This window comes from Meles meles, chromosome 3 (assembly GCF_922984935.1).
Source record: "Meles meles chromosome 3, mMelMel3.1 paternal haplotype, whole genome shotgun sequence".
NCBI classification, from domain to species: Eukaryota; Metazoa; Chordata; class Mammalia; order Carnivora; family Mustelidae; genus Meles; species Meles meles.
In genome coordinates, this window is record NC_060068.1 from 98,716,681 (window position 1) to 98,960,473 (window position 243,793).

Consider the following 243,793-nt stretch of genomic DNA (forward strand, 5'->3'; position numbering starts at 1 on the left):
CTGTGCTGCGTCTAACGGAGGTGGTCAGCAACACTGCAGGCTTACTCCTTCTAAAAAACAAAACAAAACAAACAAACAAACAAAAACATAATATAACAGCAGTTTGGAAGTTTCCTATAAATTAAATACACAGTATGGAAAGATTTTCCAATAAGGGGAAAGAGAAAGGGCAGGAAGTTGATCCTAAGTTTAACATGTGCTAAAAATGGGGCAGCAGTGGTAATAATAACCATGTATAATAACCGTGTATTAAACCTTTAGTGTCATGGTCTGAGCTATGAGCTTGCGATACATTATCTTCTTTATGCCTTGTGACAAGCCCATGAAGTAGATATAGGTCCACAGTCCCTAATTCATCATTCCACACCCCACAGAGTTCTGAGAACCAGAAGTTTTTGTTCTGTTTATTTTGTAACTCATATGACAGCAAAAACTATCAGGAGACGACTTAAAGGCTATTTATTTTCTTTATATCATTTGTTTTGCTGCAAAATTACTAGTGTGTTTGAGCACACAGTGCTACCCTAAACACCACGGAGCTTTCTGTAATAAACAGTAGGGCATCATATGACTTTTCTAAAATTAAGAAAATATCTGAATTCCAAAACACATCAGCAACAGGGATTTTAGAGAAAAGACTAAAAACCGAGGATCATAAATGTGAAGTTTCAAAGTCACACAGGTAGATTTGAAATTAGATCTGCTGTTCTCTAAAGACTGGGCTTTCAATTATTATGTAATGTGCTGAAAATGTTATTAACTAACAGGTGGTACCAGAATTTATCCTGGGGAAAGTTCCGTCTTTGTTGGAAAAAGACCCTGGAAAATTGTTCTGGGTATGGTATCGAAGACCTACGTGTCATCTGGCTCTGCCTTAGATAAGGAAAGAAACTGGCTGTTGTATTCATGAGTGGAGGAGGTAGGAAAGAGGAAGAAGGAAATCGAGCAACCAAATATTTGCAGACTTGTCCCTAGCTTGGAGGGAAACGGACCAAGAAAGACTTTGCATAAGAGTGGCTCTAAAGGCTAACATTGTTGCACATTCTAAGGTGTAGTTTTACAGTATTTTGTTGTCTGGTATGTGATGTTATCTCTTCCACCATTTCTTTGTATATTTACTAAATCTACTATGCCCTCAAATGCTTGGGGTGAATGGATTTTTCCCATTTTATCAGGTGCCTTCTTTTTGGTTTCAAGTTTTTATTTAAATTCTAGTTAGTTAACTTATAGTATAATATTTGTTCATGACTAGAATTTAGTGATTATCAGGTATCTTTATATTGAACAGTGTGCTTGACTCTCAGGATGAAAACCAAAAGGTCATGGCTACTAGCAGTTTAGTAGAAAAGAGAGATAAAAAAGTGAAAAAATTAGAATTCCCAGTTTAACCTTCTATATTAGAAGCATGCGTAAGTGCAGGGTTTGCAGAGAGAAAGGAGCAACTCCATCTGCCTAGCGGGGTCGCATTATTCTCCCTATGGACCCACAAGTGCAACCCAGGCAGGGAAGACCATCTTCATGTGATACTGAAACATGCTTCTTCAGTAACTGTTATTTGGAAATTCACTGTTTGGATCCCTAATGCTGGAAGAAATTTCCCTCTTGAGCTCCACACTTGCTTTTGATATTTCTTAGCAGTCCTGTATTCAAAAATACATGTTCTCGAGCTGTTTTCTTCCTTTACTACCCCAACAGTGGAAACTCATCACCTGTTTTTTTATGTGTGGAATACTGGAAAGCTCTAAGGAGGGTCTATGACATTATTTTCTTGCCACTCTGATGAATGATTAAAAGAACTGCAGGAAAAATAAAGTATTTAGAATGGGCCTGACAGTTGTCTTCATAAGCCATTGTTTGAAGTACGTCACTTCCCACCTTAAAATTCCTTTTAACCTCATGTCCACTTCCAGCAATGACTCTTATTTCTCACTCTCTTCAGAGCAAAACTTCTTGAAATAGATGTTGTTCTTTGTTTCCATCTCCTCACATTCTGTTCACTTTCTAACTCACTTCAAATGAAATCTACATATCCCTTCTGCCAACTTCTAACACATAATAAGTCTATTCATGTATCTGTTGAGTGAAATATAAAATTTTAATGTGCTCTGAAAGCAGTGAGGTTGAGGTGCTTCCCCATCTGGCTTACCCTGAAGAAGCAGTAGGCTGAGTGTCAACAAAAGGACGGATGCAAGAGAAGAAACTCAGCAGCATCATATGAGGCAGGGAAAGTAGTACTTAAATTTTGTGTGATGAAGTGAAAGTACAGCTTTGAGTCAGAAGATAATTAAAAAGATTTTAGATACTAGTTTTGTGTGTTGTGTGAGTGGAGGTGGGGAGGTAGGGGGGAGGGTAGCAGACCTTAGACCACTGTGGTCGTCAGACTGTTCTGGAGCAGCCTTCCAGGCAGTTCACTCTCAAAAGCAGAAAGACAAAAGGGAAACATGCTGAGGGGGGAAAACCTGAAGCACTACCAAATGAGAAGTAGTTGATGGACTGGATTATTTCACAGAAAGAAAATTTAAAGTGGACTATAGTTGTTATTAACAAACATTTGAAGGAGGATCAAGTAGATAATCAAGTAGATATCTTCTACTTGGAGATAATCAAGTAAATTTTTCTGAAGTCAAGCACTAGGATAAATAAATCAAAACTCCAAGAGAGGTTTCAGCACCATATAAGCAACTGCCGATCCTGATCTATCACCTGAAGGATTTAAGCATTGACTAGATGCCCTCTAATAGGTGACATTTAAACACAAGAGTTAAAGTTGGAACAGATGACAGTTCTCCTTCCTAGCCCTGTGAGGAATATAGTTATTCTAGAGAACAGTTGCAAATCTTGGAAAGGCATGTTGCCACCTGACATTTCTTTTGCCTTAAAGCTGTGTTGATAATAAAATAGTATGTACATTCCCTAAGGTTAACTATGACGTGTTTGTGACAATGGTGTTACTGGAATCATGAGGAACCTCTAATCTCAGTACCTCACTGACACCTAAACTCCAAGCGTTCATTTCCACTATTTTCAACATTCTCTGACTACCAAAAAAACAAATGCAAGAAAGAGAAGATACTTCAACTCCAGTTAGATTCACTAGCAGTATTAAAGACCTACTTCAATGAGACCAAAGTGGTCCGATAGGTTAGAGTGGATTTTCCAAAGCCAAAGAATGGGCCTCTACAAAATCAAGAAACGTCCAATAGCAAAGACAAGAATCATACAGGGGAAAGCTGCATATACTGTGCATAGCAGTAAACAAAGTTAGTGAATCTGTGAGGGACAAATAGTTGTTTCATATAGATATATATATATGAATATATATATGTATACATATGTGTATACATATACACATACGCATATACATATATGTACATATACATATATACATACATATGTATACACACACACACACAGAAAACCCCACCAGATAAAAAGTTCAGTATGCAATTTTTTCAAAAAAATGGTGCTGAAATAATTGGATATTCACATGTAAAAGAATGAACCCGGCCCCAGTGGATCTTCATCACTCACGAAAATGAACTCAAAATAGGCTGAAGACTTAAATGTGAGGCTGAAGCCACGAAACTCCTAGAACAAAACATAGGAACACAGATCCTTGACAAGGCTCTTGGTAGTAAGTTTTTGGATGTGACACAACAACAAAACAAAAATAAGTAGATAAATGGGACTACATCAAACTAAAAAGCTTCCGCACGGTGAAAAGACAATTTTTCTTTTTACAAATATGTACAATATTACAAATCTTTACAAACCCTCTATTAAAGGGTCAATATTCAAAATGTACGAAGAATTCATGCAACTCAGTAGCAAAAACCCAGATAACCTAGTTTAAAAATGTACAAAGACATTTCTTGGTGAATAGACATTTCTGCAGATATCCATGAAAATATGCTCAACATCAATTGTCATTAGGGAAACACAAATGAAAACCATGGTGCAATATCACCACATGTCAGCATAACAGCCATCCACAAAAAACAAGAGATACTAAATGCTGGCAGGGATGTGGAAAAAAGGAAACCTTTGGGCACTGTTAGTGGGATAGTAAATTGGTGAGCCGCCATGGAAAATAGCATTAAGGATCTCCAAAAAATTAAAAATAGAGCTTCCATATGATCCAGCAATTCCACTTCTGGGTATTTACCCAAAGACTTATGAAACATTAACTAGAAAAGATATTTGCACCCTCATGTTCACGGCAGCATTATTTACAATAGCCAAACACAGTAACAACCTAAGCAAGCATCCACTGAAGGATGAACGGGTAAGGAACTGGTATATACATATGGTATATATGTATGTGTATACACACACACACCATGGAATAGTACTCAACCATAGAAAATGAGGAAATCCTACCATTTGCAACAATATGAATGGACCTTGAAGGCATTACAGGTAAGTGACATCAGTCAGATACAGGACAAGTATCTTATGATGTCACTCACATGTGGAGTCAAAACAAACAAACTGAAAAACAAGAAAACAAATACACAGAGAAAGAAATCAGACTTGTGGTTACCTCAGATAGGGAATGCAGGTTGGGGAAAACTGGAAAAAGATGGTCAAAAGGTACAAACCTCCAGTTACAGAGGAAATGTGTTAGAATAAATCCTGAGAGTTCTCATCACAAGGAGAACATTTTCCCCCTTTAATCTTTTCTTCTTTCTTTTCTTTTTCTTGTGTCTACATGATGAAATCATTGCTAACTGACCCTACTGTGGTAACTATTTCACAACACATGTAAATCAAACCATCATGCTGTGTGTCTGAAACTTATACAGTGACATATGTCAATTATAACTCAATAAAATTGTGGAAAAAACAGGGTGCTTGGGTCGCTCAGTCAGTTAAGTGTCTGCCTTCAGCTGACTCAGGCCATGATCCCAGGGTCTTGGGATTGAGCCCCACTTCAGGCTCCCTCTCCTTCTACCCCCCCACTACCACTCAGATAGTGATCTCAGGATCCTGGAATGGAGCACCGCATCAGGCTCCCTGCTCAGCAGGAGGTCTGCTTCTCTCTCTCTCCTTCTGTACCTCCCCTTGATCGTGCTCTCTCTCTCTCTCAAATGAATGAATAAAGTCTTTAAAAACAAACAAGAGACCACTAGAGAGATGACAGACCTCAACAGCCCATGGGGTACCTGGATGGCGCAGGTGGTTAAGCATCCAACTCCTGATCTTGGCTCAGGTCATGATCTCAGTCTCCTGAAATCATGGAGTCAGGAGCTGGGCTCTGTGCTGGGCTTGGAGCATGCTTAATATTCACTCTCTCCCTCTCCCCTCACTGCACCCCGTGCCTGTGCTATCTCTCCAAAAAAAGTCATGAGGTTACACGAATAATGAAAAATAAGACAGAAGAGTTAAGATACAGTTAAGTCAGAGATCTTCACATATCAGGCTAAATATATTAGTTTCTGTCATTTTTCTTACCAGTCAAACCTTGGGCCCAGGATGTGAAAATCAACAGGTGCTCAAGCGACATCCCCGTTCCAGCAAGTCTTATCAGCAACCATGAGAACAGGTCTCTTAAGTTTTGTCATCACTCTTTATTCAGGTGAATAATTAGTCCTTGAAACTGAGGGGAGTAGGTCACAGTGTGTTTGCTGAGTCCCTGAAGACATGCACACACAAACATGCCCCCAGAGAAGAAAAGAAGACAGACGGAGAGCTTTACACAAGGCTAGGCCATGCAGACACACTAAATATGACTACAGTCTAGCAGGGCAGTAGGGTTGTTACAACCAATGCCTACCCATCTCATTCCTTAGGACAAACAAGATTTATTCTATCAAGACAGTGATCAGAAAAAGCTTTAATATATGATCCATTCATTTCCAATCCATGGAAGGCTCATGTCATTACCTGCTAGTAACGATTATTCCAGGGGAAATGGAGGATAACATTTTTGCACAGTATTTATTTGCTTTCCTATATTTATTTTTCACACCAAATGAATATATCATGACACACATTTTTGTAGTTGAGGATTTACCCAGAGTCACATCACAGGTGAAAGGACAGACTTGTAATTGCCGCGAGATGTCTCTCTTCATGTCCTCTTCAACTTGCCGCCTTCAAAGTGCCACTTCCTATTACAGTTTTAGGGACTAGTCTCTAACTAGAATTTTATCCTACTTTCATAGCAATTAAGAAAACAAGATTGTATGAGGGCACAGGATATTACTGTACTTAAGTGTTTTCAAAATGCAAGTCAGAATTGGTGAATTATGAGACAGAAGAGAATAGAAGGCACCAAGAGTCATCCTATATAATAAGGCTATGTTTTGTTTCTTAACAATTTTCTTTGTCTACACATATGTAGGCTATAACACAAAATTTATTTTTTGCCTCAGATATACAGTCAAAAATGTTTAAAAATCAAGGCAAAGAGCCTGGGATGAGACAGGTCTAAATCTGAATGTTATCACTGCTGGTATCATTACCTAAAGAGTTCCTGCAACAAGATGCCAGCCAATTCCCTTCTCCTTCAACTGCTTATGAAGACAAAGAAAAAACCTCCTCTCAAATATTAACTCCCTTTACAGTGGCTATTAGAAAGTTCTTACTGTCAACCAAACTGCTATTTAAATTATGAAAAGAAAAAAAAATTTACTCATTCAAACTGTATCCATCAATGCTTAGCCTAAACTCCATAAACACAGAAATTAAAATCTATTTCCCTGGCAGTCAAGCCAGGGCTTTTAAATATGAGGAACTCAGTGGGTATCTGAATTATAATGACAGCTAAATAAGTAAGACTGAGTGACCCAATAATGGACTCTTCTGTGGCAGGCAAGAGACACAGAAATGAACAAGGCATAGATCGGGGTCTTCAAGAAAAGAAGCATATGCATATATATTACTTTATTCATGTTTTCTGCAAATATTTGTTCAGAACTTTCTATTTATCAGGCACTTGGTGAGGTACTGCAGTTACAAAGCAACCATATTTTCTCCCTTAAGGGAGAGGGATATTACATAATAATCATATAAACAGCCATAGAAAAAAATTTAAGTGTGATGCAGTGTATCAGTGAATAATATAACAAGCCCCAGCATGCATGCAGAACAAAGTGAGGAACTACTTGGAAAGCAGCTCCATGAGAAAATTATATTTAGCCTGAGTCTTGGAGGTTAAAACCTAAAACCTTTTTTATTTTCTTGTGGAGAGCAGCTCTGAGGAAGAAATAACTGTAGATACTGTCTTGAAGGAAATTTCAGAAAGCCAAAGGGGACTTTAAAAGTTCAAAAATTTCCCAAGTCCAAATTTATCGTCAGGGAGGGACACAGACAATGATGCCATCATCTTTGATATGTCAGCATAAAATGATGAGAAGCCTTCAGCATTGTGGTTATTTTGGATACAGATTCAAGAAGAGAACTTGGTAACAAATTAAGCTTGGGGGGTAATACAAGGTAAGGGCAAAAGGGGGCAGTGAGGGGAACACTTAGGTTTTGGCTTAACCAACCTGTTGGAAGGCAGAGAAACAAAGGGGAGACTGAAGAGAAAAGTGTTTTGGTGAGTGATCAAAGTAGTAGTACGGGACATGTCACATCTGGTGTGCCCATAGGATGTCCAAAAAGTCAAGAAGGCTCTTAATATCTGGTCTAAAGATCCAAGGGCAGATCTAGGATATACATATATATAGGGATTTTATAAAGATAGAATTTAAATAATGTGAATGAAAGAGTTCACCTAAGGAAAATAAAATTGAGACATGAATAGGGCACAAAGACTTGACAAACTTTAAGTCTTCACTCATTAGAGGAAGAGGAGTCAATAAGGAGTATGGAAATGATGGGAATGGAGAAGGTATGGGGAAATGCAGAAGACTGCGCAGTCATGAAACCCAAAAAAAGAAATTATATTGAGGGACGCCAGGGTGGCACAGTAGGTTAAGCATCTGACTCTTGATTTTGGCTCAGGTCATGATCTCGGGGCCTGGGATCAAACCCTGCCTTGGGCTTCACACTCAGTAGGGAGTCTGCTTGTCCCTCTCCCTCTGCCCCCACCACCTCCTTCCCTCTCTCTCCCTCTCTCAAATAAATAAACATATCTAAAAAAAAAAAAGAAAAGAAATTATATTGAGTGTAATCAAGTGTGAAGAATTAGAGGCCGTGAGTTCTGAAAAATTGTCCACGGAATTAACTGATTTGAATTAGGGACCAAAATGAGCAAGTTCGGCAGCAGTAGAGAGGCAGGAGGAAGCTAGGATGCTGAAGGTTGAAGCATAAATGGAAGATGGGAGAATCCATCATACACAGTTTCAACAGTGTGTTATGTGTTGCATTCAACCATGTTCAAAACACCAGGGCAGCCCAGAAGGAGCAGAAGTAGTTTTCCAATAAGAAAGGACATTTGACTTTCTCCGATTGACTTATTTCACTAAGCATGATACCCTCTAGTTCCATCCACGTCGTTGCAAATGGCAAGATTTCATTTCTTTTGATGGCTGCATAGTATTTCATTGTGTATATATACCACATCTTCTTTATCCATTCATCTGTTGATGGACATCTAGGTTCTTTCCAAAGTTTGGCTATTGTAGACATTGCTGCTATAAACATTCGGGTACACGTGCCCCTTCGGATCACTATGTTTGTCAGTCGGAGAAAGACAACTATCATATGATCTCCCTGATATGAGGACATGGAGAAGCAACATGAGGGCTTAGGGGGATAGGAGAAGAATAAATGAAACAAGATGGGATTGGGAGGGAAACAAACCATAAGTGACTCTTAATCTCACAAAACAAACTGGGGGTTGCTGGGGGGAGGTGGGGTTGGGAGAGGGGGAGGGGGTTATGGACATTGGGGAGGGTATGTGCTATGGTGAGTGCTGTGAAGTGTGTAAACCTGGCGATTCACAGACCTGTACCCCTGGGGATAAAAATACATTATATGTTTATAAAAAAAAAAAAAATTGGAAGGGGAGGCGAACCATAAGAGTCTATGGACTCTGAAAAACAACCTGAGGGTTTTGAAGGGTCAGGGGTGGGAGGTTGGGGGAACAGGTGGTGGGTAATAGGGAGGGCACGTTTTGCATGGAGCACTGGGTGTTGTGAATAAACAATGAATACTGTTACGCTGAAAAAATAAATAAATTTGAAATATTAAAAAAAAACAAAAAAAAAAAACAACATTTGAAGTGAACCTTAAAGACAGAGGAAGAATTCATTGATGCATAATGGTAAAGAAAAACATTCTGGTTAGATGGAACAGCATTATAAACCCTGAAAAAATAACAACAATGAAATTATAGTGACGGATAATATTTCTAAGTGTTTACCATGTGCCGAAACTGTTGTAAACACTTTACATGTATTAAGTTCGCGTCAACTACAGAGTCAACCTCTTCCTTCCACTTCCACTATCAGCTCTTGGATGGATGAGTATAAGAGCCCAGCAGTTGGTTTTCCTGCGGCTGCCCTTATCTTCAAGTTTATTCTCTTAAGAAGGTAAAATAACCTTTTACAATGAAAGCCATATCATGTTATTCCTGTTCCACAACTCTCTAATGGCTTTCCCTTTGCTTCCAAATTAAAGTCCTTACTACAGCCTATACAGCCCTTACCACTCAGACCTCACTGCTTTCTTCACCTCCCTGCCATCCTTGACAGATTTCCTTCCATCACTGTGCTCCAGCCAGATTATCCATCGCCCTAGATGTTGCCCTAGATCAACAGATCAAGCAAGTTTTTGCCTAAGGGCCTTTGCCCTTGCCGTTCTCTCTGCCTGGAGTGCCTGTTCTTGGTTATCTGCATGGTTCAGTTCTTCACTTCCTTCATGTCTCTGTTCAAACGTGACTTAATCAGCAAGGCCTTCTCTGTCAATCTATAACAACTCTCTCCTGATCGTCCAGCACCCTTATCCTTTTTCTCCATAATGTTTATCATAATCCAATATGCTTTATAATTATCAGATGACTTTCTTATTGCCTGTCTCCCCCAAATAAAATGCAGTGGAGAGGCGCCTGGGTGGGTCAGTGGGTTAAAACCTCTGCCTTCAGCTTGGGTCATGATTCCAAGGTCCTGGGATCGAGCCCCACATCGGGTTCTCTGCTCAGCAGGAGCCTGCTTCCCCCCACCTCTGCCTGCCTCTCTGCCTACTTGTGATCTCCATCTGTCAAATAAATAAATAAAATCTTTAAAAATTTTTTTTTAATTTTAAAAAATTAAAAAATAAAATAAAATAAAATGGAGGCTCCACGAGGGCAGGGACTGTCATTTTTACTCACTGATGTAAGTAAGTAAGAAAGACATGAGCACAGTTCAAGACTAGGGAAGATCTGAGATTTTACCCTACCTGGAAGCTAACAAGTTAGCCTACCACAGTTAGAGGGATGCTGGCAGAAGACACAGGAGGCTGCTAAGACAGAGACAAGGGACTTAATTATTCAATTATAAGAGCCAAAATGCCAATGTCATCTGATTTCCCAAGCCCCAATTTCTACAGGATGACAAGAGGAAGACCAAGTGGTACCTACAGAGAAAGCGTACTATGCTCCACAAGAAGGATGCCATGCTTTTTAAAAATCCCTAATCTTTTTTTTTTTTAAAGATTTTATTTATTTGACAGACAGAGATCACAAGTAGGCAGAGAGACAGGCAGAGAGAGAGGGAAGCAGGCTCCCCGCTGAGCAGAGAGCCCAATGCAGGGCTCGATGCCAGGACCCCGAGATCATGACCTGAGCTGAAGGCAGAGGCTTAACCCTCTGAGCCACCTAGGTGCCCCCCTAATCTTTTTTAAAGGGCACCATGCCCACCTAATCTTTGCACTGGTGAGAGATATTATCTTTATCTCTTTGCTCCAGAGAGAAACACTATTCCACCTTCCAAGTCCATTTGTTGTACAAACTCTTGAAAACAGCAAATGAGTCACAGGTAGTCAGTGCCTCTCCTCACAAGATAGGCAGAAACACAAGAGAGAAGGGAGAACCATCTCCCAAATATTATTCTCCCAAATATTTGTGCTTGAATGAAAGATAAACACTTTGAGTTAAATGCTATTATTTTTTCAGATCTCAGATAAATAAAGTGAGGCACAGCACGAATGAACCACCTGTCCAAGAACACAGAGCTAGTAAGTGTCTGGCAAGCAGATCTAGTCCCAGAACACACATACACACCTTAGGGACCTAAGCCCTCTCCAACTCTATCCTGTCTCTCGATCAGCAACAATGGCCTTTGTGAATGAGTGACAGAAATAAGAAAAGAGAAAGAATAAAAGAGGGAAAAGCAAAGGACCCCTGGGTGGCTAAGCATCTGCCTTTGGCTCGGGTCATGATCCCAAGGTCCTAGGATCAAGTCCCACATCAGGGTCCTTGCTCAGTGGGGAGCCTGCTTCTCCCTCTGCCTGCTCTTCTCCCTGCTTGTGTGTGTTCTCTTGATCTCTCTCTTTCTCTGACAAATAAATAAATAAAATCTTTAAAAAAGAAAACAGGGAAAGTTGAATGAAAAGAAGAAACAATAGAGAGCAATTTTTGGATATCCAGAGTTACAGAGCACAGGCGACCTTTGAGTTCACCTTACGGATGAGACCACTGGGGCTCACCACAGTCATAGAGGAAGTTAAGGGGAGAACCAACTAACGAACCACCAGAACTTTTCTGACAGAATCTTGGCCTGGCACATTGCAGGCCTGTGCTGTTTCTTTTACCTTTTTTACGAAAGTAACATTCCTGGAACTTGGGGCCAGGCTATGCTACAGAGTCAATCAATAGCCAAAGACCTGTGACAGGGCAGGAGGTGGCGTCTGGGCGGCCAGCCTAACTATATAACCCTTCCCGTCCCAGGGTTCTGAAGAGAAGTGGTAAGTTCAATGCAGTTTCGACTGAGCTCTGAATACCGAACTTTCACCATGAAGGTAACAAGCATCTTTCTTCTTAGTGCTTTGGCCCTGTTGAGTTTATCTGGTAGGTGCTTTTGCATATTTTCTGATTTAAGTAAAACCCTTTTGATGTGTTGCATTACTGATCTCATTACATTCTAGACTTAGAGTCTAGTCTTGGACAGATCTTTTGGTCCCAAGGAAATGAAATAATGTCAGGGACCTATTCTAGAGGACTTTTTCAAGTCCAGAGGTGCCTTGTTGCTTCTCATAAAATTGACTTAGGAAGAGCTACCACTTTATCTAGATCACCTCAGAAATTGTCGGTATCAGAATCAAATCTCACCAACATTTCTTCCTTTGGATGCTATCAAGTTAGTTCCTCTTCCCTTCAATGAGCTCATCCAAAATCACCACCCCTATATAGTGTCAGTAGACCTGTAATTTTCTGGAGAATGCAACATGGCAATTTTAAGCATCTATCTGTAAATTCAAGAAATGTGAACTGGACTAATAATCAGTGTAATCTAACAGAGGGAAAGAGCTCTTTGGGGACTGATGGTGAGACGTCAAGGGAGCTCTATTTTTAACATTACTTACTAAAGACAACTTACATGTAATTGCAAGTAAGTTTTGTGTCAGGAGACCTGGTTGGTGCTGGTGGTAACTGTTTCATAAATTTTCATATAAACTCTCCACATCTTCATCTATACACTGAGTTAAAGATACTGACACTTCTTACATCACTAATTATAAGATCAAAGGTTTAGTAACCAGTTGCGAGAAGGCAGTGAACATTCAGAAGATATTTGCTCTGTGCCTGACACATCTCAAGCAGTAAGTAAATCTCTTCTATTTTCAAAGAAATGGATCAACTTTCATGAAATGTCCAATTGAGATACTTTGGTCCTAATCAAACTTCTGCTTCATTTTCTTGAGGCTTCAGCAGGCAGGGAGTTATTGGACACCAGTGAGTTGTCCTTGAGAGAAGGCAGAAATAAGAAGGGATGGGGTAGGGTGCCTGGGTGGTCAGTCAGTTGAGTGTCTGACCCTTGATTTCGGCACAGGTCCTGGTCTTGCCCTGTGCCAGGCTCCGTGTTCAGCAGGATATCTACTCAAGGATTCTCTCCCTCTCCTTATGTCCCTTCCCCTGCTCATGCTCTCTCTCTCTCTCAAATAAATAAATCTTTTTAAAAAGAAGAAGAAGAAGAACAAGAAGAAGAAGAAGAAGGAGGAAGAGAAGGAGAAGAAGAAGTAGTAGTAGTAGAAGAAGAAGAAGAAGAAGAACATGGTGGGTGGGGGGAGCAGAAGAAGTCAGCAGAGAAGTCATAGTCTTCAATGGAAGTGGATGATTGCAAATAAGAGCAGATCTGGCTTCTCTCACTTAGTACCTAACCTCCCATGTCTCATTCATGTTTTCTAGGTAACACCAGAGCTGGCTTGGAGGGAAGAGAGGTAAGGAATATTCTGTACTTTTTTAATCTGTCAGGCTAGAGCTGTTTGCTCCACTCAACGCACAGTCAAGTTGTGACATTTCAGTTTCACCTGAAGTCAGGGTGGGTGTGGGGTACTAGTGAGACTTAACCTGCAAAGTATGGAGAGTAACAGCAGTACCCCCATAGGGCTTATGCTGAAGGACAAATGCACCAATACACAGGCAATGTCTACATCGTCATATAATGTTTGCTGTGGAGGCATTTTGAACATTCTGAGGCTATCTAGTAGGGTAAGGATTTGGGGTGGCACTCTTCTTAACTTCCCTCCAAGGAGCCCTTCCTCCTTTCAGCCAATTTGACCATGTTGGCATAAAGTTCTCCCAATCCCCAAGGTCGAGCCCTAATTTTTAATGAGCAAAAGAAAATAATAAACTTATGTTCTTCCTCTAGAAAAACATTCTATACATAATTTTTCTTTTTTGTGTTCTGTGTCTATAAATTTATTAACTGCAGTAAATTTGAAGATCAGAGGAGGAAATGTCCCTTTTCATTTATATCTAATGAGGAGATAGATGGCAAAACAAAAGGACATGAGTGAATAAATTATTACACTAATGATAAGGTTTTTAAGAAATTCTGGTACCATCTGGAACCGAGCCTGGTTAGATCACAGAATATGCCCCTAAGTGAGATATATTCTGAGCCATGAAGGGTAAGTGAATGTCAGCAAAATATAACCAGTAGATAGGAGTAGCAGGCTGAAGTGGGTACGAGCCAAAGCTCAGGACCTAGACAAAGTGGGTCTGAATCCCGGTAATGGAATTACCAGCTGTGTAGCCTTGGGTGATTTAATCTCTTTGTGCTTCACTGTCTTCACTGGAAGAAGAGTATAATAAAAAATTCATAGGATAGTTGTAAGATTTAAATAGAGTAATACATAAAAGCACTTAGGAAAGTGCCTGGCCTATAACAGCCATTCCGTAACTACAAGTTTTTACTGATGTCCAGGAAAAAGACTGTGCAAGCGTTCCCAGGGCAGAAAGCACATGGTTGTGTCACATGACTAAGAAAAGGGCAGTGTGACTGGACCACAGTGTGCAAGGAAGACATGCCCACAGTGTGGCTGACCTGAGAGGAACCATCACTGACCTGCCATCATTGCAAACTTGAACATGATATCACTCACCTTATTTAAACCTCACGATGCCACCATGAGACAGGTGTGGAAGTGATAATATTCTCCCCATTGTGCCGATGAAGTGACCAAGGCTTGGAGACACAAGGAGATTTGCCAGCGTCTCACAGTCTGTAACAGCAGAGGCATTACATGCAATCAGGCATTCTGATTCCAAACCTTGGCTTCTTCCTCTCAGACACTCAGTATCACTACCCCCACACCCACAACCATGCTTCCATCTTTTTTTTTTTAAGATTTTTTTTATTTATTTGACACAGAGAGAGAGATCACAAGTAGACAGAGGCAGGCGGCGGGGGGTGGGAGGGGGGAGCAGGCTCCCTGCCAAGCAGAGAGCCCAATGCGGGGCTCGATCCCAGGACCCTGAGATCATGACCTGAGCCGAAGGCAGAGGCTTTAAACAACTGAGCCACCCAGGCGCCCCCATGCTTACATCTTTAAGCTGACCAACTTCAAGGAAGTGAAAACCATTTTAGAGATTTCGCTATAAACTCAAAGAAAGCTAAATGATGGAAGATAATTCTGTTTAATTCCATTTTTAGGCTAAATGTAACACTGAAACAAATGCATGTACCAAGATCTATGATCCTGTCTGTGGGACTGACGGAGAAACGTATTCTAATGAATGTGTGTTATGTGTTCAAAATAAGTGAGTACAAACTCAAATGTCTTTTAAAACATAGTTTTAAGCTAGTTGTCTTCAAATTTTCATGTATCTTATCCCTCTAAGTTCCAATCAATTTACTAATAACATTAATCTTACCATGAGAGAAACAAAACACCTCATCTTTCCAAAATAATTCTCAATCTCTTCTTCTCATTACATATCTGGTATGATTATCTACAGAGATGTTTATGTGTGTGTGTTATGACAGAAAGCAACACTTACTGTGTCAGGCATGGGGCAAGGCATTGAATATTCACAAATCTCTGAGGCAGAGAATACTAAGCCCATTATAAACATGAAGAAATTGAGACTGAGCTTAAGTAACTTGCAGTAAGTGACAGATACGGGTCCAAATCTTTGCTGTTTCAACTGTGCTTTAAAGTCAGGTAACAGACCAAGTATTTGTGAGATACAGAAGGAAGCCCAACATGTTTCAAGTCTCGATTTGGTTACACTCAATGCTAATTGCAATGTAGTCAGTGGAAATAAGAGCAAAATGCTCAGAGAGCACAATATTAAAAAAAAACTAATAATGCCTGCTAGGATTTTGAAAAGTTTGGAGGCTTTGTTTAGGATGTAAGGGAGAGAGTGGCACTCCAAAAAAAATCTGAAAAAAAGGGCGAAAGCTATTAATAACATAGTGTAAGATAAATGTGTTAAGGAAAGGATAGTGGAATAAAGTGTTTGAATGGTTCTCTGAATTAATTTTTTCAAAAATCACTTGTATTACAAGAACCCGTGCTTTAATAGCAAATCAGTAGATAGTCTAGATTTTTCAAAAGCTAAGACACCCAAAATACCTTTAAAAAATCACAGGGTTGGGCGCCTGGGTGGCCCAGCGGGTTAAGCCTCTGCTTTCCGCTAAGCCTCTGCTTTCCGCTCAGGTCATGGTCTCAGAGTCCTGGGATCAAGCCCCGCATCAGGCTCTCTGCTCAGCGAGGAGCCTGCTTCCCTGCCCCCTCTCTCTCTCTGCCTACCTCTCTGCTGACTTGTGATCTCTCTCTGTGTCAAATAAATAAAATCTTTAAAAAAAAAAATCACAGGGCCGTCTGGCTGGCTCAGTTGCTAGACCATGTGACTTCTTTTTTTCTTAAGATTTTATTTATTTATTTGACAGAGAGAGAGAGATCACAAGTAGGCAGAGAGGCGGGGGGGCGGTGGTGGGAAGCAGGCTCCTCGCTGACCAGAGAGCCCGATGTGGGGCTCGATCCCAGGACCCTGAGACCATGACCTGAGCCGAAGGCAGAGGCTTAACCCAGTGAGCCACCCAGGTGCCCCTAGACCATAGGACTCTTGACTGATCTTGCAATTTTGAGTCTGAGCCCCACGTGGGAAGTAGGTACTACTTAAAAATAAAATCTTGAAAAAATCATTCTTGGTGATGGTAATGACTGTGTTTACTAAAGCCCTCAAAAATGCAAATATGAATTATATGAATCAGGTGACCAAAATCATACTTTTGTAACATTTTCATTTATGGAGATGAGAACCAGCCTCAATGAATCTCATTTTCTGAAGTGGTCATAGGTAGATGCTGGGAATCAAATTCATGCCCTCAGAGAAGCAGATCTGCCACAAATTTTCTATTTTCCTCTGCTCCTGAAAACCTAACTTGTGCCCAGCATCGTGCTGGTTTCCTCTGCTTTCCTTGTGCTTATGAGTAAAAGAAAATAGGTCATAAGTTCAAATAAGGCAGTTTCTGGTAACTTGGGACAAGTGCCATCAAATGAGGTGTGAGGAAAGTACTACCAGAGTGAAGGAGAGACACAGATTCCTTAGTACTGAAAGGGTCAAGAAAGGATTCATGAAAAGGATGTCATTTAAAGAGGGCACAGAATTTTGGCAGCATCACAAAGTCATCCCAGGTTAAAGAAAGGTGTAGAATGATCAAAACAAATAAAAGAGATTCCACAAGTAGCCTAGAAAACTCTAAGTTATTCTAAGAACTGATTTAGCATTAAAGACTTTGATTTAGACTCAAATGACTGCACGCATTTCCATTATTCCACAGTATAAATTCCCAATAACATGACCTCTCTTCTGGGTCCGCTTTAAATTCATCAGAAAATCCTGAGTGTTAGCAAGGATTGTTAAAGTAGGGCCCCAGGTAGAGAGATTTAATATCCTTAAGTTTTAAGACCCAAATATTAGGTGTTCTACTTTGTGGTGAATTTACTGCCACAATAAAGATTTGTAAAAGGAACTGGAAAACACTTGTTAATTTTCTCATGACCTAAGGCTGATGACATAAAGGTCAAACATTGTATTTCCATCCACGGGGAGGAGAAGCAGTATAACAGCCCTGAGATTTAGAAAATTTTCAAGTTCCAAGACCAAAAGGCTCAATGCTTAAAATGAAATATTAGGAAAATATGAGCGTACAGCTGAGATACCCCCTCCCTTAGCCTTTAAAACCCAACTGTCCTGCTTACTCATTCTATTTTTTCAAAAATATTTAAATATGGGAAGAACATTTGAATGCCAGAAAACATAACTTTTCTTCCTGTATTTCTCAGATAAGAAAACAAGTCTAGGGGCGCTTGGGTGGCTCAGTGAGTTGAATGTCCAACTCAGTTTTGCTCAGGTCAGGAACTCATGGGTCTTGGGACGGAGCCCAAGTTGGGCTCCACACTCAGCAGGGGCATCTGCTTGAAGATCCTCCCCAAATGCCCCTTCTTCCACTCTCTCTCAAATAAATTAATTGATTTAAAAAAGAAAAAGAAAACAGGTCTAGAGACAAAGTATGGCTTTTCCTAGTGTAAAATACTCACAATGTACCATACTACCTTTCTCTCTACTGCCCATTAAAAGCCTCCCAAAATCCATTGTCAAGTTAACTAAAGTCAGGCTCTGACCCTAATTGTTGGGGTTTTTTGATAGGTGGACAAAGGCTTGCATCTCCTTGAGCATTATGTGCTTGTCAGATATAATCAGTAAGGACTTTTTTCCCTTTGTGTCTTCTCCCGGAATCTGTACTGGCAAATTCCATTCTATAGGCCAGCACTCTTTAGTAGAACTTTCTGCAAAGATGGAAATGTTCTATAACTCTGTTGTCTAGTATGGAAGCCACTAGCCTTGCCACCAGTGCTTAAAATGTGTCTAGTACAATTGAGAAACTGAATTTTTAATATTATGTAACTTTCACTGATGTGAATTTAAACAGCTAAATGGGGATGGACAACACAGCTATAGAAAGTCAGTCAACCTGTGTACTGTGTTTAGATGTTTGTGCTATGTATGCTAAACAACTCAGGCATTAAGTATTATGTATGGATAATACCTATGGAATAACAAAACATTAAAAACTCTTAAAATGAAGAATCATCGGGGTGCCTGGGTGGCTCAGTCATTAAGCGGCTGCCTCCAGCTCAGGTCATGACCTCAGGGTCCTGGGATAGAGTCCTGCATCGGGCTCCTTGCCCAGTGGCAAGCCTGCTTCTCCCTCTCCCAGTCCCCCTGCTTGTGTTCCCTCTCCTGCTGTGTCTCTCTCTGTCAAATATATAAATAAAAAAAGAAAATCATCAAGGTCCAGATAAATACATGCATAGATATATGGAAGTCAGATGACCTCAAGAAACAGAGAAATCGAAGAATTTCTATAAACCAGTATATTCAAGGAAGGGATGATTTAAAAAATTTAAAGAGAGAGAGAGTGAGCTCTGAAAACAACCTCATGAGGCACAATTACAGGATTTAGGAATTTTTAGGATTTAGGAATATTTAGAGAACACCAAAGAAAACTGGTTTGGGAAAGGTGGTGTCCTGGGGAGCAGAGAAGTTTTTATCTGGAAGGGAGGATGCTCAGACCTGGCAGTTGTCAGTCAGGATACAGATATGATTTCCTTCTGTGAGATCTCACAGGTATTAACCCCCAGAGTTTTAAAGCAAAAGATCAGTTGATTAGAACATCCTGTAGCAGCCCAGGCACCAGCTAAGATAGAAACCTTGTGGGTAGAACAAAGATATTAGGAGAAAAAGAAGCAACGATGAATTAGAGATTGACTTCAGAGGTTTATTGTAATGCCACAGTAGATCTGTAAACCTGTAAAGACAGACATTTTTCTTTTCTTTTGTATCCTTATTGCATATAAGAAATAGTGTCTGTGAATATTTGATGAATTAATGAATAAGTGAACGAATAAATAAATGAAAGGCAGAGAAATGGGAATAAAAATCTGAAACCTTTCTATTTTAAATAAAGCTGATGTTTTTTCATTGTTTTTCTCCCATAGTCACTTTTTTTATCCACTGCTTAACCTCTTTTACAGGAAGCGTCAGACTCCTGTCTTCATTCAAAAATCTGGACCTTGCTGAGAACCAAGGTTCTAAAATCCCCTGTGGTCACCACAATGCCTAGCAGGCCTGACTGTTGAATAAAATGCATCTAAATACTTCCTGTTGTTCCTGAATGCTTTACCCTCAAAGGTATATTTGATTACACTGGGGTCAGGTGACTGAGACAAACTCGGACCAGATTTTACAAAATACGGCCATTCTAAAATCTTGGACAAGGCTTCTGTCATGATGCTTTTTCCTTCCCCATTCCCTTCCGCACATACTGATGTCTATCTCAGGAAATGTGATTATAGTTATTGACTGACAGGACAGGACCCAGTTGGTCATGAGGACAATAATCTCACAGAGAATTAAACTAGCATCAGAAGGAATACTTGGAAAACTCTCAGTCCAGAAACACGTTATCTGCTAGCTTTCGCTGACTGAAATAAGTTCTTTAGGGTTTCCTTGGGATTTAATGGAGCATCTGTTGTATGAGGACTGTGTAGTTGACTTGGCTCCGTATGAGAGCCACAATAACCCTGTAAGGTTATCCTTATTTTCTAAGTTGTGAGTCAACTTAGAAAAGTTTGGTAACCTCACTAACAGCACGGGTAAATAAGTTATCAGAGTGAGGTTTTTAATCCAGGGTGGACCCAAAAATCTAATGCTTCGTCTAAACCACAATTACCTCAAGTGGATTATTCTTTGCCTATTTCTTTTGTAGGAACGTTAGGTAACTTCCTCATATTAAAAGACCTAGGTGCTCAGGGACAGCAAATAAAGTAGAAATAAGAAGTACCCCAATAGAAAAAGTGTCTATAATCACTAAAAAAGAGAGGGAAAAGCAGCCTTTATTCCTGAGCCCCGACGGAGAACTAGGTGATAATGGGGACGTGAGTGGGGGGGCCTAAAAAAACCCTAGCTGTATCAGGTGCATCAAAACCCATCCCAACACAGTTGCCTGACACCTACAGTTAGGATAATTTCTTGTCGTGTTCAGAGTACGCGCGTCTGGAAGCTTAACTCTGACCACTAGAGGATGCTGTGGTCTCCCAAGTGACCCAGCCAAACCTGAGCCTAACAGCTAGCCAGACACCACGTTCATGGAAGCTCTGGAAGCAACATGGCTTCCTGCGTCTCGTCCGGGATGCTAGAGGACACTTGAAGGGCACCCTTCATACGGAACAACTTAGCCACAATAAACGGAACTTAAATCACTGAATGCTAGAAATCATCGTATCTGCTCTGGACCATTATACAGGTCTGGAGAGAAGAAGCTGGAAGGTTATAGATAGAAACAACACATAATAAACCCAGTGCCCTCAGGGGTTACGCTCCATCTCTCTCTGGCCTGTGAAAAAGTAAAGAGAAGCAGCCTGGCCATAGTTTTGGAGCTGCCGACCTGACAGATGCCAAGCCAAGTTCTCCAGCCACAAACCAGACAAACAAGCAGGGAAAGGATCAACAACTAATGGTAACTAAAAGCCAATTCAGGAGTCACAACTCGAGGATCTAATGTTGGTTTTTCGATTTTGGGGGTTGTTTTGTTTTTGCCTGCCGGTCTGGATTTGGAAAGGAAGGGACGAAGGGAAATTCTGCCCTCCCCTATGGACCAGGCGCCGCAGGCAGACAGAAGAGTGTCCTTTGGTGCGAATTCTTACCCTTGCTGGCTTGACCCGTTTTCCCAAGATCCCGCCTGCGGCGTCCGGAGTGAGCGGGAGACCCCGCGTTCTCGGCCTGGTCGCCAGACACTTCCGCCGAGGAAAAGTCGTTTCCGCCCAGCCTCAAGGCTGCGTACTTGGGCGAGACGCCCTTTTCTGTAGGGCGTCTCATAAACGGATAAGTTTATCTGCCCCGAAAGCTCCCCCTGCGGCCCCTGTACCTCAACACTATCTTTGTTGAGGTTCCCCTGCTCCCTCAGCTTCAAGCAGAACTTCTCCCCCGAGGCCTCACAGGGAACCCGCTCGGGCCCCGGAACCAGTCAGTCTTGAAAGCGGACCCGGTCCAACCCTGAACTCGGTCTGGTTTCCACGTCGGACCCAGTGCTCCCTGGACCCAGTTCCACTTCTAAGTCAGCCCGGTCTGACGTGGGACCCAGTCCGGTTTCTAAGCCGGAAACTGTGTGTTCCCGAACGTTGTCTGGCTTTGGAGTTGGACCCAGTCTGCCGGGGGACCCAGTCCGGTTCTTTAAGCCGGAACCAGTATGACACCAAACGTCATCTGGCTTTGAAGTCGGACGCTTCTGACGGGGGACCCAGTCCGGTTTCTTAAGCCAGAACCTGAATGACCCCCGAACGTCGTCGGGTTTTTAAGTCGCACCCAGTCTGATGTGGACCCAGTGATGTGACCCCGAACGTCGCCCGGCTTTGAAGTCGGACGCGTCTGACGGGGGACCCAGTTCGGTTCTCTAGGCCGGAACCAGTGTGAGCCCGAACGACGTCCGGTTTTGAAGTCGGACCCAGTCTGACGGGGACCCCATCCGGTTCTCTAAGCCAGACCTGTGTGAGCCCGAACGTCGTCCGGTTTTAAAGTCGGACGCGTCTTACGGGGGTCCCTGTCTGGTTTCCAGTCAAGCCCAGCCTGACCGCGGCCAGCCGCTGAGTCCAGTTGGGAGAAAGAAATGGTCCAGTAAAGGCTGAGAGCTTTGCGGTAAAAGCTGAAGAGCCGGGATCCGATGGGGACGTGCCCTACCTCGCGAGAAGCTCGAGGACCCGCGGGCTCCAGGGGCAGCTCGGGTGCCTGCGCCTGGCTGCTGCTGGTCGCTCCGGGCTCCATGGGGTCCCTCTTCTGTCTCTGGGACCGGGAAGAGAGAAACTTGAGGCACGTGACAGACTGAGGAGTTCATGCGGACAAAACCTGCTTCGAATCGGTAACTTCCGGTCTGGCGGGTGGAAAGGAGCTCCGAGGGGCTGGACTGCAGGAAAGTCATCTGCGGCCGAAGAGAGCGGGAACAGAACCGTCGTGTGACCCGATGACTCGCAGGTTGCTCACGGCGAGGTCACTTGCCTTTCGGGCGCAGCCGAGGTCAAGCAGGCGACCTAGCGAGGGCGAGTCCTGGTTGATGGACTGGAGATTCCGTTTTGGGGGAGCAGAAGCGGCGCTTCAGGCGTGGTTCGGGGCTGCGGGGCTTAGTTGGCATCACTGACTCGATTCTGGGCCTCTCGTCTTGCTTTAACAGACCTGTCGGAAGCATGTGGATGACGGTGTTCGTGTCTGATAGTCACATTTTTAAAAGACGTATTTGCAAGCGGAAATATGTGTAGAAGAGAGAGACCACAGGATTAATAAGAACTGGACACTCCGTCCTATCATACATGGTTGAAGGAGGTGGGAGAATTTGGTCCGAAGAAAGGAGAACGTTCAGGTATCTGGTAGGTCTTTTCAAACCATTTCAGAAAGTTAACACAACGGAAGCAGAGACGTCTGACCTTTCCTTGGTCGCTGTGTGATAAGCTGGAGGACAGTAGCATCTGGGAGCTGCTCCATTAATATTCTTGTCCTTACATCAGGGGATAGGGAAAGATACGAGCGTGTTCTGGTTGGCCACGAAGGGAGAATGTAGACTAATTGAGGATTAAAGCAGGCCGATTAGCGTATACTAGGACGGTCATGATCAGAGGCCCTGGTTTCTTGTGCTTGGGCTGAAACCCAGCTTTCCTACCATCAACCGCATGACCTAGGAGAAGCCAGAGAATTTCCTCATCTCTGGATGAATAAGTTTCCCAACAGTTAGCACCGTGTCTGCCATACAGTTAAGTGCTCAAGAATTACCAGCTGTTTGTTGTTACTATTTTTATTGTTATTCGTCTTGTAACACTTAGAACCCACCAAAAAGATCTCCTGGTGCATTAACATTTCCCTGATAGTAGGGATTTTTCTTCTTCAGGTGCTAGTTCATCACATTATTGAACTATCAGCGGTTTTATGGAAGAGATTCTCGGCTGCGTACAAGATGACACTAAAATCTCTTCGTTTTTAACTATAAAAAATTTTTAGAATTATAAACCACAGCCCTCCGAATAGGAATGGGACTGATAACAAGTATTATGGATGGAGTTTTACGGACAGGATTTGTGGTCCCCACTGTTAGGTCTCCATCTAGAGGAAACCTAAGAACTATAGCTCTCTTTAAATGCAAAAGCACAGTTACAGGTAAACTCCAAGAAGGCATGGTCACAGGGCCAACAGATTTTTATAGTTTCCTTTGCTGGTTTCAGAGTATTTGAAATGTGAAGCTATCAGAGGGTAATAGTTTATATAAAAAGATTTTTGTCTCATTGAAGAAGTACACGTGATTGAAATGAAACATTAAAAAAAAACTGTACAAACCTCCTGAGAAATAGGAACATGACTGATACTGTAATTTTATTTCCATTTCTTTGACCCAATTTATCCCCAGAAGCCCTAGTTTAATCCAACTAAGTAAAAATACAATTGATTTGCGTAATACAGGAAGTAATTTCATAAAAAGATACAAAGCTCTTACTTTTCAAAGTCTTAGCACTGCCAGCCATTTCCTTTGCTTTTTTTCCCCCATTGTTTTAGTGGTAGCTAACTTTGAGCTCAAAATATGAAATGTATAGATATTAAATAATGTTCAGGAAAAAGGAATAACATAAATCTTCTGCTTTTCAACAAATCAGTATTCACTGAAAAGTTCTACGCAAGGGACAAATAAGGCTGGTTGGAGAGCAAAGCAAAAGACAGGTGGGTGGCATGCTGTTTAAGTTCTTGCCTATTTGAGGTGTCATTGGGTAACACATTCTCCTCATAGCGTGTGTAATCATGAATAAGGAGTGTAAAATAAAATTAATACTGTTTTTTTTGGCTTTTTATTATTCCCTGCTGAAGGAAGTAAAAGAAATAAGAGAAAGTTGGGGATTAAGAGTCACCCACCAGGCAAAATTTGCATTAGAAACACAAACACAAAGAGAAAACAGCAGAATAAGTAAGAAAAACACATACCTGTGGAAGTAGTAGGGGGGAAAGGTAGGAAGAGTCATGCATACTATTAAACAAAAAAATTAGATGTAAATGCCTGAGTAGAAAAAGAATGAGAAGCAGAAAGACAGGGAAAATGTAGCAAATTTTTGTTTTTTAGTTTTTTTCAAGATTTTATTCGTTTATTTGTCAGGAGAGAGTGAGCACAAGCAGGGGAGCAGCAGGCAGAGGGAGAAGCAGGCTCCCCACTGAGCAGGGAGCCCGATGCAGGGCCCCATCCCAGGACCCCGGGATCATGACCTGAGAGCCGAAGGCAGCAGCCCAACTGACTGAGCCACCCAGGCTCCCAAATTTAGTAAGTTTTATACTGAATGTGGCTCTGGAAGGCCAGCACCTTATTAGATTTTGAACTGTTCATGTTGAATTTCAGCTTTTAAAATCTTCTTTATGTGCTGAAATGAATTATATGTTTGTTTTTTAAACTTACAACTTTTGAAATAAAAATTTGGGGGAGTTCTGGAGATCTATAAAACCTGCAAAAAATGTCTTAATAGAAAATAACCCTCAAACCTTAAAGATGTTGCATCAGGTAAAAGTTTAATAAGGACTAATAAAGCTCATAGGAACTAACCTGTGTTGAGTAGTTCTACATGCCAGTGCCTACATTAAATGCCTCCCATGAATTCATTCTCCCACTGAATCCTCACCGAGAACTCTGAGGTCCTCATTTCAGTAATGAGAAAACAGATTCTCATGGACTGAAGGTTAGAATGAGTCAAAGTGCACAGCTCCTTGGCCTCTCTGTCATGTTTAACTATCCATCTCCCACTACTTGCTCCCGCTGTCTCTGCCTTCTGTAACAGTTAGTGCCTATGGCTTTTCCTTCTTTCAAAATTATTACTGCAGGTGTTCTGAATCTGCCATGTTCTCTAGTCATTGCATTACTTTTCTGACTGAATGATCCTCATTGTTTTACTTCTCCATGATTCCTATCCACACACAAGCACACATCATTCCCACACACCTCCATTTGTCTTTTTCTTGGCTTCTCAGAATGCAGGTATCACCTTCTCAGAATGCAGGTATCACCTCCTCTGAGGACTCTTTCTTAATCCCCTATAACTCCTGTTAAGTGGTCCCTGCTTTTTGCTCCTTTTATGTGCTTATCAATTTCCAAAATGTCTGAGAACTCTTTTGCTGCAGAAGCCCTGGGCTCTCCAAAGTTTTCTAACCTTTCCTTCTTTCTTGGCTTTTAGGCATCCCAAACACTCTGAGGTCTGAGAGAGTCACTAAACTTGTTTCACAGCCAAACACCGTTTCCCCTTCCCCAGTCCATGCTCACTGGAAAATCTCTGGTATTGAGCTGAGCTACAAAGTGAGGACCAAAGAAATTTTCCATGGATCTTGGGCAATGGAATACTTCCCTAAAGCACGCTATGCCTCAAATCCAACCTCTTGGTAATTGCTGTCACTAAGCCCAGCATTACTTCTGATGTTGTTTAATGTACCTGACTAGATGCGCTCTGCCTGTCCAAGGTTATTCAGCCTGCCTCCCCTCCAACATACCGTGGCATGGGTCCTCTTTACAGCGCCATCGCTTTCTGAACCAGTGAATGCCTCCAAACCACGAAATAGTTACACTTCGGTGAAAAAGCTGTAGTAGCTACACATTATCTACTAAAGAAAGTTCTGATTTAGTTTAGCGGTTACAAGCTCTCAGGAATATAAAACCACATGTGTTCCTGCCTTCATTCTAGACATTTTTTTTTAAACCACGATATTGGCTTTCTGCACTCCTTTACAATGTCAGTATTCACACCTCGCTTTCCAGATATGTGGGATCAGTTGATTTGGGTGGAGCCCTCTCCACTTGTCATTTCACTCAGTTGTTAGGTCTCCCATAAATTTTTTCTGCCTTCTCAACTGTTCTCCTCTTTTTTTTTTTTCTTTTTAAAAAGATTTTAGTTTTAAGTAATCTCTACAGGCCACATGAGACTCCTGCTCATAACCCTGAGATCCAAAGTCACATGCTCCACCAACTGAGCCAGCCACTTGTTCCTCAAACTGTTCTCTTCTAAATTCCTGTAGTACTTTTTGGGTTCCTCTCTTATTTAACTGTATACAGTCAACCTTGAAATACAAGAAAGTGTGTTCATATTTGCTCATTTCCTTTCTTTTCTTTTCTTTTTTTTTTTTTTTTTGAGGAACGGGGAGTGTGGATGCTCAAGAGCGGGGGAGAGGCAGAGGGAGAGAGATTAGTAAGCAGGCCACACCCAGCATGTAGCCCAACCTGGGGCTCAGTCTCACAACCCTGAGATCGTGAGCTCAGCCGAAATCAAAGGTCAGATGCGTAACTAACTGAGCTCCCCAGGTGCCCCCATGTTTGTTCATTTCTTTGTTTTAGTTTCCCCAGGGGAGTAATTGAGTTCATAAGTGTCTTTGTATCCCGTATTATGAGACTGATGTGCTACCTACTGCGCTAACGAGGCACCTTGTATCCTGTATTATACAACCACAAAACATTCTCAGTACACTGGCTTAATAAAGAAATAAATATTAATTTTATATGAAGAATCTGAGGGCATTCAACATTTTTTAGAAGTTGAGTTTTCTTCTTTCACATTTTGTGACACTCCTGTTTGAAAATTGTAGTGTGGAAAAGAAACTTTTCCTCAACCAATTAGACTCAGTGACTAGGCCCCCAAAATTAAACTGACAGGTAACCAATTAACAGGAGAGAAAAAAATCATTCATGTGCATATGGAAGTTAACAAAAGAAATAGGTAGCTCACTAAACAGTTAACTTCATATAGACTTGTATGCCCAATTCAATAGAGGAAAGAGAGAGAGCAGGAAAGGCTTCTGTGGAAAAAACAAATAGGTTTCTTCAGGAAAGACAAATGGGTTTTTAGGGGAAAAGAGATTTAAAAATTGGCCATGTTTGTCTGTGCAGGTGTGAGTGGTCTGTCTTCTTTAGGACCATATTTGTATTTATAGTAGTATACTTTTATTCTTTTTCCTCCTACTAGACCTGCCTCAAAGAGGGAATTTATGGCAGCCTTATTTCCCAGAAATTGCTGCTTTTCGTCAGATAGGAGAAACTATGAGAAGGTTTATTTCTGTTTCTGTTTCTGTTTTTTTAGATTTATTTATTTGAGAGAAAGAGAGGGCCGGGGGAGTGGGAGGGGCAGAAGGAAAGCACATGCTCTGTGCTGAGCATGGAGCCTGGCTCGGGTCTCCATCTCACAACACTGAGATCATGACCTGAGCTGAAATCAAGAATTGGACACTTAACTGACTGGGCCACATGGGGACCCTTCCTTCTGTTTTCATTGAATCTCAGATATCTTTAGCTTAAAATATTTATCATGTTTATCATACCAACTCTGGAATTCCTAGTAGGTCCCTAAAATCGAATCACATGTTTAAAGAATTTAACTAAATATATTGATTAAATGGGGTTGTGATGAAATTTTGAACAGTAGAAATCTAAAAAGAAATAAGACATCCTTATAAGAAAAATAGTGCCTTCATTAATTAGGTGGTTAACTTTTTATTTTCTACTTGATTGAATATTGTGTATTTATATTTTTGTGACCTTCAAAAACTGATTTAGGTTTTATTTTAAATTACATATATAATATTTATAATATATAATAATGATTCTGCAGTTGCAGCTACAGTTTTACTGTGCTACAATAATTATTTAATTAATTAATTATTTGATTTTGCTTTCATTAAAAGATATTCCCACTATCAGGGCATCAGAATCTTTCCTTGTCATAATCCAAAGGACCCTAAAAATAAACCCTAACACCCCTCCCCACCCAATCATGTCCATTACAGTATTATCCTTAATAGTCAAGATATGGAAATAACCTCTGTCCGCTGATGGATGATGGATAAAGAAAATGTGGAACACACACACACACACACACATGAATATTATATAGCCATATAAAATGAAATTTTGTCATTTATGACAGCATGGATGGACCTTGAGAACATTATGCTAAGTGAAATAAGTTAGACAAAGACAAATACTATATGGTCTCACTTACATATGGAATCTAAAAAACAAAACAAGATACAGAGAACAGACTGATGGTTGTCAGGGATTGGGGGAAAGGAGGTAAACTGAGTTTGCCAGGAATTACCTGTTCATGGATTATTTGTTAGGTATTTCCAAGAGTGAAGACCAACTGGAATTTTTTTCTGAATTGTTACATATTGAATATAAAGGTTATTAATCGTATTATGATTAGGGGAAAATTTAAAATTTTCTCCAGTCTACTTCCTTAAAGTGAATGGGACTCTGGTACTATCCTTCCAATACCTCTTACCTTCATCAGCCTTAAATGAATAATGTATGTGCTTTTGCCTCTGTTCTCAGTGGGAGAAAGGAAAAGGTTAGTAGCTGAAGAGATTGGAGTATTTTGTAGAAGGACCTTTCTTAATCTCCATAACACCTAGTAGTTGTTGATGAGAAACTGGAACTTAAAATGGAGCCCATTTATTTGCCTCATATTATGACATGTGACTTGTAATACCAGTAACTATCAATATTTTAATGTATTGTCAAAATACTCTAACTTATTGGGGGTTTTGTTGTTGTTGATAAAGTATATGATATAGACAGTAACACTCAGGCACTATTTTTACATTGTCAATCTTCCTTCATCCTTCCTCTTCTGGAACTTAGAACATAGCGCCCCCACTCATATCTCTACTCTTATGCTCTAACTTGCTAAGTAGGTGAAGTTTGTTTTTGATAGGGAGTGGGTATTCGCTGTCATCAAGTAAGCAGCGGTAATCTTCCTGACCCCTCAGGGACTAGACCATTCCTTTCATTCTTTCCCAGTGATCATCCTATAACCCCTTAGTCACCATCCTATAACCTAGGATTTACATTGGCTTCTCCTGTAGTAGTGTGTCCCTCCTGTGAGGACACACTTTCTTCCTAATCTTTCCCTTCCCCTTATTTCACAAGGTCATTTATATCTACTCTTTTAAAAATCAATCTAAGTAAGACCTTTTAGTCCACATTCTAGGTGAGGATATTGAACTTGAAGAGGTTCAGTAATTGCCTACTGCCAAAGAAGAGCAGGATGAGAATGCCTAACTGTTTGACTCTGTTACACCTTGCTGCTTCCTCCATACATTAAATATTGTCAGTATGAATTACAATAAAAAAGATCAGGTAATGTCTACATGTACCATGCATTTGGTAGGCAAAGGGAACAATTCCCACAAAGTAGTAGCAAAAGTGTTCATATATATGTACCTGAGGTTTTGATTCTTAAAAAATAACTTAAAAACACAATTATATTTTTTAACTTTAAAACAAAGTTTTTGTCTCTGAGTATTTTCTCAGTTGAGAGATAATAAACATTCCAATTTTTTTTTTCTTTTTTAAGATTTTATTCATTTATCTTCCAGAGAAAGAGAGATCACAAGTAGGCAGAGAGGCAGGCAGAGAGAGAGGAGGAAGCAGGCTTTCCTCTGAGCAGAGAGCCTGAAGCGGGGCTCGATCCCAGGACCCTGAGATCATGATCTGAGCCAAAAGCAGAGGCTTCAACCCACTGAGCCACCCAGGCACCCCCCAATTTTTGACATTAAAAAAAAATTCCCTTAAATACAAAGATGGTAGGAACCTGTGGCCTTCAGGATTAAAGAAGAGCTTTTACTTCCTCATATACCTGCTGGGATTCAACCTTCACCTAAGTGCTGAACTTAAACTGCAGTTACCCTGCTCTTTTTCCCTCACATAATAAATCTACTTGTCTTCACTTGGAAAACGTTTTTCTTCTACTCATTCACTACCCTTTCCCCACTACTTTATTCTTGTATGGGTGGAGAAGGTGGGTCAGTACCCTTCTGTTGAGCTCTGCTGGCCTTGTGTGCACACCACTCAGCATGCACTTACGAGTCATGCTTTAGTTAGCACTTGTGTGATCGGTATCTCTCATTAAAGTCCCGTAAGAGCAGAGGACATGTCTTATCCATATCTTTGTCTTCTGGAGGCTCAATAAACGCTTGGAAAATGAACTTTCCCAAATAACTCTCACTATTAGAGTCTCCCCAAAACTACAAATCCATAAATTAAAATGAAATCATACTTTTTCAGACTGAAAACAAATTTCAGTTAAATGCAAAGGATAGGGGCGCCTGGGTGGCTCAATGGGTTATAGCCTCTGCCTTCGGCTCAGGTTATGATCTCAGGGTCCTGGGATCGGGCCCCCATCTGGCTCTCTGCTCAGTGGGGGTCCTGCTTCCCCCGCCCCCGCCTGCCTCTCTGCCTACTTGTGATCTCTGTCTATCAAATAAATAAATAAAATCTCAAAAATTTTTTAAATAAATAAATAAATGCAAAGGATAGATGGATTCTGTTATTCCAGATAGATTATGGTGATAAAATATGAACATAAAATAAAAATTATTTTCCATTGATCAATAATATAATTAATGGACAATAATACAATTTATTAATTGAAAGTAATAGTTATTTTCTTGGTTCCTTCTCTTTTTTCCTTTTTAAAAAGGTTTTATTTATTTATTTGATGGAGATAGAGAGCAGAAGTAGGCAAAGCAGCAGGCAGAGGGAAAGGAAGAAGCAGACTCCCCGCTGTGCAGGGAGCCTGGTGCAGGACTCAATCCCAGGACCCTGGGATCATGACCTGAGCCAAAGACAGCCACTTAACTGACTTAGCCACCCAGACACCTTCTTAGTTCCTTCTTAAAATGATGTGAAGTTATTTTTAATTGATGGTAACTAATTGTGGTCAGGTTAAAGCTGCCTCTGGCTGTAGGAATGAAAATTACACTTTGGCTCAACATCATGGATTTCACCAGGCATGATCTGGCCTACTCCTCTGTTGAAAATCCACTCTACTGTAGAAGTTGATGCTGAGTCCCTGTAATAACATTATTCTTGAGGGAACCAGACTGCTACTTGGTGGCAGGTTGGTTTCATTGGACCCCTTAAAGCAACACAAATTTATTCTCTTACCATTCTGGAAGAGTCAGCTGGACTTGTCCCTTCTGAAGTTTCTGAGAGGAGAATCTGTTAACTTTGCCTTTTTCAACATTTAATGGCCTGTCTGCATTATTTGTCTTACGGCTTCTTTTTCATCTTTGAAGTATACCATTCCAATATTTTCTTCCATCAGAACATCACCTCTCCTCTCCTGTGCAAGTATATCCCTCTTATAAGGATAGTTGTGGTCACATCATTGGGACCACCCAGAAAATCTTAGATAAGCACCCTGTCTCAAGATCTGTAACTTAATCGCATAAGTAAAATTCCTTTAATAACACATTAATAAATTCCAGGGATTAGTAGGTATATATTTTGGGCTGCCATTATTCAGCCTACTACAACTATCAGTGAATTTATGCCACAGAAAACAAAGTGAGTCATTGGGGCCATACTCTAGGAATTCATTCATACTCTGATATACTTTATCATCTAGAAACATTCACCTCTATAGATCATTAAATGATCTTCTGAAGACTCAGTTACAGTATTTCCTAGCAGATAATACCATCTGAAGGTATGATGCTCTTCTTAAGGATGTGGCATATACTTTGAACCAGCAGTCAAAATTTGTTGTTTCAGTCATAGCCGGAATAGACACCTTTGGAAAGCAAGGGACAAAGGTATGGTAATGAACTACTTAAATATAATTTTTTGGTTTTTCTGGGGGCACCTCAGTGGCTCAGTCGGTTAAGTGTCTGCTTTTGGCTCAGGTCATGATCTCAGGGCCCTGGGATGGAGTCCTGCTTTGGGCTCTCTGTTTACTGGGAGTCTGCTTTTACCTTGCACTGGCCCCTGCCCCCACTCTTGTGTTCTCTCTCTCTCTCTCAGTTAAATAAATGAAATCTTCATTTAAAAAATTGGGGGTTTTTTGGTCCCTATGAATTTAAACTGATTTTTTTAAAGGTTTTAATTCCCAAGGGACAATGTTTCCACCACATGACCTAATGGTTTTATTGAACTGGAAGATTATACCATCACCTAGCTGTTTGAGTATCCTCATGCCACTGAGACAACAAGCAAAGCAGGGGTCTTGATCTCTATTATTAAGGAGGATGCTATTTCACATTGGGGACAGGGCGGATTATGTCTAGACCCCAGTGGATTCACCAGGGTGCCTCTCCTTTCTTCTAAGTTCAGTAACACAGTTAATGGAAAACTAAAGCAACCCAACAAAAAAGATGACTAAGAACTTTAAGAGCTGAAGTTTGAATTACTCCACCAGGTAAAGAATCTTAACTAGATGAGGTGCTGCTTGAGGTCAAAGAGAACCTGGAGTGAGGAGAAGAGTGAATTACAATTATTATTGTAGACTCAAGACCCGCTACGTTTATAGAAATGGTGACTTGGTGGCAGTTACATATGATTTCTTTCTTACATTCTTTCTTTCTACATAATTAAGTATTTAGATTACGGGATATCCAGGGTCTGACCATTCCTGTTTGTAAGCAAAGTAGCTAGTTGTGTTAGGTAAGAGTATGATATTGTTGCGATTGTTGTTCAATGAAGTTTAAGGGCAGAAGAGATGTGAATGAACATAATAACTAAGGGGCAGGGGCAGACCCTGGTGATTCTTTGTCTGCTAATTGTCAGCTCTATCCGCACTCTACAGTACTCTTTTCTATAAGATTGGGAAAATGGAGGCCCCAAAGCTGTATTTCCCAGGTTCCCTTGACACATGAGGCTATGAGATACAAAAAGGAGGTAAGAGGAAAGTTATTTTATTTTCTGTTATTGATGGTACATCAAGAAATAGCAGCAGCATCAGTAGGAGTATGATCTGAGTTCCTGCTTAGCTCTGAAGTGTGTGTGCAAACCGAAGCTGCAGGATTATAAACTTTTGCATTCCTGCTCAACCGCAGGGGGCAGTTTCAGCATCAGTGACAACACCTCAGGCACCTCCTGTAAAAGCGAGCTAGGCTCCAGTCCAGAGTCAAGAGCAACTTCTAGTTTCTAGGTAACACTCTTCTCTCTTCTATTCCTTCAGCCCTTTTAAGAGCATTTAAACCAATTCCTTGCATTAAATGCCTATTCTAAATACTTGGAGTAGTCTGGCTTCTCAGCATGACACTGATACAGATACGAACCTCCAGTTTAGAAAATTTGTGAGAGAACTATTTTTCAAAGTTGTCTGCTCTTTCTAGTCACTGTTTTCTACCTTAAGTTAGAATATTGTTTGGGAAATTGGGCCGGGCGTCTCAGCCAGGGGAAGAGTGTGGCATGGCTAAAGAGGATGGCTACGTAAGAACTTGGTCCAGGCTGAGGGTGAAGGATCACATCCCATCCAGAGATGAAGCTGCTGTGTTGATGGATCCTGGAATAGAACTACCACTCACTCCCCTTCTTTCCTCTGCTAAATCAGAGTCTTATGAAGGAGAGAGCGCAAGGATAAAAAGTCAAAGAATATGCGGGGTCTGTGAGCCAGCACAAAAAGAAGATGTCAATCTGGGGAAGAAAGAAGTATACAGAAGATGCTCCCTTCTCATCCAAAGAGCCCCTACCCCTACCACTACCCCTTTATGTTCCCGCAACAGCTACTGCTAATGGGTAGCCTCTTGTGAGTCCAAATGTTTAAGTGCCTAGATACTCAGCCTCCCTAGGCTCCTCCGTGAGACTGCTGCCTGCTGATCACAGGCATAATCAAGCAAAATGTCCTGAGCCTGGAGGATTCTTGGATGAGCTACTCCTTCTGTTCAATAGATAAAATTCTGAACAACCTAGGACAGGAGAAAAGACCACTGTCCATGGGAAAAGAAAGCACAGCCATCAAAGGAGACAAGGTCTAGGGATGGAAGATTGATGTTGATTAGCCCCCTGCCATCTGTGTAGACAGCAGTCCGAGGAGAGAAACCTGCAAGGCAGGGGGAAACATACCTAGGCATAGGGGCAAGTTGTCTGCAAGGAAAAGATTATCACTGTTCTCAAAGTGAACATGCTAGATTTCTCACTTGTTTCATGCCCCTACTACCAAGTCCTACCCTGGTGCCCTTACTTCTCTCATTTCTACTTTCCTCTCATCTTGCCTTTATTTGTTTTTACCATGTGTAGCTAGAGTTCTCTTGCAAGACAGTGAAGCGTATTATTTCTACCAATTGTATCTATGAGAACCAAAAGGGATATTTTGCCCACCTAATGAGGAAGGAGGCTTATTAATTATGATTTCAGAAAGCTAGACAGAGTTTTCCTCTCAGACATTCAAATGGTCAATGGCCAGAAGTTACTTACCTGACATAAAATACTTTCAGCCAAGTATAGCAGAGAGAATGGTATCAATGACGTAAGTTTTAAAAGAGAGAAGAAGTAAAATGTGGCCTATTTTAAGGAATTAGTATGAAATACTCTTGAGTGTCACTGGAGCAGGCAGAGACCAAGACTGGGACAGAGAACAAGGCTCCCTAACTTTCAGACGGCTCCTGCTTTTTCATAACAACACTGTCTGCAGGTCATTTTCAGGTGCTAGGCAAGGAAGTAAGGAAAAATTCAGCCCTGTAACAGTATCTTTTCAGCAATGAGAAAATCTGTGCTTTGGTCCTAGGAGAGGAAGTTGTGAACTTCCCTAGAATGGATGGAAAGAGAAAGTATGAGCAGTCCTCTCCACTCTGACCTGTGCATCCTTGAGTCCTGTATTGTGTGACATGAAGTTTCTCTTAGAACCCAGAAAAGCCATGTGGGAAGACTTGGTGCTTTTTATGATGCCTGGTGTGGCCCTGACTCCAGCCAATGAGGTTACATGTAATTATCCACCCATCCTTTCAGAATAAAGTAAATTTCAGGGCTCACTTGTTTTTTATTCTGTGAAAAGGAAAACCAAGAATTGGGTGACAGATGGAAATACCTGCCTGTATCTTCCTGGACTTCTGATTTCTCCCCTTTGACAGTCACCAAATCACCACCTGTCTTATTCCCTTTGGAAATGAAGGAGTAGAGAGGTGTGTGTACTTTAGTTTCTCCCCCGATGCCTCGACATTCCAGAAACCAGTTAAGCATACTTCAAGGTAATCGTTTGAAATTAGCTGCAAGTGGGCAAGGATATTTGCTAGGATAAGTTGTTCCCCCTAAACTCGGAAAGAACACTTTAAGTGTGAGAGAAGGAAAACCACTGGTGTAAGGGGTAAGGACAGGACTGGCCAGAGAATGTAAGGTAAGGGACAGAGCAAAACCAAGTCAAACATTAGCGTAGGATTTCCCAGGGCTCAGATCACACCAATATTATACCCATGTGATGGACCATTTTTAGTGTTCCCCTCCCTCCATCCCAGCTCTCTAGTTCTCTTTGCCAAGTCTCTGGTTAACCACTCACCTGACTCCGCTTGTAAATCTTATCTTACTGTTTAACCTGCTGTTTTCTCAACATTTCTGGCTGGATATATCTTTTGCCCCAGGCAGGCCAGATTTTAAGACATGTCCATCTGTCTCCCCAGATCAACTTAATTTAAATGGGTACATCCTCTTTGCTGCCAACAAGAGGGTTTTTTATTGATGTTTCAGGAAAACTGGAATGGAGTTACTTCCCCTAAGACAGAGTGCTACATTTCTTTACTCAAAGCCCCTGGGAAAGAATGACTGATGAGCCAAGGTTTGCATTTTACCATAAGTAACCCAGGGAGTGTATATTCAGTGTGTAGTGTATCTTTCAGTATGTAGTAAGTGGAAAATATTTTTTTCCAGCATTTTCTTTTGGAAAATAGATTTGGTTGAAGTAAGAAAGAGCTATTTAAGTGGCCTCTTTTATGTTAGTATTAATACTAGACTACAGATAAGTCAATTTTCAATGTAAAAACTGGTATTTTAAAAAGTCACTAGGTAAATAAAAATTACGAACTTCCAGCACTTACACCAAGGTGATCCATATATTGAAACATATGAGAATTTTAAAAATCAGAAATACTGATTCTTAGGCCTAAAAGACTATTATAAAAATGAACAGGAGTTTCTGACTAAAAGACTTCTTTCTATAGATTGGTGTAGCATATTCTATATGATTATCTGGGTCCTGCAGTAAACCTGCCCTCATGGTAAACTTGTTTTTGCCATGTTTGCTTACCTTGACTCTCTGATTAGTCTTTCTCTCACTGTCCTTTTAATGGAGGCTACTTTCCTAAATGCTTAATTTCAGGGAACTCTGTCCTATTCCAGAGAATGTACTCCTGATGCTCTTTACCATACCATACTTGAGGTATTTCCTTTCAGCAAGGATGGGCAGAGAATCATATCAGTGCCCAAGCAGTGAGATTTGTGAGAGGGGAGGATGGAAAAGGCAAGGTCTGGCTGTTTTTAAACTCACCTACATAAGCAGTCTCTATAGGGCATTTGAAGTGTACTTCCTTGAAGAATAATTACATCATAAAATTGATCAACAATGAAAATTATTCCTGGACTGCGTACAGGGCTAAGAAAATCCCCTAGCCATTCAGCTCCACCAAGCCCTCCTGTCATGTGAGAGCTATGGAGCAGGACCTCAGGAGTCCAGTGGAGGAGACAGAAGATTGTATTTCATTTCCTACCTCTTCCAGCACCTGCTTTACTCATTTCCTCTAAACTAAGTGCATTTTCATTAGTCAGTCTTTTACTGGCTGGCTTTATCATTTTGGGAGAGTCAACAACTTAGAGGAAAGAAACTCTGAAGGAGAAGGGACTTTTCATTAATATTAGGGCGCTGTTTATTCCAGAGCCTTAGAAAGTGAATTAAAGAAATCTCTCCTGATGATACCAAAATGGGGGCTGGCTTAAGCAAGATAAATAATCACATAAAAAGCTTTCAAGCACCTCCATATTTAATATTAGTCCAGTCTTTGGACAGAGGAGGGGATAATAGATGCCTGTAAAGGCACCTACTGATTAAACATTTTGTGATTTCAGTGTAGAGTGTAACCCTGAGCACAGCCAAGACGTCTGGTAGAAGTTCTTGGGGAAATAGGAACTCAACTCAGGCCACAGAGTCAAATCTAAGTAGTCCACCAGGGATTGAGATGGGACTAGGGTTTACAGTGTATCTCAAAGCTTAAGAAAACATGGGCTAGAATACTAGAGGCCAGAGAAGAGGAGAGAAAGGACAAGGAATATATTATCAGGTCATGATAAAATAAATGAATTATAAATGTCTGGATTCAGAGACATATTATGAAATGTTAGTTTTCTAAGAAAGAACAGAAGGAAAGGAAGCTTAAACATGTTTTCAGTGTCAGCTTCTCAGGGTTTCTCCTTAATGCAGGAAGCCTATTCAGAGTAGCTCTATGAAGGGGATATTTGATTGGCCCAGAAGGACTGCTGGGAGGGAGGGGCCCAGGGCACTTAGAAATTGCCTCCAGAGAGAGCCCTTAACTCCAATCTATACTGCAAGTGATGCTTTTCCTCTCAGAGGAAAAAAGATAACCAATAACAACAACTGATTTTAGGGATTCGGCTTGAATTTTAGGTGTATATTGATTGTTTTGTTTACTTCTCAGTTTCCTGACAAATAATAAGCCCTCCCTAAATTAATGAAGAAATAACTAGACAGAGGCACCTGGCTGGCTCAGTTGGTGGACCATGCGTCTCTTGATCTTGGGGTCATGAGTTCAAGCCCCACAGTTAAAGCATTTCCAAGGTTTTCATTCTAAGTTAAATTTAACCCATCTGGGAGGAAGAAGTGGAATTAGATAATCTCTAAGTGTCCATGTCTAACTTTGGAGACTCTGACTTATCATGGCTACCCACAGTGCAATGACGAAACCTGAATGAAAACCTGGCAGACAGTGGCCACTTCAATAATGAGGTATCGGGCTCAGATTCTTACAGGATAATTTGCTTTCTTTTAATTGAGCAACAGAAAACCTTGACATGTATACCTTCTTAAAGTATTCACAGACTGGGTCTCGCATGCTAAGAACTGGGGCATGAAGGCCCCTCCTAGACCGATCTGACAGACTTAGCAGAGATTGCAAGAAGCAATTTCTTCCCCTGATTTCTCTTGACTGCATTTCTCTGCCATTACGCATGACTATAAAGTGGGCAAAAATCTCAAGGAATAAAGGCACAGAATCCTGTTCTTTCTTGCCAATCTTCTCTACATGTCAGGGCTTGTGGCAATGGGGAAAAATCCTTGGGAATTTAGGGAGCACAATAAAACATGCAATATGAAGCTTTATTCCTCCCAATTCTGCAGTGCTGAATTTGCTCTCAAATTGTACATGTAAAAGCCCACCCCAATTCTTTGGTGTTAAACGGAGCACACCACACAGTTTGCTGATTTATAACTTGATGATCTTCTTCCAGAAGGCATCATTTATTAAAAATAACATAAATAAACATCTCAGCCTTGAAGGTCAAATTTGGAGAGATTTGGTTATACTATTAGGAGGGAAAGACACTCAATATGCAATGAAAGGATCTTACATCTATTAAAGTCTGGAAAAAGAAGTAGGTGATTTCTAAACAGTCTTCCCTGGAGAAGGAGCTTGTAATACTTGATCTCAAGTAAACTCCCAACATGAGTGCTATGAAAATCTTGCTGAGAATTTTATAGAAATTTCCAACCACAAGAATAGAGCATATAGCTCTCTTCCTATGGGATGAAAGAATCCCTTCTAAGAAAGGACACCAGGAATTATGAGTGCTCATAGGTCAGAGTTCTGTCTCCTTAAGCAGCAACATGAAACTCCCGGCTGAGTCTCATACTGAAGTATAAGTCATGAAGACACTCCCACAAGCTCTGAAAGCTTAAGAGACAAGGAGGCACTGTCTCTCACACCTTGTCCTCACCCTTCAAACTTTGGTTTGTGATATTAGGGCTGGGGCTATGCAAATCTCATTGCTGCTTGACCAGTCAGCCAGTTGTACAGTTGGGGAGTGCTGGCTAGAGTAGGAAACTGTAGGAGAGAGAAGGGACTTACTTTTCCATTTGCATGCTGTGTACTTGAGGTTCTTGTTAGCATCACTCCAGCAACACTGGGAGGAAGAGAAGGAGGTGAGGAGACAGAAAGAAATGGAGAAGAAAGGGGAGGAGAAACAAAACTTACAGAGATAAGTTCCAGACATCATGTTCTTTCTCCTAAATACTTTAATGCATATTTTCTAAAAGTAAGGACAGTTTCTTTCATAACAAGAGTTCAATTATCAAAATCAGGAAATTAACATTAATATAATTCTTTCTAATCTATATATCTTATTCAGGTACTGCCAGTTATTCCATTAATGTCCTTTATAGCAAATTGTTCTATTTTGGTTCCCCAGGATCCAGTCCCAGATTCCACAGCAATTAATAATAATCATGTCTCTGGTCTTCCTTAGTCCAGAAGGTTTTCTCAGTTTTATTACCTTGTCTGTTACTTTGACATTTTTGAAGAGTGCCAAGTCAGTTATTTTGTAGAATGTCTCTCAGTTTCAGTTTGTTTGCTGTTTCTTCATGGATTAGAATTGATACATAAGACATTTGAGCAGAAATACCTTTAAAAGTCGTCCTGTATTCTTAGTGCGTCATGTTAAAGAGTCACGTGATTTCTATTTGTCCTCTTCTTAGGGTTTTTAACTGTAATCATTTGGTTAGAGAGATGTGAACCTGCTTAGCTTTCTTCACTGCGAAGTTACTATTTTGCCCTTTGTAATTAATAGGGACCTTGTGGGGGGATAGTTGGATACTCAGAATATCCTCTTCCTCATCAAACTTGCACTTACTAGTTTTAGAATCCATTGATGATTAATGCCTAAACATATTGTTATAATGTTTGCTAAATGACGATTTACCAGATGATGGATCATTCTCTGTATAGTTAGTGGTTGGCATTCTACTGTAAGAAAGAACTTTTCCTTCTCCCCTGTCATTCCACTTTATTTGTTTATAACAGTATATGGTCATGGATTCTAATTTTATTATATGGATTATATTCCATTACTACCATTACTAATTTTTATGCTCCAACTTTCCCATATTTTGCTAATGGCAGTCTTTTCAGATTATCTCCTTTGACTTTTGACGTGTTCTGTCATTCTTTGAGTACTCCCTTATTTTTTGATATGGCAAGGTGTTCCAGCTCATTTTGTACTTTACTGTCCCAGCCGGGGAATCAGCCACTTTCCCAAGGATCCCTGGCTTCTTTCCTTTTAATGATATTTAGAAATTATGATTGGGATGCTGGTGTGTCATTGCTGCTAGGCCCTCTCAGTAGACAGAGCTAGTGTTCTCTCTCTCCACCCCCAGCCCCCCTCTGCCTCTCACTACCAATTTCCATTCACACAAGCTATCTATGAGAATGCCTATTTCATTACAACCTCATCAACAGAAGTTGTTTTTATAATAATCTGATTTCATAAGATAGTTTCCAATGGTGTGTTCTGGTGCTAAAGGCCAGACTTACAAAGATCTAGGAAGGGGCAATAGTCATTATGTCTCTTAGCAGTGTATGCCATGGGAGCCCCTGGCTGGCCCATTTGCTGGAACATGTGCCTCTTGATCTTGGGGTTGTGAATTTGAGCCCCACATTGGGTGTAAAGATTACTTAAAAACAAAACTCTGGGCGGGGGGGGGGAATGTGTGCCCTGTCCCAGCCTGGAGGCACAGGGTGGTTACCTGTCTCCAAAGGACTCCTCTTGTTGTAGTTGTCTGTGACTGAAGTTCTGCCTGCAGCTTTCAGTACAAGACAGACTAGGTATTTCACAGTAATCTCTGTCAATCTATCCCTTTGTATTTGGGAGACATAAGAAAGGCCAACATAAATCAGAGCACAAATTATAGGAGGTTTATGAAGCCCTGTCTGAAAGGCTTTCCCTGATACTAAACTTGCATTATTAAGACTCTGCTGATTCTGGAGTCCTCAGGAGTATCTCAGTGGGAAAAAAAAAAATTCATCTCTTTTGGCTTTAAAGGCAACACATAAAAACAAAGACACTTACGAGTAGAAAAGAATGTTGGGAAGATGAATGTATGACATAAAGCAAACTCCTCTTTGTCTGCCCTCGATGCTGAGATTCTTGGCCAGAGTACAAAGTGACTGAAAGGAGAAATAGGATAAGACAGCATGAGGGGTGCCTGAGTGGCTCAGTCGGTTAAGCATCTGCCTTCAGCTCAGGTCATGATTCCAGGATCCTGGGATTGAGCCCCATGTTGGGCTCCCTGCTTACTGGGGAGCCTGCTTCTCTCCCTGCTTGTGCTATTTCCTTCCACCACCTCTCTCGAGTAAATAAAATAAAGTAAAATAAAATCTTAAAAAAAAAAAAAAGACAGCATGAAGCCATATTCCCCTGATTCTGCTGTGGCACATTTGTTCACCAGAATGTATGTGTGAAAACCAATTCCATAAAATAAAATCTTAAAAAAAAAAAAAAAAAGACAGCATGAAGCCATATTCCACTTGATTCTGCTGTGGCACATCTGTTCACCAGAATGTATGTGTGAAAACCAATCCCATACTCCCATACTGTTTAGTGTTATAGGACACAGAGTAGATGCACAACTGCTCCATAGTTCATATGAGATCATGCCAGAAGGCATGACTAAAAAGATCCTCGTCTTTATGCTTAGACTGAACAAGTTCTGGAGATCATCCTGGGGCAGGGTGAGATTCAATATTTTGTTGATGAATTTCTAATCAAGCCAAGACTAGAGGAATAGTTAAGCAAGATGTGTTTTACTGAAGAAGGCTGTTCACTTGTGAAGGAAAGGTACACTTCTGGTTTACAATTGCAGCTGCCATACATAGCTAGAAAGACTAAGGGTCTTGCAGGGACCTTGATAACAGCTGTGGAGTCACTTCTCTATTGAGCAGTGAAGAAGGAGGGGAGATGCCCTACTTCCAGGACAGTAGGAATGCCGGTGGCTCATCATTCCAATATGTCTTGAAAGAAAAGAAGAGAAATAGCATCAGGATTCCTCTCCAAGTTTGGTCTCCTAGACCAAGCTCTGGACTAAAAAATTGCCATCATGTACCTGGAATTTTCAGTCTCAGCCATTTTCTCATCCTCCATTTTATACATGAATCTGTGTGATCTGAGAATAGGAAGCAGAGTGGAAGAAGGGACGGAAGGGGATTGAGGACACTGGATGAAACAAACAATTATTTGGTGTTACATTAGCTAACACTTAGATTAAAGAAATCTGGGGAGCCCAGGAGATGTTTTTTAGTCAAAGTATGAAGCTCTTTTTTCTTGGTCTCCTATCACTTGCTCCTAAAATCCTGATTATAGAGACTTACCCAGTTTGATCTGAGGACATTCCAACCTTTGGTTCAAGAGATAAAGATTATCATGATAACCTACAAAAGGCCTGGCCTTTGACTTAGTCTAATTTAGGTCACAGGGGCCACAGTTAGACATAAAATATTTTTTCTGGCATTATAACCCATACTGAGGTCTGGGAAATGAGGACTTCTCCTTCAGGGAAGAGATAGGAAACAAACCTATACTTGTTCTATAGTATCTCTGTACAGATCCCTGCATAAAATCAGACCTAGGTCATTTTCCAGAAAATTCTGGGAAATTAAGACACTTAATAAAACACTTTATCTTCCCCTTTAACATCCTCATGTTGTGATGTCTTAGGGCCAAAATAAAAAATGTTTGGGAAAATGGAGAAAGTATTAGGAGCCTCATCACCTCTGATTCATAGTAGGTGTTTTAATCCGAAGTAATTAGGTACCAAAACCAGATAGTCACTGGTCATTCCACTGTATCAAAAGAAGGAATAAAACTCTACTCTCAGTTATAAAGGCTGGACAAATATTAAGAGTTAGAGAATAGGGCTTCTGGGTAGCTCAGTCGGTTAAGTGACTGCCTTCAGCTCAGGTCATAATCCCGGGGTCCTGGGATTAAGTCCCATGTTGGGCTCACCCTGCTCCATGGGAGCCTGCTTCTCCCTCTCCCTGCCACTCCCCCTGCTTGTGCTCTCTCTCAAAGAAATTAATAAAATCTTTAAAAAAAATTTACAGAGGAATTTGCATGAAGTTCAGTATTCCACATCTCCTTTCGCGCTTGTATTTAAAAATTGCCCCATGTTACAAAGGCAGATTATAGCTTGCTGGGAATCTAGTGAAAATAATCATGAAGCAGTGTGATCTGTTCCTCCTGTCTGGGTCTCCAGTTACTCAGTGACAATGGATAAAATAAAGGAGGTTTGGAGGTTGAGCTGCTCAGAGATATAGAAAGAAGGGCATTTTCTCAGTTTTAATTTTCTCCTTCTATAATAACTTTTAAGGCCTCATCTTGGATGGTTCAGTAGCCTGGAAGGGAATGTTAAATTCACTATATTCACGGGGTTCTTATGCATAACTCTTTCACAAGATATGAGGATGGTTTAACAGTAGTACAGTCTTGATTCTACCACGGATCATCTGCTCTCATATTGAAGGCCAAATCCCCCAAACTTGGGAAAAGGGTCTGGCCCAATTTTCCATAATATTAGTGTAAAAATCTGAATCTAGGGGCGCCTGGGTGGCTCAGTGGGTTAAAGCCTCTGCCTTCGGCTCGGGTCATGATCTCAGGGTCCTGGGATCGAGCCCCACATCGGGCTCTCTGCTCAGTGGGGAGCCTGCTTCCCTTCCTCCCTCTCTCTCTGTCTGCCACTCTGCCTACTTGTGATCTCTGTCAAATAAATAAAAATTAAAAAAAAAAAAATCTGAATCTACGTAGACTTGGGATGATATAAGTTACCCCCAGGGGATTTCTGAGTTGTAAAACCCATGGACTGTCTGTAATGCCCACATGTGTGACTATCAGAACTCTCTAGGGAATTGGGGCTGCATTGTGCTAGGCTTTCTAAGAGGAGCTTCCACTAGAAGGGGCACTAGAGCAGTAGTGGCCACAGAACCTATGATTCTAGGGGCACCTGGTTGGCTCAGTGGGTTAAAGCATCTGCCTTTGGCTCAGGTCATGATCCCAGGGTCCTGGGATTGAGCCTCGCATTGGGCTCTTTGCTCAGCAGAGAGCCTGTTTCCCCCCCACTCTCTGCTTGCCTCTCTGCCTACTTGTGATCTCTGTATGTCAAATAAATAAATAAAATCTTTAGGAAAAAAAACTTACAAATCTATGAAACAGGAGAGGCATGATATCCTCTCTCTTAGCTTGGTTTCTCACATTGACTTTGGTCTATGAAGGCCTCTGCCAGACCACACTAGACAAATCAAGGGAAACTCGTAGAGCAAAAATCCTTTTCTTCTTCCTTTGCCTTCAAGAAATTCTTTTTTATGAAGCCAAACCATGAAATTAATAGGTGGTTTGGGCATGAACAACTTCTCTGAGTAAAAATCTGTATTTTTCTACCTATCTTCCTGCACTGTATTGTGGGGGCGAGGGAGCATGATAAATCAGACAAATGATGGGGACGTAGCATGATGCTGCACTGCATGTCTAGTAGCTCAGTCTCAGTTTACCTGACTGCAAGGAAGATACGAGGGGTTGGAGATCAAACCTAAAGATAACTGCTTGTTGTATAACCAAGTTATCTTGAACCTGGACTTGCTTGGGTGAATGAATGAGCCCTGACCTACTGACACTAAAAGGTGGGTTATATTCCTGCCAGATACACTCCCTAAGCCCTCCACATCTTCTGTTTCAGTATTTCTGTATAAATCACCGAGAGAATTATTATGTGAGCTCAAGAATCAGCGTGGAAGCCTCTGGTCTAACCTTCTCACAATTGGTGTTACTGAACATACAGACCCTGCTGCTTCTAGATGCTTTTAACATATGATTTGCTATGCTTCCCACAACTCTGCACAAGGCCACGTCTCCTCTGTGAAGCAGCAGTGGACCAGTTCACCTGTGTACCGATGCCCTCCATCCTTGTTCGGCAGACATGCATAGTGGTCCCTTTCAGAGTAGGGAGAGTTAGCTTGCACTTCTGCCTTATGCTCTTTTAGGGAAGGAGAAAGCTCTTTTCTCTCTGTGTAAAGCTCTTTCAGTGAGATTAGAACAGTTCTTTCTGCTCTTTTAGAAGAGTTGGCAAAGCAAGACTACTTGGGCCCCAGTGTGTGGAAGTGTTGAGTAGGATGGATCTTTCAGTTTCCACACAAAATACAGGGAGCTGACACCACCCCCCCTCCAACCATAACCCACCCCCCTTCAACCCTAATCCACCCCCAGTGTGATGAGGTCCAGGCTAATGTAAGGCCCAGGGCCATGTTCCACCTGGAAACATTGTTTTTCACTCATTCTCTTTTTTTATCCTATACTTTTAGTTATTTATCTCTCTGCCATAAATATAGTTGTAAAATGGGAGAATTTTGTGAGAGATAAAGACATTGCTTGAAATGAGAACCCCCAAATTTAACTTTGCCAGGAGGAGGTAGTGGGCAGACACAAGACACCTCAAAGATTTCCTTAAAAGGTTTTGTTGTCCTTGGCATGTTGTGATCCAGTTGATGAAGTTAAAAAATCATCTGGCAAGACCAAGAAAGTTTAAGGGAAAAGGTATGAAATTCCATTTCTTTGACTTCAGTATCAGACCACTGTGCTCTTAACATCCTATGTGAGGTCTCTCCCCAGGACAGTAGAAAAGATTAATATTCATTTCATCTGTTGATTCAGGTGGCACAAGGACTGTCTAGTATGACCTACAAAAGATCGACCAGAAGCATAGTTTATTCAGGGTCATAAAGATTAATCCTGTGCATAAATTTGTATCTCAAGGCTTAAAGTTCACATGAGACTGCATAAGTAAAACCACTTTTGTCCTCTGATTTCCTTTTTACCTATAAATATCTAGCTTTTTAAATGCTCTTTGGGCCAGTTTTAGCATCTATAGTTCTGCTGATTAATTAGCTAATTAAAATAAAATCATTGATGTGTACATTTTGCATTTGCCTGAGGGTCCTAATTTTATCATTTTGTGAAAGCTAGTCATCAACAAGAGTTAAGAGATTTACAGAATTATTTGAGAGATGGTTTGGGGTTTTGCTAAAGACTGAGAAGTTTATTATAAGGAGAAACAGATGCAGAGAAAAGTGAAGGAATTTGGAATTAAAAAGAATTTGGAATTAAAAAGAAGAGAGGCCTAAAAGAGATAAAAGGAGGAAAGTGGCTTTCCCAAAATTGAGCTTCCCCTTCTGGGTTTGACCTAGCCTTCCCTCCATCATTCCCATTCTAGAATCAAGCCCACTTGGTCCATAATGGGAGTCTCTGTTTCTTGAGCTTATACCAGGGTACCAATGTTGTAGCTTATACCAGTGGCTAGAACTAGGGGTCTGTTAAGCAAGAGTGCCTCAGGAGGAGGCAGTGGGCAGATACAGACATCTCAAAGATTTCCTCATGAGGTTGTGTGGAAGTGGGGGGAACCCTCAGAACACAAATTCCTTCACTGTGCATTTTTCTAACATGGAAGTGTTAGCAAGCTCCAGGCTCCCAATTTCACACTTCAGATCAACTGTAAGAAACCAGTCGAATAGTAATAAAATGTAAATATTTAAAGAAAGTTGGCTCATAAATATGAGACACCAGGCAGTCTGTAAACTCCACTCATAGACAACTATTTCTCCTTTCAGTGCCTCTGCACCTAGCATATCTGCCAGACAAAAATAAGTCCTCAGCTGTTTGAGGTATCTAAAAGATCATTTGGGGGTTTGAGGTGGGAAGAAACATTTTCTAAAATTTGAGATCTGTAAGCAAATGTTTGGGGCTATAAAAGTTTTTCACAAGAAAGGTTCAGATGTGTGGGTGGGTGTAACAGAACAGCTAGAAGTCACAGAGACCTGTTTACATGCCAGGCATGTGCTATGGTTTTTATAAAGATAACTCATTTAGATGTCCTTTTAGTAGGCAAGGGCAGTTTCTACCCAGGATTCATAGAGGAGGACATTGAGGTTGAGGGAAGATATGGTTACAGGGTTTTACGGTTAGAAGGTAGCAGACTTGGGATTATAACCCAGGAAGAAGCCAAACTAGTTGTGGCAGAGAATATGGTTTAAATATTCAGGAGGCTCAGAGTAGAAGAAGGCCATCTTTTTTTTTTTAAATTTTTATTTATTTGTCACAGAGAGAGAGAGAGCACAGGCAGTGGGGGAATGGCAGACAGGGGGAGAAGTGGACTCCCTGCCAAGCAAGGAGCTAGATTCAGGTCTTGATCCCTGAGCTGAAGGCAGATGATTAACCAACTGAGCCACCCAGGCATCTGAGGAAGGCCATTTCTTTTCTTTCTTTCTTTCTTTTTTTTAAAATTAGCATATGTATTATATGCTTCAGGGGTATAGGTCTGTAAATCATCAGTCTTACACAATTCACAGTGCTCACCATACCACATACCCTCCCAAGTGCCCTATCCCCCCAGCAATCCTCAGTTTGTTTCCTGAGATTAAGAGTCTGTTACGGTTTTTCTTCCTCCCTGGTCCCATCTTGTTGCTTCCCTCCCTACCCCTCAAAACCCCCTGCCTTGCCTCTCAGATTCCTCATATCAGAGAGATCATATGATAATTGTCTTTCTCTGATTGACTTATTTTGCTTAGCATAATACTCTCTAGTTCCATCCATTGTCGTTGCAAATGGCAAGATTTCATTTTTGATGGCTGCATAGTATTCCATAGTGTGTGTGTGTGTGTGTGTGTGTGTGTGTGTGTGTGTGTGTGTGCGCGTGCGTGTGTGTGTATCTCACATCTTCTTTATCCATTCATATGTTGATGGACATCCTGGTTCTTTCCATAGTTTGCCTATTGTGGACATCACTGCTATAAACATTCAGGTGCGCATGCCCCTTTGATCACTACATTTGTATCTTTAGGGTAAATACCCAGTAGTGTGATTGCGGGTCATAGGGTAGCTCTATTTTCAACTTTTTCAACTTTTGAGCTCTATTTTTCAACCACCATACTGTTTTCCAGAGTGGCTGCACCAACTGCATTTCTACCAACAGTGTAGGAGGGTTCCCCTTTCTCCACGTCCTCTCCAACACCTGTCGTTTCCTGACTTGTTAATTTTAGCCATTCTGACTGGTATGAGGTGGTATCTCATTGTGGTTTTGATTTGTATTTCCGGGATTAAGGAAGGCCATTTCTTGATGGCAATCCACTTCTCCAGATTTGGGGAATTTTCTGAATCTAAATTATGGTATTCTTCAGACCTCTACCCTTCTCAGCCAAGTTGCTTCATTGCCATGAGCTCATTGGTGACTTGTCCAGTGCATAGATTCTTCTGGTCCTTAAAGCCTAATTCTCCAGAGCGCTAAGTCTGAGGAGGGAGGGAGGAAAGGCCCCTGGAAATGGGGCACTTAGAAATTTCCCCACACTTTCCCAGAGTCAGAGCACTGAGGCCTTTCGTCCCTATAGAAAAGAGATCAGTGTGACCTCTGAAATGGCAGCGTTGGCTGTCTACTTAGACATGATCTTGCTATCTCCCTCACCTTCAGCCCCAGGTTCCAATCCACCAGAAAGTCTTCACAGTGCCATCTCTAAAATGTATTCATTCAAAATAGTCCAGTGTTTTCTATATCCCCTGCTACTACCTCATATAACCAATATCACCTCCAGCCTAGATGTCCACAGCACCCTAAGGGCATCCACTTTTACCCACTACCAGTTCCTTCCCCACAATACTTTAAACGAAATTTAAACTCTTCAATGGCTCTTCACTACATTTACAAAAAACTCCAGTTACCTGACAGTGGACTATAATGTGCTGCATAATTTGGTTCCTGCCCACCTTCCCAACCTCCCTTCTTGCCACTTTCCACCATGCTTACCATTTCCAGCTATACAGACCTTCAAAAGTTTTCTTATTCCTGGTTTTCTTTCTCCTCAGAGCTCAGCCTTCCATGTGAACCTCTCTTTTCTTAGCTCCTTCATGACTGCCATAATCCATACCTCATTTCTCAGTTTAAATGCCGCCTCCGTAATGAGTCATGCCCGTTCTCCCCACCCCCATTCCTCATCTTCCTCTGTGGTTCATTGCTTCAAAGCTCTTGTGAAAATTTGCAATTTTTTTAGGATGATTTTATTTATTTATCTAGAGAGAGAGAGAGCGCATGCACACATGCGCCTTGGTGGGGGTGGTTAGGCTCAGAGGGAGAGAGAGAATCTCAAGCAGACTCCACACTGCATGCAGAGCCCGAGGTGGGAGTTGATCACAGGACCCTGAGATCATGACCTGAGCCAAAATCAAGAGTTGGATGCTTAACTGCCTGAGCCACCCAGGAACCCCATGAAAATTTGCTGTTACTTCAGTGGTTTGTTTTCTTGCTCTTTGGCTGCCCCACCCACTAGGTGGTAAACTCCATTATGAAAGTTCACTCTAGGGTCACCTGGGTGGCTCAGTGGATTAAAACCTCTGCCTTCGGCTCAGGTCATGATACCAGGGTCCTGGGATCGAGCCCCACATTGGGCTCTCTGCTCAGCAGGGAGCCTGCTTCTCCCCCTCCCCTCTCTCTGCCTGCCTCTTTGCCTACTTGTGATCTCTGTATGTCAAATAAATAAATAAAATCTTTTAAAAAAAAAAAAAGAAAGTTCACTCTGGGATGTATGTGCTTTTTATGTTACATAGCTTAAGTTCTCCACTCTTAGTGCTGTGTGTAATAAGATGTTTTAAGTTACTAGGCACTGTAAGAATTACGAAAATTATGGTGCCTCCCATAGACAACTAAATGTAAAAACCATGCTAAAATTAAAATGAAACTTGCTTATATTCTGAAGTCAAACCACTTTTTTGTAGATTTTCTGATTGCAATATTTTGGAAAAGACCACTGAAATGGAACTTTTCTCATTTCTTTGGTGCCCCTGATTTGCTGATAACTTAAGTCCATCTGTTGTCTGCCATTGGGTAATATAAAATTGCCGGGGACCTGAAAGGGAAAAACTATTTCATATCTCAATATCAAAGCAAAGGTTTGTATTCTCATGTAAATCTGTAATGGAACAGTGGTCACTGTTAGCATTACACTTCTTTTTCTACTGTAAAAACAGTTACTCTTTTGGCCCCCCTTCATTTCTTCTCATCCTACATAGTCGGCCAGCTCCTTAGCTATTGACAAACTCTAACTTCTCAAATACATTAACAGAAACAAAACATAATGGAAATAAGTTGTGTACTTATGTGTGTGAGTCGTTGGGGGGAAAGGAGGCAAATTCTTTCAACAAACACGTAAGTGCCCATAATATGCATAGATACTATGCTAGGTGCAAACATTAAATAAAACATAAATAACTCGCATATTCTTTGCACATTTTCTTCCCTTCTCCTGAAACCAATTGTCCATACCCTACCCTATTATCCCTCTAGTAATATCTTTCTTGGGCTCCTAAACTCAGTTATATCTTTCCTTTAGATGCTTCCCTTTATATCAGAGCTTCCAATGGTTCTCTGTTGTAGCCGTCAACATAATTTAATTACACTTAATTATGTAGTCTGTCTTTCCTCTCAGATTATTATCTCCATGGAGAATGTGTTCATGTTGTCTTATTCACAGCTATATCCCTAGCCCCTAAAACAGTACACAGTAGCAGCTAGCAATAAATACTTGTTAGGTTGGCATAGCAATAAATGAATGAACAGTATATTCTTGACCTCAGAATGCTTACAGTCAAATAAGAAAGCAAAAGAAAGAAAAAGCTCTTTGCCATTCAGCATCATGAGGGCAGCAACAAAGATGTGATGGGGGACAATGGGAACATCACTTCTTTTTTTTTACCTTTAATTTTATTTTTTCAGTGTTCCAAGATTCATTGTTTATGCACCATACCCAGTGCTGCATGCAATATGTGCCCTCCTTAGTACCCACCACCAGGCTCACCTAACCCCCACCCCCACCCCTCTGAAACCCTCAGTAGAACATCACTTCTAATGCTAATCCTGGTATCATTGAAGACTCCCCAGAGGAGGTGATGGAGAAATCATTAAGATTGAAGAATTGGGACAGGGAAGGCACAGCCAGAGGAAACAGGGTGAGCAAAGGCCAGTGTGTCCACCTATTATGCAGGCAATCATTCATAAGATGGTTGGCCTTAGGAGTATGGAGTTCATGGGAGGGTTCTAATATTTTGCTTACTGATAGCATTTTTTAAAGATTTTATTTTTTTTAAAAGTAATCTCTATGCTCAGACTTATAGCGCTGAGATCAAGAGTCATATACTCTACTCACTGGCTAGCAGGTGCCCCATTACTGGCAGTATTGATAAAGGATATTCAGTGAGGTCCAAATGATGTCTTTTTTTCTTAATGAACTCAGAAAGATCCTGACAGCTTACATTTAATGTTCTCTGTAAATACATAGTATGTTAATAACCTCTTACAGAGTAGACAAAGAATAAATGTTCACTTCTGACTGTGACTTCTCTCTTTTTGTCCCCTTTTTGGGGGAATTTCAAGACATTGGCCTACCTCTGAGATAAACATCTCTAGAAATCCTCATGGTCTGCTAAAAGTTGGTCTGCAGTCATAACAGGTTCTTAGAATAACCCTGAGTGTTTTGGAAACATCCAGAATGATATGCATGCATAGCCATAGTTATTTAAAATAGTATTTATCATGATATGAGCTACATATTATTTACTGTTTATTACATGCCAGGTACTTGTTAGTTTTTGCAGCAGAAAGCTTTGATCTTCAGAACAACTCAATGAAGTAGGTAGTGCTAGCATGTCATATAATGAAGAAACTGAGGCATATAAAAATTAAGCAGTTTGCCCAAGGTCATTCAGAAAACAAATGGTGAAGCATGAACTCAATCCAAAAAGTCTGTCTTCAGAGCCTACACTTTGCAGCTTCCTCCCATTATGCTGTGGTTTCTCCTGAAAATTTAATGCTGCTTTTGAAGTGAAGACCCACACCCTGTACTTTTTCAGACATCTCATAAAATCCAGAAGTCAAAATTGGAAAGGTCCCAGAGGCGGTAGACAGTCTTCTTACTGTTAGTACTACTGGAGAAGACATTCTTAGAACAAAATCAGTATTCTCAAATAACATGATGTATACTACCAGCGATATGCTAGATGACTTTGAATATGCATGAGCAAACGTTTCCATTTTCATAACTATGTATATTTAAAATATGTATCAGACATTATGCTAATATGCATTATGCTAATAAGGTACTTTGTGTAATTATCTTAGTTTTTAATTTTGAGAAATATAAAAAATATATAACTGGACAAATACTATTATAACAGTAGGTTATAGGGGCGCCTGGGTGGCTCAGTGGGTTAAGCCGCTGCCTTCGGCTCAGGTCATGATCTCGGGGTCCTGGGATCGAGTCCCGCATCGGGCTCTCTGTTCAGTGGGGAGCCTGCTTCCCTCTCTCTCTCTCTGTGCCTGCCTCTCTATCTACTTGTGATCTCTCTCTGTCAAATAAATAAATAAAATCTTTAAAAAAAATAACAGGTTATATAGACAGGATTCAAGGCAGAAGTTGTTGATATTTTGTTTATTTACTGGTTTATTCATTGAACAAATATTTATGAAGTACCTAATAGAGGTCAGGAACTGTTCAAAAACAGACAAACAAAAATCCCTGCCCTTTCATAGCTAGTGGAGAGAAACAGATAACAAAAAATGTAGAAGCACAAATAAATAGTAGAGCATAATATTAGAAGATGACAAATACCATGGAAAAATAGAGCACGATTAGAGAGGAGATGACAATGGAGGGAAGGAATGAAATTTGAAAATTCTTTAAAAATTGCAAATAAAGTTAGTGTCTCTTTCAGTCTCCCAAAATGTATGGTTTTGCTTTGAGTTCTTTTCTCTGAGGACACTCTCTTTATGATGCTTATTTTTATTTATATTCTAGTGAAGGCAGAGACAGATTTCATTTTAAAATAACAAATAAAGTAGATAAATGGCAAATAATTAAATATATTTTTTAAAACCATTACAAAATAATGATAACAGTGTTTCATGGATACGGCAGAAGATGGGAGAGCATTTGAATGACTAAATTGTTTGAACACCAAACTCTGTTTTCTCCCTCAGTTGATTCTGCCTGTGTTGATGGGAGGAGAGAAAACTGGAATGGCTCACTCAACCAAGTTATTTCTTGGCGTGAAAGATGAAACGCTCTCTCATGAGCCTGGTGGGGCGGGTTCTGTCACCCAGACATGTCTGAGCTTCTACAATCCGAAGCCTTCCTTTCTGCTTACTTAGATGACCATCTCTGTGGAGACAGCAGAAGGTGAAATACAGAGAATACAAAAAAAAAAAAAAAAAGCAAGACAACCCATTCCTTCCTGTTGCATGACTACCCTTACGTGATGCTCATGTAGACGTATGCACAGACTGTGTGGTTGCTCAGTCTCTGGTGGGAGGCATGAACCACTAGCTGCACAGAGCAGGATGCAGACTTCCCTCAGGAGAGGACCAAGAGGTAAGGCCAAGGATGGTAGTGAGGATAACTGCAACCCTTTTATTGACCACCTAATTATCTTCCATTTAGTTTTGTTCAAATAAGGCCCTGGCATCAAGAGTGACCCTATTTAAGAAAAAAAAAACTTACATTTTCATATTAATTATTTAAGAATGAGCAACAGATAATCATAGCTACCATTTATTGAACAGTTACTATGTACTAGACACTGTGTTAATGCTCTACATACATCATTCTGTTCAATTCTCATGAGGAATCCATGAGGTCCTATGATTATTTCCAAAAACATCTGTTCAGGGAAATTAATTATTGTGTCAAGTCATATCTGTAGTAAATACTGGCACCAGAAGTTGATCCCAGGCTATCTGACTCTGAAAATTACATTAACCGTATTTGAACTTATAAATAACCCTATGGGTTAAGAACAAAAGGTATCGCCATTCCGTGGAGGAGTGGCAGAAAACTGTAATGATTAAGCGGGAGCAAATGTTAGTATTAGAAGGGTCAGAGTTTTCATTGTGGTCCTATCATTAATTAGCTGTGTGAATTTGGGAAATTTATCTAAGTCCTTTAAGACTCAGAGTATCCTCAACTGTCCCATTTTAGAAAACCTTTATTCTTTCAGGATCTTTCTGTCTTTGCCATCATCATCACCAACACATCTATCATTATTGTTTTCTCGCCTTAATTTTTTGCCTTGTCTGAATTTGCCATGCTATTCCCTTGATCCCTTGAATTAAGAGGCAGCTACAATGTATTACTACTGCCACTACTACTACTAGGAAACATTTATTTGCTTGCTTAGTACATGCCAAGCGCTATTAATGCATTATTTCATTTACTCTTTACAACTACTGCATGAGATAAATACTTGTGTTATCTATAATTTATAGTTAGAAACAAAACTCACAAAGAACTCAGAACACTGCTGATTTCACTTTCTTTTTCCTGCCTACCACCCTGATTACTAGCTGGCTTGGGAACACCAAATAGGCATCCATGAAAATGGTGTCCATGAAAATGGCTTAGAATTTTTTCAGGGAATTTAACACTCCAGGAGTTTGATATTACAAAGGCTTGGAACTATTCACCAGCTGGCTGGTGCTTGTGAGAACCGTGTGGTTGCTCAAGAAATCTCTGTTCCCTCTGTTCCAATTTACTTTTCCACAGGGGTACCAAATACCTCCAAGTCCTGTTCAGAGAGAGAACTGGCAAAACAGTGAGACCAAGTGACTCACTTGAGAAGAACAAGCAGAGAGTAGTGTTAAGGACTCCGACTTACTTTCTTGCAGTCCAGCCACTTACTTTGCCTTTTAACAACCTTAAGTGACATTGAGTAAAAGATACTATCAGGGACAAACATATTTGGAGTAATTATAATATCCGAGTACACGATATGATTTTCTCCATTTGTTATTATTTTTTTCTGATGGCAAATTATAATACATTTTGTTGGAAAACCATAGTAAGTGCAAAAAAATAGCTAAATTATTTTGTATGTTTCAGTCTTGATTTAGACTATGTTTAAATTATTCTCTTCCTGTGCCTACACACCCTTGCCCCATTTTTAAAGACTCAGAGTCCAGGTAGGAGAGACCAAGAGCATCCCAGAGGGCAGCAGCACAAATTTACTCCCCTCCAGCCCCTGCAGCTCCTTTCACCCATCTCCCCTCCCCCTTAGTCTGGTGGTTCACCATTGGTCATTGCCATGACAACCAGCAGCTGCCGGGACAGGCAGCCTCTACCGCAGCAGGGGTGGGGCTTTGGGGGAGGGGCAGGAGAGGAGGAGCTAGAGGAGGTGTCTGCTGCAAGTTCCTGGCTGCTTCTGAGCTCACCCCATCCTCCGAGAGGGAGGAGGCCAAGTGGTGATGCCGCTGCTCCTGCCGCCTCGACTACTGATGCTCTAGTGAGGCTGGAAGGGTGGTTCCTCTTCGCACCATCGCCAACCAGAGAGTGAGGGAACAAAATCCCAGCAGCAGTGCTGATGTTGGGTTCGGAGGCTGCATCCGACACGGTCACAAGGAAAATGGATTCAGTTTGCATCTTTCCCTCCTTTCAACAGCTTCTCCAGGTCTCAGCATGGTAAGTAGGAGACTATGGGGTTATCTTCCTCGTTTGGCTGCCGGTTAAAGGACCTCTGTGTAAATTTGTGGCCAGCACTTGAACAATGACTCCCTCGGAGTAGGAAAGGAAGATGTAGAGACAGAGATGGGGATGGAGAGAGAGGAAGGTTGCCAGGAAGAGAGAAGTAAGAAAGCATCCGCTGTGTTTAAAAAAAAAAAAAAAATGGTGTTCTGATTTTATCTTGAACTGGCTCAGAATGCAGACTGAGCCACTTGGTTCCTTTCCTTCCAAGCTTAGCAGCAGAATCAGGGGGTGGGAAAAGAGCTAACAAGAAATGGGTGTTATTGAAAGGACTCATTTAATTTGCAGCTCTCACATACAGGGTTGGGCCTTCTTCACAAACCCATTTGGTGCCTCCGAAGCTTCCCGGCCTAATTATGAGGTGATTTTGCTTATTTCCTTCATCGCTAAGAAAAGGTGGCCTCAGAATTTAGCATTCTACTTCATATTCTGATGTACTCTTGTTGAGAAAGCATTTGCTGGATAGAGTTTGATTTTTAGTAGGTAGATGTGATTGTGAACATGCAAATGTGTAGCCTATGGAAATGCATATCATATATACATGTTTCTTAGCATAAGTAGTGCATTTATGAAATACATTTATATGCATACTGTGCTCTGCAATCATATTTATGGGTTATAAATGCCCTTCATGCTTGGAGGTAATTGAATATTTTTGAAACTGTGCTTCTGGTTTATATTATTCACTTGCTTCATTTGGATTAATGTGAGATTTTTTTCTTGTTATTGTCCCTTAGTTTCATTGTGACCAATTAGGACAGATGCCTATCATTTAAATCTGTATCTTAGCACTAGATGCGAATTCATAGCCTGCCCCTTTTCTTCATTTTTAATTGGTTTTGTGGAGGGTGACTTGAGAGCCCTGAATTTACAATAACGGGAAAGGGAGGTGGCTTGAGATATTATTTTGTGTCCAGCATCTTGCCAAGTAAATGTTGAAACAAATCAGTTTTCTTGAAATTCTACTCCATCCCTTTCATGTTTGTGCCTTGTGTCCAGGAAGCACACATGAGCTGGAAGGTGAAATGCATTCATTTTATTTGATAGTGGTGCTTGCTGTTTGGTCTTCATTCCTTCAGTATCCAGGCACCATTTTACAGTTCTCTCAAATATTGTATTTTGGGTCACTTCCTTAGGTGGTTAAGTAGGAAAGTGGGATTGTTTTGGAAATCTAGGTGTTCCCAAATACCCTAGCTATTTCCAAATTAGCCTGCTTATACAATGGAATGAAACAAGAGAGTGAGCAAAGCTTAGCAAGAGAATGTATGGCAGGTAACCCGAAATGGGAGGCTGTGTAGTTTACAAATGCTTACTAGGATCTGTTTGACCTTTTATTATGTCAAGGCTTTAAGGCAGCTCAGGAGACTGAAGATGCCGGAGATGAGTAGGGTACAGGACTCCATTACTACTCAGGAGAATGGATTTCATTGAATTAAAGCCAGAAAAATCCTTGCAGGTAAAAGTGTATTACATTCATATATGGACTAGTTTTATCCATCGATCTCTTCTCAAACAATATCATTGTCATTGCAGACATTTTTTTTACAATGTAAAGTAACACTTTTTATCTTGATCTTACATTTTATTTTATTTACTGCCCCTTCTTCATTAAAAATTTTTACATGTATTTGAATGAAGTTTATAGTTTTAATTTCTCAGAGAATAAATGTTCCATTTGGTTTATATATAGGGAGACTTATAGGAAAAATGGATTTAATATACTCACAGCATATTATATATTATATAGATCCACAACACTGTAAAGTCATGCTATCATATGCCTAATTATAACTAAATAAAGTAGAGCAAGGAAAGAAGTACTGGGCTTATATGTCACATAAAATTTTTATAACACACTGCATCCTAAATCTTTTAAATGATAACTTTGACTTTCAAAAATTAAGATTTCAGATGTATCTATAATAAGCTTTAAGAAATAAAGACTCAGTTGACCCTGTTTCATGCATGAAAGCAGCTATCTTAGGGCTTTGTTTTATTTCCTTTGTGTTGAGTTTTCACTGGGTTGTGGTTTTATAGGTGAAGTTGGTACAGTTTAGTTAGAGGCCAGTGACTGTAGGCTGTTGGCACAGAACACTCAGTAGTAGCATGTTTTACCTATGTGGTCAGACCCTGATGGGACTCTTAGACCTAGTTTTTGATCCCACAGCTTGAGACAATTATATGGCCTTTACTGAGAGGCCACACAAAAGTCAAGTATGTTTAAAGACTACAGGTTGTATTCTTTAACAAAGGATAAGGAACCTAGGATTATTTCATTAGAAGAAGAGAAAATTGAGAGATGACAGTCATTTGCTTCAGAAGAGCTGGGGGTTGTTTGGAACCTAAAATATAGTCAATGAGCTTCAACTTCATTAGGAAGAATGAAGATTAGAAGTACAGAATGTGGAACTTCCTGATAGCAAAGTTGAGTTGTCAACTGGGCAACCAGATAAAGCAGTGCATTCTTCTTCCATCAAAACCTCTGAAAGTATACCCTAGACATGCATTTATTTGGAATGGCATAGACTAGATTCTTTCTCAAGAACTTCTCTGGCTTTTTCTAGTATAAATTGTCCATTTTAGAGTGTGCTTTAGCTGTTTAGTATCTGGTACTTCTAGATCTATAACAGTAAGACTCCATTTTGCAATGGGCTTCTAAATTACAAAATTTGAATATTTTTAAAGAAATTGGATGGTCAACCAATTTCTTTAAAAATATTCAAATTTTGTAATTTAGAATTTTGTAATTGACCATCTGCTTGGAAAATATTATATGTTACCTTGTCAGGATGCAGGGAACTGAACACTGGCCTCGTCATAAGAGTCCTTTTTCAGCAACTTTGTGGAACGTGATTTTTTTTTTTTTAAAGATTTCATTTATTTATTTGACAGCGCAAGAGAGAGATCACAAGTAGGCAGAGAGGCAGGCAGAGAGGCAGGCAGGGGGGGGGGGGGAGCAGGCTCCCTGCCGAGCAGAGAGCCCAATGTGGGACTCGATCCCAGCACCCTGAGATCATGACCTGAGCCGAAGGCAGCGGCTTAACCCACTGAGCCACCCAGGTGCCCCTGGAACGTGATGTTTAACAGCCATATTAAAATTATTCCCTTTTGTATGGCTAATTTTGAAAACTAAAATGGAGTTGAGTGGCGTCTAAATACAAAATAATTCAAGAGCCTTGAAGGTGATGTCAGAAAGAGCAAAGTATATAAAAGATACTTGCAGGTTATTGTTTAAATGTATTATTTAGCAGTATTCAAATTTGATTAATTCTTGATTTCTCAAACACTGTCTTGGAAATGTCATTCTTACTGGAATATTAAATATTTTGACTGGCATTTAAACTTTAGTAGAACTTGTTTTAATTAGAGTAAAACATACGTTATCTCATTCCTCACTTTGTGATAAGATGTTCCTTATTTCTTCAAGTGACCTCAGAACATATTTTAATTTTAGGTACATGCTTCTGCTCTCCACCAGGATGACTTAGAAAATATCTGAAAAGACAAAACCATTTTCTGTATTTCTCACAGGTTCATAAAATGATTAATTCTTTGTTTTCCATGATTGTAACCTAAAAGAAAACCAAATTTATTATGGAAGTTTCAGCATAATTCAACAGTCTGTTTTTTTCTGAAATAAACGAGATTTATACTTGAGTGTTACTATAAGAGGTCAGTTATAATTCCTCCTTTTTGTATAACCGAGGTATTACTCTATTGATTAAAAATATCTTTTTATTTTTATCTTTTATGTATTTTTTAATATTTTATATTTTTTTTTTATATTTTATATTTTATAAATAAAAATATCTTTTTATTTATATAAGAGCAATCATATAATCGGACTATTTGTAGAGCTCTTATATGACTAGAACAATTTGCATATCCCAGGAACATAGAATTTCCTTGGGGTCTAAGACATACAGATGTGAAAACAATATAGTTGTAGTAAGTACCACCATTACATCTTATATTATTAATATAATTTTTATAGTTCTCAAAGTCATTTTACATTCTTTATTTTTCATCTAATATTCCCTGAAATTCTATTGTGCCAGGAAAACTGTGTCATCATAACTATTTTATTTTATTTTATTTATTTTTTTTAAAGATTTTATTTATTTATTTGACAGAGAGAGATCACAGGTAGATAGAGAGGCAGGCAGAGAGAGAGAGAGGGAAGCAGACTCCCTGCCGAGCAGAGAGCCCGATGCGGGACTCGATCCCAGGACCTGAGATCATGACCTGAGCTGAAGGCAGGGGCTTAACACACTGAGCCACCCAGGCGCCCCATCATAACTATTTTAAATAAGTAGAAACAGGCTCAGAGAAGTTAGACTGGTCCAAGTTTGGGTTTGGTAAATGGTCTAATTGGACCTGGATTCCAAATCCCATGAGCCCAAGTCTGTCATGTTAGAACATTTAACATAATATCTTGCTAATTAGAATTTAAAAATATCAAATATAACAAATCTGCATTAAATGTGACTCATTTTATTTAATTTTTAAAAATATGTCAGGTGTCATGATTTGCTCTTTGATCATATTGAATTGCTAAATAGACTAAATGTATGTTTAGGGTATCAGCCTCCGTGCCCCCCTTGCAAAATGGTACATGCAAAGATTTTGGAGAAAAGCTGGGATTCTTGATATTTTAGAAAAACAGAAGCATTTGTCTGGGAAAAATCAGAACTTTGTTGGATTGATGTGTTCTTATTTTATGGCTAAGTATTATCTTTATTTTTAGTAATACCCAGGTTAGGAGGTAACATAATTTTTTTTTCTATGCTTAGGACCAAATTAAGATTCCTATAGATCCTGGAGTTTGATAAAAAACTCAGCCATACGTCTACTGGAGGTAGAGCATCTTTTCACCTACATATTCTTAAAATTAAAAATGATATTAAATCATTGAATAGTATACATCAGGGGGTGCCTGGATGGCTCAGTTGGTTGAGCAAACACCTCTTGGTTTCCGCTCAGGTCATAATCTCAGGGTGGTGAAATTGAGCCCCTCGTCAGGTTCCATACTTACTGGAGAGTCTGCTTCTCTCTCTCTCCTTTTGCCCCCACCCCTGCTTGCATGGCCCCTACTCACTCTAAAATTAAATAAATCTATAAAAATTTAAAAAATGTACATCAGTTCAATAACTTTCTAATATTTTTCCTATGCAAATACTTTTACACTTATCTGAAATTTCAAAAAATATTCTTTTTTTTTGCTAATGCACTAGGCACATTCTTTGTGTCTGACTGTTTCGCAATTCAGCCATGGCCAAAGAGCAAATTATGCCATCTGAACTATCATTCCTTTAAAATTAATTAGCTTGCAGGAAAGTGAGATCTTTCACACTAAAGACATTTTGCTTTAATTTTTGCTTTAAATCAATATTTACCAGTACAGTGAAATTTTATCTTTTAAAGGTTTTTTCCTACATTTAAAAAATACGTCATTGTGAGAAACAAACAAAAAGAGTATACAGAAATATATAAAAAGAAAAGAAAAAAATTAAAAAGGAAATCACCCATGAGCCTACCATCAAGAAATAATTACTGTTAGCATTTTGGAAAATTTCCTTCTAGATTTTTTTTTTAACACGTGAATATAAACACATTCAGACATACAATTTTATTAATGGAGCATACTCTAAGCATTGTTTGTAGTTCTTTTACTTTATATCAGTGACTGTCTTTCCATGTCGATGAAATAGGTCTCTACTAAATTTTTAATCTCTATGTGCATTTCTTCCAGATGATTCAAGATTTTTTCCCCATTAGGGGTCTTTATACTTTGTTTTAAATAGTTGTCATGATACAGGTAGATCGTGCTTGATTTACAGCAGCTGTGAGTCAAGCATTAATTTCAGGAAATCTGAGATCTGTTACTCTGACCTGCCACTGCATCTTACAATAGGTATTCAATTAACCTTGGTTATCTCTTCTCTGCTCATGAGTGAGTTTTAAGCCCAAGTTAATGAAATCTTTGTCTAATTCACTAGAAATGTTATCAGATGCTCACAAACAAGCAAAACAAAACAAAACAAAACCAAAAATAAATTTCTTTCAGATTTTTGTCCTTTTTCCTCAGTATGGTAGTGGTATCCTACAGTCTTAACCTCTGTGTCCAAGTCAAATCCTCTATGAAAGCATATTTATTTATCTTGTTTATTTTTATTTTATTTCTTTTTTTAGAGAGAGAACGAGCGAGAGTGAAGGGGCGAAGGGAAAAGGAGAGAATCTCAAGCAGATTCCACACTGAGTGAGCAGCCCAAGGTGGGACTCTGTCCCACAAACCCTTCCCAGCTCACACACTTTAGCAATCTCTCTCAAAAAAAAAAAAAATAAAATGAAAGGCTAGTCATCTGACTCTTCCCCTTTTAAAATATGAATGGTTGGAATCTCCTTATACTTTAAGTTTGGGCTTTAAATATAACTCTTTGGAAAGGTTTCCTTAAGTATATCTCCACTATTATCCTCTGCACCCTGTGGGTTTCCTTCACAGCATTTATCAAAGTTGTAATTGTAGAGCTATTTATTTGCTTACTTGATTTTCCTCACTCTTCAGTAGATTGTAAACTCTATAAGGGCAGAAAATGAAACCACTAATGACAAATCTAATGGCACAATGTACGTGCTTGATAAATGTTGGTTGACTGACTGACTAGATGGATGGATGGTCTCCTGAAGGACCTCTGCCTAAGACTGTGGGATAGCTTTCCACTAGTAGTTTTTTGGACTGTGATTATTCATCCTTTTATTTTGGCTGTAAAAACAAAGTGGATTGTATTCATACCTATGATGTTCTCAGGATTCTAAGATTTTTTTTTTCCTCTAAGATTTTAATAAAGGGAAATCAAATTCTTAAAGGCAGTAAATCATACTTTAAAAATCCATAATTAAAACTTGTTCACTATGTGCTATGACATAAATAAGAAAAGCGGGGAACATTTCTGTGGCTCCTTTTATTCCCTTTCAAAACTAAATTGCAAGGCAGAAATAATGACACCACCAGTAAGGAAATACCTTTGGATTCACTGAATTTATTAAAATAAATTAGTAATTTAATTATTATTAGCATCAAATTACATGATCCACACTCACAGTTATTTTGCTTCCTGGAAATCCACTCCAGTAGATTCACTAATCATAAATAAATCATCCCTTCATATCTGTATCCAGAAATTAAGACTAAACGGAAATGGAAGTAATAATTTTACTCAAAAGATAAATTAAGGCAGCATCTTGCTTTCATGGAAGTTCTGAAACTTAGTATGAGGAAGAAGTCTTTGTTCCCTTTCTTTGTTTGAATCTAAATCAAGATGATTTACTGCAGTGCTTGAAATTCTGGAATCTAACTGCAGCAAAAATATACATAGAAAACCAAGTCTGACTAAGTTTAGTTGACACTGTTTGGTCAGAATACAGTTCGCTGGTTATTTTCAAGAACGAAATTTGCTGAGATCACTGGGACTCTAAAAAAGCCTTGTGAACATGTGCTCAAGAAAAAAGGGTGATATTTTCCTCATGGCTTCTGTTCCAAACTGGAAATATTCCCCTGGAAAATGCTACCAGTATAACAACCATGAAAATGAAGACCAAGCAAATGTTTCTTACCCACATTCCTTATCTGGTCCTTTCTTTCACAGTATTTCATGGAGAAAGGTACCTTCCAAAAATAAGCTGAGTTCATGGTTCATGCTCTGTGGTCATTATGTCCCATAAACTATTAACACACTAAAGTATAATACTTATATTATTAAACTATAAATATATTATGTCCCATAAACTATTTTTAGGTCAGATATATCTACTTTAAATGTAGTTTCCAGAACAAAAGCCTTTTTTTTTTTTTAAATGCAAGGATGCTCATGAAAACAGCTAGTCAGAATACTTTAAATAAGTACCATTCTGTAAAGTCCACGATAGGATGCCATTCTAATGACAGGCCATTAAAAGAATAGCAAGACAATTGATAATTTTTATACGACAGTACCCAGCCTGTAGGTGGTACAAAAAAATGAACACTCTGAAGTCTCATGAGAATTCTCAAAATTCTGCTAATTGGCACTGATAAGACTGAGAGAAGGATCTAGGTGTTTTGAAGATATTATAGAGCCCAAATTTGCTCTGTTATGAATTTCCTAGCTAATACAGATTAAGAAGATGTGGACTCTGGAATTACTGGGGTTTCTGCATTATTTGCTCTGCTCTGGTTACCTAGACCCAGAGGAAGGAATTACTCCCACTCCACTGGTTTAGTGTCTGTCTCCTGCATCTGTTAAGGAGGAATATAAGTGGCAATCAGTTAACCATAAAATGAATTTTATATTTTTGAAAATACATGATTTTGATTTCTTAAGGAAAATATTTGTATTATGATTTACTTTTATTTTTAAAACACTTCATTGAATAAAAGCATCTACAAAGTGTAGAATTTATCATGTTTTGAGCCAGATGCCTAAAGCATCAGCAATCATTAAAAATAAACCCTTCATTTTAAAAAATGAAGGAACAAAGAAGCCCTTACCCTAGTCAGTTTTACACAGAGAGAACATTTTAGCCACCTTGCTCTCTTCTTAGGTACATTGTGCCCGTTTGGGGACCCTCAGGATGCAGTGCTGACCTCTGAAACAAGAGAAAGGAAAATAGCTTGATATCAGGGAAATTGATTCTTCCACCATTGTGTGACCATTAGGTTTTTATCCCTATAAATTTAAAGGAACCTAGTCTCTGCATGCTTGCTTAAACATTCCTGATTCATACCAATGCTTTTGTTTAGACCAATGCTTTTTGTTTAGTTTGATTGTACATACTATCTAATCTCTTTTAACTGTAATATATGATTTTATACTTTTCTTCTTTCACTTTATTTACAGTTTTTGAAATCAGACCTAAATGGCTCTGCCAAGGCCCCTAGAAGGTAATAAAGAGGCAGGATTCATATTGCTAGTCAGTCACTAGTCATTTGCTTACTGAACTTTAACATTTGTATAGTTGGAAAACATTAACTGTCTAAATTTATATTATAATCCTCTTGCTTTGAAACATTGATCTTTGGCTGTGTAGTTAACTGAAATCTAAGCAGAATTAATCTGTTCTTAGTTCATATGGTGCCATCACTTACCACATTCTTGATGTCCTTAAATGCTGTTTGACTAACAAAAGGATCTTTATGAGAGAGGGGAGCAGATGAAATAGTAGAAAAGCATTTTGTTCAGGAGATTGCCATTTTGCAAAGAAGCCCTCTCTCTTGAGTCAATCTGAAAACATTTTCAGACTTGATGCTGACTCGTCTCTATTCTTTAGAATTGGAGATATCCATCATTTTTTAAATTTTCTTTATAATTCAAGTAAAACAGTTTATTCCAACAATGAATGAGATAACCCTGGCCCTCTTAATAATAAGAATATCTGATGTACTCTGAGTATAACAAGTATGAAAAGGAGAAAACAGAACAACTTACTTTTTTAAAGTCATCCACCAAAAGAGGAAAAGAGCTGTATTGAGTTCCTGTAGGTACCCACCATCCTGCCATCCTCCTTTTCACAGTCATCAGTGCTATGGCCTGTGGGTGTATCTGTTAGATCTATTAGAATGTTTCCATCCATGTCCATTTTTTGCAATCCTCACAACAGAGGCATTGTTCTTCCCACTTTGCAAGAGGAAAATGAAGCTTGGATAGGTTAAATTTCTTAGCCGAAGTCATTTAGTTAGTGAGTTTAGAGTCGAGATTGAAGTAAGATCCATCCAATTTTACAGCACAGTAGTTCAAAGCTGGAGCCTGTGGACTGGCCCCAGCTCATAGAAGTGATTGTAAACAACAATCTATGCTTCCAGCACAGTATTTTAGTATTTTTAAAAACACACTTTTATCCCTAGATTATATAATTTTAACATTTAAAAAAAGAACGCCTGAGTATCTGTCTGCTCTTAGAAAATGAGAAAATCTGAGGGCACGTGGGTGGCTCAGTCAGCTAAGTGGATGACTTGATTTTGGCTCAGGTCATGATCTCAGTGTCCTAGGATTTATGGGGCTCCATGCTTGGTGGGGAGTCTGCTTGAGGACTTCTCTCCCTCTTCTCTGACTCTTTCTCTCAAATAAGCAAATAAATCTTAAAAAAAAAAAAATCTGGCATCACAAGGCCCATATCTTGTCATGACAAACATATCTGGACTTGGGTAATGGGTATTCTTCTGGGTGGGTCTTCTGCTCTACAACATGTGCTTCATTGATGCCCAAGCTTCCTTCCCCCTCAGTTGATTCACTTTAACTCTTTGGCACTTGAGACAGTTGGGTTCCTAATTCCTGGCCAGCCCATTTTCATTTCACTACACCGTGTTGTTTCCCAATAAAACATGTATTTTGTTCTTCAGGGAAACATCCAGATTTCATTAGTATAGAAGCTGAAAATGAATGTAAAAAATGACCCAGCAGATAAGCATTTGATAAAAATGAACTCTGTGAACTTTAATGCTATTGATCTGGTTTTGGGGCAGCCACAATGACACAATGATAATTTGCAACTTTAAGTGTTTCCTTTTATGTCCCATCAATTATTCATCTTTTTTATAATTAGTAACTTAAGGCATTTTTTCATGATAAGTGTTTAAAACTTTATTTTACAAGTTACAAAGAACTTTTGATACTTCAAATTCTCACAAACATTTAAGTAGAGAAGATGTTATATATTATGTTACATTCTTTGATATTACATTATAATATTTATAATCATCCATAGAGTAAAGTTCAAAGTGTCTACCTGTGCTTAGTATCAGCTAATGACTAATGGAAGAGTATGGAACTCAAATCCAGATTTCTTTACTTCAGAAATTTTTTTTGGTTAAGATCTGCCCCTGAACAACCAAATGATACATCAGTCACATGAATCACGGCCAAAGAATTTGGACATGATCCAACCTGGCTTTTAAGCCCTAACTCAGGTGCTGAGGTAACTTAAGGTTTTCTGGTTCTTCCTCCCATGTTCTTCTTCTTCCCTTTTTTTTTTTTTTTTTAAGATTTTATTTATTTATTTATTTGACAGACAGAGATCACAAGTAAGCAGAGAAGCAGGCAGAGAGAGAGGAGGAAGCAGGCTCCCTGCTGAGCAGAGAGCCCAATGGGGCGCTCCATCCCAGGACCCTGGGATCATGACCTGAGCCGAAGGCAGAGGCTTAACCCACTGAGCCACCCAGGCGCCCTCCCATGTTCTTCTTTTCACATATAATCTAAGTGTATGTGTCTGTATCTGGAAACAAATAAATCAAGAGCTTTGGGCAGATATATGAAAAAATAGTTCCCGTGTGTGCATCATCATCATCGCTAACACCACAAGAGCCTAAGTGAAGTTCCTCAAGAGTGAGAGCATTCATAGACTCCGATAATTAGCCCTTGTCCCTGTCCGAAAAGAACTTAACGTTTTCACAAGGAAAAAGGGTCAAATTTAATAGAATGTTCCCACATAGTAACACACAGAATGTATAACTATCCCCACTGTTGCCAGCAGAAGTCTTCTCTGTTTTTGTGAAGTGACCACTAAAGCGTCTAGGTAATAAGCCTGAACTATGGATGCACATGCTGATGAGGATGGTTTTGAATCAGTATTTAATCTTACCTTTCTCTTCCTAAGGTATATCATTCATTTGATATATCAAATGATATATGAGCCAAATGTAATAATGCTCCCATTAACAAATAAAGATTGTTGAGGCATATTGATCTACTTTTTACACTGAATTTTGGTTTAAAAATGTCTAAAAAAGATTACTTTTCAAAACATATTTGACATTAATGTCAGTGGTTATTGTGTTGGTTTTTATTTTATTACTTTGCCTAGATGCCAAGCATTGCCCTAAAGTCATTGCATACCCGGCACCAACCTACTTTGAAGAAAGTAATAGTATTCCTATTTTATACAAAATGAAACTAAGGTTTATTGAGGTAAAGCGTGTAAAACTTTATCAAGATTATCTAACTAGTGACTGATGGAAGAAGACTCTGATCTCAAGTATGTCTGACTCCCATCCCAAATCGCTCTTAACTGATGTGCTAATTAGTTCCCTTTTGTAATGAAAATTTGATTTTATTCCTGAAAGTTAAAGTAAGCTAAGAGAAAGGCAATATATTTTGAATGTTATTGTTGTTGTTAAATATTAATCAAGACCCAGTTCTTGCTAAGTAAAGGATAGTAACACTCTGAAAAAATGTATATTCAAGAACAAAGTCCATATAACCAGTTCACTCAGTGAAGAAAGAAAACAAGGGAGGGATGGAATGAATCCCAGTCCTATTATGAACCATGTAGAGATTTTGTGTTTAAGTAACTATTTGATCATGCATGAGTTGTGTGTACTTGTACAATATAATCTGGGATTCTCTTTTTAAAAAAAGCAAAATTTTAAATAGGCATTAAATGTATTTTAATAAAAGAAAATTACCTAGTTTTCCTTCCTACTTTTTTCAAGTGATAAAAGAATGAGAAAACATTTTGTGCTGTGTTTTCCACAGTTCTGTAAACTATGAACATTTTCTTTTTCTCTAAAGAGATTCAGAGAGCAGTTTTACAGGAATTTATTTCTGGGAAAAAAAAAATCCCCAAGTGCAAAATAGACCGAGCGGCACAAGTCCCAGAACTTAATGCTACAAACAGTACAGTTTCTGTGCTTTTATAGTCCATGGTGCTAAAATTCATGCAACTTAAGACTTTTTTGTTTCAATTTTTGTTTATAGTGAATAGCAGGAATTTTGACAAGAATGGGTTTGGGTGACAAAACACAAACCTTGATTTATCTGTCTCTGTATAGATCCAATATATATGATAAAGTAACTGTGACCTATCCCAACTGTGGAATACAATGAGGCCTTTCAAACAGTATGCCGTAGAAAAAGGTTTAGTAACATAGGACTATATGTAAGATAACGTCTTTTAAGTTAAAACCTCAAAAATCAAAACATGGAATTTGATCCCAATCTTATGAAAAGAGAAAAAATACGCAAACATACATATATGCTTTTAAAAAGATTAAAATAGTATAAATCAAATATTAATAAGAATTAATTCTGAGTGGTGACTTTATGAAAAATGGCTTCATTGAGTTTTTTATGTTTTCCAAATGTACTAAAGTGTTTTACTTATTTAATTAGCAAAATGTGAATATTTTTAAATGACAGATTTTGTCAATCAAAATCAGTAAATTATCCGTAAACCCATATTTAATTATCTGAAGTGACTCTGCAGGGCTTCCGGAAGGTGGAAGGTTTGCTCTCTGCATCAGAGGTTCCAAACTGGTGTCTGCATACAGCCACAGTGTTCTGGTGAGCTGCAGAGAGAAGGGAATGACTGAGAGAACAGGATACAGGCTCTCTACACAAAATACCCATTGGGTGTCCTCCTCCTAAAGTTTTGAGAACAAGATCCTGTCATAAAATAATTTGAGAACCCATGATATAGTTGAAAAAGTTGATATTCTATGTGCCAAATATTTAACTTCTTTAAAAGCTATATTTTCCCGTTTGCACTTGGATATTCATCATATTGTCATAGTCTTCAGTGGTTTTAGTTCACAGTGGTTTAAATAGACTCTGTTAATAGGACAGAATTCCAAGCTTAACTCCATGTGATTCAGTCATGATTAATTTTTAAAAAAAAATTTTTTTAAGATTTTATTTATTTATTTGAAAGAGATCACAAGTGGGCAGAGAGGTAGGCAGAGAGAGAGGAAGGAAAGCAGGCTCCCCGCTGAGCAGAGAGACTGATGCGGGGCTTGATCCCAGGACCTTGAGATCATGACCTGAGCTGAAGGCAGAGGCTTAACCCACTGAGCCACCCAGGTGCCCCCATGATTCATTTTTATTGGAAATCTTAAACAAGGATTATTACAGCATTCTTTTTTTTTTTTTTTAAAGATTTATTTATTTATTTTAGGGAAGGAGAGAGTGAGTGAGAGTGTGAGCTGGGTGACGGGCAGAGGGGGAAAGAGAATCTTCAAACAGACTACACCCTGAGTGTGAAGCCCAATGCTGGGCTCCATCCCAGGACCCTGACATCATGGCCCAAGCCGAAATCAAGAGTGGGATGCTTAACCGACTGAGCCATCTAGATACTGCTACATTGTGTATTTTATTTTATTAATTAATTGATTTAATTTTATTTATTTGAGAGACAGAATGAGAGCGAGAGAGAACATGAGAAGGGCGAGGGTCAGAGGGAGAAACACATTCCCTGCCGAGCAGGGAGCCCGGTGTGGAACTCTATCCTGAGACTCCAGGATTATGACCTGAGCCAAAGGTAGTCGCTTAACCAACTGAGCCACCCAGGCACCCTTAGCTTGTGTATTTTAATATTATGCAACCAAACCTATCTCAGGGATGAATCTTAAGGTAACTCAGATATCTTGTTTCTTACGTGATTAACTAAATGAAGGTTACCTATTTTTCTTCATGACATCACTTGGTAAACCTGTACAATTAAAAACTGGGAATATATTTGAATATTTTGAATTAAAATGGAACTTTAATATTTTCTTCAAGCTGAATACAAGTTAGTGTTCTTTAGATTTGTGGTCTGGCTTTTAATACAAAGAAATATTTAAGTTTAAAAATAATTTTGGGGGCACCTGGGTGGCTCAGTGGGTTAAGCCGCTGCCTTCGGCTCAGGTCATGATCTCGGGGTCCTGGGATCGAGTCCCGCGTCAGGCTCTCTGCTCAGCAGGGAGCCTGCTTCCCTCTCTCTCTCTCTGCCTGCCTCTCTATCTACTTGTGATCTCTGTCTGTCAAATAAATAAATAAAAAAAATAATAATAATTTTTAGGGGTGCCTGGGTGACTCTGTCTGTTAACCATCTGCCTTTGGCTCAGGTCATGGTTCTGTGGTCCTGGGATGGAGTCCCATCCACATAGGGCTTCCTGCTCAGCAGGTAACCTCCTTCTCCCTCTGCCTCTGCTGCTCACCCTGCTTCTGTTCTCTCTCTCTCTCCACCCTCTTTCTCTCCCTCTCTGTCAAATAAAAAAAATAAAATAAAATAAAACAAAAATAATTTTGACACCTACAATGTAGTCTTTCAGGTGTATGTGTGGAGGAGTAGAGAGTGGGAAATCTACACAGATGAGTAAGACTCATTCTTAAAAGTACAGTAAAGCAGTAAGCACTTAGACACTAAAATCATGCGAAGAGACACAGTGGCTTTATCAGAACATAAGAACGTTTGCAAATTGGGTATCAAACATCTAACCAAGAAAACTTGGTTAAGAACATCAATCAAGGGGCGCCTGGGTGGCTCAGTGGATTAAGCCGCTGCCTTCGGCTCGGGTCATGATCTCAGGGTCCTGGGATCGAGCCCCACATCGGGCTCTCTGCTCCGCAGGGAGCCTGCTTCCTCCTCTCTCTCTGCCTGCCTCTCTGCCTACTTGTGATCTCTCTCTCTGTCAAATAAATAAATAAAATCTTAAAAAAAAAAAAAGAACATCAGTCAAGGAGCACAAATGAAGAAATACAGTAAATTCACAAAGATTGGGTTTATGAACCTGGAAGTATGGGAGGGGCATTGTACTCTGCCTTTTCCTTGAAGTTAAAAAAGAATGTTACAGCCACAGGGAATCAGGCCACTACTGGCCTTTATCAGAGAATAATGCAGAAAATGGATTTTCAAAATGAGACAAAACAAAACCACATAAACCAAGCACTTTGCAGCACATATTTTCTTACTGGACTCTGAGTTACAGCATACCCGAAGCTTTTTCACTTGGGATGTATTAGGAAGGAGACTATAAGACAAGTATGGAATGACCATTAAATCCTGAAGAGAAAATTATGAATGGCTTTCTAAAGTTTGTTTTTTTCTGTTTGAACCCTTTGTGGCAGTCAATCTAATGAGGCCATGTGCACAGTAAGTAATGGAAAACATGTTAGATACATTGATTCCAGTTACAGTCAAGGGACTCTTTTCATTATTATTTTTTTCTGTATTTAATGCATAAAAAACATCCCAGAAAATGAGGAAAAATATAAATCCAGAGGGGAAAGGTCATTGAGTATTTGATGAGAATATTGATTCTGATTCGCCTGCCTTCACTTTGGTGTTTTCCCTTTTTTGAGCTGTGATGATTACTCAGACCTCTGTATTAAATCTGTAAATTCTCTCCCTCTCTGGAAGTAGTCAGATGCCACCGAGGCAGAAACCTATAAAACCCTGGCAAATCTCTTAAACTCCTTATTTCCCTTTAAGCAAAAGGAAAGGCTTGGGCTAGATTACATGACTATTCTAGCCAGAAACCTAGAGGTTTATGAGTCTGTGACTGCTCATCCTGTTTTCTTTGTCAGTCCTGTGTCATAATAAATGCTTCCCAAGGTAATATAGCAATACTGGCTTTTGATCATTTTCCTCTTTCACTGTGTACAAGTGTGTATGTTTGTGTGTGTGTGTGTGTGTGTGAGAGAGAGAGAGAGAGAGAGAGAGAGAAAGAAAGAAAGACATTTAATTCAGCAAACAACTCATTAAATCCAAGCCACACAGTTTAAGAGACATATAATTTGGTATGCTGCCGGACTAATTAGTCCAGTGCATAAGGGTGCTGTCTTTACTTTTTCTTGATTTCAGCCCAGATACTGCATCCAGTAATTGCCAGTGTTCAAGCGCAAGGTGAATGATTGATTGACAGAGACGTTATTGAGAGGATTTCTAGCTTATTTAAAGGGTTATCTTGGATTATATTTAAGGTCTCTTTCCACTCAACATTATGAATGCGTGGTAAATAGACCCCTCAGGCAGGAACATTCTCTGGCACATAAAATATTTGCTGTGGCACATTTGGAAAGTCACTTCCTAGAGTTTTCTTTTTAGGGGCCATGTTGGAAGCCGGCTTGCGTTTGTGTGATTTTGTTTTATTTTATTTATTTATTTATTTAATTTATTTAGTGGGCAGCAAAGCAAGGGTTATTGAGTGAAGGCAAAGTGATAATACAAAGCTCCTGAGGAGGGAGGGGACCCAAGAGTGTTCCCCAACTTTTGTATGATATTTCGATCAAGGTATAAATATAGCCTTACTTGAAAGAAAAGAAATCAAATGAAAGGATACAAGATTATATTTTTTATTCTCTTCCATTTTTCAGGACATGCTTTGCTGTTGTAAAAAAAAAATTAAAGAATCCTTTGACTTGACAAGGATTCTTTTCCCACAGTTTTGTATGGGAATATTAGGTATTTTTTTTTAGGATGAACCATTATGCCATTGTGAAAGCACAAACCTGAGATTCAGAAATCCTGAGTCTAATCTCTGTTTAGCTAACACTCTGGGTGATGTGAACAGGTATCCTATCCATTAGTGATTTTTGTTTTTCCAGTTGTAAAAAGAGAGAGAAAAGATATCACCTCCTTTTTTTTCCCCCATGTTGCTCCTCTTCAAAGGAGAAAAAAAAATAAGTACAGAATAGAAGGGTTTTCTTAATTCCTTTGCCATCCAGTGTATAAGTGTATGTGCACACTGAAGGAATCTTCTAAATTTGGAAGTTCTTCTGTTTGCTTTGTTATTTACCTCTAGTAGTAATTAGAATTATTTATGTACCCGACTTTTGTCTCCCATTAACCTACAGTCTCCTTGAGGGAAGGTAGGGGTAGAGAGAGAGTAAGAAAAGAAGGGGGAAACATAATCCTAAATCAGAATTCAGGAAGGGGTGAGAGAATTGCAGATGACACAAAAACACATCTTAATTAAACCTTTAAGTTTGTAATATCTGACTACAAAATGTAAAATTGCCTTCACTGGTTGGAATATAGTGAAGGTCTGGTGAAAGAATATTGCAGAGGGCATGTGTTATCAACGTTTTAAACATTACAGATTAAACAGTTTTTTTAATGACATGGAAAGATATCTAGAGTACCTTTGGTAAAAATGTAGACTTAACAGCACTGTGTCTGTCAAAAATGTGTTCATATATGCATGGAGAGAAAAGTCCTGCAGGAAATATGATATAAAAAGTGTTAAGTGGTAGAAATAGAGGTGAATGGGGTGCCTGGGTGGCTCAGTGGGTTAAGCCTCTGCCTTCGGCTTGGGTTATGATCTCAAGGTCCTGGGATCATGCCCAGCATGGGGCTCTCTGCTTGGCGGGGGGCCTGCTTCCCTCTCTCTCTCTGCCTGCTGCTCTGCCTACCTGTGATCTCTCTCTCTCTGTCAAATAAATAAAATTTTTAAAAAACTTAAAAAAGAAATAGAGGTGAATTTAATTTTTAATTTTAATTTTCTGTTGTCTTTTAAGTTTTTCCCAATGAACATTTATTACTTGATTAATAAGAAAGGAAGCAAACCAAAAAGACTTATTGAAGTTGCCTTTACCTCAACATTTTTGGAAGGTTCCTGATGGATATTAGGTAGGTGAAAGGCAGAGCTCATATTCTTTCATATTAGGGCAAATGATTTCATTGTTACTTTTTTAAAAATGTGAATTAAAATAATTATCAACTGGGGTGCCTGGTGGCTCATTTGGTTAAGCAGCCGACTCTTGGTTTCTGCTGAGGTCATTATCTCAGGATCGTGAGATTGAGCCCCAAGTAAGGCTGTGGTGTGCTTAACTCTGAGTCTGCTTGAGATTCTCTGCCTCTCCCTCTATCTCTGCCAGTCCTCACCACCCCTGCTCTTGTGTGTGTGTGTGTGCATATGGGCACACACTCTAAGATAAATAAATAAATTCTTAAGAAAAATAACTGTCAACCATAAGTAAATGCAGAGAATGAAAACCCTAGGAATTAGGCAAGCCAAATGAAGACCAGCAGCAGTGTCCTGCCAATATTAAAGTGTAGTGATAATGAAGCCCCAAGATCATGTTAAGCAAAGCAATTATATCACCACCAGCAATTTAAAAATAGAGCTTTCTTGATGTTCTTTGCATTAATAGTTACGCAGATTAATATTGGGGTCATTTCTTTTTTTGAAAATATGACCGATTTGTTTATATTCATAAATCGTTTCCTTCAAATGAATTCTGCTAAACCATTATTGTCATCTATTAGTATTTATTCAGTATGTACTCATACAGTAATTCTTCTTAGTTACTCTGCTTGTTTTTTAAATGTATCCACTATGAGCATTGTTCTTTCCATAAATTATAGATCAGTTGCATAGTTTCGTTTGTCATTTTTGCTTAATTTTATTTAGCTTCTCTACCATTTATTTGTGTCTTTGCTTCTGCATCCCGCATCCCTCTCACTGCCTTTCAATGTCTTTTTGCCTCGCTTTGCTTCTTTGTTATTTATCCCAGACACCCAGTATGTAAAATACAATAATTAGGCAAATCTTTGACTGGCAGAGTAGTCTGGTGCACTCAGATCTCCCCTTGTCTAAATTCCTTTCATACTTGCGATCACTACCACACTGTTTAGCACATAATTGTTGTCCTTGTTTCAAATGTTCTCATTTAGTCTCCACATCTAAGTTGAAAGGTTGAAAAATTTACAGTCCTCCTCCTCCTCTCAGGAATGGAGGGAAACCTCTGTTTTATGAGTGAATCCTATATGGCATATACCATGGCATGCTGGGTGTTTTGCATGTTTTGTTTTGTTTTTTTAAAAGATTTTATTTATTTATTTGACAGAGAGAGAGATCACAAGTAGGCAGAGAGGCAGGCAGAGAGAGAAGAGGGGAAGCAGACTCCCTGCTGAGCAAAGAGCCCGATGTGGGGCTCAATCCCAGGACCCTGAGATCATGACCTGAGCTGAAGGCAGCGGCTTAATCCACTGAGCCACCCAGGCGCCCCTGTTTTGCATGTTTTATCATTAATGCCTGATAACTACTCTGTTAAGTGGGTATCAGTATCCTCCTTTGTCATGGGATAAGAGTGAACCTGAGAGAGGTTTACTTTGCTGAGGCCACATAGCTGGTTACAGCTATCTGCCTCTGGATCTCTAAACATTTTGCATTCCACCATATTGTCTGACTGGCAAGAAGTCACTTTATGTGATAGGTCACTTACAATTTTATTTAATTTTCTGCTTTTCCATACTCTTGCTTTGTTTGTCATAAGTGAGGTAAAATGTAATGATGAAAACATTAAATGTAGTCAACTTTCTGTTATTTGCTTTTAAATAGCCTTCCCTCTTTCTGCCTTCTCATTGAGGGAATTTTTCTTTCCCTCTTCTGTGATAGTTTTTCCACTCTACAAACTAGATTCAGCCTCAAAGTGCCCAGTTCATTAACTACTCCTCTAGCCCAGGAACCATGTTAAAGACATGGATACATGGACAAGCTCTCTCTATTCCCTGCATGTAAGAATGTACCTTCTCTCTATTTCATTTAGAGGTTCCTTTCTGCCTCTAGATTAAAATAGTCTTCCAGTTGTGGAGGCACCAGACTCCAGAGACAAAAGGCAGTGAAGAGAAAGCAGTGATTCCAAACTTAATTCCCTGCAGTGCCACTCAGATATTCAGAAGCCTGTGGTAACCTGACCCCAGCGGGAGACGGCAGAACAGAGTATTTATGGAGAGAAAGCTGAATGTGAAAAGGCTCCCCTTCAACTGTGTTAGCTTAGCAGGAAGCTAGACAAGACAGCCTCAGAGCCCATCCCCTATTAACCAGCACATTCCCACACCTCTTCTGCCCTGCTGTGTTCCTCTTTGTCGGCGAGATAAACTGGATTTCCTCATCCCATTAATGCAATGTGAAGAACTGAAAGGGAGTAATTTAAGACAAGCAGCAAAGATACTAAAGAAAGCTGTCCGAATGCATCAATCTGGCTATTCTCTTTTTGTCTTCACAAAGTTTTTCTTCACTTCCCAGAATTCAGGTGGAATTGCAGGAACAAACAAATGGCTACCAGTAATAGTCTGGGGTCACTTGCCTCTTGTCACAGTTGTCATGACAGAGCTAAGATTTAGTTCAGGGCTAAAGATTTTTACACACATATATTCTTCTTTAAAATGGTTCTGTTTTCATCCTGATACTCTGCTGGCAAGAGTTCCCAGGAGAACACATTTCCAGAACGCAACTTGGCAGTTAATATCAAAAGCCTTAAATGACATATCCTTTGACCTAGCAATTATGCTGTTAAAATCACTTTATCATTTGCCATCGGTATGACTTATACTACCAAAAAATTGGAAACAATCTGGTATGGACTGGATTGTGTTTGCCTCATATCCATATGCTGAAGCCCTAACCTGGAATGTGACATACAATGTGATGTATTTAGAGCTAAGGCCATTAGGGAGGTAATTAGGGTTAAAGCCATTAGAGTGGTACCCTAATCCAATGTGAGTGGTGTCTTTTAAGAAGAAGAGGGACAAAGAGGAAAGGCCATGTGAGGACACTCTCAGAAGGCAAGGATTCTGGCATCAAAGTGCCTTGGTTTTAGTCTTAGCTCCCTGAATTAGCCGTGTGGCTCTAGATAAGTTACTTAACCTCTCTGTGCTTCAGAGTCCTCATATGTGAAATGGGACTAATGATGCTACCTACATAATCAATCTTATTTGGGGAATTAAATGTGTTAATATTTATAAAATTCTTAGTACTGGTACATAACAAGACCAAATAGGCATTTATTAACTCTATGAAGAATTAATACAGTGGCTGGTATATAGTGTTTCTCATCAAGAGCAGCAGACTGTCAGAATATAGTAGTCCAGGTGTTTTGTCTATAATTGGAAAAATTATATATTTGTCAGCTCTTTTCTTGCTGTATAACTGATAAGAACACCTTGATTTAGGAGCTTTTTTGAGACCCTCTTAAATTTTTTTAAGAATTCATTTATTTGTTTGAGAGAGAGCTTGACTGAGAGAGAGAGAGAGCAGGAGCATGGGGAGGGGCAAAGGGGGAGGAAAAAGCAGTCTCCCTGCTGAGCAGGGAGCTGGATATGGGGCTCAGTCCCAAGGCCCTTTGGATCATGATCTGAGCTGAGGGCAGATGCTTAACCAACTGAGCCACCCAGGTACCCTGAGAATCTCTTACTTTATAAAGTTCTGTTTACTATAAATACAGATACTAAGGGACACTAGAAGATTTCCCCTAGTGCCATTATGTAACTCTTCAATTACTCCTCTTTCCTTCCCGCCTGCCTATACTTACAGAAGGTCATAGTTCTGTCATATGTATGGCCTCATACCTTTCATAATCAAAGGGTGCCTGTCCCTTTGGAGGCCAGAATGGAGCTCCTTCCCCCTGTCAGGGTCTTTGCTCCTGCAGTTGTGTTCTCTTTTTCCTGAATTATCTATTTCTTCCTCTCAACTGGACTATTCACATCATCATATAATATGCTCTTGCATCTCTTTTGACTTCAACGTCGTCTTTAATCACTGCCTCATTTATATTCTGCCCTTGCCAGCAACACCTGTTGAGAAAGCTGTTTCTCAATGCTGCCTGCACCTATTCATTACACACCTTCGCCTTAACCAGCTGTAGAATGGATTCCAATCCCATCACTCTCCTGGGTCTGCATTTGTCAAATTCCAGTGACCACTGAGATGCCAAATTCTAGTCATTTAGTCCTTTTCCTGACCTTTTTGTATCTTGATGTCTCAGATAAGGCCAATTTAGGGAATTGACGTCTCAGATTAGATTCACCTCTCAGATTAGATTCACCAGTCCCTTATGGGTATTCCCTTTATGGTCTCTATTACTACACACTCGCTGTTTATTTCTCTTGTTCCCTGACTTCCCTCTTCCCTCTTCTTGTGGCTGGTCCCTTTTCTACTTGCCACGTCTGTGTATTGGAGTTCAGGATCCATCCCAGATCTTCTTAAGCTGTCTAGCTACATTGCCCAAGTCATTTCACAAATTTTCATCTGGAGGATGAGAGCGCCATTTCTGGTCTTACTTCCTGGAAGTCCAGATTCAGTCACCTATTTAACATCTCCACTAATGTGTTTACTAGTTTTGTTATTTTTTTTTACTTAACAGGGACTTCTTTATCCATTCACTTATGGGTGGCCACTTGGGTTGCTTCCGTATCTTAGCTATTGCAAATAATGCTTCAACAAACAGAAGGATGCATATGTCTTTTCGAATTAGTGGTTTTGTATTCTCTGGGTGAAATACCCAGTAATGGGATCACTGGATCATATGGCAATTCTATTTTTAATTTTTTGAGGAACCTCCATACTGTCTTCCACTGTGGCTGCACCAGTTTGCATTCCCACCAACAGTGCATGAGGATTCCTTTCTCTTTACATCTTTGCCAATATTTGTTGCTTTACGTGTTTTTGATTTTAGTCATTCTGATATGAACATCTTTAGACATGCACTTTTACTCTTCCTCTTAATTATTTTCTGGGAATAATTTGCCTGGTAATAAAAATCAGACCAAAAGTTGTTGTTTTCTCTTTATCCCTTAAGTCCTTTATCACCAAAAACGAAAGAAGACACCATGGTATGATGAGATAGATAGGTTTCCAAGAGTAGAGTAGATGGTGAATGCTTTCCAATAAGTGGCATTAGGTGTGTATGAAGTACCTTACTATCACACCTGGACTACAAATGGCCTCATCAATTGCGCTTAGGACCTTTGTTTTCCTTTTCATGTTTGTTTGTTTTTTACATGCATATATAGTACCTATCTGTGTGTTCTACTGGAACTTCGATTGTATAAAACCCTAAAGCTTTTATAATAGATTCTGTTGGACCTTTTTCCTTGTGGAATTTTTTTTGTTGAACTTTTTCTTTGTAATTTATAGTTTCTATTTTTCAAACTTTTGAATGTTAACTGCACTTTTGAACATATACTAGTCCATTTTTAGCTAGTTTTTTAATGATATGATAGTCCTAGTTATTAACCCATTAAACAACCTAATGCTTATTTTGATATATGGTATAAATGGTAGAATATCTAAGTATTTTCAAAATAATTTTCTTTACTCTCTTTAATATTACATCTTATTTTTAAAGTTGCTTTTACTTTTCCTAAAATTAACTGTCATTTGCATTTTTAGCAATTACTAAGTCTTTCCATTACTGACAACAATTATTTAAATTATTTAATTATTGCGGGCGCCTGGGTGGCTCAGATGGCTAAGCATCTGCCTTTGTCTCAGGTCATGATCCCAGGGTCCTGGGATCGAGTCCCACATTGGGCTCCCTGCTCAGCGAGCCTGCTTCTCCCTCTCCCAACGCTGTTCCCCCTGCTTGTGCTCTCTCAGTCTGTCAAATAAATAAATAAAATCTTTTTAAAAATTATTTGTTGCATTGCCATGTACTTTTCTATAACTGTTTCGATATGGCTGTAGATTTGAGAAATAGTGGACATTATTTTGATTACCCCAGTATTTCTGTGTTCTCATAATTGGTCTTGTAGCATTTTAATTGGACGAATCAAACTTCAGGGACTCATCTGCTGAATCTTAAGTAAACTGTTCGTACCTCCTTCTATTTTACCTAAAATAATGTCTGTGATGAATAACATTAAAAAAAATCTCTTTTGAGAGAGAGAGAGAGAGAGAGCTCATGAGTAAGGAGAGAGGCAGAGGCAGAGGGGTAGAGAGAATCTTAAGTAGGCTCCACACTCATCACAGACCCTGAGTTCATAACCTGAGCTGAAATCGAGATTCGATGTTTAACTGCCTGAGCCATCCAGGGTGGCCCCGAATAACATTTAAGTAGATAAATTTGTCCTTAAAATTAAGTAACACATGATACAGCTTATACATAAGTTAAAAAAAAAATCATGGCTTATATTTTGAAAAGAAAAACAACTTAATCACTAGTAGTATTTGATACATTCCAGAAAAGAAAAAGAAGGAGCAGATCCTGCAGGTTATGGGTTGATATATATATGTAAGCTTTTATATTAATTTATATATATATAAATCAAATATATATGTCAAAATCATATCTGTATTTATCAAAAATCATCAGAATGCTTTTCAAAATGGTATGGATGGATACTAAGCAACATCAGTGATGATGCATTATCATCCCAGGATTTTTAAAAATTGCTACCAGCAAAAACTAATGTATGTTGAGTTCTTACTACTTGGTAGACACTTTGCTAAATGTTCATACGCCTTATCTCATTTCATTATGACAGTTGCCTTGGGAGTTAGATATTATAGATATTATTACTCATGTCATAAAAAAAGAAACTGCGTCTAGAGAGTACATAACTAGATTACAGAACTAGGCCCAGGTTAAGTGGCAAGGGCTGAATTCATACCCAGGCCCATCTGACAACAGAGCCCCTGGGATACTATACCTGACTTGGTTGATTTCAGTAGTTTTCTTATCTTGTGAAAACTATACTTTTTCAAAGGTCTTCTTCAGTTTTTTATAAATATCTAAGAACAAGTTTAATCTTGTGGACAGAGAAAGACATCTCCCTAATGACACAACACAGCCTCTGCTCTGCTATCAAAATCAGGAACTAAGGCAATGACTTCATTTATGAGAAGTTTCCCTACTCTGAATAGTCGACTCCAGTAGAGAAGAGATTTGTGGATAATTGGTATTCTTTATCCCAGTGGATACTTCTGTCCCTTATCCCTTAGGTTCTTCATTTTTGGTAATAATATTTTCTGTGAATGGAATGAGTCTTACTTGGGTGTAATCACTGTACACAGCATATAGGCTTGACCCAGCGCTGTGCCACCTTTTTCCTTCATGCCTTCAAGTCCTGATAAATAAATTAGTTTCTTTTATGATTAGCAAGAGGAACTCTCTTTTTTTTTTCTTTACAAAAACCAGTTTTCTTAACAAAAAAAATTAGAGCATTTATGTCAAATTATGTCAAATTATGCTAGTTTCTTTCTCATGTTCATTGAACGTAGCTAAAATTGGGGATGAGAGTATTTACTGAGTACATACTATAAATGTGACAGTGTCTAGCACAGTTTGCTGAACACACGAAGCACTGTCATTATTCCTCTTTCTAGCCTTCCTTCTTCTGCTTCTCTACCCTGTGCATTTGTGGTGTTTTGTTCACTGTTTCTCACCTTTGTTAACAGATGGCAAAATCTAGACGTAGCAGCCATCACATGGGAAGGGTAGAGCACTAATTGTTTATGTTGACAAGTCCTACTGCAGGACATATGTGTGCAGCCCTGGGCTGCTTTGGTGACTACAGATGACAGTGGGTGCCTATCCACCCTCCTTGTCGCCTCTCCGTCTCTGATCTCCCTTTACCTGCCCCCAGCCTCCATTCAGGGGTGAAGAGTTCCCACAAGCAACTGCCTTAAAGAGATTTATTAGGTCTTGCTTGAAAAGCTTTTTCAAATCCTCAAACAAAAAGATATATAAATACAACATATCATGTTGGACAAGTTTTTTTGTTTCATAACCATGAGAACTTTTCATGAACAGAGCCTTTCTGAATAGCTCAGAAGGTAAAGTATGCAGTGATTCTAAAGCTAAGTGGTTAGAATGTTCTAATCTCTGCACGTACCAGGGTAAGGGATGAGGGCAAGAGCCTCCTTGTTGTTTTTTTTTCGACCTTTACTGACAAATGATTTCTCCTGTAAAGACAACACAAATGCAAATTGTCTTCAATAGAATTCTTCTATAATATGCTTTAAAAAGTAATTCTTTCAAAGCATTATACTTCCATTTAATACACTGTTGTTGAAACACTAGTAATCACAGTGACTGTTCCTTTTTAAAAAACATTTAAATATTCATAATGGACCCTTCCCTTTGCAGTGATACATTCATCTGTTTATGATACTTTCATATAGACGTTTGTAGGTAACCTGTGTTCTTTTTTGTTAAGGTAGTATAGAGTATAAATGCATATGTAGATTCATTAAATGAGCTAAGTTCTCACTGTAGGTTCCCAATCGGAATAGGTTCAATACACTGATACAGGGGTAACAGATTCACCAGCTCAGATCTCCTGGCTCAGATCCGCCGGGTATTAAATGCTTGTACATGGACTAGTTATAAAAAGAAAAGCTACTCGGACTTGGTTAATTTCAAACAATTAACAAAAACAGATTACAGAGGCACTGGGAAGACTAATGTTTATTGTCAGGTTAAACCTTACTGGGAACATCCATGTATGAGTATAACTGCTGGTGTTCCTAGTGTGTCTTAACGTCCTCTTTTTCGTCTCATTGTCACACTTTGTCTAGGTGCAGATGATCTCCCCCTTTTTATGGCTCCTAAATCTATATTTTCAAGAAAAGTTTTTATATTACCAATTATTTCTTTGACTTGTCAACTTGAACGTCCATGGACCTGCCCCTTATGTTCCAAATTCCACATCAACTCCTAACCAGTTATTCAAGCCAAAATCCCTAGTGTCCCCCATGTTACCTCCGCTTCATCCCTCCAATCAGCCATTCTGAAATCATGTTTATTCTCCCTCTGCAACATCTTTATATACCCTTGTCTTTTTCTTTATCATCACTGCCAGTACCTGAGTTTAGACCATCATCATCTTTTATCTGGACTATTTCAGTAACCTTTTAATAGTTTTTCTAGCATTTGGCTTCTCCAAAGCTACTTCAGAGCTCCTGGGTTTATCTAATGAGCTCATTCTTGATCACATTATTGTGGTTCTTTCATGCATCCAGGGTCCTCGCTTGCCTATCTAGTAAAGCTCCAACTCTGTAGTCTTAAAGTCTGGACCAAGTTTGTAAGCCTTATATTGAAATTTTCCCAGCTGCTCCTTGCCTGCACCTCCTACCCCAATACGCGTGAATGTAAACTATTTTCTACTTATAATGGACAAATTGCTGATCCTCAGACAATTTTGTTTTTTGTCTACATGCTGCTTATTCGGCCTGGTGATAGAGTATAATGTCTAAAAGTCCAGGCTTTCAAGTCATATGGACATGAAATAGTGTACAAGTTTTGTCAACAACTAGCTGTGAGGCCCTGGCTATATTATTTTACCTTTCTGGGCCTCAGTTTCTTAACCTGAAAAATGGGAATATAAAACAAGCTTAATTTATTGGATAGATGTGAAGAATGAGGTGTAAGTGCTCAGTACAACACCTAACTCATGGTAATCTTTGACAGCTCTTGCTTGTATTACTCAGAATGTACCTGTGAACTGCCCGTCAACCTTAAAGCTAGAGCTAAGTTGTAACCTTTTCTATGTAGCTTCCCTTGACCTAACTTCTCCCAACTCCACCCCCATGAAGTCATTATTAATCATCCTTTTATTTAAGTTCCCAGAGCATTTTGTAATCCTTCTATTATACATGTGTCTTAATCTATTATTATTTATGAGTCTGTTTCCCCCACTGGAACATGAGTACTTATTGGCAGGGGCAATGGCTTGTTCATTTTGTATCCTGGGACCTAGCACAGATCCTGGCATATAATTGGTATTCAGTAATTGTTCACCAAACTGAATTTGTTAGATATTTTAAATATCTTATTTCCCTCCTTGTTACACTATTGTAGAGATTGTTGTGCTAAAATTGAAATAATAAACCCGTGATGGCATTTTTAAATCTCCTACTTTTTCAACATGATATCCAGTGTCCAAAAACCAGACTTAGTAATAAGAAAAAAAGGAAGCATTTGGCATCTCTAGTTCTAAGATTGCAGGGCTTGTTGGCACAGTGAGGGCAGCATTGTTGCATCAGCGCATCAGGAGGACTGCATGAATTCATTAGCCACTTGCACAATATGATTTGGGCTTTCACTCTAGTCATCAGGCAGATGTTCAAGCACCAGAGAATGGCTACAGTGTTCCAGACACAAAAAGCAAGTGCCTAGTGCAACTCTTAGCTATTATAAGAAGCATCTTCAACAAAAAATACATTTGGCTGAGCACACAGGGACAGTGTGTTACACCAGACTCACCAATAATATTTACTAAGGAGGAGATGAGCTTTTTCTCCCCACCAGAGAGACAGTGCACAAAGGAAAGTGTAATGGGTACCTGCTAGGACCGGATTTTTTAATGCTTGCTCTAGGACATTGTCTTTTATTTTTTTGCTTTAACTGAGAGATTTTACATTTATAAAATAAACTGGGTTTCCAGCTTCTCTTGGAAGATCAGACCTGGCAATATTGGGTGTCTGCTTTTTCAAAGAGCAAGTCTTGATGGACGCTAATAAGCAGTTGGATGGATGGCATAAGGAAGGATGTCATTGTACTAGTTCCCATTATTCAATATATGGTTCCTCTCGCCCATTTTTTACCTCCTGACTCAACTCTGTAGGGCAGGCATTCATATTTGTGAACCTTGCTCTAAATCTCAAGTTTCTAATTCTGTAGAATTGGTGTATCAGCAAGTAGCTTGTGGGATTTTTTTTTTTTTTAAGATTTTATTTATTTATTAGAGAGAGAACATGAGCAGTGGGGAGAGGCAGAGGGAGAAGGAGAAGCAGACTCCCCCTGAGCAGGAAATGTGACATGGGCCTTGATCCCAGAACACTGAGGACCTTGGGCTCATGACCTGAGCCCAAGTCAGATGCTTAACTGACTGAGCCACCCAGCTGCCCCTAGCTTGAGGGATTTTTATAAAGATTACATAATGTAATTTTTGTGAAGTACTTCATCAAGTTCCTGATGTTATAGGAAGTTCTCAGAAGATGGTTGCTGATTATTTTTTCAGTATACTTTGAAAACTTGTATTTATTGAGCTGCTGCTCTGTGGCAGCTACCAGGATAGGCATGGAGACACAATGGTAAAGAATGTAGGCGTGGCCCTGCCTGCAGAATGTTTATAGTTTAGCATCCAAGGAAATGTCAGTTATCTTTTTCCTGGGTGTGTGACTTTTTTGTTTGTGTTATGGAACAGGGAAGGAGAAGAAGTCATTGGGTTATTTTGAGAATCACTGCACTGGATTGAAAAAGCAAAGGCAACCCCCAGGCATTATAAAAAGGCATTTCCCTTTTTGAACTGAACATTCCCCAATAGCTCTTTTTTTTTTTTTTTAAAGATTTATTTATTTGACAGAGAGAGATCACAAGTAGATAGAGAGGCAGGCAGAGAGAGAGAGAGAGGGAAGCAGGCTCCCTGCTGAGCAGAGAGCCCGATGCGGGACTCGATCCCAGGACCCTGAGATCCTGACCTGAGCCGAAGGCAGCGGCTTAACCCACTGAGCCGCCCAGGTGCCTCCCCAGTAGCTCTTTATTCTCACCTGCCCCACAAAGCTACTCCCCATCCAGAATTCCCTAATGCAGCACATGACCTTCTTATCCACTCCGTTGTTCATCCCAAAAAGCTAAGTATATTTTGATACCTCTCTGTCCTCTCCTCTGTCCGACACCATGTTTAATCGTTTAGCAAATTCTTTCAGCTCTTCTTGCAAAGCCTGCCCTAGATCTGTTTACCTGCCCACCTCTGTACTGCTCCCAAGCAGTCTGGTCCAAGCCATCATCATCTCTCCAGTGGATGACACGCAGACTCTAAACAGCTCCCCCTGCTTCCACTAGACCACACTTTTTTTGTAAAGGCCTGGATAGTAAATTGATTTTAGGTGCTGTGGTTTATCCGGTCTCTGTCACAACCAGTGGGCTTATACACAAAAGCAGGGATAGACAATACTTAAGCTCCTGGGTCTGGCTCTGCCCCAGACAAACTTGATTCACCAAAACAGGCTGGAGACTCCTTTGGCCTATGGGTAATTGTCTGTGGTTAGATTCATTTAACTGAAATCCCAGCTTTGTTTTCTCAAAACTGTAAGAATACTTCCTCAACTCTCCTGATCAAGTTCTGCCTGGCTCTTTTGATCTAGTGTCCCATTTTACTCAAGCCATGCCATCCTTGCCTTTGATTTTCAGACACAAAGCTGATTTCTTCCCTAGAGCCTTGGTACCAGTTGTCCTGAATTTTCCTCACCCCATCTTAGTGCGACTGCAATTCAGACTCACTCCACATGACAACTTAAAGTCGGTCACTACTATTTTTTATGATGTTTTAAGCACTTTTCCATCATTGGAAAAATACCTTATTTATTAATTTGGTTAATTTTAATTGCTAGTCTATATTTACATACTGGTTTGTAAGCTGGTGCAGACTAAGGTTGTGTGTATCCCCAGAGCCTTGTCCAGTACTGGACAAAGAAGAGGCTTCAAAAGATACTTTTTGGAAGAATGAATGAATGAATGAATGAATGCCCTCAAACAGTTTTAAGCCACAGTACCTCTTTAAGCCTGCAATCCTAGAAGGTCAGCAGAGCCTCATTTGTCTGTGCAGGCCCTGGCTTTATTCTGCTGTCCTTGACCAACAATTACCAAGGGTGGCTAGCCTAAAAAGACAGAATTGTGAAATTTCTTCCAACCAGAAAGAATTTAAATTTCAGAAGGACAAAGGGTAAAATCCATGTAACAAAGAGCCTGTATCAGCTAAGTTTGTGCTGATTTCTGCTGTGTGACTGGTCTTTGTTTCCCTGTGGAACTTTGCCGGTGCTTAATGTCTGGAGGGAGGTACTTAGGGAAGAGATTCCTAATAAAGAGATACTTTATAAAACAAGTGTTATGTGTGGGGGTGTTAATATTTTTTTCTTTTTGTCTGAAGTGTGAAAGCTAGAAGATCCAAACAACAGCTCCCAAGTGGACTCCTTGACTTGAAAGAGACACAAAAGTCCTTTATTCAGTAAGCCAGTCTGCCTCTTCATTGGAAAAATATAACCAATATTTTCATAGGAGGACAGGAAATTGTTTAATACAAATATTTGTATATCAGTCTGTTTGTGCTTGGTGGCTTCATCTCCTGATTCTGGATACCCGAGATGGGGGTACATGCAAATTGGTCTCTGGTAAGACGTTTCTTCCCAGTTTATAAATGGCTGCCTCTCACTTTGTCCCACATGATTTTTCCTCCTGTTATGTGGAGAAAGACCTCTGGTGTCTTCCTCTCCATGTAAGGACACTGGTCCTATCAAACTAAGGTCCCATCCTTATGACTTCATTTAAACTTCATTACTGCTTCAAAGGCCCTATCTCCAAATATAGTCATATTGGGGGTTAGGAGTTTAACATACGAATTTTGGGAAAACACAGTTCAGTTCATAACAATCAGGAATCTTTAAAACTAATTTCATGTAATACAGACTTCCTTGTTGCTTAAAGGAATATATCTATGCATATATATTTGTATTTGCTGGCAATGTGAATGATACCTTCTTTGGGAAATCTGTGCTTACTCTTTTTTCTTATTGGCTCTAATACTTTTCACCCAGTCTCAGTCTTGCAACTCTTAGTAAATTAGAGATCAGAGTTTACAAATAAATGAGGACTGCAGTGAAATTCAGTCTCTCACTGAGACTGGAGAACAAAGGGAAACCCTCACTGTGGGGCCTTCATGACACATCTTAACAACACAAAGGTACCCTCTGGAGACTGTGTCCCTTGGGTTAAGAATGAAGCTGTTTACCACAAAATGGCCTGCTTTCCTGCCATTTTTCACATGCTTGGCCCTTTCAGGGCACCTTTTCCTGGAGAGTTATTTATTTTCTCTTCTCACACCTTCACTCAAGTTTATTTCATAATATTTGTGATCCTCCTTCAGGAAGAATTTTATATCTGAACAAGGACAGTTGCTTGGATGATCAAGGAGCTATTCTTTAATTATTTGACTTTAAAAACAAAATTTTTACTTATCACGCCAACTTTGCTGAGTGCTTACCATGCATGGGTCACCGTGCTAAGTAACTTTCATGAATATTTCCATTTAGTAATATCAAAAACCCTAAGAAGGAAGTATTATTCTTCTATTCAAAGATAAGGAAATAACGTTTAGAATGGGTAAGTAAAACAAGCAAAAATGTTAATAAGCTTGGGTCTTGATTCCAGCTCAATCCAATTTCAAGGCTAAGCCTCTTAACTAATGTGAAAGTTGTCTCTCATTGATTAGTCATTCTTAGAGGAACTGGATTCGAGCCCTTTGTCATAATAATTTAAAGTGTCAGCATATATGCAAAATATTTTCTATGCAACATTTGATTCTTTATGATCCAAGTTCCAATATGAAGTTCAGTTCAGTCCAAGATTTCTTAGGCTTCCACTACTTGGAAGACACTGTTCTCCAGGCAATGTGAATGGGACAGGGTCCAGCTTTTCAGGTGATTGACAGGTTGGCAGTGGTGTCAGACATGAGCACAGCTAATCAAGTGCCCAGTGACAGAGAAATAGTTTCCACTAAGAGAACGGTAAGAACAGAGAAGTAAGGGAATAATTATAGCTAAAAGTAAGTCAGAGTATCATCTCAGTAAGAGTCTAAGTTTGAGTCCTAGCTCTGTCACTTTATAAGCTGTATGACCAAACAAGTTTCTCTAAAGCACTTTCCTCCTCTGTAAAGTGAGGGTAACAATGGTCTCCAGTGAAGTCAGCTATGAAAGTTAATGAGCTAATGCATGAAGCATTGAGAACTGTGCCTGACACATACTCCATAGTGAGTATTCAGTTATTGTCAGCAGACATGTTGTTATTGTTTAACTCCAGTCCGGAAAACCACTAGATTAAAACCAAAGACAGCTAGTCTGCCTGCATTACAGAAAAGATTGAAGTTTACCATTGACAGATTTGTGTGTACGTTCTGATCTGTCACCTGTTAGCTATGTTACTTTGGGCATACTTTCAACATTAGTGAGCCTCAATTTCTTTATCTCTGTAATAGGAATAATGACAACATCTACCTTGTAGCATATTGTGAGGTATAGTAACAGAGGCCCAGGTATTTATATTGTAATTAGAGTGTGCTAGGAATTGTTCCAAGGGCTTTATCATTTCACATTATCTCTATAATAATGTTTTTAGTATTAGCTCTATTATAACTATCTCCTTTTTACATATGGCAATACTGTATACATAGAAAGTAAAGAAATTCCCAAGTTGATCAGCAAACAATCTATAAGATCAGCAAACAATCTATAAAGCCAAGATTTGAACCCTGGCATTCTGCACTCTTTCACAATGTTATACTTTTCTCATTTTTTGCTTAAGTCTATGAAACGTTTAGTAGAGTGCCTAGCACGATGAAAACATTCAGTAAATGTTCCCAGGTTTTGTTATAAATGATAATATATGGGAGAATGGCTCCTCCCAGGAGGTAGCATATATGAGATACACTTTGAAGAATATATGTCAGCAAGTAAACAGTTAAGCAAACCCAGGCTTTGTGGAGATTTTTGCATTTAGACTATCTAGACTGAGTAAATAGCTCATACAAAGATACAAAGGCAGGACATATATGGAGAATAGTGAGAGCTCAGTTTGGCTGGAACAAAGGATGAGGGAGGAGTCTGGGACAATAAGCCTGAAAAAGATCATCTCGAGTTGAACTTTGGAGTGGTTTAAATAAAACCAAGAGATCTGATAAGGGGGAGTCACTTAGGATTGTGAGGAGAAAGAGACAAGGTCAGCAATAACTTCCATGGCCCTTTGAAGATGGGTTGCAGGAAGCAGAGGCTGGAGGAGAGGAGACAAGGGGAAGTCTACTGAATTAGTTCACGTTAACATATGATAGGGTAGACCAAGTGGCCATGAGACCACATCAGAAAAAAAGTCAGCCTCTGTCTGTTTATTTACATTTTTGGTAATGACTAGTTTTTATCGCTAACATCCTCGTGTTTTCAGGCCAGTTGTGTTCATTGTTGCAGTTTTTGTGTTTCAACTTGTTTAATATACCCGATTAACAGAACCTGTTGGTAGCTAGATAGAAGTGATGTTTGAAACAGTTTCTCTGACAGCGGTGTTTATATAGGTCATGATTTTCAGCCTTTATCCCCAGCTGAGAAATAGGGAGCAGTTCATTTTCCTCACTTGATTACACAGCCTTTTCTATTTGCACCACGGCACCCCTAAAATTGATAAGGACCTTGTTTTTTTATAAGAACTCATAATGACTCTACTGGGTACAGATATGCCAACACTATGGCACGTGGGCAAGTAAAAGGACATCTGTACATTCATGGAGTCTTTTTCACGTCCTTGGAATTCAAATGCTGCCTCATTGTTAATGGACATTGAACATATGAGACAGTTTTTTCTGCATGGAGGGTTAGTCCTGGGAAAAGCTATTATGAGAAAAACTCAATCTTTTGCCTTATAGCACTAATTTATGGGCCCTGGCCCATTCAGTGACTGCATTTTTTTATTAGCAGAATAATTGGTTTATAAATGTTTAAAGACATAGAAATCATGAAACAAGCTATGCTGAAGCAAACCAATGGACTACTGAGTTACCCGTTATAAGGTCAAATACGTGAACAGCAGTAATGCTTCCAATGTATGTGAGAATTCCTGAGTAATAATCAGTTTTACAAAAACAAAAAGTGTTTATCTTTATACTAGTGAATGAATGAAGATGAGTGTACAAAAATAGACCATATAATTGGTTGATATTTTGGCAGATAATTCTGCAGTGATGGGACTAGCTAATTTTTCATGAATACTTTACATGTTTCAGGCTCTGTGATAAATGCTTTGCATATATATATATATAGTACACTTCTAAGTTATATATTTTCATTTCATACATTTATTGTTTTCTATATATTTATATATATTTCTATGTAAATAATAGTTCTTTTAAAGATTTTATTTTTATTTTATTTGACAGAGAGAGAGATCATAAGTAGGCAGAGAGGCAGGCAGAGAGAGAAGGGGAAGCAGGCTTCCTGCTGAGCAGAGAGCCCAATGTGGGCTCAATCCCAGGACCCTGAGATCATGACCTGAGCCGAAGGCAGAGGCCCAATGCACTGGGCCACCTAGGTGCCCCTGTAAATAATAGTTAAAACGTAAGAGTATCTAAAGTTTCAGATGAGCAGTTGTCTTCATAAAATGATTCTTCTGACAGATTCAAGGTCTATTTCTGATTAATTCTGTTCTTATTTTTAATCCATGGGTAACAAGTGCTGGCTTGGCTTAAATTAGATAACCTTGGCTCCAAACCTTTCATACCCCAGAACTTAGGTCATCAGGGTTTTCTAGGGACAATTAAATAAGAAAATACCTCTACCAGACACACCTAAATGAAAGGATTAGGATCCTGCTGTGTTAGGTTAGCGTGGATGCTCCAAACAATGCTGAGAAAGTGCATCTATTTTGTCTGGCTGAGTCTGATAAGTGCAAACGTCCACTTCTTTCTTTCTTTCTTTTTTTTTTTTTAAAGATTTTATTTATTTATTTGACAGAGAGAGATCACAAGTAGGCAGAGAGGCAGGCAGAGAGAGAGAGAGAGAAGCAGGCTCCCTGCTGAGCAGAGAGCCCGATGCGGGACTCGATCCCAGGATCCCGAGATCATGACCTGAGCCGAAGGCAGCGGCTTAACCCACTGAGCCACCCAGGTGCCCCCGTCCACTTCTTTCTAATCATATATTTAGGTTTTCTCAACTTGCATTGTGTACCCTCAGAATTTCAAAATCTGGTATCACTTCCCCAGAATACAGCTCTCTGGAAACCTCATCTATGTACACAGCGAATAATCAGAAACATTAATAACTCTAAATGTCGATCTGTATTACTATAAGGATATGTCCTCTATTTCTATTGTACTATATGACTGTATTAATACTTAACCTAAATTGTGTGCACAATCTTATGGGTGATGAACCTGAAGCTCAGAGAGCTTCTGAATAGGCAAAAGAACGAAAATAATTTCACAAAAGTTCAGGTACTGAAGTTAATGTCCTGTATTTGGAATTCATAATGACATTACTCCAAGACTGTGTTTTTTATTTTTGTTTTTAAACTCAGCCATCAAAGTTGGTTCCTTAGTCTTTTTTTTTTTTTTTTTTTTTTTTTGACAGAGAGAGATCACAAGCAGATAGAGAGGCAGGCAGAGAGAGAGAGAGAGGGAAGCAGGCTCCCTGCTGAGCAGAGAGCCCGACGTGGGACTCGATCCCAGGACCCCGAGATCATGACCCGAGCCGAAGGCAGCGGCCTAACCCACTGAGCCACCCAGGCGCCCCGGTTCCTTAGTCTTTAAGCTCTCAGGAGAAAAGCAAAAGGACAGGTCAGAGGAGAGTCTATTATTTGCAGGTTCAATAGCAGATGTGAGAAATACAATTGTTAGCAGTAAGGAAAGGGTACAAAAGGCCATAAAAATCAGACATAAGAGCTGAAACCTGTATATCGGTCTGTAGTGATGACAGAATGAATGATGGACATTCTTATCCTCTTGTGTGGACTCCAAGGCCACAGCAAAGATAATCACTAGTCATTACAGAGATGCAGAGACTGCAAGCCAAGACTGCTACTCTTGGTAATTTCTGTTTTAATAAAGAGTAGTCAATCAAGCAGAATGTAACAAACGCAAATGTTTGGGGGTCTGAAAGAAGAGAGCTTGAGTGGTCCAGATCATTTCAAGACAGTTTTAGTCTTCATTTTCCTGCACTGGCAAACATTTTTGCTAATATGCTGTCCTCAGGTCATTGGTGTTTATTAGTATACATCAAAGTTTCACTCCCCCAAGGTTTGTCTGTGTTTTCCCAAGAGACATGTTGTTTGGGGAGCGCCCAGTGGGCCTCTAGTAGGGGCTGAATGCAGACCTCATTTCCAGAGTCTCCCATTTGAACTTCGATGTCATGACCAAGTAAGGATCTATGTACAGTGAGAGAGATACCTTGGCAGGATGGAAATACATCTGTCACAAAATCTGAAAGTTTTGTCACATTGTAAGACCTTAAGGACTTTAGTGAACTCGATTAATAAGTAAATACTGTAATTATTTTTGTAAGCAGCACAGTTATTTTTCTTTGCATCTCTTACTTTGAAATGGTATTGATGATTAATAGGTTTAAAATATATAACAAATTGTAAACAACTGTTTTGGATTTTTATTCATTTTTTAATACAGCTGGCCTTGAGAGTTTATTTATAAATATCACAGAATATTTCCTCAATGAATGTTTAAGAATCTGAGCATGTTCTTAATAATGTTACACAAAGAAAGGGTCAAGTTGGAAACTGGTGGCTCCTTATCATAGGCATAGTGTCCCTTGTCATCACAAAAAATATATGGCATGACAGGCTGGGCATGACTTGGTTTGCTTTGCCAAGAGTAGCTGGGAAAAAATTTCGTTAGCCATCCTGAGTCTTGTTGCTATCTCCAGCTACCCTTTGGAGACAGGACAGCTCTCTGTGTTGGCTTATTTTTCTTTTTTCCTTGAGAGACAAATGAAGCAGTTTACTAGGAAGGAAAGGAGGAAGGGATAAAGAGAGAGATAGAGAAAGAGGGAGACAGCTAGGTGCTGGGGGGAAGTGATACTGAATTCAGGCTTTGATTAACCTTGGAAAAATCCTCAAAAGAGGAGCAGGATTTTCAGTTCTGTTTTTTAACACCGAGCCTTTTGGAGAAGAACATTACTACATGGTTAAGCACTTCAGGGGACTTCTGGTAGCCCTAGAGAGTTCACAAGGAAACCAGAGCCAACTAGAATGTAATATTCTAGACCAAAAACAAGAGAAGGTAGACTAATCCCTTAGACAGATTCCTGGCATCCATTAGGTTCTATGGAATAGTCTCAAATAAAAACTGAATAACACTAGACTGCCCGATCAGGTAATTCACTCATGGATTATTTTCTAGGATAATGAAGAGACAATAAGAATAATGTACTAATCTGGGTTTCTGTCTTGCCCAACTTCAACTTCATCTTACCAGTGAACAGATGAGATTTTTAAATATCTGGGGCTGTTGGTTTCCTTTGAGATCAAATTCTAGTGTTTGCATTTTATTGTGAGGAATACACAGATTCTAAATAGAAGAAAGTGTTTCGCCCCATTTACACACCCACTCAAGCGCTGTTATTCAGGTACCATGAGTGCTTTTTGTGCCTTTAACAGGTTAAACAGCCTCTACATAAAAACTATTTCAAATTGAATGGATAATATAAAGTTTATTTAAACAATGTGTGTGAGAGTGTTGAAGAGTGCTGGCTTGGCTTAAATCAGATAACCTTTCATACCCCATATAAGCTGTGTGATACAGAGTGGGTCACCTAACCTCTCCGAGAATGTTTTCTTATACATAGAAAAGAAAGGGTCAATGAGTGCTCCCTTCATAATATTGGTATGAGGTTTCATAAGATGATTATCTAAAGAGTTAACATAGCAACTCATTCATTTATCACAGTAAGAACCCAGTAAGGTCAATTTTGGTTACAATTATTATCTGAAATTTTTCTCACAGAGAGGATTGGAATAGTGTTTGGAATTTTGGAGGGAGAGTCAAAATACAGTTCCATTTCAGGTTTTCAGTGCTGTAAGTCAACCAGCTTTGTAATATACATACTATATGCCAAGCATTGTGCTAGACATTTTTCTAAGCCGTTAATATTTGTTTCAATAATTAATTTGCTCCTAACATAAAAATAGTGTAGGATGATAATTCAAAAAATTTAGATGGAAACACCTGGGAGAGAGGATAACAGAGTTAAACACAGAACATCATTTCTTGAAGGACCATTGAACTGAACAAATGTGAGACTATGTACAGTTGCACTCATTCACTTATGCAATAGGCATTTATTGAGCACCAACAACACACGTTCTTCCCCATGCTGCATAAGTAAACCCCCATCTCTCCCCTTACCCTGCTTTACTCTTTCCACGGCATACGTAGTTTTGTTTTATAACTATGTGTCTGCCCTCACAAGACTGAAAGATCTGCACAAGCCCTGCTTCATTTGTTGTTTCCTGGTGCATAGTAAATACTCAATAAGTACTTCTTTTTTTTTTCTTATTGGAGTGTAGCTGACATATAATAATATATTAGTTTCAGGTGTACAACATAATGATTCAGCATTTACATATATTACTAAGTGATCACCACAATAAGTCAAGCTACCATCTATCTCCATGCATAGTTGTTAGAATGTTATTGACAGTATTCCCTATGCTGTATATTACATTCCCATTATTTATTTATTTTATAACTGGAAGTTTGTACCTTTTAATCCCTTTCACCTATTTCACCCATCCTCCTGCCTCTCTCCCCTCTGGCAATCACCAGATTGTTCTCTGTATCTTTCAGTCTGTTTCTGCCTTATTTTGTTTGTTTATTTGTTTTGTTTTTCAGATTCCATATATAAGTGAAATGATATGGTGTTTGTCTTTCTCTTTCTGACTTATTTTACTAGCGTTTTATTTAGCTTTACTTATTTTACTTACATCCATTTGGTAGCAAATGGCCAGATCTCATTCTTTTTTATGACTGGGTAGTATTTCATTATATATATATATATTTATATACACACACACACACTGTATCTTCTTTATCCATTCATCTCTTGATGGGACATTTATGTGTCTAACATATCTTGGCTATTGTAAATAATGCTACAGTGAACACAGGGCTGCATTATACCTTTTCAAATTAGTATTTTCATTTTCTTTGAATAAATACCCAGAAGTGTAATTGGTGGATTGTACAGTTCTTTTTTTAAAATTTTTGAGGAAACTCTACCCTGTTTTCCATAGTGATTGCACCAGTTTTCATTCCACCAACAGTACTTGTGGGTTCCCCTTTCTCTACTTCCTCCGCCAATACTTGCTGTTTCTTATTTTTGTCTTTTTTTTTTTTTATTTTTTATATAATACTCATTCTGACACTTTTGAGAGGATAGCTCACTCTAGTTTTGATTTGCATTTCCCTGGTGACTAGTATTGGTGAGCCTCTTTCATGTGTCTGTTGGGCCATCTGTATATCTTTGGAGAAATGTCTGTGCAGGTCCTCTGCCCATTTTTTAATTGGATTGTTGTTGTTGTTGTTTTATATTGAGTTGTATGAGTTCTTTATGTATTTTGGATATTAACCCTTTATCAGATACATCATTTGCACTCCACTTGGTCTCTTGCCTTTTCATTTCTTTGATGGTTTCCTTCACTGCAAAAACTCTTTAGTTTGCTGTAGTCCTATTTATTTATTTTTGCTTTTGTTGTCCTTGTGTGAGGAGGCGGATCCAAAAAAATATTGCTGGGACTGATGTCAAAGTTTGCTGCCTTTGTCTTCATCTAGGAGTTTTATGGTTTCCGTTTTGCATTTAAGCCTTTAATCCATTTTGAGTTTATTTTTGTGTGTGATATAAGATGTGGCTCAGTTTCATTTTTTTGCCGTGTGGCTGTCCAATTTTTCCAACACAATTTATTGAGAAGACTGTCTTTTTCCCTGTGTATATTCTTGTCTCCTTTGTCATATATTAATTGGCCATAGATGGGTGGGGTTTTTTCTGAGTTCTCTATTCTATTGATTGATGCTGTTTTTGTGCCAGTACCATACTGTTTTGACTACTACAACTTTGTGGTGTTTTTGAAATCAAAGAGGGTGATACCTCCAGCTTTGTTCTTTTTTTCTCCAGATTTCTTTGGCTGTGTGGAGTCCTTTGTGATTCCTTACAAATTTGGGGGTTTTAATAAATAGTCCTTGAATAAATGAAGGAATGAATGAATTAAAATAAGCTTGCTCCTTGCCACAGAAGAGCTCAAGAATGAATCAACTTAAGAGGACAGGATCTCAGAAGGTATGATCCTGGGAGGCCAGGGTTGAGAGGGAGCTGCTCTTGGTTGCATCAAATAAACAAGCATCAGGGTATAATATACCCATTTGAGCCAGTAGATCAGTATTTGCTAGCCTTCTTTTTGTGACAGCTCAGGGTGTCTTTATCTTAATAAATATGCTATAATCCCATCAAAGGTCCACAAAAAAACTACCAAAAAATGCAGTACAGTAATGTACATACATATGACCCACGTGGTTTGTGGGGAAGAGACAAGGTTATAGATAATGCTGTATTCAAGTAACATACTGTCTGGCAGTATGGTTTGATAATGGCAAAGCTGTTGTCTTTTAATATTGTGTGTGTGTGTGTGTGTGTGTGTGTGTGTGTGTGCATGCACATGTGTGTTCAAATGAAATCTTTTTCTTTTTTAATTTATTTGACAAAGATCACAAGTAGGCAGAGAGGCTCGCAGAGAGAGGAGGAAGCAGGCTCCCCTGAGCAGAGAGCCAGATATGAGGCTCCATCCCAGGACCCCGGGACCATGACCTGAGCTGAAGGCAGAGGCTTTAACCCACTGAGCCACCCAGGCGCCCCTCAAATGAAATCTTGAGCTGAACCTTTTCTAATTTGGTCAACATTAATACTGTTGTCACCTTGATTGTTAAGGTTAGGTGACCTGGAACAGCGAATGGAATTTATCTCAAGTGCTATTTCTTTTCAGCAGTTTTGCCGATGCCCATACTCACATTTCATTCAGGCTCAAATATTGATTGTACTATTAATTCTAAACTAGTAGTGTTAATTTAGTATTTAATTATAGCTCACAAGCTTTCCCAGAAAGAAAATACTTTCTTGTGTATTGTGGAAGAAAAAATTCTTTCCCTTATGTTAAAATCTAAAATGATTTTTGCTCATCTTTATCAGTTTTCTTATAAGTATTTTCTTCACCAAATAATGAATATGTTACCAAATTTTATGGACAGTTAAAAAATAAAGCAAAGATTTCTTAATTTTCTGGTGGATTAATTAAGGAGGTATGCAAAATTCCTTGACTCTAGGAAAAAGTATATATTTATATTTATAACTTTGACTTTCTTATATATTAAACAAGTTAAATGGGTTCATTTTAGAAAATGTAGAAAATAAGGTAATAAAGTTCCAAGGAAGAGATATGTAATACATGCCACCCACAATTCTATTCTCTAAAAGATAGCCTTTTGACATTCACATTCAAAAGCTTGAAAGGTACATGTTTTAAAAATTATGTATCTAAGTTTTTTGCCATGTGGTTATCATCAGAATTATGTAGAACATACTCTGTGCAAATGTTTTTAATTTACATTTGGAGAAGTACTGATATCATTTTAGTATTTAGGTAAGGTAAAAAATTTTCATGTAGTGATATCCCTACACCTAAATCTGGCCCAACATGTTCGTATTTTAGTTAATTGAGTTTTTTGTTTTGTTTTGTTTGTTTTTGTTTTTGTTTGGTTTTTGTTTTTGCAGCAGAATGTAGTTGTAATGTACTTCCAGGCCTGAATGGACAGGGCACTGTGCACTGGTGAACACCATCCTAGGAAGTGCGGCCCATATGAAGAGTTAGCTGTGTAGGATCTTGTAAGGTGTTGCAGCAAAGCTCCTCATTGGGCCTTCTAGCTCTTGATTTATGATTATATTCTTCCCACATAAAAAAAAACCACAGTTCATTTGGGGGACAGTGTTCCTCACCAACCCTATAGGTGAGGTTTATGCTCTTTTTTTTTTTTTTTAAGATTTTTTACTTATTTATTTGACACAGAGAGAGAGAGATCACAAGTAGGCAGAGAGGCAGGCAGAGAGAGAGGGAGAAGCAGGCTCCCTGCTGAGCAGAGAAACCCCATGCGGGGCCTGATCCCAGGACCCCGAGACCACATCCCGAGCTGAAGGCAGAGGCCCCAACCCACTGAGCCACCCAGGAGCCCCAGGTTTACGCCCTTTGAGAGGGGTTGCAGTAATGAAAATGACCCACTTTTTCCCCCACCCTGGCTATCATTTATTGAGTATATACATAGTGCCAATCGCCATTCTAAGTTCTGCTAGTAGAGGCAGAACCTGATATTGGAGCTTTAGCTGTAGCCTGTTTATTATGCCAGGGATTCCTGGAAGATGAGAGAAGAACCTGCAAGACAACTTGAGGATTTTTATGAGCATCCCATACTACTTCTAAGATGTCCAGATGTTTTTGCAAATGCAAGCGTGCCGAGCATCAGTGGAGAGAGACTTGGCATTGCAGAGAAGGTTTATTGAGACAACTACCAGGTTCCAGCATGGGAAAAGCTCAAAGTCAACTGGCAGAAAAAAGAAATTTCATGCAAGTGGCTTATTCCTTAGAAACAAGTGTGTGATGAGACCTGCTTTTTAGAGTTGCCATCCTTGCTAGCTCCTAACCCCTGCCCTCCCCGAGCAGTGTTCAGTCAGGCTTCAGGGTGCACTGACAATAAATGTGTATTTTTTATGTGCATAATGCCAGTCAGTCATTCCTTAATTTTTTCTTTATATCTAGGAGATTAATGTGTTTTTTGCATTCTGAATCTGTAATTAGGCATCAGGTCTTAGTGCTACATGCATTTGCACTCTACATATTATTTACCTTACATAACATTGCGCTGACTGTGTATAAGCCCACCTGCTCTGTGGTGGCATCTTGAGTGTGGCTCATAAAAAAAACACCATATAATTGTATGGATAAGAGTCTACTATGCAATGAAGAAAGTTTCCCAGTGTATTAAAATTTTTAAAAATTAAAAAATTCATTTTGAACTTTGAACAAGTAATTCATAGAACATAATCAAAACACTTTATTTTTATGTTTTATTCCTTTAAAATTTGTCTACTAGACATAGTCTTTCTATGACCCTGTACAGAAAATTGATGGGGGTTGTGGTTTTTCTGGTCAGTTTCAGTTGATAGAAAGTCCTGCAATCTTTTAAAATCACAGACAATCTCACTTTAGGAATTAGGCTGTCTAGTCCCAGAGGATGATCACGACTCTGAAGTTGATTTAATGTTGGCTTTTCTCCCACCCACACTGAAGGCTAGTCTTTGCTCTGTGTGTGTGTGTGTGTGTGTGTGTCTGTGTCTGTGTCTGTGTCTGTAGGGGTGTTCTTATCTTTTTCTCACCCACCACCTCCTCTGTGGTTGGAGCTTTGGAAAATGGTTGGGCAAAGGAGGATACAGAAATTGATTCCACTTGAACTGATACTGTTTCAAAATGGTTTCTTTCTTTCTTTCTTTCTTTTTTTTTTTTTTTAAGGTTTTATTTATTTGACAGAGAGAGACACAGCGAGAGAGGGAACAAAAGCAGGGGGAGTGGGAGAGGGAGAAGCAGGCTTCCCGCCAAGCAGAGAGCCAGATCCGGGTCTCCATCCCAGAACCCTGGGATCATGACCCCAGCTGAAGGCAGATGCCCAACAGACTGAGAGGGGTTCCTACAGAGAAGGGAGCCAGATGTGGGACTTGATCCCAGGACCCTGGTATCATGACCTGAGCTGAAGGCAGACGCTTAGCGACTGAGCCATCCAGGTGCCCTCAAAATGGTTTCATGCTCTCTTCTTTTACGTACCTTTTCTCCTTTTTTCCATGAGAGAAAAGATTTCAAAGCTGACTCTTGCCTTGTGGACATTTTTGAGTTTTCCTCAGAGGCTCTTATGTGGACCCTGGAACTGTTATTCTCATGAACCACCCCGTCACTCCACTACTGGTTGTCTGGGAGGATCCTCCATATGGACTCTCACAGCTGGAGTCCCATTGCTTCTTCCAGGTGGTTCTCCTGGGTATAAGTAAAAGCAACCCTTAGCCAACTTTTCCTCTCATGTGACTTAAACTTGAGTGTAAACTCACATGTTCTTTGATCTGCTATTAGAGGGAAAGCTGTTATAGCAGAAATTCTCCCCTGTTCCAAAAAGCAGCTCACCAGGCTTTGCTTCTCTCCAAATTACGTTGCTGGGAGTCAGACTTAAGTCCATTGCCTCTAAAGTTCTTGGAGACTGATATCAGGCTCTCCCAGTGGTTACATTAAAGGCCCCAATGAGCTTCAATGGAGAGGAAAGGCACTCCTCTTTGGGGAGGGATAAGGAGCACATGTGACATACCATCCTCTGAAGCCTGTTCCAAAATCAGCTAAACAAAATCCCCCTTTTCTCCACCTTCAGACATTTTATATCCTAACTCTTGTTTTAACATCCTTGGGTGAAGACCTAATGGTCATAAAAGTGGTTCTCAGTACACACACACACCCCTTATATTTTGATCAGTTTGTAGCATCTGTTCTATCTTTGGACTTAGTTAAAAGATTAACATTAACATTCTTCTACTTAGGATCATCTCATGATCTCATTCAGTGTTAATAATAGTCATGGAAGGTAACTAACGTTCTTTTTATGATGTGAAGATTAAGATTTAGAAAAGTAACTGGCTCAAGGTCATACATCTGGTAAGTAGCAGAGCCAGGGTTTGATCCAAAGTCTTTTCTTATTCTAATACCCAGGCTTTTAGTCATCAACTTCATATTTACTAACACACTTACCATTATTAACCTAACAGTTCTAACACTTCTACAAAGGAAATTCAAAACTAGCACTCAGTACTAAGGAGTTACATTGAATTTCCATACTTTGAATTTTCTTGTCTTCAAGGCGTTGCTGCTTAAACATTTATATTAACATTTTGGGGAGGAAAAAGTTATTTATATGTATGTGTTCAGTAAGACACTTGTATTAACTGAGACATGTAAGTCACTCACATTAATTAATTAAGAATTCTGGCTCCCTTTAATGAGAATGTTATTTTCCAATAGAAGAATGAACATGTTATATATAAGAGCAGAATCTCACTATCAGCGGCTGTTGAAAACAATTCCTGTATAATATTTTAAATAGCAAAATCTGAAAATCTGTCGCAGCTTACATGCATTCTTGGTCACAAGGCACACCTTACAGATTACAAAAGTAAAAGAATTGTGGGAATATCCTCCTCAGTGTTAACATTTCCCACCATTGAGAACTTCATTTCTAAATTTATATCATTACCATCTCAGTTAAGGGAAATTGAATTCTCAGTGCTATTTGTTAGTGAATTCTTTATTCTTAATTTCTCCCTGTCTCTAGAAAAAAGAACTTGAGTGTCTTGGTCTAAAAAATGACAAGACAAAAAGTTACATCCTTCTTTATTTTATAGTTCTGATTTATAACACTGCAAGAGCAGAGTTACAGCAAGGCTAGAACAGGGCACACAAAAAACTTAGTGATAATCATATGCTTCAGCTCCATAATTAATTTCATTAGGAAATGTTTTGATAGTAAAGTGGGAAGTATTTTCATTCTGAATGATCAGGCAATACTTAAACATAAGAAATTAAAATTAAATACAGCATCCAAAGTTTCCATTACAAAAAATGTTTCTAGAAAAATTCTGGCCTTTTTTTCTCTAAATTTATGTTCTTTAGTGCAGGTTACTGGGCCTGACATCAGATAGTTAGTTAGCAAATACCTTACCTAAAAAGACAAAGGCTCATCCCTGTAATAAGAGAGATAAATGAACCCTTAGACAGTCTTACAAATCACTTACCTCGTGCTGTAACAGTGACTAGGGACACCACAAATCTCTCCCTATCAGGTGCAGTGTCTTCTGGTAAACTTATCTCTTCCCTTGGGAACTCAGTTGGAAAGTTGTAATACTCAATATTGAATATGTTGAAGTAGTGACCTTAAATTTTCTAAATTGCTACCAGTTACCTGAGTCTTTTCAGTATTTTAAAATTGAAACAATATAAGATTCACATAAAATATATGTGGAAGATACCTGTAAATATTCAACATCAGAAGCCTTTAAAATCCAGAGTTTTGATAAATGAACTCTAAAATGCCCATTTGTAGCTAATATTTTATAAAACAAGTAGATTAATCTTCCTAGAATGTTCTTGGCAATGATTGAAATAAAATTTACTTTTAATTAATCAGGAAATTAAATGAACTAGAAAACCCAACTTTTTTTCTTCTTAGATTATTTTATAATTATTTTTATTTTTATTTTATTACAGTAGTCATATTTTTAATTTGAGTATAGTTGACACACTATGTATGTTACATTAGTTTCAGGTGTACAACTTAGTGATTTGACAAGTTTGTACATTATGCTGTGTTCACCAGAAGTATAGCTACTATCTGTCCTGTTATATCTATGTTATAATATCTTTTTTTAAAGAATTTTTTATTATTTATTCAACAGAGAGATAGAGAGCACAAGCAGGCAGAGAGGCAGGCAGAGAGGCAGGCAGAGGGAGAGGGGCTGCAGGATCCCAGCACCCTGGGATCACGAACGGAGCCGAAGGCAGCTGCTTAACCAACTGAACCACCCAGGTGCCCCTATGTTATAATATCTTTGACTCTATTCCTCAGCTTTCTATTCCTGTGACTTACTCATTCCATAACTGGAGTCCTATATCTCCCCTCCCCTTCTCTCATTTTGCCAAACCCCATGGCTTCCCCTTTGGCAACCATCAGTTTGTTCTCTATTGATGGACAATTAGGTTGCTTGCATGTCTTGGCTTTTGTAAATAATGGTGCAGTAAACATGGGGGCATATATATCTTTTCAAGTTAGTGTTTTCATTTTCCCTGCGTATATACCCAATAGTGGAATTATTGGATCATATGGTATTACTCTTTTTAATTTTTTGAGGAACCACCATACTGTTTTCCACATTTTCATTAACAGTGCACAAGGGTTCCTTTTTTTCCACATCCTCACCAACATTTGTTGTTTCTTGTCTTCTTGATTTTACAGTCTGACAGGTGTGACGTGATACCTCATTGTGGTTTTGATTTGCATTTCTCTGATGATTAGTGATGTTAAACATCTTTATGTCTGTTAATAATCTGTCTTCTTTGGAAAAATGTCTATTCAGGTCTTTTGCCCATTTTTTAATTGGATAGTTTGGGGTTTTTTCAGTGTTGCATTGTACAAGTTCTTTATATATTTTGTATATTAACCCGTTAACACATGTATCATTTGCAGATATCTTCTCCCATTCAGTAGGTTATCTTTTTGTGTGTGTGTGATGGTTTCCTTCACTGAGCAAAGGCTTTTTATTTTGATATATTCTGAATAGTTTGTTTTTGTTTCCCTTGCCTTAGGAGACATATTGAGAAGAATGTTGCTATGGCTGATGTCAGAGAAATTACTGCTTCTGTTCTTTTCTAGGATTTTTACGGTTTCAGGTCTCACATTTAAGGTCTTTTATCCATTTTGAGTTTATTTTTGTGTTTGGTGTTAGAAAGCAGTCGAGTTTCATTCTTTTACATGTAGCTGTCCAGTTTTCCCTGCACCATTTATTAAAAATACTGTCTTTTCCCTCCTGTATATTCTTGCCTCTTTTGTCACAAATTAATTGACCATGTAAATGTGGGTTTGTTTTGGGGGTCTCTGTTCTGATCCATTGATTTGCGTGTCTTGAGAATTGTAGGTGAGAAACAGTTTACTATATTCCATTCTTAAACCAAGTTACAGAATGAGTGATGGGAAAGGACCTTTGTTTATAGAAATTGCCTTGTTTAATCTGCCTGGAGGCTCAGAGAGGAGAAATACTTGCCCTGAGTGTAGTAAATTAGATTCCAAACTGAGACCAAAACTATCAACTCCTGACTTCTAAACCGGTACTCATTCTAGTCCACTGTGCTGACTTCATTATTTCGTGGAAGTGGTACTTAATTGAATTACTAATAGCAACGTTTGATACAAAGCACAACAGGTAAAAACGTTTAGTACCATGACTAACAAACAGTTTTGAGATGGCGAATGATTAACTAAGGCTGAGCATTAGGAAATATGAGAAATACGAGAATTCAGTTGGTGGAAACATTTGGAAGATGATACCTGTAATAATAACAAGCAACATTTGAAGTGGGCTTTTTCATTTTGAAATCATTTTCGTATTCTGAAAGTTGTTAACTGGAGTTTTGCACCAGGCACTTTTTTCAGACAAGGGAATTAAGACAGTTTAAAGTAATTTGGTCAAGGTTACATGGTTGACAGAGGCAGGACTCAAACTAAGGTGCTGACCCCGGCATATACAATCCACAAGAATCTATTTTCAGGGGATTTCCGCTTTTACCCTCTGTGTGGAGCCTTGCAAAACTGGTAGAAAATCTGCCTGGAAGGAGAGAGTCAGCTCTCTCTCGTAGTAGAACATTTCCTCCTCATACAAGACGTCTGTCTACAAGGGCCCTCAGGGTGCCCCCTTACACCTCCTCCTTTTACACAGAGAATAAATCATGCTCTGTGTTCACACTCATTATATACAGAAAGGAGTTTATTATCAGTTTGTTATGATCTGCATGTAGTTTGTAAATCTTGCCCCCAAATCAATTTCTGTTGTTCTTCCTGGAAAGCAATCTGTTTTGTCAATAACCTTACCCACAAAGATGCTGAAACAGCAGCAGCAAATGCAAGGATGGAAGTTCTATCACGAATAAGCAGGAAAACAAAGGACATCGGGAGCAAAATGAGAAATAGCAGCACAAAAGCATAATAATTAGAAAAGACAAAAACGAGGTAGTACAGTAACAAAACACAACAAAAACAGACGTTTTCCTTTGTTCCTTCCTCCTTTGCCAAACACAGAGCCTGGCTTGGGCTGACAGTGCCCATTTCGGGTTTTCTATGTCTGAACTGCTCTCACAAATAAAGTGAAAAATGTTATCATGAATGAAGGGGTTTTTTCCCCTTTTTATACGCATGCATTCAGTAAACATCTCTTGGTGACAACTACCTTTCAACCATTGTGCTCAACAATGGGGATGAAATGATTGATACTTTTTCTCCCCTTAAGAACCTCAGAGTTTAATGGATTAAAAATATCCTCACCTAGACCATGATTTAATTATGAATAATGGTTTTGTATAGGTAATCTCTATCAGTTTTAAATTCAGTAAGTGTCATAAAGATTTTAATTTCAGATATTTCCTTGCGGGTGCTGGGAAGACAGAAGAATTCTAATATAACACTGTAAGATCATATGGCAGGATGGTGGTGGGCATTCAGAACTTCATACTGTGATAAAGAAGTATCATAGCATGAGATTAAGAGCAAATTCAAAGGTCAGAGAGATCTGGGCTAAAAATCCTGATTTCATGAAAAAAGTACCAGTTATATGACACTGGGCAAGCTCTTAAACCTCTGTAAGCCTATTTCCTGACTCAAACAATAGACATGACAGTACTTACTGCATCAGGTTTGTAAGAATTTGTGACGTGGTACAGGGAAGAACCTCAGCACCTAAAAAGTGTTCCATGTACATCTGTTATTATTATTATTGTAGTAGTGTCCCTCATTATTATCTGAAGGATCACAATAAGCTCTCTGTTTTTTCCAGTATCCACTATCAAGGCAGATAGGGAGAATTTGCCATCTTTAAATTCTAGCACACTCTACTTCTTATAAGAGATGGAGCCATCTCTTTCTCTAGTTTTGATAATAGAAGCTGTGAATAGAACCCTGGAGACCCCCCAAACACATGGCAAAGAACATTAAGAAATATTCCAGCGAGGTGGGGGAAGGCCCCCCCCCAACAGCAACAAGTCCCAAATGAAACTGCTAATCTTTTTTATAGTTATGTTGGGTGTTATGGGAAACTCATGGAGTCACATGACCTTTCTTAGATGCCATTTAATCAAAGATTTATATAGAGTCAATTACGGGCTGAAAATAATTCATTAAACACGGACTGAAAACCTGTGATGATAGGAATTTGGAGATGCAAATCAGGAGTACATGTTAACGGTCTTTCTTAGAACAACTACTCAGGGACAGAGGAAGAGATCACTCCTGCAGAATATCATTTCACTTGCAAAGCTTGGCAATATGTAGTTTTAAAAGCCCATGTGTTACATGTTCCGAGATTTTCTGTAGTGATGCTTTGTATGCACAGCACACTGATCCTAATTGAAATGCTGAGTAGTTTGTTGTTTCTCCAAGGTTCAAATTCTTGATACATCTTCTGAATATCAAATACCCAGGACAATGCTGCTGCCCTGGCAGATGTGCAAATAAATGTACTCTGTCAGATTTTTGCCGTGGTACCGAGAACAGCTCGTTTCAAAATCATCCTCAGCCCCCAGATGGCTTGAAACAAAATAGTTTTGAAATATAGGTGACCTATTTTTCCAAATTATTGTTGTGATTATCGTGGAGGAAAATAATTTAGATAAAAGGAAGAGGGGAGCATTGCTGTGTTCCATGGGATTCTAAACCTGAGGCTTTTTCCTGTTAAACATAGCCATGAATTTAATAAGAGACAGTGCAGAACCTCTGCGGCATTCAGCACATGATTTGAGGCTTTGTCGCTTTCACTCGTGTGAAAGCCTCATCCAGAATCTCTCCAAGGAGGCCCCCTTTGTTGTCAGGTCTTGGAAGTAGGAGCCTGTGTAGAATTGTCCAGCCCTGGACACGTGTGGAGCACTGGGAATAGTGACACGAGGAGAGCAGGTGTAATCCAGTCTGTCCTGAGCAAAATGGAATCTTGCCATTGCTTTACTCAGAAGCCTAGGTTGCCTTACATCCCCCAAGGATCTTTTTCATCTTAGTGATTTCTTTGCAGAAAATTCCAGGCAGTATCATTTATGGTCAAACTAGATCTTCGTTATCGTCATTGACCTCTCCCGCCTAGTCCATTTGAAGTGGAACTAGATGATTCTTGTCTCTCTGTCGCGTGGCCTCTATACATCTGGCCTGGGACACTCACCCTTATTCCATGCTCGTTGGCTTTGTTCCAGTCTAACAAACCTGCCACAATTCTTCTCACCTCTCTGTCCGCTTGCATTCTTGATGAACCAAAAATGACCTAAAATCACCCAGTTAAAAAACAACAACAGGGGGCGCCTGGGTGGCTCAGTGGGTTAGGCCGCTGCCTTCGACTCAGGTCATGATCCTGGGGTCCTGGGATCGAGTCCCGCATCGGGCTCCTTGCTCGGCATGGAGCCTGCTTCCTCCTCTCTCTCTGCCTGCCTCTCTGCCTGCTTGTGTATACTCTCTCTCTCTGACAAATAAATAAAATCTTAAAAAAAAAAAAAAAAAAAAAAAAAAACAACAACAGTATGAGTATATGGGTTGGAAATCATCCCTACGTGTCACTCTGATGAGACCGTTTATTGAGCATTTTCTGTGTGCCAGCCACAGTGCCCAACATAATACCAAGCCCTTACATACATTATTTTTATTTAGTTTTTGCAAGCATATTTTCAGGTATTATTCCTATTTCATAGATAGGATAGTGAGGCTTAGAGAACATACACAACTTTTGCAGTCTTGCAGATAATAAAATGACCAAGCCCATTAAGCCAGGCACAGCTGACCTTGAATGAAGTCTGCTTTCCTAACTACCACATTCCATTGCTTCCTCTTTAAGACAAAATCTTGCGTTTGCTCTGCTGGGAAAGATTTTCAGGGAATAAATATTTCACAGAACAAAGCTTTTTATTTGACAGCATCTAACCTTGCCTTAGCCTTTTGAAATTATAACACTTCAGAGATAACAGTCTTGGCAATTTTTCTGTCCTTCATTGTTCCCACTCTACCCAGTTTTTATTGATGATGCTTGAGCATCTTCTTCCAGTATCCAGAGTGCTGGCTCAAGTGGCTTCATTTTATTCTCTTCAAAATGAGTAGGTGAACTAGGCAAGGATTGAATTAAGGCAAGGATGGGGAGAACCAATGTGGAGGGGTTAAATGTGTTGGACAGTGTCTTGCATCTGTGCCTAAAATTGCCGTTGGCCAATTCTTAGTTCAGGGACTTATGAGGGAGTGCACTATCTGTCTGTCTATCATCTCTTATCTCTCATCTATCTGTCTAATCTGCCCCCTACCTACTCTATCTCTCTTTCTATTTATCATCTATCCATCCATCCATCTGGACAGCGATTAAAAAGGAAAAGAAAACTATTGATCGAACTCTTTTAAAAATCAATTCAAAGGACCCCTCCTTGGGAAGACTTCATACTAAAGGTGTGCATGGGAAGATCTTCCCCTGGTATCACCATCCACATAATAGACCTGAGTTTGAGTTTGGGCCAAGCCCCTCATTAGCCTGGTTAATTCAAGGGATTTAGTAAATTACTCTGAACCTCAGTTTCTTCTCATTATATTAAAATGATAATAGTTCTTACCTGATAGAGTTTTTAGACGGATTTAAAGATTCAAAGCCTATAATGCACTTAGCCCAATGCTTGGCACGCAATAAGTACACAATAGATTAGATGTTTTCCTTTTTCCTTCCTTTTTTTTTTGTTATTGTTATTGAAGAGCAAGAAAGATATAAAAACATGTTACTATAGAGCACCTTGTCTCATTATACTATACAAAGCTGCAGGTGTGATAACAAGGAAGAGGAAAGGGACATAAGTAATAGTGTTAGAAAATACATGTTTGGCATGTTTACCTGGGCCTTCATTTCTGATACTGTGCCACATTAGCTGGTAAAAGAAAATTGCTTTGTGTTTTAAGTTCTCTAGAATGAAAAACTGAGCTGAGGTCAGGTGTCATGTATCCTCAGGACATAGCTCAGTGCTTGGTAATAGTGAGGGTTAAAAAAGGGGGGGGGGGCTTGAATTATGCATAAAGGAATAGTTTATTTAATTAAATTCTTTTTTGTTTTTGTAACCCTGTTACCTTGCAGTGTGTCTGCCACAAAGTAAGTCCTCAATTAGGTATCTGGTGAAGTGAATGGGTCTTCTTTATAACAAATAGCATATTCTAGACATTGAATTGCATTTGATTAAAACTCCTTTGGACGCGTGAATATGCCTTCCCACAGATAGTGGGAGATTATAAGATTATTTAGCCATAGTTCTCCCAGATCCGTTAAGTATCTCTTTTTTAGGGTTTTGGTCCATTCGTTGTATTTTTTTTTTCTTAAAAGAGTTACTGTGGTTGGGATTATTATCCCCAGGCTACTATGAAGAGACAACTATGTAGTGATAGCTAATAGATACAACAGAGTGAGTACTTTTTAAGCTGTATGCTATTTCTTTCCTGTAATGTATAATGATGGCTTATATAGACTGCATAATGAATGAGGCACAGGCAGAGCAATAATTACTAAAAATAACTGTCAAAAGGCATAGAAGAGAAAGAGAGAATCATCTTGTGACTATTAAGGAGGGGTATTAACTTTTTACTATATATGGATCAGTGATTACCTGTTTTTATAAAAATTGTCTGTGACCGAACATCCAGCAGTGAGTGAAGAGTTCTTTTTTTGAAAACAGTGGCTAAACCTCATCCCATAGCATTGCCCACAATTAATGTTAATAATCCAAATGGGGCATTGTAATAGAATGTACTACCTAGAATGTACAAAGTCGTTGTATTAAACTCTTCCCCTACCCTGTCTGAATAAAAATTTTTTAAACACACAAAGGTTTCTTACTTTTTTATTCTATACGGTCTCCATATTTTAGTTAACGTATGTGAGAGGCTGTGAATTTGTTGACTTTAATCATTTTCATTCTCTAAAGATGAAATCTTCTCTCATGGTGCCGAATGGAACTCTTTTGTTTTCTGAAGATTTATGTAAGCCAAAGAGTGGGCATTAAAATCTCAGTATTTTATGCTAGTTTATAAAATATTTAGCTAGGATACTAAATACCATGTAAATCGACATATTTACAAGATACACATATATCTGGGTTTTATTGTGTCTGATTATGTGGGACATATGATAGTGCTTTTCTCTACGTCTGATATTAAATTGAGAGTAACAGAGCCTGAAAGGCCAAGTAGCTTAGAAAATCCAACCATACTGAAATGCATAAGTTATGTATTATGTTGTAAAATTTCCGCTATTAAATAAAATGCAATTCCCACTATTTCCTTTATATTCAATACCATACTAATAATTTGTGGTTACATTTTTCAAAATGCAAAATGTAATTAATCACACACTGCTTTTCCTGTCCCAGAAGTGTTTTGCTCATGCTGTGTAACTGTAATCATTGTGAAAGTCGGGCTGTCTCTCTCCTGCAGTACAACATGAAAGGGGCTGCACGTGGTGAGAAAAAGGATGGGAATGAAAAGGAACCATAGCGATTTTCTATCTAATTTTTTAAAACAGACAATTCTTTGAGAACATTAAGTATTATGGTATCAAGAGAACAGCAAATTAGTTTTGTGTTATCAGTCAGAACACCAGACTTGACATCTTTAACATGAGATGAGTTAGTTTCTTCATTTTGCTGTCAAAAACCGACCTCTGTGCCCCAGAGCCAAAATGTGTAACGCAAAGAAGAGTTTGGGTGTAAAGAGAAATGATGGCTTTATTGCTTTGTGGGGCCAAGGAAGTTGCAGCAAGCTCAAGCTTTCAAAACCTCCAAGTTTCCCCACTCTCCCTGGAAGCTGGGGGGCTTTTGAGGGAAATACAGGATCCAGCCGGTTTTGACAGGAATTGTCTGTGCTGTCATCCTGGTTTGTCCTGTGTTTGGGGTGGTACCAGTTTCTGAAACAAAAGGCTAAGAAGTGGGGAGGGAAGGTTTGCAGAAGAGAGGAAAATGGTTACTTAGTTTAAAATTGAGCTTGGCAGAAGCATTAATGCAGGTCATTTTTATTCTTGTTCAACTTTATGCTTTTTAGGAGATTTCAGTTGCACTTCTGATGTCACCCAAATATTGTCACCATCCACTACCATTGTGTCATGTTATCCTTTCATTGGCTGTACTTCGCTGGTCTTGTACTTGAAAAGTCTCGGGTCAAATACCCTTTATTCTTTAAGAAAAAAAGAAATAAGAAATTTCAGTTTTGGGGCGCCTGGGTGGCTCAGTGGATTAAGCCGCTGCCTTCGGCTCAGGTCATGATCTCAGGGTCCTGGGATCGAGCCCCGCATCGGGCTCTCTGCTCCGCAGGGAGCCTGCTTCCTCCTCTCTCTCTGCCTGCCTCTCTGCCTACTTGTGATCTCTCTCTCTGTCAAATGAATAAATAAAATCTTTAAAAAAAAAAAAAAGAAAGAAATTTCAGTTTATGATATTCTGGAGCCTGCTGGTGCGAATTTCTCAAAGATTTAGGAGTTTGGGGAAATCATGAAGAGGAATTTTCAGGAAACAGCTGTGCAAAATGCATAATCAAAAAACAAAGAAAAAATGAAAGGGATGGAGCTGGGGGAGAGAAGGGAAGGGAAGGGTTAAAAAGAGTAGGGAAAGGAAGAGGGGAATAACTAAAAAGAGCAAGGACACAGGCCTGAAATCTGTGATAGCAATTTATAACAGAATCCCCGAAAAAGCGCACAGGTATTTATAAAACCGCAAGGGTGAGAATTACAACGAGAAGCAAAATACTTAGATTAGTCATTTGCAGCAAAGTTGGGTAGAGAGTGCAAAGAGCAATGAGTTCTTTAAAATGTTAAGGATGTGGAGGACCATTTAGAAATTATTCATTTCACTGTCTTTAGTATGTTGTACCTTTGGGCACCTGGGTGGCTCAGTCATAAAGCTTCGGCCTTGGGCTCAGGTCATAACCCCAGGGTCCTGGAATCAAGGCCCACCTTGGGCTCCCTGCTCGGTGGGGACTCTGCTTCTCCCTCTCCCACTTCCCCTGCTTGTGTTCCCTCTCTCCCTGTGTCTCTCTCTGTCAAATAAATAAATAAAATCTTTAAAAAAAAAAAATCCTTAAAAAATAATAATAATAAAATTTGTACCTTCAAATACTTTTTGTATTGAAATCTATTAATGGATACCCAGGATAACTAGTACTAATACCTGCTGACAGATATTACAGTATTCCATAATTGATCTTAAATATTTATCATTTTAAAGGTGAAACTTTCCTCTAAGAAGTCCTAGTCCTGGGAAAAATAAGGAAGGTAACACCCATTCCCTCCTACACTTGAGTATGGAAGAAAAAGGATTAAAAACAATAATGTCATTAGATGGTTTGAAGGGGCCATCTTTTTTTTTTTAAGATTTTATTTTATTTTTATTTTAAAGATTTTATTATTTGTCACAGAGAGATATCACAAGTAAGCAGAGAGGCAGGCAGAGAGAGAGGGAGAAGCAGGCTTCCCACCAAGCAGAGAGCCCAATGTGGGGCTCAATCCCAGGACCCTGAGATCATAACCTGAGTTGAAAGCAGAGGCTCAACCCACAGAGCCACCCAGGCACCCCAAGGATTTTATTTTATTTTTTTTAAGTAATTTCTATACCCAGCTTGGGCTTGAACTCATGAACCCGATATTAGGAGTCACAATCTCTACGGACTGAGCCAGCCAGGCACTGCTTGAAATGGCCATCTTTTACTCAGAGAGGAGTGTTTAAAAAAACAAACCAAAACCTATGATTATGGATTTTTCCACATTAATTTATAACTTGGTCAACTTTGCTTTATGTTCTTTGAAGCTATGTTAGTAGATACTTATACATTTAGATTTTTTTTTTTTTTTAAGATTTTATTTATTTGACAGAGAGAAATCACAAGAGAGGCAGGCAGAGAGAGAGGAAGGGAAGCAGGCTCTCCGCTGAGCAGAGAGCCCGATGCGGGACTCGATCCCAGGATCCTGAGATCATGACCTGAGCCGAAGGCAGCGGCCCAACCCACTGAGCCACCCAGGCGCCCCTATACATTTAGAATTTTTATATCTTTCTGGGGAAATTGAATTTTATCATTATGAATTAGATCTGTTTATTCCTAGTAAAATTTATTTTTGTTATTAGTGCAGCCAGCACTTTTTTCAATTATGTTTTTATGTTATATATAACATAATATGCATTTATATATTTTTAACTATTTTATACCTTTGTATTATAGCTAGAGCTCTTTAAAGAGCATGTAATTTTGGATTTTTTGCTTGTTTTTTCCCAGTGTGCCAATTTTATCATTTAACTAATGTATTTAATTTAATTTAATGTAATTTGATGAAACATAGTGTAATTACTAATATTTGAATTTATATCTACTACCTCATTATATATTTTCTTTTTGCTCCAAGAGTTCTATATTAGTTTTTTTTCCTTCTCTTTCCTTAATTTCTTTGGATTAATAGGAATTATTATTATTATTATTTTTAAAGATCTATTTATTGGGTATCTGGGTGGCTCAGTCAGTTAGGCATCTGCCTACAGCTTAGGTCATGATCCCAGGTCCTGGGATCAAGTCCCGCATTGGGCTCCCTGCTGTGCGGCTATCTGCTTCTCCCTCTCTCCCTGCCCCTGCTCATGTTCTCTCATACTTTCTCAAATAAATAGGTAAAATCTTTAAAAAAATAAAAATAAATAGGTTTATTTATTTACTTTAGAGAGAGAGTGCACGAATGGGGTAGGGTAGAGGAGTAAGGGAAGAGGTAGACCAACAGACTCCCCACTGAGTGGGGGGAACCCCAACATGGGGCTCCATCCCAGGACCCCGAACATGACCTCAGCCAAAATCAAGAGTTGGATCCAACTGACTGAGCCACCCAGGCATTCCAGTAGGAAATTTTAAAAATCATTTCATTGCTTCCCTCTGTAAATTTAGCAGTTATAAAGTCTTTATTCTATTCTTTTCGTGCTAATCTGGTCATTGTAACATAGTCTAGAGTTATCAAAGCCTGATTTTAATCCACCTATCTTACTCCTAGTCCTTAAAACGTTATTTAAAACGTTAGAATTCCTTTGGAATTCTAGAACTGTGTGCTTTTATTTTTGTGAATAATTTTGTGAAAAATGTTTTTGTCTATTCATTGTATTTTTTTTAAGAGTTACTGTGTTTAGGATTATTATCCCTGGGCTATTATGAAAAGACAAACTATGTAGTGATAGCTAATAGATATAATAGAATAGGTACTTTTTAAGTTGTTGTGCTGTTCTTTCCTGTAATGTGTAATGATGGCTCACACAGACTCCATAAAAATTCCCAAGAAATATTCAAATTTTAAAGTAGTCTGTGTTCATTTAGATTTGCCCAGATTTTTTTTTTTAGATTTTTATTTATTTATTTATTTGACAGAGAGAGAGAGAGATCACAAGTAGGCAGAGAGAGGGGGGCTCCCCACCAAGCAGAGAGCCTGATGTGGGGCTCGATCCCAGGACCCAGAGATCATGACCCGAGCCGAAGGCAGAGGCTTGACCCACTGAGCCACGCAGGTACCCCTAGATTTGCCCAGATTTTTATCACATTCCTGTTCCTTATTTCTCCTTTGTATCATTTTCTTTCTGCCCAAAGAATACTCTTCAGAATTTTCTTTAAGGTCCATCTGAAATGTCTTTATTTTACCTTCATTCTTAAAGGAAATTTTTAGTAGATACTGGATTCTCATTTGGCAGTTACTTTCTTTTGACAGACTGAAAGTATCATTCCATTCTCTTCTGCAGTCTGGCCATCTATTCTGCTCTGATAGCTCTTAAGATTTTCCCTTTGTCTTTGATTCCTGCTGGTACTTAATGGACTTCTTGAATACATGGATTGGCATGCTTCATCAATTCCAGGAAAAATTTAGCCATTATGTCTTTAAACACTGCCTCTGTCCCCTTCTGTCTCTTGGATCTTTCTGTGGCTCCACTGAACATACACCAGACTTAAATGCAGAACCCTCAATGTCTTCTCCTCCATCTTACATCATTTTCCATGTCTTGATCTCTCCGTGGTTGACCTGTCTTTCATTCACTGATTCTATCTTCCGTTGGTCCTAGACTGCCAGTGAACTCATCTATTGATTTCTTAATTTTGGTTGTTGTTCATTCTCAGTTCTATAATGTCTTTTCTATGTTACTCTTAATATTACAAGGTTGCCTATCAAAAATTCAAGCTCAATTTTTTTTTTTAAATTTTTACTTATTTATTTGACAGAGATCACAAGTAAGGCAGAGAGGCAGGCAGAGGGAGAGCGGGAAGCAGGCTCCCTGCCATCAAGCTCAATTTTTATCTCCTTGAATTAGGTAACCCTAGTTGTTTTATGGGACCTTTCTGGTGATGGACCTTGCTTCTGTTGTCTCTTGGTTCTGTTGGTTTCTCACAAATGCAGTCTTTTTTCCTCATGTCACCTTTGAATGTGTGCTGAGCATGGTATTTCAATAATTGTTAGTAGAAATCGTTTGAGCATTCCACGTCAATTTTCTTTTGCTTTTCCCAGTCTTCTGTGAGTAATAGCAATCTGGGATTTACCTTAATGTAAGTTTGGAGTTTGAGATTTTCTGGGTCATGTAGATGACTCACAGCCAGCCAGGAGTCTTTATGAATATTCATTACTTTTACTTCATCTTTTCTTTAAGTATGCAGCACTCCAAGGTCCCAGGCTAAAGCAAGGGCGGTTTACCCAGATCCCAGCTTTTTCCTCTCTAGTCTCATTAGTCTATGAAAAACTCACTTCAGCCTCTTGACCATCTCTTCTGGATTAGCAAATACCATCAAACCAGCCCTTGACTGCTCTGTGTTCTTGACTTTGGATTCCTATTTCTCCCCAAATCTCAGCCCAAGAATTCTATACAATTCTTGTTTGTTCTTTAGTGCTTTTTAAAACTTGGAATTTTTTCCCCAGACTTTTAAGTTGTCTTTATTGATTGAAGGCTGGTCAGAATTATCTGGTCTGCCATTAATTAATGAGAATCCCCAATGTACTTAAACATTTACTGTTTTTTCTACTGTTAATTTCTTTGTAACTAAAACAGGGATTACGTACTTCTTCAGACTGTTTCAAGTAAATTGATGATGCATGCAGAGCCTTGAGAATAGTATCTGGTTTTTGTGAATGTTCAGTATTTATAAATACAGATATTGTTTTTTCTAAAATTATTGCTGTTTGTTAAAAATACCTCCTAAAAAATGGGGTTGCTTGGGTGCCTCAGTTGGTTAAGCATCCAACTCTTGATACTGGCTTAGGTCATGATCTCAGGTTCGTGAAATTGAGCCCCCCAACCCCTCGGGCCCTGCCCTGTGGGGAGTCTGCTTCAGATTCTCTCTCCCTCAGCCCCTCCACCCATTTGTGTGCTGTCTTTCTCTCAAATAAATAAATCTTTAAAATGGTGACAAAAAATACCCCATTTAACACTTGCAAAAAGGTTTAGTTTGTGAGCTATCAAAAAAGTTAAATGTTAAGTAATTTTGTATTAGTATAATAAAGATATGCTAATTTTACAGTCCTTAAGAGTGAAAACAAAGCTGAGTCAACTGCATTCTATCATTCCTGACTAGAAATATTTTAAGTATAAAATGTCAAACATTTACAAAACATATTATCAATATTCAGGATGGTATGGTTTATTTTTGGAGCTGGCCACTTTTGATAGTTCCCTATGCTGTCACTTTCCTGCCCTCCTTGTACACATATTTCTGATATGTGTTTATGGGTTTATGATCTCAGCATAACAAAGAGTATTTATTTCAACATTCAGAATTCTCAGAAAGGTTACTGCTTAAGCTTTTGTTTGAGAAAGAGGGGCACCTGGGTGGCTCAGTCGGTTAAGCATTTAACTCTTGATTTTGGCCCAGGTCACAATCTTAGGGTTGTAGGTTGGAGCTCAGCATCGAGGTCCCTGCTCAGTGGGGAGTCTGCTTCTCCCTCTCCTTTTGCCCCTCCCCCACTTTGGCTCTCACTTTCTTTCCCAAAATAAATAAGTAAATCTTAAAAAAAAAAAAAGAAACAGAACAAGAAAAGAAAGATTAACTTTTTTCCTCTGATTTATATGGATTTCAGAATAAGTCATTAATATGTGACTTGCTCTGTTAGTAGGATAGACCACAGAAACTATTTAATTGCATTTTTTACATAAAGGGTATGCTATATACATAGTATATATGTGTATATTTAAATAGAGATGCTTATATAGACCCATGTGCATATGCATAGAAATAATTACATGTATGTAATTTTAGGCATGGGTGCATATACAAATAATTATAGATATTTACATAAACATTTTAAGGGAACATGTGCATGTATATTTCCTTTATGTATACAATTAAATTTTTTCCAGTTTTATTGAAATATAATTGACATATTACATTGTATTAGTTTTTCATGTACAACATAATGGTTTGATATATGTACATATAGCAAAATGATTAACACAATGACTTAGTTAACATTTGTCACCATATATAGTGACAATTTTTCTTGATGAAAACGTAAGATCTACTCTCTTAGCAACTATCAAATACAGTATTGGTAACTATAGTCACCATGTCGTACATTACAGCCCTAACTGGGGGCTTATAACTGGAAATTTGTGCCTTTTGTCTACCTTCATCCATTTCCCTTATCCTCCAGTCCACACCACTGCCAGACACAAATCTGATCTGTTTCTATGAGTTTGGTTTTTTTTAGATTCCACATTTAAGTAAGATCATACAGTATTTGTGGTTCTCTGACTTACTTGTGTGTGTATCTCTTCATACACAAATACATGCAAGTTCATATAATAATTGCATAATGTACACCCCTAACATTTTCAGCAGATGTCTGAGATCTTCTCAATTCCCCTAATGTAATGAAGTTTTCGTAACACAGTTATAAAATATCATTTATTTTTTTAAAGATTTTATTTATTTATTTGACAGAAATCACAAGTAGGCAGAGAGGCAGGCAGAGAGAAAGGAGGAAGCAGGCTCCCCGCAGAGCAGAGAGTCTGATGCAGGGCTCGATCCCAGGATCCGGGGATTAGGACCTAATCCCAGGACCCGGGGATTAGGACCTGAGCTGAAGGCAGAGGCTTTAACCCACTGAGTCACCCAGGTGCCCCATAAAATATCATTTAAACATAAGACAGCTCCACGAATCTAAACTGTGTATATGATTCATTTAATAGATCTTACTTGCTGCTACAGTTCAACTTCTTGATTTTTTCAAGAACTCTTTTTTAGATACAAAGATCATTCTTAGGTCTTTCCATACCCACACCAGGGCCAATCACTAACTATTTCAGGGGGATAATTTTCACCAGGAAAGAAAATGTGCTGTTGGTGAGGTGGTGATGGTGCTTTACTTTAAGGAAAGTCAAAGTACTTGGTTGAGCAGCATATATACGTTAGGAAAGTCACTGCATTTCTAAAGAGTAAGGCTGCTTTTGGAAGTGGGCAGTTGCCTAGCCTCACTCACCAGCAGTAACCTAGGCTACACACTGGTTTCAGAGTACCCACAGTTCAAACCTAGGAGTCCACAGTATTATACAGTGGCTTCATGCTGTGAACCTTTGAGGTCACTCACAAATGTTTTTCTTTTTTTTTTTTTTTTTTTAATTTTTTTTTTAAGATTTTATTTATTTATTTGACAGAGATCACAAATAGACAGAGAGGCAGGCAGAGAGAGAGAGAGAGGGAAGCAGGCTCGCTGCTGAGCAGAGAGCCCGATGCGGGACTCGATCCCAGGACCCTGAGATCATGACCTGAGCCGAAGGCAGCGGCTTAACCCACTGAGCCACCCAGGCGCCCCACAAATGTTTTTCTTGATTAAGAAACAGTTCATTGTATTTTGGAACACTGATTTACTAACATCTTTCAGGAAAAGAAAATACTTCAATCATAAGCAGTGTCTCAGTTTCCGGAATATTGAAGTGTGTGGAGGTCATATTAGAGTGGAAGAAACAGAGGTTAAAATAGTGGATGAAAAATAACAGGTTTAAAGAGGTGTTTACTCTGTAGATTGATGATTAAGCTAATCATAATTAAACTATAAATGTTGGTAATTGTAATTCCAACTTGTTCCTCCTCCCACCTGACTAGCTGTCAGTTAAGTTGTGAAGTGTGTTGCACGTCAGAATCACCTGGGAGCTTGCTAAAAATGGAGGTTCCAAGTTCTCACCTCAGAGTTAATTCAGAATGATTAGAAATGGAGCTTAACTTTGGTAGTTTTTAATTGACTGCTCAGGTGATGCTAAATCTCTTCAAAGTTTGAGAGTCAATGTCTGAAACTCATTGCTGGGAGAAGTGTGGATCTTTCTTTGGCCCACTTTCCTTTTTTAAATTTTACTTTTATTTTCATTTGTCTTTTTTTTTTTTTTTTTTTTTGGAAATTGGTACTGTGCTTCTATTGTCACTTGAACCTTAGTTTGTCAGAATTTCATCATGTGTATCTAAATGTGTATAATATTTTTATACTCAATAAGTTAACACTTCCAAGAATATCTCCTAAGAAAATCTTTTAGAAAGTAACTAAATATTTGTTGGGAGTATATAATATAAATTTAAATCTCCCTTCTTTCTGACTTTTAGGAGAAAGTACTCAGAAATCATACCCAGCAGGGGTGCCGGGGTGGTTCAGTCAGTTAAGCATCTGTCTTCGGCTCAAGTCATGATCCCAGGGTCCTGGGATCAAGCCCTGCATCAGGCTCCCTTCTCAGCAAGTAGCCTGCTTCTCCTTTTCCCTCTGTCTGCTGCTACCCCTCTTCCTCTGCTTGTGCGCTTGCGCACTCTCTCTCTCTGTCAAACAAATAAATAAAATCTTTTAAAAAGTAATTCCCAGCTTTAGCCTTTTTGTAACTGATTTTCCTCAGACTGGTCAATGTTTAGCCTACATGAAAACAGCCCAAGTTCTGTGGAAACATCAATTCAGATCATGGCTTCTTTCCCACCTCTTGTTTCAATTCCTTTTTGCTAGGAAGACTCTTTACTTGCTATTTTGAACCTTATTTATGTAGCAAACATTGACTCACGAAATTCAGTGTCACAAACCCAATGTTACATATCACATCAGCAGTCTTAGTCAAACATTTGGGGAGAATGCATGATGAAAAATGTGTATGTCTGTCAAATTTGGAGTGGGATATGTCACCAGGGAAGATGTACCAATGCTAGTAAAACTGGTGGCTGCACATTGCATTTCTGTGAAGAATGGCATTGTTAAAAGTTGAATGAGAGAATCTCATGGGTCAGGGGAGAGGACCCTATCACTCTACCACAATTTGGCAGTAATCCAGTATTTCCTAAAGTGTGATGTTAAATGGGACAAGGATGGATTTTTCCCTTATAATTATATATTTATTGTAGCATTTAATAGAAAAATACTACTAACGCACCAGAACTTTGGTCTTAGAAGTATGTCTGCTTAGATGAAGGCTAAAGTAGAAAGACTTTAAGGAAAAAATAAGGTAATTCAAAAAAAAATTAAGTAATATTATTGGTAGCATGTAACTATAGTGAAAATTGTGAGAGTCACATGAAAATGTGTGACATTTGGGAAGCAGTGTATTTATCAATATTGGCTATACATCCATCATGGGCATCCAGCATCCATGGGAGCACGTGTTCATTTCTGTCCTCTCTGGGACTTTACAGCTTGGCCGCACTTGCAGGCACTCAGCACAATTCCTGGCACGTAGGATTAATTACTGTGTATTAAATCGTAGTTTCTGTTTAAACTGTTCAACTTCTTGTATAAAAAAATGTTCACACGTCCTCAAAGAAAAAAATGTTCACATGTCTTAGGAGGACAACACAGCCAAACACACATAAGCTTTGGCAGCAGAAAGAACCCTTGACTGACTGTCATTCTCTGGGTGGATTATAAGCTTCTTGGTGTCTATGTTTTCCCTTCTGACAGACGGAGGTAATAGGTAGATTGTCATTTTTAGGATAAATGACAGAATTTACATTAATTTCTAGTCATACTGCATGGTATTCTGGGTATTCAATACTATAACTTTTTTTTTTTTTAAGAGATGGCCATTGAAAGTGTTAAGAAAGAGAATTTTGAGTATTTATGACAGAGGATGTTAACAGACAGGTGTCATTGGGAAGAGGCACAAGACAGAGGATGAGATCATGAATAGAATACCTCAGCCAGAATTCCCATCCCCATCCTTACCAGTGCCAACTGCAAAGAGTTTCTGGTCAATTCTTTGTTAGCATGTACTAACTGGCCTTGAACCCATTCCTGATACTCAATATTTAAGGAAAACAAAAAGAGCCATCATCCCTGTTAAGCCTTTCTTTAGTCAGGTAGCTAAAGTGATTCATTTCTGCAAAAAATATTTCCTTATTAACACATTTTAAGACTTTTCTCGCCATTCTCTTTGTCACAGCTGCATGATACTCCACTGTACAGCTATTCCATTGTAGATACTGACATTTAAATTGTTCCCAGTCTCTTGCTGCTACAAACAATGCTATAGTGACTAGCCTTACACAAAAGCCTTTCACACATGTGCAACTCTACCCATAGTAGAAATTCCTAGAAGTAAAATGTCTAAGTCAAAGGATGCATGCATTTTCAGTTGTTAATTATGTTGCCACATAGCTATACGGGAAGACTGTGCTAGTTTATTCTTCTACTATAGTATAGGAGAGTTTCCCCATATCCATGCCAAAATGGCACTTTAAAAAAATTCTTTTTCTGGTATATAAACAAAAGAATTATAGCTTTAAATTGCAAGTCCTTAGTTATGCATACGATTGAACTGCTCTCTTCCAATGCTTTGTGTTAAACTAAATGACCAGCCTCCCAGCCACATTTACCCTGAAGATAGATGGTCAGAGTATTTCTGCCCTATGGACCTTAGATTTCACTTAACCCAACTCTAACTTCGCAGGTCTGAAAGTTGAAGCCCAAAGCGGAGAGAGTTTTGCCAAGAGTTGCAGAGCATCTCAAGCATATCTTTTACTTAACGAGTGACCGTTTACTGTCTCTGAGTTAAGTGCTCTAATAATCTACTCCTTAAAGTGCAGAAAAGATAAAGACTGTATTGGAACTCTGAGGTTCAAACCCAGCTTGAGGAAGACAAGTTTTTCCATATATTCATGATGGGCTTGTCTGATTCAAAAGGCATTTCAAGGAATCAAGTAATCAGAGGATAATTGTCCTTAAGAGCAAGGAATAATCCCTCTTGAAGCACCAATGAACAGATTCTGAAGAGATTCCGCTCATGCATCCTGGCTATAGCAGATGATGAGATAAAATTATCCGGTTGATTTGTGTGCAGATGTTTGCCTGTACCTTATTATTCACACTCTGCTATGCTGTGAGTGCTATTTTTCTCTCTCTGGCTTCATCCAGTAAATGCTGGATCCATCAGAAAAGTGAACAAGCACAGCTCTATTAGGCCTCAGACTGCCTTTACACACAGCCATGCTGCAGCATTTTGCTTCTGAGAAGCTTCCTAACTCCACCTTGGATCCTTTCTTCAAAGTCAGAATAATCAGCCTTATCAACTACAAAAATTACTGACAGCTGAAGATCTGTACAAGTTAAGGAAGCAAAACCTGTCAGACTTTACTGTTGAGTAATGGTCATGCTGATTATCAAAGAGGATTCATTGATTTTCCATGGAGAAGTGGAGAAGTTGATTGATTTTTAATAGACAATTTAGTCTTGCAGGAGAGTGGATACCCGCCCCACCCTACTCCCATTCCCCCGTTGGTTTTCTTCTTATGTTGCCCCACTTCTAATGTTGGAGATCCTTCTTCCTCTTTAGCACCAAAGGCCCCAGTAGGGGAAGGCAAGGAGACAAAGGGAGAACACAACGCTATCTCTTTCTGAGAGAAGAAAGTATGAGAGATCTGGATTTTATCACTAGATCTACCATTAACTAGCTAGCTCTGAGACTTGAAGCAAGTCAAAACATGCTCTTTTATCTCTGAACTTCTTTACTCTTGAAATTCTAAGACTGGCTCTTTTTAATGCCTTGTGAAACTCCCATTTTGTTGCAAACAAATAACATCCATTCAAATTTTTTCAAGTCTATTTGTCAGGAGTTGTTCTTTTGCAAGTGGTATCAAACTGATGTAAGCAGGAAGGGTAACTTATTATGCCATGTAAATAGAAAGTCTAGAGTATAACTATACTCAAGCATGTTTGGATTGTCAGTGTTCTGTCTTGCTGACTCTCTATCTCTTTCCTTTGGGTTCCCCTGTCCTATTAGCTCTTCTTTAATGTTGCAAGGTAGCCACTACCAGATGTAGACCAACATTCCATCAACTTGAGCAAAATAATTCCATGAAAAGTTCTGGAATTGATGGGCGCCTGGGTGGCTCAGTGGGTTAGCCTCTGCCTTCGTTCGGCTCAGGTCATGGTCCCAGAGCCCTGGGATCAAGCCCTGTCTCGGGCTCTCTGCTCAGCATGGAGTCTGTTTCCTCCTCTCTCTGCCTGCCTATCTCTCTGCCTACTTGTGATCTCTGTCTGTCAAATAAATAAATAAAATCTTAAAAAAAAAAAAAAGTCCTGGAATTGGGTTTCACCAGACAAAATTGTGTCCATCCTAGAACCAGTTGCCAGAACCAGTTCTGGATCATGTACTAAACTTTTGCCAGGCAAGTAGGAGAGAGGTAGAGGGGGAAGCAGTTAGCTCTACTGAAATCGTATGGGGTGAGAATGGAAGAGGGATGGTTCACTGAAGGAGGGTCTGTTATTGGAAGAATGTAGAGATGATGGAAATGTAAGTTGAGGGGGCAATAATTTTCAGTGTCATTGAAGCTTAGGCCAACAAGGCTCTCCCACTACTTTTCTCTCTCCTCTTCATCTTGTACTAATTATGAGTGTAAGGAGAAGCAATTTGCATTTCATTCATCTTTAAAATATCCTGCCTCTGCCACTCAACTACAACCCAGTATCTGATGGCAGCATGATTCACTTATTCTACTGTTTTTGAATCCAAGCCTCCTTTTTCATGTAATCCCAAGATACCCATTCACCACTATCCAGAATCATATTCCTTCTCTGTATCTTGTGTCTCTCCTTAGAGATTTTTTCATTCATGGCATTGGTCCTTATGATATTTTGATGCTAGAGTTCTGGGAAAATAAACTCCTTGCTGTAGCCTACAAGGTTCTGCATATTCTCACTCCTAGCAACCACTATTTCCCTCTACCACTTTACCCCCTTCCAAATGCTCCAACCAGTTGAATATGCTCAAATATCAATATGCTGGGTTTCCAGCAAATATGCTGGAATGAAGTAGTTCATAATAGGTCCATGTTCCCACTGCAAATAAGTAGAAAAGCCAAATATTATTACCCAAGTTGTATTTTAAAGCCCTGTAGAGAGCTGCAGAAGCAAGGGAGACCAGAGGGACTAAAATTTTAGAAAAGAGAGGAACTTTGGGAGGTGATCTGAAGATCTGAAGTTGCTTTTTTTTCCCCTTGGAGATTTGCTAATTCTTAGCTCTGGCTGTAGACTGAGAATCAGGGTTGGGCCTCACTCAGAACATTTAGTAGTGACATAATAAAGGAAGTTCAAACACACAGCTGAATTTCCCTCATAAGACTTGCTAAATTTTAAAATTGTCATTATCTCTTCAAATATTACTTCTCTCCAGATTTGCCTGTTTTCTTATCCTGGAGATACCATAAGATATATATTAAACTTTCTCACTGTGATTTGCATTTGTCTTAACATCATATACATTTTTTTCAATCTCATTTTGTTCATACTATTGAATAATTTCTTTACCTCTATGTTCCAATTCACTAAATGTTTCTTCATCTGTATCTAACATGATAGTCACCAGCCATTTAATTTTCCACTATAATTATTTTTTTTCCTTTCTAAATGTTAAATTACTGTTACACTTATAAAGATTCAATTTTGGTTATTTTAGAAAGTCTATTTGTATGGTTATTTTCATAAAAATTGTGTATTTTATAATTAGTGCTTATATTTAAAATCTTTTTATTTTTTAATATTTTTAACATATATAACTTATATCCTGTGCCTGATGTTTTCAATATTTGAATCTTTATAACTCTGATTTTATTGTCTGTTCCTTTTTCCCAGTAAAATTTTCTACCTTAGAACTTTATCTGGGAGAATTTTTTGAGCTCTGTTTTGACAGTATGCGTCTCCAAAAAGGTTTTCAGTTTGCTTCCTTCTGTTCACTTAGATCACTGGTTTTTCATCCAGCATGTTTTCAACTAACATAGGTAGTATACTTTTAGGTCACACACCATCGTAAAGGATGGATGACTTGTGGCAATTTCCTTGGTATTCTTCTCGTAGAGTTTGCGGGTAATTAGGTTTTTGCTTTGTTTTGTTAACCCAATTATATGCAGGCTCCTTCATAAAATAGAAGGCCATATTCTTGATAGACACTAGGGTTTAGTTCCTGTCCCTACTGTTCAAAAAATCATCACATTTTGACTGATGCCCCTAAGATTGAATCATCTTAGGTGCTTGTTTACATTTCTGGAATCCTATTTTTGGTCCATTACTGGTGGTTGCTCTTGTTGTTAACTGTAAATTTAGGTGTTTAGGTAGGCAAAATGTTCAAGAAAACTAGATCAGTGTATGGCTGGAAAAGAACTTCTTTTTAATTCATCTCTATTTCCCAAGCCACTCAGCCTTATTCCCACCTCACTTACCTGTCTTCCTACCTTCTTTCTTTCTTCATGGTCTTACTCATATAAAAGACTCCTGTAATTATTTTCTCTTTTTTTTTTAACTTATTATTTTTTAAAGGTTTTTATCTATTTATTTGACAGACAGCACAAGCAGGGCGGGGTGGGAAAGGGAGAAGCGGGCTCCCTTCTGAGCAGGGAGCCTAATACAGGACTTGATCCCAGGACACTGGCATCATGACCTGTGCCTAAGGCAAACGCTTAACCGACTGAGCCACCCAGGCACCTGTCTTTCTCTAATTACTTTCTCACCAATATAGATAACTTTCAGGATCTGTTCGTCCATTACCTTCTCTTACTCTGGAAATCTTTCTACATTTGTTTTCTCTATATCCACTGAGGTTAAAGCCTAATTCTATCTTGTTTAACAGTTGCAGTAATTTTCTTTCTGTAACCCATTTTGACTTACTAATGCACAACTTTGTTCATGTCACACACCTATTCAAACCATCAGCAATCCATTTGACCTACTGAATAAGCCTTTTAGCTGGCCTAAATTACCTTTCCAGCTCTGTTTTCTCTCAGTGTCCTTTATCTACAGCATATAATTGGTGTGCCTTAGTGTTTTCCTACTATATATGTATATAGTATGCACAGTTATATATACACACACATATATATGCACACATATATATGTATATGGAAAATACTAAGGCATACCTATATATTTATATTTTTATATACAATCTGCTTTATGAGATTGGGGTCACAGCATGAGCAAGACAAGAAGGGGTGGAAGAGTATAGGCCAATTACATAAAAGGTGGGTAGCAAATAGGTTCTTTATAACCAAATGTTAGACTACATGGATTGTGATAAATGAAATTTGGGTCATATAGTAAAGAGCTTTCAATGCCAGAGATGTTGTCTTCATTCTGTAGGCCAGAGGGCATGAATGAAGAACCATATTGTATTTATTTTTGTATCACCACTTTGCACAATTCTAGGGAGCATACATGAATGACATCTCCCAAAATTGTTCAGTGGGTTAGTCTCAGTAAACCTTGTACCATATAAAACAATCTTAGGTATGACTGGCATTTGGTATCTACTTACTAAATTTTGTCCAGTCTCCACTGGGATGTGTCTTAACATTATTTTTGTATTTACCTAACCTTGTTGGATTGAAGAGAGTTAAGACAGGTAATGATCTGTAATATTGAGATCTCCCCAGAATATTGTTTGTTTTTGTCTCTCCTTTGAAACGGAAGCAATATTCTAGTATTGTATTCAGATTTTAGGTACTGGATGTGCTGTGGCTTTCAGATGTATAATAGAAATATGTATTATTCCACATAACCTTACCAGAAAAAAAGTTTTGATTTATTTAACTTATACCTAAGTCAAGCAGTATGCCAAACATTAGTTCTTAACTTCTATAAATCATTATATAATAAATGAATGGAAATGAGGGAGAAAAATCCCTGAGCTAGCTAATTTCTTCGATGTTCTCTCTCTCTCTCTCTCTCTCTCTCTCTCTCTGTCACACACACACACACACACACACACACACACACACACACACACACACACACAGAGATACACCTTCGCTTCCATAACAATAGGAGAAGAAAAGAGAGAAGCAAGCCTTACCTTGCTGGTCAGAAGCTAAGGAAGAACAGAAATGTCTGGGCCAAGGGCACAAGCTAGGCCTGCTTCAGTTGGAGCACTGCTATCCCTTTCAGATAATGCCATAAGAAGGAATCCTACTCATCTGGCTCTCCTTAGAGAGAAAATATGGGAACTGGTGTAGTCAAGCTGCAGACTAAGAGAAACCATCATAAATTATACCTATGTTAAGTCTTAAGGAAGAAAACCTTGATCCTTGAGGGTCTTCAACCTTCTAAAATGGGTGTGGAGGGAAACCATGTAGTTGCTTTTCCCTTTTATCCAGTCAACCAATGAATAGGCGTTTTCTTGTTTAAGCTTCTGCTAAAGAGCCCTTAATTTTGTTGGATTGGTAGCTAACTATAAACTGCCAAATTTGGTACAAAAATCACTCCATAAGAATCCTGAGTGTTTAATCTTATCGTGTCTTTGATTTGGTTTGATTCTAACTTGATTATGAATATTCATCTATAGTCTAACTTTGAGGGGAGAAAATCCTTCTAGTCCTATGTCCAAAAATGGTCACATACAAAACAGATTGACTTGCTTGCCTATGCTTCTATTATTCTATGCCTTCAGTTTATTCAGTCTCCAGTTTGGAACCTCAAACATGAAATTTGTCATAATTATTGTAAGTTTTGAGTCACACATATTCATTACTTTGGTCAAAACAACAAGACATAAGGGTGTCTTGGCAATCGGTTAAGCGTCTGACTCTGGTTTGGGCCCAGGTTGTGATCCCAAGGTTTGTGGGATCGAGCCCCATGTTGGGCTCCCATCGCGAATTCAGCTTAAGACTTTCTTTTTCTCTGACTGCCCCTCCGACACTCCTACTTGGTCTTCTCTCTCGAATAAATAATTTTTTTAAAAGGGACAAGCGACGTAAAACTTGATTTTTATGCCTTTAAAAGCAACTTCTGTTTTCTCTGTTTTATTTTCATTTGACAGTTGTTTCCATCTTTACTGTATTTTTTGCAAAGATGAACTCTGACTCTTTCAACAACAAAGAATGAATCTGAACAACACTAAGAGATAAGAAAAGTTTGAGAAATACAGGATCAAAAGGAGAAGTAACACAGAGGAGGCAAAATTCAGAGAGTCACGAGGGACCAAATTATACATCAGACTGTGAAAGCTGCAGATGGAATTCATCAGGCACAAAGACAGAGGGAGTCCAGAAGAATGACAGATAGCAGCTTTGACAAGCATATCCTATCAATTTCACTAGACAATTAGAGGACCTGTAGGAATCTTGGGATGGCTCATTTTCCTGCATGGCCTCTGCATCTATCAGAAAGTTCTGGCCTAGGGTAATGACTGCTTTTGGTGTAGACAGCCCACTGAGGAGTCCTGTTTCTGTTTTCACTGCCCATCATATGATTGTGATCCCCAAATTAGCCACAAAGACAAGATTGGAAACACCCCAAAAGATAAAGGAGTTGCTAGCATCCCCCTGGAAAATGAACTTTATCTTCTCTAGCCAAAATAGAAGCTTAAAGGAATTTTTTAAAGATTTTATTTATTTATTTGACAGAGAAAGACACTCAGCGAGAGAGGGAATACAAGCAGGGGGAGTGGGAGAGGGAGAAGCAGGCTTCCCGCTAAGCAGGGAGCCTGATCCGGGGCTCAATCCCAGGACCTTGGGATCATGACCCGAGCTGAAGGCAGACGACCAACAGACTGAGCCACCCAGGCGCCCTAAAGAAATTTTTAAACCTCAGCAATTTTCCAATGTAGGCAGTAATGTAGCACTTGCCAGCTGACCAGTCAACATTAAATCTTAGGTTGGATGAAGGTGATCCTATCTGACACCAAGAGAACAGCTAAGATTAAATATATTAAATAATTGTGCATAAAATTCATTAACAAACAAGATACTGAAAATGTCAGTAGTAAGAAAGTATTTCTTTGGGAAAGAGGAAACACCGCAGATATGCTTAATACATTTGACTTTATACTGAAATCTGACATGTCTAATCAGAAATTCAACCCCCAAATTAATTGGAATTCTAAGTCTTTAAACCACATAAGCCATTAAACCCAAGTTTTAAAAAATCCTTTGAAATTGTGACTTGGCAAGACTGGAACTAAAGGACAAAAACTTTAATTTAAATTACCATAAAAATAAGTTAATGCCTCCACTAAAATGGAAATAAGGCATTTTAATTCCATTTTTTTGGACATTATCCCCCCTATTCCCTATCACCCCCCAAAATAATTAGGCTTTCAGCATTTTTTTATTACAAAGAAAAGTGTTTTCAAAATCTCTTCGCCATTCCTAACCCTACGCATCACCGCATCACTCACCAGCCTATTTTGTTCACCACTTTTTAATTCTGAAAGATGAAAAAAGAAAATGATTTGTAATTTATAGTTATGACATAAATGGATGAGATTATCTCAATGACTACTCACCAAGGTCTCATCAAACGTCAGATGTCTAACAGTAATAAGAATGCTAAAATGTATTGAGTTTTACTGTGTGCCAATTACTCTTGTATGTATTTGCATATATTAGCTGATTTCATCCAAACTACAACCCTATGAGGTGAAATTAAAAGCTGGGCAGAGACAAGTTAAATAATGTGTCCAAGTCCAATGTAGCCACTATAGTTGGTTAAAGCTGGTCTTTTTGTCTGGGGTCTGACTCCAAAGCTTTTGCCCTTAACCATGGGGCAACATCATTTTTTTCTGTAATTTTTAAGATATATGAGTATGTGACTATAAATAGCTAACTCTAAAGATAGAAAAATACGTCCGATTTTTACTGTTTTCATCAAATAAAAATTGTTTGCCATTTTAGATTGTATACAAAATTAATGGTACAAATAATTACTGTTGTGCTATTTGATAAGACAAAGTGATCAAGAGTTTCTACTTTCTCTAACTTGTAGAAAGAGATCATTTGTTTTCATTTTTCACAGTTTTACAGTGTTTATCATCAGTGTTAGAGTTGACAGTTTTCCCTGATATTAACTGTCTTGTCAATCTTTTCATTCCCCACAGATTTTTAAAAAGACAAATGTTCTGAATCTAACTTGGCACAAGCAAGAGAGAGAGACAGAGAGAGACTGAGAGAGGGAAGAGAGACAGTTCTGTGACAGAGAGAGATGGAGAGAGAGATCTTTGTTTTGCTTTCAGGTGAACGCTTCTCCCAAACCCTCGGGCCAAAATTGTAAGTGCTCTGCTCTCTTCTTGCATTCATCAGTCTAATCATTCATTCCCTCTTTCTTTTATTTAAAAAGTATTTTGTTGCAGACTGTACTGTTTTTATGATTGTCACTATAGTGAGCAAAACCCCACATCATCTGTTTTCACAGGGCTTCCATTTTAGTGGGGCAATAAATATTGATAAAAAAAATCAATATACTGTGACATAACGCTGTTTAGAAGAAAATAGCCAATGCTGTGAAAATGTACAGGAGAAGAACCTGGCTGGATCTGGAAAAAACAGGAAGACTTCCCGGGGCTACTGTAACAAATTACCAAAAAGTGGGTGATGAAAACAACAAAGATGTATTCTTTCTCAGTTCTGGAGGCCAGAAGTATGAAACCCAGATGTCATCAGAGTTGGTTCTTTCTGGAGGCTCTGAGGCCTCTTCCATGCCTTTCTCCAAGCTTCTGGTGGTTGCTGCCAATCCCTGGTGTTCCTTGGCTTGTCAGTGCGTGACTCTGATCTCTGCTTCCTTCATCCAGGCATTGTTTCCTGTATGTGTCTGTGTGTGTGCAAATTTTCCTTTTCTTAAAAGCACACTATTCACTGGATTAAGACTTTCCCTAATCCAGTAAGACCTCCTCTTGATTGATTACATTTGCAAAGAACCTGTTCTCAAATAAGGTTACATTCAAAGGTACCAGGACTTTGAACTTGGCCATAATTTTTTAGGAGCACACTCAACCTACAGTAGTTTCCTTGAGTCAGTTACATTTAAGCTGATGTCATTAGAACTTAAGGAAGAGAGGACCCTGCAAGGGAAATGTGATGTGTTAGGGAGCATTCTATTTGAAAAAGGATCCAGAAACAGACACTTGTGCAGGGAAACACAGGAGCCAAGAGGCTCAGGAGTGTGCACCTGCAGGTGTGGCCAGTGTGCTCACATACAGATGTCCTCACACAAGGTGTGGACAGTTGCAAACCATGTAGTCTTCACTCTGGTTCCCAGGCTCCTTCTTTCGCATTCTCCTAATCCAGCAGCACCCTCATATGTTCTTGAGTAGGAGGGGAAACAGTCCCTTGTTCTGGGCAAGGCTACAGGAGAGAAAGTCTATGTGCCAAAACCTCCTTCAGGGACGAAGCTTGGGTTGTGGTACATGAACATGTGTTTGTAAGGAGATAAGTTAGGTTACCTCCCAGCCTTGTAACAAGACCAGTGAGCAACTGCATGTTCTGAGCCTGTTTTCTCATCTTAATGTGGGAACACTAGGGTCTGCCTCAGTCTCATTGTGAATATCAATGAGATAAAGCATGTTCGAATACCTTGTAAGCTTCTAAGTAAGAAGAAAGCTCTATTTTTAAGGTCTTGATGGACCTCCATACAGTTTTCACTCATATGTGGAACATAAGGAATAGTACAGAGGACAATAAGGGAGGGGAGGGAAAACTGAAGGGGGAAAAACAAGAGAGGGAGACAACCATTTGAGACTCTTGACTCCAGGAAGCAAACTGAGGGTTGTGGAAGGGGAGGGATGGGGTAACTCAGTGATGCTCAATAAAGAGGGCACATGATGTGATGAGTGGTGGATGTTATACTCAACTGATGAATCATTGAACACTACATCAAAAACTAATGATGTACCATATGTTGGCTAATTGAATTTAAATTAAATAAATAAATAGATAAATAAGGAGAGAGACTATTAGGCAGCTCTAGGAATAGGGAGGACTAAAATCCTAGGCCTTTAAGCCTAGCATGGTTTCTGTGAATGCCTTCCCAGTGACAGAAGGAGCAGGACTGGGGGAGGGGGGCTTAGTAATAGCATTTCCCAATGTGTATACTGTGGAGGAGGTGAGAAGGTTAATAATAATCATAACATTTAATGTGTGTACCGTGGAAAGGGTGGGAGAGTTAATAATCATTTTAATAACTCAATTTAAGTACAGTGGTTTATGGGGAACAGCTAGTTTCCTCATATACAATCTCATGCAATACTTGTGCCTCCTAAATCGCTTTTTAAAAATAAAACTCATGCGTTAGTGGGTTGGGAGAGTTTGTGAACACAAACCTAATCTGCTAGCACATTGGCAGAAGTGGTTGATCAAACACAGTGATCTGTGATCTGGGGAGGGGTTTGGGAGGGGGGACAGACAGAATGGACCGAGGCACTGCTCGAGGAGATGGTGGCAGAGCCCGAGAAAGGAGGTCAGTAGGGGATCTGGTCACACCCAAGCCCCCAGGAATGCCTTGGAAGACAGGAGAAAAACTGAAGAAATCCTGTACTCACCCAGGGCCAACCCTGTCCTCTTTAAGGGTCTCAGCTTTTCTGGAGTAGATCAAAGTATGTAATTGTCAGAGCTGTTGCCAAGGTGGGGCAGAGGGCTACCAATGGATTGTGCAGTGGCCACAAAGCCACAAAGCTGTGGATGGTTGCCTATGGACTGGCCCGTGGTTGGGAAAGGAAGAATTGGAACTACATTCTCCACAGGTTTCAAATCTAGAAAGCCTTTTTGATTCCTAAGGTGGTGCCTTTCACCCTATCATTTATCATTCCAGAATATATTGTGGCTTTATATACGTACCTGTGTACATAGGGATTGTGTGTGTGTGTGTGTGTAACATCGGGCTTTTTCTTTCACTCATTATCTTGCTCTTTATTATCTGTCTGAAAGTAAAATTAGTCACATTGATTCATTAGATGTACTTATGTATTTTTAAACTTTCGCATACTAATTTGTAGACTGGACATACAACCTTATTAAGCCAGTTATTTTTACATGGACATTACATTGTTCATAATTTTTCAGTATTAAGAATGTTGCACAGATATGGGCTTGATCTTTTTGAAGTCCCTCATTATTGCCTTTTAATTTGCTATATAATTTCTATTTCTTGCTAATTTTTTGTTTCACTCTACTAGAATATAAACCCCACAAGAGCAGGATTTCATCTATTTCTAGCACCTAAAACCTCACCCAGTATATTTATTGGAGGAATACGTATGGCCACACTGGGCTGCTTATAGTCAGGTATACTGTCCTCTTAATAGAGTTAAGTTTTTAAAGGGACAGGGATAGTGACCCTCATCTCTTTCACCTGCAGTGCTTGGCATAATGCCTTTCTTAGACTTGGAGCTTTTAATACATTTCAAAGACAAAGAGTATAGCACATTGTTTAAAACTTCAGTCAGGCCTCTGTGGTTTCTCATCTCAGCTTAAAAATCGTCGGACCGGGTTGTAATTTTGGCCAGATGCCAATTTAAGAAGGTTTAACAGCCGCTTATATCTGATCCTTCTCACTGCCTCCACAGCTCCCACCCCTGCCTAAGCCACCACCAGCTCAAACCTGCATTTTCCCCAAGGCCTCCAAACCTGTCTCTGTGCATCATGCATGCCGCCAGTTCTGCTCCTCCTGTTGCAGTCAGTGAAATGCTAAAACCTGAGTCAGATCAGGGCATCCTCCTGTCAAACCCTCCAGTGGGCCCTCATGCCGAGTAAAAGTCCAAGCTGATGTAAAGTAGCCTAAAAAGCACAGCATGGTCTGCACACACTGCCCTCCCATTCGTGTCTGCCCTCAACTTGGCTGCTGTCCTCACTTGCTCATTCCCTCCAGCCTAGTTGGCTGCCTGCAGTTCCTGGAACTGGGATGTCCGCGCCTGCTGTGGAGCTCCTGTACTTGCTCCGCCCTCTGTCTGTAGTGCTCCCCCTCTATTCCCACACCACCCAGGCATCTGCATGCCTCCCCTCTTCCGGCCATTGGACAAATAGCACCTATTTGGTTAGACTTTTCCTGATCTAAAGTTACAACCCCACCTGGACACTTCCTGTCACTTCTCTGCTTTATGATTTGTTTTTTTTTTCCCCATAGCACTTTGTCATCATCCAGCATAGTACTTGTGTATTTATCATGCTTATTGTGTGTCTCTCCCATGTAACACATTAGCTCCATGAGCCACACATCTATTTTATATGTTTTATTGTATTTATTCAGGGCCAAAAACAGTGATTGGCAGCAATTAAATGTTCAGACGTACTTGTCAAACTGATTTTAAAGAGAGTACTTATATGACACATGCTCTGCTAAACCCTTTACCTGCGTTATTCCATGTCTTTTTCACCAGCTCCCTATGAGGGAGGTACTGTAGAGATAGAGCGAAGACAGTGGGCTCTCCAGTGAAACAGCTTGGAGGACAGCCTCACCCCGTTACTTACCAGCTCTGGGCTGCAAGCCAATTGTGTGCCTTCACGAAGTCTCCGTTACCCCATCCGCATGAATACAAGGAAAATATTAATGATTCCTATTTACCACTATTCGGTTATATTTTGTCAGTCTCTGTACGAAGCCCTAGATATTCCACCACAGCCCTAGATGAGGCTTCAAATCCCATCTTATCTAGTTATCTCTCTCATGTGATCATTTAAGACTTAATAGCTATTTTGTGTATATTCTTTTGCCAGAGTAAAGTACTCCCTTGACTTAGCCTATTTCACACAGGAAAAATGTTAACGGCTGGATTTTTTTTTTTTAAGATTTTATTTATTTATTTGACAGAGAGAGATCACAAGTAGGCAGAGGGGTGTGGGAGGGAAGCAGGATCCCCGCCGAGCAGAAAACCCAATGCAAGGCTCGATCCTGGGACCCCGAGATCATGACCTGGGCAGAAGGCAGAGGCTTAACCCACTGAGCCACCCAGGCGCCCCTGTTAACTGCTAGATTTTAAGTGCTCTGAAAAATGGGGTTTATCGGTGAAATGGCCTAAGCAATGAACTCAGTTGGCATTCAGAGCATAGCTAAAATAATGAAACACAGCTTTGTGTTAAATCTCTGTCATACTCTGGACAAGAAATGTGTTTAGTAGCCTCATACTTTGACTTCTCTAGACTATGACTTGTTCCTGAGTCATTTGAGAGTTATAAAGATAATAATAAATGTGAGGGGCACCTGGGTGGCCCAGTCGGTTAAGCATCTACCTTTGGCTCAGGTCAGGATTTCAGGATCCTGGGATCAAGTTCTGAGTCAGACGCCCTGCGCAGCAGGAAGTCTGCTTTTCACTCTCCCTCTGCCCCTCTCCCTGCTTGTTCTCTCTCCATCCCTTCTCCAAAAAAAAAAAAAAAAAACAAAACAAACAAAAAAAAACAACTTTAAAAACTAATAAATGCAAAGAGGAAAAAATATAGATTCTCTTTCCAATGCTAAGGGAGAGACAGGAGCTGTGTAGTGGTTAAAACAAATGTTTTCAAATCAGGCTGAGCCACTTTCAAATTTTGACAGACACATTGCAAGTTCTCGAGGAACAACTGAGTGAATGAGTGACTCATAGATATATGAGCTGAGTAAAGTTGGGCAAATATTAAATTTTAATATTTTCTCTTGTATAGTGGGAAAATGATATCTATCTTATTAATTTGTTTTTGTGAAATAATAAATGTGTAATGGTAAGTAGTGTGCTTGACATACAGAAAGATTTTAAGAGTTATTATTTAACAATTTTTCACTCTACAGATCAGAATCTGGAACCCTTCAGCCTAAATTGAAAGTTTTACTTGAAAAGTAAAAATTCAGATGAGCTTAATATCAGATACAAAAATGAGCCCTTTCCAAATTCCTTCTCCTTCCCCATCCTCACAACTCCAGTTAATCAAAAGTCTTGGTACATCTGTGATTCTTACCAAATCTTGTATTTATTCAGTTCTTCCTTCTTCAACCATATGATAAGTGCTCTCTCATCTTTCAAGACTCAGCTCAGCTGTGCCTTCTGTTAGAAGCAGCCTGAGTCCTCCCCAGGGAACTGGATCTCCTCTGTGCTCTGATAGTGTCTGCTTTGCTTCTCTGTTCAAAAACTCATCACATCTTCAGGCCTGCTCTTTATTTGAATGTTGGTGTCGCCCAATGGGAGTTGTAGAGAGGATTCATGAATCATACATTTAGGGCTGGACTAGATGACTTTTAACACCCACCTCAGATAAAAGATAATGCTTTTAAATAGCTTAGCACAGCGGCTAGCAGTAGTAAATCGCCAATAATAGTAATGATGATGATTAGTGGTAGCAGTAGCATTCATCTGTCACAGTATGAGGTGAGTAAGCAGATGAAGTTTAATAATTATCTATCCAAATGCTATTATGATCTAGAATGTCATAAGCTAGGGCCCCAGAATTTTGGAACTGTCAAAGATTGCTTACCATCCAAAGAGGAAATTTGGCTCTTAGAATTTCCTGTAAGGTCCATGTGGAGAAAAAAAGTTTGAACCTTTGAGACTACTTTTCCTAGTAAGACTGTCTATAGAAGTGGTTTCAAACCTTAAATGAGCAATCGTAGTTCCTACTTTTTGTGTCAAGAAGTAATAAGTCAAAGAAAGTACTAGGGGGGAAATGTGTTTCTTAGAAGTAAATTGCTTACATTTGAAAGTATATTGCTTAAATTTCTAAGTAGTTAGATACTACTAATATACTCCAGAGTATATAACATGGGGTAAAATGGCATTACACCTCCTTCTGTAATATTCCTTATTTGTGAGAACAACATAAATATTTTGTGGGTTAAAGAGTTCTTTACTTTTGCTGTTGAAAATTCCATTTTGGCTTCATTTACTTAACTCAATAAACATTTTTATATTTGAGTACCTAGTGTCAGGCTCTATGCTAAGTAGTGGGGTTAAAAGTGGTGAATAAGCCCAGAAAATTCTCTGCCTGCATGAAGCAAAAAGGGATAGAGATACTGAAGGAAGGAAAGTTAATTTCATAGGTAATACAGTTTATTTCCCTGAGTGATCTGTACTCCTGAGTCTGTGAAGTATACACGGGCGAGGTTGGCGGACAGTGAAGAAAGAGTAAAGTAGGTTTGATTAAAAAAAAAAAAAACAAACAGTGTTCCCAGTGATTTCCAAAAAATGATTTATTCAAGGTCCAATCTAATTGACTGTATAGTCCCTTCCTGAGAAGGGACCCGACATCTGTTCAGAAGGAGTCTGTTCTGATCTTGTTGATTTCAGCTGTTGATTTTATGGAGCTAACAGTTGTGCTGTGACTTGCTTTGTCTAATGGCTGGTTTACTCTTCAGCAAAGAGAAGGGGCATTTTAGAGTCCACAGCAAACAAAAATCTTGCTTGCATTAATCTATGCTTGCATTAATTCCAGCTTTTCATCATATGATGTTGAAAGCATGCCTATGTATTCCAGCCTTGCTCCCGGCTCCAGCTGGTTTTCTACTCTTACTTTCTCTTAGCTCATCTTTCCTCACTGAATTCTTCTTCCTTTCCCCACCCCCACCCCAAGAAACATTATTTCATTCAGATTATGGAAGTTATATAACAATTATTAAAGAAATCTTGGAGAGGGAGAAGAAAAGCCTTAAGAAGTTTAAACTTAGATCTCTCATCATCTACTACTCAAAGAAAACTACTGTAATTTAAACACCTATCTCTATACATGTGTACATGTATACGACGTACTGTCGACTTCATGTTAAATGTCTTAAATCTCATTATGTTGAAGTGCATTTATCTGATTGAGGCCTTGGGAATTGTTTTCAAATAGGTGGGAGAAAAATTTTTAAAGTAGGTAAATAATAAATAATTAAAAGATACTACTGTGCACCTTGAAATGTGATTTCTCTAAAAACAAACTGACGTGTTTCTGGTACAGCATAGTGACTGGGCAAACGGCCTCTGGAGTGAGGCTGTCCATGTTATGTCTTGACTTTGCTGTTGGCTTCCAGCACACTTTTGTTGCACAATCCACATTTCTTTTTTGGGCTTCCCCCCCAATCTGTAGTATTTATAATGTTGTGGATTAAATGAGAAAATGAATATGTGTTAATTACTATACTGCTTGGCTTATATTAAGCACCCTGAAAATATTAGGTCTTAATATTTCTAAGCACATGTGTGACTCCTTTCATCTTTGCAAGTTTGTGGATGGTACCACATTCTTCTAATGTTCCAGGTACAAGCGTTGGTTGTCATCTTTGATCTTTTCTTCTTTCTGGCATTACTTCCCCAAATCAGCACGTTATGTGGACTCTTCAAACACTACACACCAGATGAGAGAAGTATAGGGACTCGAAGTCTGTAAGAAGCTTCAGGCTCACACACAACCTTAGCTATACCATTTACCTTGCTCTGTGACTTTAAGTGAGGGAATGGGTCTCCTGTCAACTTAGTTCTTTTTTTTTTTTTATATTTTTTTATTTATTTGACAGAGAGAAATCACAACTAGGCAGAGAGGCAGGCAGAGAGAGAGGAGGAAGCAGGCTCCCCGCAGAGCAGAGAGCCTGATGCGGGGCTCGATCCCAGATCCCTGGGATCATGACCTGAGCCGAAGGCAGAGGCTTTAACCCACTGAGCCACCCAGGCGCCCCTCAACTTAGTTCTTTCAACGATAAATGGAAAACAGTAAGCACGTGCGTCTCATAGCTTGCTCTAAGTTTGAAATGGGCAGATGCACATGCATTGTGCAGTGCCCAGCACATACTGAGTGCTCAATAAAGAGAAGAGGTTTTGAGTGAGGATGAAGAAAATGATTGTGGGCAGATGAATAAGAGTTCTTTTAGCTTAAGGAAGAAAAAGCCCTCTTCCCTCCATCCTAATCCAAAGTCCTCCCTTTCGCTCTGAATATTGGCAATGGATTCCTATCTGGACCTCTAACTTCTAGTCCTTTCTGTTCCATTCTGCCCAGCACACAACTTCAAGATTAATCTCCCTTTAAAAAAGTTGCATCATGTCTCTCCTCTTAAAAATGTTTATCAGATTCTTTGTAATTATTAAAAAATACATAAATTCAGTATCTAGGCAGTCAGCACATGCGTGATTTACTCTCTTTATTTTTCCAGTTGTCCATCCATTGGTTCCCCACAATTAACTTTGCCCACCAGACATTGTGATCTATAATTTATTCCCCACTCTTACCTGTCTGTCCTTGATTCCTCCTGTTCATCCTTCATGTCCCAGCCTTAACCATAAGGACTTCTCTGTTGCTGAAGTCATTTAATTATTCAGAAATTCTTATTCAGCATCTACTTTGTGCCTGGCACTGTGCTAGGCACTGAAATTCAACAAGGAGCCAGAGAAAGATGGTCCTTGCCATCCTGCTGCACTTTCTCTTGTCCGTGTGTGTGTACATGTGTGCGCGTGTTTTCCCCACTCCTCTGGCACATAGTACATGCAGTTTTGTTTGGTACAAACATTGTGCATCATCTTCAACTCTAACATAGTAAACCGTGGTTTAACTGTGGTTCAAGAGAGAGTTGTTGATCTGTTTTTAAAATTATTTTCCTATAGCATATAACTTAACCTTGGGGTTAGGCTAACTACCTTCCATTAGTCCTTCTTATGGTCTTGGTTCCAAGATCCCATCAAATGAAAAAAAAATGTAGTTATACATTGGCCTTTGGGATGAATCCAAAACAGAATCTTAAATGTTAAAAAAAGAATAGTCTCAGGGGGCCTGGGTGGCTCAATGGGTTAAGCCTCTACCTTTGGCCTGGGTCATGATTTCAGGGTACTGGGATCAAGCCCCGCATGGGGCTCTTTGCTCAGTAGGGAGCCTGCTTCTCCCCCTCTCTCTGCCTGCCTCTCTGCCTACTTGTGATCTTTCTCTGTCAAATAAATAAAATCTTAAAAAAGAAAAAAAGAATAGTCTGTATTGCTCTGTAATATTATACTACATCATACTGTCTTATAACATAGGGAAAATAGTGATAGCCAGATTCTCTTCAGTAGAATGTGGAAAATTAAATGCAGTTCTACTCAAACCACATAGTATATCCAGAAGTTGTTTTATTCAAACTTGATGTGCTTCTACTTAAGTCATATTAATCAGCATAAATCTTCTTTTTTAAAGATTTTATTTATTTGAGAGAGTATGAGAGAGGACAAGGGGGGAGGAGCTGGGGGGTGGGCAAAGGGAGAATAGCTCAGCAGGGAATCTGATGCGGGGCTCAATCCAGAACCCTAGGATCATGACCTGAGCCCAAGGCAGACACTTAACTGACTGATCCACCCAGGTGCCCTCGTGTAAATCTTAATATAGATATTGTTCTGCACCCTCCTTTCTTAATAGCAGGCACACCTGATTGACCTCCTGTATATAGAAATTTCTGCTCATGTGTGACACTTTGCAAAAGTGCCTTTATGATAGGTTTGTTTTGTTTTAAATTTAAGGTCTTTGGAAACAAGGAAACAGGATAGGTTATATATGTTTCACTTACACCTAAATAGAAAAACTTGCTATCACTTATAATTATCTGAAGACCACTTCTTTCAGTGATTCGGGTTTTCTTCTTTAACTTCATCTGCCAGTTTGTTTTTAATAAGATGTACATACAGGGTGAATGCCTGCCTTGGGGAAGGGGCTCTGAGGCATGCTTCTTGCTATCTGACCTTGAATACATAATAGTTTCCTGCTGTGTTTGGGATTTCTCCCCTCTGTGCAATGAGGTTGGTGCTTCTCATTGTAACAGCTGTGAAATACTTCGAATCCAGAAAGAAAGGACAATGCAAATAAGATAATATAGCACTGACAGAGTTACTTTGCTTAACTAGCCCTTATGAAAGCCTTCTAAACCCAGACAAAAGAGTACAATGCAAGATGACTTACTCAGTGCTGAGGAGTGAAATTAAGCTTGGGAGTATGATGGATAGCAGCAAGGATTATGAAATCTCAACACATGGCTTAAATAAAAATTTACTTAATTTTATTGTTTATTTAACTGTTACACCAAGCTTTAACTTTTGCCTGAAATCAAAAACAGTCATTCAAAGGCTCCTGCAAAATAAAAGAAATTTCCCATAATAGACCTAATTATAAATGACCTTTGTAGAAATTGTGAAACACATCCTTCAATCTCAGTATTTTCCTTGTATTCAGATCAATATTAATTCAGTTGGACTTCATGGTGGTCACTTGACAGGTCCTCTAAGGACAAAGATGAATAAAACACAGTTTTACCCTTAAGTGGGACTCAGTCACCTAAAAAATAAATACAGTGTAAATGAAAAATAACTACAGTCTAAATGAATTATGACCACGGCCTCCAAACTTTCCTTTCTGCATTTCTTTTATCCCTTTAGTCTGTTCCATCCTCAGTTGCCAGAGGATTTTTACTGAATTCAAAATGTGGTCAGGCCACTTACCTGTATGAATCTTTCAGTAACTACACGTGCCATGGGTGTGAAGTCCATCTCCTTTAATGTAGCTGAAACTGTCCTCCACCAGCTGCTCTCTGCCTGTCTCTCTGAAAAGATTGCTTTTCCCCTCCAAGCTCTTGCCTGTATGTTTCTCCACAGCATCATTCATATTCTCTTTTACCTGAAGACCTTCATACTCAGTGCTCTGTCCACCGGGGACATTTTTTTTTTTTTATTTGTTTATTTGACAGACAGAGATCACAGATAGGCAGAGAGGCAGCCAGAGAGAGAGGAAGGGAAGCAGGCTCCCTGCTGAGCAGAAAGCCTGATGCAGGGCTCGATCCCAGGACCCTGGGATCATGACCTGAGCCGAAGGCAGAGGCTTTAACCCACTGAGCCACCCAGGCGCCCCGACATTTTTTTTTAAAGGTTTTTTTATTTATTTGACAGACAGAGATCACAAGTAGGCAGAGAGGCAGGCAGAGAGAGAGAGAGGAGGAAGCAGGCTCCCCGCAGAGCAGAGAGCCTGATGCGGGGCTTGATCCCAGGATCCTGGGATCATGACCTGAGCCGAAGGCAGAGGCTTCCACTGAGCCACCCAGGTGCCCCAATTGGGGACGTTCTTATTTCCTCCTCCAATCCTTTGCTGGCACGTCTTTTTTTTTTTTTTTTTTTTTTTTTTTGTAGTACTTTCCCTAAGCAGTCCTTCCTAACCCACCAAGACGCCTGTGATTCCTATCTACTATCATATATGCAACTGTCACACTGTACAAACTGCTGATTCCTCCTCTGGGAAGAAAAAGGATTCTGTCTCTTAAGTATAACACAGACATCCTCTGCTCAAGATGTTTCATCAGTTTATGTCAATTGATGAGTAAATGAATTGAGGAATGAGTGCTAAATACTTTAGCAAAGTATCTTCAAAGTGAAAATGGAAGCCCAGATGAGGGAGTAACTGATTGCATCAGACCTGGGCCCTAAAGGATGCTTGGAAGGGGATATGGGGGGGTGCAGTCAGTTAAGCCACCAACTCTTGGTTTCCGCTCAAGTTGTGATCCCTTGGTCATGAGATGGAGCCCCATCCCAGGCTCCGTGCTCAGCCCAGAGTACGCTTGAGACTCTCTCTCCCTCTCCCTCTGCCCCTCCCCCCACAGATAAATAAATAAATCTTAAAAAAAAAAAAAAAGGATGCATGGGATAGAGTTCACTAGGATGTTGAGAAAGGGAAAGGCATGCATGAGCAGAGCCAAGGGTTTGCAGAATAGAACAGTTCTGGATGACTCCTCCTTGCTTTGGATCCCAGATTTGACATCACTTCTACCAAGTTTCCTAAGAAGCCCCCTTAAAGAGGTTAGATGTCTCTTATATGTGTGCTGAGAGCGCTCTCTTATTCTACATGTTATGAAGTATATTTCTGATGTGAAGTTTTAAACCTGAGATCAAAAAAACACATTCATTGGGAGTAATAAGTTTGGGGCTTTTTTTGTTTTTGTTTTTTTGAGAGAAAGAGAGGACAGACGGGTGCAGGGAGATGGAGGGACAAGCAGACTCTCTGCTGAGCAGGGTTCCAGGCTTGGGGGTTGATCCCAGGACCCTGGATCATGACCTAAGCCGAAGGCAGAAGCTAAACTGACTGAGCCACCAAGGAGGCTCAGGTTGGGGTTTTATTTAGCATTCTTTCATATGAAAAATTTAATATGTTAGCTTTCTTTTTTTTTTTTTAAGATTTTATTTATTTATTTGTCAGAGAGAGAGTACACACAAGCAGGCAGAGCGGCAGGTAGAGACAGCGAGAGAAGCAGGCTCCCTGCAGAGCAAGAGCTTGATGCGGAACTCAATCCCAGAACCCTGGGATCATAACCTGAGCCGAAGGCAGCGGCTTAACCGAGTCTCCCAGGTGTCCCTTAACATGTTAGCTTTAAATAATTTATAATAATGATTGCTACTATTATTAGGTATAAAGAGGGCAAGAGAAGGAGAGAGAGAGAAAAACAAACATAAGAAGACATATACACCTAGTACCCTACAATCCTGAACATGCATAATCACTACCATGCTGAATGTCAGCCGTTCAGATTCCTTTTCTTCTAACAGATGTGTAATGGGTAAAGTCTTTGACTCTGTAGCCACACCACCACATTCACTTTATATAAGAAAACTAGTACTCCAGGGTTGGACTGGCTTAAACAGCAGCCTCCTGTCTTTTATATCAAATTGCTGTGTCTGATTCATGAATATGCATAGTGAGGCTTTTTGCTTGAATAGAGAAAGGTTTAAGGAGTGCTGATACATCTTGACCAGGTCACCAGGAATCAAGCAAGCAGTTTAATTCATTCATTTTAAACATTAACAACATTTGACTCAAGCCATCATCTTTAGAAAAAAAAGGGGAATGGCCGAAACAAACTCCCAAGGCTTTGGTAGAGTGGACATACCCAAATATTAATCACAGAGCAGTGGTGAAGCTTTTAGCTTCACACATATGAACTTTAGCCCTTTTGTATTACGGTTGCTTTGCAAATCATGACTCCAAGGCAACAGCCTTATTGAAAACTCCAGGATTAATAATGACTTTATCCAGTTTATAGCTTGGGGCAAAACCAGCGACAAAGCCAAGACTCCTGGGCATACTGATCCTGTCAACGCAGGTCCCATTGCCTGAAAAGCATAACCATGAATTCCATTAGACTTCCCAGGGATCTCTGTGCTTTTCCTGGCCTGTCTTTAACATGAACAGTTGATAAATGTGTTTCTTCTTCTCTTAAAACCTAAGCTGGCTTTTTGTGGACAATTAGAAAAATAGAAAAATAATAACCATGTTAATGATGGTGATAATAATTTACTAATCATTCGACACACTTTAGCTCATTTATTCCTTGCAAGAGCTCACTGCAGTAAATATATCCCTTTCCCATAATAAATAAAGAAACAGAAGCTTGGAGAGTTTAAGTAATTTCTTAAGAATATACAGCTAGGAAGGTTCATTCAAAGCCAGTTTTTCTGATTTCAGAGTCCAATTTTTTTTTTAAAGATTTTATTTATTTATTTGACAGACAGAGATCACAAGTAGGCAGAGAGGCAGGCAGAGAGAGAGGAGGAAGCAGGATCCCCGCTGAGCAGAGAGCCCAATGTGGGGCTCGATCCCAGGGTTCTGGGATCATGACCTGAGCCGAAGGCAGAGGCTTCAACCCAATGAGCCACCCAGGCGCCCCCAGAGTCCAATCTTTTAACCACTACGTTCTACCATTCTATTTTGTAAGCCCCCAGCTGATATTTGCATACCTTTGCCATCTCTTTAGCCTACTTAACAACCAGAGCTGAACCCTTCCTGTCTTTCAAGAAAGTGTTAATGTGTTAAGAAGCTTTGGGTCGGGGTGTCCTACTTGATTTCTGCTTGGGTCATGATCTTAGGATTGTGAGATCCAGTGGGGTGTCAGCTCTTGCTGGGCGTGGAGCCTGCTTGGTATTCTCTTTCTCCCTTTCCCTCTATCCCTCCCCAAGGCCCATGCACGTGCATGCTCTTTCTCTCTCAAAAAACAAACAAACAAAACACCAGCAGCAACTTTGGTGACCGCTGACAGATGTGTCTTTGAGTTGAAGCTCTGCCATTTTTTTTTTTTTAAGATTTTATTTTATTTATTTGACACAGAGAGAAATCACAAGTAGGCAGAGAGGTAGGCAGAGAGGGAGAAGCAGGCTCCCCACTGAGCAGAGAGCCCAATGTGGGGCTCGATCCCAGGACCCTGAGATCATGACCTGAACTGACAGCAGAGGCTTAACCCACTGAGCCACCCAGGCGCCCCTGCAGCTCTGCCATTTCTTTTTTTTTTTTTTTTTTAATTATTTATTTATTTATTTGACAGAGAGAGAGATCACAAGTAGGCAGAGAGGCAGGCAGAGAGAGAGGAGGAAGCAGGCTCCCCGCGGAGCAGAGAGCCCGATGCGGGGCTCGATCCCAGGACCCCGAGATCATGACCTGAGCCGAAGGCAGTGGCCTAATCCACTGAGCCACCCAGGCGCCCCAGCTCTGCCATTTCTTAACTGTGTGACTTTTTCAAGTTAACTAACCTCTCTTATCCTCAGTTACCTGTCTAAGAAATAATAAGAGTAAATATCTGAAAGGGTGAATTGGAACAGTTTAATGAGGTAGTACCTAACATTAGTGTACCTTAGCATAGTGCCTGGCACAGAGGAAGAACCCGGTAAAGTACTCAGCTTCATTCAGGCTCAGCTCACATGACACGTTCTCTAATAAGTGTTTGTCTTCCTTAATCCAAAGTAAGGCACTACCCCAGCATTTACCAACTATATCAGTCATGGCTTTCTAGAACTTGTTCTTAATTTATCAACACCTGTCTCCTTTTATAGGCTGGAAGCCAGTGGAGGATAGGAATGATGCTTAGATTTTTTTAGCATCTCTGAAAAGCCAAGAACAGTGCTCAATAAATAGTGGCCACATTCTTGTCCAAACATGTGGCCATACATCTGACAAAGATTTGTGTGGTTTCCCTCTCTTGGGTTTTGTGTCGGTGCCTAAATGAGTCTGTAGAGAACCAAGAATAAGAATAGCTTTGTTCATATTTGAGGCCTTCCTTAAATGTGGCTCTTGAGTTATTATTTTTTGCATATCTTCCATCATTCTTACTCAATGTAAGGATGTTGAGGAAAGCGCTTCTATTATAGGCTATTTTGTTTCCTCCACCTTAGCCATTAGTACAAAGAGAGCACTCAGTAAGTGGTAACTGTTTGTCCTGAACTATATGGGACTATCACACTTTTTCATTTAACTGTCAAATAGTCCAATGTCATAGTCCTATATTATATCCCCCTTCCCCTCAACTCCATTTCAGAGATGAGGTATTTTGAGTCCTAGATAACTAGAAATTTATCCATGATCCACTTCTATTAAACACAGAGGTGGAACTTAAATTCAAGTGTGTCTGACCCATAGCCCATTCTTCTAACCAGAAATTCTCAAAAATGGTCTGGCATCAGAATCATCTGGCAACTACTACATCAAAATCTAAAGAGATGGAACTCTAGAATTGCTAAAACTTTCCAGGATATTTTAACACAACCATACCAAAGATTTGGTAAGCTCTACTCCCAAACACTATGTATTTCTTCTAAATGTTTGAATGAGTGAATGAATGAATGATGACTATAATTCTTGCATCAATAATCCACTTCTTTTTTTTAAGATTTTATTTATTTATTTGACAGAGATCACAAGTAGGCAGAGAGGCAGGCAGAGAGAGAGAGAGAGAAGGAAGCAGGCTCCACGCGGAGCAGAGAACCCGATGCGGGGCTCAATCTCAGAACCCTGGGATCATGACCTGAGCCAAAGGCAGAGGCTTTAACCCACTGAGCCACCCAGGCGCCCCCAATAATCCACTTCTATATTAAGGTTTACTCTCAAACAATGATCCATGTTTTAAAATGCAAGGATTCCTGAGAGGTTAGCTCTTAATTATCTGATACCTTTAAGAGGATTGGCCCTTCAGTGAACAAGGCTTCTATTCCTCCTGAATCCAGATCACCTGCTGGGTCAGACGTTGTCATTGCACAGGCTCCTGGGGTGGTCCAGAAATATTCCATCTGCTTGGAGTGATACATTTGTGCCCTCCTTTATGCTCTCTCTCTCTCTCTCTTTAAAAAAAAAAAAAGGCATTTATTTTGCTGTGTCAGGTTCATGAATGCACAGTGAGACTTTTTGTCTATGTAGAGGTCTTCTGGCTGGTAGCTTCTTTGGAAGGCTCACCTCAGGCCACTTAAGCAGAAGCAGCACACTTGTCCTTCAGGCGATGGCTGGATAAATGAAGTGCAGTTTTAGCCATACAATGGAATATTATGCAGCAGTGAAAAGAAATGAAATATCTGTATATGCTATAATATGAATGAACCTTGACCATTATTCTGCTACAGTGAAAGAAAGCCAGTCACATATTGTATGATTCCATTTGATAAAAAATGTTCAAGATAGACAAATCCATAGGGACAAAAAATAGATTAGTGATTGCCTAGGGCTGTGAGAGTTTGGTGAGGAATAGGGAATGACTGCTAACAGGTATAGGGTCTGTTTTTGGGGTGATAAGAAGTTCTGAAATTTATTGTGGTGACAATTGTACAATAGTGAGAATATGCTAACACTACTGAATTAATACACTTTTTTTTTAAAGGGCAAATTTTATATGTGAATTCTATCTTAGTAAAGCTGTCCAAAAGGGGCGGGGGGAGAAGCACAGGGTAACAGAAGCATGGTAGTAAAATTCTACATGAGAATTGTGAGATTGCCAGAAAAGTCTTCTCAAAGTTCCCCTTCACCAGGAGGATGTAAGGATCATCCTTATGAATGGATGCTCACCTTACAGTATCCATGAGCAGACGCTATCAGTAACTTTCTGTGATTTTTTTTTTCTGTCTTGAACATGTTTCTAGTTTTTTAACCCTCTTCTTTTCCCTAGCCCTTATGCGACTAGGTTAAAAATAATTCCCAGACAAAAAAATACATGAAGTCAGGCACATAGTATTATATTTTTGGAGAAAGGATTACAGATTAAAATGTAAAATATGACTATGGCACTGCACATTTTTGCCACAAGCAATACCAGCAAGAAAGCTGGTACTCATTATTTACCATGGCAGAGAAGAATGTTCAAGCCAGTAATAATGTTTAAAAGGAAGACATGATTCAGTCAAAGTCTCCATGTGTCAGAGCTGCCACGTTCTTTTTCATCCTCCTGGCCATGGGTAGCTTCAGTGTTGCATTCTGCCCACCTGGACTAATGAAGAAGCCTGATTTCCTGCTTTCTGCTACCATATTCTCCCTGGGATATATGACTCTCCCTGGGAACTCACCATCCATCACATTGCCTAAGCTACCTCTCTGAAATGCAAACGTGGGACAGTGCAAACCTGGGCATCACAGCCTGGATCCCAGTCTGGCATGAAGGCCTCACTGACTATGACCCTGTCATTTTAGGCAAGTTCCTTCATCTTTCTATGACTCGTTTCCCCCTATTTTTAGGGAGCATGAAATGAGAACAGTATGTCAAGTGTGCTTAGTCCAATGTCAAGCTCAAAGCAGTCACTCTGAGCTCTTGTCATTACACTTATGTTCAAATGCTTCCTTTCTACATAATGAAATCTAATCATTGTCAATGAAATCTAACTATCAGTCATGCAGGGACCTATGCAATCTAATCCAGTTTGTCTTCTCTCTGTTACCAACCTTCTCTAAATGCATCTGGCAAATTTGTGACTTTCAGTACTTCTCAGTCTCTTTCTCTGCCATTCCTATATATCTAATCAGAAAAGCCCTTTCTTCATCCAGGAAGACCATAAAGCTATGAAGTGACTGAAGTTTTTCTCAAATTCCTCCTTTCTCTGTGTTCTGAGAGCACTGTAGGGGGTTGAGAGAAGTTGACCAAAGGGAATTATATATTTTTTAAAGATTTTATTCATTTATTTATTTGACAGACAGAGATCACAAGTAGGCAGAGAGAGGAGGAAGCAGGCTCCCTGCTGAGCAGAGAGCCCGATGCAGGGCTCGATCCCAGGACCCTGAGATCATGACCTGAGCCGAAGGCAGAGGCTTAACCCACTGAGCCACCCAGGTGCCCCGAAAGGAGGGCTTCTAAGCTAAGATCTGGACCGACTGGGCCCATGATGATGCATTTACTGATACGGGAAAACCTGGAAAGAATGAGGCTACAACGGCCTAGTAATAAAGACATCCATGTTAGGTTACGTTTGATACACCAGTCAGATATTCAAATAGATTTGCTAAGTAAGATGTTGAATATTTGAGTCGCGGTTTGGGGAATGGTCGGGTCTATGGATATAAAATGGGGAGTCATAACCCTCTAGGTGGAGCCAGTGTAGATAGCTTTGGGGAGCCCAGGGGACCAGCAACATTTAGAGATCAGCAAGAGGAAAAGAAACCTGTTAAACGAAAACATGTGAGTTCACTCCCCTAGCACCTGCTTGAAATTAAACACTGCCTCATTTATCTTTGTGCCTAGTGGTATTGGTCATAAAAATCTGATAAATCCTTGTTAATTCATTTCAGTTCTAAAAACAAAGAATGGTAGCCCCTTTGACATCTCCCAGCTATGTACTTCAGTGATCTGGTAACATTTGTAAAATATGCGTGAAGAACAACTCCAACATCCAGCTTAGGGTAGAATATGGTGGACAGTTCCATGACTTCTGGAGACAGACTGGTCCTCCTTACCTCCTAACCTCTTCCTATCCCTTCCCCTAGGGTCACACTGCAAAAGGCAGGGCCCCGGTACTCATGTGGGGATGGCAGAAAGCCCAGGATCCCAGCATGGTCCTCCAGGCTGAATACCAGGGGGCTTGAGAGAACAGCAGCTGCTGGAGCATATGGGTGACCAGTAGGAATTCCCCTTAGTTTTGGACTGAAGCACCTCCCTGTACACAGTACCTAATTTTCTAAAAGGTTGTGTGAGAAACTTTTCACATTGACATAACAGTTTAATATCCATATTTTTCTGATCTCCTCGTTCCTGTGAAGCATTTAAGAATTTGGGGTTTTTTTTCAAGATTTTATTTATTTATTTGACAGAGAGATCACAAGTAGACAGAGAGGCAGGCAGAGAGAGAGGAGGAAGCAGGGTCCCCGCTGAGCAGAGAGCCCGATGCGGGACTCGATCCCAGGACCCTGAGATCATGACCTGAGCCGAAGGCAGAGGCTTAACCCACTGAGTGACCCAGGTGCCCCACATTTAAGAATTTGTAAATTAAGACACATCCCTCTTTTTTTTTCTCTTGTTGGTACTGTTCTGTTTAAGGCTGCATCATCTTTCACCTTGGCAAGTTCAGTAGCCTTCTATGCAGTTTCCGTGTCCCCAGTTTCTCCCCACTCTGCCACCAGAATAACCACACCAAAGCATTTCCCTGTTAGGGTATGCACCTGCCAAGAACTTCAGCAGCTTACCCACTGCTTATTGGGGGGGGGGGGGGTAAGATTCCAAAATCTTAAGGTTCTCGTTCCAGGTCTTCCTCAATCTGTCATTTCCAGGCAACCTTTCCAGCATTAGTGCCCATCAGCTATATTCTGGGTTAATTGATCAGGCCTCCTCTTTCCCCACAAAATACGTGCTGTGTGTTTGTGCGTGTGTGTGTTTTCCTTGTATCTCAGCACCTTTATTTCGTTCACTCAGGATGCCTCATCTGTTTCTGTATCTGTTAACATCCTACTCCTCAAGTTCCAGGCACCAGGAGATTCCTTAGTCACCGCATTGGGGGCAGGAGTCCTTGTCTACTCTGAAACAAGTAGTGTTTTTTTTTTTTTTAAGTCAGTTATCAGGGGCACCTGGGTGGCTCAGCGGGTTAAGCCTCTGCCTTCAGCTCAGGTCATGATCTCAGAGTCCTGGGATTGAGCCCCACATCGGGCTCTTTGCTCAGCAGGGAGTCTGCTTCCCCCCTTCTCTCTCTGCCTGCCTCTCTGCCTACTTGTGATCTATCAAATAAATAAAATCTTAAAAAAAAAAGTCAGTTATTAGATAGGTGATGGTTATGATTATGATAATAATGAAGATAGGTAGGTAGAGACATAAATGTTTTATTTTTATTTATTTATTGTCTCGGGATTCTTATTTTCAGTTTCAATATAGTGTACCTCCCCCAGCATAAAGACAGAACTCTAACAATATTGACTGAATGAGTAAATGAGTCACTCAGTTAACGCAGTACAATTACCTCCCCCCCCCATAGTTTATCCATTGTATGATTCTAGCTCTTTGTATATAAGATTTTCTTAAACTGTGGACTTGCTATAGGGCAACATGTAGTCATCACATAGTTGACTTCCTTTCACAAATACCAGTTAAGTACCTGGTATGTCACAGGTCTTAAGATGGATTCTGAGAGGCAAGTTATAAATAGGAATAATGTATTCCTGCCCTCGCAAAGTTTATGCATTCATGGAGGTGTGACCACCATTAAAATAATGAGGGCATGTAATAATCTAGAGGTTCTTCCAGGAGGAACTGATATGGAAGCTGAGACCTGAAAGGTCATAAAAGTTAGCCAAACTAACATGTATGTTTCTGAGGGTGTGGGAATGAGGACACAAAGGAACACTCATGAGGAGGCTGGGCAGAGCATGGAGAGAAATGAACAGGGTGGGGAAAGTCTTTATGGGAAGGGAGCAATGAAAGAGCATTTCTGGGGTGCCTTAGTGGCTCAGTCAGTTAAGCCACCGACTCTTGATCTCAGCTCTGGTCTTGATCTCGGGCCATGAGTTCAACCCCCCACTGGGCTCCACACTCTGCATGAAGCCTACTAAAAAAAAAATAATAATAATAAAGGGCTTTTTTTTTTCCTTTTAGAAAGAGAACTGAAGGGAGAGGGAGAAATAGAATCTCCACACTGGGCATGGAACCTGATGTGAGGATGGGCTCAACCTTACAACTCTGAGATCATGACCTGAATGGAAATCAAGAGTCACACGCTTAACTGACTTAGCTACCCCAGGCACCCCATAAGGGGATTTCTTAGGGCTGGAGAGTAAGTGAGTGAAATGGAGGAGATAAGCTTGGGGAATAGGCAGGTTTAGACCTAAAATGTGAAAAATATATTCAAATACTTACAGGTCTTTAGAGGATTTTGAGCAGGCATTGATAGGACCAGACCACATCTTTTGAAAGATGGCTCTAAATTCATGTGCCAAGTGGATGAGAGGATCTGGGGGCAGGAGCTCTCAGGAGCAGGATTATACAAGTACTTCAGGCTGAGAGACCCTGCCTGGCCCTTAGCCCAGGTCCCTGCCACAGCCATAATCACCGTCTCTGCCTCTTCCCAGGGCTTTCAGGGCAGCACCTGAGGAGACCTTACCAAGGAGCACCACGCAGTAGATGCTGAAAACATCGCACCTACGATACAAAGCAGTAACATGGCAGCACCTGTTTGAAAGGCATTCACAAACAAGACTCCCTTCAGAAAGGAACAATGTCTAAGAAAGGGCGAAATAAGGGTGAGAAGCCCGAAGCGCTCATCGTCGCCCTTCAAGCTGCCAATGAAGACCTCAGGACCAAGCTCACAGACATCCAGATAGAGCTGCATCAAGAGAAGTCCAAGGTGAGTGAGGCCACGTAGGGTCACAGCCCTGAGAGGGGACCTGGCCCGACTCTGCCTGCTGCCCTGCCCCAGTGGCTCCTCTCTGCCAGTTGCCAGGAAGAGCAACAACCCCTGTCCTTATGGAGATTCTCTTGTGTGTGGCAGGAGACCCTCGAGCACAGGATTCACAGAAGGTGAGGATAGCAGGCTGGTAAGACTGATGTCTGCCTCCTTAGGAAGCCTGACTCAGAAAACCAGATCTAAACATTGAGACTACCTGCAACCCCACTACCTCCCCATCACTTGTATGACCCTGGCCAAGTTCCACTGTGCCCTGAATGGGATTTCCCTGCTTTGGTACAGACCAAGCTTTCTAAAGTACATCACTTCAGGTCACTGCCCTGCTTAAAACCTTCTGTGGCTTTCTACCTTTCTCAAAGTCAAAGGATTTTCCCTACTATTACAGGATGTTTCTTCCACTTCTCTTTGACTCCTCTCCCACTGCTTCCCCCCCCTTGCCCCCAGATGACTCTGTTTCATCCTCTTTGCTGGATTAAGAGCTAGGTGGATCACATTTAGGGGCTTTACCCCCTTTCCCCAGGCAACCTTTTTCGGGTCAGCTCCCGTACCTTTCATCTGCCCCAGTGTCCACGACATAATACTTGCCATGTCCAGTTACTCCCACAGTCTATTTTGATTCATTTCATAGTGATTTATGTATTTATCCATTTCCTTGTTTAGTGCTTATTTCTATTGTCCAGTGTCATCTCCACAAAAGCAGAGTCTTACCAGACCTTTATATCCCTACAGCTTAAATAAATATCTAGAACTGAGAAGCTGATCACGAGTTTGTTGAATGAGTAGAGGAATGAATGAAAAGTGATTCATTTCCTTATACTTTAGCTTCTTCACCAGTAACTTGTTACTGTGATGAGAGTCAAATTAGACTCAAATTAGACAAGTATAAAAAGCCGTTGTGATGATTAAATGAGAAAATTCCTATCAAGTGCTCAGAGAGATTCCTGGCACATGGTAAACTCCTAAACAGTTATTTGTAGTAAAATTGTCTAATATGCTCTGCATGTGAATCAGTTACTAACTAGGCTTAGGAAGTCTCTTTACTTCTCTGAATCTCATCTCATAGTTGGATATGCTAACACTTACTTTTCCAGAGTGATGTGGATATCAAATCGGGGATCATGAGTAGGAAAGCATTTTCAAATATCTGACACACGTAAGACATTTCTGCTCTCTGCAAACCAGAGGCGGCCATGTCAGCACAAAGTTGCCCTCTTTAGATAACTCTTTGTATAGTAACAAAAATAAATGTTCCTGATCAAGCTATCGATCAAAAACTGATATCCTATCATTTTTTTATCTGTCTCTTCTTCCTTGACATTACTATTAAATCTTAGTCATTTATTTTCCTAATAATCTATTTCTCCTGGGTTCATCAGTAATAAAGCTTGGATCTGCCAGAACCCCTTGCCTCCTGTCTCAGCTAAACTTTAAAAACCTTGGATAACCAGACCCCAGTGTAAAATTTGTGGAGGAAGTCTTTGACTGTGAAGCTAAAAGGAATATGATATCATAAAAGCAAACAAACAGAACAAAACAAAATAAAAAACATTTGTTTGAGAGTCAAAGACCAGGGCTTGTGTTTATCCCTCCTCGGGGACAAATTTAAGTGTCTCAGTATCTTGATTTGTAATTCAGATGACTGAATTTCTTTCTCCATATCTGTATCTCTCAAACTTCACTGTGCGTTAGAATAACCTGGGGGAACTTATTAAAAATTGAGACCTTTGGGCCCACAATCTGTGGATTTTGCTAAAGCAGACACAGTGAGAGCCAGGACTTGGAATTCTAGCAGATGGTCCAGGCAGTCCCCACGGAGGTGGTTCTCTGCCTTCGCATTGGCAAACACAACACTCTTAAGATTCCATCCAGGTATCACGGTCTAAAAACATTTCATTGGTTTTAACTTTCCCTGGGGCAACGTAACATTTCAAGGGAGGCAGACTCCTTTAATTGTAGTAACGACAGGATGACAAACTACATTCATAGGGAGAAGCCTGTCGGTCTGGAGACTGGTAACTATAAACTAATGATGATTTAAAGAGAACAAACTCAAGAGGTTTCAGAAAGGCAGAAGTCCTGCAGACCTTACACTGCCAATTTTCCACACATTCAACACTTTTAAAAGGGGTGACTCTTGAGCATGGACAGGGCTCCCTGTTTATCCAGGGCTTACTCTCTTAAGTCAGCAGGTCAAGCGTAATCTTCCCTTCCTCTGACAAGAGCCTGAAAGTCAGCCTTATGCATAAAAACACTGTCTTTAGCCTTCTCTCTGCTGTCTTCACCCCGCCCCCCATCTCCCTCTCCGTGGCAGTTAATTACAATCCCAGCACAGGGACTAAAACAAAACCCCACTGCCTGTCAGCAGCCTTCCCCAAAGAGCAAAGGGAATTTAGAGGGCAAGCAAGTTATAAAGCAGTTTTATTAAAATAAATATGATTGTATTTCCGAAAGTCCAGGTTTTTAGAGAGAGAATATAAACAATTCCAAGATGTGAATTCATATTCTCACTTTGGCTCCTAAGCTATGATGCTAAAACGACAGTTCAGCTATTGGGAAATGGGCTGAAGAGTGGAAACCTTTGAAATGGTGGAGCATTAGTCATTTTTCCAGAAAGATACATCACCCCTTGACCTTTACAGGACACACTGCCGACAGAGCAGAGATAAATGCTTTAAAGTGATTACAAAAATAGCTGCACTTTATTAAATGTTTACTATCTGTCACACGCTGTAATAAGCACATTCCATCCTGACATAATCACACCTCTTTCATGTACCACCTGAGTGACCCTAAGCAGGTTATAAAAATCCCTCAGTGTTTTCCTTTCCTTGTCCATCAAATGGGAAAATAGCAGTATCTGCTTCATAAGGATGTATATGTGTGTGTGTTGGTCTTGAGTGGCTAGTTTGTGTCAAGCATGTTAAGTATTATGCGTCAAGGGGCACCTGGATGGCTCAGTTGTTTAAGCAACCAATTCTTGGTTTCATGTCAGGTCCTGATCTCAGGGTCCTGGGATCAAGCCCTATGGTGGGATCCGTGCTCACAGCAGAGGCTGCTTGTTCCTGTCTCTCCCCCTTTCCCCTTCTCCCATTCATGCTCTCTCTCTCAAATAATAATAAAATCTTTTTTTTTAAGTATTATGATTTAATCATAGGTGGGCATTGTTATTCCCATTTTACAGATTAGGAAACAGATTCAGTGAAGTTAAGTAATTCACCCAGAGTCACATGTTAGGAGGTGGCAGAGCTAGTTCTTCCACTCCCTTTGCCTCTCCTCTGGAGTTTACGTTCTTGTTTTCCTTTTTTTGATATATTTTCCCTCGTTTTACTGAGATATGATTGATATATATAATATTCATTTTAGGTATACAGTGTAATGATTTGACATATGCATGTATTATAAAATGATTACAAAACAATAAGTTTATTCAACATTCATCATCTCACAGTTGTAAAATTTCTTCCTTGTAAGATCTCCACAACTTTCAAAAATACAATACAGTATTGTTAATTATAGTCACCATGCTGTACATTACATCCCAGAACTTACTCATCTTATAACTAGGAATTTGTCCCTTTTGATCCCCTTCACCCATTTCTCATACTCCTAGCCCCCTCCCTCTGTCTCTGACAACCACCCATCTCTTCTCTGTATTTGTAGGTTCAAATTTTTTAGATTCTGCATGTAAGTGAGATCACATGGTATTTGTTTTTCTGTCTCTGACTTATTTCACCTAGAAAATACTCTCAAGGTCCATCTCTGTTGTTGCCAATGGCAGGATGTCCTTCTTTTTAATGGCTTAATGATATTCCATTGTGTATGTCTGTGTACATATTATATATATATATATATACATATACATATATATATAATATAGCCTGTATATGTATATAATATGTACACTTTTTCTTTATCCATTCATCCACTGATGGACTTAGGTTGTTTCCATGTCTTGTACTACCTGTGCTCTTTAAAAATATGAAGATCTTGAGAAAACTGGAAGCATTAGGCAAAGGGAGAGAGAATATCAGAAGTTTACTCTCCACTATTAACAAAATTTCAAAGAAAGAAACAAAGTGTTGGGGGTGGGGGTATGAACATACCTGAATCCTTCTCTCATAGGTCTGCATTTCCACTGGAGGGAAATGAAACAAAAAGACTAGACATAATCAACATCTAATGAATAGAAATTTGTCTGAAAGATTTTCCAAGCACCGATAGTAATAAGCAGGTAAGCAGGTCATTCTGACTGAACTCTAAGTATAACGCCCAAGAAGATGGAACCATGGGGTGGAGAGGAAAGAACACACAGTGGGGCCTCTGTGCCATGTGTCCTTGTCATTTCTGAGCCTGCATTTTCCCATCTCTAGAATGAATGGATTGTGTGCAGCAGAGAGGTGCTACGGTCCCTCCAAAATGGTAGGGATTGGTCAGGGAAGGCAGCCATATGCTTTGGCTCTTCCTGCACTGATACAGTGCTTAGGACCCGCAGGTGTCAGCCCCACTCTGACCACCTGGTCCAAGTAACGCTCTGACATCCATTTACTCTATCACATAACCCTGCTCCATCTTCGGCATAGAACTTTGTACTGCGTGAAGTTATTTTGTTCTTTTGCTTATGGATTGCCCACAGCCTAACCGCCCCCTGCCTGTCCCCAGTAATATGTAAGCTTGTTAAGCGTAAGAGACCATGTCTTCTTAAGGGATCCCCTGAGGAAGGCGTCCTCCGCACTTTGAAAGCTGCCTGGCATGCCGGAGATGCTCAATACTGTTTGTAGAATACATTTTCATGTTCCCTTTTAAAAATTTCCCAACAACCCCATGGCAGAAATACTGTTACAGTATTTATTTAGATGGAAAACTCCAGGCTCAGGCAAAGAAAAGATTTCCACCCAGGTCTGTCTTTTTTTTTTTTTTGGACTGGCTCTCTGAGCCATTAGACTTTAGTGTTTTCCTCTGTCTCTCCTGTCGACACTGTGAGGCCATGATCTGCCACCCAGGGGTGTGTGAGCTCACTAGGGATTGCTGTGAGATGTGGAACCCACTCACCTATTCCCAAGGGCTCCCTCCTTTCCCCAGAGACAGCCTTCATTGTAGGTACAAAGGCTTCTGTTTTTTCATTTTCTGGGAGGAAAGCAAGGTGTGATTACTATTCCAATTTCACGGAGAAAGAAAATGAGTTCTAATGGTTTAACTGATGTGCTCCCGATGACACAGGGAGTAGAGGAGCTAAAATGGAAATTCCCAAATGACCTGGGTAATGCTGAGTATCTGGTTGCCTCTAGAACTCCCAGAAAATCAGCCAACCCTTGTCCTCAAATGACTGCTCCAAAGCCTCCATGCTCAGTGCCCCAATTTGGGATGCAGCATTTCTTGTTTTATGCGCTTTTAGTTTTGTCTTCAGGAAGCCTTGTGTCTAAAAGTAAGAAATGAAAAAATAGAAGCCTTTGTACCTCTATGGGTTGTATAAAATTATAAAATTTATAAACAACCTTCTATAGTGCAGCTTCTTATCTTCTGACTGCGAGTTACTAAGCACCCATGAGCCTCCCTGCCTGTCTACTGTGAGTTTAGATATCCCAGAACATCCAGTGCAGATAATCCACACCCAAGCTCATGTTAGCTTGTCTTGCCTAGATAACCTCTCAACTTCCTCACCTTGGACCAGGCCATCCAGTTTTTCATCCTAGATTTCTAAGGTCACTTTAAAGCTCAGACATCACCATCGTTATCTCGGCAGATTTTACACTGGTTTTCAAATGCCAGACTAGAAAGGAAAATACCATGTGAGGCCAGCGTGGGGTAGTAGTCAGAATGTTTCTCCTTCTGACACAGTGTAAGCTCTCCCCAGGAGGATTAAATTTTCCTGGTGACTTTTTTCTTCCGTAAAACCTCCAGGGGAGAAGGAATTTGGAATCTGTATCTTTCAAAGCCTGTTCACTGCTCATCCCCTTACTCTGTCCTATCCCACACCCCACTCCTGCACACACATAATAATCTGAGTCTCTTCCAAGTTAAGATTAGATGCCACCAATGCCAGGGACTCAAGATATCTCCAGGAGACCCAATTTTACCTTTGTTTTCAAGGTTTCTGTTAGGAGAACAGTTATTATGGTCTTAATAATATAGTAATAGTCATGTTAGTCTTATCCTGATAACATGGGTTCTTATATTTATGTTGTTGGTATTAATACAGCATTGCATTATATAATAATACCAATATAGCATCAACAATATTCATCAAAATTAATGCTATGCTATTTAACCATGTATTAATAATTATTAATCTCCCAGGTGTTCCAGTCTTTCCCAAGGACTTTTAATACATTATCTAAGTCAGCCCTCACCATATGAGAAGGAGACCCCCAATCCCAGTTAACACATAAGAAAATGGAGGCTGGGGGCACCTGGGTGGCTCAGTGGGTTAAAGCCTCTGCCTTCAGCTCAGGTCATGATCCCAGGGTCCTGGGATCGAGCCCCGCATTGGGCTCTCTGCTCAGTGGGGAGCCTGCTCTCTCCTCTCTCTGCCTGCCTCTCTGCCTGCTTGTGATCTCTGTCAAATAAATAAATAAATCTTTAAAAAAAAAAAAAAAGAAAGAAAGAAAATGGAGGCTGGGGAGGAGAACAGTTTGCCAGAGGTTTCAGAATTAACAGGAAGGAGGTACCTGGGTGGCTCTGTTGGTTGAGTCCAACTCTTGGTTTTGGCTCAGGTCATGATCTCAGGGTGGTGAGATAGAGCCCCTCAAGAGCCCCAAGTTGTGCTCTGCACACATCAGGGAGTCAGCTTCTCCCTCTTCCTCTGCCCCTCCCCCAACTGGTGCATGCGCACTCTCTCTTTCTCCCAAATAAAACTAAACTGAACTGAACTGAAATGAAATGAATAATAATTTTTTTTTTTTTTTAAAGCGCATAGGGAGGTCTGGGGCCCAACCCATACCTGGCTGCTGGCCCACGCTGGGCACTAAGCAGCCTTCTTCACACTGTGTTTGTGCAGAGACTCGTCCTCACTTTTCTCATCTGACATTCGGCTACTTACATCACAGAACTGCCAGGGTTAAACGCGGTAATGTGTGTGAAGTCTTTAGGAAGCTATGTAACTCACAGTAAGCCCTCAATAAATGCTATTATGTGATCCAGCAGCACTTATCAAAATTGATTCTTCTTCTAAGAATTTTTTTCACTTAAAGTATTATCTTTATATTTTTCCTTGTTAGTGGGGAGCAGTTCTTTCTCTTTTTGTGTACAGTAAAATAGTAAATTCTATTTTCTTACTGGTACAGTCTGAGCTGCAAATAATTTTCAGAAAGTGATTTTACTATAAAAATTTTAATTGGCTTTTTTCCTTCCCGAATGTCAGTCACATCCTTTGTGTCTGCTTCATAGTGAAACACTTCTCCCAAGCTTAAGAAAAAATCATACCTAGAAATCCTGCAAAAATGCCAGTTTCCATGGCAACCAAAATAAGCAGACATGAAAAATGCCAAATGTAATCAATCAATGCCTTTGAGTTTTCTTTGGGTTCTGTGGATTCCTTCAAGTGATGGACAAGAAAGCCAGTGTTTGCTTGTATTTGTTTTTATCTTCAGACTGGAATATATTTTTCATACACCTTATTTTCATTTTTTTCTTTTTCATTCATCTCCAGTCTACACACAAAAGATTAGTGTTTATAATTTGAGAGAAATGACAAGATCACAAAATGAAGCAGTACCTGTAGTGTGGGACAGGTGAGGAGAGGTAGAGTGAGAAACAGAAACAGGAGCTGGGGCGGTCCAACAAAGTCTTCTGAGAGCAGGAAAGGTGAAGCTGAGATGGGCTTTTATTCAGCAATATAAAGGAGCCTGGGTGATTTTTGATCACATAAATTGGGTCAGAACTGGGCTTTCCTGGGGCACTTGGGTAGTACAGTTGGTTAAGCATCTGCCTCTTGGTTTTGGCTCAGGTGGTGATCTCGGGATGGTAAGATTGAGCCCAGGATTGGTTCCACACTCTGTGGAGTCTATTTGGGACTCTCGTCCCTCCCTCTCTGCCCCAACCCTCCCCCATGCTCATTCTCTCTCAAAAAAAATAAATAAATCTTAAAAAAAAAAAAAGACTGGGGTTTACTAGGAGAAATATCACCATCATTAAAGCATGTCTCATTCAACACACCAAGAACCCCAGAGCAAAGCTGTCCAGGAGAAATACAATACAGCCCACAAATGCAAGGCATGTATGTGATTTTTAAATTTCTTGTAACCACAATTATAAAATGTAAAAAAGAAATCATTAGTTTTAATAACATACTGTATTTAATTCATCCAAAATAATATAATTTTAACATGTAATTCATATAAAAATTATTGCTGAGGTTTTTACATTCTGGTGTGTATTTTCATTTAGAGTAAGTCTCAGTTCAGACTTGGGATATTCTCAGTGCTCTTTAGAGCCAGTGGTCACAGTATTGGACAGCACAGGTCTAGAGCATATGTAATAATAAGCATCTAGGAAGGGATCCTGGCTGAAGCTGGAGGCAAGATCAAAGATAGTCATTTAAGGATGCCTGGCTATTTATTTTCCCAAGTCTCCTTGTGCCCTGAGTTCTTTTAGAATATCCAGTGTGGTAATAATTGCTATGCCTTTAAAATAAAATATTCAGGGGCGCCTGGGTGGCTCAGCGGGTTAAAGCCTCTGCCTTCAGCTCAGGTCATGATCCCAGGGTCCTGGGATCGAGCCCCGCATCAGGCTCTCTGCTTAGCGCAGAACCTGTTTCCTCCTCTCTCTCTCTGCCTGCCTCTCTGCCTACTTGTAATCTCTATCTGTCAAATAAATAAATCTTAAAAAAAAAAATAAAATAAAATAAAATAAAATATTCATAAATTGCCATGTGGACTTAGAAAATCCAGTTCTAGCCAAAGGTAAGTACTATTAAGGTAAGTAAAATCTCACACACTTTCCATTATAATTACAAGAATCTCAGTAAGGAGTTTGAGTCTTAACATTTTTTAGCTGGAGAGGCTTTTCACGATTTTTTTCATGAAACTTTCCTATTTTGCAAATGGCAGAGACCCAGTTTCACTGAACCGGATATTACTCCCAGGGTTCCCTAATTCTTCCCTTTTTTCAGGTTACTGTGTGTATGTGTGGAGAGAGAGAGGGGGGGGGAGTGAGTGTGTAATTCTGTGGTACACGACAGAGGCAGAGGAACAAAGACAGCACAGACGAGGAGCGGGAGGAAGACGATAGTAAAGAACATTTGCTGAGAGGCTTCTCCAAGCCACACATGCCAGGTCCCCCCCCCCCCCCGATCTACTGAATCAGAGCCAGAGTCAGCCAGTTTAAGGTAGTGCCATGGCTAATCTATAAGGAGACCCACATTATCAACGGAAGTGAAGCAAAACAGAAGATTTTGTTTAACCAAAATACCTGAAAGGTCTAAACGTTAAAAGGAATACTTTATTAAACTGCTTGGACAGTTAGTTGGTGGGGGGAGCAGGAGAGGTTGCCGAGTGGGGCAGGGAAGGACACAAAGGGACATCCGTGGAGCATGCAGAAGTAACAGCCACCAGACCCCTTGAACAGAGAGGTGGCCCAATGAACCACAGTGTTTTGGGCTGGTGTGTGTTTATGCATAATGTTTGGTGGTAGAACCAAGTTGCCATAGAAAAAAGGTGAGGTTGAGGATATATCAGCTGGTTTCATTTCTCCATTGCAGCAGCAAAACAGAAGGGGGAAATAGGAGAAATATTTATAATATCACTTTGGGCACCATTTTATTAGTCTAATGATAATTTTGAGCTCTGAACTGTCCTAAGACGCCCACATGTATCAGCTTGCACCTAGCCAGGGATGTGTTCTAAAAAGCTCTGCAGATGATCTGTTCTGAACTTCTCCCCACCAAGGTGAAAACCGTTATAGCACTGTGCCCTAATTTTAATGTGCATACGATCACCTGGGGACTTGTTAAAATGCACGTCCTGGTTGTAGGTCTGGAGAAGAGCCCTGGATTCTGCATTTCTGACAAGCTTCTGGGTGATGCCTGTGTTGGTTGTCTGCAGACCACAGATGGATAGTGAGGGTCCCAAACCTCAGATACTGTCTGCACCAAATAATACAAGCATCCCCAGGTATCTCCTCCTTCCCATACTGTCTTCCCAGCTCTGGGGCCTGTGGTTCCCTTCCCTCTGAGCACTCAGTGACTGAACAAGAAAAGGTGAGGAATTGGGAGAGCCCAGGCCTCTGAGCTACAGGCCTGCTCAGGAGCCCACCTTCCCTTTGAGGCTCACCTCGTTTCATCCTTTTGCCTACCTGCCCTTAGGTGTCTAAACTTGAAAGAGAGAAGACTCAAGAAGCAAAGAGGATCCGTGAGCTGGAGCAGCGCAAGCACACGGTCCTGGTGACAGAACTCAAAGCCAAGCTCCATGAGGAGAAGATGAAGGAGCTGCAGGCTGTGAGGGAGAATCTCATCAAGCAGCACGAGCAAGAAATGTCAAGGACAGTGAAGCTGCGGGATGGAGAGATCCAGAGGCTCAAGTCGGCCCTGTGTGCTCTCCGGGACGGCAGCAGTGACAAAGTAAGGACAGCGCTCACCATTGAGGCCCGGGAGGAGGCCCGGAAGCTGTTTGATGCCGAGCGCCTTAAGCTCTTACAGGAAATTGCGGACCTGAAAACTGCCAAGAAGCAGGTGGACGAGGCTCTAAGCAATATGATCCAGGCGGATAAGATCAAGGCCGGTGACCTCAGGAGTGAGCACCAGTCCCACCAGGAAGCCATCTCCAAGATCAAGTGGGAGTCAGAGCGGGACATTCGGAGGCTGGTCAGTAACCCAGGGCAGCACGTCAGCGCACAACCATTCTCTCCCCAGGTTTTAGAATGCCATGGGTATGCTTCTACGGGTGTTTCTCATGAGCGGATTATAAATAGTGCTCACCTCCTGTCTAGCACTGACCAAAATACAAGATAAGTCCGTATGTAGGTAGGTAAGTAGATAAATGGATAGATAAGCCAAGCCAAAATTGGAATTGTAAAATGTAGAAAACATAGGAATCACCTTTCTCTTAACAGCTGGCTGCTTCCAGCCATATACGGAGAGTATCTTTTCAATGAGTCCTATTTTCTTGAATGTCTATAAAAATATTCTAAATTATGAACTCTTCTAAAATCAACATGTTTTGTGGGCTTTCTATTTATAAAATGTCACTGGCTTTTTACAGGAGTGGGGAAAGTTTCTGTGGCTTTCAAGGTATCTGAAATGGCAGCTACTGAGAGCATCCTGAGTGATTCACCTGTCTTCTTTCCAGGAACTGTTTTCTGAAAACAAGAAATAGAGCCATAAGAACCCTGGTCATTTTTAAAACAGATCTTCTTTCTCAAAACAAATAAGAGCCATTCAAAACAGTGGCCACTATAATTTTTAAACTATTCCTAAGCACTTTATTTGCTATTGCCAATTTCCAAGACTTACTTCAAGCCTATAGAGTTGGATCTTTCTTTTTAATACGTATGGCCAAAAACCACATTGGTTTATTTTGGTTTATTATATTTATTTAAAAATAAATGTAATTATTCTGTGAAATCCGTAATGTCCTAAGTTGACCACGTCCAATTATTTTAGAAGAAACAGTTACATGCATCTATACTCAGAATGTTTAGCATTAGTTATATCTTAGTCCTATTTTATCAAATTACCCCTCACCTGTTAGAATGCACTTTATGCTTCTCCAACAATAATACTTTATGGCCACCTGGCTGACTCGTTTGGTGGAGCATGCGACTCTTGATCTCAGGGTTGTGAGTTTGAGCCCCAAGAGAGTACTTTAAAATCTTTAAAAATAATATCTTCTTAGGAAAACTACACTTCCCTTTTGTGTCTGCCAATTCTAAGCAGTTATTTTGTAAGAACTCCAGTTATGTTCCTTGGACCATATCTCTAGGATCTCTATTTTAAGTAAAAGTGGTTACCATAGAATATTTTGAAAAGCTATATGTGTCATTTTCTTTGTACTACAATATAGTGTGACCATAAAATGTTACCTTTGCCAAACTTTCCAAATTCTATGCAATTCATTCTATTACCCTGGTTGACAATAAAAACCAAACACAGTGCAGAAACTTTGGTCTCTGCCTTGCCTTTGGTTTTTGAAATGACAACAGTTGATGAAGAAAGAACCAGGACTATGAACTCTGGAGTCAGCAGGTGGGTAAATGAAAAGGATGTTGTACATCAACTATTTGTGTTTGTTGATGGTTTTCAATATAAAATCTGCAAGTATATCCACTTGTTGATCTGTAGTTTCTTCTCTGACTTCCTTTCACCAGCATACTGCTAAAGTAGACGATGCATTCTCTCTTAGTAACAATGTAAAATCTAAGCTACCTCAAGAGTGGTTAAAAAACTGGGTGCAAACAGAATAACATGGGAAGTTTTTCAGTAGTACAAATGTACTTATTTTTTCTTCTTGTTCTGTTACTACCCCCACACCCAGATCCATTTTTTTGGAACTGGAAGGGAGAGAAATGAAAGCCATTCTGTTTAGAAAATTTATCTAGGGAATTCTGGTAGACACCCCTTCCCATCTAAGAACTAGAATTTTGGAAGATTTTCAGTATTCTGAAGCCTGAGTCTATGCTTAAAATCACTATGCAATAGAGACTCATTGACATTGATTACTGGATATTCTAAAGAAAACTACTTTGGAAAGTGCTGGAAGGGTAAGAATAATGCTGGGATCATTACTGCATAGCCTGTTAGAATGGGCTCTGGGGTCAGAAGACTGAACTTAAAATCTGGCTTCACCACTTATTAACTATAGGATTATTACAAAGTTGGAAACCCTTTGGGTTCTCAATTATCTTCTGCAAAATGGTGATAACAAAATTTGTGTGATAGGATTGTTGGGAGATAAGGTGTGTAAAGTTCTGAGGATAGTGCCTTGAATGTTGTAAAAAATCAATAAATTTTAGTTATGATGTGGGATGTGGCCATGATGAGGATGATTATATGGGTAGTATGGGAGTGATTCCCAGCAAGTTCATTTAGGTAGGTTACATCAGAACCAACTAGGAGCACGGAGGCGTGGAACCATGGTAAACTGTAAATGACATCGTAGATGACAGGTCTAACAAATGAATGTACAACCTAGTTAAGAAAAACACTGGATTCAAATCTTCTACAAGGAGGTAGAAACTGAAGACAGTGCTTTCATTCTGGAATTAAGGACAGTGTTTGACTACTCATCAAGTTATCAGATGATATCACAGGACCATGCAAAATTTAGCCCCATGTCCTTCCAACATTGATCTAAAATGTAATCCTGTGACTGAGAGGTAGGAGCTTGCAGATAGTTACCTGGGGAAAAATGGGACTATGCATCAATTTTTGTTCCAAATATATACATAGGCATATTTATATAAGGAACACAGCAAAGAAAGATTCACACAAAGTGATTTGTTATAAATAAGGAGACATTTTTATAAAGAGAACAGTATAATATCATTTGTATTAAATGTCTCTATCCTATCTCCATTTTAAATATTCGTACAAAATATAATAAAATGAGAAGAAAGATTTTGCCTGATGGTTATGCTTTCTTCAGAAATTGTTTAAAGTCATTAACTTCACTAGCCCTCACCAGGAATGGCACAAATTTTTCAGTCCAGTGAAGTTCCTGATCAGTTGTTATCAAATGCTTATGGCCTTTAGTTAACAAATAATTCTGAGACCATGCCGAGACTTAACAGAAGTGAGTTTTGGGGTCCATAAATATGTCCCACAGATGTAGGAGGGGAAACAGTGGCTAATATTACCAGATGTTTCCCATTCCTCTTCTTGTCCCGACCATGGTTTTCTCTGACCATAATAAAATGGTTGCCTTAGCTGTTTGCTCAATGGAAAGATCCACCTAACATGAACCATGTTCCAAATTCACTCCTGAATTCACTCCACATTTGCCACCTGAATGCAAACATACTGGCCTTAGGAACTGTCTAGTGTCCTGGAAAGTCTGCAGCTTTGTCAGCAGAAAATAACCATAGTGCATGCCACTGTTTAAAGTGAACTTAGAGGCTATTCCTCCGAACAGGAAGAACATCAAAAATTGTCCTGGGAAACCCTGTAATAGAATATTGAGTGTCTTTTTTAACACAAATGACCCATTTTATTTTATTTTATTTTACAAATGACCCATTTTAAAGTTAACCTCTCCTTTCTAAATCCAACCAACCTAGACTATTTCAAACAATATATTGAACTAAAGCATCTACACAGGATATACCAGAGAGAAAAAGTTACTCTCTTTGATGCCTCATTATCTGAGGATAGCCTTTCATTACACAGTGTTGCCTTCTCTTGTTCATAAATTCGGTATACCTGTCACAGTCATAATTTTTTCCCATAACAATCAGTGGAAAGAAGTTAAACTCCTACCATTGTAAAAAAGCATTTTTTTTTTTTTTTACAACTTTGTTAAATAAAATGTCCTGGGTGTCATTTAATTCAGATGGATGAGATTAAAGCCAAGGACAGGATCATCTTTTCCCTGGAAAAGGAACTGGAGACCCAAACTGGCTATGTACAGAAACTGCAGCTGCAGAAGGAGGCATTGGATGAACAGCTCTTTCTGGTCAAGGAGGCCGAGTGTAACATGAGCAGTCCAAAACGAGAGATTCCGGGAAGAGCAGGAGACGGCTCTGAGCACTGCGGCAGCCCTGTAAGTCTGTCTAAGCTGAAACAAAGAACTCAGGAGTCATCTTTTATTTAGCTCCCAAGTTTTACTTTTCACTTAAGCTCTTTTCCTGTTTGCTACAAAGAAATCAATTCTACCACCTCCTATAAAACCAACTAGTATCTTGGGAACAGGGTTTTTTAAACTCATAGACAACAAAGTGGTCTGCCCTGCATTAGCAGATCACAAGAGAATTACAGGTCTTTTTAAATCTTCCATAGAATTTTTCTACCCATGTGATACCTATCCAAACTTCAGCCTATTATAAGAGTCATAAATTAGGTGAAACTCTTACCAAGACTGGTAATTTGCCCTTGGGTGGACCATTGGGTTGGAAATTGGTGAAGCCGGTTGTCGTCTACAGGAGTCAAACTGTGTGACTATATAAAAAACTAAACAGTTTAAATCATCCTCTGAAAGCTTCTAGTCTGATTGAACTTCTCACTTATTACCCTGGATTTTGATCATTTTATAGGAGAAATTATTTTAAGAACTGCAGCCAGAGAAATCAGCTTGTATATAGTTTGCTTTCATAACTTATACCTTTCAAATTATGTAGCTGCTAAAAAGATGAAAATGTATTATTTAAGAACAGAGATAGGTTCCAAAGTAGTACTTAGAACCAAATAATGAATAATTTATGAATTGGTATTCAGGATATATATATCCCCGTAGGTGGTGGAACCAGGATTTAGCAGATGTAAGTTTCAGTTCTATCCCTGACATTTACCTGCAGTGCAGCAAAATTGTCTAGGGAATGGGCTGGAGGGTCAGACTCTTTAGTTCAAATTCTGGATCTGCCACTTACCATGTGACCTTAGGCAAATCATTTTCCTGCTCAGAGTTTCCTCATCTGTAAAAGAGACGCACTAATGGGCCATAAGGCTGGTCGGAGGTCTAGAAGAAACAGCCTGTAAAATGTGGAGCAGAGTGTCTGGTTCATAGTTAGCATTCAATAAATATTAATTATTGATCTATTGATAGTAGCCGCAAGACCTTGAATGAATTACAACCTCGCTGAATCTTCACTGTTCTGCTAAATCCTCCAGGATTTTATGAATCTGGAGATATAATGTGTGGGAAACTGGTTTGTCAACAGTACAGCACTATCAAAGTGTAAGATGATAATGGAATTGAAAGTCTGTAATGGTCCTATGGATGCTAGAGCATGGAGTCAGTCCATGGGAGCCATGTGTAAAGTGATCCATGGCTATTATGACAGTGGGGACGCCAGTAGCTCTGGGCAAAATGTACCAACAAAGGCATGAAGGTAATACACCAACCTTCTCACTCTGACCTTTTTCTTCAGGATTATGTAGGAATTTTCAAAGCCCAGCCCTATCTTTTATTCTTTGGCCACGTGTGATAGGACATTTGTCCTAACTGTGGGAAACAATGTGCAGCCATGACTTAAGAGATGCTCCTTGAACCTCATGTAATCACTAAATGACCTTAGTCTCAGAGCTCACAAATCTGAGAGGCTCATCCAACCATCTACAAGTCACCCTGCCAGGAGCCAGGGCTCCAGAGAGTATCTGCCACATGGAATTCGTTTGCAGTTTCAATCAGGCCTGGTCTTCAACCCAAGCAGTGAATATCAAGGGTTAGAAGACAGTCAATATTTACTCTTCTCTAAATACAGAACATTTTACTCTCACCTCGTAAGCCAGGTGAAAGGAACCAAACCTCTTACTTTTATGAGTGGAATTCCCAAACTTTGTGAAAAGTGTTATGGAAGAAATACCCATTTTAATTTCCGTGCATAGGATTTGAGAAGAAATCAGAAGAGAATAGCTGAATTGAATGCCACTATAAGAAAATTAGAAGACAGGAACACCCTGCTTGGAGATGAACGAAATGAACTGGTGAGTTCTGCCCAGAATTACTCGTTTATTTATTTGGTGATTTTCCTTAAGCGTTTTGTTTAAGAAAATTTATAAGAGGGGCGCCTAGGTGGCTCAGTGGGTTAAAGCCTCTGCCTTCGGCTCAGGTCATGATCCCAGGGTCCTGGGATTGAGCCCCACATCGGGCTCTCTGCTCAGCGGGGAGCCTGCTTCCTCCTCTCTCTCTGCCTGCCTCTCTGCCTACTTGTGATCTCTGTCTATCAAATAAATAAATAAAATCTTAAAAAAAAAAGAAAATTTATAAGACGTTGTGGAAGTATAACATAATAAAGGCAAGTGCACAGATAATAAAGTTCCAGTTTAATAAACTTGCCCAAAGAAATACACCCATATTACCACCACTCAGATGAATACCTGGAAGATTACCAGTGCCTCAGAGCCTCCCTCTCTTGGGAATTCTCTCAGTCATATCCTTCCAGAACTAATCCACTCACTGAATTCTGTCACTGTAGATGTGCGTCACCACTTTTTAAATGTTTCGTAAATGGCATCCTACAGCAATCACTCTTCTGTGTCTGGCTTTTTTGTCCAGCATTACATTTGTGGAAGTCACTCACTGTATTACGTGTGTCACTCATTCATTTTCTTACTCTATTGTATTCAGTTAATACACCACAGTATATTTCCTTGTCGATTTCCTTGGCATTTATAGTGTTTCTTAGCAGTTTCAATGTTAGTAGTGCTGCTACCTGTCTTTGGTGAGAAGATGTGTTCATTTCTGCTGAGAACTTACCAAGGAGCAGAATGACTGGGTCGTAGGGTGTGCATGTGGTCAACCTAAGTACTGGTTGCTGGGTCTCCACAGTTGTGAGAACAATTGCATTCCCACCGCCAATGTGGGAGACTTGGCAGTTTCTCCCCAGCTTTGCCAACATGCACAGATCGTTGATGATATTAGTCAGTATGGTGGGTGTGAGCAATATTCTGATTATAGGATTTTGATTTTTACTTTCCTTAATAATGAGGTTGAGTGAATTATCAAATATCTTTTGGCTTTTGGGGTGTCCTTATGTGATTTGCCCTTTGTTTTTCATAAAATTTTCTTTTGTGTTGCCTTTTTTTTCTTATTAATATTAGGAATTCTTTACATCATTTTTGTATATCTGTATTTAAAATATCCTGCTCTGGGGACACCTGGGTGGCTCAGTCGATTAAGTGTCTGACTCTTGGTCTCTGCTCAGGTCGTGATCTCAGGGTCTTGAGATCGAGCCCATGTCAGGCTCCAGCCTCAGCATGGAGTCTGCCAGGGATTCCTTCTCTTTCTCCCTCTGCCCTTTCCCCATGCTCTATCATGCTGTCTCTCTCTCTCTCTCAAATAAATCTTAAAAAAAAACAAAAAACCTGCTCTGTGCCTTACATTATACATTCTTTTTTTTTTTTTTAAGATTTTATTTATTTATTTGACAGATCATAAGTAGGCAGAGAGGCAGGCCAGGGAGGGGAGGGGGAAGCAGGCTCCCCGCTGAGCAGAGAGCCCGATGTGGGGCTCGATCCCACGACCCTGGGATCATGACCTGAACCGAAGGCAGAGGCTTTAACCCACTGAGGCACCCAGGTGCCCCACATTGTACATTCTTAATGGTAGTTCTTGGTACAAAGAAGTTATAATTTCAGCATTTTGTTTTTTCCAAATATATACATTTGAAGTCATAAGTCTCTAAGCTTCATACATTTTTTATGTCATAATGTATTGTTATTTCAAAATCTTTTTTAATATATGATTTCTTCTTCAACCCATGGTTTACTTAGCACCATAAAGCTTAACTTCTAAACATTTGGAGATTTTTGAGTTACCTCTTTGCTAATGATTTCTACCTTAATTCCATTGTAGTCAGAGAATATACTTTGTATTATTTCTTTTTTTTAAGTTGAAGTACAGTTGACACACAATGTTACATTAGTCAGTAATACTTTGTATCATTTCATTCTTTAAAACTTGTTGAAATCTACTTTTTAATGGTAGCATACTGTCAATTTTAGAAACATTCCATGTTCTCATAAAAAGAAGGTATACTCTGCATGTGTTTTGAGTCAAGTTCATTAGTAGTCTTGTTTAAAATCTCCTATATCTTTGTACTGTTTCTGTGTGCTTCTTCTCCCAACAGATTTGTCCATATCTATTCTTAGTTTTGTCGAGTTTGCTTTATATATATATTTGAAGTGTATTACTAGGTACATGTAAATTAAGATTTATTAAATGTTTGCATCCTGATTTTTTTTTTTTTTATCTTTAGTAATACTTCTTGACTTAAAGTCTTTGTCTGATGTCAGTTGCACTATATTGGATATTTTCTTTTGGTGGTTTCAAGAATATCTGTATTGACTCTCACACTTTATAATATTTAAGTTATATCTTTTAAAAGGAACCTTTTTTTTAGGTACTTTGGATCTATGCTTACTAATGTATGGTATGATAGAATTACGGATATCTCCTTTTACATGTGTTTTTCTGCATCTTCTGTAAATAGCATCTACTAAGTAAATTTAACTGTTTAAAACCCTTGTCATTGACCTTCAGAAAAGAGACGAAGTTTAAAATAGTGAGCCTAGTGGAATAATTTTTTGTCCTTGTATATGTTTCATATTTAATACAGTTTCTTCAGACACTGAAACTCGAATCTGAGGAATAAATGAGGTTATGAAAAATTTTGGCCTTTGATATAAAATGAGTTTCCAAATGGCAGTTGGGATACAGTTGGGAAGTACTGTTTTAGAATCCCACAAGCAGCTGTTTCAAATATTTATAGGTAGCTAATTCTCCTACCCCAGTACTTCCGATAATGTTAGATTCTCAAAAGCAAGAGTGAGTACTTTAAACAATCTTGTCAGATGGTTCTGATAGATAGACCCCACCACTTTCCTTGCTAAAGTACCCCTCCCCCAATACATACTCATTCAGAAACATTAGTATAAAGTCACTGAACTAAGCACAGGAACTTTAACATGGAAATTGTTATGTATAGAGGGACCATAAAATATGTCATCCAAATGAGAGTTTTGAGAGTAAAGGTGGGGAGGACTATTAACAATTACCCCAAGATAGCATTCATAAAATTAGACCAGTGGTTCTCAGCTAGAGGCAATTTTGGCAGTATCTGGAGACATTTTTGATTGTCACAACTGGGAGGATGTTACCAGCATCCAGCAGGCAGAGGCCAGGGATGCTGCTAAACATTCTACAATGTAGGACATCTCCTCATGACAAAAAATATCTAGCCCAGAATGTCTAGAGTACAGATGTTGAGAAACCCTGCCTTAGACTAACTAGCAAACCAGAATATGGTCACTCTTAATTATGAGTGGGTAAGAATATAATCATACTTTTCCTAAGCTCGGTGAGAATGAAATATTCTTAAACACAAATATCAATAAAGTTTTGAGAGTATTTTTTTTCCTCAGTAACATCTTCTTAAAAATAAACATCCTTGGGGCACCTGGCTGGCTTAGAAGAACATGAGCCTCCTGCTCTTGGGGTTATGAGTTCAAGCCCCACACTGGGTGTAGAGATTACAAAAAAAAAAAAAAAAAACCAACAACAACAAAAACAACTTAAAGAAATGAATGAACAGCCTTAGTACGGTTTTAGGAGTCTTAGCAACATCTCATGGGCAGAACAGGTTTTGGTGACAACCAGGCTTGGGTTTGGGTCCTGGTTGCACTACTTAATGACTTGTGATTCACACTAGCTGCTTTATCTCTCTGAGCCAGTGAAGGGTCATTGCAGGCCTGGGGAGAGGTATGAGCAGCATCAGATGGGGGCTGAGTGTGCAGGATACCTGGGCTGGAGGAATCAAGGGCAAGCAAGGCATGCAATTGCTCTTCTTGAGCATTTCCAAAAGCAGAGCCTTGGCCACACCTCCTTGAAGGTAATACTTGATACAGAGCTATGAATACTCTGATGGCAAACCATTAGAGGAAACTGAAAACAAAGCAGTTGAGCTGTTAAATGAAGGATGGACATGGTCAGTTCTGAGACACAGAGAGAAGCAGACCAAGGTGGCCCTGGGTAGGTTTCACCCCTGTCGGTTCACTCCTTCTGCCCCCACATCCACTCCAGCACAAGAGACAAATTATAGCTTATGTCTTCCCAGTTAAAACGTGTGCGGGAAACCGAGAAACAATGTAAACCTCTTCTGGAAAGGAACAAGTGCCTCGCCAAGAGGAACGATGAGCTGATGGTGTCTTTGCAACGCATGGAAGAGAAGCTAAAAGCTGTTACCAAGGAAAATTCGGAAATGGTGTGTATCACAGACTCTGTAAGAGTGCAGCTTCCCTCTTTGTATTACACCACTAACCTGACTTACTGCTCTGAGTTTGTTTTTAAAATACAATGCTATTCATGAAAGTTGGGGGTTTTCCCTGTGTAAACAAGGAACCTTAAAGGAAGAAAGCAAGAGAAAGTTGCTGGCTCTGAATTTAAAGGGGTTTCTAAATTTGCAGAATGGTAGGAGTGCTTCGGGATCTGCATACTTTCCAAAATCTTCCCAATAGAGAAGAAACTTTCAACATAGCTCCTCAGCCACAGAGACTTCCTTCCAAGAATTTCACTAACGTGCTCTTTATAGAACTGTACAATGGGAGCTCTCATCTTCTGAGACATTGCATAATAGTTGAGAAATAGATGCTACCACTTGAATTATGTATGGACAGTGATAAGCTCATGCACTCTTAACAGACTTACAGCAAAGCTATCGAGATCTTCAGACATCCCTGATGATTTTGACTTGTCAAAAATAAAATATACTTGAGGGTTTTTGTTGATGGCATCTGTGAAGCTGAGCAATTTTCACATTTAGCTGGAGCCTCATAAAGTTTCTACAGATATTTTATGTGAACTGTTCAAGTTTGGGAATTTTAAAGTCTCTACCTATACTTTCTTCTTTTCTAATCCAGAGAGAAAAAATAACATCCCACCCACCCTTAAAGAAATTAAAATCTCTGAATGACCTCGATCAAGCTAATGAAGAACAAGAGACAGAGTTTTTAAAACTTCAAGTCATTGAGCAGCAGAACATTATTGATGAGCTCACAAGGGTATGTCTTGATGAAACTATAAACTCTAAGCTGTTTCCAGGGGCAAGTAGCTGAGAAATCAACATACACTGGAAACACTTAATAATTTCAGATTAGCCCCAAAGGCCCACGTTTATATATTCAATACATAAGTAGGTTGAAGAGCTTCTACTCCAAAAATACTTCATATTATTAAACTGTTTTATACATTTTCAGTTATAATCCTTTGTTAACTAGTTTGGTAACACAAATAGTGGCTGCAGAACACCCTAAAAGAACTTCCAAATGCATCATCATGTGAGTAGGTAGGTAGTGCCTTATAATTGCATTCCAGTATCAAGATTCTGAGGCTCTGAGATTAAATATTTGGCCAACAATAACAGGATCATATGCCTCTTATTTCCCAACATTTAATTCAGTGTCTAGCACATAGGTACAGTTTAATACTTGTTCAATGAACCTCTGTCGAAGCACTTTTCATTCTGCCCTAAACACCACACACAGACTTCCAGTGTGGGTACAGGGAGTCAAGTGCAGAAGGTGACATCGTAATTGCATGACAGAGTGGAAATTTCAGTCCTGATCTTCTGACCATGACCTCAGTGCCTGTAGAGCCGTTATTACTCCCATTTACATCTGGTCAAGGCCTGTTTTGCCAGCAGCAGTGGACTAAGACCTTCAGATGCCTTTCGGTTTCCTCTTTGCCTCTCTGTCTTTATTCCATTATTATTATCTCTGGTCACTCTCACTTCAGGACCAAGCCAAGGGCCAGAGAGTTGAAGAACCAGCAATTGGGGTTGGGGTGGGGGGGGTGGTTAGGCAAGTGTCTCCAGAGTAAGGTGAGCAAGCTGATTTATTGCTGTTGAGGGGAGAAAAGATGATAACTTCAGGTTATAACTATCTGTGGTTTATCTTTTTAAAATCATCTATGTTGAGTTAAAAGGCATATACTGTATTAGAGTAATTCAAGCTTAAATTTTCAAAAGTTTCAGATATATTAAGGTTTTTTTTTTTTAAGATTTTTTTATTTATTTATTTGACAGAGAGAGATCACAAGTAGGCAGAGAGGCAGGCAGAGAGAGAGAGAGAGAGAGGGAAGCAGGCTCCCTGCTGAGCAGAGAGCCCGATGCGGGACTCGATCCCAGGACCATGAGATCATGACCTGAGCCGAAGGCAGCGGCTTAACCCACTGAGCCACCCAGGCGCCCCATATTAAGGTTTTATAGTAAAAATATTTTACATGGCAAGAAATCCTAAAGGTTAACATCACTGGCATAAACAAGTCCATGTATTAAATATGGCCTTCTAAAGCAGTGTGCCTCTTAGGTCACATCCACGTCCTTAATTTCTAGAAAATCCCAGAACCACTTACCCATACTTTTCTTGACTTCGAGTATCTGTACTTAAGCTAAAAGTTTCTTAAAGGAATTTGATGTGTTGGGGTGCCTGGGTGGCTCAGTCGGTTAAGCGGCTGCCTTCGGCTCAGGACATGATCCCAGTGTCCTAGGATCAAGCCCCACATTGGTCTCCCTGCTCAGCAGGGAGTCTGCTTCTTTCTGCCTCTTTCTGCCACTCTGCCTACTTGTGCTCTCTTTCTGTCTCTCTGTCAAATACATAAATAAAATCTTAAAAAAAAAAAAAGAATTTGATGTGTTGACAAATATTATCCAGACTTTCAGGGAAACTGTCACTTATTTAATCTACCTTTAAATTTGTACAGTAAATATGTGGGATACTTAGCGGATGAGCACCAAATTCCCAGGATATCTCCATCCGCAGCAACAATGAATCAAGAAATCGATTGTGGGGGGGGGGGGGGAAGAAATCGATTGTGATTTCTAGATATTCTTTGAGTTTCCCAGAACATTCCAACTACAACAACCCCCCCCCAAAAAAACCCACTAGATTACTCCAACCCAGTAGATACTCTGTTCCCATCTTCAGAGGCTACAGGTGAGAATGAGAGTCTGAGACAGCTTGCTATGCCTTTCAACTGATTAAATGAAAAGAATAAGGTTTATGCAAAATAGCACTTTTTTAATACTTATATAAAAAGTAATTTTGGGTTTGGGAAAACTGAAAAATTGTGCTTTGGGAAAATATGAGTATTTTCAGAGCTACTTGATCTTCAAGTGTAACAAAAGATTCTGATGGGAAGACAGTGTTACTTCCTTATTGGGAGGCTCTCAGATCCACATAGATTATCAGGAAAGGTTGTAGTGTATTTTTACTTAAAAAATATGTAAGTAGCAGGGCAGCTGGGTGACTTAATTGGTTAAGCAACCAACTCTTGGTTTCCACTAAGTTCCTGATCTCAGCATCATGAGATCAAGCCCAGCACACCCAGTGTGAAGCCTGTTTGAGATTCTTTCCCCTCCGTCTTCCTCTCCCTCTGCTCCTCCCCCTACTTGTGCTCTCTCTCTCAAATAAATAAACAAATAAAATCTTTAAAAAGATCTGTAAGTAGCAAACCTTAAAATTTCCAAAATCATAAAACACAATCTTATTTTAAATAGAAAGGCATAATGCCTCAGGGGAAAACCAACTCTATCATTGCGGGTGGGGGGTGGTGGGACCACCTAGAGGGAAACATGTACCAACTCAACATCTGAGTTCTTCATCTGTTTTCCAGGACCGAGAAAAGCTCATCCGTAGGAGAAAACATAGAAGAAGTTCCAAGCCAATTAAGGTAATGGGAAAACTAGGTTATCAGGCTTTTGCCACAAGCTCTGTGAGAGAAGTGAGGCTTGCCAAGGAATCTTCCTGCAAAGATGTGATAAATCAAATGTTCCTAAACTGCAGCAAACCATGGGCTCTATTTTCTAGAAGAAAATCTCTTAATAGTTCTTAGAAGTCCAAAAATTATTACATTATGGATTTTAACCTTTAAGGTTTGCTTTATTATGACTTTATCTGAGTGAATAAGGCACTCGGTTTGATGTAGAAGGCATTATCTGACAAGTTGGAGAGTCAGACTCCTAAGAACATGCAAGAGATACACATGATTTAATGCCTCCTGGTGAACAATATTAGTGTCTCATACTCACCCTGTAATTATTAGTATATTTTTATTACTCTCTTGGAGAGTATTATTGATAGTAGTTTGATTTTATTATTCCATTGGATATGGATACATCACTTGGATACTATTCTAATAATGATTACTAGTAACGGTACTCTCAGTCCATCCATATCTGTATAGTCTCTTATAATCCACAGAGTTTTGTTAATTTGTCTAAAATTTGTTTGATTTTGTTTTTATCAAGTACGTTATTTGATTTGAATATGGGATTGGATGGTAAGTCTTACAATTTGATAATCCCAAATAGGTGCCTGGACTTTAAATGTCTTGATCATATTTTAAGTACTGGAAAGAGCAAATCACATAAACTCCTCATGGTATAAAATGTAATGTAAAAGAGGCTCCAATGTTTCTATGAAGAGAGCCAAATATTCATTAACATTCCTCAAAAACATCATGAGTGAAACAAAAGGAGACACACTTTTATTGGAATTATTGTGTTCATGCCCAGAGTGTTTAATTCCTCCAAGAAACACTAAAGGACCCCTGTCTTCTGTGTCCTTTTGCACATGTGGCGGTTGATGGTGCCCCGATAATACGTTGACTTTCCCCACTTCTAGTTGTGTCAGTAAATATGTACTTTCCCTCCCCTAGAGGCCTGTTTTGGACCCATTTATTGGCTATGATGAGGACTCCATGGATTCAGAGACATCATCCATGGCCTCGTTTAGAACTGACCGAACACCAGCTACTCCTGATGATGACTTAGATGAAGTAAGCTTTTCCACTTCTCTAGTCTTCTGTGATATTATCACCAAATCTTTCATTTAAAATGGAGAGAAAGCATTGCACTTCCTATATCCTTTCTGAGCTGTGCAAAATGATCACGCAATGGTTCCATTTTTACTTTGTTACCTCTTGGAAAATAGCTTCACCAGTGTCATGTAACCCTTTTACGACTTGTCTAAAATGCTGTTCTGTAACTTGAAGACATTTTTCTTTTTTTGTTGTTCTTTTTTTAAAGATTTTATTTATTTATTTTATTTGACAGCGAGAGAGAGAGAGATCACAAGTAGGCAGAGAGGCAGGCAGAGAGAAAGAGAGAGGGAAGCAGGCTCCCTGCCGAGCAGAGAGCAGAGAGCCCGATGTGGGACTCGATCCCAGGACCCTGAGATCATGACCTGAGCCGAAGGCAGCGGCTTAACCCACTGAGCCACCCTGGCGCCCTGAAGACTTTTTTCAAACATAAAGTTACTATCCCAAATTTTTCTCACAAAGAAGGTGAGGACCGAGGAAGAGGCTTAGAAGAAGAAGTTTCTAGATACAGTTGAGGACAGGGTTTAGCAAAGTGTGCTTTGTAGACTACCATTGTCAGAATCATCTAGGGGGGGTTCAATCACAGTGAAAATTCCTGGACTCTACTACACAACTCCTGAGTCAGGATCTTGTGGGTAGGACCCCCAAATCTGCATTTTTCACAGAGCTTCCTGGTGATTATATTATGCTCTGAAGTTTGAGACCTAAAGCTGTGAAAGTGTATTTTTAAGTTTATCTCAAGACCAACCAAGAAATTGTTGCATATGGATGTATGGAAAAGAATTGAGACTAAAACTCTATCTTTTCCTCCCATTTGAATCCAAAAGTTAGGTGTAACTTCTTCTCATTTGGATCCAAAATTGACTAATCCAAACCAAAAGAGTAACCAAGCATCAGATATGTATAAATAAACAAATGCCTCTTATTAACAAACATTAAGTATTTATGTGATGTCCATCTTGAAAGTACTACAGTGTTTGTGTCTATGTACATACTTTAAAATTAAGAATAAAATCACAGGGAAAAAAAAAAAAAGAAAATCACAGGGTGCCTGTGTGGCTCAGTTGGCTAAGTGTCCACCTCTTGATTTCGGCTCAGGTCATGATCTCAGGGTCGTGAGATCAAGCCCCATCTCAGACTCTGCACTGGGTGTGGAGCCTGTTTGGGATTCTTTATCTCCTTCTGCCACTCCCCCACACAAAACTTACTTGTGGAGCATAAAGAATAACACGGAGGACATTGGGAGATGGAGAGGAGAAGTGAGTTCGGGGAAATCGGAGGGGGAGACAAACCATGAGACTGTGGACTCTGAGAAACAAACTGAGGGTTTTGGAGGGGTGGGTAGTTGGGTGAGCCTGGTGGTAGGTATTAAGGAGGGCACGTATTGCATGGAGTACTGGGTGTGGTGCATAAGCAATGAATCTTGGAACACTGAAAAAAAAAATTACAAAAAAAAAAAAGAATAAAATTACACCGAATCCAGTATCAAACAAATATTTACTTCTCTTTATAAAGTGGACAAATGTTAGTGTTTCATATTGAACACAGGACCCAAACATAACCTAATTATTTTTTGGCTTTTTTGTAACCTCAAGAGTTTAGCAGCTGAGGAATCTGAGCTACGATTTCGACAATTAACAAAAGAATATCAGGCCCTCCAAAGAGCATATGCCCTCCTGCAAGAGCAGACTGGAGGTATCATCGATGCTGAAAGGGAAGCCAAGGTCAGTATACATCTGGGGAGAGGGCTCTGAATTGACTTGCAGCAGTTGTAACATAAAAGTACCATGCACATAAAAATATCAGTAGGATAGCTTCCCCTGTATCCTCTCCACTGCGGCTTTTGAACTGTTTCATCTTTTATGTCAACAAACCTTGCATCTAGAGACATTAGAACCAACTTAGATCGATGCTTTTGTTCCTTTAAAGATAGTAGTTCTTATTCTTGCTATTTGAAAGCTTATATTTTCAAAGCTAGGCAATATTGAATTTTGATAATCCACTTTTTTTTTTCAGCTTCTTGCTTGGAAAAAATACTTCTGTGGTTAGCCACTTTCTTCTCTTAGTTAATAAGTGCACAGCATTACATTGACAGCTTCCAAAGAATTTTCACTGACAATATCTCATTTAATTTTTATGATACCACCCTAAGGCAGATGTTTTATGAAAGATGAATTCGAGGCTCTGAGGGGTTAACTAAATTGCCCGAGATCACGTAGCTAATTAGTAGAAAACTTGGATTGCTAGGTCACATGTTCTTTCCATTATATCACAACTGCCTCTCAGAAACTTATTTAAAAAAAAAAAACAAAAAACCACATACATACAATACTAATACTTAAAATTTAGTGAGTGCAGTGTGGCAGGCTTAATTGTAAGCACTTACCATATATCATCTGATGCAATCCTCAAACAACCCTATGAGTTAGATGCTATTCTTAGCTATGTCCTTTTTATAGGAGAGGAGATAATAGCTTAGTAGGAGTTAAATGTAGATTAGCTAGGTTGAAACCAGGATATATACCTCAGTTAGATGAAAGCTAGGGTATCAACCTTATGTTTCTGAGTTCACAGTCCTAACCACCGGTGCCATAACTGCCTCATAGATTAATTTACATGGGACAAAAAGGATTATGCCCACCCAGTGATTTTATCCTATTTCCCAGTTTAAAGGGTATGTAGTATGCTGAGGAGTATTGTAGGACCTATTTGTAGTTGTTTAATGGGACAGGATAGATATTATAGTTGTGTATTTTTAAATTGTAACATACATATGTACACATGCGTATTTATACATAAATGAATAAACGTTTTTAAAAAACACTGTGGGGGCACCTGGGTGTCTCCTAAAGCCTCTGCCTTCGGCTCAGGTCATGATCCCAGGGTCCTGGGATCGAGCCCTGTATCAGGCTCTCTGCTCAGCAGGGAGCCTGCTTCCCCCTCTCTCTCTCCGCCTGCCTCTCTGCCTACTTGTGATCTCTGTCAAATAAATAATAAATAAAATCTTTTAAAAATAAATAAATTAAATAAATTAAAAAAACACTGTGATTTGGAATAGATAGGCAGGCAATCATTAGAAAGGGATGTATGTGTGTTCCTTAATGTTTATTCCCTAATATATAATAGTTGTGATTTTCATGATTAGCATGTATGAAGCATTCTCACCAACATAGGGTTGGCTAATTAAGATAAATGGCATATATCTTGTTTTTTGAAGAGGTGATTATGTAGAAACCAGTTCTTCCTCTCACTTCACTCCCACCTCTAAATAAAGGTTTAGGGGGACTGGGTGGCTCAGTGGGTTAAGCCTTTGCCTTTGACTCAGGTCATGATCTTAGGGTTCTGGGGTTGAGCCCTGAATCAGGCTCTCTGCTCAGCGAGGAGCCTGCTTCCCCCTCTCTCTGCCTGCCTCTCTGCCTACTTGTGATCTCTCTCTCTCTGTCAAATACTTATATAAAATCTTTAAATAAATAAATAAAGGTTTAGTGTTATCTCTGGCCATGAAAGTCAAAGAAACTTAACCATTCTCAGCAAAATAGTCTAAAACAAATCAAGATGTTAGAAAAAGAATAATAGAGTAAATTGAGAGAAAGTAGAAATGCAAGAATAGGGGTGCCTGGGTGGCTCAGTTGGTTAAGTGTCCCAACTCTTATTTTGGCTCGGGTCATTATCTCAGGGTCGTGAGATCAAGCCCTGCATCAGGCTCTGCTCTCAGCATGATGTCTGCTTGAGATTCTCTCTCTCCCTCTGCCCTCAGCCATTCTTGATTACATACCCCCTATCTCTCTAAATAAATAAGTAAAATATTAAAAAAAAGAAATGCAAAAATAGATAACATAGATGAATGAGTATCATGAAAATAAAAGATGTAATCATTTTGATAAAAGAGAAAATAGATTGTAGTCCATGCTCATTTAAAGTTAAAATAATTAGTGAAGTTAAGTTTGGGATTTTTTTAATCTGATAAAGTTAAATATAATGTTCAACAGTCCAAAGATATATTCTCCTCCCAATGAAGAATAAGAAAAGGAGGGGCACCTGGCTGGCTCAGTCAGAGCATGCAATTCTTGATCTCAGGATTGTGAGTTCAAGCCCCACAATGGGTATAGAGATTACTTTTTTTTTTTTTTTTTTTTACAGAGATCACAAGTAGGCAAAGGGGCAGACAAAGAGAGAGAGGAGGAGGCAGGCTCCCCACTAAACAGAGAGCCCATGCAGGGCTTGATCCCAAGACCCTGGGATCATGACTGGAGCCGAAGGCAGAGGTCTTAACCCACTGAGCCACCCAGGTGCCCCAAGAGATTACTTTTAAGAAAGGAAGAACTGGGCAGGGGCAGGGGGGCCGAGGGGGAGCACCTGGGTGGCTCAGTCAGTTAAACATCCATTGCTTGATTTCGGCTCAGGTCATGTTGTCAGGGTTGTGAGATCGAGCCCCTTCAGGCTCCTCAATGGGGAGTCTGCTTGAGGTTCTCTCTCTCCCTCTTCCTTTGTTCCTCCCTACCCTCTCTCCCCCTAAAAAAGAAGGAAGGCAGGAAGGAAGAAAAAAAGAAAAAAGGATCTCTTCCAATGCTGACTTTATTCCACATTATACTAAAGAACCTATCAAGATCTTAATTAAGATAAGTAAAAAATATATGGCAAAAAACAAAGAACCCACTAATTTTTCACAGGAAATAAGGTCCTATGTAGGAAGAAGACAAGAGAATCTGAAAATAAATGAAGTTAAGGTTGCTCCATAGAAGATTAGTGTCCAAAAATGCTGATACACATACTCACCCCGCATACACATCATTCATACATACATACATCTCGATCTAGATTTAGATTTAGGGCACAAAGTTGGCTCTGAATGAATGGCAAGTTTTGGGAGAGGCAAAGAAGGAGAAGGCTTTCCAGAAGAGGAATTATACCAATAAGAGAGAAATGTAGGGTTACAAGGTATATTTAGGAAATAAGGAGATCACCAGCAGATCAGGAGTAAACTCTTGATGAGTGGTGGGGGAAAGACTGCAAATATAATGGGAGTTCTCACATCTCACTTGAAGACTTTGAATTTTAACCTGGTGAGAAAAGGGGCCATGGAAAGTTTTAGGCAAGAATTTAGATCCTAAAAAAAAAAAAAGAATTTAGATCCTAAAGATAGTTTTAAAAGGTTCTTTGCTCATAGACATTTTTTTTTCTCCCTTGTTGAGTTCTGATGAAGAAACATAAGGGGGAGGGGAATATTGAGTTACCATTTATTTTACTTACTGAGTTTTGGAATTTTGATTTCACTAGGCTCAAGAACAGCTGCAAGCAGAGGTGCTAAGGTATAAAGCCAAAATTGAAGATCTGGAAGCGACTCTGGCTCAGAAAGGGCAGGTAGGCATTCAGTTGCTGGCTCTTCTGCACATGCAAACAATTCAGTCTGACCATCCTCTAGCCCTGTGCATGGACCACACCCAGGACACGGCTTGGCTCTCCACAGTGACCTTTCTCAAACTATGTCAGAATGTTCAACTCGATGTTTCTGTCCCTGGTGTTTTTCTGGCCAGAGTGTGAACCCCGCTACAACACGAATGAGGTTGGGCAAGAGAGAGAAGGCCAGAGGAAGAGGAGCCCTGTACTTATAGCCTAGGGTGGTCGCAAGCTGCTGAGACAAAGACCCGCCTCTCCAGCTGCATTCTTTGCCTCTATGCTACATTTATGGTTCTGCATTTTAATGTTTTCCATCCATATGTATCTAGCCTGTGTGCATTCTGACCCTTTTCACTTTTTGCCTGTGTGGTCACTTCTGAGTCCCCGGAAGGCTGGTCCTGGATTATTCAGTCTGAAAAAGTTAGAAATTAGTGAGTGTCGATGAAAAGGGGGTGATATTTTCCTGGCAACTTTGGCCCCGATGTCTTTTGAGGAAGGAGCTGATAACAAGGGGTGGGTGTCATTTACCAGCCATCAGCAGGCCACCAACCTGGGTGAGAAGATGACTCTGGCCAAGTCGTTTGACGACACACGCCCTCTTGTGCCACTCTGAAATGCTGACTGCGCGATATTCTTTGTCAAACAGGACTCACACTGGGTAGAAGATAAACAACTTTTCATTAAGAGAAACCAGGAGCTTTTAGAAAAGGTATGTTGGGCGCAACACCCTAGTGGGGCAGAGGAGAAAACAATGAGAGATCCAGGAGCAGCAGGGGGTCCTCTCAGGAGTGGCACCGGGGCTGGGGAAGGGGAGGCTTTTCTGGCGCTGTGCTCTCCTCTTCTGCGTGCTCAACCGCATTCCTGTCACCACCATCACCATCAGTTAGTGGCCCGTGTGCATGGCTCTGTGCTGGCGTTGTGCCAACTTGAGGGGATGCGATACCGAAGCCTATTGATTTGTTGACCATATATATATATATGTACTGTTTGTGTACTGTACATACATACATATATATATATATACACACACACACACAAACACACACCCCCACAGGTGCACACATCCTATGTGGTTGTCTATCTATAAAAAGCACATTACAAATGGGACTTGTTATTTTGTGCAAGGCAGAGACAGAATATGACTCCAAGACAACGCTGCAAACCAGAGTAGACTGTGTTCTCACTTTTAATTGTTTTGCTAATCTTGGCTATTTATATACATATACATATATATATATATATATATATTTTAATGGGAGAATATTTTAAAAGATGTATCTAAGGCGCAAAACAGCATGTCCAGGAGGTTGCTCAACAAATCAAGATGCAAAAGCATGGTGTAGGCCCAGTAGATATAATTGATTTGTCTCTGAACATAGGCTTTGATTGGGGCAATGAAATACAACAGAGACCATTTTAAATTTAAGGTGGTTTTTTCTTTAGTTTTTACCTTCTGTAAATCTAGTGAAAAGATTGCAATATATATTATTCTTGGGGGAAAAAACAGACTTTGAAAGCCCATTTGAATAAGGGAAATAATTCTGTAGGTTCATCCATTTGTTATGTAGAAATTATTTTAGGATTATTTCTGCCACTATTCAGTAGCCTTGGCTACTGAAATTAACCACAACACTCTCGTAAGCATGAGAAGGGAAAGAAGATTCTTATCCTTCCTCCCCTCTAGTCTAGCAAAGTCCTTAGCCTACCTCCCTTTCTGAAGGATGAGACAGTGCTGATGTATAGAAGGCGGGTGGGTATTCCAGGATTGGGAACTGGTACTTCAGGGGTGGGGGATCTCTCTAAAGATACTTCATCACAAGTTGGTCCTGTGAGCCACTGACCTGATTGCCAGTGTTAATTGCCAAAACCAGAAATCTCCCCAAATATCTGATCTTGGATCCAAATTTAAGATTCTAAGTAGCAGACACTCTTTGGTCATCTAAGCCAACTTCTTAAAACTTTTGAAAGTTTGCTTGACCACAATTATCTGAATGTAAATCTAAATCTAAGTGTAAAAAACTTGACTACATTAATTAATGTCACTAATATTTCACTAGTTCCCCATCTTTATTTTCCTATAATTGTTCTATGTCCTGAGACTAGAGAAAAAAGTTTTTAGTAGTCTTAGAGATGCCTGGTAATAAGTGTTAATTACATTTCTTTACACTTAAAAACTAATTCCAATTACATCTTCTGTCTGATTTTGTTCAGTCTTGATTTTTTTGGGCTAAAAGGGGGAATTTATGGGCTCAAGTTTCTGTGAGTAAAAGAAAACCACAGTGACAATAAAGCTAAACATCCTACTTCAAGTGGGTATACTTGAGAAAGTAAGATTCATCCTATGATTAAAAGCCCCTGGGTTGTTATTTCTAAATTCAATATTTTAAATAGTTCCTGTGTGTAAGGCCCATTCACACAGCTCATATCTCAAGGCAGCCCAAACCTATTACAGATCATGAAAATGTTTTGATCCCTTGTGGACACGGACCTGTCTTATAGGGTGAGGCATGTGTTACATAACTAACTTAATTCCATGCTTCATCACATTATAGGAGAATGCTTACAGGAAAACAGAGGGAAAAGATGTCACTTCTAAATGGGTAGACAAAGGAAGCCTCTTTTGGTAGGGAATGTTAGAGTTCTGTGTTCAAGGAAAAGTAGGAGTTCCTCACACAGAAAAGGAAATGGAGGGATTCCCTTTTAGGCAGAGAGATGAACAAAGACACAACTCCTGGCAGGTAGTCCACAGGGTAGATGAGGGGTTTCCGATTCTTGTGTGTGTGTCATCACATGTGAGTGTGTACATGTACAGAGATGACCGTGAGAATATTTAAGGCTAGAAAGCTAGGTGCTGACCAGAGTATAAAGGTTTTTGAATTCCATATTGATGAGTTTGGCTTTATTCTGTGGGTAACTGGAACTCAGTGAAGTTCTGTATATGATCAGAGCTATTTATATGAATTTTTCTGACCATTTGTAACTCAAAAACAAGAGGTATCGGTCTCTACTATGTACACCATTAAATGTAGTGCCAGGACACCATCCCTGACCCACAGCAAAGACCTAATTAGTACTCTCAGATTCACTACTCAGAGGGTCCCCAGACATTATCTCAATGAATTCAGGTGTCTCTTAGCATTTTCCCCTATGATGCAAAAAGTCAGCCAAAGGATAACTAGAAGGAAACCCTAAGACTTATTTATTCACATCTACTTGGGATTTTTTATTTCATAGTCTGGATGATTTATTCACCAACTAAATGAGTGCTCTCCGTGCTTGCTTTGCTAAATTATAGATGGTTTTTACAATGTTCACCTAACTTGAGGATTTACTTTATTAGATAGAAAAACAGGAGGCAGAAAATCACCGGTTACAACAGGAACTACAGGATGCCCGAGACCAGAATGAGCTGCTGGAGTTTCGAAACCTAGAGCTAGAAGTAAGGAAATGATAATGATTATGATAATGATAATAAAAATAATAGCAACAATTAACATGCACTGAACACATTCTATGTGTGAGATGCTAAATTAAGCATTTCAGATGCCTACTGTCCTTCTACCTCAACACCCATAATCGAGATTTTATAGATGAGGCAATTGAAATTGAACAACTTCAATCAGGCCCAAGACCTGATGCAAGTCAGAATTGTCTGCTCAGATACTGTACTTTTCGACACAATTGCCTTCAAGAACAAGAATGAATAATTTTTAAATAGTTTACATAATAGATTTCAAACTTCATTGATATTTCATAACTTTTTTTTTTCCATTTTATTTATTTTTTTCAGCGTAACAGTATTCATTCTTTTTGCACAACACCCAGTGCTCCATGCAAAACGTGCCCTCCCCATTACCCACCACCTGTTCCCCCAACCTCCCACCCCTGACCCTTCAAAACCCTCAGGTTGTTTTTCAGAGTCCATAGTCTCTTATGGTTCGCCTCCCCTCCCCAATGTCCATAGCCCGCTCCCCCTCTCCCAATCCCACCTCCCCCCAGCAACCCCCAGTTTGTTTTGTGAGATTAAGAGTCATTTATGGTTTGTCTCCCTCCCAATCCCATCTTGTTTCATTTATTCTTCTCCTATCCCCCTACCCCCCCATGTTGCTTCTCCATGTCCTCATATCAGGGAGATCATATGATAGTTGTCTTTCTCCGATTGACTTATTTCACTAAGCATGATACGCTCTAGTTCCATCCACGTCGTCGCAAATGGCGAGATTTCATTTCTTTTGATGGCTGCATAGTATTCCATTGTGTATATATACCACATCTTCTTTATCCATTCATCTGTTGATGGACATCTAGGTTCTTTCCATAGTCTGGCTATTGTAGACATTGCTGCTATAAACATTCGGGTACACGTGCCCCTTCGGATCACTATGTTTGTATCTTTAGGGTAAATACCCAGTAGTGCAATTGCTGGGTCATAGGGTAGTTCTATTTTCAACATTTTGAGGAACCTCCATGCTGTTTTCCAGAGTGGTTGGACCAGCTTGCATTCCCACCAACAGTGGAGGAGGGTTCCCCTTTCTCCACATCCTCTCCAGCATCTGTGATATTTCATAACTTTTAAAGTAATCATTTCCATCCTTCATTGAATTGTGACTCATAAAAATGTTACCTCAAGAATTATATTTCCAGTTGTGCTATATACAAAAATATTTTGTTACACACTTGAATTTGTGAGTAAACTTTTTTAATCTATAAAACATTTATGCAAAAGGCCAAGAAGCAAGGTAACTTGTTTTAGGAAATACCTTGGTTAACCTGACCAAATTTCTTTCCTTTTTTTTTTTTTTTTGTAGTAAAACATATCAATCAAATCAGATTTTTATTGTATCACAAAGAATCTGGCCTGGGGGCCACCTGGTTGGCTCAGTCAGTAGAGCATGTGACTTTTGATCTCAGGGGTCATGAGTCCAAGCCCCACGCTGGGTGTAAAGATTGCTTAAAAACAAACAAACAAAAAAACGGGCACCTGAGTGGCTTAGGCAGTTAAGAGTCTGACTCTTGATTTCAGCTCGGGTCATGATCTCAGGGTTGACATCAAACCCCATGTTGGGCTCCACAGTGGAAGTGGAGCCTCCTTAAAATCTCTCTCTGCCCCCAACTTTCCCTCTCTAAAAAAAAATAAAAATGAAAAAGCCTGACTTCTTTGGAGCACCTGGCTGGCTTAGTCAGAAAAGTGTGCAACTCTTGACTGGAGGATCATGAGTTCTAGCCCCACATTGCAGGTAGAGATTACTTAAAAAAATTTTTTTTAAAGAACCTGGCTTAGAATCTCATTGAATGTATGTGGATACATAAAGATAAGAAAATTTCCCATTGGATGGTTCTGTTATTTTGCCAGGAGTTTCTTTTTGAAGGTTTTTTTGGGGGGTTGTTTTTTTGTTTTGTTTTGTTTTCAAATTAGATCTGGATAGAGTTAGAATTTGGTTTTCCTCAATGAGGAAAGAGCAAAGTCCTGTTTAGTAGCTCACATATCTTCATCATAAAGCTCGAGTGGATTGAATATGCAAAAAGGCTATTAGCAGCCATAAAACTTCATGGGTCTCTTTCTCTGTGACACCTGAAAGCTCTAAATATTAATGTAGTTTAAATGGGAATTGCACTTCTGACATTTTTCTGATCAAAAATCTTGCAAGACTAAATGACAGCATCTATAAATTCTTCTACCATACCTCTTAGTTGATCAGTCAGTTCTTTTCCACTAAATTAAAGCATGGAACATCTTGATTTTTTTTTTTTTTCCACATGACATTGATAAACTACTGCAGTAGCATTAAAGAGAGAACACACACAACTGGTTTAATGTTTGATCAGTTGTTCCTTTTTTTTTTTTTAATTCCCATATATTCTTCACTATATTTCAAGGAAAGAGAGAGACGATCCCCTCCATTTAACCTACAAATTCACCCATTCTCTGATGGTGTGAGTGCTCTACAGATCTACTGTATGAAAGAAGGTGTCAAGGTAGGCAGATACTCAATTCTTTATGATTGTAAAAAGTAGAAGAACTGGGAATTGGAAAAGGGGAGGTTGTTCATCACTTTTGTTTTTTAGTCACTGGGTGTTATTTTGATAACAACTATGTAGCAACTGAAAAGAGTTGCATCTAGGCATCAGGCTGGCTCAGTTAGTAAACTCTTGAACTCAGGGTTGTGAGTTTGAGTACCATGTTGGGCATTGGAGCCTACTTAAAATAAATTTTTTTAAAAGATTTGTTAAAAGAAGATGTGTGACAGATGTGTGAATGGGAATAGCGGAGAACATTGGAACAGAGCAGGGTAAAGAAGATACAGATTCAAAATATTAAAATAATTACCCTTAATTATCTAGGGGAAATATTAAATAAACTCAGTACTTTGATAAACAGATTTCAAGTATACCAGATAAAGTATTTGTCGAGTCCCTTTGTTATGCTGTCCTAAGTGCAATGAGATTCATAAGCTTGGAATTTTGATGTTTGAAGCGACCTTAAAGATCATCTAGTCTACCATCTCTTTTGATTACATTTAATTTAGGGAAGATTTTTCTTTTAGAAGGACTTATGATTTATAACATGTTCTTCATTTAGATAAAATGTAATTCTGTCTTTAGGGATATTGGGATCCATTTTAAACATTAAGGTTGAATGGCGGTGGCTCCATCTCCTGGAAAATATATTGCCCTTCAATGTAATGAAATCATGTGGTGGATATCTATCCCAGAGGGAAAGATGGGAAGCCTTCCGCTGTTCCTGGTCTCTCCTTGACCTTGTGCATGGCCCTTCCTACTCCCACTTGAGCTACCAGATAATACCCGCTTTTGTTGCCTTCTCTTTACCAGTGAAACTGAGGTAGACCTCCCATTCCTGGTGGTAGGGGTCGGATGGACTGCTATCTGGATGTGAGTAAGAGGAAAGAGGTGTACTAATGAAGTAAAAAGTGGGAGGAAGATTAGACAGTAAAATTGCGTTTCCTTGTTTTCCATCCTAAACCTCTTTCATGGTGTTTAAACTTCTGTCCTTCCTCAACTGTGCAAAATTTGTAAAACAGAGGAGTTTGTTGGCTTTTTTTTTTTTCCAGCTCTAATGAAATGAAAAGGACTTTACTTTGTCTTTTCCTGAGATACTTTTCTTCGATAAATCTCAAACAACTTACTCTAGTGGATGAAATTTATATGCAGGGGAACTTTTTCAAAGAGTTCAGCTGCTTCAAACTGACTCAAGAAATACAGTTAAAATGAGCTATTTTCCATAGCATGAAATTAATGCTAAAAAATGGAATGTGCTGTAGTTTTCTACGTGGCAGTCAAAATCACAACCAGGTCAGAATTCCATTAATTAGAATGAAATTAGTTGATTATATTTATTACCTGTTACTTTTCTACCTACAATTTATCCTGGTTCAAAAAAATTGACAATTAATAAGAAAAAAACTTAATGAAAGAATCCCAAGTTTGTACTATATCCTAGACTCTTTCACATACCATCTCTATCCTCAAAATCAGCCTATGAAGGAAGTATTTTGGAACTGGTGAAATTGAGAATGAACTGTTAAGTCATTTGCCAGGTTCACACAGCTTGAAAGAAGCAGAGTGAAAAGATAAAACCATGTGTGCCTGACTGAAAACAACCCAAGGAAGTATGGGTCTTAAAATGTCTTCTCATTGTTACAGGTCAAGCAGTGATAGAATAGTAAGCCGCATTTATGTCTTTGATTTGAATATATTCCTTGATATTGCAGGATGTGAACATTCCTGATCTCATAAAGCAGCTTGATATCCTGGGTGATAATGGGGTAAGTAATGAATTGATTAAGGGCAGTAAATATATGAATTTGCCCAAAGAGAAGCAAGAAATACTTTCCAGGGCATCACATGTAAAATAATAGCAAGTGAGAAGCCATGTTCACTTAAGGCTGTAGCTCTTTGAAGAGAATCAATCATTTATCAAACAAGTTGGTTGAGGGGTTACAAGGCTCTCCGGAAGGCAGAGGCAGAAATGGGAACTGGTGAAGTGCTTTTCATGGGCTGGTTTCACGTTTGAATGCGGACCACATCTGCAGTGATTAAAGCTAATTACCTTCTCACTGTTGCCTGGAGCCATCTAACATGAAATTAATCAGTCATGCAGTTGCAAATGCTGCTAAATAGTAGGGTTGGTGGCAGCCCCATAAAAATGGACCAGGAAACTATAATCTCTTTTCTTTCTAAAAACACCTTCCAGGCAGGGTCAAGGTGTATTAATTCAGTGGGAGGACCATTCATTGAGATATTATAGGAATGATGCATATAGGTTGAAGGAGTCACCCATTTTTTACCTTGAAAAATCATCAAAGGAGAGAACAGAATCCATTAAATCACATCAAACCACTATGAAAAGATTACTTGTTATTTCATTTTGGGTTCTGCTTTTCTCATAACCTATTAGCTAAGTATGCACGCAGTGAAACACAAAATCAAATCAGTATTAGAGATATAAAAGAAATCACATTTAATGTCCTTTTACGTGTTTTGAGTGAACTTTTTGTTGAGAATTGTTACTAAGAATGTTATGTTCCATACTTGCATATGTGGTAGTATCTATGGCAGGCATTTAGGCAGTATATTCAGATAGTGCAAATTATCATAACTATCCTCAGCCTCTTTTCTTTATTTCTCTCTCTTTTGGCAGAACTTAAGAAATGAAGAACAAGTGGCCATAATTCAGGCCAGCACTGTGCTGTCCCTGGCAGAAAAGGTAATACATCAAACTAACATTCAAATCATCTCAATGTCTGACTTCACACCTAAAGAGCAGGGTAGGGTTGAAGGATGGTCTCTTTGCACATGACTTTGTGTTACTGAATACCTAATAAGTATCCTTTTTTTTTTCAGGGTGATACAACCCCAATAGAATGGGAACACACACAAAAAAATTCTACACACTGATCTGGGGTGGGTGGATAATTCTTGCTTTGTAGTTGTTTAAAACATGGAAAACTTTCTGGATTACCTTATCCAAACAATCCCTCCCAAACTGGGACAGCAGTAAGGAAGAGTTTGGTCAAGAGATGGTAAAATGGCGCCTGGCTCTTTTTATGCTCTCTTCCCTGGCTGCGTACAGACCAGTTGTCCCCGACTGATTCTATAATTCGGTGTTGGCTCACTGCAGTCTCATTCAGAAAGCCCAACCTGGGGACTGGCAGAAGAGCAACACTGAGTGTGCTCTGGCCCCCTTGTGTCGAAACCTGGTAAATGGTAGGAAGAGAGACAAAGAGCCAAGTGGAGAAGCTTGATGCAGCTTGGTGCAGCAAGAATCAGCACATACCTGAGAGGCTTGTGTACCTGGTTGGATACAGTGACAACTGTATAAATTCCTTGAGATGCTTTCTTAATTCCTAAATGCGTAGAGTTTGTTATAAATTAAATGAAACCATAAACAAGCTGATTTGCCTTCTCTAGTCAGAAGTGAGGGAATCCTCCAGGTCAAATGACCTATTGACATACTATGACATAAAGGGAAAAAATGTAGGGAGAGGCAAGGACTACTATAAAATAAAAAGTTACTTAAGAAATATTGAAATTAGGGGCGCCTGGGTGGCTCAGTGGGTTAAAGCCTCTGCCTTCGGCTCAGGTCATGATCCCAAGGTCCTGGGATCAAGCCCCGCATCGGGCTCTCTGCTCCGCGGGGAGCCTGCTTCCTCCTCTCTCTCTGCCTGCCTCTCTGCCTAGTTGTGATTTCTCTCTGTCAAATAAATAAATTATTAAAAAAAAAAGAAATATTGAAATGATCCTTTTTTGGATCCTGATTCAAGGACACTAAGTATGGAAAAAAAACATTTTGCTGACAGCTGGGGAGATTTTAATAGGACCAGGAATGAGATAACAAAAGGAGTTCATGTTCATTTTGCAAGGTATAAAAATGGTCTTTGAGGGGCGCCTGGGTGGCTCAGTGGATTAAGCCTCTGCCTTCAGCTCGGGTCTTGATCTCAGGGTCCTGGGATCCAGCCCCGCATTGGGCTCTCTGCTCAGTGGGGAGCCTGCTTCCCCCCCCCCCGCCCCCCTTTGCCTGACTCTCTGCCTACTTGTGCTCTCTCTCTGTGTCAAATAAATAAAATCTTTAACAACAACAACAAAAAATGGTCTTTGAATTAAGGATTTTTTTAAAAGGACTTATCTGTTAGGGATATATACTGAGGTATTTACCTGTGAAATGATACCTGGAATTTGCTTTGTAAAATCTTACTTCCTTTATGATTTAATTACAGACCTATCACTTTCCCTCTCCACAAAAAATTAATAGCACCACATTATCTCTAACTTAAGGTTTAAAATCCAGAACTTGCCATGAGAACCTCGAGGATCTGGCCCTTAGCTGCTTCTCCAGGATTCCACTTGTTTCTTTGGTTCATAGCTAAGGTCCAGCCATATACAAATCCTTCTGGGACCCCAATCTTCTCTCTCTGTCTCTCCCCATCTCTATCACTGTTTCCATCCCTTGGCCCTTTACACTGTTCTCTTTGCTTAGAAGATATTCCCGTCTTCCTTTTCTACCTCGGTCTGGCTAAATCTGAGCCATTAGACATCCCCAACGTAGGGAAGCCTTCTTATTCACCCAAGCCCAGTTAGGGGCTTTTTTCTCTGTTTCCACAGTGAAGTACGCATCGACTACTATGACTTTTAACAACTATAATGTGGCTGCTCATTTTTTGCTGTTGTTATAGGCCCCCCAACCACCTACTGCTAGACTTTAAGCTCCATGAGGGCAAATATGATATCCATATTTGTTTGCCTAGCTTTTCACAACAGTCAAGCACATCTAAGAGGTGGTCAACAAATGTTTACTGAAGGAGTGAACAAGTGACTATGAATGTCCACAGGACAGTGTTCCAGTGACATCCAGTTGGATGAAGAAAACAACGTCTGTATTCCCAGGTCTGCTACGTTTACTTGGCAGCGAAAGCCAGAGTGTCTCATTCAGTTGGACTCCTAAAGGACTACAATTCTTTATTGCAAGAAAAGTCACCTTAGTTTGGGAATACCAAGAAAATTTGCCTTTCTGTAAAAGGCAAGGATTCGGGACATGAAGAAAATGAGAGGGAAATGAAAAAATATATATAAATAGGAAAAAGAAAAGGGAAATGAGTCTCTGTGCCTCACATTTACTTAAATTATTGGAAGAAATCTTCCATTTCCTGCCCTGTGTGATGGGTGGTGCAACTTGAACTTGACCATAATTAACACTTGCATAGGGCTTCTTTTGCAGTTGGCACTGTTCTAATTGCCAAAGTCTTGGTATGACTGTTCTATGCGAGGAATTTCTATGTAAGGAATCCAAAGCACAGAGAAGGTAGGTAGGTAACGGCCCCAGTCACACAGCTAGAAAATGATGGACTCAGGATTCATACTCAAGCAGTCTGCTTGCAGAGTCCATGATCTTCTTAACCACTGCACCCAAATTCCCTTAAAGCATCTTATTGAAAGCAAGAGGTGCCCTATGTGGAGCCTGTAGGACCTGCTCTTTTAGAGCTTTGGTGAATTAGATCGTGCCTCCCCACTCACCTCCTTTGCAGGACAGGTATGAGGGGTTCAGTTGAACATGTACGGAGGGATGACAGTGTGCTTAGCACTGAAGATCTAAATGGAAGAACTAGTGCTCCTATAGTCTCGGCAGTTACCTTCTGTGCAGGTCTTCACAATTCACAAGTTTCAAAGTCACCTTCTACCTTTGGGAATCACAGGTGAACATTTCTATCTCCCAGGAGTTCTAAATGTGAATCTTGAAGTTTCTGATACTGCAACTTTGAATAGCATTCGGCTGCCTAGGAATATAATCTATATATAGATTATAATCAGAGATTATATATATAATCTCAGATATATAATATAATCAGAGATTGAACCTAGACAAATGTCCTCCAAGTAAATCATCTTATGACTTTATATTAAAAATAGTAAGAGCAGGGACGCCTGGGTGGCTCAATTGGTTGAGTGTGTGACGCTTGATTTTGGCTCAGGTCATGATCTCAGGGTCAGGGGATCAAGCCCCATGTCGGGATCCACACTCAGCAGGGAGTTGGCTTGAAATTCTCTCTCTCCCTCCCACTCTGTCCCTCCCCCTGCCTGTGCTCGCTTGCTCTCTCTCTCTCTCTCTCTCTCTCTCAGAAAAAAATAGCAAGAGGGGCGCCTGGGTAGCTCAGTCAGTTAAGCGGCTGCCTTCAGCTCAGGTAATGACCCCAGGGTCCTGGCATCGAGCCCTGAGTGGGGGTCGCTGTTCAGCGGGGAGCCTGCTTCTCCCTCTCTTGCTCCCCTGCAAGTGCTTGTGCTCTCCCTGTCTCTCTCCCTGTCAAATAAATAAAATCTTAAAAAAAAATAGTAAGAACAGTGACCATAGTGAGACCATGTTATGGGCCAGGTACTGCACAGATCTCATTGTTGTTTACAGCTGTCCTATAGTCATCCACTGTTTGCATTCTCCACATGAGGACGTTGAGACGTGGGCTTCAGGAACATCTCCTGCATCACAAGTAATAAGGGCTTCGAGTCAACACATAAATGTGTATCTAAAGCCCATGACTGAACTGCTTCAATTTACTATACTCTTAAAAACACTGTTTACAAGAGAATTTGTTTCTCAATGATAAATGGGCAGCAAGTGAAAAGAAGCATTTTGATAAAGCTTGATGGTATACAGTTGCATTATGAGGCTATTTACCCATGACTTTTGATGGAAATTTGCTTCAGGGGGAAGCCACGTGCATGTTCAAGAACTCAGATTGTATCCCTTCCAGTCTCTCTGGGCATTTCTTCCTTCCCTTAAGAGGCTGTCAAACATGGTGTCCCCTTGTGAATATCAAGGCCTTGGTATATAGAAAAAATGCTCAGTGTACCACATGATTTATCACAGATAAACTAAAAAAGAAATTTCTAATAGGCAAATTTCTAACAGTGTAGAAGTACAAAAATACATTGTAATCCCAAACTAGAATTTATTGGGTACCCAGTATATTCAATACACTGTAAATAGTGCCTTACATTAACTGTATCCTTTAATCCTCAAATTATCAACCTATTTTATAGGAAAGAAAGTTGAGGCTTAGAGAAATCAGACAACCTTTCAAGGCTGCACAACCATGAAAAACTTGAATTGGGATTAGACCCAAGGCAGTGTGCCTTTAGAATCCCTACGATTATAATGCCCAGCTGCCTCCCTAAGGGATAAGCTGATATTTAACTTAGGAGAGACCCATTATAATAATTTGTTCTATTAAACCAAATATTTGGTAAGCTCATGCCATGTTATTCAAGATCTAATTTTACTCAGGGTGCTCATCAGTGTTAACATCAGTGCTATTTACCAGGATGAGATACTCTAAGTATTATGAAAGATGGGTTTTTTTTTATGTGATTTAAAATGTCTCTACTCAACAAAAATGATTCTTCAACACTTAGCTGTTGGCAGCTTCATATACTGAAAAACTGCCATTTCTCCAATCTCACCTGGCCTTCTTTCTTTTATCATGTTTCCCCCAACCATAGAGAATTGGATATCTCTTCTGCTTGAAACCGTCCCGTCATTTTTGCCTAATCATCTCTGACTCAGATTCATCAGACTCTGTTGCAGTTGTCACTTCCAAGAAAGCCTCCTATGGTATTCTCTAATGAAGGCCAAAAAAAAAAAAAAAAAAAATCATGTTGGTCTTATTCAAAACCTTAGTATATAATGCAGTGCCTGACACATATTTAGACATCCATGAATGCATTTGTTGAATGAAAGAACAAATGAATGAATGTATGACTATATTTCCTGACCTAAGACATAAAATGCACCAAGTTTTTACTTCAGTTCTCCTCTGCTTCTGAGATATAAGAATAGACAAAGCAACTCAGTAGACTACATGATATACACCATATCAAGCAATCGTTTCAGACTTTTCTGTCTTGTTTACTCTTTAGTGGATCCAGCAAATTGAAGGAGCAGAGGCTGCCCTACACCAGAAAATGATGGAATTGGAAAGTGACATGGTGAGTACAAAGATGAGGTATCAGAAAAACGACGAAAAATTGACAAGGCAAATGGAAAACAACCATTTTCTACCAGTTTTATCTGGCACTGAAAATCAAGTTTGCAGCTTCCCAGTATTTTGTGTACAAACTATGGAACAGAATTCCTGGAAGTATCCCATAATTTCAAGTTATATTCTTCAAAAATATGTTGTATTTTTATAATATTTCTATAAACTCATACTGAAGAAAAATTCAATTAAGTGTTTTCCCCCCTTAGGTAAATAATTTTTCCACCATATAGAGTCATAGTAAAAATTACAGAAATGGTGGGTGTAACTCTGATTTTAAAAATCTCCAAATCATCTCATGCCCGTTAGGATGGCCGCTATCAAAAAACAAGATAAATGTTGGTGGGCATGTGGAGAAATTGGAACCTGTGCATTGGTGGTAGGAATGTGAAATGGTGTGTGGCTGCTAAGGAAAATACTATGGTGATTGCTGAAAAAATTCAAAATAGAATTACCATCCAATCCAGCAATTCCATGTTTGGGTATATGCCCAAATTTATTGAAGATAGAGTCTCAAAAAGTATAGTCATGTTCAAAGCAGCATTATTCAAATAGCTTAAACATGAAAGCAGCCTAAGTGTCTATCAGCAGATGAATGGATAGCAAAATGTGGTCTATATATACAATGAATATTATTCAAGCTTTAAAAAGGAAGGAAATTGTATGATATAGCATGGATGAACCTCAAGGGCATAATACTAAGTGAAATAAGCCAGTCACAAAAAGACAAACACTGGATGATTCCACTTACATCAGTATTCAGAGTAGTCAAACTCCTAGAAAGTAGGGACAATGGCTATCGGGCTAACAGGAAGAGAACTTGGGGTGTTATTATTGTTTAATGGATATAGTTTCAGTTTGGCAAAATGAAAAGCATTTTGGAGATTATAAATATCCTTAACACTACTGAACTGTACACTTAAAAATGGTTAAGAGCATAAAATTTATGTTGTGTGTCTTTTACTACAATTAAATTTTTTTTAAGTTCCCAAGCACAAGAATTATTAATTATAACTTAGAGGAATACATTAGAATTTTATAACTGTACTGTCATTGGTGTTATTACACTAAAAACCAGGTAGTGATTCCTATCAGATTAGGGAATCCTATAATAAGGACGACTTGTATTTATATAGTATGTGACAACTTACACATCTTTTGCTATATTTTACATGGACTTTCTATTTTGCCAAAAGGTTAGAATCTAAAGTCAAAGCATGTGACAAGAACTGTAAATCCTTAAAAAAACAAAAACAACAACAACCCAAGAACCTTGAAAACTCTTCAGATATACAAATTATTAATTACCCAGTCAGCCTGTACTGGTCACTGTTCTAGGCTCTGGAGCTCAGAGGTAATCAGAAAAGTCACCAGCACAGGGGCGCGTGGGTGGCTCAGTGGGTTAAAGCCTCTGCCTTCGGCTCAGGTCATGATCCCAGGGTCCTGGGATGGAGCCCCACGTCGGGCTCTCTGTTCAGCAGGGAACCTGCTTCCTCCTCTCTCTCTGCCTGCTTGTGATCATTGTCTATCAAATAAATAAATAAAATCTTTAAAAAAAAAAAAAAAGAAAGAAAAGTCACCAGCACAAATGCTGCATGCAGACAGTCTCTCCAAAGTGGATTCTGTCAAGTTTTCCTCCAGTGTTGGAAGATGTCCTTGTTCCTTCAGTTAAGCACACAAAGAAAGAATTGTTGACTGTACTTTGCGGCTACATCATACACAAAGATTTATTTTTAAATGCTAATGGCAAGATGCTAGCAATGTGAGAGCTTGCATGTGGAAACTGAGGACAAGCAGGGGAACTTTAGGTTGAAGTCCCAGCTCGTCCAGGTTTTGTGGCAGGAGCAGAAGCTCTCTCTTAAGTTATTCTCTAAATCATTATCAACCTTTGTGTTTGCTAATTGTACACAGATAATTTTGAATAATTTTTATTATGTTTTATTATGCCACTGTGCATATTACATTCCTAAACATTCTTACAAAAATAGACCCTGCCAATATATTGGCACAGATATACTTATTAGTTACTAACTTACCTTGTGAAAATCGGATCTGTCCTTAACCATGTACTCTCTTGGACTGGCATAAAAATCCTTTAAAACATTCCATGTGGATTGGTCATTCTGTCTTTTATACTTCTTTCCACTGATTTTCACATTCCCTGTGTGAGGCTATGAAAACTGAACTATTTCCCATTTCCCTAACAGACAATATCTTTGACCCTGCAAATGCTAATGACTTGTCTTATGGTGAAATTTGAGAAAAATTTATCAGTACAATTTATATTAATCAGTATAATTTATCACTTCCTAGTAAACTCAATTGACTCTATTTCTCATTATGGTCCCCTTTTTATAGGAACAGTTCTGCAAAATAAAAGGCTATCTAGAGGAAGAACTAGACTACAGAAAACAAGCTCTCGACCAAGCATATATGGTAGGTACAGCAAGCACTAAAGACATCCAGTTTACTCCACAGTTCTCTTCTGTGGAGTAAAGCATCCCGGTTCACTTGTCATGCCAAGTGCTTGGATAGACCATGATGTGAAGCTCATGCATTCAGTGGCTTCCAGTTCCGGTTTTAGAACAAATACATCCCTACCTTTTTCCTATTATAATAATCTTACAATACTTAATAAGTATTTAATTACACTTCATTTAAAAAAATTAAGTGTATGTTATTATAAAATGCTTTAATGAATGACAGATTGGGTGGTACTGTGGATTAAAGAGAAATTTTATTAAATCCAATTGTTTGGAGGCCTAATGTAGTGATAGAATGATAGAGTCTTTAATGTCTGCTATATACATTTTTACTTCACGTTTCTCCCAATGAGTCTGCGAAGTATAGGTAATCTGATTATTCCTATATTACATAGGAGAGAACGAAGGCTTGGAGAGTAAAAGAACTTTGCCTGACAAAACAAGCGTGTAACGCTGGTGTGGGCTTCACTACCATAATCCAGCCACAGTATAGAAGGCTCTTTGGTGAATGGGCTGTGCCTTTTTCTCTCCTACTGAACGTTGTGCTGACTGAGGAGCACATTTGCTTCATTCCCCGTACCAAATTCGTAATCCATAATTGCTAATATTGAGCTACAGCCTGTGTGTCTTCTAAGCCCCCACCCCACCTTTAATTCACAGTAATGACTCAGGACAAAAAGACCAAACTTAAAAGAGGAACATTTCAAGGAGTTGCTAGTAGAGGTTTTTATAATGCTTTCCTGGAAGCAGCCTGAGTCACTTTGGGGATAAGAGTGAAGCACTTAGCCCCTGCTTGTAACAAAGATGAATTAGTCTTCCCTTCCAAAATGAGTAAGAGATTCTGAGCACCACTTGATGGGGAAAGGAGAAAATGAGAGTTGATCCCTGGAGAATGAAGAAGGAAGCACTTGCCCCCTCCCTTCCTACCCTTTTATCCGTGCCTCCTCCACCTGTACATGATAGGGTTCTGTTATGTGTTTGTGTGTCCCATGACTGAGTACTTGTTCAGACAACCACATTTAATGTTAAAAAGATGAGATCTCCTTAGTCCAGCACAAGAGCTAGGAAAACACCCCTTACCGAGGCATAACCATCCACCTCTGTCAAAGTCACGGGGTAAGATTGTAGGTCTGGGCTCCTATATCTGAGGCATGTTAAAAAAATCACTAGGATATAAGGAGCAATAAACACTTCACCTAAAACAGAGAATACTCAAGGAGGCATTTTATAGCTAAAGCAGCTGTAAATCTCAGAGTATTAAAAAAAAGACCAATTTTGAAGACTCTAGGCCATTTTTAGATCATCTCTCTCAATTTGTATTTTAAGATGTGGAGACTGTACAGCCATCTTCAAGTTCATAGGTGTGTTTTGTGTTAGAGAGGTGACCTTTTATGCATGAAATGTATCTCCAGTTTCAAGTATTCCAACTTAGGCCACTTTTCAGTGCTTATTTCTGAAAGTACAGCCACCATGATAGATGTCTAAATATCTGAAGGACTGTCAAATGAAAGGAAACAAACTTATTCTCAGCTGCATTTGGGAATAAAAGGATAGACAGTTCTCTTAGTATAGTAAGAACTTCTTCTAAATGAAATGGACAGGATCCCAGGAAAAAGAACAAATTCCCCATCAGAGAAGTTCACGTATTGTTAACTAGATGGCTTTTAGGGAATCCTACAAAGGGGATTAGCAAAATGATAGCCAGGCTGGACAAGCTCTGAAGTTTATCATATTGCTATGATCCTGTATGACTACAATGTGTGACTCTCCCACCACCATACACACAAGCGTCTCTGTTCACCTGCCACACATCAATGTTAAGTTCCAAAGTTAGACTTTTCTAATTCTGTTTGCCAGAGAATCCAGGAGCTAGAAGCTACTTTGTACAATGCTCTGCAGCAAGAAACTGTTATCAAGTTTGGTGAATTGTTAAGTGAAAAACAGCAAGAGGAGCTGAGGACAGCAGTAGAAAAGTTACGGCGGCAGATGCTGAGGAAGAGCAGAGAGTATGACTGTCAGATTCTTCAGGAGAGAATGGAGCTCTTACAGCAAGCCCATCAGGTGAGGACTGAGTGACTGCATCTGTGTAGGGTTGGTACTAAGCAAATGGGACTTAGTACTAAGCACATGGTACTGAGTATGGGTGTGGAGAAGCCCAGGAGCTATACACTATTTTCAGAGAGGCAAATAACTATTGTTTTCCATCTAGGCTCAGAGAGAGGATGATAGTTTTGTAAAGATTCAGTCTCAAGGAAATTGGCATTTTAGAAGCATTGCTCACTGCTGCTATTCTGGGTACTATTTTGTCATGAAATACCTTTTCAGTATCCTGGAGCCTGATTAGCTCCCTTATGCAGGGAAGCAAGAGTCTCCTCAGGACAGAACTAATGCCACTGTCCTGGTACTCATCCCAGTCCAGACCCTAGCCTGATCCAATTATCTGAATAGGGTAAAAGAGAACAAGGGCCTTTTCCTTTATTCCCAGAACAAACAGCAACACCAACAATGTCTGGAAGCTGCTGCGTACTTACTGGCTTTTGCTATGTCAGGAACTAAACTTGCATCCTTGTATTTAATCTTCACAGTAGCCCACTAAGGTAAGTATTCTTATGATCCCAATTGAAGAGATAATGATAGTGATAAGAGAGCTTAATTTTGCCCAAGATGACCCAGATAGAACTCAGAGAGCCAGCATGACTCAAGACCTATGCATCTGACCACTGCACTACACTGTCATACACAACCTGAATTATCTCTGATTTATGGGACTCATCGAGACCAGCAAGGCTCAAAAACACTCAATTTATAGCCAAAATTCTTAATTCCAACTCTCAGTTCATGCCTTAGCTTGACAGGTGAGGACTAGGGCCCTGGTCAAAAAGCAGATTCCAAAAGCTTCCCAAAATTGACAGTGGCAGGCTGTCGTGTTTGGTACTCAGAAGCTGAGACTAGGAACTGGTACAAAATCCAGATGGACTATGGAAGAAGTAAGAATCGTGTGATCTTCAGAGTTCAAGGTGAGTGAGCAAAGAGCAGGTTATTTTATGACACCAGTAAGAACAGTTTACGGGGAACATGACACTTAGCATACCTACTGTGTAACCAGGGGTTCTATGAATCTTTCTAGTTGGACAGACTATCCAAGGTAACGGGAGCTCGGCAGCCATTTTCCTGGAGATGGTCAGTGCATGCATGATTGTTTCATAGGCCCTTCAGATTCCATCGTAAACTTTTTTGTTTTTTTTGACCCTGAAAGAGTTTTCAAATCCTTTAATAATAGACTCCCTGGCATCATTTGTTGGGGAATGAAATTGTCTTCTGCATAAATTTCTTAGCTACAATAGCATTTAATTAATTTCAACAAATCAGGAGTTGTGCCGTGGAGCCACAGCAGTGTTTATTTTTAAGATTTACAAATTATTATCTGAATTGGTTTATGATTAAATTATTATCTGAATTGGTTTATGATTAAAAGCTATCATCTCTTTTGAGTCTTCAACCAGCTAAGCTGATTCACTCCTGAAAGACATGGTTTTATTTGCTTTAAGTTATCAGTCTGAACGGATAGGTATGTGACATTTCTAAGCCCCACAGATTCCCATTGAAATTCTCTATCTCTCAAGCAAATGTTCACTAGAAAATGCCTTTTCTAGTTATTATTTCTTACTCTTTGTCTGCCATTGTAATCAGTAGTTTTGATTTGAGAGAATTATTCCAGAAGTTCTTGGCCACAATTTGTCATACATCAGTGTATTATCCAGTTAAATCCTAGAGCATATTCCTAACTATTCATTGGACATTTCTCTTTGAATGTTTCACATATGAAACAGAGCTAAGTATTCATTCTTATCCTTACTGCTCCCTTCTTTCCCCATCTGCCTGCCTTGTCAGTAGAATTACAATTTCCTGAAGCACTCGTGCTGGAAACCCTGTTTCCAGGGTTTGTCCAAGGTTTGTCCAAGGTTTGTCCAAAGGACAAAACCCTTTGTCCTTTATCTCTAATAGTTAATATAGCACTGCATCTATCTAGCATTTCTCCTGAAATGTTTTTTTTAATATTTTATTTATTTGACACACACACACACAGATCACAAGTAGGGAGAGAGGCAGGCAGAGAGAGAGTTGGAAGCAGGATCCCTGCCGAGCAGAGAGCCTGATGCGGGGCTCTATCTCAGGACCCCGAGATCATGACCTGAGCCGAAGGCAGAGGCTTAACCCACTGAGCCACCCAGGCGCCCCTCTCCTGAAGTATTTTTGAAGCTGTTGCATTCTGTCCATACTTTTAACCCCAGGCATAAAGAACCTTTCAATACTGCAGCAGGCCCAGCTTCAGCCAGATGTCCTCTGATGTAACCCGATTCCACCATCTATGCATTTGTTCAGTCAGATTTTTAAATACACTTCCTAGACTTTGAACACCATGCCAGACATAGAGAATTTGCATGGACCCTGCCTTTACAAAGCTAAGGACCTACTGATGGAGTCACAGGAGACTAAGTCAAAGAAAAATAACTATAATTGGTGTCTCTTGACAAGGGGCATAAAAAACCATATGCAGTGTGCCTTGGGGACCCAGTTGTGGGGAAGACTTCCAGCTCTCCTCTCCTTAGTTCATCATGCGTATCATTGCAGATTCTTTCACCTTTTCTGATGGTACATTCTTCCTCAGAAGCCTCCATGATCCCAATTTCCAATTGAATCTGGTCCTATGCAGATCTCTCCATGTCCTTCATTAGCTGGCTTACCCTTTCCCTGAAAACCTGATCTGAGATAATCTGCAGAGCTTACCTTCCTCTCTACTCATGCAGACTTCTTCCTGGTACTACTTGGGCCATGACTCCCACCTCCAAGCCTTTGTTTGCCTGATCATTCCTAAAATGCCCTACCATGTCTGCTTTACTTATCTAAATGTTCTCATTTTTTCCAGTCCCAGTTTAAGATCTATTTCCCTTAGGATGTTCTCCCTAATAATAATGGACTGCATACTACTTAAAAAAAAAAAAATCTATCCTGCGTACCCTGTTACACACTCTTTCACAACCATATTGAGGACCTGCTTGTGCCAGAGACTAGGAATGTGACAGTGGACAAAGGCATAAAGGTCACTGTTCTCATCTATCTATCCTACAGATGAAGGGAATTAAAGCAACAACACAAAGAACAATGACCAAGGCAATTTAGAGAGTGTCCATCGGTGCTGTGGAGAAAAAAATTGGGAGTAGAGGATTCACCACTTTAGATTGGCTAGTCAGACCAGGCCTCTCTAAAGATGTCTAAAATCCAGGGACCAGCCACACAAAGATCTTGGCAAAGTGTCCCTGAAGATAGGGACAACAGAGTCTAAGTCTTTATTGTGGGAACATTTGGAATATTCGAGGAACAGGGAGAAGGTCATAAAAATGGAGCAGAGAGAGCCAAGAGGGTGGTCATGAGGTGAAGTTGGAGTGGTAAGACAAGGCTAAATCATGTTGGACCTTAAAAGAGTTGGGCTTATATTCTGAGTGTGGCTTAGCTATATCTCCCTTATTCTTATTGCTCTTCCTCTCCCCCTTAAACTCAGGGACTACCCTGATGATTTCACATGTCAGGAATACACACAGCTGCTGTAGATGGATGTACTAAATTAGAAACAGGAAGGGCTGGCAGTGAGCTGTCACACCAGTGCTGATGCCAATAACAGTGATTTGGTGGACTTATTAGCAATACAGATAAGATAGGTAGAAAAGGGATCTGATTTGGACCTGACAGGGATCTCTCTTGGATTAGATGGCAAGCAGATAGGAAGGAAAAGGAAATAGAGCATGCAACACACACTAACAGAAATAACTCATGTAATCAACATGTAGAGACAGCTTCTTTGTACTCAACAGTGTCCTGGTTACTAGAGATTGGTGAAGTTAAACATGGTTTTGCCATCATTTATCTTTTCTACTTGAGCTGGTTTTCCCTGGGTTTCAAACTTTGTCTCCCCATCTGATTGGAATGGTTCTTTGAGATCAAGAACTCACTGGTGTCTGGACTCTCCATTACATCTAGCAAATCCTGTCCTATGTAGGAAGTTGCCCAACAAGCATACACTTGATGGCTGAAGACACACTGTAGTAATCTCACAGGCCCATGATTTTATTGATAAAATTCTGCCTCCACATCCAGTAGACATATCGAGGAATTATGTGCAAACTCAAGGTGGAAATGTCTAGTAAATGTGTTGTTTTATTGAGTAGCTTTGGTGCCTAGAAATATACACAAGCACACACATCACTTCCGTGTACCCACACCATTAGCTTCCAGGCCCATTCTTGTACCCAGCATTCATTTGTCCTCTAATTTCAAGGTCAGCCTTGATAGTCTCTCTGACCAAAACTTCTCATTCACTCCTGCATGCACCTTAACCCCTTCCCTTTAAACCAGACTCTTCAGTCTCTTCAGTCCCTGCATTTGGTCAGATAACTATGGTAGGGGGCTGTCCTATATATCATCCTGGGCTCTGCCCCTTAGATGCTAGTTGCAGCCCCATCCCAGATGTGATTAGTGACCACATGTGATTCAAAAATGTCCAGTCAGACAGTGATGGTGGTCACACCACTTTGTGAAATTCTAAAACCACTGAATCGTATACTTCAGATTAAATTAACTAACTTGAAAAAATGTCCAAACATTGCCAAATGTCCCCTGAGGGGCGGAGTCATCCTGCATTGAGAACCACTGTTTCAGAGAAAAGGGAGATAGGATTTCCAAGTTCAAGTATTCTTTGTTCCAGCTTTCCCTTTTTCTCTCCACATTGCATTATAAAAACCTCTCTTTCTATATTATCACTGCATTTAGCTTCCACTGTTTTCTTCTTGGACTCCAATTCCCCATTTTCTGATTATACCCAAAAGAGGCATTAAAATAACAAGCCGACACTGTATACCCATGTGCTGTAAACCTAAAAGGCCTTTGGATTGCCAGATTGAAATTGGAAGACTATTTTTCACTCGCAAATAATTGTCTATGTAATCTTGGTTTCAAATCTGTGCTATTTAAATCACTGGAATGTTATCATGTAGTTGACAGGTAAGTTCACAGACAGTTCCGGAACTAACATTTTTGTCTTTAGGATTACTTGTGCTATTTTTACTATGTTTAGTTTTCCCCTAATTTAATCACTTCCCTCCTTGGAATTTTTAGTGAAGTATAATCTCTACTTGGTTTTATGAGAACTGGCAAATCCTGTTTTGTAATGAAATTCCACCCTGAAGCAGAGTTGAAATAAGGTTGGAAAGAAGGGGTAGCAAAAAACAATGGGATTGTTTGCATTTGTGTGTTCACCTTCAGTCATTTTTAACTGTGGTAATAAACAACCAAGAATCCCAATCTAAATGACCACGACAAAGTTGGTTTCTTGCTCACTAGTTCTGGGACATACTGCTATCTCTACGAGGAAGTAGCCTTCCAACTCCTCACTCCTACACACATTCCACCTGCCAAACAGGTCTCATGGCCAAGCCCAAGAGCAGTGAGGTGTGAACTACCCATCCCTCACAGGGTTAGGGTCTGGAGGGATGCACGCAGTAGACAGGGGCAGCAAATTTTAAAATATATGTATAATATGTATAATTAGCTTTTACACCACAAGTGTGGGTGATTTTTGAAACATCTAATCTCCTGGATTTGTGATGTTTCCAGCTGCGAGTACCAATGTTAATGTTTTCATAGCAGGTTCTGTGTTTTAGGTTGGTGAACAGTCTTCTTGTTAACTTATCTTTTTAACTTAATGCCCACTAACTCTTCTGGGTTTTTTTTTCTTTCTTCAGAGAATTCGTGACTTAGAAGATAAAACAGACATCCAGAAACGACAGATAAAGGACTTAGAAGAAAAGGTATGTGTTCAATATGAATTTCAGTCTTTATGCTTTAGATCAGAAAATAATATGAGTTTCACTCATTGTGTTTCATTTCTTCTTAGTTACTCTGTGTCGTGCCCAGGCAGGTGTAGTGACAGTTAGTATGACCCTCTCCGCCAGGCAGGTGCCTGCATTGCAACAAAGGTTCTGCCTTCAGCAACCTCGCCTGGACATGTTTGCCTTTTGTGTTGATTCCTGTTCTTTTCTACGCATGTTTTCTTTCCTGGGTTTCCCTTTTCTTACCTTCATTTCCTTTCTAAAACTTCATTTTGAGCTTTGTGACTCTACTTTGCTCTTTCTTTTAAAAATCTTTTTTGGCACCTTTTTGGGGAAAAAAAACATTCTTGTTATTCTTCACAAAAAGCCCTTTTCTTGAGCTGCAGTGTCCCCTTGACAGTAAGTCCAGAAACTTAGGCTGACACATGGTAATTATGCCCTCATGTCACTTCCCCCAATGGCCGGAAAGAGTCCTCCAAGTCAACCAGCACTTTCAGGGGTAATGCATAGTAGTTCCTAAAGAGGGCATTTCAGAATGTGCATGGCCGGAGAAGGGAGAGGGTTCATACAGGTGCCAAGCAAGGTGCAGTGAGGTAAACAGTCTCACACAACAAAGAATGCTCCCACCCATGATGCCTGGAGCACCAGTGCTAGGAACACAGCAAGGAGGACAAGAGGCTTTCTCTAGAGTTCCAGTCTGAATTCCTGTGTTGCAAAAGAATACAGCTATTTTCTAGCATCTCCCGTGGGCACCCAAGAAGAAAACAGGAAATCATCTATAGGATTTTATTCATCAAGGTTGCTTCTGTAGTTCTCCCTAAATGTGAGGTCACAGGGAATCGGTAGGGGCCAGTAGCCAGACCATAAGCACCTGGATTCTTATGTAGGCTTTCCATATCTGTTTGACCTTGGTATGTGACTTAGACTTGTGTCTAAGCCTTACCGATAAAATATGGGATGATAAAGCTTGCCCTCACCTTTTCTCATGGGTTCCATGAAGAACCATTGAAGTCACTTATGTGAAAATGACAAAACTCTGAAAGTTTGATTAAAAAGTATAATTTTATAAATTTCCAAACATAAAGTGCACATCCTCTGCAAAATTTTAAATTTGAATGGTTCTCATTTCCAGAATGTGCTATTTAGCACTGTAAGACTGAATGAGGCAAAGGTAGAGTGCCGCGAACTGAGTCTGACTTCCCAGGGTTTGGCAGGAAGACCCACAAGAGGCAGGGGTTGTTCCCAGCTTCCCTGCTTGTCAGACCATATGCTTGATGTCCTTCATTTTCTACATTTTTGAAGCTCCTGGTTTTAGTCATTTTCTGTGCTGACTGAAGGAGGAAGTCAGAATTAAAACCAGAAACTTTAGTTTGGTTCAGTCCCCATTCATCTAAGGAAAAACAAACTGCAAGGGGTGTGGATTTTTTATATCTATTAATATCACTCCCATAGGCATTTTCTTAATAAATTTCGTGGAAATTTTAGGAGGCAAGAGATTAAGATTATGTTCCCTGTCAGAATTTCCTGAATTTGTTATGTCACATATCTGAACTTCTTAACCATTTATGATAATGGGGTAATGTACATGATGGCAAACAAGGATTCTTCAGCGATCAAAGCAGTATATTCCACATATAATAGTAAATTAAGCCACTTCAAAACAATCTGGTTGGTTTCTCACTGGAGCTTTGAATGAGAGGTGAGGTTTGTGATACACCTTCTATTCCCTTGGCCTCCATTCTCATACACACAAGCCCAGAGAAAATGGGAAAGATCACTTACCAGAAATACTCCAATTTCTTTTCCTTGGGATACTTGAACACCTCCTGAGGGGACCTAAGATATCCCGTCTTTGTTCCTAATTTCCATGGACACAATATATGTCACGTGAAAACTACAGACAGCAGAACTACCTCAGCTGTGCAGCTTTACCTCCTCCCGAGCACTCCCAGGGTCATCGGCTTCACTGACTCCCATACAGAGTTACTCTGTGAGAATGAGCACAGTGGATATCGGGATCCCCTTTTATGCAGACAGTACAACAGCCCAGAGAGATAAACAACTTGCCTAGAACCATATAACCAGTCCATGGCAAATCAAGTCCAGAGGTTAGGATGTCTGACTCTAGGTGCTACATTCGGCCCACCACACTGCCTGGATGAAGAATCTCATGGCCAATGAGGTATCTCCTGATGCCCTGAGAGGTAGCGCCGGTGTCTGACCTCCTCAGAGGAGTAGTGGAAGCCTCCCATTCCCTCCATCTTCTCCTGCTATGGGTGTCATTTTACCACTCTCCATCTTCAAGGACTGAAAAAGAAGGACAAAGTTTCTGCTTCCCAGACTAATAAAAAGTCACCAATATGTGGCTCCTTGGCACCATATTTATAATTTGACCGTACAGTTTTGCTACAGTGAAGCAAGAGTCCTATAAACAAGGGCATTACAGGACACGTGCGGATAATGTGCTCAACATGAGAAAACCATAGACAACCTTTATTCAAAGATGTCGTGGGCAACAGAATGCTCCCAAATTGTGACAACAAGGTTAAAGACAGACTCTGTAAGAGTAATCACCAAGGAAATTGATATTTGAAAAAAAAAAAAAAAAAAGATCTGACTTGTGACCTTTAATAATTAGGCAGTTGGTTATGTTCCATTGCTACATAAGCATGTCTGTCCCCCCAAGTATCTGCTTCTTTTTGAAGGTTCTCAGAGAAGAGAGACAAATCAGACTCCATTTAACTTCTGAGTCAAGAAGGAGAGAACTATCTGAGAAGCACAGAGGTTCGAACAGTATCATGCATTCATTTTCCAAAGTGTCCTCTGATGTGCAAGCCCATTTTATACTATAGATCCTCACTCCTCCAGGGCACACCCAGGTTATGCCTGCTGCCCTGATGTAATTACTAATAGTGTCCCCATTTCTACCTCAGAAGTATCCCGTGGTAGATGATTTATCATATCTTTACCTTACATATTAATATTCTTCCTACTCTGCCTTACTCCTAAAACCTGTCACATTAACCAAACAGTGGTAGCCTTAAGTGAATAAATGTATGCTCTGATCATATTTTTGTATTTTTGGTAGGCCCTGCCACACACTAACAAGTAGACTATAGTATGGACTCAAGTAGGATTTGGGAGGGCTAACCTCGAGGCTTTATTATGCTATAACATTACAGGCAATTAGACTGTTGACTAACTCTTTGGTGCTTATGTTTTTCATTTATAAAATTACAAGCTTAAATCCATTATCTATTAGACCCCCTCAGGATTCCAAGATGTATGAGCTGATATTAGTTGACTCTGGTTATTCATCGAATTATTTTGTCAATAGATAAGTAAAACATACAGTTTTTTTTAAACAGAAGGTACTTGGTGTGTATGTGACAAGTGATCAGACTTGAGCAAAGTGGAAGAGCTTGAGGTGTTGTACGACATGAATGACAGTACAGAAATTTTCAGATTTACGTAATCTTCTTCTTTTTCTTCTGCAGTTTCTGTTTCTATTCTTGTTCTTCTCTCTTGCCTTTATTCTATGGCCTTGATGTCAAGGTGCCTCTTAAAGGTAAGATTGCATTTAATTCTCAAAATGTGGTTCTAAGAGGTATGTGATGAGAAGGATGATACATATAGTTACTATTCCCATGTTTGTTTGTTTAAAAAAAATCCACTTAGTTTGGTTAGCTTAAATGACATAAAATGAGAAAAAAAGTCACTTGAAACTGATGTAACATTGTGTGTTGACTATGCTTCAATTAAAAAAAAATAAATTAAAAAAGTGAGAAGCAGATCCAATCCACTTGGGAGATTATGAAAGAAATAAAGGAACCATCAAGTATTTTGGAAATCAAGAATTTTGTTCTAGTTAACCGTATTGCTTTGGGAGGTCATAATGTCTGTGGAGCTCAGTGTTCTCATCTGTCTTCCATTATGCAGAAGGAGTGGCTTCCCTGTCTGCAAAATGAAGAAATTTGAGTTTATGTTTAGTGTCTCTTCCAACTTAAAAATTCTGATCCTTTAAGTCTAATAAGCTAAAAATGACTGATTACTCTTAACCCTTTCTCTCCATCTGATTTCATCAGAACTCAAAAAAGCAGGCTGTTAAGTGAAATTGGATCTTCTTTTCAAATAAGATCATTTTTCAAGGTCAGTTTAGAAAAATAAGAGTTTTATTACTACTAAATTATCAAGTCTATGTCTCATTAATACATGTATAAATAATCTTGGACACTGATTCCCAGAGCTATGAAAAATACAGATCCCAAGGCCTTACTTCCAAGTTAATGGATCAGGTTATTGGAGATGGAGGTAAGAAGGAGGGTGGGAGAAGTGGAAAGCAAGGAATAATCTGTGTCTTTAACAAACATACCAGGTGATTCTGATGTCTACCCAGGTGCAGAAACCACAACTCATATTAACAGTATTTAAAAATGAGGAAGGGCCAGGTGCTCTTCTAAATCCAGGTATCATGGTCTGTGGCAACTTTAGTTTTACTATTGTATTATACAGGGATTTTTCCTGGACCTCATATTCTTCAACATTTTCTATAGCAAGTTGAAAAATAGAGAGGAAACACTTTCTCTTTCCATGGGTATCAACTCTGTTACCTAGATGTGGTACTGATAAGCAAAAGTGTTTTAGCACGACCTGTTACAAAGGAGTTGAGCAAATATGCCCAGGAATTTTTTGTCCTCATATAATCAACCCTCTGGCTTTATTCTGTCTTCCAAAAGATTTTCTGTTCTGACTGATAGCCATCCTGTCTGGCAATCAGGATGGTAGCCTTGCAGAACGTAAGGAAGAGGACTGAGGCTCTGAAATTGAGTAAGAATAGGAGTGCCTGTGTGGCTCAGTCAATTAAGTGTCTGACTCTTAATTTTAGCTCAGGTCTTGATCTCAGGGTCATGAGATCGAGCCCCACATGGAGCCTGCTTAAGATTCTTTCTCCTCTCTTCCTCTTCCTCTGTCCACCCCCCTTCCTGCTTGCTCACTGTTTCTCTAAAAAAAAAAATTGAATGATAATATAAAAAAAATGGGTAAGATTTTCTAGGAAAGGGTAGAAATGGCTAGAGCGTCAGAAAATGAGTAGCCCCCCCAACCAAGAATAATAAATAAATAGGACAGACAAAATTTAGTGGGACCCAAGTACTCCCAAGTAGTTGAGGGAAGAATCAAAACTCGACAATAGGGCGCCTGGGTGGCTCAGTTGGTTAAGTGACTGCCTTCAGCTCAGGTCATGATCCTGGAGTCCCGGGATCAAGTCCCACATCGGGCTCCCTGTCCGGCAGGGAGTCTGCTTCTCCCGCTGACCCCTCTCCTCTGATGCTCTCTCTCTCTCAAATAAATAAATAAAATCTTAAAAAAAAAAAAACCTCGAAAATACTGGTTAGAAAATGAGTAGGTTTGAACATTCACATCAATAATGGCTAACACTTCCTTGCCCAGGGCTGTTCTAAGCAATAGATATAATGACCCTCACAACATCCCCTGTAAAGCCACTGTTGCTTTTTTTTTTTTTTTAAGATTTTATTTATTCATGGGGCACCTGGGTGGCTCAGTGGGTTAAAGCCTCTGCCTTTGGCTCGGGTCATGATCTCGGGGTCCTGGGATCGAGCCCCGCATCGGGCTCTCTGCTTGGCAGGGAGCCTGCTTCCTCCTCTCTCTCTGCCTGCCTCTCTGCCTATTTGTGATCTCTCTCTCTGTCAAATAAACAAATAAAATCTTTAAAAAAAAAAGATTTTATTTATTCATTTAAAAGAGAGAGAGAGAGCAGAAGCAGGGAGGAGGGGCAGAGTGAGAGGGAAAAGCATACTCCCCGCTGAGTAGGGAGCCAGACGCAGGGCTCCAGGATCCCAGGACCCTGAGATTATGACCTGAGCCAAATGCAGACGCTTAACTGACTGAGCCATCTAGACACCTCCAAGATCAAGGGCTGCTTTTATTCTTCACAGCTGGAGACACACTAACACAGGACTTTCCCAAGGAAATAGAGCTACAGTCAGCAAGACTGGCATTTGTACGCCAACAGTCTCGATCTAGAGGCTCTTAGCTGCTTACAAACCACCATGCTGCCGCACAAAGGAAAGAGGGCATTTCTCTCACATTGTGAGCGCCGTTGGTGATCATGTATATCAGCAGTCAGGGTGCAGTGTGGGTAGTACTGCTTGGCTAGTAGGTTTTGAAATTACAGTGTGCTCATCTCTCTACCTTTTTCCATTTTTTGTGACTCTGAGCATTGTACAGGATTTAATTTGCTTTTCTTCCAGAGTAGCACAAAACTGCCACTTAGTAATTATCTATTGAATGAAAAGTCATGATTATAATTAATAATAATACAGCAAATTAATGTGACTGAATCTGGGGAGTTTAAAATAGGTATAGGAAAATGACTGAGTAGTTTAAAGTTACAGCTTTGAAGTTAGATAAACTGTTATGTTTGGATCCTGCCATTTACAAACTATGTCATGGTAACTTTAATCCACCTGAGATGAGGTTTCCTATTCTGTAAAATGGTTATATTACCTACAACTTGGTATTATGTTGAGGGAACTAAATGCGATTATACATATAAAAGACTCACCAGATTGCTTGGAACATAGTTCATAATCAGCAACTCTTAGCTATTATTATACAAAAACTTAGCACCACATTTACTGAATTTGTCAGTTTATAACTTTGATATTATAACTTGTAGGGGCACTTAGGTGGCTGAGTCAGTTAAGTCTGGGACCTTGGTTTTGGCTCAGGTCATGATCTCACAGTTCTGGGATGGAGACCCACATCAGGCTCTACACTTAGTAGGGAGTCTGCTTTTCTGCCTCTCTCTGGCCTCTGCCTCTCTCTGGCCTCTGCCCCTCCCCCCACTCGTGAGTCCTGTCTCGCTCCCTAAAACAAAGAAGTCTTTTGGGACACCTGACTCAGCTGATTAAGTGTCTGCTTTTGGCTCCTGTCATGATCCTTTGTTTCTGAAATTGAGCCCCATGTCAGGCTCCCTACTCAGTGAGGAGTCTGCTTCTCTCTCTACCTCTACTCCTCCTCCCTACTCAGTGCTCTCTCTGTCTCTCAAATAAAGAAATAAAATCTTTAAAACAACCAAAGTATTTTAAAAAAAGAAATTATAGGGGCAGCTGGGTGGGTTAGTGGGTTAAAGCCTCTGCCTTCGGTTCAGGTCATGATTCCAGGGTCCTGGAATCGAGTCTCACATCAGGCTCTTTGCACAGCAGGGAGCCTGCTTCCTCCTCTTTCTCTGCCTGCCTCTCTGCCTACTTGTGATCTCCATCTGTCAAATAAATAAATAAAATCTTAAAAAAAAAAGAAAGAAAAAACTAAAAAAAAAAAAAAAAGAATTATAACTTCTAGCATTACCAAGTAATTTACCACCTAAACCAGAACAAGTAATTGCCTTTTTGTCTCCTCTTTTCAGGAAGTATTCTAGATTTAAGTAAGATGACTGGAAATTGATCAATGCCACTTTTATCTCCAAAGCAGATGAAGGAGAGATAGGAAGAAGTAAGGAAGAAAAATGTTTGGCTCTTTGGCAGGTAGTAAAGGTTTACTGCACATAACCATAAAAATATTTTTCCTACTAAATTAAGGATTTATATTCTGCTCTTAAACTCAAGACTCACTTAAATTATATGTAAAGCTACCCTCCTTGAAGTGGAGCCACTCGTGCTTTTTTTTCTTTTCGCAGTTAAATTACCCAAGTCATTTTGTTGGTATCTAGAAGCTGCTGAAGGCTCCCAAGAAAGCACCCTTACTGCTCTCAGTGGCATCTAAATGCAGCTGCACAGATTATATCAGGACTTTCATCTTAAGCAGGGGAACCCCAGGTAGTTTCAGAAGGTACCATCTGCGCATGCATTCTGTAGATTTATTCTAAATAAACAGTGTGCCACAAATTCTTCCATGTCAGTTATACAGGGAGACAAAGGAAAGAAGAAAATGAGAGAAGTACAGAAATCGCTATCACCAGGTTATTGTTACACCCAGGTTATAGTGACCCACTGAAAATCCTCTTCTTCTGAAGAGGGACATGTTAATGAAAACATACCAGAACCAACTCTGTTCATTATGCAGTTTGGAAGACCAGACCGAGAACAGGTGATCATGATTTTTCATCTACATACCGTTGTTCATTTTTAATGATCCCAGTGTCAACCATGAACACTTGAACTTGATAGTTCAGTATTTTCACTTCCTGTCTAGTAACATAAAACAGATTAAAAGACCAGTAATACTGTATTGTTGTTCTGATTAAAAAAAAAAAAAGACTTAAAAAATAAATACTGTGGGCGCCTGGGTGGCTCAGTGGGTTGAGCCTCTGCCTGAAGCTCGGGTCATGGTCTCAGAGTCCTGGGATCAAGGCCTGCATCGGGCTCTCTGCTCGGCGAGGAGCCTGCTTCCCCCTCTCTCTCTGCCTGCCTCTCTGCCTACTTGTGATCTCTCTCTCTCTCTCTGTCAAACAAACAAACAAACAAACAAACAAACAAACAAACTGTATTATAAAAACAGCCATAGCAGCGCCTGGGTGACTCAATTGGTTAAGTGTCTGCCTTTGGCTGGCATTGTGATCTCTGGGTCCTAGGATAGAGTCCCACATCAGACTCCCTGCTCAATAGGGAGTCTGCTTTTCTCTCTCTCTCCCTCTGCCCCCCCACTCTCATTCTCTCTCTCTTAAATAAATAAATAAAACTCTTTTTAAAAAGCCAGCTACAGGGCGCCTGGGTGGCTCAGTGGGTTAAGCCTCTGCCTTTGGCTCGGGTCATGATCTCGGGGTCCTGGGATCAAGCCCCGCATCGGGCTCTCTGCTCAGCAGGAGCCTGCTTCCCCCTCTCTCTCTCTGCCTGCCTCTCTGCCTACTTGTGGTCTCTCTCTCGCTTTGTCAAATAAATAAATAAAATAAAATTTTAAAAAGCCAGCTACAACTGATTAGTTACAAATTCTCCATGAAAATATGCAAATGTTTATTTCTTATTACATTTATATTTTTTCAATCCCTCCTGCCAAGGCCTGGGGGGAGGGGGACTGCAGAAAATAAGTGGCAATATGACTCTACTATATTTATTGTTTAAGATGAAAAATTTTGTTCCTTATTCTCTTATATTTTTAAGTGATAAGATGAATCATTGTATGCCAGTTAGTCAGTCTTTCTTTCCTTTTTTTTTTTTTTAAGATTTTATTTATCTGACAAAGAGGAAGAGAGTACAAGCAGGGGGAAGGACAGAGGGAGAGAGAGAAGCAGATTCTCCACTGAGCAGGGAGCCCAATGTGGGGGCTGATCCCAGAACCCTGGGATCATGACCTGAGCCAAAGGCCAACGCTTAACTGATTGAGCCACCCAGGTGCCCCAATCAGTCTTTCTTTATGTAGATATATTTATTAGTCTTCATCTAGTCATACTGAGGTTGTCTCCCTGTCTTATAGATTAGACTATTAAGAAAGCATAGATTAGGGCTTATGCTTTATATATCTTTGTATGTTCAAGGTCTACAGCAATGCCTTCTATATACTAAGTGCTGAACACATTTTAAGTTGACAGGTGGACTGAAGGCTAGACAAATAAATGAGTGAATGGTTGGGTAAATGACTGAGAAAGTAGATTTGTGACATGTTAGGTCAGAGCCCTGGATAGTATGGAACTATAATAACAAGATGGCTATCTGATTTGTTCTTTATGTGTCATTGGAGAATAACTTGAAGAATGAGTGAACAGGGGTGCCTGGGTGGCTCAGTCGTTAAGCATCTGCCTTCAGCTCCGGTAGTGATCCCAGGATCCCGGGATGGAGCCCCGCATCAGACTCCCTGCTGGGCAGGAAGCCTGCTTCTCCCTCTCCCACTTCCACTGCTTGAGTTCCTTCTCTTGCTGTGTATCTCTCTGTTAAATAAATAAATAAAATCTTTTTTTAAAAAATGAGTGAACAAAGGAAAGAATACATGAATAAATACATTCTCCCCCAACTCTGTGGTGGTGATGTCCTACTCACCTGGCTCAGTGCTTCTTCTCTAAACACTCTTATAATTCACACTCCACATGGCAGCTGAGTGAATTTTAGGAAACACAAATCTAACCATGCCCCCTGCTTGGGAAAGCATCATCATTAGAGTGAAATCTCATTCCCTTAATGTGGCCAAACAGAGCCCAGTATGGTCTAAATGCAAAGCCTCTCGGGCTTTCTCTTGCTCTAGAAGCTTCTTTGATGAGCCTTAGTCCCTTCTGCCTACTGCAGGGGTTTGCCCACGCAGTCCTTGTGCACACAGTACTTTCAGCCCTGCTTTATCTAGTAAACACCTACTCACTCATCCTTCAGATCCCAGCTCACTTGTGACTCCCGCAGGCAAGTCTTCTTGATTGTACTCCCAGACAAATTTTACATGCATTTGAGTTGTTTTGGTTGTTGTTGTCATTTTTCTCAGTTAATGCCTATATTCCTCTTTGTGTCTAGGTTCATGAGGGCCAGGACCATACATGTTTTATTCATCCTGTAACCCTAATGCCCACATAGCGCCTAGCTTTTATTGACAATCCATAAATACTTCTTAATGATAGTTATGATATTATGGTAAAGAAGAGCAAGAAGACATCTGTTTTGTGGTTGAACGAGTGCATTTCATATCTATTATTTTATTTAATAGAGAGATCCTACAAAATAGATACTATTATGCCTCTATAAATATTAATTTCTTAATATAAAAGATTAGCAAGTGATAGCCTCTACTATTTCTCTAGGGATTAAATGACATTATATAAGTAAAGCAACCAATATAGTACATGGCATATAGAAAGACTCACTAAAAGCCAAGTTCCTAGGACATACTAAGCATTCTGTCTTGGATCATGTGTTATGAGATGTGCTTCTATCCACTTGGAACATCTTTCCCACACAACCGTCAACTAGTTAATATCCATTTGTCCTACCCATGTCAGTGTAAAATCAGCGACTCAGAGAAGCCTCCTCTGATCCTCTGACTTCAGTTTTGTTTCATTTATTATTACCTGTCTTTCCCACTAGGATTCTCTTAGCCCAACTACCTAACAGGGTCGGTTTCCTCATCTGTAAGATGGAGGTAATAATAAGAGCTACCCTTTATTGACTATTTTACCATATGATAAATTGTATATGAGGGTTACGAAATGAAAGGTGTCAGAAAAACCCTTAGGGGTCTTGATGGTACAGGTTGTTGGGTGATGGTGCCATTTACAGAGACCTCAGAAGCAGGAAGAGGGAGTGACTGCTGTCCAGGATTTGGGGTTCTTTATGATAACTAGGGATCAGGAGGTAGCTATAGTTTGTGACTCAATATACCTTTAAATATGTGGCCCATAAAGGATCAAAACTATAACTTCTAGCAGTTAGAAAACCCTAAAGGATAGTGAACATAAGTAGCCTGTCCATTAAACCCAACTCATATTTGCTAAGTGTCATCTGTGAACCAGGCAGTGTAGTAGGTACTTGGATACTGGAATCACAAGTCAGACATGACATCACTGTGCTCATTCACTTACAATCTGCTGGCATGTAGTAAACTCTCAGAAATGATAGCTGCAATCGCTGTGTTGCAGAGGAGGAAACTAAAGCTCGGTGATGTTAAGTAACCCACTCATAGGAATTCCCGAGGTTCTGTCATATCCCGAGGGCCTTGTCAATCAAAGGCGAATGTATGTTCTCTACAGTTTTTATTACAGTGTACCTTTGGTTCACTGAAAATTGGTCATTGATGATGGCCCATTGGATGGGGCTTCAGTTATTCACAATGCCTGTCTGAGTAAGTGTGGCTCTGTTCCTAGTTCCTTTGCAGATACTCACTGTACACAAATTTAATATTCTGGGAGACTGCCCTTCTGTGTTTACATATTTATTCTATCCATACAAATACACATAACACTATATATATTTTATATGTACATATATTATACACACACATGCAAACACACACCTTAAAGTATCTTTTATGTACATTAAGATCAGTTTTCTTCTCTACCAGGGAATATAGGAGTATTACAGTTGTAGCCATTTGTATGGGGCTCTTATCTCAGTGGGATGTAAATATGAACATAATCTGTTTTTCTCAAAACATGGCTTTCACTCAGGTTCTAACTTTCCTCTTATTCTTTAATAAATCTCAAGCTGGCTCCCCAGTTTTTCAGTTCTTAAAAGTCTGGCTCAGTTTAAAATACAACCTCAGCTTCTATCTAATCTCATTTCTTCCCTATCCCAGGTGTAGGACAGATTCATGATCTGGCTCTAAGAGATCTCTCCCTCTTTCCTCTTCAAAGCTTGGTTCTCCTGGAGGGCAGGGAAGAGGCAGAGGGAAAAGAGTACATGCATCTCAACTGCGTTGACAGTGCTTGTGACTCTCTTCCTGGTGGTTGATGCTTTTCTCTGGCAGTTACCAGTGCTTGATGTCCTTTCTATGAGAGGTGATGAAAGACTGGCCATTTGGGGGAACGTATGTGTGAGTTCTTCAGAAGCTGTGCAGGATGTGCCTACGGGAGTATTCCCTGACTGGCTGAGACCCAAGCCCTTCCATTGCCACTCTGGATCTCAGCACTGGTGCTCCCAGCCACAGCATCTTGCTGGGAAGGAATCTCCTGCCCCTGTCTCTGCCCCACCATCCCTCTCCAGTTCTCTGCCCAGACAGACAAAGAAAGATGTGCAGTAGGTGAGCATTGCTCTGTATTTGAACACTGGAATGTGAATCTCATTTGTGCAAGTACCAACAGTCTCTCCCTCCTACATCTAACCCACTGTACTTCCTTCCCACTGGTTCTCCTCTGTGACCCTATCACTCTTTCATTCATGTCTAATCTAGTCTTTAGGAGGAACATGCCTCTGCAAATATGAATTCTAGATATTTCTGACTGGTACTAATGACAGGAATTCTTTTGAATCTTTCATTTGCCTCTGGTTGGTGGACTGGAAATCTCCCACCACTGCATTACTGCATTACTTCCCACCACTTTGGATATTGATCACTATTTCTGCAGCACCAGTAAAGTCCTGCTACAGAATTAGTATTTTTGTTTTACAGATGGAGAAATGAAGGCTTAGAGAATTGAAATAACTTGTCATTGGACATACAGTGAAAAAATGGAAATCCCAGTTTTCTCCATCCATGTTATTGAGGCTCTAAAGGCCAAGTCCTTGAGCAGTGCATGATAGCACGTCCTTTGTGCCATCTCTGGCTTTTGGGGGGAAGAGAGTATTATATCCTTAACATCTAACCAAGTTAAAACTCAGACACAGAGACTTAAAGAGAAATAGGGCTAGGAGTCCTAACTGGTATAGTCCAGGGAAATACCTTTTCAGGAACATCTCTGGAGCCAATTAAGAAACCTATATGGCATACTTCCCAGGGAATCCCCAGGTCAAGACCTCAGAGTGGAGACTACCTGCCACTGGATACAATTGTTGAGGAGGAAATATGACATAAAAGTAAGTCACTGAAAGGCATAGATAGACAAGACCTGCTTTTAAAATAATTTTATGTTTTATAATTTTATATTTAATTTTGGGGGTATGATCATTCATTTTAGCTTCTAAGGTGTTGTCTTGGAAGGCCCCAGAAGTAAAGGCTACTGTGATAATTGCTTATATGTCAGGCTGCTTACTATGAAATAAGACCTGTTCATTGCTTTCTATGCATATATAACCTTTGAAATAGATCATTCTCTTTTCGCACTTAAAATTAAAGGGATTGAGTTTAGAGACTTCGTTTATGTAACTTGGATTAGATAGTAGAGCTAAGAGAGGTGGTAAAGAATAATTTTTTTTCTTTAAAAAAAGAATTTTTTTCCTGCTTCAGCTAATGACAGAAATGATGATTTAAGAATTTTCCCTCTGTTTTTCAGAGTAACCGAAAACATGGATAAGACCCCAGAAATACAAATGCTTCTAGACCTTCAAAGATGGCAGAAATGTTTACAACAGTGAGAGGGAGATCAAAAGCTAAGAACTACCCTGTAGCCAGGACTACAACTGTGTATTTTAAAGCCATTATTCAAGGTTTCTTACTTGACAGTTCCCACATGACCCTGTTGAAAATCTACAATATATGCTGCATTTAATGAAACATGTATATGTCAAAGCAGAAGAAAAGAACTATAAACATATATTGTGTAAAGAAAAAGTTCAGCAATGGAAACAGTTTCAGCAGATCAAGGAAAGATGTGTCTTGGGCATGGAACCAAAGTTACAAAGAAACACTCTCCCCCTGCTGTGCAGGGGGATCATTTTAATGTAACACCACACCCCATGGAAACACTAGTCCTGAAATAAACATTTTCAAAAATCAAAACAAAGGAAAAAACAAGGGCGGGTGGGGAATGAAGCACGAGGAATACCTATGAGGAGCTATTTACAATAAAATGTTTCATTTGAAAAGTCTGGTTTCTTACTACAGGGATTTGCTTTTTGTCTTTATTGTTGTTTAAAACTCAGGAACAGAGCCGTCTGCAATGTGAATGGGAAGGAAAGCAGTCTCCCGTTTGTTTTTCTGCAAGAGGTGGAGCTTGTGGAACACATTCCACAGAGGACAGATGAGAGTGGACCACAGTGACCCCCCCACTCAACTGGCAACAAGGCAGAGGACCTAAGCGAATGTAACATAAGAAATAAAAGCAGATTTGATTCTGCCTTGGCGTTCTGTCACATCTGTCTTCCTCCACGAACAGACTGATCTCATTCATATTGAAAATTAAGAAGATGATGCCCTAAATCACAAGTTCCCTGACTCGGTTCTGTTAACAATGCTACCATCTATCTCTAGGGCACATGGGCCTGAGAGCATCTCTGAATCCATTTCCAAAATACTGGTTTTCAAATGGCTGCTTAAAATTGCCTGCAAATAAATATGTTATACAGTTTGAATAAAAACACAGTAGAGGTGAAAAGTAAACTTCTACCAACAGCTGAGTTTGCCACAGAGATGCAAAAGTTCAACAAAATTATGATGATTTTTTAAAGTATCCTGGTATGCCTAGAGCATTCTGACCTCTTGTCATTTAGACTGATAACATTTTTTTCCCCCAGAGAGCTGACAGCAACAAGATAGCTCTACTTTTTTTATATATAGAAGTAACGTACGTTACCAATAAGGTTGTTTTCTACCAGAGAAGAGTAGAAGACTGGTACTTTTCCTAAGTTATGTAATACTGAGTCTTGGATTCAGCTCTGAGAGCCAGTAAATATTCCTGGAAAACAAATTTAACACCTCATTTACTGTAGATAACAAAACAGCCTCAATTTTTCAAATTGTCAAGGTTTTATTTACAGGGCTAGATTTCCCATGCTAAAGAATGTGTGTAGGGAGCCAGAAACTTTCTATGAAATGCTACGCAAATCCTTCCAAGTTCTGAATCTTATTCTTTGGTTTTTAACGCTGGCATTTTCCAAGCCAGAACAGGAACTGAAGAATAGGCCAAGAAAGGCTAGAATGCTGAGGGTACCATGTTTTGTCCTCTTTACTGCTGACCCAGGTGTCTTTGGCCCAGTCACTTAACCTCTCTGTGCCTCAGTCTCCTCATCTGCAAAATGAGGTTAAATGCTTTTTCATAAAGGTTTTGTTTTGTTATGTTTTTTCAATTCTGGAACAAGAGGTGCTTAAAGTAGCACAAAGTGCTTTGTAAAATTATGACTGCTATATTATTTGACTTTCTTGTATTGTTGAGAAAGAGTCCCACACATAATAAAATAGTGCTTCAGTTTGGTTAAATCTAAGCACCACAGCACTGAAGCTTTCCCATTGAACTACCTGGGATATTGCTAGCAATAAAGGTTGGGAGATCCAGAGCCGGGATCTCTAATAACCTATAGTAAACAGATCATCTCGTGCTTTTGAACAAGACCGAAGAACGTCATTTCCCTGAGAAGCATCTCCTAGCTCTCCTTATTGTGTATGCATGCCATGATAAGGAAGAAACACTTAAGTCACAGGAGAGCCAACTCTGAAATTAAGGTGTGGAATCTACTGATAGTATCACATAATTAGTTTGATCATCCCTTTCATTTTGGGGAGATGTACAGTAATGGGTCCTACTGGGAATATACAAAATAATCATCCTGCTGGGTTCTTTATTCAACTGGGTAGTTTCTTTACTCAGTATGAAGAGCACATTCGTTATGCAGGCAATGTTAAAGAAGGTGGCACTATGCTACAGTCTGTGACCCAACCCTTTCTGATCTCAGAGTACACGGAAGAGGATCAAATACTCTTCCCTCTTCAACTTTTCTCTTCTGCTCTTTAGTGGACAATCCAGGGTCTGTCTGTGCAAATCCATACTCCATCTGTTATGTCAAACCTGCTTTCCTTCTCTTCATCTTGCTTTTTCCACCAAGAAACTTGTATGTTAAATTTTATATCCAAGCACTGACTTTGATTTAAATTATTAGGAACATTTGTAAAAATAGTGTGGCTTGATTGTGTACCTTATCTGCTATAAATCTGATTGTATTACACACATAGAAAATCACACACAAGCAATATAGGTAGGATGACCATCTAAGCAGCTTTAGATGCATTTAGGACAAATGCAAAAGGGAGGGATTCATACTTTTTGTTTAACTTTCAGGAAATGAGCAAAGTTCTCTAGATTTTAGGCTAAAAGGGTATGTTTTTACCAAGTCTTACTCCTGATCCTCAAAATTTACATACCATTGGATGAGGCTAAATATTTTGATAAATACATCTCTGTTATTCACTTCAACAATTATAAAAACATCAACAAAATTATAAAGGTATGTTTCACTCATGGATCCACAGAAATGAATCCTATTTAAATGAATGTTTCCCTTGCGTATTATGTTCAGCAATAGTAAAGGGTGTCTCATGAGTAATGGAGAGGCTGAATGTGGGCCCACTTCTTACAAAGAGTACATAATCCCGACTCTGATGTTTAATTTCTGTATCTGAACTACCCTGACACATTTGGCCAATAAGTTAGTAGTGGTCAGGATGACATTCTTCAGGGTTCATTTAGTTAATTTTTCTTATCAAAGTATTCATCTCTTGGAAAATAAATGTAACTAATGATATTAAAGAATAGTTTGACATATCGCTTCTCAGCCTTTTGGCTAAGATAAAGTGAAGAATAGTTTGACAAAAAAAGGAAAGCCCCAATTTGGATAGTTATTCAGGACAGGAAAATTTTCACAAGGAAGGAAAAACAAAATCGAAATCTATATTTGGCTATCATACTAGAAAGCCTCTATTGTTAATTGACTGTCTAACCATTTTTCTTTAATGCCACCCAAATTTTATTTTAGGAAACACATTTGAATGTGCTTTTAACCTGTGTCAAACCTGCCAGTCGTTAGGTTTTAGGGGTGGAAGAAAAAATTTTGCTTTGATTTTTCTTCCACTCACAAATAACTTCACATGGGTGGCCTGGTTCTTCAGTAGGATAGACATGGTGTAGAGGGTTCATGGGTCATCACTGGAGCTGAAAGGGGACATTTGTTCTCTACTAGTATGGGAAAAATAAAGTTTTGCCAAATAATTTTTGCTACAGTATTTATAATTTCAACTAAATTTTTGTTCATAATCTTTGATAAATTTGTTCCTTTTGCCTACTTATTGTCAACTTTTTCTGTAAACCCATTGTGTAATTCACATGTTTAATGTCTTCAATGTAATTCATTTCTTCATTGTTTAAAAAGGAAGTGTGAAAACTGCCTAGGTTTTCATGGGAACTGTAAAAATGATATCATTTTTGTGTTGATGTTTAAATAACTGGATCATGTGTGTTACGTTACATCAAAGTAGATGGACAGCATAGACATTTTTAAATACTTAATTGCATTTTTTTGATCTGTCAAAGAGTGGTACTACATATGTATGTATATATATACATGTATACATGGTATATGTGTGTGTGTATATATATACATTTATCTACTATATTGAAAAAGTTCAATATAACTTCCGAGAGATCAGTAATCAAAGCAAATCTTAGATGACTTTATGTCATGAGTTAATACTTCCAGGATGGGCCCAGGCCTCTCCTTAAGTTGATACTTTTTAAAGGGAAAAAAGTAGGTCACAAGGTCTTAAAGGACAAAGTTTTCTTCCCGTTCAACTGTGTTGTCACTTCTTTATATTACCTTGAGACTGAATTTCAGGTGTATTGGTGAGAGGCTTCATACATAATAGAAGGTTGGAGTTGATCCTCTAACTCCATTTCAGTACTGGGCAAGGAAGATTCACATTCCTTTGCTGCCATTTAATTTGGTTCTTCTTAAATAAACCTTCTACTGTTGAAAGTCCAAGTCCAGTGTTTAATCAAGTTACTAAAGATCTATTCCAAGGAGTAATGTGGCAAAAATAGGTTATAATTTGCTATATTCAACCTAGTGTATCATGCTCAGAGGTGGCAGGGATTGATTGGGTGAAGTTCCCTGTTTTTGCATTTGTGTTTTTGCATTAAGGTCATTGCACCCATGCTTTTATTTCCATCCTTGTTATAGCAAAGATCTGTAGGATGGAAATGGTGTAGATAAACAACTTTGAGTCCAATTTTGCCTACAGTCAAGACTCTACAAACTCGCTCAAGTGTGGGTAATGCAGTTTCCAAAAAGCACATCCCCAGCATCCATCAATAAGAGCAATCACTTAGATTTGACTGACATCTCACAAAATGTGCCTATCCCCCCATTCACTATAGTAACTTCCTATGAGACAGATCAAAATTCAAACACTTTTATAGATATGTAATGTACATATAAAAACATATACTGTACATAGGTGATGGTGTGAGCGCTTACTTAATGTGTACTTCTGTCCTAGGATTGAGGACTTAAGGAAGGGGTTTTTCTATGCTGCTAAGTAACTCATATTTTTGGTTAGCATCTGATGTCTGTGCTCTTCTCCTCCTTCCCTGCCTCTTCTCTGTCCTCCCCTACCTTCTGTTCACTACCACAATTCCCTGTTGTTGACTGAGGCAAGGAACTACTCATTGGCTTTCCAATTATCCAGCCCCATAAACCAGCCTGATAGTGATGCCAGTGGTTTTCTAGGAAGAGCAACAGAAAGTCTAGTACAACCTACAGTATTAACATTACCCAAAATTCCCATAATTTTATCAGCTAGAAATCTCATTCTAACAAGGGTTCATGCATGTTTTAACCTTCGAGATCCAACTCTATGGGGACTTGAGAAGAGAGCCGATGTATTTGATTCCCAGATGACTACTATGCTAATGTAGCCAGGGGACCAATTTCTCAGAGCTTTCATCCGATCAACTGCCTCATTTGGGGTTTTTTATCTCCATCTCATTAGCATGACTCCATCTATTGGTTCAGTGCTTGTTTATTAATGGGAGAAAAATATCAATTGACTGAGTTTCACCAGGATGATCCCCTGAAGTACACTGAACATGTACATGCACTGTATGTATTATCGTAGAGATTGGAATCAATTTATTGTATGTAAAGTTTTATGAATGATCATTTTATAATTTATGTATTTAATATAAGAATCAATGAGCTCTGGTGTTTTAGTTTATATAAAAATAAAACAAGCTGCATTTTTTAAAACCTTATCTTGCATTGTTCATAGGTTTTTGCTTTTGTTTAGTTTAACTGTCCTCTTATCTACCTTTGACAAATAAGGTAAAGCAGAATCAGAGCTATCAGCATAATGTCAGTGATCAAACTCTACATCAAGAAGAGTAAGTGGATTTCTCCTCATCTATTCACTCTGAATTTTTATTGTACCTGCCAGGAGTACTATGGGGAAGAGTCCAAGGCAGAATTTACACATTCGAGGAGAGACCTATGGTCGTTTAGCATTCCTGCTCTGAGTATAATTTGGGAGAGAACCTTACCAGGTATTTGTCATCCTTATTCTAGATATTACTTCTTTTCCTGTATCCACCTACCTTTTTTCCCTACCATAGAGAGCCACTAGAGGTAGCAAGTTAACAAGTATGTATTGGGTGAGCATCCGTTATGGACCAGTCCTTACAGACTGGCATACATGGGTCTACCCTCAAAGAGCTTACAGATGAATGTGGGAAACAGTCCATGTGTGCATGAAACAAAAAACCAAGATGGCACAATATGAGGTACAGTTTTGTAGGTCATTGTTAAGAACTACTAAAAATAGGGGCGCTTGGGTGGCTCAGTCAGTTAAGCATCTCCCTTCGGCTTAGGTCATGATCCCAGAGTCGTGGGATCCAGCCCTGCATCAGGCTCCCTGCTCCATGGGGAGTCTGCTTCTCTCTCTGCCACTCCCCCTGCTTGTGCTCTCTTTCTCTCTCTCACTCTCTCTTGCAAATAAATAAAATCTTAAAAAAAAAAAAAGCTTCTAAAAATAATATTGGTATTTGTGGGTGGGCTTAAAAAACCCACACTAAGACAGTTTCTTCTTTCAGTTTTACCCATTTATCTTTAATTTGAGCTCTTTCGTTAGCTTACGTGCTTTAGCAAAAAGCATTGCTCATCAGTTCATTACAACCTTCTGTTACTCGTTTATAGGACCCCTTGTGTGCCAAGTCAAACCCTCAAAACAGAGAAGAATAAAACATAGCTGCAGCCCTCAAAACATCACTATCGACATTATCCAACGAAGACTGCCAACTGACTCAGCGTCTCTGAAAAAGGTACCAAGTGTAGCAACATGTCATGAAATAGGCAATTACGATTATGGAGTCTAATTTTATAAATGAAAAGTTCTGTTTTGATGACTCTAATTCTGATACATAACCCAAATAGGCCATCATGTCAGCAATTCAACTGACTTCTCCTAGCTCAAGAACAAAGGACCCCGCCCCTGTCTCCGGGAAAAAGTGAGGGGGATGGGAGACACTTCCTCCCACAATTCTCTGGGAGAGGAGCCTGTCCTCTCAGGATGCATCCCTGCCTCTTAGCTCCTGGTGAGCGAGCACAGTCAGTGGCAGAGGGACAGATATGCGGTCGAATGTGTACCTACCTCATGGTAAAGGTTTGTGCCAAATGGCTGACGAATCATGCTTCTTTTATTTAAGCAACTTAGCAGTTACATATGGAATGTCAGGTTGTAGGTTTTTTCTCACTGAAAATGATCCACATAAAAATCTGTTTTGAACAAATACTTTTTTTTTTTTTGCGTGCAGATGGACTTAAAAGGATGAAGTTATTGGTTTTGACCAAAAGGGTCTATAACAAATAATCACTGATAATCTGTGCCTGCAGTTACTATAAAATGTTGAGGACAGAGGCCACTACCTCTGTGTGAAGTTTCATAAGACACTTTTTTTTTTAAAGAATTTTGGAGGAGGAGGAAACATAAAACTAAATAAGAACCACCTCAGAAACAGGATTTTTATTGTTATGAGATAACTTACTGTATAAATTATTTTGCCCTTACTACCTAGAAATGCACGAACGAATCTAAAATTTAATTATGGCATATTATCAAGTCTTTCTATTTTCTCTTTACTTCATTGATTTTGTTTGACTTTTAATTTAATTTTGCCTGTAATTTATACCACCTCAAATCTATGTTTATACAGCATGGGAAATAAACTGAAAATTGTAAAAATGCACAGGAAGGGGGCGCCTGGGTGGCTCAGTGGGTTAAGCCTCTGCCTTTGGCTCAGGTCATGATCACAGGGTCCTGGGACTGAGCCCCGCATTGGGCTCCCTGCTCAGTGGGGAGCCTGCTCCTTCCCCCACCCTCCTGCCTGCCTCTGCCTACTTGTGATCTCTGTCAAATAAATAAATAAAATCTTTTTAAAAATGCACAGGAAGTATTCTTAGAGCTACTATAGGAAAAATATGTAGAAAAGTACCCTAAGTAAGCATAAGACAAAATTATGAGTGTGTATCTTTACAATTTCATTTCAGAGGGGATTTCTAACATGTCAGCTGGAAAGTTATCTGCTCCAGGGCAAATGCCACAACCATGAGAGACTCAATGTTTCACGGCCTGGCAGTTAAAGACCAATTTACAGAAAGTTGGTAAGGTGTGACCTGTCTTTTTTGTTTTTTTCAGCTTGATAGAAAAAGACAAGCCCAAAGATTAGGATTTTGTCTTGTGTACGAATTCACCCACCTGATTTCCCACATATTGCCTTGAGTTCAGCCTATCTTACCCGTTCTTCAAACCTTTCTTGAACGAGCTTAGGTGTTTACCTGGTTTCTTTAATTAATGACGTACATAACACTTTGATGTATATTTACTTATTTGTGTAAAAATGACATTTTTAATAATTTGATGAGTACTTTTTCAAAAGGCATTTAAGGAATATCGAGACAAGATACAGTCCTTGCTCCTGATGAACTTATAGTAAAGTAAGATCAGGCCTGGAAACAATGAAATAGAACTTAATCCAGGTGGCGCTTGGGTGGCTCAGGGGTTAGGAGGCTGACTTTGGCTCAGGTCATGATCTCAAGGTTCTGGGATCAAACTCTGCATCAGGGAGTCTGTTTCTCCCTCTCTCTCTCTCTCTGCCCCTCCCTCACTCATGCTCTCTCTTTCTCAAATAAGTAAATCTTTAAAAAAAAGGCGGGGGGGGGTCAATCCAGGATGGCTAAAGGCGATGATGAAACCAAAACCACTAAGTATTCTGCGTTAATTTTTTCATTCCAGACCTGCTTCTTCCCTGTTCCCTAACTTAGTGAGAGATGGATTTTCATGGATTCATAGCCCTCATTCTCTCCTGCTTTTCCCTCACCCTCCACATTCAATCCTTTACACCTTCCAGTGACTTCAGCCCTCCCCTACCTGTCGGTCTTCTCTTCTTCAAAGCATTTAGTAAGAGTTTCTCACCTGAATCCTTGCAGCAGCTTCCTGGTAAAATAACTGCTCCCAGCTGTGCCCTCTTTGAATATGCCCCGCAGGGCCACCTGACTGGCTTAATCAGTGGGGAAGCCTGGGACTCTTGATCTCAGGGTCATGAGTTCAAGCCTCACGTTGGGCGAAGAGCTAAAAAAAAAAAAATCGAATTGAAAAATCATGAATATACTCTATCTGTTGTTTCCAGCTTGATTTAATGTGCATATCAGACAAGGTTGTTCTCATCATTAAAATCCCTTCTTGGTTTCCCATTCTCAAAAACTTATTGGACTAAACATGTAACATAAACAGGGGAGTGGGAACTGGGGTACACTGCGGCCAATATAAGGCCTCTATTTGATCTAATGGGACTCCAGAAAACAAAGCTCACACTCCCCTTAGCATGGCCATTGATGTCCTGAATAACTCTTATCTTTACAGATTCAGCTTAGGCATCACCGTCTTCAAGAGTTGAACAAAATACCCTTTGTTCTCCCAAAGCATTTGTGTGTACCTTGATTGTCATTTGCCGTGCATATTAAATTCACTCACTCTGTTTGATCCCACCATCTCCCCCAATGAAGTCTGAGCTATTTGAGGGCAGACACTATGCCTTTTTCAGCTTCCAGTCTTGAGTGTGTCACATTGTCCCCACTACCCAGCTGCGTCTCAATTATTCTGATTCTGTTGTTCATGTATGGGGCTGTGGAGGGAGGAATCACTTCTCGTTTAGCTGATAAAAGAAGTCTCCATGGAGGTGGAAATAGGTAAATTGGGCCATTTTTGCGGAAAGTTTTTTGTTGTTTTTTTTCTGAGATTTTGTATGTTTTCTTATTTCCTTCCTTTTTTTCTTTTTTTTTTTAATTTTCCCTCTCTTTCTCTTGGAAGGAGAGTTTTATTCCTTAAACCAAAAACTCTTCAGAAAATATATACAAAAAAAAAAAAAAAAAAAAAAAAATCCCTGCTCCCTTCACCTTATCCTGGTTCAAGTTCTCCATCCCCCTGCATTTTACCATCTGACCACAAGAGGGAAACATTTATCCAAAAGTCCAAGAAAGAGTGTTGACTCAAGGAAAATCTGAAGCTGATGGTACGCGGTATTTTGTGTGCCTTGGTTTTGTGTTTCTCTTCCACACGCCCATGTGAAAGTAATCATCTGAACAGAGGCACTGCCTTTCCCACTCTCCTACTATGTTTTCTCACCATCCTGGTTTTTGCAGCCTGTCCTTTACTTCAGGGAGGCTGAATTTTTGTCTTTACCCAGGCAGCAAATTCATTTGCAAGCACAAAGGCTCAGAGAAACTTAGCGACCAATTACACAGTCTCCAAATATTCCAAACTCGCTCTGACACCAGACAAAAGGGGTCAAGGCAGTTCATCAGATTCACTCCCTAATTCTCCACCTCTGAAGCAAGCTCTCCCCAGGGAACAGTCAAGGGAAGGTATGTTATTGTGTCTAGAGTTTCTCTATGTGAATGCACTTGCATTTTTTTTTAATAACAGTATTATGTTTTAAATATCTTTGCCAAAACATATTATGTTTCATAAAGGAATTCTTGAAGAAAAAAAAATAGGGGATTTGTCCTTAAAACACACTTACCTCCCAAGAAGCCTGAAAAACAGTAACAATTCTTGTTTGCACAAAGCATGATCTAAATATGCTTTTTTTTCACCAGGCTGCCATTCCTAACCATAAACAGCATTTTGTAAATCACTGTGTAATTGACAAAGCATCCCTGCTTCTTAGGACTGGGTCCCCTTGGTTATATAGGGGCTGCTATGGGAAAGCATGGTTCAAAATAAGCCAGGTGCTCCCATTTTCTTATAATTACTGATGAAAGTAATGCAGAGACACAATCATGTTGGTCTTTTCTCTTTATGACCTATTTATCTTTTTTTTTCTGCTATGAGAGACATTATGTGTCTGGAAGACCAGCAGACTCGGCCCCAGTCCCACCTCTGCCGCTAGGTATGTTACTGACTCATTCCAAGCCTCCCTTTTTTGTAAAAGGAAGAGAATAAAATCCTTTTCCTTGTTGGGCTGTTGTCAGAATTACATGAGACATGTAGCAAGATGAGTACCAGAAGTTTTAACGCGTGACCAGTGTTCAAGGGCACAGTCACTGGCAGGCTCCAGAACTCACATTTTGATATTTGTGAGGTTTGAAGAACTTTGTGAGTGTGAAAGGGAAAAGTACAAAGGATAATACAAGAGCATAATGTATGAAAGAACAGTACTGCGACATACCTGCTTTCACAGCCCTGACTCCTGCTGCTCTGACAAAACCAAGAAAAACATATGCGACCAGAATATCGCAATGTTCAGAGAATAAGCAGTGATTTATGTGTAGGACCAAACAGGACTCTTCCTGCTTGGGCAACAGTTAGTTGGCTGTAGACGGGGAGCAAACAAGTAGCTGGGCAAATCCCTGGCAACATAGCAAGGATTAGGTGCGGCTGGGATGCCTGCGCGATGCTCTTGCAGTACCTCTTGGTACCACCGGGAGGCACTGTGGGGACCCTTTGTGGTCCGGGGCATCGTGAGCCCGGATGTCCCTGCCAGTTTTTCTTTGTGTAACTCACAAGGAGAGTTGCTTTTTAAGATCTTAATGTTTAAGCGATCTTAAACATTTATTCATTTGCTTATTCATTTTTTATTCCTTTATTTTTGCACATTTATTGAACAGCTACTATGTGGCAAGCATGTCTGTGTGTAAATGAGAATATTTGCCTGATTTCCCTATTGGCAGAAGTCACAAATAGCAAAGCCAAGACATGGCTCAGATAATCTGATTCCACATTTATTGAACTTTCCCCTCAAATATATATATATATGTAATTAATTCATTAATTAAGGAATTGTATGATACATTTTAGAACCTTCTGTAATATGTAATTATATTAATATAATCATCAATATAACTAACATTTAATTAATTATAAATTAAGTGAATAACAATAGACAACGGCTGAGCCCCTACTATGCATCTAGGAATTTTTATGAGCTTTTCCATATGCCGTATGGCCTCTAGAGTGCTCTTATGAATCCCAACATTGTTCCCCATTAGCTCTATGACCTTAATCAAGTTAATGAATGCCTCTGGCTCAAATCTCTCATTCATAAGATGGAAATAATACAACTTACCTGACAAAGTTATGATAAAGATTAAAGTGAAATAAAATAAAACATTATTAAGCTACATAAAATACCCCATACATTGGTACCTAGCAGGCTCCATACTTAGAGCCTGCAACACTTGATCTCAGGGTTGTTAAGTTTTGAGCCCCACACCGGGTGTAGAGATTACTTGAAAAAATCAAATCTTAGGGACGCCTGGGTTGCTCAGTTGGTTAAGCAGCTGCCTTCGGCTCAGGTCATGATCCCAGTGTCCTGGGATCGAGTCCCATATCGGGCTCCTTGCTCAGCGGGGAGCCTGCTTCTCCCTCTGACTCTGCCTGCCACTCTGTCTGCCTGTGATCCCTCTCTCCCTCTCTCTGAAAAATAAAAAATAAAATCTTAAAAAAAAAAAATCAAATCTTAAAAAAAAAAAAAAGATCCCTATAGAGTTGGGGCTCATTATTATCATTCACGCTCTTAATAACTTTGCATTTACTAATGAAGAAACTAACACATTAAAACTTGGTCATTTGTCCAAGTTTATTCAGCTAGCAATTGGCTGAGTCAGAATTTGAATCCGGATCTAACTCTCAGGTTTGTGCTCATTGCACTATACTATACTACCAGTGTGCTTTGAGCTGAGAGAATATTTACTATTCCCTCATAGTACCCGGCTTAGTCACAAAGCATGTTGGGGAGGAAAACCATTTCTCTACCCTTCAAGATTCTTCTGGCTGGTCTAAGAGTTAAATTGACATGAGACAGATTAACAGGAGAAAATCAAATTTAAGAACTCACAGGGGCATCATAAGAATAGGAGTCCCATAGACAAGTAGTTGAGGCTTATTTGCCATCCATGATTAAGGAGAAGAGGGTAGAGGTCTGGGACTTCACAGGGAAGGAAGACAATTCACAGAAAGATGAAAAAGAGTAAAGGTTCAGTACGCAAATGTTTGCTGGGCCATATAAAAACAGTGGGGCATGGAAAGTAATGTTAACAAACGTCCTTTGCCAAGTTCCTCCCTGTCTACCACATCTAGTTCATATTGTACAGGACTTGTCTATGGTGTTAGTTCCCTTATTGGAACAGGAACTCTATCTAAAGTCTTTTAGGTAATTAGGAGAAAAGTCAAAATTTTTTGCTGAGTCTTCTTGTTCTTAAAAAATCATCAGACCCTGGGGTGCCTGGGTGGCTCAGTGGGTTAAAGCCTCTGCCTTCAGCTCAGGTCATGATCCCAGAGTCCTGGGATTGAGCCCTGCATCAGGCACTCTGCTCAGCAGGGAGCCTGCTTCCTCCTCTCTCTCTGCCTGCTTTTCTGCCTACTTGTGATCTCTGTCTGTCAAATAAATAAATAAAATCTTTAAAAAATTATCAGACCCAAGAAATCCACATGCCAAAGAAACACATTTGAGGTGGCAAATTTTGCTCCCCTCCAACAGTTAGTCTGCAAATGTCTGTTAAATGAGCAATATACAGAGACAAGGGGAGAATACAGAATAGAAAAGTTAAATTTTTGTTTTTATTTATTTATTTATTTATTTCCCTACAATTAATGTACTATTAAAAAGAAAACCAGAGACCTAAGATGGAGTCATTTATGCTAGTCCAGGTCACCAAACAGGGGCTTAATACCTAACCTAACTACAGTTTCAATTCCCCCCCACGCTGAAGTGTAGTCTTAACATGTCAGTCAGGAATTTTCTGGTCAGCACCAATGAAGTAGTCTGTCATGTGGGCCTTCTCCATCCCCACCTCTACCCCTCAAAGGAAGATGAGGTCATCTGCATGATAAGACTCCCTGCTCTTCTCCCTAAGGAAAATGACTTTGCTTGAAACACTCCTTCCTTTCTTTTTGCCAGTAATTTCCTTGCCCCACCCACTCTCCTGTAAAAACCTTCCATTTTGTACAACTTTTTGGTACCCCTTCTACTTGCAAGGTGGCATAGTGCCCAATTCATGAATCACCTTATAAAGCCAATTAGAGCTTCAAATTTACTCACTTGAATTCTTCTTCTTCAACAATATTAACAGTTAAGAAGAAACATAGCTAATATATTAACTAAAGATGGAAGGATATGGCCCTTCACTAAATAAAAGTTTATATATTCAGGGGCACTTGGGTGGTTCAGTGGGTTAAGGCCTCTGCCTTCGGCTCGGGTCATGATTCCAGTGTTCTGGGATAGAGCCCCGCGTCGGGCTCTCTGCTTGGCCGGGAGCCTGCTTCCTCCTCTTTCTCTCTGCCTGCCTCTCTGCCTACTTGTGATCTCTGTTTGTCAAATAAATAAATAAAATCTTAAAAAAAAAAAGTTTATATATTCACACTGCTACCTGCAAAGAATCTCTTTGGCTTTCTGCCTCTTTTGAAGTATAAAAATACAGTTCTCTTCCCCATTCCCATCACCTCCATTAGAGAGGGCCCCATGACTCCCTGTGGCTCCACAGAGAGAAGGATGGGACTGAGGCAGTGAAGGCAGTGCTGTTCTTGCTTCTGGGTGAAACCCACAGCTGCCTGCCCCATTGCTCCTTCCACCCTCAAACAACTTTTCTGCTGCTTATCTTTCACATGCCCTCAAACGTTCTCCTGGAGTTAAAAATAAATATATATTTGAGAATGTCTCTGGGCAAAATGGAAGTGAGTTACCCAGAAAGGCCATATATTAAAGTATTAGAATCCATTAACAGAAAACTTTTTTGTTGGATTATCTAGCTGCCCTGTTTTATGACCCTGAGGGAAAAAAACCATCATGAATGATAAGGGGATGTCTTACCAGGAATAAGGTTTTATAATGAGGCCCAGATGAGACGAGTTGTATGGACAGCTAGGATTAGCCAAGACCAACTGTAAATGCCATGTGAACAATGGTGTGCTGGTACGCAGACTCTCAGAAGAGAGGGGAAGCCTTGATTTATACTCCTAAACATTTTTACCATGGCTGATTTCAAACTACCAATGACAAAATTCCAGAATATTTAACAATTGGCCCTCAGAGTTGGTACAAGCCAACTCAAGCCCATCATTACCAGTAATTTTGGAAGGATGAGATAACTTCCTACCAATTTGTTACCATATGAGTGATAAGTAATGTGGTTTTTCAAAGAAGGTATGTGTTTATCCCTAGAAAGTGCACTGTGCTCTGTACTCCACCCCACCCTATAATAGCAGTGCTCGCTGAGGAATAAACAGAGTTAAGATAGACAGTTACCACAAATCAGTACATGTAAAAACTGGAGACCTCTGAATCAAGTCTGTAGTTTGTGCTATACCAATGATAATTTCCTGGTTTCGCCATTGTACTATAGTTGTAGAAGTTGTTACCGTAGGGATGCCTGGATGGCTCAGCTGGTTGGGTGGCCAGCTCTTGGTTTTGGCTCAGTTCATGATCTCGGGTCTTGGAATCAAGCCCCACACTGGGCTCCATGCTCAGTGGGAAGTCTACTTGAGGATTCTCTCTTGCTCTTTTCTTCTGCCCCTACTCCTGCTCATGTTCTCTCTCTCTCTCTCTATCTCTCTATCTTTCTCTCTCTCTCTCAAATAAGCAAATAAATAAATATTTTTTTTAAATGTTGTTATTGGGTGCCTGGGTGGCTCAGTTGGTTAAGCGACTGCCTCCGGCTCAGGTCATGATCCTAGAGTTCCAGGATCGAGTCCTGCATCAGTCTCCCTGCTCAACAAGGAGCATGCTCCTCCCTCTAACCCTCCCTCATGCTCTCGCTCTCTCTCTTGCTCACTCTCTTTTTCTCAAATAAATAAATAAAAACTTAAAATAAAAAAGTTGTTACCATAGAGAGAAGCTGCATGGGACTCTGTGCCAATTTTCCAACTTCAAATTTATAATTTAAGTTGGGGAAAACCTCTCAAACAATATAGAAAAATAGAAAAATGAAGTAAAATTTAACCCCTAATTGTACCACATAGAAATTATCATCATTATTAATACATAAACATTATCCTAGACATCTTTCTGTGTAAATATACAGGTGTATGGGTAAAGGTTGAGGCTAATTTTAGGGTAATGGAGTTCTATCATAGGTCCTATTCTTATATACCTGTAAATAATTATACTTGAATTTAACAAAAGAACCTGATGTTAAGCAGTAAGAATCAGTGAACTTGACTTACCATGATGAGCACTGAGTAATGTATAGAATTTTTCAATCACCGTATTGTACATCTGAAACTAATAAAACACTCTGTGTTAAGTATACTGAAATTTTATTTACTTATTTTTTAAAAGATTTTACCTGTTCATTTGAAAGAGAGAGCATGAGTAGGGGAAGGGGCAGAGAGATTAGGAGAATCAGACTCCTCACTGAGCAGGGAGTCTGACACAGGGCTCAGATCCCAGGACTCTGAGATCATGACCAGAGCTAAAGGCAGACACTTAAATGACTGAGCCACTCAGGCACCCCAAGTATACTGAAATTTTAAAGGCAAAAATAAATTTTAAAAAATCAATGAACTTGAAATAAGTTTACTGTTACCATACACAAACATACACACACAGAGATTGGAGTATCTTATTTCTTAAATAACCAGAGCCTGTGGGACCATTTCTTTGGCCTTAAAATTAAGGCTCCTAAAATTATAAGTTGAGTTCTATTTCCTGTTCTCAAAGATAATACCACAAAGGAAGCATTAGGAAAGCCAGCCCACTAAAGCTTTCAGAAGAGAATATGAAAATACACTGAGTATTAATTAATCCTTCAAAACATCTTAGAATCTTTTTTTCAGGAGCGCCTGGGTGGCTCAGTGGGTTAAAGACTCTGCCTTCAGCTCAGGTCATGGTCTCAGGATCCTGGGATGGAGCCCTGCATTGGGCTTTCTGCTCAGCGGGGAGCCTGCTTCTTCCTCTTTCTCTGCCTTCCTCTCTGTCTACTTGTGATCTCTGTCTATGTAATAAATAAAAATCTTTAAAAAAAAAAAAAAGAAGAATCTTTTTTTCACCTTAAAATCTTGACTGACAACAATTTTTTTCTGCCTTTGACTCTTTGCTTTGTTTCATAGCTAAAGCTTTTAACTGTACTGTTAAATGTTCACTTTACATCTCTTAAGGCTACCAGTACTACAGTATAATATTAATGGAGAAAATAACCAAAAAAATTTAATATTGGCATTTTGTCACAGAATTCACTTTGCTCCATATTTCAATAAAATAAAAAATCATCTTACAGGTGGGGCAAACTTTGTCATTTTAAAAGCTCTGCACACTTTTTTTTTTTTTTTAAGTAGACTCCATGCCCAGCATGAAGCCCAGTATAAGGCTTGAACTCACGACCCTGAGATCAAGACCTGAACTGAGATTAAGAACTGAATGCTTAACTGACTGAGTCACCCAGGCACTCCCCCTCTGCATGTTTTTTACCTCCTTGGAATGTCATAGCTACTCCATATAATAGTCCAGTCTGATATTTTACCCCGTTTTACAAGCAGCGAGGCTCACAGGTGAGCAACTTCTCTATAATCATAGGAATAAGTGAAAGGGCCACAGAGTTTTACGGATTTTTAGACTTTTGCCCTTACTTTTTTACCTTTTTTTTTCCCCTAGAGAGAAAGCGAGAGAGAGCACAGGATTCGTGGGGAGGGGCAGAGGGAGAAGGGGAAGCAGACTCCCTGCTGAACAGAGAGCCCCATGTAGGGCTCAATCCCAGGACCCTGAGATCATGATCTGAGCCAAAGGCAGATGCCCAATCAACTGAGCCACCCAGGCACCCCAAGGACTTTTGCCCTTTTTGTCATGTGTTAGTAGAAGCTTAATATGGGGGTACCTGAATGGCACAGTCAGTTAAGCATCTGACTCCTAGTTTCAGCCCAGGTTGTGATCTTAGGTTTTAGCCAAGGATCATAATCTCAGGGTTGGGAGATTGAGCCCCTCATTAGGCTCTGCATTCAGTGAGGAATCTGCTTAGGACTCTTTCTCCCTCTCCCTGTGTCATCCCTTAAAATAAATAAATCTTTTTTTTTTTAAGATTTTATTTATTTATTTGACAGACAGAGATCACAAGTAGGCAGAGAGGCAGGCAGAGAGAGGCAGAAGCAGGCTCACCACTGAGCAGAGAGCCCAATGCGGGGCTCCATCCCAGGACCCTGGGATCATGACCTGAGCCGAAGGCAAAGGCTTTTACCCACTGAGCCATCCAGGCACCCCAAAATAAGTAAATCTTAAAAAGAAATAGAGGCTTAGTATGACTTTAGGAGCCTGAAAACCCCAAATGGTAAATGTAATTTAATACAGCTTATAATATATCAAGAAGTTAAACAGAAACTGAATTGAAATCTTCTCAACTCCTCCATAAGAAAAATATTTCAAATTTAGTAAAAAGCTGGTAGGATTAAAAATCTGTCTTACAGAGCAGGACCCAAGGAAATGTGACAGGGGACAAATAAGTTTTTTATTCTAAATAAGGAAAATAATAATAGTAGGTAATATTTTAAAGATGTCGTGGCACTGCTAAGTATGTATTTGTACTCTCTAGTACTCACTGATCCATTGAGGTAGACATGATTATTATCCCAGTTTTGCTAACAAATAAACTGAAGTTTGGAGAGGTGGAACAAGTAGGAAGTAACAAAGGAAGTAGCAAAATAAAGGATCTGTGATTTGAGCCCATGTGTGTCTGATAAATCCTGCATTTTTAGCCAGAGTGAGGTTATATTGTACTCAGTGGAGAATAGAGGGAGACCAAGCAAACAATCAAAACCCAAGACTAATTAAAGTACAACTGAAAAGAAGGAAAGTTGACTTTGGGATTGTCTTACATTCTCTGCCTCTTTGTCCTGTTTCCCTTCTCCTCTCCAGTGACCCAAAGCCACTGGACTCTATTTTGTCTTCTCTCTATCTAAAGTTGCTCTGTAAAAATTGTCTGGATCTCATTTAAGATAAAGGATGAGTGACTCTTGACAGCTTTGAAGGTTGTTGCTCCTGGAGCTTTAGATCAAGCATTAGTTCTTCCTTTGGAGGCTTAAATTGCTTAGTTCTCAGGAACTGGAGATTTGGGATAGAAAAAAAAAACTCTAAAAAATATAGCATCCAGTCAGTTCATTTTTTATAAGACTGACAGGACAATTAACTGAAGGGGAAGTAGTCTTTTAAACAGATGGTGCTGGGACAGGATGTCTATATGAGAAAGAATGAAGGTGATGGTGCCTGGTGGCTCAGTCAATTAAGCATCTGACTCTGGATTTCAGCTCAGGTCATGATCTCAGGATTGTGAGATTGGCCCTGTATTGGGCTCTGTGCGGGATGTGAAGCCTGCTTCACATTCTCTCTCCCCATCTCCCTCTGGCTGCCCCTTCCCCCACCCTCTCTCTTGGTACCTCTCCAAAATAAATAAATAGAGAGACAAAGAAAGAAAGAAAGAGAGAAGGGAGGGAGGGAGGGAGGGAGAGAAGGAGGAAAAGGAAGAAGAGAAGGAGGGAAGAAAAAGAAACAATGAATGTGGACTCCTACCTCAAACCATAAACAAAAATTAATTCAAGGGGTGCCTGGGTGGCTCAGTGGGTTAAAGCCTCTGCCTTCAGCTCGGGTCATGATCTCAGGTTCCTGGGATCAAGCCCCGAATCGAATTGGGCTCTGTGCTCAGCAGGGAGCCTGCTTCCTCCTCTCTTTCTGCCAGCCTCTCTGCCTACTTGTGATCTCTATTTGTGAAATGGATAAATAAAATCTTTTAAAAAAATTAATTCAAAATGTATCACTGACCTAAATGTAAGAGCTATAAAAAAACTATAAGACTCTTAGAAGAGAGGTTTAAATCCTCATACTTTTGGATTAGGCATTGAAATATGGCATCAATATAGATATGGCACCAAAAGCATAAGGAACAACAACAACAAAAAAAATAGTTAAACTGGAGAGAGAGAAAATCTTAAACAGACTCCCCACTGAGCACAGAGCCCCGCCTGGGGTTCAATCTCAAGACCCCAAGATCACAACCTGAGCTAAAATTAAGAGTCAGATGCTTAACGGACTGAGCCACCTAGGCACACTGAGGCAAGGAATTTCTTTTGAGGTAATAAAAATACTCAAATTGTTATGATGATGGATATAGTACTCTGTGAATAAACTAAGAGCCACTGAATTGTACATTTTCAAAGTGTGAATTATATGGTGTGTGAATTATATCTCAGTAAGGCTATGTAAATATGACAATGCAGCTGGTGGGAATACAAATTAAGACCATGATAAGATGTCATTACATACCTATTAGGACAATTAAAATGGAAAATAGTGACAATACCAAATACCATAAGGATGTGGAGAAATGGGATCTGTCATCTGATGCTAATAAGAATGTAAAGTGGTGGGACGCCTGGGTGGCTTAATTTGTTAAGCATCTGTGTTCGGCTCAGGTCATGATCCTAGTGTCCTGGGATCGAGTCCCACATCAGGCTCGTTGCTCGGCAGGGAGCCTGCTTCTCCCTCTGCCCATCCCCCTACTTGAGCGCTCTCTCTCTCTCTGACAAATAAATAGTATCTTTTAAAAAAATCATTAAGAATTAAAAAAAAAAAAAGGAATGTAAACTGGTATAGCCACTCTGGAAAATAGTTTGGCACTTTCTTAAAAGAAAACTATACATGTACTTACTGTACAACAACAAGCACATTCCTGGGCTTTTACCCCAGAGAAAGGAAAACTTACATCCAAATGCATCCTGTACGTATTGTTCATAGCAGATTTATTTATAATTTCCAAAAACTGAAAATCCTTTCAAAAGGACAATTTGCTTAAACAAACTGGTACAACTATACCGTAGAATATTAACTCAGCCATGAATGGTAATGAACTACTCACTGACACAGGTGGATCTCAAGGGCATCATGCTGACTGAAAATGGCCAACCTCAAAAGGCCACCTACTCTGTGAGTCTATTTATGTAACGTTCTCAAATGCTCAAAATTACAGAGATGGGGAACAAGTTAATAGTTGCCAGGGATTAGGGATGGTGGAGGAAAAGGGATAGGGTGGTCGTGAAGGGGTAGCATAAGGAAAATCTTTGTGGTAAGGGGATAGTTCTGTATCTCCAGTCAGGCAGCCATTAAATCAAGCTGTACCTGGAACAAATTAGATGCAACTGTACCTTGTAGCCATCTCACTTTTGTGATTTGGTATTTGGTATTATGCTACAGTTAGACAACATGTAATCATTGGGGAAAACTGGACAAAGTGTACAAAGGAAACTGTCTATTCTAT

At 39.6% G+C, this 243,793-nt stretch overlaps 2 protein-coding genes across 12 annotated transcripts; both read left to right on the forward strand.

Annotated features, from left to right (window-relative positions):
- The first annotated feature begins 11,883 nt into the window (after positions 1–11,883).
- Positions 11,884–19,465, forward strand: SPINK1 (serine peptidase inhibitor Kazal type 1). The gene is made up of 4 exons (XM_045998852.1): positions 11,884–11,938; positions 13,277–13,308; positions 15,027–15,133; positions 19,420–19,465. Exons 1-4 carry the CDS (start codon positions 11,884–11,886, stop codon positions 19,463–19,465), a joined length of 240 nt encoding a protein of 79 aa, XP_045854808.1.
- Positions 19,466–55,462: 35,997 nt separating this feature from the next.
- JAKMIP2 (janus kinase and microtubule interacting protein 2) lies at positions 55,463–228,211 on the forward strand. 11 transcript variants are annotated; one of them, XM_045999746.1, is made up of 25 exons: positions 55,463–55,732; positions 57,140–57,251; positions 153,131–153,405; positions 163,763–164,260; positions 167,943–168,152; positions 169,934–170,032; positions 174,163–174,309; positions 174,965–175,105; positions 177,717–177,773; positions 178,761–178,880; positions 180,518–180,646; positions 184,200–184,283; positions 184,966–185,028; positions 187,660–187,758; positions 190,197–190,295; positions 192,050–192,103; positions 192,979–193,044; positions 198,243–198,311; positions 200,720–200,797; positions 202,702–202,905; positions 208,641–208,706; positions 211,433–211,511; positions 212,225–212,295; positions 222,088–222,166; positions 222,583–228,211. In XM_045999746.1, exons 3-24 carry the CDS (start codon positions 153,277–153,279, stop codon positions 222,157–222,159), a joined length of 2,634 nt encoding a protein of 877 aa, XP_045855702.1. In that variant the 5' UTR covers positions 55,463–55,732; positions 57,140–57,251; positions 153,131–153,276; the 3' UTR covers positions 222,160–222,166; positions 222,583–228,211. The 11 variants fall into 11 exon arrangements, with proteins under 11 accessions (XP_045855702.1, XP_045855701.1, XP_045855700.1 ...); XM_045999745.1 differs by lacking the exon at positions 57,140–57,251; XM_045999744.1 differs by lacking the exons at positions 55,463–55,732; positions 57,140–57,251 and adding an exon at positions 131,091–131,194.
- The last annotated feature ends 15,582 nt before the right edge of the window (positions 228,212–243,793 follow it).

What these genes read in the sequence shown, in the direction of transcription:
- SPINK1 (XM_045998852.1), top strand. Translation starts at nt 11,884, where the DNA reads ATGAAGGTAACAAGCATCTTTCTTCTTAGTGCTTTGGCCCTGTTGAGT. An exon ending in GGCCCTGTTGAGTTTATCTG is followed by an intron (nt 11,939 to 13,276) that starts GTAGGTGCTTTT and finishes CATGTTTTCTAG; the next exon opens with GTAACACCAGAGCTGGCTTG. An exon ending in CTGGCTTGGAGGGAAGAGAG is followed by an intron (nt 13,309 to 15,026) that starts GTAAGGAATATT and finishes TTCCATTTTTAG; the next exon opens with GCTAAATGTAACACTGAAAC.
- JAKMIP2 (XM_045999746.1), top strand. Translation starts at nt 153,277, where the DNA reads ATGTCTAAGAAAGGGCGAAATAAGGGTGAGAAGCCCGAAGCGCTCATC. An exon ending in AGCGGGACATTCGGAGGCTG is followed by an intron (nt 164,261 to 167,942) that starts GTCAGTAACCCA and finishes CATTTAATTCAG; the next exon opens with ATGGATGAGATTAAAGCCAA. An exon ending in GAAGTTCCAAGCCAATTAAG is followed by an intron (nt 177,774 to 178,760) that starts GTAATGGGAAAA and finishes TCCCTCCCCTAG; the next exon opens with AGGCCTGTTTTGGACCCATT.